General features: G+C 38.3%; 12 protein-coding genes and 6 long non-coding RNA genes across 21 annotated transcripts; 9 read left to right on the plus strand and 9 right to left on the minus strand.

Moving 5' to 3' along the window:
- Window positions 1-5,442: 5,442 nt before the first annotated feature.
- Window positions 5,443-9,896, minus strand: LOC140751199 (uncharacterized). The gene is made up of 3 exons (XR_012103283.1): window positions 9,647-9,896; window positions 8,603-8,691; window positions 5,443-7,680 (listed from the first exon to the last, which is right to left on the minus strand). It is a non-coding gene; the product is annotated as an uncharacterized LOC140751199 (long non-coding RNA).
- Window positions 9,897-10,497: 601 nt separating this feature from the next.
- Window positions 10,498-14,825, plus strand: LOC140751196 (uncharacterized). Its single transcript, XR_012103282.1, has 3 exons — window positions 10,498-10,867; window positions 11,520-11,688; window positions 11,977-14,825. It is a non-coding gene; the product is annotated as an uncharacterized LOC140751196 (long non-coding RNA).
- A 386-nt stretch (window positions 14,826-15,211) lies between these two features.
- On the plus strand, window positions 15,212-33,013 carry LOC140751311 (major facilitator superfamily domain-containing protein 6). The gene is made up of 10 exons (XM_073085221.1): window positions 15,212-15,475; window positions 21,784-21,929; window positions 22,602-23,214; window positions 23,897-24,084; window positions 25,668-25,804; window positions 26,322-26,437; window positions 27,349-27,467; window positions 30,074-30,200; window positions 30,859-30,996; window positions 32,124-33,013. The coding sequence occupies exons 1-10, from the start codon at window positions 15,412-15,414 to the stop codon at window positions 32,255-32,257; spliced, it is 1,782 nt and encodes a 593-aa protein (XP_072941322.1). The 5' UTR covers window positions 15,212-15,411; the 3' UTR covers window positions 32,258-33,013.
- A 4,628-nt stretch (window positions 33,014-37,641) lies between these two features.
- On the minus strand, window positions 37,642-72,615 carry LOC140751194 (endocuticle structural glycoprotein ABD-4). Its single transcript, XM_073085058.1, has 4 exons — window positions 72,250-72,615; window positions 39,481-39,589; window positions 38,214-38,320; window positions 37,642-37,795 (listed from the first exon to the last, which is right to left on the minus strand). Exons 1-4 carry the CDS (start codon window positions 72,274-72,276, stop codon window positions 37,658-37,660), a joined length of 381 nt encoding a protein of 126 aa, XP_072941159.1. The 5' UTR covers window positions 72,277-72,615; the 3' UTR covers window positions 37,642-37,657.
- LOC140751191 (uncharacterized) lies at window positions 45,527-48,533 on the minus strand. The gene has a single exon (XM_073085055.1). The coding sequence runs from the start codon at window positions 48,492-48,494 to the stop codon at window positions 45,597-45,599; it is 2,898 nt and encodes a 965-aa protein (XP_072941156.1). The 5' UTR covers window positions 48,495-48,533; the 3' UTR covers window positions 45,527-45,596.
- A 5,725-nt stretch (window positions 72,616-78,340) lies between the features above and the next one.
- On the minus strand, window positions 78,341-100,398 carry LOC140751192 (uncharacterized). The gene is made up of 9 exons (XM_073085056.1): window positions 100,260-100,398; window positions 92,769-92,943; window positions 92,281-92,447; window positions 88,893-89,029; window positions 86,044-86,131; window positions 84,389-84,539; window positions 81,719-81,776; window positions 80,708-80,889; window positions 78,341-79,649 (listed from the first exon to the last, which is right to left on the minus strand). The coding sequence occupies exons 2-9, from the start codon at window positions 92,872-92,874 to the stop codon at window positions 79,609-79,611; spliced, it is 930 nt and encodes a 309-aa protein (XP_072941157.1). The 5' UTR covers window positions 92,875-92,943; window positions 100,260-100,398; the 3' UTR covers window positions 78,341-79,608.
- A 1,033-nt stretch (window positions 100,399-101,431) lies between these two features.
- LOC140751292 (uncharacterized) lies at window positions 101,432-107,782 on the plus strand. Of its 2 annotated transcripts, XM_073085189.1 has the most exons (2): window positions 101,432-106,295; window positions 107,421-107,782. In XM_073085189.1, the coding sequence occupies exons 1-2, from the start codon at window positions 102,012-102,014 to the stop codon at window positions 107,688-107,690; spliced, it is 4,554 nt and encodes a 1,517-aa protein (XP_072941290.1). In that variant the 5' UTR covers window positions 101,432-102,011; the 3' UTR covers window positions 107,691-107,782. The 2 variants fall into 2 exon arrangements, with proteins under 2 accessions (XP_072941290.1, XP_072941289.1); XM_073085188.1 differs by having other exon boundaries at window positions 101,432-107,782.
- Window positions 107,783-109,066: 1,284 nt separating this feature from the next.
- Window positions 109,067-156,042, plus strand: fbl (pantothenate kinase 3 fbl). The gene is made up of 13 exons (XM_073085057.1): window positions 109,067-109,205; window positions 112,531-112,625; window positions 113,853-113,914; window positions 142,015-142,106; window positions 144,182-144,294; window positions 145,108-145,286; window positions 146,007-146,180; window positions 146,871-147,014; window positions 150,740-150,891; window positions 151,985-152,161; window positions 153,022-153,157; window positions 154,731-154,846; window positions 155,588-156,042. Exons 2-13 carry the CDS (start codon window positions 112,616-112,618, stop codon window positions 155,679-155,681), a joined length of 1,449 nt encoding a protein of 482 aa, XP_072941158.1. The 5' UTR covers window positions 109,067-109,205; window positions 112,531-112,615; the 3' UTR covers window positions 155,682-156,042.
- A 13,807-nt stretch (window positions 156,043-169,849) lies between these two features.
- Window positions 169,850-171,898, minus strand: LOC140751368 (uncharacterized). Its single transcript, XR_012103305.1, has 2 exons — window positions 171,297-171,898; window positions 169,850-170,289 (listed from the first exon to the last, which is right to left on the minus strand). It is a non-coding gene; the product is annotated as an uncharacterized LOC140751368 (long non-coding RNA).
- Window positions 171,899-172,194: 296 nt separating this feature from the next.
- On the plus strand, window positions 172,195-185,715 carry LOC140751206 (charged multivesicular body protein 7-like). The gene is made up of 11 exons (XM_073085067.1): window positions 172,195-172,547; window positions 173,038-173,257; window positions 174,417-174,591; window positions 175,412-175,578; window positions 177,242-177,378; window positions 179,341-179,428; window positions 179,636-179,789; window positions 181,170-181,343; window positions 182,186-182,314; window positions 183,430-183,568; window positions 184,845-185,715. The coding sequence occupies exons 1-11, from the start codon at window positions 172,279-172,281 to the stop codon at window positions 184,942-184,944; spliced, it is 1,752 nt and encodes a 583-aa protein (XP_072941168.1). The 5' UTR covers window positions 172,195-172,278; the 3' UTR covers window positions 184,945-185,715.
- An 11,908-nt stretch (window positions 185,716-197,623) lies between these two features.
- Window positions 197,624-208,817, minus strand: Fdx2 (Adrenodoxin-like protein 2, mitochondrial Ferredoxin 2). The gene is made up of 3 exons (XM_073085148.1): window positions 208,495-208,817; window positions 199,867-200,046; window positions 197,624-198,930 (listed from the first exon to the last, which is right to left on the minus strand). The coding sequence occupies exons 1-3, from the start codon at window positions 208,635-208,637 to the stop codon at window positions 198,774-198,776; spliced, it is 480 nt and encodes a 159-aa protein (XP_072941249.1). The 5' UTR covers window positions 208,638-208,817; the 3' UTR covers window positions 197,624-198,773.
- Window positions 202,259-207,953, plus strand: LOC140751262 (uncharacterized). Its single transcript, XR_012103290.1, has 2 exons — window positions 202,259-202,383; window positions 207,345-207,953. It is a non-coding gene; the product is annotated as an uncharacterized LOC140751262 (long non-coding RNA).
- Window positions 208,818-209,695: 878 nt separating the features above from the next.
- LOC140751325 (uncharacterized) lies at window positions 209,696-210,773 on the minus strand. Its single transcript, XR_012103294.1, has 2 exons — window positions 210,437-210,773; window positions 209,696-210,258 (listed from the first exon to the last, which is right to left on the minus strand). It is a non-coding gene; the product is annotated as an uncharacterized LOC140751325 (long non-coding RNA).
- A 257-nt stretch (window positions 210,774-211,030) lies between these two features.
- Window positions 211,031-217,312, plus strand: LOC140751308 (tetratricopeptide repeat protein 1). Its single transcript, XM_073085217.1, has 4 exons — window positions 211,031-211,364; window positions 213,155-213,370; window positions 214,343-214,499; window positions 216,429-217,312. The coding sequence occupies exons 1-4, from the start codon at window positions 211,193-211,195 to the stop codon at window positions 216,706-216,708; spliced, it is 825 nt and encodes a 274-aa protein (XP_072941318.1). The 5' UTR covers window positions 211,031-211,192; the 3' UTR covers window positions 216,709-217,312.
- Window positions 217,313-225,152: 7,840 nt separating this feature from the next.
- On the plus strand, window positions 225,153-227,869 carry LOC140751373 (uncharacterized). Of its 3 annotated transcripts, none has more exons than XR_012103306.1 (5): window positions 225,153-225,307; window positions 226,040-226,072; window positions 226,533-226,608; window positions 226,878-227,009; window positions 227,737-227,869. It is a non-coding gene; the product is annotated as an uncharacterized LOC140751373 (long non-coding RNA). The 3 variants fall into 3 exon arrangements; XR_012103307.1 differs by having other exon boundaries at window positions 226,533-226,544; XR_012103308.1 differs by having other exon boundaries at window positions 225,156-225,307; window positions 226,022-226,072.
- Window positions 227,870-228,931: 1,062 nt separating this feature from the next.
- LOC140751361 (uncharacterized) lies at window positions 228,932-230,142 on the minus strand. The gene has a single exon (XM_073085266.1). It carries the CDS (start codon window positions 229,839-229,841, stop codon window positions 229,020-229,022), a length of 822 nt encoding a protein of 273 aa, XP_072941367.1. The 5' UTR covers window positions 229,842-230,142; the 3' UTR covers window positions 228,932-229,019.
- Window positions 230,143-233,397: 3,255 nt separating this feature from the next.
- Window positions 233,398-235,402, minus strand: LOC140751321 (uncharacterized). The gene has a single exon (XM_073085232.1). The coding sequence runs from the start codon at window positions 235,144-235,146 to the stop codon at window positions 234,226-234,228; it is 921 nt and encodes a 306-aa protein (XP_072941333.1). The 5' UTR covers window positions 235,147-235,402; the 3' UTR covers window positions 233,398-234,225.
- A 372-nt stretch (window positions 235,403-235,774) lies between these two features.
- LOC140751197 (uncharacterized) lies at window positions 235,775-251,928 on the plus strand. The gene is made up of 15 exons (XM_073085059.1): window positions 235,775-236,480; window positions 237,351-237,466; window positions 238,490-238,608; window positions 239,086-239,202; window positions 239,827-239,946; window positions 240,266-240,381; window positions 241,279-241,440; window positions 245,197-245,331; window positions 245,958-246,095; window positions 246,907-247,019; window positions 247,865-247,985; window positions 248,611-248,704; window positions 249,437-249,519; window positions 250,003-250,071; window positions 251,184-251,928. The coding sequence occupies exons 1-15, from the start codon at window positions 236,058-236,060 to the stop codon at window positions 251,295-251,297; spliced, it is 2,040 nt and encodes a 679-aa protein (XP_072941160.1). The 5' UTR covers window positions 235,775-236,057; the 3' UTR covers window positions 251,298-251,928.
- The last annotated feature ends 2,766 nt before the right edge of the window (window positions 251,929-254,694 follow it).

The following is a 254,694-nucleotide window of genomic DNA, read 5'->3' on the forward strand; positions in this document are numbered from 1 at the left end:
AATAGACGGAAAAATTAAGCCTGCTATCGAAGGCGATTTCTTAAGTATTGAAGACAAAAATTAAGGAAATATAAATCAAACGAATACGTATCAAATAATCACCGTAATCACTTCGAAATAGATGTAATACAACAGTAGAAGCAGACAGGTTCAATTGCCTTCAAGACATGTTGAAGAAAAAAACGTAGTCTGCGAGAACATTGGGCGAGCACGATGCCCACGAATCAAACGTTCGGCTCTTATGGGTCCCCGAAACGATCAGGTGGACTTGACAAGTCTACGTGCTTGAAGTGAATATTGATCGTTTACAGCGTTGACTTGACAAGTACCGTCAAGTATCTACGGGCTTGACCATGCTTGACAAAAAAAAATATTGACGGTACTTGAACCACCTTGCGCTTGATGAGACTTGACGCGACTTGACAAGTTTTATGCATTTGCGGCCGAAACATCGAAGATGGCGGACGAACCGGACCAAGACGTTGCTTTGGCGGCAAGCGCCGACCTAATAACCGAGCGTAATTTTGTGTTATTATTAATATCTCTCTAATGTGCGGGCGATACGTACGCCGGCGGCGGCCGCCGCGGCGCGCAGCCATTCGCCCCGCTCCACATTCACATGGCCTACGGCGACGGGCAGAGACGGACGCTCGCGATCATTTTGTAACCGACCGCCATTAAACAGTTAAAATAACAGTCCACTCTTTTATTTCGAGCCCTAGGCCTATTAGGTCCTCTAACAGTGACCTAAACTACAGAAGCTAGACAACCCGATAACAAAGATCAAGATACTAAGAGGCCTGAAGACGATGGTCAAATAGAAAAGGTAGACAACCCGATAAGACAAAGCAAGATATTAAGAGAACCCCGAAAAGAGGAATCAAAGGTGCTCAGAAATGCTGTTGAAGAGACAAAAGGGAACGAATCAATTCGAGAAATTTTAAACACCGTGTCAAATGCTTCTGTAAAATCAGCCAAAGAGCTTCTTGAATAAGTCCTATTCTCGCTTTGGTAATAGTAGGTCATGATAAGTACTGTTGAAAATTCAAGACTATAAAGTATTGCTTTGGGGGAGCAAACCAGTTATTTGACATTGCATGGTCTCAGCGGGTTCCAGAACTAGAAGAGACAGACTAAAGCCTAAGAACTGAAGAAAAGAGGACTCTGGAAGAAGTCCCGAAGAATTATAAATTCAATACTAATACTAATAATACTAAAGGAAAATGTCTGTAGACATAATCTAAACTTGACATAGAATACTTTGACATTTAATAATAATACGAAATTCCATATTATTGACATTAACATTTAGAGGAACAGCAGCATATTTGGAATACTGCAGGTAAGTTGGAATACCTTGGTTAACTAATTATTATAAGTGCCATCTGTGTTTTCTTCTTGTAAACTTATCGCCGCACGTCATACGGAACTAAAGTGCCACCAACTTTTCTGTTCAGTAGACAAATCTGGAACTAAAACAAAGCCGACCGCCATTTTGAAATGTCATTCCGCTGTCAATTCTTTGAAGTGTGAGTGCTCTTTGTTTTTCGATTCGAATATAATTGTAATAAGTGATTAAAAATGCCTAAGCCTCTCAAAAGTGATGCATGGGTCATTATTTTAAAGGTTTTAGATTTCATGAGGGAAGAAAAACGCCTGCTAGCTCCGAAAATACCGTTTGAGAAAGTGACAGAACGCGTCGCAGCTGCGACAGGTTAGTGTTGCTATGAAGTGTTGATAGTTAATTAATAGAAAGTCCCGCGTAAATATTTCAGTTATTTTATTTTACTTAGTTAAAGTGACACCGAGTATTTTTGGTAGTAAATGTTTTTTTATACTTCATGTATTTATATTTTTGCTACAGGAGTAAGCGAACGATTTGTTTACAAGCTCATGAATGAAAAGAAAAAAGCTGAAGAAAGTAATGTCAAACTATCTACTCCCGGTAAGAATAGAGAAAGAAAAACAGGAAAATTGGACATTGATGATTTTGACATTGGCGTCATACGGAGAAAAATTCATGAATTTTATTCATTTAGGAAAGAAATTCCGACTATACCAAAATTATTAAACATACTTAGAGAAGAAATTGATTTCTCTGCAAAACGTGAAACACTTAGAAAACTGCTGCATAAAATAGGATTTCGTTTTAAAAAAACTAAAACAAATAGAAAAGTGCTATGTGAGCGTAATGACATAACTGCGTGGAGGGCTGCATACTTACAAAAAATTCGTGAGAATGAGTCCTCGAGAAAAAAAACCCGTCGTTTATTTAGATGAGACCTATATACACTCATCTCACTCAACTGACAAATGTTGGCAAGGCCCAGATGTTGAAGGTGATTTGGAGCCAGTATCAAAAGGGAATAGGTGGATTATAGTTCATGCAGGAGGCGAAGAAGGTTTTGTAGAGAATGCTCTTCTTGTGTTTAAATAAAACACTAAGAGCGGTGAAATGTTGGTAAATCTAGTGCTGAAATGCCCCAGTTAATTCAGAATGCATTCGATAAAATAACAAAAGAAGAGTGGAAAAACCATTGTCACCACGTAAAAAGAATTGAAGAAAAATACAGGAACAATGATGGATATTTAGAAGAACCATTCATTATTAAGTTGCATAGTGATAGCGAAAGCGATTCAAGTGACTCTGATGACGAATTATGTAAATCACTTGGCACAGGCACCTCAGGCGCATCGTCATTATTTCGCTCAGGGATGTCTGGTGTGGAGCCTCTCGAAGTTAGAGATCATGACCATAATTATTTTTATAAAATATAAATTTTATTTTTATAAAATATAAATAATTATAGTTAATAATTCTGGACTTTTTATTTTTCCTGTCCTAGAATATCATTTAAGAATTAAAATTTGACATTATTAACCTAATTCTTTTTTTTAGGATGTTTACGAAGGTTATTTATCTTTTTAAATATTTTTTACATATTTTATCTAGTAAAAATCATAGGTCTCAAAGTTGTTGAGCTCCCTCTTCAGTAGGCAAATATAATTATATGGTAACATTGGACGCTGCACTAGCGACCCTGTCAACTGAACAGATAAGTTGGTGGCACTATAATGAGCTCTAAAAACCGACCGCCATCTTTACATTTCGGCTGCCAGCCTCGTAGAAGCGAAACGTCAAATTTCAAACTTTTTTCGGTAAGAAAGCAATCATTGATAATCATTTACTATGATACATAAAATCTTTATTGCAATTATTTAAACTAATAAGTAACCTATTTAGTTAATGGTTTTACTTTTATTTTGTTAATATTTCTGAAATTAAAAATGTGATATGAAATTTTAGGTTAGGGTGTCATGTTGCTAATTTGGAATACCAAAAGTGAGTCTAATTTGGGATATTCCAAATTTTATGCACATTTTTGTAAGAAGATATCAATTCTTGTTTTTTTTTTTTAGAAATGTCTGCATCTCATAAATACAGCAAAAGAAAGAAGTGGGAGAAGGAGGATATGTCCGCTGCTATTATCGCTGTTCGAGAAAAGAGAATGGGATACTTGAAGGCAGCTAAACACTTTAACGTTCCCAGGTCTACCCTCTTTCGATTTGTTAATGATAATGACTCCTCGACTGAATCTGTAATGAATAAAGTTATTGGTCGAAGGCCAGTTTTGGGTACAGATATTGAAAACATGCTGGTTGAGTACATATTAACAATGGAGAATAAATTTTATGGGCTGACCAGAATGGATTTGCGTCGGTTTGCATATCAATTAGGTATAAAAAATAATATTCAAAACGCTTTTAAGGATGGATTTGCTGGAAGATACTGGCTGAAGGGATTTTTAAAACGACATAAGGAAATTTTGTCCATAAGACAGCCAACTGCAACTTCCCAAGCAAGGGCCAATGGATTCACTAAAGAAAGAGTGGACGAGTTCTACGACAATCTTGACAAAATCCAAGCTGATAAGCCTTTCCCTGCTGCGCGCATATTTAACGTTGATGAGAGTGGTCTCTCTATAGTTCAGAGTAAAATACCAAAGATCATTGCGCGCAAAGGGAAAAAACAAATTGGAGCAATGACATCAGCAGAAAGAGGGTCCTTAATAACTATTGTCGTCTGCATGAGTCCGGCAGGGATATTTGTCCCTCCTATGTTAATTTTCCCTCGAAAAAATATGACCGAGGCTTTGATGAGGGGAGCTCCAGTTGGGTCCATAGGAAGAGCTCATCCATCTGGATGGATTCAAACTAATTTATTTACCCAATGGTTTCAACATTTCGTTGAATATGTAAAGCCAACAGAAGCATCACCAGTGCTTTTGATTCTTGATGGCCATTATAGTCACACCAAGAATATAGAATTGATAGATCTAGCGCAACAGAATTATGTGACAATTTTATCTTTGCCACCTCATTGCACACACAAAATTCAACCCCTTGACCGTACACTTTCATGGGTCCTTTAAAATGTTACTACAGTGAAGAAGTCAGGGTGTTTCTCCGGGAACATAACAGACCTGTAACACCTTATGATGTTGTTGAGCTATTTGGGAGAGCCTACATTGAGTGCCAAACGGCCGAAATTGCAGCAAATGGTTTCAAAATTGGTGGTATCTATCCATTTGATAGAAACATATTCACAGAAGCCGATTACATAGCCGCTGCTATTGATGTTTCAGAGGATCCAAACCCTCAAATGAGTCCAAACCCGCTCGACTCACCCGTGGCCGCTGTTCGGCGATTGGAGAGTTTTGATGAAACTCAACCAGGGCCATCAGGAATCCAATCAATAGTTACTCCCTCTCAAATTTCTCCCGTACCAAAATTAAAAAAGAAAACAAGCAATAGAGGCCGTAAGCCAGCAAAATCTACAATAATTTCAAGTTCCCCTTATAAGAAAGACCTTAAGAATGCACAATTTAAAAAGTCGGGAAATGCGAAGACATCACAGAAAAAAACTGTTAAGGGAAAAGGCAAGAAGAATGTAACAAAAAGCACAAATGAGAGAAATATTACAGAAAGTGAATCATCAGATTCAAATCCTGATGTCTTTGGAAATTACACAGACTCATCCGACGATATAGCAATGAGAAATGAGTCTGCAGTCCCAACTGATGAGGATGCCGAGTGTTTTTTCTGTAATGGAAAATTTAGTGAGGATAAAAGGGGTGAAGAATGGGTAAAATGCTTAATTTGTGAAATGTGGGTTCACGGAGATTGTGGTGGTTATGAATCTGGTATTTATATATGTGATTACTGCAAGAATTAATGACTTATAAAAACAGTAATGTAAGTTCATATTTAACACTGATCTGTGATTATTTTGACTGATTATTACTTGATAATTATATTAGTTTAAGCTATTTTGTTATAAAAAATATTACCTAGACTGAAAACTATAAAACTGTTACAATAATAAGATATTTATTAGATAGTAAGAAAAAGTTTATACAAAGTCAAAGAAAAAAAGGTGATCATAATTTGGAATACTATATTCCAAATTATCTGCACCATAAGTCAAATGAAGCTTTTGGAGATTTTTAGGTTAATTAAAATTTTGATAATGTTCTTAGTTTTCGTTTTGTTTTATTCTTTTTATTATTAAAGTTTAATACTTTTATAACCGTTTAAAGTTTTTTTTATTCCGCTAAGCCATTTTCTTCTCTACTTATTCCCAAAAAACAAACCAGTATTCCAAATTTGCTGATGTTCCTCTATGTTAAAAAATGACAAAAGATAAATATTATCTTAACAGATATTTAAAAAGACAGGCAACTGTTTTGGTATCATATTTTTTTATATTACATCAAAGAACTTGGCTACCAACGTGGCTTCTATTGAACAATCGAATAATTTTGACATTTATTCAGCCATTTGGTCAATTTTGATATTACGAATAATTCAAACTAAATAATAAGACAACAGAGATAACCTCTTGCAAGAATAATACCAATAGTTACACATCAAAAATACCACCAATCAAACTGGTGAATCAGAATACAGAAGAGTGAAGAAGAGAAAGAGGTTAGGTAGGGATAGGGCATAGACTTTGGCCGGCCTATTTTTGTTGTTTCTAAACATTCTTGTTTCTATAAAACATCACCCCTCCTCCGCCTCTCCTTCCCCCGTACCGGTATAGCAGGGTATAGGCCCAACTCCTCGACGATACGAGGTAACACTACGAGCGGGTTTCCGGCGCCGGACGTACGAAAGTCTGTCCGTATATGTACGCCCGTACACGGTCGCGGTGCCACACCTCACAGCAACAAACCACCAGCGCGCCCCGCGAAAATATCAGTTAATATCAGGATGCTGAATGGCAGGTATCTTAAATGATTTTGTATTGAAACAGGAACAGGTACTGGAACAGGAATAGCGGAACGGGAGAAAAGCTTATTAATCGCCGCCTTGTTTCAATATTTGATAAGATTTTTGACTTCTGGGTCAAATCCTTATGATATCAAAATTTTGACTACCCCAACAGAAAACGTCGCATTTGGCATTGGAGGCCAAAATTTACACAACGCTTTTTCTTTCCTTAGTTTGGCCACAATATGTCAGAATTGTAAGCTTCAACATCAAATACACTTGCGCGCAAATTAGTTTATCTAATATGAATTTTAATTGGTGAAACTTCTATAGTAGATCCAAAACGACTTAACCAAATTAATTGCAAATTACACCAAATTTTTCTAACCATATTATGTTGCAGATGCAGATGTAAATTGCAGAAATATATAAAATCAGCCCAAATTTTTTTATTGAGCATTGAATGAACTCATAGAAAATTGAACTGTAAGAAAGTCCCCATGAAGTGGCAGTGGTTTTACACATTATAAAATGTCGAATCAGGCATAATTGTTATGTCAATCTGCATATTTAGAAATCAGGAAGAGGACAGGAGTGACTGACATAGCTCGAACCATCGCGCCCCGCAAATAGCAATGGGCGGGGCCAGGGCCGGATTTAAGGGAGGGCAAGCGGGGCGGCAGCCCCGGGGCCTCCACAAAAGAGACGTCGGATTTTTTTTAATGCCGACTAGTAAACACTAGTAAAAAAAATATCATTTCCTGTGATATTTTTTTTCGCTGTTTTACCTTAATCTACAGTACAAACATGATTATATTATTCTTGAAAATTAACAGTAATATCATTGTTCTATCTTTGTTCACCTCAGTCAGACAATCAGTAAAATATCAAAATCTCAAATGGTCATGAGCACTTGCAATTCACTACTGGTCTTGAGGGAGTATGCCACTGGCTCACTGGCTGAGTGGGATGGTACTTGGCCGCAGCCTCGGAGATTGGATATTCGATTCCGTGCCTGGACAATTTTTTTTTAAATTTCATATGTATAAATAAACTAATTGATAATTTTCGTTTGTTAACACTAAAATTAAATCAAATAATTCTTGTTTCCAATTATATTTATGTTTGTTGAATACTAGAAGAATCTACCTGCGTTTCACAATAAAATATTTATTTTCAATAAACTATAAACTAATAAACTCAACTGAAAAAATTGTTCATTTTATTCGGAAAATAATTTGGGCTCCAGGGGGCCTCCACTCCTTTGTTGCCCCAAGGCTAAATCCGGCCCTGGGCGGGGCATATCTGCAGAAGAAATGATGGCAGATGGACCCCAAAGTCACCAAGAAGCCACGACAAGGCAAGAGAAACGTTGGAAGGCAACCGGCAAGATGGACCGCCGACCTGGTCAAAGTAAAAAACATTTTTTTTTTTAAAGGTGTGTTATGGAGTTTCTTTGTCTGCTTCTTCTCCATAACGAAACATCTTGTGAAGTGGTGGTAGAGGTATTGTTCAAAAAGTTTGTATAAAAAAAACTATTTGATTTGATTTGAACAGACAGCGGAGGCTTAGTATAGTCTGCGTAAAACTGCTAGTCCCCTCTGAATATAGAAATGAACCTGGTAGAAACAACTTCAGAGCGGACTAGCAGTTTGGCGTGGACTATAATAGGGTTTATTTTCAACCTTTAGGTACGGAACCCTAAAAACGAAAAGTGCAATAAGAAAACAAAACATGTTCAGATGAAGAAATACAAAGAGCTGAGAGAAAGATAAGACTGAATTGTTTCACTCTGATGAAAATGTATAGTCCGCGCCAATTTGCTAGTCCGCTCTGAAGTAGTCATACAATTTGCTATGGCGATGCGATTTATTTCTATGTTCATAGCGGACTAGCAGTATTACGGACTATACCTTTAATTGTACATAAATCTTTGGAGATAACAGCAAAACCAAAGGCAATCATGTGATTGTCTATACTATTATAAAGAGGAAAACTTTGTTTGTTTGTTTGATTGTAATGAATAGGCTCAAGAACTACTGGACAGATTTTAAAATTCTTTCACCATTCGAAAGCTACATTATCCACGAGTAACATAGGCTATATTTTATATGAAATATATTTGATAAATAGATTTTGAGGCAGTACAAAGTTTGCCAGGTCAGCTAGTCAGGTATAAAGAGGAATATGTTCAGAGGAGAACAGAATACTGATGGTGATCTATGAGATTTTTGCAATGATTGTTGTTGAGACACAACATCAAAATGACTTTTAAAATGTTGCTGTGACAACGAACAACAAACAATCTTGTGAATGTACAACATACATGTAAAAGGAAACTCAACGCTGAAAACTTCCGATGTTTGTCCGGCCAGGGACTGAACCTGGAACTTTCCGTTGTCACCTGTCCACCATCTGTAACAAGAAAAATATATTTTATTAGATTTGTCTTTTTACTTTTGTTCATTACCAAAAATATTAATATTGAAGATATTATGTCTAAAATCTAAATGTGTGTTTTAGACTTTATAATTCTCTGTGTAGGCACTACCGTCACACCTATTTGGCACGTAATAGTATTGTAGCACTGCTGTTCTGATATGAAAGGTAAGGGAGAACATATCTGATGCATTATAACTTACATCCATAATTATTATTCAATCTATCTAATGTACTGCCTCCCGACCATTGACATTTAAGTTTCTTCATTGTCAAATTCCGATCTTTAAGTGCTATTAGCGTACCCGTGGTCCCGACAAAGGTACAGAGAAACACCGTGGGGTTTTAGCCGGTAGGAGTCTGGCATATCCTCTCAGCTGACCCGGGGCCGAGAGGAATCTATGAAGAGTTTTCCCACGGAAAAAAAGGTAGAAACTGGATAGATTTATCATTAATAATGATTAGCCATTAGAGGTAGCAGCGTATGTGACAACCTCAGGTAGGACTCATCTTATCTGAGGTTGATTAAAGATGTCCACGTGCGACAATAGCTGCCTATTGGTAGACTGCATGCTCATCTGCTTTAAAATTAACAACATCTTAACTATAAAATTAATATGAAGGTGGTAGATCTCTTTGTGGTTGGACTCCGGCGGCACCACCGCCACACCTATTTCTACCTAACAGCACCTACCTAACAGCAGTGTTAGGCGCTGCTGTGTTCCGGTTGGAAGGGTGTGGTAAAGGAGACAGACTTTTCCGAGGCGTTCCAGCTTAGTCCTCAGGTGTAGCGGCGCATCTGTGGCCGACCTGAGGTAGGAATATCTAATCCTATCTGGGGTTGATTACAGATGTCTATACGGCAGTAGCTTACCATCAGGTGGACTGCATGCTCGTCTGCTACTTATTTATTATAAAAAAAATCCGTTACCTTCAATGGAGTCGGAAAGCACCGATATTCAACATCATCGATACGGCAGGCAGAAAGTGTTCCTTTTGCAAATTTTGCAATGGCGCGTAACTAATTTCCATTGTATTAGACTGATAAATGCTGACGTAATCATTAAATTATTGCAAGAGAAGTTACTAGTAGTAAGTTCGAGTTACTAACGGAAGTCTTAAAGATCGAAAGCAAATATCGACGCCTACCCTTTTTGAAAGAAAAATTGCAATATTGATTTTTTGCACTAATGGAATCGACAACAGAAAGAAGTATCAAACTCTTTAGTCTATGATTGATGCGATGGCGCCCGGCATGGCATTTGAGCCATGGACTATTCCGGAACAGTATATGATTTTAGACTAAAATTATCGCGGAAATGAGACATTTTATTACGTAACGGGTACTCACGATATGCGTTTTTAAATTTCTTTATTGCCGATATTTCGACCAGTTGCATGGATCGTGGCACAGAACACCTATACTCCTAACGGAGGATCGTGGTCACGGCGAAACTGCGGTGGCGGGGAGAAACCAACCAATAATCTAACAACATTATGATGGCCTGTGGCTCCCCTGCTACACGCAAAAGTTTATCAGACAATAAAAATACACCGAACCACAGACAAAGTAAACTCTAACATATTGTGTTATCTGTACTAAACTGTCAAGTTTTGTTTTGAGATTTATTATTGTGACTTTGACTTTGTTATTGTGTCGTGTCATATGCCAGGGGGGGTCAACTAGGTAAGTGCAATGGTTATACCTACGGGGGCTCAATTTTGTTGCCATTTTAAATATAGTTTATATTCTTAATATTTTTGTGTATAGTAACATCTCAGGAGATTAAAAAAAAACAAAATAAACAATATGGCGTCTTATGTCCTCCGGCGTAATACCCTGTGTGACATAATTCCTTGCATTTTTAATTCGCTACAACGTTGAGTCGAGCTTGTGTTCCTCCGTTTATGTGTTTTAAAAGTGCAGTCATAATCCAGTGAACCGATTTCGTGTGTTGAGTTTGTAACTCCGCTCGTAATCAGTGGTTATTATTTTCGAGACAGGACTCTATTAGTTAAGTAGTTATTTTATTTGCAATGGCAGATAAGGACACCAAAAGGAAATGTTTTAAGTGTGGGTGTTCGCCAGCTTTAGATAATGTTAAATTGTTCCGATTTCTGAAGCCTGGTGTAACTTTGAGGAACTTAGCCGGTAAGTGCCTAACATGATCGCTAGAAGCCATTTTATCAAACCTTTAATTCTATGATTCTTCGTGCTAATTTTGTATATAAGTAAATCATTTTCCTAAATAACTCCTACGCTAAAAACAAATTACTGTAAAACCGTGTAATACAAAAATATTCCACTATCAAAAACCGTGTGCGCAATGTTCACATAAATATTATATCTTTACATAATAATATACACATTAGACAACTTCATCACTTTAGCCGATTTTTAATTCGTTTATTGTGAATATTAGCAATCGTCAAATTTGCTAGTAAGACGCTAATACGACTCTCATTTACATCCTATGCTATAAATAGAGTTATGTGAACCTTGGAGCACCAAATAAAATAGTCCTGGTTTATTGGCATTATACATATAAATATATGTTTGAAAGGCACCATTATTCATACAGATTATTGGAGAGCCTATTTTAGTCTTTCCGAACATGCATGTAACTTAATCCTTTTATATCTCGAGGGTTGATTTTGCATCTGTCACTTGTGATGAGCTAAGGAAACTTGCTTACATACTTTAATATTTATATACTTTAACCCTAAAATCATTGTCCTCTTAATTTGCTTTTCTGAACAGTTGTATACAAATAATAATTTGGTAACTTATGTTTCATTCACAGCTGTGAACATTGGGCAAAGTTTATTTTCCTGGAAAGGGCACCTACGCTTACATTGCTACATAAACTTCATTCTGAGCACAGAACGCTATGTCAGAAGCATTTTCAAGATGCAGATTTTGTAGAAGAGTCTAAACAGCAATCGAATAGAGATGCTATTTCAATGTATCATGTAAGTTGTTGCTCTAATTTGATATAAATATATAAAACCAATCACCTCCATATTCATGTCTTTTGTCGTAAATGGTATTGTTAGTATCTTTATGTAGTTTTATACCTTACCTTTTTATATTTTATACTGGAAACTAGTCAGGTTGGATGATCTCAAAAATTCAGGTAATTTTTAAAAATAAATTAAACTTAAAGCTGACAAAAAGGTTCTTTGGAAGCTCTTCACTTGTAATTGTGTATATACTTAAGCTATACCAAGGAATACATATTTTTTATTTTTTGTTTTCAGGCTAGTCCTACAACTGACTGTGAACCAACTATTGCCGCAGCTGAAGTGGTTAATCCTGTACAAAGAGTTGCCTTCAGAGATCTCACTAACTATCCCTCAACATCTGCTACAATAACCCACACAACTGTTTCTGTTAAATTAATATTTTAAAGATCAAATAAAAGAAATGGATCTACTAGATTATGCTTGTGAAAAGTGCACTCGCACCAGACGAAGGGTTCTTGCCTTGTTTTTATTGTTCTTTATCTAAAATAGTTATACCAATTAATCTTGTCTCTTGCCCTTATAGTAAGGGAGTTATCAGGGCGACAACCCTTAACGATTTTTTTCAGTACTTATTTAAGATATCTTTATGAAATTTAAACTGTTTATATTTGTAAATTATGTAACAGTATATGTATGTCTATCCATAAGCTCCATATTTTTTTTTTCAGATTATATGTGATATGGAAAATCGTAAGATACAATAAGCATATTTTTGGGGGTGATTTTTCACACTAATCCATGAAGTGACACCTACCAAAAATATTTATTTTTTTATACATTAGTATGCTATTTTTACAAATCAGAATTATAAAATGGTTTAATTGGTGGAACACACTTTAAATAATTAAAACCAATCATGGATATTAAGTGCATATGAATTATTTTTTGTTTCATAACTCATCGGATACGTATGTTGGCTATGTGATTTGACGGCATTCGACTGCACTAATTTGGAACATGTGATTTAGACTCTGTACTTAGTTATGTTATAGTATAATGTGATGTCTATATCCTCGAGGAATGGCTGTAATTTATTAATGAGGGCAAACGCCCTTTGTCGTGCTGACGGCGTTTGCCCTTCGATTTGCGATGGAGCTGGATGTACTCCATCCGTCAACTTTTTGATGAATTACATATCATTAAGAGTACAGTACATGCTCATTGAAGCTCATAATAAGAAAACAAGGTATCGAATTTAAATCACGTGTTCCGAATTCGTGGAGTCGAATACCGTCTAAGTTATGAAACGTTGTTATGCATATGTTTGTGATTACAGATTTAGAAAATTAAAGGTTGTCTTGTACCTTATTTATTATTTTTTGTAAAAAAAATTATTCCCATACACACACATAATTGGTGTCAATTTATTTAAGGTATGTTGCACTAATTTGACCATTTGGTAATTCTGACATGAAATAAATAGCTAATAATAACTTATATATTTTTTGTAGGTGTCAGTTTGGGGTGAACGTAGGAAATTGCGCCTAAAAATATACTTCTCGTTTCTTACGATTTCCATTATTGTAAATATTCTCAAAACAAATGATATTGAGTTTATGGATTACTCCAGTCAGTGAGGATTTTTGCCATACAAAAGGTGGTTTAGTGACAATTTTTACATATGTTGTTAAGGTTTGTACTTTGATGAAAAATCCAAATTTGTGACCTGAGCAGTGCCCGCTCGGACCGCCGCCTTGGATGAAAGGTGTTAAATTCTGTATTCTTCAATATAATACTTCAACAGTTGATCCTACGACAAAGAGGTTCAAAACAAACTAAGTGAAAAAACAAATACACATTTATTGTTTCAACAATTTTTTGGACGTCTCACATGTATTGAGTTATAGCAGCATAAAGATTAAAATTTGTTTACAAATTACAATTTTTGTTGGAATAAATAACATTATATACCACTTTCTTACATCAAAATAGGATTATATGGCGAAATGTATTCTAAATTACCACCACCTAGTGAGTAATTTGGAATATTCTGCCATGTAATCTTATTTTGGTGTAAAAGAGCGTTAAAAATAATATAGTGATATTTGTTCCAATAAATTGTAATCTGTGATCAAATTTTCATGTTTACACTGCTATCATTCACATACACGTGAGCAAAAATAATGTCCAAACAATAAGAAATGTAAAATTTTCTCTTCAAGTATTAATTGAATGATTTAGTCGTAGCATCAACTATTGGGGTATAATACAGATGTGGCGGTCGGAACGGTCACTCCTCAAGTTCACGAATTTGAATTTTACATCAGAATACATACCTAAACAACATATTATATAATTTTGTTTATAATATACCTAATAGTAAGTGGCTACTGTCGCTCATGGATGTCAGTTATCAACCCTGTATAAGATTAGATTCCTAGCAGAGGTTGGCCACAGATGCACTGCTGCCCAGGACTAAGTTGGAAGGCCTTGGAAAAGTATGCATACCTTACCACACTCTTCAAACCAGAACACAACAGCGCTCCTTCACCACACTCTTCAAATCAGAATACAACAGAGCTCAACACTGCTGTTACTAGACAAAAAAAGGTGTGGCGCTAGGTGTCGTAATCGAACCACAAGCAGTTCTATCACCTTAAAAGAGTTGTTACTCCACCGTCTTTTGTATGGCAAAAGTTTTTTCCCCTACTAACTGGACTAGATAGCTAGATATTATTTAAATTTTAAAAATGTTATCTTAAATATGTACAGAGAGAAATAAATCGATAAGGCTTGTCATTCTCATTAATCCCTTACTAGATAGATCCCTTATAGGATAGAGACAAGTTTCATTAGTATATCTATTTGATGAAGAATAATAAAAACAAGGTAAACCCTTCATCAAACGAGAGTGCATATTTCATACGCTTAACATACTACAGCCTTTATATTTGTATGATAAGATCATGTCAAATGCAATTAAAATGATTTGCATTATTCAAAGGTTTTAGCAATAAATCCCAATTTAAGTTTTGAGTTATAAATTTTACACCCGTAAGTCTACATTTACTGTAAAGACAGGCAAACACGTGAACTGTATTTCTTAAAACAGTACTTTAATTTCAATATAATTTTGGAGCATATTTTAAAAATGTTTTATTTTACTTTCTTCCCATATTTTAAACGTAATGTAGGCACTTTTATCTGTAAAATATAAGCATTGTAAAACAGTTTTGTTATGCTTATATTTTACGAGTAAAAGTGCCTACATGACGTAATAATTCAAAAAGTAATTTGAAATGTATTTTCAAATTTCCCGCTCATAATTATTCAAATTTCCCGCTCATATTTATTCAAATTTCCCACTTATAATTATTCAAATTTCCCGCCTAAATTTTACGCTCGGTTTACTGGGGGCCAAATCTAGATGGCGTTGCTAACTATGTAATCGCGTTTTTTGTATGAAGTCGTCGTTCTTCTCCGTTAGGAGTATAGGTGTTTAGGTGTTCTGTGCATAGGACACTAGTCACTAACATTATCATTAGGTATTTATTACGCCTCGAGGATAATTTTATGCGATGTGAGATTACGATAGAAAGCAGTAACGCCAGTTCGTTTTGCAACGGTGAATGACCCGGTACACGTACTACGTAATAACAATGAGTTTTATTTACGTGTAAAGTTATTTAAATATAGAATATTTACAAAGTTGCAGCTATTTTTTTTAATATGAAGTGGAAAATCGACAAAGGCTTATTGCCTATAAAGGCGCATTTTTTCTTCTTTTTTGCTGGTAAGTGCTTTATTTTTTTATTTTTTCTAATAAATAGGGGCACCAAGTTCGTGGTATTTTGAAAAAAATTAAATGCTCAAGATGTTCTGAGAATAAAATTCCTATTTTTATCTTTTTTTATTTTAAATCTATTATTTTTGCGTATTAGAAATTATTATCACTTGCTAAACGGTGAAAATAACATCGCAAGCAAACCTGCGTACCTGAGAGATTTATAAAAAAAAAAGAATCTCAAAGGTATGTGAAGTCTACCAATACACACTTGTCCAGCGCGGTGGACTATGGCCTAATCCTTCTCATTCTGAGAGGAGACCCGTACCCAGCAGTGGGACAGTAATGGGTTGATGATGACTTATTATTTTTATTTTTTGAGATTATCGTTGTTATCAAACTATTACTGTCCCACTGCTGGGCACCGTGCCCATGGTTTACGCTATAGTCAACTTTAAGAACTTCTTTCAACATTTCAGATTTTTTTCACAATTAAAACAAATAATAGTTAATTTGTAATATGCACATAACTTAAAAATCAGATAGTGCCTAGGATTCGGAGATGGGCCCCCCTGATTGAGAAGCAGAGTTTTATCCTCTAAACTACCATTACTTTAATTGATAAATGCTATTAATAAATGACAACATTTTGAAGGTGGTAGAACCCTTTGTAATTGGACTCCGGCGGCACCACCGCCACACCTATTACTACCTAACAGCAGTGTTAAGCGCTGCTGTGTTCTGGTTTGAAGGGTGTGGTATGGGAGGGGTACTGGCGCATCTGTGGCCGACCTCAGGTGGGAATATCTAATCCTATCTGGGGTTGACTACAGATGTCCATGGGCTGCAGTAGCCACTTACCATCAGGTGGACTGCATGCTCGTCTGCTACTCCTATGTTATATATTACAACTGTAGCCTACCACAGATGGATTACCTGTAATGAACACCCATGTAAGTCAATTGGTATAGCCACCATTCCACCAAAAGCAGAACTGCTTTACGTCAGAAATTAGTGTGACGGTGGTGCTGTGGATTTGAACTATACAGTGTTCTACCACCTTCCAACATTCTTTACTTGTATAATATATATTCCATTATATATTCCATTTGATATTCTGGGCTATATATATTGTTAAGATAAGTATGCAAACTGATTTTATTATGCTCATTAATTGATACTGATAACAATTAATTGTTCTAATTTTATGACACCGGCATGACGGAGTAATCACCACATTAATTTGATATGCAGCAGGTCCTAGGTTCGATCCACAGTCAGCTAGATACCTAAAAGATGAATTAGATTTGTTTTCTGGGTCTGGGTGTTTATGTAATCGCCTGTGTGTGTCGTACATCGTTTATGTACGTAAATCAGTTATGGGTGGTCATAAAATACATGCCTTACTATTTTATCTGATCGCTTAATTATATTTTAAGTACATACTGACTTTACATGACTTGGACATACCCGCTCGTAGGGCTACCTCGCATACTTTTATGTGTTTTCTTATATGTTCCAACCATAGATTAGTAAAGATTACTCACTCCTAACAAGAAAATGTACCCAGTTTTGAGAATTGAAATAGTTGCGTAAAAATGTTTTGCCACGTCTCCGTGTTAAAATGTCCCTAAAATATTTTAAATACTTATTTATTTATTATGTAAATTACGCAGTATTAGTTATTTATTCGTAAATTTTCTCTAAAAATGTTTTTATTTGTCAAGAATTCAAAAAAAGAACTTACTAATAAGCCGTTTGTGGCTTCATTCAATTTCAAGCCGGCGAGGTATCTTTACTAATCTATGGTTCCAACCTAACCAATCCTAAACAAATTCATACCGACTTGGTATTGGTTAGGTTAGGTTGGAAAATAAAAAAAAAATAGAAAACTAAGGGAGGGGGTAGTCCGATTCACGATAATTCGTACCTAGACTATATGAGTCGTGGTTACTGTAATACAACAGCTAAGATGACGTTGATACAACATAATTTATCTATACTAATATTATAAAGAGGGAAACTTTGTTTGTTTGTTTGATTGTAATGAATGAATAGGCTCAAAAACTACTGGACCGATTTTAAAAATTCTTTCACCATTCGAAAGCTAGATTATCCACGAGTAACATAGGCTATATTTTATATGAAATATATTTGATAAATAGATTTTGAGGCGGTACAAAGTTTGCCGAGTCAGCTAGTTATTAATAATTTCAGTTGATATTAAGATTTACCATACTTCGGACTTTGAAAAAAGCAGTGATAGCCTAGTGGTTAAGAAACGCGGCCTCTCGATCGAGGGGTCCGAGGTTCAAATCCCAGGCACGCACCTCTGATTTTCAAATTTATGTGCGTATTAGAAATTAATTATCACTTGCTTAAACGGTGAAGGAAAACATCGCGAGGAAACCTGCATACCTGAGAGATTTATATAAAAAAAAAATCTTAAAGGTATGTGAAGTCTACCAATACGCACTTGGCCAGCACGGTGGACTATGGCCTAATCCTTCTCATTCTGAGAGGAGACCCGTGCGCAGCAGTGGGACAGTAAGTGGTTGATGATGATACTTCGGACTTTTACAATAACATATTTATTACTTTGACTAACTTTAACATGCTATTATATGTAGCAGCCGGATAAAGTGATTAATTGATTATTATACATAAAACCCAGTCATTATGTATAATAGCTATTTGATCACTTTGTCTGTGACAGATAGATTGATTATTGCAACAGGCATAAGTGAATGTGTATGAGAAAACATATCGCCACACTACGCACATCGTTTAACACGATAATTGGGAGGATGTATGAATTTAGGCAGGCGCCCTGACACGGTTGAGGTCAATGTGTAATGGATTGGGCCTTGGAGGGCAGATTCACACAGGGAGTTCACTTCGGTTCGAATCGGGTCTGATTTTTAGGAACCCAAAGAGTAAAAACGGAACCCTATTATAGTCTAAAACTAGTCCGCTCTGAATATAGAAATGAATCGCGTCACCATAGCAAATTGTGTGACTACACCGGCTCGCAACATCTTCAGAGCGGACTAGCAGTTTGGCGCGGACTATACTAAGCCTCCGCTGTCTGTCTCTGTGTCACAGGGCTTTATTTCTGGAACCGTAATAGATAGCTACTTGAAATTTTCACAGAATATGTATAAAAATAAAAATGGCATGAAAATAAATGGGGGTCGCAATACAAGACACCGTTTTCGACGTTTTTCGCTTTATTTATTAAACCGTAATAAGTATAGATCAAATTTTCACAATGCATTTTCTTTTATGGCTGCTATAATTACCATTTTGGTTGTATAGAACACCCTCCATATGCGGTAGAACTAACCAAAAGTGATAGAACCCTTTGTGGTTTGACTCCGGCGGCACCACCGCCACACCTATTTCTGCTAAATAACAGCAGTGTTAAGCGCTGCTGTTTTCTGGTTTTGAAGGATATGGTAAGGGAGACGTACTTTACCGAGGCGTTCAGTTCTCAAGGGTAGCGGCGCATCGACCTCAGGTAGAAATCTAATCCTATCTGGGTTGTTTACAGTTGTCCATAAGCGGCAGTAGCCACTTACCATCAGGTGGACGGTATCTCGTCACCGAAACACAGCAGCGCTTAACACTGCTGTTATAACAGAAATAGGTGGATTTGCCCGAGTGGGCAAACCACAGTGGGTTCTATCGCCTTCAAACATATGTATGAATTGTCATTGGATTCGTCTAAATTGTGAGTGACATAAGCTATAGTTCAAAACCTCCAGTTGTACAGTAGTAGAATTTATTATATGATTATTTTCTTGTTGTATAATATAAATATATATATAATACGGATATTACGACAGCCAATCTCCTTATTGTGCTGTTTCGTTTAACAGCATAAGATTATGCGCTCTTGAGTGATATAAAACAATATTGACCAACGCTATCGTTTGATAAGTAATCCTTGATAATCATTAACGATGTTACGTAATCAACTGTTTGGTATCTGATAGAGATATGTTTTGAACTATCTTCTGCCCGTGGTATCGTGTGGCCTTTTTAACACGCTTTTATTAGCTTCAGACGTATGTATGTTGGTATGTTGGTATGTTAGTATGTAACGGAATCTTTGAACATGATTTAAACCCCCTTCAAAACGTCGGATTAACTCGAAATTTGGCATACTTATTAAGGACCGATGACAATTCAATATTTTAAACATTAATAGTTTTGTACCATTGTCCTTATCAACATCCTCTGGATTAAAGATTTTCGAGGCGAGATTTTTCAAACACCTTCAGCAAAGTTCATCGCAACTTTAGATTGCAAATAATAATTATTGCTATTTAGTTTCAATAGGCGTAACTTTTATATCGTGATTTTTAGTTTAGAAAATAATAATGTTATTTCCCTATAACTCAAATGTTCTGAAACATATCTATAATGCGCTCTTTTAGAATGATTTTTAGGATTCCGTACTCAAAGGTTAAAACGAAACCCTTTGCGGTCTGTTCGTCTGTCGTTGGGCTTTATCTCTTAAATCGTAATAGATAGACACTTGATTTTTTTACAAACGATGAATAATGGTGGTCGCTATAACGAGAAATACTAAAAATTAATAAATAATTATAGTTCAAAAAACTAAAAAACACGCTTTTATGATAAAATGATGGGGTGCTCCATTTATCAGGTTCGAAAAGCACCCCACACTTTTTCCACAATTACACTATTTACTGTTTCTTAATTGATTCTTAGATTGAAAATTATTTTCTACTTTTTAGTTGATTTTATCATAAAAGCGTGTTTTTTAGTTTTTTGAACTATAATTTTTATAATATAAGGAGTAGCAGACGAGCTGATGGTAAGTGGCTACTGTCGTATGGACTTCTGTAATCAACCCCAGGTAGAATTGGATTTGTAGGTGAGGTCGGCCACAGATGCGCCGCTACCCCTGAGGAGTAAGCTGGAACGCCTGGGAAAAGTATGTCTCCCTTACTACCTCAGGTAGGAATATCTAAACCTATCCGGGGTTGATTACAGATGTATGTACGGCAGTAGCCACTTACTATCAGATGGACTGCATGGTCATCTACTACTCCTATATTATAAAGAAGTCTAAGTATAGTCAGCGTAAAACTGCTAGTCCGCTCTGAATATAGAAATGAATCGCGTCGCCATAGCAAATTGTACGACTACACCTGTTCACAACGTCAGAGCGGACTATACCTTACGTTATAAGAACAAACATTACATTTACTACAAATACATCTACACATAAACAAAAGCGGTATAATAAACTCATTCGCCAGTAAAATGTATCATGTTTGAGCTGTACTTATGTGTAATCTTAGAACAATACGACTTAATTATGTGTAGATAAACGTAATGGCATGTAGTCACTACAGATGGTCTTATATATTTATTTTAAGATTGGGGAGGAGTGTATCATAAAATATTAGTTTCTATTTTGTGAGTACATTTTATTATGAAATTCAAGTAGAAAAATATAGTCCACCCGATGATAAGGACTGTCATGAACATCTGTAATCGATCCCAGATAAGACTAAATTCCTGTCAACCTTCGATAGGTCCCAGGTGTGTTGCTACCCGTGAGGATTTAGTTGGAATGACTCGGATAAGTATGTCTCTTACCACACCCTTAAAAGTGGAACACAGCAGCGCTTAAGACTGCTGTTATAACAGTAATAGGTGTGGCGGTGGTGCCGCCGGAGTAGAACCACATAGGGTTCTACCCGCTAATATGCATTCGTCATCAACTCATTACTGTCCCATTGCTGGGCACAGGTTTCCTCTCTATTTGAAGGGATTAGGCCATAGCCCACCGCGCTTGCCAAGTGCGAATTGGTAGACTTCACATACCCTTGAGATTTTTTCAGAATTCAGGCGTGCAGGTCTCCTCACGATGTTTTCCTTCACCGTTTAAGCAAGTGATTATTAATTTCTAATACGCACATAACTTGAATAATCAGAGGTGCGTGCCTGGGAATCACAGATCCACTGAATGAGAGGGCGAGTTCCATCCACTTTATTATTGCTTAGCTGCTACTTGTCCGAGGAATTCCAGCTTAGTCCTCAGGGGTAACAGCGCATCTGTGAGCGACGTTATTTAGGAATGTAAACTTATCTGGGGTTGATTAATGTCATTGGGCGACAGTAGCCACTTATCATCAGGTGAACTGCACGCTCGTCTGCTACTCCTATATTAAAAAAGTACACGTCAATAGGTTATGTCGTTACGTGGACCGCTGTCATATGTCATAGATTAGTGATAAAACAAAACACTCTACTTTGAAATGTTTTGGTCTTCACAGCGCTGGGTCCACTGCTCCCCCAGCTGAATGTGTTCGGGCGGCAGCTGGGCGTCTCCGCGAGTGTCATGGGTCTCGTGACCGCGGTGTTGCCGCTGCTCTGGGCGGCAGCGAAGCCACTCTTCGGCTACGTGGTTGACTTCTGGCCGGTAAGTATCATGCGTACTTCATCATCAACCCATTACTGTCCCACTGCTGGGCTCGGGTCTCCTCTCATAATGAGAAGGATTAGGCTACAGTCGACCGCGCTGGCCAAGTGCGTATTGGCAGACTTCACATACTTTTGAGATTTTTTTAAATAAATCAGGTATGCAGGTTTCAATTAATTTCTAATACGCACATTACTTTAAAAAATCAGAGGAGGCCTGGGATTTGAACCTCGGACCCCTCGACCGAGAGGCCGAGTTTCTTAACCACTAGGCTATCAGGTTCGTACTTAAAGGATAACAATTAATAAGTGCGAGACGAACTCGCTCAATAAAGTAACCATACCACCACGGAAGGTGAAGGTTTTGAAGGTCGTAGAACCAGCGATTTGACTCATGCGTCACCACCGCCACATATATTTCTGCCTCATAACAGCAGTGTTAAGCGCTGCTGTGTTCTGGTTTGACGGGTGTGGTAAGAATTTTTTCTTGTTCCGTGGGTAAGCGCTTAACACTCCTGTTATAACAGAAATAGGTGCGGCGGTGGTGCCGCCGGAGTCGAACCACAGAGGGTTCTACCACCTGCAACATAGCAATTAATAAAACAGTCATTTTCTATTATTTGTGCTATGATTATCAAGCTTTATAACTACAATATTTAAAACATTTTTTCAGACACAAAGGAAGCTGGTATTCATGCTCCTAATAGCATTTATGACGGGGTCTTACTGTGGTTTGTGGTTTTTGCCGATGCCCGAGGAACCCGAGCCGCCATTAATCGAATCAATATACCATTTAAACGACACTATATACCTGAAAACATATGACAATAAAACCGACGCCATCTTGGGTAAATACACCTGTCATTGGAACTGCTCCACAGATAAGCAATTCGACGTGTATCTGTCAAATTCGACGTACGTCAACACGATTTACGTTGACATTGAAGTAACGAATACATCGTGCTCGCTCTTACGTATGAGTTTCGATGACGTGCGAGAGGGAGAGGTAACGTGTTCTCCGATTAAAGACTGCGACTTATTATGCTTTGAAGAGGCGTTAGGAGTGAATACGACCGATCTGTTAGACAATAAGAGTAAGAGAGAGCTCGGATCGAATGTTAGTGCGATTAAATTGAAGGTCGATGTCGATACAGATGAGTCGAAAAGTGATTCGAGTTTGTACAGGACGGCCAGTTTCTGGGTGTTTGTGGTGCTCATGTGTCTGGGTACTGTCGCGTTCAACGTTGCCAATTGTATCGGCGATGCTGTGTGCTTCGATGTTTTGGGTGAGTTTGAACTAATTTATTTTAAATAATATAATATTTTCAAGTTTTATAGATTAGGTATTTTTGTAAGCTTCATGGCAACCGACAATGCAGTTCACCTTATGGTAAGTGGCTTCTGCCATCCATGGACGTATATAATCAACCACAGTAAAGATACGAGTCCTACCTGAAGTCAGCCACAGATGCGCCGCTATCTCCTATCACATACCTAGCCACAGATGCGCCGCTGCCCCTGAGGACTAAGCTCGAATGCCTCGGAAAAGTTGTGTCCCTTGTCACACCCTTCAAACCTGAACACAGCAGCGCTACACTGCTTACAAGACAGAATTAGGTGTGGCGGTCGTGCTGCCGGAGTCGGACCACAAACGTTTCTACTACCTCCAAACAACAGTATTTTGGCAAGAGGAGATCTCCCGCCGGGCTAGGTGATCATGCCCAGGGAGCGGCCGTGCTCCAACAGTCTCAGTTCGGAGCTTGTATATATGCAAGATGTTTAGAAAACTTCGATAGCGTGATTCAGCAGCGCCATCTCTTGACGAGTAGCGGGAAGTCGCTACAGTTTAAACAGGTCGTTGTATTTGTCTTAATTGGTCTATATTTTCAAGTAGTCTTTTATATATAGTTTTCGTCTACATATAACAATTCTTCTTCTCTTACAAATACTTGTGTATTTGTTACAAAGGTGCGGAGCGTAGCAGCGACTACGGTTGGCAACGCGCGTGGGGTACCGCGGGGTACGGCACCACTGCCTTACTCGGCGGGTGGCTGATAGACCGCGTGTCCGCCGGCGCGGTGAAGGACTTCACGCCGGCGTTCGTGCTCGCACTCGCCGCCACCGCGGTGGACCTGTACAGCTGCAGGAGGCTCACGGTACGTACATATGTAGGTTAGGATTAGTCGAAAACGCACAAAAATTCGAATATTGACTGAATTTAGTCGATTTGAGACTAAAATTAGTCGATATTTGACTTAAATTAGCCAGGTGACTGTGTGAAATGGACTAACATTAGTCTGAAAAAAAAGACTTAAGTTTGTCTGTATTTGACTGGGGGGAAAAAATAAATTAGTCTTTATTAGACTAGGGAAAGGGACTAAAATTAGTCTTTATTAGTCTAAAATAACATTCGACTAATTTTAGTTAATATTAGACTAAATTTATACAAGACTAAAAACAGATGTCATTTTGTCAGCTACTACACAATTAAGGTAAGTCCCTAGTTTTAACAGTCAACTTGTGCTCATGTCAGAATCACATATCATAATAATGCCTGAAATAAGGTGGCATAATAAGTACAAACTACAATTAGATAGTATAAAGTATCAAGCTAGTATAAGACGGTACAACACGGGGTACCGCGGGGTACGGCGCCACTGCGTTACTCGGCGGGTGGCTGATAGACCGCGTGTCCGCCGGCGCGGTGAAGGACTTCACGCCGGCGTTCGTGCTCGCACTCGCCGCCACCGCGGTGGATCTGTACAGCTGTAGGAGACTCACGGTAGGTAATATTAGCCGAAACTCGTAGTATGTAAAAATAGACACTAAAATTAATCTGTATTAGACTAAAATTAGACTAAGCTCACGGTGTAATAAAGGACTAAATTAGTCTGTATTAGACAGAAATTAGACAATATTCTGCTAAAATTAGTTGTTAATGTCACGGTGTGAAAAATCGACTATGATTTGTCTGTATTAAACTATAATGAGCATGATGACAGTATTGAAAAACCGAAGAATAAATTATTTACTTAAAAACAATATGTTGAAAGCATTCTCGAAAATGGCCCAGTTTTAATAAAAACTTTAGGATTAGGATTATTTTAGGATGGGATTAGGATTCATTATATTTTCAATAAAGTAAAATTATAAAATACTGCAGTCGGTCATCTTGTCTAAAACGCTAATCGGGGCGAAATGACGTCATTTTTTTGGCGTGTCACCGTATTGCTTAAACTTTACTATGGGATATCGAAGCGTGACGTCACTCGCGGACGCCATGACACCTGTGAGCGTTATCGCGCTTAATTAAAAATTTGTTTCAAAAATGCTAATATTTCCGTTAATACTGAATCTATTGACGAAATAATACGATTTTTGGAATCAGTAGACATGTACCTACATTATAGAAGGGGAGTTCAAAATTTGTCATCATGCCCATTAGACAATATTGCAGAAAAACGTCAATTCTAGACTAATTTAGTTCATATCAAACTAATTTAAACTAGACTAAATTATGCGTAATTTTGTCAGATATTATACAATTAAGAAAAGATACAGGTTATATCATAGCCAACTTATGCAGCTGTTTGAATCTCACGGTAAGTATACAAATAATATCTATGTTTAAAATTAGACCCGAATATATAGTATAAATAATGATGTTAGAATAAGACTTCCTATGACGATATTATGTTTGTTTATTTAATTTTATTATTATTTATTTATTTCTTTCCAGCTCCCCTCACTATCGAGTCCGGACGACTCGGGCAAAGCGCTCCGGGAGGTCCTCAGAATGCCTCGTGTGCTAGTCTTCATCACCTTCGCAGTGGTAGCTGGCACCTTCGATAGTTTTATCATATACTATATGTTTTGGTAAGTTCGTTTAGAATTACTTTTTGTTAGAAAAAAATGTCTTTGTAATGTTTTATAAAACAAGGAATTTCTAATTTTCTTCATCCGCGCCAAACTGCCAGCTGCTGAAATTGTTGCGAGTAGGTGTAGTCATACAATTTGCTTTGGCGACGCGATTCATTTCTATATTCAGAGCGGACTAGCAATTTAGCGCGGACTATACAAGATGTTGAGAAAACTTCGATAGCGCGATTCAGAGAACTTGTGGCGCCATCTCTTGACGAGTAGCGTCAAGTCGCTACAATATCTTATATATAAAATTCTCGTGTCACAATGTGAGTTACCGTACTCCTCCAAAACGGCTTTACCGATTTTCACCATATTTTATATGCATATTCAGTAGGTTGAGAATCAGCTACTATCTATTTTTCATACCCCTAAGTGTAAGGGCGAACAATACCCTTAACATTTTTTTATTTATATGGCAACCCAACGTTTGCCGGGTCAGCTAGTGATATATATATTTTTTGGTTTTCAGGTTCCTAGAAGAATTAGCAGAGAAGACGGGTTCTATGGGGGAAATTAAGCTGATTGAGGGCGTCGTTGTCGCCGGACAGAGCTTCTGTGGGGAGCTGCTGTTCTTCTTCTTGTCTGGTACGTTATACGTCCCAGGTTCTAATCCAAACTTAGTGTGAAGTTACAAAAATATTACATACGAGCTTTTGCCCGCGGCTTCGCCCGCGTTTAATAGAAAGTAATATGACATACTAACACATAATATGCAATACAATACATAAAACTGAAAATTCGTACCTTCATTGGAATTGGACAGTGGCGCCATCTGACGAAAATCGGTCGCACCAACTCTGAAACCTTCGTGCGCTCATGGACAACAACTTTGCTAAAGATCATCACTTCATCAATTGCATAGTTTACTATTAAATCCTTACTAATATTGATTAAAATAATCGATGTTTTGGGTCCAAAAGATCGATTGTCCGATTAATCGATCTTAGATCGCCATCCCTAGTTCCCGTGGGATTTCCGGGATAAAAACTATCCAATGTCCTTTCTCGGGTCTCAGACTATCTTTGTACAAAATTTAATTAAAATCGGTTCAGTGGTTTAGGCGTGAAGAAGAGACAAACAGACAGACAGACAGAGTTACTTTCGGATTTATAATATTAGTAAGGATTATTTTCACAACGTTCATGTAGTAAAGAACATGCCTTTTGTTTGTTTGTTTTGTTGTTTTTCGTAAATAAATTTGAAATTATAACGGAGCTACTATATGCCTATGTACTCGTACAAACGAATTATTTAAGTAATTTTATTTAAGTATTGACGACCCGCGTGGCGGAGCGGCCACCATACCGGTCTGACGCGCAAAGGGTCCCGGGTTCGATCCCCGGCCAGACGGATATCTAAATGATGAATTTAGATTTCTGTTTCTGGGTCTGGGTGTTTGTGTATTTGTCTAAGTGTGTGTTCATGGCACCCACGACACAGGGAATCCTAGTGTGGGGCTGTGAGTTTGGAAAGCGTTTATTTTATTACTTTTTCAGGTAGAATAATAAAGCGCTGGGGCTACGGAACCACGATAACCTTCTGCCTCGTCTGCTACGGCGTGAGATTGGCTCTCATCTCGCTGATACAGCATCCGTGGCATCTCGTGTTTATTGAGGTTAGTGTATTAATAAGGAGAGTCAATCTATAATTAAACAATGTTCAATGTTTTTGGTGAATCAAAAACATTTTTTTTAATTTTATATCATGTTTAGATAATATTGGATTAGATTATTTTTAGATCTTTAAAGATATTTTAATAAATGAAGTTTAAAAATGAAAGATACTGTTATAAGTAGGTATATATGTAACCACAATATGGTTAGGTTAGGTTAGGTTAGACATATTAAAATATATATTTTTTTTTATAATATAAGAGTAGCAGACGAGCATGCAGTCCACCTGATGGTAAGTGGCTACTGTCGCCCATGGACATCTGTAGTCAACCCCAGATAGGATTAGATATTCCTACCTGAGGTCAGCCACAGATGCGCCGCTACCCCTGAGGACTAAGCTGGAACGCCTCGGAAAAGTCTGTCTCCCTTACCACACCCTTCAAACCGGAACACAGCAGCGCCAACACTGCTATTATTAGGTAGAAATAGGTGTGGCGTAGTGTTTCTGATTTCCCGGCATATATTTCCCGACCACATAATCCCGGGAATTCCCGGGAACTCGAGAAATTTTCAAAACATTATGAATTCTATGTCTCCAACCTTTCTAACTCTTATTTCTGGGCATTGCCCACTTCTTGCAACTGGGGGAGGCCTCGACCATATTGTAATACGCTACTCTGCTATACGGATTCGTGGAAAGATGTACGAATTAGTGGCCGAACCATGTCAAATGTTTTATCTATTATCCATAAGCCCTCTAACGTGGTTTAACGACTGCTAACCAAATGCTACAATACCTGAGATGAGCGTGCCACTAGCGATCATCTATATACTCGTAGTAGTAGGCCGAGAAGTATAATCGTGCTGTTATCTAAATTTCACGGTGATAGGCTTTTCAGCGATACCAGATCAACTGTAGGTACATCGAGATTTTAAACTGTGTATAAAGAGCCGCCTTTATGTTAGTCCGAGTACATAGTAATAGATTAACTGTAATCCATCCCAGATAGTATTAAATTCCTACCTGAGGCAACAGATGCACCGTTACCCCTGAGGACTAAGCTGGAACGCCTTATTATGTTATTTTCCCTTACCGCACCCTTCAAACCGCGGCGTTTAGGCGCTGCGCAAACGGGGACACTTTTGTGTCTTGTGTCAGACACAAGCTACCGCTGAATATTTGATTTCTATAGAATCAGTATGAAATCATTCAACTCCCTGCGCATACGTGTGTCCAGTTGCTTCCACTTAACACTATATTCATAACGATCAAAATGTGTTCGGTGTCGGTAACTGGAAACTAAAAGTCGTCAGTTGAAGACACAAGCAACATTAACAAATTTCCTTACAATTACGGTTTCTTACAGCTACGGTTTCTAGTGGTGTCCCGTGTCGGTGACAGGACATCGGCAACTGTGTCCGATTGCCGACACGGGACACAGTGAGCACGGTTGCTTGTGATGGTGTGCCGTGTCAGTAACAGAAAGTGTCCCCGTTTGCGCAGCGCCTTAATGCTTCCGTTATTAGGTACAAATACGAGTAGGTGTGGCGGTGGTGCCGCTGGAGTCGAACCACAATGGATTTAACCATCTTCAAAACCTACGTGACATCTACAATGCCTCACAACGGACGGGTCTTAAAATCAACAGGGACAAGGCAAACATCATGCGTACGACTCCATGTCACACCTGTAAAGGTTGTTGTTATGCGAATGGGGTTACTCGCAGAATCCACCTCAGCTAGTTTACGTGCGTAAAAAAATATGGAGTGCTTTGTTACCCCAAATTCCTCACTGTCTGAATTTAAAAGTATTCGAGCCAGTTACGACTTATGGCGCTATCCTTTACTGTAGGCTTTAGAAGCCTCAAAGCCGAAAACTCAAAGTCGGAGGGAATTATGGTTGGAATTAGGTGTAGCTTAGCCAGCTGAAGTGGCGTTGACCAGCCACATCACTCGGCAGGACCGAACGATACAATCAATGATAGTCACGCCTTCCAAAGACTTTAAAAATAATTAATAAACACAAAACAAATGCTATTAATATGATTATATTAGTGGTTAGAAAGTCTGCCTCTCACTTCGGTCACTAGGGTCACTCGACCAGAAACCCTAGTGTGGCGGTGGTGCCGCCGGAGTCGAACCACAAAGGGTTCTACCACCTTCAAAATATGATATATTTTGGATTAAATTGTATCGAGGAAAATGAATTTTGAGTTGTGCGGTAATACATGCAAAGCAATGATGTGTGTTATTGAGCTTCTTTTGTCGCTTCTCCATAACGAAATACCTACCGAAATGAAAATGGTAGAATCCTTTGTAGTTCGACTCCGGCGGCACCACCGCCACACCGATGTCTGTTATAACAGCAGTGTTAGCGCTGCTGTGTTCCTGTTTGAAGGGTGTGGTAAGGGAGACATACGTTTCCGATTCCAGCGTAGTCTTCAGGGGTAACGGCGTGGCCGACCTCAATTAGGAATCTAATCCTATCTGGGGTTGATTACAGATGTCCATGGCGGCAGTAGCCACTTACCATCAGGTGGACTGCGTGCTCGTCTGCTACTCTTATATTATAAAAAAAAATGTAGTAAGTTTGTATGTATGTCGACAGTCGGTGATGCAAGGGCCAACGTACGCGCTCTGCTACGCCAGTATAGTGGGCTACGCCGCCCAGGCCGCGCCGCCGGGATACTCCGCCACCGTGCAGGGCATCGTGGCCGGCATGGACGACGGTGTCGGTGAGTAGCACAGACAGACAGACACACACAAACACAAACAAATACTTAAATGCTCAGGGATTCATACAAACCGACAGACAGACAGACAGAAAGAAAGACAGACAGAGTAACAGGCAGACAGACACACGCATTAACATATACTAAATGCACAGAAACATGCATACAATCATGTAAACACACACACGTGCATGGACCACGGCATATGTAAGTTTGTGTAAGACAGATATACAGACACACAAACACGTAGACAGAGATTAAAATAGATACCTATTTATACATATGCAGAAACACGCGTACAAGCATGCAAACACACACATTCTAAGAGAGACACACACGACTATAGCCAACTGCTTAGTCTCTCTCCCTCTCTCCCTCTTAGCCTCTGTCCCTCCCACAATTCAGACGAATCCAATGACACTTCATATGTTAATCCGTCAAGCCGTTTGGGGTGCATTGACTTTAAACTTACCTGGGGTTGATTAGAGATGTCCATGGACGGCAGTAGCCACTTACCATCAGGTGGGCCGCATGCTTGTCTGCTACTTCATTATAATAAAAAAACGAAATTTCGGCAATTTTTTAAAATGATTATTGAAATCGAGCATTTCATCGTGTAAATGCCACGTATAACATTTCTCTCCATCACATTCCCCTCCAGGCTTCGCGCTGGGTTCCCTAGTGGGTGGGCAGCTGTACAGTGCGCTGGGGGGGCGAAGCTCCTTCAGACTGTTAGCGGGGGCTGCTGTGGTGGCCGCTCTCGCACATGCGCTGCTGTTCCGATGTGTTAATAGGACTGGTGAGTTGTATTTTTTGTTTTTGGAAAATAAGGTGCGAAAAATTCAAAATAAAAAAATTGTGTCTTAGAGGTTGAGATATGAAAAAAAATGTAAAAAAGTTTTGGTTTTGAAAGTAAAAAAATAATAAGTGAAAATTTAAAAAATATTTCCTTTGTATTAGTAAAAAATGGCAAAGATATAAGAAAATGGTTTGAAGATATAAAAATTAAAGATATACATTTGTTTTTTACAGTGGCGAGATTTTTAAAATATAGATAAATGATAATTTAAAAACTAAAATAATTCAAAAAATAAAGAACATTTGAAGAAAACCTTCATTTTAGAGATATGAAGATTAAAAAGCTGGAAATAAAAATATAAAAAAATAATGATTAATATTTTTGATGTGAAATATCTATAGCCGCACGTAAAACCGATTTCTGGCGTGGCGACGCATGCCGTGGCGCTATACGATGGTATATATATACAGTCTATATGCAGTAGTGTGTACGGTGTGGCGACGCGTCGCCATGCGGATCGTAATATTTTATTTTATCATTATGACATATTTAGTTCCTATCACAATATGTTCTTTTCTGCATATTACTTTTACAAAATAATGTCGATGTTTCACATCTGCCAGGCGTCCCGTGACGGCTCACATTGTTTTCATTTTTGGAATGTGCATAATATGTGAACACCATGTAGAATTTTATTTCATTGTGCTAGCAATGGGACAATATTTGATATTATTAATTATCTTAAGAAATTAAAAAACTTATACATTAAAACTACATATTTATATATTTATTAGAAGTATATTAAATTATGTATATCAAGTATGTCAATTATTTATTTATTTATAATTATATTTTAAATTTACACTTGTTTTTATGTATTATGTAGGTAGACTTTTAACTATTATTTATGTGCACCCTACCTATTCTTATAATCATCCACTCTTTAACTCCTCACCCTAAGGTTGCCTGGAAGGAATCGCTGTCTTAGCGATAAGGCCGCCTTTTGTATCGTTCAATATTTGTATGTTTTATTCTTGTATTTTATTGTTTTTGGGTACAATAAAGAATATTATTATTTATTATTATTATAAATTAGTCCGTGTAATATCAAAAACGCTAATTTTCAGAAGAGAAACCGCAAGCAGAAGTAACCCAAGAAGAAGGTGAGAAGATGCTGCCCTTCGAACAAACTAACGCCATCTACCGCGCGACTGAATTGCCAATAAAACTAAAGTTGCAGAGAACAGATAATATTTACTAAACATCTATGGACAACGCCATCTATTGGTACACTGTGTAGTTGTTATACTGAATAATTTATATTATATATTTTTGTACAATTCAACACCATCTATAGTGAGACAGTGTTGCCAATTGACAAAACTAAAGTTACTGAGAACAGATAATATTTACTCAAAATATATGGACAACGCCATCTATTGGGGGACATTGTAGTGACATAGAGTTTTTATCAGCAATGACCGCCACCGGTAGATCGGCTTACTAAGAGGCTAATTTGACAAAAAAACACGAATTATTTAAAAACAATATTATAATACTTATTTTTTTTTTAAACCAAATCTATCTATCGGGCGATACTGTTACCACTCGTAATGAAGACAATAATGGCTTTAAATAATACATATTTAGTAAGAAGCAGTGATAGCCTGGTGGTTAAGAATCTCGGCCTCTCGATCGAGGGGTCCGAGGTTCAAATCCCAGGCACGCACCTCTGATTTTTCAAGGTCATGTGCGTATTAGAAATTAATTATCACTTGCTAAACGGTGAAGGAAAACATCGTGAGGAAACCTGCATACCTGAGAGATTTATAAAAAAAACTCAAAGGTATGTGGAGTCTACCAATAGGCAATTGGCCAGCGCGGTGGACTATGGCCTAATCCTTCTCATTCTGAGAGGAGACCCGTGCCCAGCAGTGGGTCAGTAATGGGTTGATGATGATTTAGTAAACCTAACAATATACATATTTTTCCGAGGCGTTCCAGCTTAGTCCTCAGGGGTTGCACTATGGTTAAATATCTAATCATACCTGGGGTTGATTATGATGTCCATGGGCGGCAGTAGCCACTTATCATCAGTTGGACTGCATGCTCGTCTGCTACTCCTAATATTATTAAAAATATATACATATATAAATGATTTCGTTTCTCTCCGCTAGAGGCGCCACTGTGTGTTCTATGTTCGATCATAGTCGTATATGATCGTTGAACCCAAAGATTTTTCAAAAATATACATAGTTTTGAACAAGAAAATTTAAAATATACATATAATATTGTTTGTATGTCAGTCACTTAATTTTAGAATAAATATTACAATAATATAGAAAAAGAATTTAATAACAATATATTATAATAGTTATTAAAATATATATAAATATAAGAAAGCAGGGATCAATCGATAATGATGCGGTTCTTACAATGTGATAGTGGCAGCTTTGAAACATATTTTTCATTTTTTTTTATTATTTACATTTTTTTTTATAAACAGCCATGTTGCTTTTGCCTTTTTTATTGCGATACTTAGAAAAACAATGTAAAATGACTCCATTGAATAGGTAACAAGTACTTGCAAATACGAAAGAAGGCAACTACCCTATCCACACGTTTGTATTTGTAATGGTTTGTTGATGTTTGGCAAGTATGTGGATACTGCATAAGATGATGTTTGTTATATATTTTATTGACGAAAACGGACGATTTATTTTTGAGATTTTTTCATTATATGTTGATCTTTGTAAAAGTAATAGGGGCAGCTGATTATTTTGACATACGTAGTATAATGATTTGATACACAGTTCCAGGTGTACTTTGTCGGGAATCGAACTTGGAACTCTTTGTGTATAGTCCGCGCCAAACTGCTAGTCCGCTCTGTTGTTGCGAGCAGGTGTAGTCATACAATTTTGTATGGCGACGCGATTCATTTCTATATTCAGAGCGGACTAGCACTTTTACGCGGACTATACCATCTTAACCACTATGAGCCTTGTATTAATATTTCATAAAGTACATATAATACTAAAGATTTTTTTAAACTTATTTTTTCCCGAATTTGAACAAATATTTTTTTCTATAAGTAAAATTATTAGATGAAGTGCCATTATTTTATTATAATAAATAAATAATAAATACGTACCTTTTGTATTGATATTTTTTAATAAATATTTATATAGTCCGCGTCAAACTGCTAGTCCGCTCTGAAGTTGTTGCGAGCAGGTGTAGTTATACAATTTGCTATGGCGACGCGATTCATTTCTATATTCAGAGCGGACTAGCAGTTTTACACGGACTATAATAATATAACGATTTTTATGTAAATGGTGATCCAATTTGGATTGAATTATTTTACAAAAATAGTAATTGTTTCATATGTTTGTTGACAAGAAAGAAAGAAAATAAATTTATTTTAATACAATACACGAAAAAGTAATCTTAAAATAATTAATAAAGCAAAATAAAAATTAATTAAAATAAATATTATTATTAATTATTTCTGATTTTTTTAAATATTTTATTTTTGGAAAATTAATTAAAATAATTTTGAATATGTTTTTCTATTTTAACTATTATTTTTTTGTCCAATTTGGATCACCCTGTATTTTAATATAGGTGCTACTGATATAATAGAGTCCTTAGGTTGAAATGTCAATTTAATTTTCCGAGGCGTTCCAGCTTAGTCCTCAGGGGTAGCGGCGCATCTGTGGCCGATCTCAGGTAGGAATCTAATCCTATCTGGGGTTGATTACAGATGTCCATGGGCGGCAGTAGCCACTTACCATCAGGTGGACTACATGCTCATCTGCTACTCCTATATTATAAAAATAATATTTGTCGATAAATTGATTGATTGATTGATAATATTAATTTAGGAACATACTATAGTCTGATTCATAATTAGGTGTCCAAAATGTAAACAAACAAATGTCACTGTCAAAATTAACAAGAAACAGAAACTTTAACAAACTTTACAAAAAACGAAAACTTTACAATTATTCACAATTTAACAAACGCGCTATGAAAACAATAATACATTCAAGTTCAATTACAGTCACGAAAATGAATAAAATTAGTTACGAAACTTAAAAATGACGGCACAAGAAATGTTCTGGGTTCCGATTGTGTTACCATTATCACATTTTAATTTTCTACCATAAATCTTGTTTTTTATTATTATTACTGTATGGAACGAAATTGAGGTAATATAAATATTAGAAAATGTGAATTGATCTTAATTTTTTTAGATTATTATTTTATTATTGTTGTATTAATTTAATATTGTCAAAAATAAGAAACTACCATTTGAAACGTATTTTCTTGATAGGTCAACCTTTGTTTACATTTTGGACACCTAATTATGAATCAGACTATAGCTGATTTGGCAAATGTTGTGTTACCATATAAATAAAAAATGTTAAGTGTGAACAACCCTTATCACTTAGTGGTATGAAAAATAGATAGTAGCCGATTTTCGAACCTACTGAATATGCATATAAATTTGGTAAAATCGATAAAGCCGTTTCGGAGGAGTACGGTAACTAACATTGTGACACGAGAATTTTATATATAAGAACAAATAGTACACTCATTAAACTTGCCTGCTATAAAGAAAAATGTGTTGTGAAAATATTTTTATACTAAACATATTTACTGAACAACTTTAATTTATATAGCGAATATATTAGCAATATAGTTTTACATAATATTCTATTGTAATATGGTTTCTTTCCTGTCGTATAAGTGACACGAAAGAGGCCCGTAATGGAACGTAATTTAAGAAGGTACATATTAATTTTGTTAGAAATAATTATTTAGTTAAGATTTTTTTGTAATTTTTTTGATTTATGATCGTTATTGATAATTGATCTATCTCTGTTTTGACGACCAAAGAAATTACTTAAAAAAAATTGACAATCACTAGATTGTCAATTTTCGATCTGTCGTAGGTTTCATATATAGCAGTGGTAGTGTAGTGGTTATCGCGGCCTCAATAGGTTCGAGGTTCAAATCCCGGACACGCTTTGATTTTTCTAAGTGTAAGGTGAAGGAAAATATCGTGAACATACCTGCATAACTGAGAGATCTTAAAAAAGTTGTCAAAGGTATGTGAAGTCTACAATACGCACTTGTCCAGCGCGGTGGACTATGGCCTAATCCTTCTCATTCTGAGAGGAGACCCGTGCCCAGCAGTGAGACAGTATTGGGTTCACAACGAGGCATTGTGAAATTTCAATCTTTGTTAGGTAACATGGATAGATTGAATATTGATAACGGATTTTAGTCATTACCGAAAGCCATCTATATAGTGATGAACCTCTGCATATGTTATGTTACTTATATAACTTGTTTCAATAGAGATTATCTACCAAAATATATACGATTCTCACATACATAGAGAATGACCGACAGGTAAAAATGCCGCCATATCTTACTAAAGTCTATGAAAACTATGCAATTGGTCAATAGATGGCGCCACACGTTTCTGAATCACGCTATCGAAGTTTTCTTTTTTATAGTTGAACCTAACGATAAAGCAAACGGGAAGTAGTCATCGCGAATGTCCATACATTTGCAACACCAGAGGAGTCGCTAATGCATCGTAAGAGGCGACTAAAAGGGGGCTTCCGGGGTTGCGGGCGGTATGAGTGGGAGCTCGAATCGTCCAGACAGCGGACCCGGGAAGGACGGCGGTATGTGTGGTCGCATACCGTCGTAATCCTCCCCCAGGGCAGAGCCCGATATTGGCTTCGCGCTCGGAGGACTCCGGTTGTGTTCCATCAGGATCTCCAACAAGCGCTGAGGACGGCCACCGGGAGGTTGCGGTAAAAATCCCACATAACCCGGCGTCGCTCCCACGACATCGGGTACCTTTTGAAGGTTTCCCCCTCGTGAACAAAAAACGGCACTAGGTCAAATATTTATTATTGTTGTAATACTTTAATATCGCCAAAAATAAGAAAATACCATTTGAAACGTATTTTTTTAGGTCATCTCCTTTGTTTACATTTTGGACATCTAATTATGATTTCCTTTACCAAATATCTTTATTGAAACAATTTGTATAATTATTTTTAAGACTGACAAGAGGCCCGTTGGCTTTATTTAAATTTTATCATGTTATTCGATATTAGTAATAAAATGTATATTTTAAATTTTGTTTGACTTTTAATTTCTTTGCAATTTCACTTTTTTTTGTCAGGTTTCAAAGTATTCCAGAGGGACCACCGGTACACCTATTTCTGCCTAAGAACCAGTGGCGGATTTACCAGCAGGCTGAGTAGGCTGCAGCTTAGGGCGGCAGATTTTTGGGGCGGCAAATTTGGGAACCGATTTTTTTTTTGCTATATAGGAAGCTTGTTCATTCATGCCTTAAACTAAACAGGAGCGCAAACTACCTAGTCCGATAAACTGCCTTTAGTTGTAGAAGCAGGAGCGGCAAAAACTGTACAGCCTACACCTTAATTTTTTTTTAATCCGCCATTGCTAGTAGCTGCTAGAAGTCTACCAATACGCACTTGTCCAGCGCGGTGGACTATGGCCTAATCCTTCCTATTCTGAGAGGAGACCCGTGCCCAGCAGTGGGACAGAAATGGGTTGATGATGATAGGTCGTCAGAAATAAAACGAATTGTTTAATATACTCGTAGTATTTATTGACTGTTAGCTCTCAGCCTAGCCACATAGTCGAGTGCACGCTGTATTGCTTCTGGGATGGGGGGTGGGGTGGGAATGTGGTCTCCTGTTGGCTGGAATCCGTTCTCATCCGCTGTGTAGAGGACGTGAATTACCTGGAATAATATATAAACATTATCTATATATAAAATTGAAGGTGGTAGAAACCTTTGTGGTTCGACTCCGGCGGCACCACCGCCACAGCTATTTCTGTTATAACAGCAGTGTTAAGCGCTGCTGTGTTCTGGTTTGAGGTGTGGCAAAGGAGACATATTTATCTGAGGCATTTTAACTTCGTCTTCAGGTAGCGGCGCAACTGTGGTCGACCTAAGGTTGGAATCTGATCTTATAGGTTTATCATGTTTCTGGACAGCAGTAGTCACTTACCATCAAGTGGCCTGCATGCTCGTTTGCTAATTCTACATTATATATAAAATGATGTAATTAATATAAAAAAAACTCAGATTTTCAAAACACATTCTACGTATCTTTACTGGAATAATTGGCACTCGACTCGAATAATTAACCAATTACTTGGCCATCCGGCGCTGTGTACTGGTATTGCCCTTCCACCAGCAGACTGGCCTCACTGGTGGAGCTCGCGGGGAAGGAACCCTTCTGCTCGTGGTAAATCCCACCATCTGCGAATTATAATTTTAAGAGGTGTGTTCGGCGGTATAGTCCGCGTAAAACTGCTTATCCGCTCCGAATATACAAATGAGTCGCGTCGCCATAGCAAATTGTATGACTACACCTGCTCGCGACAACTTCAGAGCGGACTAGCAGTTTGGCGCTGACTATACTACATCTACAACTTTTCTGTGTTATAACAACAATGGAGCGCTGCAGAGATTAAATAATATGTTGAAAACTAATTGGTCTACTTAACACAATTCAATAGCTTCAAACAGAATTGTAGTCTTTCAATTCAATCTGAGGACGCCTACGCCTAAGGTCCATGAGCCTAATTTAAAATTCCTCTTTTAATTGTCATATCTATTACCATCATCATCTTCATCATCATCAACCCATTACTGTCCCACTACTGGGCACGTGTCTCCTCTCAGAATGAGAAGGATTACTATTACCAAACCTCGTAAAAACGCGGAAAAAGACTGGTTTCTTGTATGGCGACACCGATTGATTTTGAAGTGTTTTTATTTTTAGATTTAGTTGTTATAGTGACCACCCTTTTACATATTTTGCGAACATTTCACGTGTTCATCTATTTCGGTTCCAGAGATAGAGCCCTGTGACAGAGGGACAGACAGCGGAGTCTCAGTAACAAGGTTCCGTTTTTCCTTTTTTTTTACTACGCCTTACAAACCAGAACACAACAGCTTTACATTATAGATTACTGTTGTAGTATGGCAGAAATATATGTGGAAATTCAGTGTTAGTTGAATCACGAAGAGTTGAACACTTGAAAGCGTTTTGAAAAAGTATGTTTTTCTATCATCCTTTCAAAATAAATGTCCTACCTTGTCCTACTGCTGGGCACGGGTCCTCCATATAGGTCTGTGGGTCCTCCTCTCAGAATAAGAAGGATTAGGCCATAGTCCATCGCGCTGGAAAAGTGCGTATTGGTAGACTTCACATACCTTTGAGATTTTTTTTATGAATCTCTCAGGTATGCGGGTCTCCTCATGATGTTTTCCTTCACCGTTTAGCAAGTGATAATTAATTTTGAATACGCACATAACTTTGAAAAATCAGAGGTGCCTAGGATTTGACCCCTCGTCCGAGAGGCCGAGTTCCTAAACCGTTAGGCTATCACTGCTTTTTTTATAATATTCTTTACCTGTCTGTAAAGCCCATCTGTAAGAGCCGTCAGGATAGGGGCCGTCGAAGTCGTTTCTTATCACGGCAGCGTTTTGCTGGCAGCGAGACAGTGACTGGACTGATAGTAACTGCAAAATAAAATATACTCATTAAAAGCAATTACTGTCCCTCCACTGGGCACGGGTCTCCTCACTCCGCTTAGAGTGAGAGGGGTTAAGCCAAAGTCCATCACTGGCCAAGTGTGAATTTGTAGTGGAAAATCCCGATATAAGATAAAAAGTTACAGGTCCTGGTAAAGATTTCTATTACTCAAAATCACTTTTTTTATGCAGTACAAAAGTTATTCAAAAACAAAAACAATGTGAGCCGTCACGGGACGCCTGGCAGATGTGAAACATCGACATTATTTTGTAAAAGTAATATGCAGAAAAGAACATATTGTGATAGGAACTAAATATGTCATAATGATAAAATAAAATATTACGATCCGCATGGCGACGCGTCGCCACACCGTACACACTACTGCATATAGACTGTATATATATACCATCGTATAGCGTGGCATCGTATCGCCACGGCATGCGTCGCCACGCCAGAAATCGGTTTTACGTGCAGCTATAGATGTTTCACATCAATAGGATGATTAATTTTGCGCCACTCTGTATCTATATGTAGTGTGCTCATTTAAATTAATTTACTTTACTGAGTGAAGTAGAACATCCAAATTAGGTTCCTAATTTGGATGTTCTACTATTAAGTACTAAAGAACGAAAGACAATTCGTAGTAGGCAGAAATTATCGATCAATCTTTCTTTCTCTCAGTCCGCAAAACATTAGATAAATTGAATTAATAGCAGGCGATGAATTTAATAAGTTTTTGCAAGATATCTATAATTATTTACATGGAATTTCGATGATATTTGTCATGCATTAGTTCCAATAAGTAAGTAGTTTGTTTTTCACATTTTTGTCTCTCAACCATAGATTAGTAAAGATTACTCACTCCTAACAAGAAAATGTACCCAGTTTTGAGAATTGAAATAGTTGCGTAAAAAAGTTTTGCCTTGTCTCCGTGCTAAAATGTCCCTAAAATATTTGAAATAATTATTTATTTATTATGTAAATTACGCAGTATTAGTTATTTATTCGTACATTTTCTCTAAAAATGTTTTTATTTGTCAAGAATTCAAAAAAATAACTAAATAAGCCGTTTGTGGCTTCATTCAATTTCAAGGCGGCGAAGTATCTTTACCAATGACATTTTATACTAGACACGTTATACGCCCACTAACTTAAGAGAAAACTTGAGCGAAACTGCTTTGATAGCACACATGCACGTTTTTTAATTTACTTACCTTTAACTACATAGAAAAATGTTCTATAAGGGACAGAGCTATTAGAACAATGTGATAAAAAAAGACAACTAGTGTTTGACCTTGCGTTTAAGTGTACGCAAACGTAAATATTGACCATGGAATATAGTGACCAATGATTACTTCAGTCAAAACGGGACATCGATTTTTTTATGTCAAATACTTTTTACTTGAAAAAATATAGTTAAAAATAATAAAAAACACGCTTTTATGATAAAATTATCTAAAAAGTAGAAAATAATTTTCAATATAGGTATCATTTAAGGAACAGTAAATAGTATAATTGTGCAAAAAATGTGGGGCGCTTTATGAAAACTGATAAATGGAGCACCCCATGTTTTTTTTTCACAATTATACTATTTACTGTTACTTAATTGACAATGGCAACGGTTCATTTCGGAGACAACGGCACGAAGCATCGAAAAAAGGGACTGTCCCGTAAAAACGGGACGTATGGTGGCTTTCCCATTGATCCGCATGCTTGTCAAAGACAAAGAAATAATGGAACAGAAGGTAAAAAATGTCCAAAACTGTCGATAATAGTTTTAGTATGTCGTTTACGTAGAAATGTTATAGTACAGTTTAACTAAATAAATTATTATTATATAAAAATATAATTTGAAAGAATGTATCTATACAGATGTATCGACTGGTTTAAAATATACGATTTAAAAATTGTTTATATTTATTATCATAGATTAGTAAATATTACTCACTCCTAACAAGAAAATGTACCCAGTTTTGAGAATTGAAATAGTTGCGTAAAAAGTTTTCCCACGTCTCCGTGCTAAAATGTCTCTAAAATATTTGAAATAATTATTTATTTATTATGTAAATTACGCAGTATTAGTTATTTATTCGTAAATTTTCTCTAAAAATGTTTTTATTTGTCAAGAATTCAAAAAAGAACTTACTATTAAGCCGTTTGTGGCTTATTTCAATTTCAAGGCGGCGAAGTATCTTTACTAATCTATGTTTATTATTATCAGTTTTATTTTACACACGACCATTAATTGCAAAGTTGTGTAAATTTTATAAATGTACTAGCTGACCCAGCAAACATTGTGTTGCCATATAAATAAAAAAAATGTTAAGGGTGAACAACCCTTATCACTTAAGAGATATGAGAAATAGATAGTAGCCAATTCTCAGACTTACTGAATATGCGTATAAATTTTGGTGAAAATCAGTAAAGCCGTTTCGCAGGAGTAGGTACAGAGTAACTAACATTGTGACATGAGAATTTTATATATAAGATTCTAATTTTACTGTGTTTTTTTTAGGATTAATTTCTGGCTATACAAAGATTGTTTATTAAATTATGTTAAGTTAAGAAAGAAATACGACCTTAATGATTGAAATATTTATTCAATTAAAGAAATTTTAAAATACCGTATACTATCCTATATAAATTTTATGGTAATATTTTTTATTATTTACCACAGGTATCGAAGGAAATTTAAAGATTAGGATACAGAATTTCCCATATATCGATTTTATTTTATTAAAATAAACCATAAAATGTTATATTTTGACTAAAAACACACTAATATAAAAATTAAGCAGTGGGATCTTAAACTATAACATACGACATATGAACATCGTCAGATTCAATAAAATGTCACTTCTGTTCTGTTGATCTATGACCATGCATTTTGCGTCTTTATCACTTTCATTGACAAAAACATACTTTGTCTCTTTCTGGTTACTCACGTAATCATGGCGGATCGAACACGAAAAATAAACAAAATTTAATAATTTCTCTTCATTTACGTGTGATAGGTGATTCCATGAAGTTTGTTTCTATTTCGAACATAATTTTTGCATTTACGCATTGCACAAGAAGGCAATTTGAGGCTTTAAATTCAAAATAATGACGTTTAACGTGTTCAGTAACATTCGTGTGTATTACTACGCCGCGCGAGAGCGACTGGACTTGGCTGGAGTCGTTTTACACCACTTGCCGTATTTTGTATGTTTCAAGTTTTGCCCGCTTGTGGCGGATCTTTAGTTATAGATCAATGATCTTTACTAACATAATCTATGCTCTCAACAATGAACTTACAGGGAAATCACTCGCGGGAGCAAATACTTCAAATCCTTTTACACTTTGCATAAATATGAAGTGCATAGACTATTATAAAGCTTAGATAAATAGTAATATGTTGATATCATCGTTGAATAAACCTATTAATATTGGAATATATAATGGATTTCCTGGCGTAAGTATAATTGATGTTTGCGTATTTGCTCACCACTCATATGCGGTGTGTTGAATTATTATACAGGATATAGATCTGGTTATAGGCTTATTATTAGCTTCACCCAGCGAATGTGTAGGTATGCATACATCATAATATAACAATTTATTTATTTATTTATTTGGGAAACAAACAATTCATGCTATATAACATAGTTAAATGGTTCAGAGACACAAACAGAAGAATAAACAGTTTCCACTATTAAATTTCACAATATCTAAGTTAAAAAGCAAAATGAACATGAAGTACCACAATGAAGAGGGAGAGAAACACATACATTAAAAAAATTATAAAAAATAAAAAATATATATATCTATAAAATGATGTAAAAATCTATTTAAGTTCTCGTATTATTTGTCGTACACTCCTCCTGTAGATACTTATCGAATTACAGAAAGGATCGACGCTTTGAAGGTGCTTGTTGTAGTAATTACAAGACCAATGACAATGTTTTATTTTACCCCGTTACGCCGTTTGTCCACCGACCAACGATACCGATAATTAATGACGGCGCCGAAGTAGCGTTACATTTACTATAGCAGCTTGTACACCGCACGTCCGTCACCCGAGCACCGTCATCCCGGCCGCCGATATTTCGAGTAGATCGGCGTGACCGCTAGATCGGCACTGAGTTTTTGTCGGGCCGATGTGCCGGCAATATAAAACACGTTGGAACTTGTCCATACACTTTCGTCCGAACAAAGTAAACCGCCGATATCGGTCGCGGTGGACAAACTATCGCCGTCACAACACATTAAAATCGGCCCGAAATAAATCTCGTTCTCGGTATCGGCTCGGTGACGGTGCAGTGGACGAAAATCCTCAGAGTTGATTTATCCACAACCATTAAATAATTATAGTTTAAAAACTAAAAACCACGCTAAAATCGCACATGGAAAATCGTTAATCCTAATTCCTGATGAGGAGAATGGGATAAAATTATTGAAATCGTGTATTTTCATCGGTCCTTGATAATTGTTCAAAATTTTAAATTAATCAGACCATTCAAAGAGGGTAAAATCGAGTTCAAAGATTCCGTTACATACATAGATACATAGATACAATCCAAGCTAATAAAAGCGTAGTTAGTTGTTTATTATTTATAACCAGAGAGTCAAACATAGATATTTATAAACAAAGAGATTTTCAAACAAATTTTCACCCCTACCTACCTAACCTTTGGTTTGAAGGGTTTGGTAAGAGAGACATATTTTTCCGAGGCGTTCCAGCTTAGTCCTCAGGGGTAGCGGCGCATCTCTGGCCGACCTCAGGTAGGAATATCTAATCATATCTGGGGTTGATTACAGACGTCCATGACCACCACTGACCATTTACCATCAGGCTGACTACATACTTGTTTTCCACTTCAATCTATTAAAAAAATACGCCTTTTCTAACTATATTTGATAAAAAAACGAACTCTCAAATTGTTTTTCACAATATGTGATACTTGAATCGTACTAATAATTCGTAAAAACACTTTTTGTCCGACATCGTAACCAACTGACATACAAACATGTATTTTGAAGCACTCTCTTGAATTTATAGAAGTCTTATTTGCATATTTTTATCGTTTATTCCTTAAATAACTTCGATTGTTAACAGATACTGCTTATTTCTATAATATAGGAGTAGCAAACGAGCATGCAGTCCACCTGATGGTAAGTGGCTACTGCCACGGACATGTGTAATCAACCCCAGGTAGGATTAGATATTCAACAATATTGCAACCCCTGAGGACTAAGCTGGAACGCCTCGGAAAAGTATGTCTCCTTTACCACACCCTTCAAAACAGAACACAGCAGCGCTTAACACTGCTGTTATAACAGAAATAGGTGTGGCGGTGGTGCCGCCGGAGTCGAACCACATAGGGCTTACTCTATTTGTTAGTTAAGGTCTTATCTTTAACTAGGTAAGGTATGAGCTCCGGGACTAGAACAGGGCTACGGTATCCCCTGCCTGTCGTACGAGGCGACTAATAGGGGGCTTCCGGGGTTGCGGGCGGCAAGAGTGGGAGCTCGAACCATCCAGCTAGCGACCCCGGGAAGGACGGCGGTATGTGTGGTCGCATACCGTCGTAAACACCACATGGTGTGGGAGGAGCGAAAACTGCTCCCCCAGGGTAGAGCCCGATCGGGGCATCGCGCTTGGAGGGCTCCGGTTGTGTTCCGTCGGAGATCCCGGAGTTCTCCAACAAGCGTTGAGGACGGCCACCGGGGGGGTTTTAGTGCGGTAAAAATCCCACATAACCCGGCGTCGCTCCCACGTCGTCGGGTACCTTTTGAAGGTTTCCCCCTCGAGAAAAAAAAAAAAAAAAAAAAAAAAAAAAAAAAAAAAAAAAAGGTAAGGTATGAGCTTATTTATTTCTGAATCAACGCCAAAAAAAATAAAACCATCGTAATGTATAGATTTATTGGGATTTAACAACAATATAAATTTTAACAATAAACAATTTAACACTATTTAAAATAAAATAAAACTAATACAATTAACACTAAAATTTATAAATAAAATAAATGAGTCAAATCGCTGCCCCGTGGAAGTGTACCCAAGATACTAGCAGCATTACCTCGCTGAATTGACAAACTAATTTGTTGGCCGAGGTAAGCTCCAGCTCTTGGGTCACCGGAGGCCTCAATCAGGCGCGAAGACAATTCTTTATAGAAATGCTTCGCTTCTGGTCCCCACGGTCCCATCGTCTCGACTGCGAAAGGCACAAACATGTAACTCTGTGAGATGTTAGCATATTTGCGCCGCTTCACAGCCTCAGCAGATTCAGCCGCCGCTCCAGCACGCATCGAGGTCGCCTGTATATGAGATGGAGCCATGGTATCAACACATGTGGCATCCCATACCAAGGACCTCCCCTGTTTCCAGGGCACGAGTGTCAATCCATCAGGCCGCTTGCCATCATCACGCACTATACCTTTCGGCTCTAGAGTGGCCGGTACGTTGATGGTGACAAGGGCCCGACGGATGACATCGTTGATGCTTGCGTGGCGCGACATACGGCCGGCACTGCGTTGACACGACAGACCGTGATGACCAGACTGACCGACGCCTTCTCCACAGACACAACGATGTGGCTCATTTATTTTTAAGCCAAGACGCAGACACACACATAGGGACAAAGTGGAATTATCCAAAAGAGTCCCTATGTTGCTCGATGGAAGAGCCTGTAGCCAGAAACCTGACTCTCGCTCCGATACTGCTAAAAGACGAGCCCGCTCTGTAATACCATCTGTCGAATTCAAAAGTGATTCATGGGTTAATTTACAGAGGGGCTCGTCCCATAATTTTTGGATGTGTAATAATTTGGGATAATTTTGATTTGGGCAGGCCAATACCCAAGCAGATTTGGCTTCACTCATGTACGCAACGTCGTAGGTAATTAGTGATTTTGATAAAATTTTCGAAACTAGGTCTTGTGTACTATGAGTTGAAGACAAAAATGCCGGGAGAGAAACACTAGAAATTTTGCGTACTCCCAAACCTCCGTATCTAATAGGTAAAGAGGCTTGGGTCCAAGCGCGGTCCGAAATTTGACAATTAGATACTGATGATAATGAGTTAAGGATGATGGTATCAATGTCATTTAAAATGTTCGAAAACTTGAAAAAGGGACTACATCTAAGAAAATATATAAATTTAGGGGCAAATAGACAATTACGAATAAGGAATAATGCCATATGAGAATTAATTTTAAATAATCTGTCTGAAACGTTGTGAAAATTTTGAATTTGATTTTGGGCGAATGAAGGAATTGAATCTGCAAAAACAGGTGCACCTAGTAAGTGAAGAGAGTCCTTATCGAGAATTTTAATATTTGGGGCCAAAAAGTTAAACTTATTTATTATCTGTTCCTTTTCTTCTTGAGATATTTCAGAATTTATGTATAATTCACATTTTGAAAAATTTATGTCCAGTCCAATTCCTTTAAATTTATGTATTAAATATTCCAAATCACCTAGAACAGAACTCACTTCACCACCTAGAGTGCCATCATCCAAATACCAGACATTTAATTTAGAATTTAATTGTGATATGATTGGATGAATAGCCAAACTGAAAATGGCCGGCCCAAGGGGGTCACCCTGCTGGCAACCAACTGAAGACGAAATGGAATGATTACGATACATTAATTTTGATGGTGAACTATAACATTGCCAAACATATTTATAAATAAATGGAACATTGTTTTTAATTTCTCTTAGCAGGGTACCCCTATCAACCGAATTGAATGCATTTTTGACATCAAGCTTCAATAGCACTTCACCTCCTTTGTTTAATAAAAACGTTCGTGTTGCGTGGACTGCAGCCTCACAACCACCTTTGCTTCCAAAGCCTAGTTGTATTGGAGAGCATTTTTCAGTAATAGTACTTCCTATATGCTTACAACAGACTTTGGAAGCAAGCCGACGAAACGTACAGCCCACAGCAATAGGCCTTATACCGCCATCTTTTTTTTTTAAGGCACAAATATTTGCGCCATATAATATGGCGGTAATGTCGTTATTTACTTTGCCTTGTAACATGAAATTTATTAATTGTGTAATGTCTTCAAGCAAGACTCTGCCAGCCTCGCCTGTTGCACCACACGTGAGGTCTTTTAAGTGCTGCGGAGTAAAACCATCCAGACCGCCAGCAGAGCCATGCTTGAAGGACATTAATGCAGATAGTACTTCCTTCATATTCACTTGCAGGAAGTTGTCGTCAGGAAGGGGAGGATCTGGGAGATGAAGTGCTAATGGAGCAGTTGGATGTTTGTCTTTTAGAGCCGAAATCGTATCTGAGGAGTCAGGAGCGATGGTGTCGTTGGAAAAAAGTAAATTTGAGGCACCTTTGATGTCACCGTCATTAATTTTGTTTTCAATTTTCTTGTAAATGTTTCTGAAAGAAAAATTTTGTTTTGAAAAAATGTCTAAAGAAGTAGGGTTTGTGCAATTTGATTTAATAATTTTCGTTAGAGATTTATTTCCATTTTTTTTTGCATGTAATTTAAAATATACAAATGTCAAAAGATGCTCCCAGCTTTCGACAGAGTTTTGCGAAATTGCATTACGTATAGCTTTAGAAAGACTTGTGGCAACAGTAATACGAGCACCTCTTGGAATTCGTTTTACTATTGCCACATTATTTTTAAAAAAACTTAAGGTTTCGGAAAATGATTTATTAACAGAAATAGGGCATGAATTGGGAAGAGATGGTTGGAATTGAGAAGTTGAACAATCATTTCGATAAGATACATCTTTATGTATTCTACCGATATGAATGTTCAATCCCTTTGTACCTTTGAAAAATCTTGGCTGGGAACATAAATTGCACTGAACTAAATTTGGATAGACAACATCGCTATGCTGGCTACAGTTGCCTGCGCTTGAGACAGGAACGACGGGCATTAACAGACTAATAAAACTTAAAACTATAGAACATACAAATTATAATCGAAAAATAAAACTAAAAATAAACACTTAAATAATATATATATATATATATATAATCGTAATTAATTAAACAATTAAATTTAAATTCATATCAATTTATTTGCCTATTTCAATTAATTAAAACGTGATGTGTACCGATTGAGTTTATATACCATTTGTAAATATTATAGGACCAATCCATTATTGTAGATTTCAGATCATATCACGAATCTATCAGGAAATGTAAAAAGATTTTAACCAAAGTTTGCGTAAAAAGTGCCTAAATATTTAAGAATTGAACAAAGACGAACCTACCTAATTATTAGTTTAAATACAATCTTATATATAAAATTCTCGTGTCACAATGTTAGTTACCGTACTCCTTCGAAACGGCTTTACCGATTTTCATCAAATTTTATATGCATATTCAGTAGGTGTGAGAATCGGCTACTATCTATTTTTCATAACCCTAAGTGATGAGGGTTGTTCACCCTTAACATTTTTTTTTATTTATATGGCAACACAACGTTTGCCGGGTCAGCTAGTATGATTATATAATTTCCGGCATATCGCGAAAAAAAATGTAATATAAAAGGGAGTTCCCATACAATAAACCACTTTTCCTGTAGGGGGGTTCCCATATACTTTTATACTCAACTTTATTGTATTTAGTAGTTGTTGTTATAGCAGCCACCGTTATATAAACTCTGCCAAAAATTCAAGTATATCTATTACGGTTTAACAGATAAATACCTGTGACAGACGGAAAGACATCGGAGGCTTGTTAACAGTGTTCCGATATTACACTTTGGAGACGAAACCCTAAAAAGTTGCATTTGTTGTCGACCTCAGGTAGGACTAAACTTATCTGGGGTTGTGTACAGATGTCATATGCATTAAGTGGTTACATGCCCGTTTATGACTCCATTGAAATTAGTTGAGCGGTTTCCGAAATATAATAGAAATAATGTGCGATTTACAAGTAACTTATATAAATTTCTTAAATGTCTACAAGGTAAAGCAGTAAATAAATTAATAATATACCGCCCTTGGGACCAATCATTGCCACATAGCAGCCTTGCAGCCTACAGATGCTAAAACGTTATTAACCAACTTCACACAATTTGGACAATTAAATTTTAGACTCAGGTCAACAAAATGAGTCATTCTCTTGAATAGAATATTGAGGCGTACCAAATTCTGATGATTTGCATGTAAGTATCTAAAATACACTCACACACATACTTAAAGCAAATTGGCAAGTGTGTGTTCAACTAGCAATTTTCACTCAACACCATATTTTTTTCTTATAAATGAATATTATCATATATTTCAAAATAATTGACCAAGTGCAAGTCGAACACATGGAGGGTTCAGTACCACCAACATTTTCATATTTTTTCATTTTTAGTATTTGTTATTATAGCAGCCACTGAATTAAATAAATTGTGAAAATGTGAACTGTCTACCTATTACGGTTCAATAGATAAACGAAAAGTACCGAAAGTAGCAGTTTATTGTAATATAGCCTCACCAATTTACATTCAAGTTTTTTTTTTTTTAACCGACTTCGAAAAAGGAGGAGGTTACTCAATTCGACCGTATATATTTTATTATAACTTATTATACCGTACATATGTTTTTTACGTTTGTTCGGCAATAACTTCGTCGTTTATGAACCGATTTTGATTATTATTTTTTTGTTGGAATGAAGATATTTCGAAGGTTATAAAGAAATCAGGGTCTGAAGATGGCAGTCCAGACAAATCGAGGGGAACGTTCAAAAAACGTAGCGTCGACTAGTGCGTTTTTAAGGTTTTTCATTAAGTTTTTTTATTTATATACTACATTAATATAAACGTTAGTATGTCATCACTAAAAAGGGTAAAAAATAACAAAAAATACAACCGAATTCTATGTCACTACAAAGTAAAAAATAATTGAAATAAATGTTGGTTTAGTACATACTTAGTTCTGAAGTCGGCGATCATATTACCTACATACGCTATTTACGTCGTTATCATCATCACAAGTCGGTTGTATTTTTTGTTATTTTTTAACGTATCTATCTGTTACGGTTCAAGATATAGAGATATAGAGAAAGAGCCCTGTGACAGACAGAGGGACTGACATCGAAGTCTTACTAATACGGTTTTATTTTTTAACCGACTTCAAAAAGGAGGTGGTTCTCAATTCGGCCGGTATATATATTTTTTTATGTATGTACACAAATTACTTCGCCGTTAGTGGACCGATTTTAATTATTCTTTTTTTATTGTGTGGAGAAGAGCTGGAAGTTGGTCCCACATAAATATGGTTAGGATCCATCTATGAGTTCTGGAGAAAATGAGGGAATCTCCTCAACCCATATAAGACAATATAAAACTAAGCGAGCAGGACGCGGGAGCGCCCTGCGAGCGGGTGGTTCCGGTGGTTCAGGTTCAGACCTGTATTCATGATCACGTTTATACAATTTTATATAATATTAATATAAACGTTAGTATGTCATCACTAAAAAAGGTGAAAAAAAATTTTAACAAAAAAATACAACCGACTTCTATGTCACAATTATTTTTTAATCTTTGGGTACGGAACCCTGAATACTACTTAAGTAGGTATTATGACTACACCTCCTCGCAACAACATCAGAGCGGACTATACATTTTTACTTTTCTTCATATTGTAAATCATGTGTTTTGTAATTAGACTACTCTGGTTCTAACAGCCTCAATTTAGAAGTAACATACGCGTATGCTTCTGTTGTCATCGTTAATACGAAGCTTGAATATTAACGATATCGCATTTTTATATTAGTACTTTAAAATAATAAGTCACTCATTTGATTACTACAGTTCAAACATAGATGCAGTGGGGATGTCAAGTGGGGATGATATCATGGCGACGCTCGAGTTAACAGAGAGCGACATTCTGGTCGGAGACTTCAGCAAGAACAGTTTAATAACGGGAATAGTTATAATACCTCTAATCACTTATGTGTACCTACTTACGTGTAATTGTAATATCGTTACTCTGTACCGTATATGTGACAATATTTATACAAGCCTTCTTGAAGGTAGTTCAAGAAGGCTTCGATCACACTTCTATATTACAAAATACAAGTAAAACGGAAAAACGAAAACGAAGAATTGCGTAAAATATTTAAATTTACTATCCACATGTCATAAACAATACACACCTACTGTATGTTAATTGGGTATGTTACAACTTATCTGATTATGTAAATACCGTCATTAATTGGGAAATATAAAGATTCGGTTAATCTGATAATTGTTTAAAATAGTTTACGTAACATAGTAACTTCAAGTATAATAATATTTTATATTGATGATAAAATCGACCACACAAAAAAGTTGTATGAGAACGTGACATTTGTATGTATGTATTTTAATTGTTGAATGAGAAGGACTAGGCCATAGTCCACCGCGGTGGCCAAGTGCGTGTTGGTAGACTTCACACATCTTTGAGTTTTTATAAATCTCTCAGATATGCAGGTTTCCTCGCGATGTTTTCCTTCACCGTTTAAGCAAGTGATAATTAATTTCTAATACGCACATAACTTTGAAAAATCGGTGCGTGCCTGGGATTTGAACCTCGGACCCCTCGATCAAGACGCCGAGTTTCTTAACCATTAGGTTATCACTTATTTTAGCTATAATATTAATAATTTAAATTTAGTGAACATAAAACTATTGATACAAATGTAAAAAATTGTGAAACATGAAAACCTTTAGCTATTTTCTAGTTTTATGCCTGTTCACACATCATCCGGTCAATCCATTGCTATTTAAGTGTTAATTACATATTTTAGGCTTGCAATTAAGTATCTCTTCGCATACCAGTGATAAATGGGCGAAAATGAACGCCATTGTTCTACGCCGCGAGGTATGGTTGCATAATGATTGCAAGATTACAATTTGAGATTATTCAATCACTTGTAATGTAATGTTTGGTGAATTAAGTGTCAGACTGGCTGCGTTTTTGGAGTTTATTAAGTGCCGCGTTTATTAAGGCGCTTTTGGAGTTTTTAGCTTGAAGGTGGTAGAACCTTTTGTGGTTCGTCTCCGGCGCCACCGCCACACCTGTTTCTGTTATAACAGCAGTGTTAAGCGTTGCTGTGTTCCGTTTTGAAGGGTGTGGTAAGGGAGACAGACTTTTCCGAGGCATTCCAGCTTAGTCCTCAGGGGTAGCGGCGCATCTGTGGCCGACCTCTGGTAGGAATATGTAATCCTATCGGGGGTTGATTACAGATGTCCCATGGGCGGCAATAGCCACTTACCACCAGATGTACTGCATGCTCGTCTGCTACTCCTATATTATAAAAAAAAAACTGTAGATGGTAATTTTTAGAGCGTTTGAGCGTGCAGCATAAACCTTGACGCATTTTAACATATGAGGTGTTCTGTAAATCGCTTAAACGTGGGAGTGACATAGGCTATAGTTGTAAGTCGGGTTTTGTTTTTTATAAAGTATATATTTATTATTATTTCTGTTTATTAGAGTTCCATACCCAAAGGGTAAAAACGGAACCCTATTACTAAGACTTCGCTGTCTGTCCGTCTGTCACAGGGCTATATCCCCGGAACCGTAATAGATAGACACTTGAATTTACAGAGAATGCACAACGGTGGCCGCTATAACAACAAATGCTAAAAGTAAAATATAGTTGAATATAAAGGGGGTCTCCATACAACAAACCGGTATTTATCGACATTTTTTGATTTAACTGTTAAGTTGAAATTTTTACAATCCATTTACATCCGTTCCGTTTCATTGTAATAGCAGTTATATTAAACTGCTATTATAATAAAATAAAATAAGTACAATAAAACATATTTTAATATGTTTATTTTATAAAAATAACTAAAATATAATAAATATTTGGTGGTACGGAAGCCTCCTTGTGCGAGTTCGACTCGTACTTGGCGAATTATATAAAAAATATGCTTCTATATGTTTGTGTCCATTCCATTATATAAAAAATATGCTTCTATATGTTTGTGTCCATTCCATTTCATTACAAATGAATAAACTGAGCTTTAACGGTGAAGGAAAACATCAGGAAACCGCTCTCTGTATGAAACGGCATAACACAAATGAATTGACTAAATGCCATAATTGATTATCGCGCATCAAATCTTGGGAATAGAAACGTTCAAATATACTCGTAATTATTACGTCTGTCAATATTTGTGAATGCGAACATTTGATTATGAATAACTTGGTTTTTAGACCAGTTTGTTAATTTTGTGGCAATTATACAGTTTGGCTACTTTTCCGAAAATCAATGCAATATTTTTTTTTGCATGGGTGGCTTCAATTAGTCACCTTTGATGATATTCCGTCGGAGGAGGCTAACATTGCATAATTACTTTTTTTTTCACCCTTTTTAGTGATGACATACTAAAGTCTATATTAATATAATATAAAATTGTATAAACGTGATCATGAATAAAGGTAAGGTCTGGATTGAACCCACCCGCTCGCTGCTCGCTTGGTTTTATATTGTAATTGTATGTGCAAACATAACCTAACCAATTCAATGGTGACTAATTGAAGCCACCTATGCTAAAAAATATATATATTGCATTGATTTTCGGAAAAGTACCCAAACTGCATAATTACCAATTTTGTAGATATCCGCTTTAAATAATACGTAATTAACCCATTACTGTCCCACTGCTGGGCACGGGTTTCCTTTCAAAGAGAGATGATTAGGCCACAGTCCACCACGCTGGACAAGTGTGGATTAGTTGACTTCAATAACATCAATCATCAATAACAAAATTATTAATTAATTAAGAAAATGTTAAAGTGTAGCGTATCTTGCTGAACAAACTTCTTTTTTAGATAAATGTAAAGCAAGATACAGGAGCTAATGCTTTATTAAATATATGTAAAAATGATGTCATTAAAAAAAGAGAATAATTATTATTAAAAAGAAAGACAAACCCACTGAGTTTCTTACCGGATCTTCTCAGTAGAGGTCGCGTTCCGATCCGGTAGTAGTTTAAGAAAATTGTACCTGACAATTTGTAAGTGCCGCCGTTGGCCTATACAAAATAAATATATTTCATTTCGTTTCGTTTCGTTTCGTTTCGTTTCATTTCATTTCATTTCACATACCTTTAAGAACTTTTTGAAGTGAAATTCTTTGGCGGCGTTGGGCACTTTTTGCGATTGGTAAAAAATTTAATTCGCGTTCGGACACGTGACCTGATCGAAAATTCGTAAGACGGCAAAGCAAATTGCAAAAGTCAAGATGTCATCCGGTGTTAGCATAAAAAAATATGTCAATGAATGAATAAGTTTAATTTTTTATTTATTATATTTTAATTTTTCAAATCAAATCAAATCATTTTTTTTATTCAAAATAGGTTCTTTACAGAGCACTTTTTGAATGTCAATACAACTATCACCACTTCACAAGGTGTTTCGTTATGGAGAAGAAGCGGCGAAAGAAACTCTATAACACACATCTTTTTAAAAATGTTTTTTACAATGTTAAACTTAACCTAATGGTACATGTGGAGCTGGAACCATTGGATACTTCAGACCACACCGTTTTGTCATTCAAATAATCACTTAGTTTATAGTACGCATTTTTACATAGCGTTTGTTTAACGACATGTTTGAACTTTTTTTCTGTGAGATACAAAATGTGGTCGGGTATTTTATTGTAGTACCCATGAAAGATCTAGCCACCTTACATAATCTATGTTTAGGAATTGCTAATTTATTTCTATTTCTAGAATTAATGTTATGGTGGTTACTATTTTTTTCAAACATATCAGTGTGTTTTCTTATATACATCATATTTTTATAGATGTATTGACTATGTACCACGAACTACGTACTATGAACATTTTTGACCCACTGATTTATTTTTATTTATATTATGGGTTTCTTTACAATGTTTCCTTCACAATTAAAGCAAATAGTTATTTTTAAAAATATAGGTACATAACTTCGAAAAATCGTTTGTGCCTGGAGGTTAACCTTGAACCTCCAAAGTTCGAATTTAAATTTAGAATAAGCACATGTTTGCCCGGGATCGAACTCCGGACCTCTATGGGACTGTATAACCACTGAGTTACTACTATCGAGCAGAGAACAGTTCTGTAATAAATAAATTGCTGTGGCTTCCGTTTTTTATAGCAACAAATGACAAATATTTATTTAACATACATTACTAACATTATCATAGAAACAAGAAAATACAGACAGCGCTTAAATATTTATTACTATAAGCGTCGCATTCTCAAAATATTTCTCTTCACGTATTTTTTTTGTAACTCTTAAAACAATTTTTGGTGAGATAATACCTTAAGACAGAAGGTCCCTTAAGTAGGGACTGCATACATTTACCGACTTGGTATTACATAGATCTTACAACTTTTTACGGTAGAAGAACTGAATGGCGAGAATTGGATCTTTTTACAAGCATCGTTTTTGATGGCGTCGCATTCTCAAAACAATTCTCCTCACATATATATTTTTTCATATCTATATACATAAAAATGAATGTTTTTCTGTATGTCCTTTATAGAATCGTTAACTATGAATATGATCATGTAATGATCTTTAGCAAAGGTGTTGTGTTAGCCCACGAAGGTTTCTGAGTTGGTACGACCAATTTTCGACAGATGGCGCCACTGTCGTTCCAATGAAGGTACAAATTTTCCGTTATATGTATGTCGTGTATTTTTTAAAAGCGGGCGAAGCCGCGGTCGCTACTAGTTATGAAGATAAAAGTAAATATTTGTATGTTTTTATTTATACTAAGTACATCCAATAATATGACGGACCATCTGATGGTAAATGGTTATCAGTGGAGCATCAGATATATTGAAAAAAAACATTAGGAACTTTTTTAAATCTAAATATACAGGGTGAATTTTTCAAACGGGCCTTCAGGGCCAAATCCGAAACTATAAGGATTAGCGAAAAATGCTGAAAGGAGTTACGAGGCCGATTTTGATAAAAACTAAAACTGCATCATTAGTTTTTTAAAATATTTTTTTCCTTAGCCGGGAATCGAACGAGTTCATTTTGAAAAAAAAATACACCTCTATATTATTTCACTACCTGATAGTGTCGCTTATAAGGATCAAATTCTGGGAAGTAATGTTATGTGACAAATTAAAGGAAAAGCCCAAACCACTGGGCGTATCGGGCCGAAATTTGGCATGCAGGTAGATGTTATGACATAGGCATCCGCTAAGAAATGATTTTGATCAATTCTACACCAAGGGGATAAAATAGGGGATGAAAATATTACTTCGTAACGCGAGCGAAGCCGCGGGCAAAAGCTCGTATAATATAAAAGTGACAACAAGCATGCAGTCCACCTGATGGTAAGTGTCTACTGTCGCCCATAGACATCTATAATCAACCCCAGATAAGATTAGACTCCTACCTGAGGTCGGCTACGGATGCGCCGCTACCCCTGAGGACTGAGTCGAAATATCAGCAATAAAGAAATTTAAAAACGCATATCGTGAGTACCCGTTACATAATAAAATATCTCAATTCCGTGATAATTTTAGTCTAAAATCATATATCAAAGCACAGAGAGTTCCACCCAGGGCCGGATATAGAGGTCTAGAGGCCTTGGGGCAACAAAGGAGTGGAGGCCCACTGGCCCCAAATTATTTCCGAATAAAATGAACAATTTTTTCAGTTGAGTTTTTCAATAAATATTTTATTGTGAAACGCAGGTAAAATTCTTCTAGTATTCATGTTTGTACAAAGTACTGTAGATAAAGGTAAAACAGCGAAAAAAATATCAAAGGAAAAGATATATATTTTTATACTATTGTTTACTAGTCGGAATTAAAAAAAAACCGATGTCTCTATTTTGTTTTTTGTTACGTTTGCCCTCCCTTAAACCCGGCCCTGGTTCTACCATCTTCAAATACATTTTCATATTATTTAAGTTGTTTCATATTCTGTACGCTCGAGTCGAACCACAAAATAGTACATTACAATACGAGGACGAAAAATTTTTTTCTGACAAGTGTGAGTTTGCAGGCCGAGCCGCAGGCGAGGACTGCAATCACACGAGTCAGAAAAACATTTTTCGTCCGCGTGTTGTATAAAATTTTATATTACGGGGTCGGAAATGGGGGTTTTGCGCACGCGAAGCGTGCGTAAAACGTGAATTTACGCACGCCGTGATATAAATTTCTTTTTTTTCCACTTTCAAATTAATTTTCGTACTCCATTCTATCTACTTAGTTTCACATTCTAAGACCAATCCCGATGGCATCGATCCCTTGAAATGTCGACATGTCATTACGTATAACGTTTAGTTACAATATCTTGACACACCTTATAGTTACACATTCTCGCTGAAGCATATTCACATTGCAAAACCATTCTTAAACTGGGTATGCTTAATTTTTGGAGTGAAAACTTTTTTAGAGGCGTTGTACAGTTTTTGTGATGGGTAAAAAATGTTAAACTCGCGTCAAACACGTGACGTGATTCGTACGACGATTTTTAATGTCATAAAAATTGTTATTTTGATAGAGCAATTAATGAATATTGTATTTTACCACATAAATGATAGTACTGATAATTAAAGCAATTCGTGCAAAATTATTCACTAACCATCTATATCTATACTTATAATAAATCTGTAGAGAGGTCAATTCTGTACATGAAATATATTTCCAAAATAACTATCAGGGGGTGATTAGGGATCGATACTGATGCCAAAAATGCAATCAGTATATTTTTTGTCGGTCTGTCTGTCTGTCTGCCCGGATAATCGTTATAGAAACAAAAACTACTCGACGGATTTTAACGAAACTTGGCACAATTATTTTTCATACTCCTGAGCTGGTTATAGTATACTTTTCATCACGCTACAATCAATAGGAGCAGAGTAGTGATGGGAAATGTTGGGAAAACGGGAGATGTTACTCCATTTTTACCCGACTGCCAAGGAAGGGTTATGTTTTTCGCGCGTATCTTGTATGTTTGTCTTTCTTTATTTGATCCGATCTAAAAAACGGCTGGATGAATTTCAACAGTTAAGGTGTCATTATATTTGTCTCAATGACCCGAGTGTCCTTAGATAGGTGTTAGTAAAAAAAAATCAAAATGGCGGATTTTTGGCGCGAAATAGTAACACATTTAAAAAAAAAAGTTAACCGAACCTATCGAGTAGGGTATCAAATGAAAGGAAGTTAAACGGAGATTATAAAAAAATATTTGTATATGTATAAAACAGCAAGGTGACTGACTGACTAACTAAATGACTTTTTCATTTTTCAAAAATCAACGTACACCCTAAACCAAGGACCTTACAATTCTGAAATTTTGCACATAGGTTCTTTATATAGCGTGAATAAGTACTAAGAAAGGCCTTTTGGAAATTCTACCCTCAAGAGGGTAAAATATTGAAATCCTTTAATTTTGAAGCAACTACTATAAAATTTTGTATTCGGTTTTCTGAATAGGAACAAGGACGCGCTTAGTTATCCCCCTCCGAAAAATCAACACCGTAGAGGGTAAAATAAGGGTTAAAAGTTCATTTGAACAATCGTCAATTTTGAAGCAAACACTATGAAATTTTGTATCAGGCTTGTTGGATAAAAATGATGAAATTCTACCTCTAATGAGGTAAAATAATGACCGAAACTTTGATATACTGAATTTATATATTTCATAGACCGTAAATGGTGGATTTTTTCGCGAAATAGCAACATGTTTTAAAAAAAGTTAACCAAACCTATCGAGTAGGGTGTCAAAATAAAGGAAATTAAGAGGAAATTACTCGTATATATAAATATATATGTATATATAAATTATATGTATATTATATTTTATATAAAAAAATCTCGTGTTAGTTACCGTACACCTCCGAAACGGCTTCACCGATTTTCACCAAATATTATATACATATTCAGTGGGTCTGAGAATAGGCCACTATCTATTTTTTTTACCCCTAAATGATAAGGGTTGGTCACCCTTAACTTTTTTATTTATATGGCAACACAACGTTTGCCGGGTCAGCTAGTACATATATACTCGTATATACAGATCGATGACTGTCTGACTAAATGAGTGAGTTGCTGTGCCAGAGATCAACGCAAAGGGAAACCGCTGAACTTAAGCGTGCTGGAATTTTACACATAGGTTCTTTATATAGCGTAAATGAACACTACGAGGATAAAATAGGATAATATTACATATTTGAACATCTCTTGTTTTTGAAGTAGACACCTACTATGAAACTTTGTATTTGGCTCTCTGGATAAAAATAATGAAATGCCTATTTTACTGCTTTTGGAAATTCTACTTCAGCCTTTTTGTTGCAGTCGGGTTTTTGATTTTTTTAAATTAATTACTTGTTTAAGCTTTCATCGCGTGTGAAACCTTAATGGTTAAAGCTACACAGAAATGATGTATGACGGAAATGGTCTCCTTAAAATTATATAACTCCCGATAGCTTAGTTCAGTTCGAAGCTTTCTGATTATATTTGTCTACTCCTACGTTTAAGTCACTCTCAGTCATCCCTAATTAAAAAAGTTGTGATAAAAGATAAGGGTTGTTCACCCTTAATTTTTTTTATTTATATGGCAACACAACGTTTGCCGGGTCAGCTAGTTAACTATAAATAAGTATACAGGTTGAACTTATCTCAGGTATTTTTTCAATTTTATTGATTTATTAGTTGCGAATATTTATTGTATGTTTGCACTTTTAATTGGTGTCCAATTAAACCTTACCACAGAGCTTATGCCGTAACAGATGCCGCTTTCGTCGATTAAATATGTATAAATAATGAGAATCTGATGTTTTTGGGGTTTTTAGGTCTGCAATTTTAAAAATGGTTTTTTATATATTTTTTTAATACTGTCATTTTTAAAGTTTAACATGTCTTGAAAATTATTACACAAATTCTGATTGATTATTATTTATACAGTCACAGGTTATTTCAGAATCAATATTTTGGAAACTTGCAAAAGCTTTATTGGACGTTATTATACTCTTTCTATACACATAGACTCTTATACACATAAATGCCGCGTACCCTATATGGCTGTGTGTAAATGAAGGTGGTAAAACCCTTTGTGGTTCGACTCCGGCGGCACCACATCCACACCTATTTCTACCTAATAACAGGAGTGTTAGGCGCTGCTGTGTTCCGTTTTGAAGGGTGTGGTAAGGGAGACAGACTTTTCCGAGGCGTTCCAGCTTAGTCCTCAGGGGTAGCGGCGCATCTGTGGCCGACCTCAGGTAGGAATATCTAATCCCATCTGGGGTTGATTACAGATGTTCATGGACGGCAGTAGCCACTTACCATCAGGTGGACTGTATGCTCGTCTGCTACTCCTATATTATAAAAAAAAGGTGTGATGTGGTGGTAGAAATGTATTTATTTGTCTGTAATTACACACAGCCATATAGGGTATAACCACAGTTATATCCTTATACTGTGGTATAACTTAATGGCCCATACTGTATCTAAAAGACAGCGAGTGTGTAGAGCACCCACGTTAAATAATTAGAGGTCAGTAAATGTCAATCATCTTATGTCTTAGAATAGATTTACGCTAAACATGTTTACTTATTGACTTAACTTTGTAACTTAGTGCTTTATTGACTATTTCGGTTACGTAAAAGGGTTTTAGAGGTGTCGTAGGTTAAGATGCAATTTTAGAAGTGAGTAATGCCCTCAATTTATTAAAAAAATTGTGTACCGAAAGAGTCGAACAAAATTCCTCCAAAGTTCGGTTTGCACGGACGTTTTTGCCACGGACGTGTAAGATGTGGAATGAGCTTCCTCCCGAGGTATTCCCGGAGCGCTATAACATGGGGCTCTTCAAAAAAGGTGCAAAAAGAGCTCCTTCAAAGTCGGCGATGCATTGGCGACTTCTCTGGTGTTGCAAATGTCCATAGGCGACGTTAACTACTTTCTATCAGGTAGCACGTTTGCTCTATCGTCAGGTTCAAATATATAAAAAAATTCTAGCAGAAACTGACAATTTTCGATCCCTGATGTGTACGAGTAACACATTAGATAGATTGGTTATTAATAACACGCGTTAGTAATAAAGTAAGATATTGTGTAGCGTAGTGGTTGACAATCAATGTTTTCATCCGGCCTGCAAATTAAATTCAGTTATGTGTATTTGAAATTAATTATCACTTATTATTATAGGTGGTAGAACCCTTTATGGTTCGACTCCGGCGGCACCACCGCCACTCCTATTTCTGTTATAACAGCAGTGTTAGGCGCTGCTGTGTTCCGGTTTGAAGGGTGTGGTAAGGGAGACAGACTTTTCCGAGGCGTTCCAGCTCCTCAGGGGTAGCGAGCGGCGCATCTGTGGCCGACCTCAGGTAGGAATATTTAATCCTATCTGGGGTTGATTACAGATGTCCATGGGCGGTAGTAGCCACTTACCACCAGGTGGATTGCATGCTCGTTTTCTACTCCTATATTATAAAAAAAAAACTTGCTTGTGCTTAATCGCAAAAGGAAAACATAAGGCAACCATTCCGTTCGAGTTTTTTTTTAAGTAAAAATAATAAAAAGTGGTTAAAGACTACCAATTTGCATTTGGTCATTTGACCCGTGCCCAGGAAAAGGGCAGTATTGGGATGACGATTCTAGTAGTAAAGGGTCGTAATACTTATATAGGAAAAACTATTCCAAGAAAAGATATAAGAATATGGAGTTAGTTCATGATCATCATCATCGACCCATTACTGTCTCACTGCTGGGCACGGGTGTCCTCTCAGAATGAGAAGGATTTGGCCATAGCCCACCGCGCTGGCGCTGGAATTGGTAAACTTCACATACTTTTGAAAACGTTTTTCTAGGATTTCTCAGAAGTTTGTAATGCAAAAAATTAATATAATCACACCACAATACCACTTACCATCAGGTGGACTGCATGCTCGTCTGCTACTCCTATATCTTATACTCGTATGTATATAAAATTCTCGTGTCACAATGTTAGTTACCGTACTCCTCCGAGACGGCTTTACCGATTTTCACCAAATTTTATATGCATTTTCAGTAGATCTGAGAATCGGCTACTAACTATTTTCACCTCTAAGTGATAAGGGTTGTTCACCCTTACTATTTTTTTATTTATATGGCAAAACATTCTATATTTTTATATATGAATACCTACTTATAAAACACTACTTCGTGCTGTTATAAGTTCTTTAGTTAAAAAATATTAATCCGTAATTGGCTGAAGAAATACTATACAAGAAATGTATTTGTATGATTTTAAAAGCTGCAGATTTTGCAATAATTAAACAAATAAATAAATAAACACAACGTTTGCTGGGTCAGCTAGTGACGTATAAATGTGTATGTGCGTACGTGTGAATGTGTGTGTAGAAAGCGTCAATTAAAACCGTCTAGGCTAATGATGTGCCGAGTCGGCCATTTTTGGTATTCGAGTACTTTAGTACTCATATAAAAAAGAATCGAATCAGTACTCGAGTACTTTGCACAATATAGTCCAATAGCACGGAAGAGCAAAAAAAAAAAAACGCCACTCACTACACAAAATTAATCAAGTTTTTACTTGTACGAGTAGTAGTTGTAGTGTACGAGTATCGTCAGTATTCGAGTATTACTGGTACTCGAGTATCACTATTGGTACTCGAGTATGCGAGTTTATGTAAGTACTCGAGTACTGACTCGAGTCGACCTGACTCGGCACATCTCTAGTCTAGGCCACATATCAAAGTATGAAAATGGTGGTTACATAAACACTTGAACGATGGAGGCCAGTGCAAAAACCAAGTGATCTGTCATTTATTAGTAAGTATACGGTAAGTGTGTTACGTAATAATTTTGAGTTTTTAGCAAACACTTTCAAATTATAATGGATGGATTTTACATAAAATTGTTAAACTTTCAAATTGAAGAAAATGTTTGTGAAGGAGATTTGCTAAAAAATCATAGTATAGTCCGCGTAAGACTAGTCCGTTCTGAATATAGAAATGAATCGCGTCGCCATAGCAAATTATATGACTACACGTGTTCACAACAACTTCAGAGCGGACTAACAGTTTGGCGCGGAATATACTTAATACATTTTTTATCCTACTGTACTTAAGTATTTCTCGTGAGTGTTATTTTTTTTTATAATATAGGAGTAACAGACGAGCATGCAGTCCACGTGGTGGTAAGTGGCTACTGCCGCCCATGGTCATCTGTAATCAACCCCAGGTAGGATTAGATATTCCTACCTGGTCGGCCACAGATGCACCGCTACCCCTGAGGACTAAGCTGGAACGCCTCGGAAAAGTCTGTCTCCCTTACCACACCCTTCAAAACAGAGTACAGCAGCGCCTAACACTGCTGCTATTAGGTAGAAATAGGTGTGACGGTGGTGCCGCCGGAGTCGAACCACAAAGGGTTCTATCACCTTCAAATGTATGTATGTCTAATTATTTGAGTCACCCTGCAGCTCAAATGGCTTGACGGATTTTAAGTAATTATGAAGTGAAGAGAGCACTGATAGCGTAGTGGTTAAGAAACGGCCTCTCGATCGAGCGGTCCGAGGTTCAAATCCCAGGCACGCACCTCTAATTTTTCAAAGTTATGTGCATATTAGAAATTAATGATCACTTGCTAAACGGTGAAGGAAAACATCGTGAAAAATCTCAAAGGTATGTGAAGTCTACCAATACGCACTTGGCCAGCGCGGTGGACTATGGGCTAATCCTTCTCATTCTGAGAGGAGACCCGTGCCCAGCAGTGGGACAGTAATGAGCTGATGATGATGAAGTGTCGTTGGAATCATTTCAATTGTGGGAGTGTCTCAGAGTATATTGACGACGACCCGCGCGGCGGAGCGGTCACCATACCGGTCTGACGCGCAGAGACGGTCAGACAGATTTCTAAATGATGAATTTAGGTTTCTGGGTCTGGGTGTTTGTGTATTTGTCTCTGTGTGTCGATGGCACCCACGACACAGGGAATTCTAGTGTGGGGCTGTGAGTGTAGAAAGCGTTTGTTTATAATTACTTGCCTTTTTTATTTTTTTTAAACAGTGGGATTATTTTCTTATATATAAAATTCTCGTGTCACAATGTTAGTTACTCCTCCGAAACGGCTTTACCGATTTTCACCAAATTTTATATGCATATTCAGTAGGTCTGAGAATCGGCTTGTATCTATTTTTCATACCCCTAAGTGATAAGGGTTGTTCACCCTTAACATTTTTTTATTTATATGGCAACACAAAGTTTGCCGGGTCAGCTAGTGTTTTTATAAAAAATGCTAGTTCACAAGTAATACATAATAATCTTAGCACTTCGATTGACATACGCAAACATAAATGTGTGTTTAACTAAATCTCAACTTAGTAAGTTATTCATTTAAATAAAGTCCAAAGTTACATACAATTAATAGAATTTTAAATAAAATATAACTTTAATCGGTGTCTAAGCGCGCATACGAATTACTTTTTAACATAATTAGATTTAATTTAAAAGCTTATTAATATTTTTATTGTTAGTTAAGTGATTTTGTTTATCTGAAACATCTCTAGTGGTATTTATTTATGGATTATTGTTTATTCATGTTTCTTAATTGACTTTCAGAAATTAATTATCACTTTATGCGTCCATTCACACGTCATCATCATCATCATCATCATCAACCCATTACTGTCCCACTACTGGGCACGGGTCTCCTCTCAGAATGAGAAGGATTAGGTCATAGTCCACCGCGCTGGACAAGTGCGTATTGGTAGACTTCACATACCTTTGAGATTATTTTTTTTATATAAATCTCTCAGGTATGCAGGTTTCCTCGCGATGTTTTCCTTCACCGTTTAAGCAAGTGATAATTAATTCACACGTACCACTATAAAACAAAATATCAGTAAGAGTGGTTACTGGCTTTGTTGGTGCGCTGTCTTCGTCCCGCTAATATCTATAATTTGCTGTTGCGACTTGCGACGCGACTCATTACCACGCTTTTATTAGCTTGGGTTGTATGTATGTATGTATGTATCTATGTAACGGAATCTTTGAACTCGATTTTTACGCACTTTGAACGGTCTGATTAATTTAAAATTTTGAACAATTATCACGAACCGATGACAATACACGATTTTAATAATTTTATCACATTCTCCTGATCAGGATCGTCAGGAATCAGGATTACCGATTTTCCTTGTGCGATTTTAGCGTGGTTTTTAGTTTTAAACTATGTATTTATTTCTATATAGCGGTCTAGAAGTTTGGCGCGGACTCTACTAATCATGTCCGCACCTATTTAGAAGATTTCTTTAATAATACGAATAATGTTGTAAGTATGCAAATTGAGTTATATTGAAATAAAAACAAAAGTGATTTACATTAATCAGTTTCATAACTTTTATATTTTTATTATTATATTTTATTTAACCTTTACGGCTTCTTAACATAATTTTATTATTTGGTGTTTTACAATACATACTTATCATAGTCAAGCTAATTTATGCTTATTTAATTCAGTTTATAAAGTAGTAATATTATACAGAATAAATAATGAATTAGTTAAGTTGTAAGACAAATAGACAAAGTTAAAACAAATAAAAATCAATATGTAAATTTGATTGAGATAGGTATGTATTTTTTATGTAAACTAGTGGTGCCCGCGGCTTCGCCCGAATTTTAAAGAAATAATATGACATAAATCGGAAAATTTGTACCTGCATTGGAATGACAGTGGTGCCATATGTCGAAAATTGGTCTTACCAACTCCCAAACCCTCGCGGGCTCTTGGACAACAACTTTGCTAAAGATCGTCACTTGATCAAATGCATAGTTTTCGATTCTATAACTAAGTACTTACGAGTAAATAATTAATTAAAAAAACCTTTTCCCACGGACTAAATTGTGAATCTAAACCATTCTCAAGTCCCCTTGAACAAACACAACAAATTTCATCAAAATCAGTCCAGTCGTTTAGGAGGAGTTCAGTGACATACACACGCACATAAGAAATATATATATAAAGATAAATATTATATGTATTTGTTGGAGCTATATAGGTCGACATTTATTTGAGATTTTCGCCTGTGTTTGTTCGTAAATCAGTGCTGTTCAAAGTGTTAATCAGGTCAGCTTGGGGTATTGCAAATAAGGGGCGCTTAACACTGCTGTTATAACAGAAATAGGTGTGGCAGTGGTGCCGCCGGAGTCGAACCACAAAGGGTTCTACCACCTTTATAATAAGTATATATAGAAGTAGCAGCCAAGCATGCAGTCCACCTAATGGTATGTGGCTACTGCCCATGGACATCTGTTATCAACCTCAAAGAGGATTAGTTTCCTCCAAGAGGTCGGCTACAGATGCGCAGCTACCCCTGACGCTGTTTGTCCACTGCACCGGCACCGAGCCGATACCGATAATTAATCACGGCGCCGAAGTAGCGTACATACATTTACTATGGGATGACGGTGCTCGGGTGACGGACGTTCGGTGGACAAGCTGCTATACTGCCGTCATAACAAAAAAAGACGTTTCTACGAAAATCTAATATTGGAGAAATTAAATGTTTTGCAATCCAAAAAGTAAATCAGTTGCTGTCCCTAACATTATAAAATATTTCATGTTATTTTGGTGTAAAAATGTGAGAATTGTTTTCAGCTTACTAACTTTGAAAATGGTTAAGATGAAATTAATATGATTAAATAAATAAATGCAATTTTCCTTTTCTCTGTAGAAAAAAAAATATTGAAAAATTAATCATACGAAATAGAAAAGACGCTTCTGGCTAGATACGCTTTTTCAACTTAGCAATTTTGAAAACGTTTTTTCTACCTAGTAATAATACGATAATTACCAAAAGAAAAAGCCTTTTCTACCATCATACCACCTTTTCAATTTAGTAATACCTGATTAAATGATGCGACAAAATCCGTCTAGTTTACAAATATGACTACTTTGCCTAAAATAAACTCATTAGATCATAATGTATTTAATTTGTTAAGATAAAATAAAACAGCAATGTACTCGTATGTAAGAAATAACATTTATTTATGAAAAAAGTTCTTAACAAAAATCCCAGTTTCTCTGGTAAAAACAAAAACATAATAATCCTCTAAGAAATATACATACTCATTCTTAAATAAGGAACGTTCCTTTCCTTTCCAAAAATCAGGAAGGAACTTTTACAAATGAATAGGAGCTTATCTAGTTCTATCAAAATAATTCGCTCATTGTAACATTTCTTTTAGAAATAATCAATCAAAATTTGTTCTTAAAACCATTAAAACTATAACTAAAACATGAATGAGATCAGAAAAAATAAATTAAAAAGATAATAATAATCAATAACTAACAATTAAGTAACACAATCATTACAATGAAATATTTTTAAGTTAACAACAACAAAGTACAGTTAGTAATAATGTAACGTTAAATATTATGAAGTAAAATAAAATATCTGTCTACTACAAATTCGAAAAAAACACTTAAATCTAAGAATTTGGTAGTCTAAATCACATTTAGTTTTAAATCAGTCTTCTTCATGACTTCGGGAGAGATCAACACTATCATTGTTAATGGGTAGATTATACCAAAATGGTTTTCTGTTGTCTGGCATCAAAGGAGTCAGTTTTTGTATGATCATCGTCTTACGTTCATATGTAATACCTCTGTATTTTGATTTCACTTTTGGTGGTGGTATCCCACTTTTAATATTTTTTAATCTTAAGAAATCTAGAGAATATTCGGATTCACTAGTGAAATCAGTCTTATATTGAATGATGTGGGTGCCTCTGTGAAATGTTACTTCACACATATCACTTAAGTAAGCTCGAGGTGTAGTGTTTTGTAGTTTGTACGACGAAGAACAGTCTTCGAATTGACAAAAATCATCCAAGTTCATTACTTTGACGTTAATGTTTGTCCTAGTGCTCGCAACTGTTTGATGAAAATCTTCGAAATCATAGAGATGTTTCTTCTTTTTCATAGCCAATTCCACCTGGTGGTGAAATTCGTCAGCGGACATAAAAGTATGGCCCACCTCTAAATATTTTAGTTTTATAGAATCAAAATTGACCTCTACTGAATTCACAAGATGAGTCAAATTGAATATAACGTCCAATTTTTGTTTTGTGACGCACAGTTATCTAACCAGATAACTATGTGTTTTAAATCTCTATTGGCATGTAAAAAAGCTTTGAAACAGCTCGCTATATCACTCATTTTACGACCTGATACCGCTTCGTGCCATATAGCAGCAAAGGTTTGACAAACTGGGTTTCTCTTTTTGTCACCTATAGGGACAAAACTCTCATTAAAAATTATAATTCTTGGAAAAAATGAATTGATATGTTCTATAATTTTGGTTTCATCTATCTTATTGATATTAGGATTAGATCCACGTCCATCTAATGGTTCTCCATTGTATACGCCGCTTAAAGCATTTCTTACAGCTTTATCATTTCTCCGATTGAAACCCAACGTTTCTAAAAAAAAAATTTTGCAAACCTTTAATTTTGTCCCTTTATCTTTAGACAAAAAGTACGTGACGGTGGTGTTTCTATCTATTTTTCGATTTTCTTTAACAGTCTTCCTCTTAGGTTCTTCTTTAGATGTATTATTTCTTATAAAATATTGTTGATCCTTCCAAGATAGTTTTCTAAAAAACTTATTGAGATCTTTTCTTTCATCTTCTGTGAAACTTTCATGGCATTTCTTTTTACATAATTTTATATCACATCCTGGTTTTAATTTATATTTAGATTCCATGTCATTAAGCTTTTTAAGTTCCCGCCTCTCTGCTACTGATTGATCATACTTCTTACGTTTCCTAGGGTTTCCTTTTTTAGTTAAATCTTGTGGTGTGTTTTCGTCATTACAACATTCAGGCGATTCAGGCACAGTTATATTACGAGACTGTGAATTTGGGATAATATTTGATGAAAAATCTGAATCATTGGAATTAGCAGCGGAAATTAAATTTGGTGGTACATAATCTTTATCGAAAACTGAATCATCTGAATCGAAATCTAGTTCTCCGTCTAAGTTACACTGTAGGTTGTCATAAATTGGTATACTTTTGTTTGTTTCCGGTAAATGTTGAAATAGATTATCATTATTAATGTCATGTGACTCTTGGTTGGAACTCGTTGATGGCTCCAACAATGCCAGTATTTTTGAGGACCGACTGCAACTCATTCTAAAAAATAAAAAAATAAACTTTTTTTAATGAAAGCGACCTTGTTTGTTTATTTCTTTATATGTTGTTACAAAATAATTGCAAGATAAAACTAACTCGTAATAAAATTAATTGTAGTAGGCATTACTTTTCGGAACCTACAAGATTAAAAATATTTAGTTTTTGGCTCCGATTAGTTTTAGTGTCAAAATGCAGTGTGCACTAAAATGAATCAGAGCTAAAAACTAAATAAATATTTTAGGTTAAAGCAAATAAGGTGAAAAAGTTGTTTAAATACAGCTTTACGAAAACTTACCTTAGGATGCGAATAATAATTACACGTGTTGAATAGTCGCGACGTGCGCGAACGCAACGTGATGTCCTCTTCGATGTTTAGGCGCAACTGCCGATCGGACTCACAACTGCGACCCCCACTCCCCTCCGCACAAACATTGATACTAAGTAGAAAAAACACATCTGCCACTTGCGCCCTGCCTAATTTTCTTAATACTAAAATGAAAAAACGTATCTGTGCAGAACTGACTTTTTTACTTAGTATCGTGTAGAAACGTTTTTACATTTTAGGATCAAGTTAATATTTTGGAAGAAAGTAAGACGCTTCAACGTAAATGCGTTTTTTCAACGTAGTAAAAACCAGAAGCGGTTTTTTATTTTAGTAATACTTTCGATAATACTCAAATGCGTCCTATTTCATAATCATTAACAGGGTTCCAGTTTGGAATAGAAAAAATTCAAAAATACCAGCAGATGCGTCTTTTTTTACTGATTCCGAATATGTACATAACTCAATTTTGGCAAAAGTGTTAGATACGTCTTTTTTTCTTATGACGGCAGTATAGTAAATGTATGTACGCTACTTCGGCGCCGTCATTAATTATCGGTATCGGCTCGGTATCGGTGGTTGGTGGACAAACAGCGTGAGGGCTAAGCTAGAAGACCTCCATAATCGCGTCCACCCGCGTGGCGGAGCGGTCACCATACCGCTCTGAAGCGCAAAGGGTCCCGGGTTCGATCCCCGGCCAGACAGATATCTAAATGACGAATTAAGATTTCTGGTTCTGGGTGTTTGTGTATTGTCTATGTGTGTGTCCATGGCACCCACGACACAGGGAATCCTAATGTGTGGTTTATTTATTTATCGCACTCTTTAAACCAGAACATAGCAGCGCTTAACAGTAACACTGCTGTTATTAGACTAAAATACCCAATAGTGGTGCCGCAGAAGTCGAACAAAGGTTCTACCACCTTCAACAAGGCTCTACCATCTTCCTAGACCTACTTATAACGTTACTAGCTGACCCGGCAAACGTTGTGTTGCCATATAAATAAAAAAATGTTAAGGGTGAACAACCCTTATCACTTAGGGGTATGAAAAATAGATAGTAGCCGATTCTCAGACTTAGGTACTGGAATATGCATATAAAATTTGGTGAAAATCGGTAGCCGTTTCGAAGGAGTATGGTAACTAACATTGTGACACGAGAATTTTATATATAACATTTTGTACCTATACATAAAATTATGATAATGATTAGGGTTCCGTACCCGGAGGGTAAAAAGGAACCCTATTCCTAAGACTTCGCTGTCTGTCCGTCTGTCACAGGGCTCTATCTCTGGAACCGTAACAGATAGGTACTTAAAATTTACAGAAGATCCATAACGGTGGCCGCTATAACAACAAATACAAAAAAATAAAATAAAGTTGAATATTAAAGGGGGTCTCCATACAACAAACCGGTATTTTTCGCCATTTTTCGATCTCACTGTTAAGTTGAAATTTTTACAAACCGTTTACATCCGCTCCGTTTCATTACAATAGCAGTTATAACAACTGCTATTATAATAAATTCAATAAAACATATTTTAATATGGTTATTTTATAAAAATATAATGAAAATTTGGTAGTAGGTACGAAGCCTCCATGTGCGAGTTCGACTCGTACTTGGCGGATTATTATATTCAGCATGGGTTCGTTTTTTTTTATAATATAGAAGTAGCAGACGAGCATGCAGTCCACCTGATGGTAAGTGGCTACTGCCGCCCATGGACATCTGTTATCAACCCTAGATAGGATTAGATATTCCTACCTGAGGTCGGCCACAGATGCGCCGCTACCCCTGAGGACTGAGCTGGAACGCCTCGGAAAAGTCTGTCTCTCTTACCACACCCTTCAAGACGGAACACAGTAGCGCCTGCTGTTATTAGGTAGAAATAGGTGTGGCGGTGATGCCGCCGGAGTCGAACCACAAAGAGTTCTACCACCTTCAACCGACACAACGTTCACGACACGACTTTCGTTATAACCGACACATCACACGCGAATGGGTCGAAGGGATCAATAAAGATATATGGAAAAATATTACGTTGACTGCGACTAAGGATTTTTTGAGGCTTTTATTATATTGGCAAGGTTTGTATAATAAAATCATAGCAATCGTTCAAAATAACACCTATAGATACGACGTATTACTTTATCGCATTAAAAGTACTACTAATAAAACATAAATATAGTAAACCTTGAAAAAATAAGCTGGTAGGTACTTACAATAAATAATCCCGTAGCAAATTGCATCTTGACAATGTTGTTCCTTATTTCTTTGATTATTTAAAATGTTATATAATTTTTCCGCGTAAAAAGAATAAGTAAAAAAAACAATTATAACAATAAAAAAACTTATAAATGTAAAAACAATGCGTAAACTAATTTTAAAAAACAAAACAATTTTTAATCTGCGCTTTTACTTTCCCGCTAAAAATATTTAACTAACTTTTAAATTCAGAATTAAAAAGCCTTGATAAATTTAAAAAAAGAACTCGCGCGCGATTTTTTTTTTTTTTTTTAACTGTGTGTGATTCAATTCGTCGCGTAATTTATGTCGCTATTTTAAATTACGAATGAGACGAGTGCGTCTGTACTGTACGCGGTAACTTCGAATGAATGGCTATGAGCCTATGATGACCTATCACCTAATGTTCACTATGCGCTAAGTTTGTTTTGTAATAGCATTAAAGGTTCCGGCTTGAATGGAGAGAGGATGTTTTGTTAACTTATTCTGTCAATACGTAAGACAAATAACTTTTAGTAATAAAATATGGCAAGGTGAGGATTTATTTCACTACGTAGTATTATTAGCACCGGGTTTTACTCTATTGGAAAAATATCTGTTTAGCTGCCATAATACATTAGTAAAGATTACTCACTCCTAACAAGAAAATGTACCCAGTTTTGAGAATTGAAATAGTTGCGTAAAAAAGTTTTGCTGTCTCCGTGCTAAAATGACCCTAAAATATTTTAAATAATTATTTATTTATTATGTAAATTACGCAGTTTTAGTTATTTGTTCGTAAATTTTCTCTAAAAATGTTTTTATTTGTCAAGAATTCAAAAACAGAACTTACTAATAAGCTGTTTATGGCTTCATTCAATTTCAAGGCTTTACTAATCTATGCTAGCTGCATAATTGAAAGGTGGTAGAAAAAACAAAAATTATCGGATGGGGAGGTATAGTCCGCGCCAAACTGCTAGTCCGCTCTGAGCGCTAGCAAATTGTATGACTACACCTGCTCGCAACAACTTCAGAGCGGACTAGCAGTTTGGCGCAGATTATCCCACCGCTACACATATTTTAGCGCGAAGTTCTTGAGTTATGTTGGAAGAGTGGCATCCACATTTGATTTACATGACCAATTTAGTAATTAGAAGCAACGCCTCTGTGATCGGTTTTCGGCAGTACCGGATCTATATGAAGTTGCAGGTTTCCATGAAATGTAATGACCATAGGATAATAATATCAGAAGGCATTCTCTCATTGAAGGTGGTAGAACCCTTTGTGGGTCGACTCCGGCGGCACCACCGCCACACCTATTTCTGTTATAACAGCAGTGTTAAGCGCTGCTGTGTTCTGGTTTGAAGGGTGTGGTGAGGGAGACATACTTTTCAGAGGCATGCCACCTTGGTTTAACTAAGTTCGAAGGAGGTAGGTATATACGTATTTAAAAAAATAAAACAATACCAAGAGTTTTTATCCTGTATTTACTAAGCCGCATACAATATGGCAACACAGAAGAAAAGGCACATTACAGCCAGATATTATCCAGCTTATTCTTAATTACAATTTAATGAAAATTATATTTTAGACATAATAATAATAGTTGAGATAGACACATTTAAAATATATGGCTTTTTGATATATATAAATCTTAGACCAGATAGATAGTTTAGACATTTATAACAAAACATTGAAGTTTATTCGTCTAGTGGCAAATCGCCAAAAATGTAACTGAAAATTTTATATTTTTTTATTTATGAACGATTTAAAACGATATTAAAAGTACTATATGTATATAATTTGATAAAAAATTCGTATTATCCTTATTATATTAATTAATTCCCCAAACAGGTTTTATTGCTAATTGAACTAAAAACTAGAACATAATTTTTAATGACATGAGTTTAATGCTGCAGTAGTAGAAGACTGAACAACCAATCATATTGAATCACCTCAAAATAAAACTTAAGTTACTTAGTTTGCCAATAGAATTATTGAAACATTTAAAATATCAAGCATTTACATCTAATAACTAAATAACTTAAATCTATCTAAATATATCTATAGATATCTAAACACATCTGTATTTCTCTAACTCATGTGAGCCCCTGAAAAGTTATGAAAAATCCTGGAATAATCAAGAAAGTTCCAAAATGTGTGCAATTGATGTAATCAATCTAGATTGTTCTAGAAAGTTCGAAAAGTTTCTGGAATGATCTAGAAAATTCTACAATGTGTGCAACTGATAAAATCGATCCGATATGGTCTAGAAAGTTCTAAAAATTTCTGGAATGATCTAGAAAATTCTACAATGTGTGCAACTGATAAAATCGATCCGATACGGTCTAGAAAGTTATAAAAAATTCTGGAATGATCTAGAAACTTTCAAAATACAACTGAAGAAATCGATCCGAAATATTCTAAAACTTTCCAGAAACTTCTGACATGATATGAAAACTTTTAAAACGTCTACAACTGTTGAAACTGATCCAAAATGTTCTAGAACGTTTAAAAAAATTCCGAAGTGGTCTGGAAGGTTCCAAAATCCAGAATGATCTAGAAACTTCCAAAATTCCTACAACTGTTGACGTTGATCCGAACTTTCTAGTGTGTATGTTCTAGAACTTTCTAGAAAATCAATCTGGAATGTTTGATCGTTTGGAATGTTTTTGTGGAATGTAAGTTCTGAATTTTAAATGAAAAATTTTTATTACTGAGCTTTATGAACTTCATTTTAGTGTTTAAGTTCTTGAACATTTTTTATGTTTTTAAACTAAATAAAAACACTATTTTGATAATATTTTTTTCCCTTTTTTACTTTGTTTTGTCTCATTAATTAGTTACCGACAAAAATTATAATATATATTTTTTAATTATTATTGTATGCCTTTATAAAAAAATATGTGTGGCACTCGGAGACTACCGCGGTAAAGCTATTGCATAGCATTTTTTATCAACTTATGCAATTACAATTATATATTTATTTTATTTATGCAGTATGCAAAAAGTCATTAACCCGTCAACTGGCGTGTGCGCCCCGGGGCGCACAGATCGCTACTAAAAAGTATCACCGCTGTGCCGGTCGGAGTGGGGGGTGTTAGGTTTTTTTCGTTACGGAATTTCTGGATTCGGTCTCCACGCTCGGCCCGCGATAGAAGCTATGCAATAGCTTAAAAATATTTACATGTAAGTGTATTGAAGTCATGGGTTAATATAGTACCGTTTGGCTGTGATTCGTATATGACATGAGCGCTTAAATCATGCTCATGTTGAGATTTCATACTTTTTAGGATGATCTAGTTTGACGTAAATTTCTAGAACATTCTAGAACGATTCTAGAGTGATTGACAAACAAAAAAACATTTCAGGTGTTATAATGTTTCTTTCATTTGTTACCTCCATCACTGTAACACGCTTTTATTTATAAAAAAATGTGTCTGATATAAACACACAAATATTTAATACATCGGGCTTAAATTATTTTAAACTTGTGGATGCTCCACAGTACATATTCATTATAATATTTATTTAATAATATTTTATGTATATTATTTCGTTTTTAGTATTTATTATGTATATATTAAATATATTACAATACACCACACATATAAAATATGTATATAATATATAACATGTAAATATATTAATAATACACAAGCAAATTCTATGGCCAGGTACCTACGCCGCGCCGCGCGTACGCAGCCCGCGGCCGCTCGGTCATCGCCAGTCGAGAAACCTCTCTCAGACGCGCCACTGAGTCGCTCGCCCGCGCTAATTACCGCCCTTACGCTTGCGTATTTAAATTGTTTTATTGTGCTTTGCTTTCTGGACTTTCTTGTGCTACTACTTGTTACCTTCCTCTTTCTCCTTCTTTCTAAATGCTAATAGACTCATTGTGTGTACTGTATGTGTAAGACTCTTCCTAGTGCGAATAAATTGTGCTTATTCAGCTCAGACTTTGTAGCCTATAATTTATACGCCTTCTACACGACCCCACAACTATAAACTTTTTTTTTTTTTACACATAAAAACACACAATTAGTCAATATTTATAATTATAACATTAACCCTTAATTAGGCGCATGGTGTCACGACGACTTCAAATTGAAAATAATGTCTTGAGGTATAGTCCGCAAGGTCTAAGCTGAGCTTGCATTTGTGTGAGTGCACATGGATAGTGTAGGTGTGAAGTCAGATTAAAGCGCGATGCGTCTTTTAATTGATTTAAGCCGGTTTATACTGCTTTTTGGCAATCGTGCATCTTCCTCACTTCTTGTACCGGTAGCAGAATTGTTTAATTTTTAATATTTTGTTTTTGTGTTCGATTGTGATTTATTAGTAAAATGGCATCCAATATAAATAAACGTAAATGTGGCGAATAATTAAAAATATCAAAAATATTTTTTTTGTTGAAATGTAATAATATGAAAAATATTATTTTTGATGAAATGTAATTTAAAATATTAAAAATATTTTTTTTGTTGAAATGTAATGTAGAATATCAAATTTTTTTTTTTTATTTATTTTAAAATATTTTTTTTTTGTTGAAATGTAATTATATATATCAAAAATATTATTTTTAATCTAAGTTTAAAGCTAAAGTTAACTTTAATAAATAACTCTAATATCTTGATAATACATACTGCGTTTTACTTAATTGTAATGTTCTTTTTTCATCTACTTTTTTGGGGTCACTTGAGACCCCATTCGACTAATTGGGTGATTTTTTTATGTGCCTAATTAAGGGTAGAAAGATTACAACGAAAATAGTTTCAGTAAAAAACGATTACAAATCATATAATACTAACTTATTAGCTGACCCGGCAAACGTTGTGTTGCCATACAAATAAAAAAAATGTTAAGGTTGAACTACCCTTATCACGGGGTATGAATAATAGATAGTAGCCTCAGATTCTCAGACCTACTGAATATGCATATAAAATTTGATGAAAATCGGTAAAGCCGTTTCGGAGGGGTACAGTAACTAAAATTGTGACCCGAGAATTTTATATATAAGATTACAAAAATAATAAAAATTGAGGCGTATGAGAAGATAAGCACCTCACTCTTCTTAGCGTTATTCCTAAGTACATGTGCCGACCTAAGTCACAGACCGACAGCATTTCCCTAATACCGATGATTGCGGGACTCAGCAGCACCATGTTGTCAGCATCACTAAATATTAACAATAATAAAACAAAAATACCGATTATTTGAAATAAAAAGTCACGAGTGCAATTATCTTAAGTTCTTAATTAGGAACAACTAAAAAAAAAGAAATAATCGAACCGAAATTCGAACCCGGGTTTCCTGCGTTTTAATGCGCCCGATTTCCCGACCGAGCTATTCTAACTTCGTAAATGGTGGCGAAATTTAGCTTCGTATTCTAATGATATTGTAGGAGGTTTTTATTCAATGAAAACACGGTTAAAATGACATTTTCTGAAAATAAAACCTAGCTATAGTCAAATTCATAATTAGGTATCCAAAATGTAAACAAAGGTGTTGACCTATCAAGAAAATATGTGTCAAATGGTAGTTTCTTATATTTGACAATATTAAATTAATACAACGATAATAAAATAATAATCGAAATCAATGAAAATCAATTCACATTTTCCAATATTTATATTATGTCATTTTCATTTCTTACAGTAATAATAATAAAAAAACAAGATTTATGGTAGAAAATTAAATTGTGATAATGGTAACACAATCGGGGGATCGGGGACAAAACAGTTTTGTACCGCCATTTTTATGTTTCGTAATTGATATTATTCATTTTCGTGATCGTGGTCCAACTCGAATGTTTTCTAGATTTCATAGCGCGTTTTTTAAATTGTGTGCAGTTATTAAGTTTTTGTTTTTTTTGTTGAGTTTGTGAAAGTTTTCGTTTCTGGTTAATTTGTTAAGGTTTGCAATACCTGTAATCGTATTTTGACAATGACATTCCTGTGTTTACATTTTGGACACCTAATTATGAATCAGACTATAGACCGATTTATCGCCCCCGAAACCCCATGAATACAAAATATCAAGAAAATCGTTGGAGCCGTTTCCGAGATCGTTGAGAGTGAGTTGAGAGTGTTTTTTTCTAAGAATTTTTGATTTTTTGATTCTATCAGAGAGTGGAATAATTACAGAGGGTGTATTTTTTTCAAAATGAACTCGTTCAATTTTTGGTTAGGGAAAGAGATATATTAAAAAAGTCAGATTCAGTTTTAGTTTTTATCAAAATCGGCCTCGTAACTCCTTTCAGCATTTTTCGCTAATCCTTTCGGAGATTCGGATTTGGCCCTGAAGGCCCGATTGAAAAATTCACCCGGTATATATACATACAAGAATTGCTCGTTTAACGGTATTAGATAGATGTGCCACCAACAGAGCATCCGACATCAGTGGTGCTGAGCTCCTTAATCAGTATTGGTAGACTTCACATACCTTTAAGTTTTTTTATAAATCTCTCAGATATGCAGGTTTCCTCACGATGTTTTCCTTCACCGTTTTAAGCAAGTGATAATTTATTTCTAATACGCACATAGTTTAGAAAAATTAGAGGTACGTGCCTGGGATTTGAACCTCGGACCCTCGATCGAGAGGCCGAGTTTCTTAACCACTAGACTATCACTGCTGGAAAGTGCAGGTGAAGTTAACTCCCCCTGCCTCTCACCACACTCCAACCTAACCTAACCTAACTGAGGTGGTCTGATTCTTATACCAAAATTTGAAAATTTCGACAAACTCTGGTAGATCTATACTTTATGTCTGCATTTAAAAGTATTTTATTTCTTAAACAAAATTATAATGATAACTTTTCTCCTTATATTCTAAATTAAAAATTTTGGCATTTACATTTGCTACGAATCATACATTTTTTCATTAAAACTATTTCATATAAAACATTAAAAAAGTAAGTTTTGACATATTCCACTTCAAGTATAAAAAGTTGATTTGATTTTATGAAAATTACAAATGTGTATTATAATTATTCGCCTGTGATTCGGTGGTACCATGCTTTTTCGTGTTTGAAAAATATCAAAAATGTAGTTTTTAGATCATTTACGAATGAAATGATATTTCTCTGCACTTTTTCCTCGATTTCGTGTTTGCACCACTTAACTGCTCATGTCGGCATTATTACGCATAAATTACACCATGACAGCCATTAAGCGGCTGACAGAAGTGTCAGCCGCTTAAGTCATTTAATGGCTTCCTTCAATTACAAGGCGGTGAGACATCTATACTTATCTATGGCTTTTTCGCTAACTGATACACATTTCATACATCGTTTGGTTCTGACGATCTTTTTTTGTTTCTTTTTTTCTTTTTTTTTGTTCTTTTTTTCTGAAGCCGTGTCAACCGGAAACTCCCGACCGTGTTCCCACGATTCCTCCAACTGAAACAAACATTAAAATAATCACAGAAATATACACATTAATTTCAATAAACAGTTTCATTTTATTGATTAATTATGATTGGCATAGATTAGTAAAAATGGCTTACTCCTAACAAAAAAATGTACCCAGTTTTGAGAATTGAAATAGTTGCGTAAAAAAGTTTTGCCACGTCTCCGTGCTAAAATGTCCCTAAAATATTTGAAATAATTATTATAAATTATTTATTTATTATGTAAATTACGCAGTATTAGTTATTTATTCGTAAATTTTCTCTAAAAATGTTTTTATTTGTCAAGAATTCCAAAAAAAGAACTTACTAATAAGCCGTTTGTGGCTTCATTCAATTTCAAGGCGGCGAAGTATCTTTACTAATCTACGATGATTGGTTAGAATGTTTTCGTGAAATCTCAGGTATGTCGTAAGCAGTGATAGCCTAGTGGTTAGGAAACTCGGCCTCTCGATCCCGGGGTCCGAGGTTTAAATCCCAGGCACGCACCTCTGATTTTTCAAAATTATGTGCGTATTAGAAAATTTATAATTAATTATCACTTGCTTAAACGGTGAAGGAAAACATCGTAAGGAAACCTGCATACCTGAGATTTATAAAAAAATATCTCAAAGGTTTTTTTTATGATATAAGAGTAGCAGACGAGCATGCAGTCCACCTGATGGTAAGTGGCTACTGCCGCCCATGGACATCTGTAATCAACCCCAGATAGGATTAGATATTCCTACCTGAGGTCGGCCACAGATGCGCCGCTACCCCTGAGGACTAAGCTAGAACGCCTCGGAAAAGTCTGTCTCCCTTACCACACCCTTCAAACCAGAACACAGCAGCGCTTAACACTGCTGTTATAACAAAAATAGGTGTGGCGGTGGTGCCGCCGGAGTCGAACCACAAAGGGTTCTACCACCTTCAAAGGTATGTGAAGTCTACCAATACGCACGTGGCCAGCGTGGACTTTGGCCTAATCCTTCTCATTCTGAGAGGAGACCCGTGCCCAGCAGTGGGACAGTAATGGGTTGATGATGATGATGAAGATGTTAGGTAACTCACGGATTTCCTTATCTAGCTTCCTCATTGTAGATTGCTGATTTGTCTCACGTCGTAAACGTTTAACGGTCGGCATCGACAAGCTTGTAATGGGCCTACTGCTACTGCCATGTGACCGTTTGCGGTTTATACCACTAGGTCCAGGCACCGGCTCTCCTTTAATGAGCATCTTATTTTCACCCATTCTGCAAATAATTACGAGTTACGTACATAAATATGAAAGTTTACGTGTCTCTTACCACAAACCCTAAGCCGAGCCGATACCGAGATCGAGATTATTTCGGGCCGATTTTAATATGTCGTGACTACGATAATTTGTCCACCGCGACTGATATCGGCGGTTTATTTTGTTCCAGCTGTCACGCGTGTGACGGCAGTGTATGGACAAGTTCCAATGTGTTTTATATTGCCGGCACATCGGCCCGTCACAATCTCGGTGCCGTACTAGCGGTCACGCCGATCTACTCGGAATATCGGCGGCCGGGATGACGGTGCTCGGGTGACGGTAAAAAAAGAGTTAAAACTAAAATTGACATTTTCAAACGGAATAAACCGTTAAACAGGTCTTTAAGACATAATTTTTCATATTAATTTGGCAGTTAAGTTCCCGCCATTCATTAATTTAAACATTTCACATATTTACATCCGTTTCGGTAAACCTCGGTGGATGTTTTTTTATAATATAGGAGTAGCAGACGGGCATGCAGTCCACCTGATGGTAAGTGGCTACTGCCGCCCATGGACATCTGTAATCAACCCCAGATAGGATTAGATATTCCTACCTGAGGTCGGCGCCGCTATCCCTGAGGACTAAGCTGGAACGCCTCGGAAAAGTATCTCTCCCTTACCACACCCTTCAAACCAGAACACAGCAGCGCTAACACTGCTGTTATGAGGCAGAAATAGGTGTGGCGGTGGTGACGAACCACAAAAGGTTCTACCTTAAAAACGGTTACGGGTAGATCCGAACTAGGAAGGCTAAAAACAAGTTTGGAAATCGTGTGACAGTGGTACCTGCTGTAAGCGGTGCTGGTCTCGCCGCCCTTCGAGAAGCCCATGGGTAACGGCCAACCTAATATAAAAATAAGAATATGACAAAACCATACATTACAATATACGAGGGGGTTACTACCATCTCTTAAAACAATATTATTTTAATCATACTTTTACTTTTTTGCAGGAAATCTGATTTTTCAAGCAAAATATGACAATGTCAGTTGGTTTTATACAATGGATAAGCGAAAAATTAATAAGGGTTTATGTTTGTTTGTTTGTTTGATAAGCGATAAATTAATAAGGGTTTAAGTTTGTTTGTTTGTTTGATAAGCGATAAATTAATAAGGGTTTAAGACGGAATATTTTACTATTTTAAGGAGGAAATAAAACTTTCCTGAACTATGATGGTTTTTAAAAGATGGTGGTCGGCCCCCAGGGGGTTACTACCATCTCTTAAAACAATATTATTCTAATGATACAATGATATTCCGTACCATGACCTCGTTAAAGTAAGATTGTTTTTATAATATTACAATAAGCAGTTTTGTATTATGTCGGTCGAAATTATTTATTCTTTTTTTTTTGTAAAAAAATAACTTTTTAAGCAAAATATGTCAATTTCTATTGGTTTTATACAATGAATAAGCGAAAAATGGATAAGGGTTTAAGTTTGTTCAACTGCGAATGACAGAACACATTCAAGACCGTGGTGCGAAAGAGATGACACTAGTTTCGATGGGTCGTTTCCTCTTGGATAAGGAAAAGTCAAATTATTCATTATTTTACATCACTCGGCAGGAATAAAACAAAACTGTTTTAAGGAGGTCGTGGTACGAAACAAAACAATGTTGATGCAATCCTTACTAATATTATAAATCCGAAAGTAACTCTGTCTGTCTGTCTGTCTGGTTGTCTCTTCTTCGCGCCTAAACCACTGAACCGATTTTAATGAAATTTTGTACAAAGATAGTCTGAGACCCGAGAAAGAACATAGGATAGTTTTTATCCCCGAAATCCCACGGGAAATCCACGGGATGGCGATCTAAAATCGATTAATCGGAGAATCGATCTTTTGGACCCAAAACATCGAATATTTTAATCGGTATTAGTAAGGATTGAATCGTAAGCTATACATTTGATCAAGTGATGATCTTTAGCAAAGTTGAAGGTACGAATTTTCAGTTTTATTTATGTTAGTATGTTATATTATTTTCTTTTAAACGCGGGCGAAGCCTCGGCGAAAACTAGTATTCAAATAAAACTTTCCTGAACTATGATGGTTTTTAAAAGATGGTGGTAGGCCCCCAGACATATGTATTTTAGACAAGCATAATAAAACAGGTTATTTGATATTGCAATTCCAAATTCGCACAATTTGCAAAGCACTACTATTACTAGAATTAACACATACTAAGCACTATAGCCTAGTGGTTAAGAAACTGGGAGTCTCGATCGAGGGGTCCGAGGTTCATATCTCAGGCACGCACCTCTGATTTTTCAAATTTATGTGCATATTAGAAATTAATTATCACTTGCTAAACGGTGAAAACATCGTAAGGAAACCTGCATACCTGAGATTTATAAAAAAAATCTCAAAGGTATGTGAAGTCTACCAATACGCACTTGTCCAGCGCGGTGGACTATGGCCTAATGCTTCTCATTCTGAGAGGAGACCCGTGCCCAGCAGTGGGACAGTAATGGGTTGATGATGATGGTTTCGGCCCGTGAACGTTAAAAACCACCGGGTTTATAAACCAGAGCTTTTTGAAGATAATAAACAAATAGTAATAATAATTTATTTCAGAATTAGATTCCATATTATAAAATTAAAATTAATCAGAAATGTCAACAAATAAAATGAAATAAAATAAAATATAGTGTTAGTAACAATTTTACTTACAACTATGTTAGTAAAGTACACTATAGATCCTATAAGAAGGTACACGCTTCAAGATAAGAGAGAGTAGCGAGAGACGGGCACAAAGAAATATATACAGGGTGAATTTTTCAAACGGGCCTTCAGGGCCAAATCTGAAACTATAAGGATTAACGAAAAATGCTGAAAGGAGTTACGAGGCCGATTTTGATAAAAACTATAAATGCATCATTACTTTTTTAAAATAACTTTTTCCCTAACCGGGAATCGAACGAGTTCATTTTGAAAAAAAATACACCCTCTATATTATTTCACTATCTGATAGTGTTGCTTATAAGGATCAAATTCTGGGAAGTAATGTTATGTGACAAATTAAAGGAAAAGGAAAATTAAGAAGAAAATACTTATTTTTTCATACATTGACATACTAATCCTTAAGGATTATACATAAGTTACTTAACTTACTTAAATACTTAAGTTTTAAAAATTCACCCTGTATATATTTCTTTGTGCCCGTCTCTCGCTACTCTCTCTTATCTTGAAGCGTGTACCTTCTTATAGGATCTATAGTGTACTTTACTAACATAGTTGTAAGTAAAATTGTTACTAACACTATATTTTATTTTATTTCATTTTATTTGTTGACATTTGTGATTAATTTTAATTTTAATTTTACAATATGGAATCTAATTCTGAAAATATACTGTGTTTCCACTGTACGGATCGCGCCAGTGGGCTACGCTCGTTCATTTTTGAGAATCATTTCCGCTCGCGTCTGCTTCTATATTATAAAAAAAACTCCCCCAGCTCACCTCTCTCCCTCTCCTCCTTGCCGGGAGCGCCGCCCCCGGGGGCTCCGGGGCCCATCGTCAGCTCCCTCAACTCCTCCTCCAGCTCGTCTATATCGGTGTTGTCTATCGCACCACCCAGCGCTTTCTGTACCTCGTTGTATTTATCCAATACCTGAAAAACATTAAATAGGGTATTTGACTTAATTTTGATGTTTCTTCACACCATCATCATCATCCTCAACCCATTATCGTCTCACTGCTGTTTACGGATCTCCTCTCAGAATGCGAAGGATTAGGCCATAGTCCACCGCGCTGGACAGGTGCGTATTGGGAGAGTTCACATAACTTTGAGATTTTTTTTTTATAAATCTCTCAGGTATGCAGGTTTCCTCACGATGTTTTCCTTCACCGTTTAGCAGGTGATAATTAATTTCTAATACGCACATAACTTTAAAAAATCAGAGGTGCCTAGGATTTGAACCTGTGACCCTTCGTTCGAAAGGCCGAGTTTCTAAACCATTAGACTACCACTGCTTTTTTACGTAACTACCTATGGCAAATAGCATAAAAGTATTTTCATAATTTCGAATTATTTACTAACAACATAACCTTAAACAAAATTTTCACTTAAACAGAAAAGGTATAAAGATTTCTAAATCTTTATATATATATATATATATATATATATATTTTATGTGCGTGTGTATGTCAATGAACTCCTCCTAAACGACTGGACTGATTTTGATGAAATTTGTTGTGTGTGTTCAAGGGGACTTGAGAATGGTTTAGATTCACAGTTTAGTCCGTGGGAAAAGGTTTTTTAAATAATTTTTAATTCGTAAGTAGTTGTTGAGTTTGGAATGTTTCACATTGGATTCGACAGACTTCGCTACCATCGCAGTTTCAAATATTCTATCTATTTTTCAAACCCGTAAGTGATAAGGGTACTTCACCCTAATCATTTTTTTTATTTATATGGCAACACAACGTTTGCCGGGTCAGCTAGTGAAATTATATATGTCAGAGCAAATACGGCAGTTCTCCTATTATAAAATGAAATGATTAAACACCTGAGGTAAAACTACCTGCATCTTAAAATAGGAAAACAAGTGCACGTGCGCCGGTCTCTATGAAAAGGGCCGCACCGGCGACATCGGGGCATTACTGCTCGAGCTGTGGAACAGTGCGGACCTCCTTAGGACGTCGCTACGCTGCCCCATAGATAAGTAAAGATTACTCACTCCTAACAAGAAAATGTACCCAGTTTTGAGAATTGAAATTGCGTAAAAAAGGTTTGCCACGTCTCGTGCTAAAATGCCCCTAAAATATTTGAAATAATTATTTATTTATTATGTAAATTACGCAGTATTGGTTATTTATTGGTAAATTTTCTCTAAAAATTATTTAAGTCAAGATATCAAAAAAAGAACTTACTAATAAGCCGTTTGTGGCTTCATTCAATTTCAAGGCGGCGAAGTATCTTTACTAATCTATGCGCTGCCCGAAGAATATACGAAGCTCAACAATTCTCGTGTGGTTTTCTTTCGAAGGTTTCATTACGAGTCGTCACCAACATAACAATTGTGACGTCACCGGTGCTGACGTCACGCCTTTTTGAAATACCACGGTCGGTGTTGCTTCGTTATATATTATAGTACTTCCAAACACATGCATACCTCCTTCAGATCGTCCATAGTGTCGTGTACAGCGTCCTCCTCCATACCGCCCTCTTTCATCGTCTTCTTAAGAGCTAGAGCACTCGTTCTGAAAAGTATTCATAATAGTACATTACAATACGAGGACGAAAAATTTTTTTCTGACAAGTGTGAGTTTGCAGGCCGAGCCGCAGGCGAGGACTGCAATCACACGAGTCAGAAAAACATTTTTCGTCCGCGTGTTGTATAAAATTTTATATTACGGGGTCGGAAATGGGGGTTTTGCGCACGCGAAGCGTGCGTTAAACGTCAATTTACGCACGCCGTGATATAAATATATTTATTTATTTAATTATTACAAAATCCACAGCACTTAAAATCATAGAGATACACATAGATAAGTATAGATATCTCACCGCCTTGTAATTGAAGGAAGCCATTTAATGGCTGTCATGGTGTAATTTACGCGGAATAATGCCGACATGCGCAGTTAGGTGGTGCAAAAACACAAAATCGTTCTTCGATGTTGTGTTAAAGTGCGGAGAAATATCGTTTCATTCGTAAATGATCTAAAAACTACATTTTTAAAATATTTTTTCAAACACGAAAATAGATGACAGTGACAATTTCAATTTTCAAAACTGGTTACATTTTTTAGGAGTGAATAATTTTTACTAATGTATGGTTTTTGCGTTGAAAACGTATTTTAATCATAAGGTTACTATAATTGTAAGTATAGGGAATGTACCCATCCTACGCGACCCTTTCAGGGTGGGAGGGGTCTCAAAATACCACGCTTGGTTGAAGGTGGTAGAACCATTTGTGGTTCGACTCCGGCGGCACCACCGCCACACCTATTTCTGTTATAATAGCAGTTAAGCGCTGCTGTGTTCTGGTTTGAAGGGTGTGGTAAGGGAATCAGACTTTTCCGAGGCGCTCCAGCTTAGTCCTCAGAGGTGGCGCATCTGTGGTCGACCTCAGGTAGGAATATCTAATCCTATCTGGGGTTGATTACAGATGTCCATGAGCGGCAGTAGCCACTTACCATCAGGTGGACTGCATGCTCGTCTGCTACTCCTGTATTATAAAAAAAACGCTTGGTCACGGGGGGAGCGCGGGGGGTCAAAATTAAACAAATGTAAAAATCTTCCTAATAACATGGTAGACTCCACACGTTGCTACGGAGTATATGCGCAACAACTTCAGAGCGGACTTGAAGTTTGGCGCGAACTATTGGGTTGTTTGGAAAGTCATTTCGTTTATTTTTGTGAAAATGAAAGACAATTTTCGTATAATGAATAAATATTTTATAAAATTATGTATTGGCCATATTGGCCCAACACCTTAAGCCATCTTTCTGGTAGGAGCGTGATTCCACGTTCATTTGTTTGGTCGATTCTTGCAAAAAACTGTTGCAGGTGATTTTTGACCGCTTGATTTCAGGTAAAGGTTTTACTGTCCAAAAAATATTGCAGTGATCGGAAAAAATAATAATCTGAAGGCGCCAGATCTGGAGAATATGGTAGGTGTGGTAGAGTAACTTATTCGCTTCAAAAATGGATCATTTTCGTGACGTTTCGGGAGCAGATCATAGACGTCGACGCGATGACGAAAATTTTTCATCGTGAGAAATCGGGGGACTCATATATCGAACTTCAAGCTTAAATCCAGGCTTTTCAAATGGTCATAAACGGTTTATTTACATAAATTTAAACTCTGGCCGATCTCACGTATTGTTATTGGCCGGTTTGCATTAACTAATGCTTTTATCAGCCTTAATCGGCGTACCAGAACGTGGTGCATCTTCGACTTCAAAATTGCTGGATCTAAATTTTGTAAACCAGCTCTGCCACTGGCGTACTGACAACACATCTTCTCCATAGCCATTAGTTATTTTTTTTCTGACTTGAACCGTATTTTTACTTTTTCTATAGTAAAAAAGTAAAATATGACTAAAGTGATGCTTATTGCTCTCCATATTTAAAAGGGCACCCACCAAAAACTATTGCATAAAATCAATTGAACTTATTCACACACAAGCCTTGCTATATCATCTGTAAAAACATATAATGACAATGCGACTTAAGTGTGAAGTTAGCTGTGAAAAAATACAATTAAATCCTCTATCGGGAAAAAACGAAATTTCCGATCAACCCAATATATCTATAGTCCGATTTATGATTAGGTGTCAAAAATGCAAACAACGGTGTTGACCTACCAAGAAAATACGTTTCAAATGGTAGTTTCTTATTTTTAACGATATTAAAGTAATACAACGATAATAAAACAATAATCTAAACAAATTAAGATCAATTCACATTTTTCAATATTTATATTACCTCAATTTCGTTCCATACAGTAATAATAATAAAAATAAGGTTGATGGTAGAAAATAAAATGTGATAATGGTAACACAATCGGGATCCAAAACATTTTTATGGCGCCATTTTTAAGTTTCGTTTAAGTTTTTTGTTGAGTCTGTTAAAGTTTTTGTTTCTTGTTATTTTCTTTACAATACCTGTAATCGTATTTTGACATGACATTTCTTTGTTTACATTTTGGTCACATAATTATGTATCAGACTATATTTACAACTAGCTGTGCCCCGCGGTTTCACCCGCGATAAAAAAAACAGGGACACAGCTAGTTCAAAAATATAAGTAGTCTAAGTTACTCCTTATTACACCAGCTACCTGCCAATAAAAGTCCCGTCAAAATCGGCCCAGTCATTTCAGAGATTAGCCGGAACAAACAGACAGACAGACAAAATGTATATTCATATGCATGTAGTAAAAAGCGGTTATTTCAATATTAAAAACAGACACTCCAATTTTATTCGTATGTATAGATTGTACTGTGTGTAAGCTCACCTGTAAGTGTCAACCACTGCGGCATTACTTTCAGCCTCCCTAGTGCTGAGCAACAGCTGCCGCACATTGTCCAGGGCGGCTTCACAACGCACCAGCTTCTGCTGGGCGATGTGTTTCCTTCGGAGGTGGTTCTTGACCTGAAAACATTAGTTATTTTTAGGTAAAAACTTCTTTAGCGGCGTTGTTCACTTTTTGTAATGGGTAAAAAATATTCCATAGGTGGCAGTAGCCACTTAACATCAAGTGGACTGCAACCTCATCTGCTACTTCAATATTATAAAAAACTAGCTGATCCGGAAAACGTTGTGTTGCCATATGAAATAAATTACAATGTAACATATTTAACATATACAATTTTAGTAATTTCATAATTTTTCATACTGCTCGACAGTATGAAAAATTATGAAATTACTAAAATGGCTATTAAAAAATAGGGGTTAATGATTTTTAATGGCACATTATAGAAAAATAACAACAAAAAAATTTGTTCAAAAATTAAAAAATCAAATGCTAAGAGTGAACAACCAATTATCACTTAGGGATATGAAAAATAGGTAGTAGCCGATTCTCAGACCTACTGAATATGTATATAAAATTTGGTGAAAATCGGTAAAGCCGTTTCGGAGGAGTACGGTAACTAACATTGTGACACGAGAATTTTATATATAAGATAAATCAACGGCGCTTCTGTCTAGAAAATATGCACTCCTGGGGTGTTGGCAGAAGTGAAAACTTTCGAAACCTAACCTAAATAATAAAATTTAATACATAAAAAATGAAACTGACGCCCATTGATATATTTTTTCTATACTGACACCGGATGACATCTTGACCCTTGCAGTTTGCTTTGCCGTCTTACGAATTTTCAATCAGGCCACGTGTCCTGACGCGAGTTTAACATTTTTACGGCGGACACGGAGGCGAGCTCTGCAATACAGTATATCACTGTAACACTCACGGCCAGTTTGTTCCCCACTGCGACCGCCGCCCTCGCCTCCGTGTCCGCGGCGGCGAGCTCTGCAATACAGTATATCACTGTAACACTCACGGCCAGTTTGTTCCCCACTGCGACCGCCGCCCTCGCCTCCGTGTCCGCGGCGGCGAGCTCTGCAATACAGTATATCACTGTAACACTCACGGCCAGTTTGTTCCCCACTGCGACCGCCGCCCTCGCCTCCGTGTCCGCGGCGGCGAGCTCTGCAATACAGTATATCACTGTAACACTCACGGCCAGTTTGTTCCCCACTGCGACTGCCGCCCTCGCCTCCGTGTCCGCGGCGGCGAGCTCTGCAATACAGTATATCACTGTAACACTCACGGCCAGTTTGTTCCCCACTGCGACCGCCGCCCTCGCCTCCGTGTCCGCGGCGGCGAGCTCTGCAATACAGTATATCACTGTAACACTCACGGCCAGTTTGTTCCCCACTGCGACCGCCGCCCTCGCCTCCGTGTCCGCGGCGGCGAACTCTGCAATACAGTATATCACTGTAACACTCACGGCCAGTTTGTTCCCCACTGCGACCGCCGCCCTCGCCTCCGTGTCCGCGGCGGCGAGCTCTGCAATACAGTATATCACTGTAACACTCACGGCCAGTTTGTTCCCCACTGCGACCGCCGCCCTCGCCTCCGTGTCCGCGGCGGCGAGCTCTGCAATACAGTATATCACTGTAACACTCACGGCCAGTTTGTTCCCCACTGCGACCGCCGCCCTCGCCTCCGTGTCCGCGGCGGCGAGCTCTGCAATACAGTATATCACTGTAACACTCACGGCCAGTTTGTTCCCCACTGCGACCGCCGCCCTCGCCTCCGTGTCCGCGGCGGCGAGCTCTGCAATACAGTATATCACTGTAACACTCACGGCCAGTTTGTTCCCCACTGCGACCGCCGCCCTCGCCTCCGTGTCCGCGGCGGCGAGCTCTGCAATACAGTATATCACTGTAACACTCACGGCCAGTTTGTTCCCCACTGCGACCGCCGCCCTCGCCTCCGTGTCCGCGGCGGCGAGCTCTGCAATACAGTATATCACTGTAACACTCACGGCCAGTTTGTTCCCCACTGCGACCGCCGCCCTCGCCTCCGTGTCCGCGGCGGCGAGCTCTGCAATACAGTATATCACTGTAACACTCACGGCCAGTTTGTTCCCCACTGCGACCGCCGCCCTCGCCTCCGTGTCCGCGGCGGCGAGCTCTGCAATACAGTATATCACTGTAACACTCACGGCCAGTTTGTTCCCCACTGCGACCGCCGCCCTCGCCTCCGTGTCCGCGGCGGCGAGCTCTGCAATACAGTATATCACTGTAACACTCACGGCCAGTTTGTTCCCCACTGCGACCGCCGCCCTCGCCTCCGTGTCCGCGGAGGCGAGCTCTGCAATACAGTATATCACTGTAACACTCACGGCCAGTTTGTTCCCCACTGCGACCGCCGCCCTCGCCTCCGTGTCCGCGGCGGCGAGCTCTGCAATACAGTATATCACTGTAACACTCACGGCCAGTTTGTTCCCCACTGCGACCGCCGCCCTCGCCTCCGTGTCCGCGGCGGCGAGCTCTGCAATACAGTATATCACTGTAACACTCACGGCCAGTTTGTTCCCCACTGCGACCGCCGCCCTCGCCTCCGTGTCCGCGGCGGCGAGCTCTGCAATACAGTATATCACTGTAACACTCACGGCCAGTTTGTTCCCCACTGCGACCGCCGCCCTCGCCTCCGTGTCCGCGGCGGCGAGCTCTGCAATACAGTATATCACTGTAACACTCACGGCCAGTTTGTTCCCCACTGCGACCGCCGCCCTCGCCTCCGTGTCCGCGGCGGCGAGCTCTGCAATACAGTATATCACTGTAACACTCACGGCCAGTTTGTTCCCCACTGCGACCGCCGCCCTCGCCTCCGTGTCCGCGGCGGCGAGCTCTGCAATACAGTATATCACTGTAACACTCACGGCCAGTTTGTTCCCCACTGCGACCGCCGCCCTCGCCTCCGTGTCCGCGGCGGCGAGCTCTGCAATACAGTATATCACTGTAACACTCACGGCCAGTTTGTTCCCCACTGCGACCGCCGCCCTCGCCTCCGTGTCCGCGGCGGCGAGCTCTGCAATACAGTATATCACTGTAACACTCACGGCCAGTTTGTTCCCCACTGCGACCGCCGCCCTCGCCTCCGTGTCCGCGGCGGCGAGCTCTGCAATACAGTATATCACTGTAACACTCACGGCCAGTTTGTTCCCCACTGCGACCGCCGCCCTCGCCTCCGTGTCCGCGGCGGCGAGCTCTGCAATACAGTATATCACTGTAACACTCACGGCCAGTTTGTTCCCCACTGCGACCGCCGCCCTCGCCTCCGTGTCCGCGGCGGCGAGCTCTGCAATACAGTATATCACTGTAACACTCACGGCCAGTTTGTTCCCCACTGCGACCGCCGCCCTCGCCTCCGTGTCCGCGGCTCGGAGCTCGCGCGTCAGCCGCGCCGCGTCGCGCGTCAGCCGCGTCTCTGACGTCATCAGCTGCGCCGCGGCCGCCTGCGCCGCCGTTATCGGCATGGCGAGCCTGTTGGCCTCCGCTGCAACGGAATTATGTATCTAATACCTTTAAATGATCAATTCTTATATGTATGTATACAGGGTGAATTTTTCAAATAGGCCTTCAGGGCCAAATCCGAAACTATAAGGGTTAGCTAAAAATGCTGAAAGGAGTTACGACGCCGATTTTGATAAAAACTAAAACGGCATCATTAGTTTTTTTAAATAACTTTTTCCCTAGCCGGTAATCGAAAGAGTTCATTTTGAAAAAAAAAATACACCCTCTATATTATTCCACTATCGGATAGTATTGCTTATAAAAATCCACCGTATAAAATAATAACAAAGAAATAAACACTTACCAATTTTAACGACATTTCCCTTCTTCACAGCGCTACCCTGGGAGACCAGGTACCCTAACAGGATCTCGAAGGTCTCCCTGCCCTTCACCCAGTCGGTGATCCTCATGAGCTCTTCGATGGTACCTATCCGTTCTGCATCTACTGGATACTTGTCTAGGAAGTCTGTTGCTTGCTCCTGTGGGATAAAAGATACAGTGGGTGTCCATATTATTAGGGACAGTTCTGAAATTTATGTTATTCCTAGCTTAAAGCGATTTTATCAGAGAATTAACATATTTTTCAGTGGTTTGTTTATTTGACACTATTGTTGATATTATTATATTTTATTAATGATAACACCGAAACTTGACGTGATTTTCAACATAGATGAGGTTTAATCACAATTGGCTACTTGACACGGGAAAGTGTTTTAATGAATTCATATACGTATTATATATGCTTTTCATTGATCATTTTTTCGAAAAAAAGGTTATTTATTAATAAAAAACTAACACTCTTTACGTTGAACGGAACGTCGCGCTACAACAGGGGGTCAAGTGTCATTTTGTGGCGGAACGTCAATCTATACTAATATTATAAAGAGGAAAACTTTGTTTGTTTGATTGCAATGAATAGGCTCAAAATTTACTGGACCGATTTTAAAAATTCTTTCACCATTCGAAAACTACATTATCCACGAGTAACATAGGCTATATTTTATATGAAATATATTTGATAAATTGATTTTGAGGCGATACCAAGTTCGCCGGCTCAGCTAGTACGCTATAAACAAACAACGCTCTGACGGCAAACAAACAAACACTGACGGCTACACACAATACGTAATCTTCAGATGAAAATTAGGAGTTATTAAGCTTTAATAACTAAAATTGAATAAAATGACAAATTATAAGACGTGTGCAGTGACGATGTGTACAAGTACCACTAAATATCCTAACAAATTTGCTTGTACACGTTCCTAAATCGAAATCTCATAAACATTAAAAGAACTTGCAGACAGAGGATTTAACACAAGAGTATTAATGAGACAAAGGAATAAGGAATGATTCTTCTACGCTAAATCATCAAAACCGGATGTAATCATAACAAAACAGCAAGTTGAAGTATTCATATCTTTATATATATATTTCTTATGTGCGTGTGTATGTCACTGAACTCCTCCTAAACGACTGGACTGATTTTGATGATTTTTGTTGTGTATGTTCAAGGGGACTTGAGAATGATTTAGATTCACAATTTAGTCCATGGGAAAAGGATTTTTTAATTAATTTTTAATTCGTAAGTAGTTATAGAATCGGAAACTATGCATTTGATCAAGTGATGATCTTTAGCAAAGTTGTTGTCCAAGAGCCCACGAGGCTTTGGGAGATGGTAAGACCAATTTTCGACAGATGGCACCACTGTCATTCCAATGCAGGTACAAATTTTCCGTTTTATGTATGTCATATTATTTCTTTAAAATGCGGGCGAAGTCGCGGGCACCACTAGTATTTAATATCTTATATAGACGTTTACGATAAGAACAGAGTTAATAGAAGAAATGAATTATAAGACGTCTAGGAGAATTCTCTATTTCAAGGCCTCATTCTGTAAATAATAAGAAACAAACTATTTCGATGATTTTGTTATTATTGTTTGTGCACTGATTAACTTACAGGACTGTGTAATTAAAAATACATGATTTGCTAATATTATTCTTTATTTGGTTTATATGGTTCTATTATTAAGTACACACAGTAGAACTTTTTTTTTTATATATTTATCATCATATGTTACAATTATAATAATTACTACAGATCACCTCAAAGCTAAATTCTAAAGCTGTTATTTTCTTGTATATCGCAGCTCTTGATAGGCTGAAATTTTGTGCTGCTTGCGTGTGTGCTTTTCTTCATTCCTAAAATTATTTTCTGTAACAACTGAAGAACATAAGTAGAGTTTAAAAAAGCTTGATAATCACTTAAAGACAAACTTTCAGTCTGTTAAGAAATGTTTTAACTGTCCGAAATGATTAAAAGTAAATATAAAGAATATTTTACTTACGTTGTTTATTTCTTATTTCCATAGGTTATTTTATATATTGATCTTCTTTAAGCAGATTCACAGACTCGCAAAGCCATATCTCCCCTATTACACCTTAACTACCACCTCACCATTATTTACCTACATATCCAATAATAAGAGCCTAAAAAAGCTACTGGGCACAGATATTTTCCTATCCCCGAGGACTAATTGGGGATACTGCAGTACATTCATACACTAAGTAGGGCTCCCTTACCTTGTTTTCGAGGGGGAAACCTTCAAAAGGTACCCGACGACGTGGGAGCGACGCCGGGTTATGTGGGATTTTTACCGCACTAAAACCCCACCGGTGGCCGTCCTCAGCGCTTGGTGGAGAACTCCGGGATCTCCAATGGAACACAACCGGAGACCTCCGAGCGCGATGCCCCGGTCGGGCTCTGCCCTGGGGGGAGCACTTTGCGCTCCTCCCGCACACCTGGTGTTTACGACGGCATGCGACCACACATGCCGCCGTGCTTCCCGGGGTTGCTCTCCGGACGGTTCGAGCTCCCACTCTTGCCGCCGGCAACCCCGGAAGCCCCCTTTTAGTCGTACTACGACAGACAGGGGATACCGTAGCCCTATTCTAGTCCCGGAACTACAGGGACCAGGGCTCCCTTACCTAGAAATCCAATAATAAAAAAAAAATCTAAAACATACCTTAACAGCACTCTCAAGCACGAATCGTTGCGTAGAGTCAATATTAGCCATTGGCAGCCCGTATTTATCAAGATACGGTTTCGTTGGCAGCAAGTAAGACACCGCAGTGCGGGCTACCATTACGGGCTTGCTGGCTAACCGAGCGCCCCACTGCAACCAGCCCTCGGAACCACTATGCAAGATCTCCTGGTACTTTCGCACGGGGGAGAGGTTTCGGTTGCTGAAAGGTACAAAGAAACAGACCATGTTGAGAATCGATTCTATAAACACATCTTACATCATCTTTGGGCCTCACCCAGCTGGTCAACCAGGCAACACGCATTCCTGACGTTGCCAACTACACAGCCAACTGCTTGGACCTTCTGATGACATCTGATCCAGACCGTAACTCTATCACGGTATCACCGTTTGGTACGTCTGAACACTGTCTGGCGAAAACTGTATCCTTATTTCATCCGCCCGATATTTCTCATACAGGAACTAGGCGGATTTGGGGATACAAGTCAGCAGATTGGCGAGAGGTTTGTTTCTCCTCCGAAGATCCGTCAAGCTGCGCGTAAACAGTCACACAGGTGCTCCGCCTGGCAATGGTACTTTATTCCATTCGCGGACATTGCAACTATAAACAAAGCTCGCCCTTGGTTTAATTCTCAATGCGCCGCTGCCGAACGTGCAACACATTTGGCTTACTTGGCCTAAACTGATGCGCAAATTCGAAAAGCTCCAGATCTCTCGGAAAAGAAAAGAACCTTCAATAAAACCGCCAAGTCCAAAAAAGACCCAACTTAAGGCTCGACTCAATCACATTGGTCGTATGGGAAACAAGTTAGCTTTTTGTCATGCAGGAAGTAGGGCTTTCTGGTCCCTGGCCAAGTCGATTGAGACGAACTTCGCTAAGCCTTCGTTGCCTACAATGCTGAGACCTGATGGCACACTGGCCCACTCTGCATCAGACAAAGCATTACTTGTATTACAGGTGTATCATATAATGTATTTGAACGTGCTTAGAAGCACCACCAACAGATATAAAAACGCTTTAGACGCTTTCTACACTCACAGCCCACACTAGGATTCCCTGTGTCATGGGTGCCATGGACGCACACAGAGACAAATACACAAACACCCAGACCCAGAACAGAAATTCATCATTCAGATATCTGTCTGGCCAGGGACTGTCCGGTATGGTGACCATTCCGCCACGCGGGTGGTCAAATAAATCAAAATCTCTTTGTCACCGTGTTTGCTGATTACTCGCGTCTAGATGACTTTGAGAATATATCACCACCATTCTTCCCCCCTCTGGATCGCTCATGCCTGAGATTCAGATACAACATCATCATCATCATCAGCAACCCATTACTGTCCCACTGCTGGGCACGGGTCTCCACTCATAATGAAAACGATTAGGCCATAGTCCACCACGCTGGCCAAGTACGTATTGGTAGACTTCACATACCTTTAAGATTTTTTTTATAAATCTCTCAGGTATGCAGGTTTCCTCACGATGTTTTCCTTCACCGTTTTAGCAAGTGATAATTAATTTCTAATACGCACATAACTTCGAAAAATCAGAGGTGCATGCCTGGGTTTGCCTGGGTGCCCCGCGGTTTCACCCATGTTAAAAACAAATCTAACAATATCATAAACAAAAAAAATCGTCCAAGACTAAATGATCTCTGAAATTTGCTGTCCTGAAATTGTGTGTGTGAAATGTCCTAATTCAATTTCAAGGTCTTCCTGTAAATACATGGTATTTTTGCCCCCTAAATGTTTTGTTATCCCATGTTTTATAATGACTTTTATGGAAATGTAATCGAATGGGATAAAAAGTATCCTATGTCCGTCTCCTGGTTATAAGTTACCTTTCCATTAATTTTCTGCCAAATCGGTTCAGCTGTTCTTTAGTTATAAATAGTGTAACTAACACTTATTTCTTTAATATATATAGATTTTGGACGTGTCATTGAGTCCTCAGCGAAAGAAGCAGCGAAAAAACTTGGCATTCTGAATAAGGTGAGGCAGTACTTCACGCCTGAGCAATTGCTCACCCTCTATCAGGCGCAAGTGCGATCGTGCGTGGAGTACTGTTGCCACCTCTGGGATGGTTCTGCCAAGTATCAACTGGATATTTTGGGCGCGTTTTAGTAACTGAGTCCTGCTGTAAACCGCCAAAGAATGGAACTCCTTCCCCCTTCCCACTTCCCCTCTTCCTTGTTTCCCTATACATATGATCTGGGATTGTTCAAGTCAAGGGTGAATAGGCTACTTCTAGGCAAGTGTTTTCTCCACGGCTGCTATTACTTACCATCAGGTAAGGTTGCAGTCAAACGTAAGCCTATTGTAAGTTAAAAAAAGATGTAAGCAAATCTTTGTGAGCAAAGAATTATAAATTTAAAATTAAGGCATCAAATTGCAAAGGATTACAATTATAAGGCTAGGATATAAGCTAATTCGTAATAGTCTGCTATCAATAGACAGTGGCAGAACCATAGATATAGGATGTCAAAGATACACAATGTCAGATTAAACGCGTTACCAAAACTGATATGTGTATGTGTGCGTAATAGTGTTATTACCTTCATATTTTATATCGATTAACATCCAGTATTAAGTTGGCAAAGTAGCTTTTGTGTTCAAATTATTACAAAAAATTATGAAATACTATATTTTTATAGATGATTATTTATTAATATTATAAAACATAAAACAAGTATTACGAAATATAAAAAAATAAATTAAACGATACACAACTCATAGAAATGTCTTCTTCGAAATGTTTGCTACATATTACTGCCGATTTATTTGGAGTCCAGTCTGGCCGATTTATTATTTTTATCTATTTGTCACGAACCTCGCTTGATCGACTCAGTATCCTTGAAAAGATATAGGTGATACAAATATTATTCGAGTTATAATAAGAGGGTATTTGACATACAAACTCAGAATATGTAAATTTCGTTACTATCCGTCAACCAAGTTTATGTTCTGTTTATACAGGAAACAAACACTATCGCCTTTATACCATTTTTGGGATGCATGAAATGATATTTATTTTTACCATATATTATCGACACATTATCGATACAATATGACGTCACCATATTGTCAAGCCCTAGCGTGGATTAATAATTTAGTTCTCTTATATATTTTGGTAACTTTACATCTAGCTTTGAAATATATGTATTTATAGCAAGATAAATTAATATGAAATTGTATAAACTATGTATAAAACCAACTAATATGAAATTTGACGAAATATTGCTTAAAACCCTGGGATAGAAAAATCGTATTTACCTGTGAAACGTATACTTTTGTGGATTATTTTTCCTTGTAACAATACACTTAACAATACAGCAAGACACCATTGTAACAAAAAATCAGAAATACATTAATAGTAGTTTGAATTTCACTAAAACATTAATACGTCTCGTAGCCGGGGGAGCTTAAGGCCGCTTATTCGAAGAGAAATTGACACACTGTCACTTTTGGTGGCATCTCTTTCTCTCTAGTAGATTGTCTATATGAGTTGACATATGTCTGTCTCATGCTTTGTTGGTCTTTAGCGTAGCGAAAAAATTCTAAGTCTATGGGCAGAACTCAGATTTGACCACACCTATACACACAACACCCCTTATATTTTGAAGTTGGTAGAACCCTTTGTGGTTCGACTCCAGCAACACTACTGCCACACCTATTTCTACCTAATAACAGCAGTGTTAGGCGCTGCTGTGTTCCGGTTTGAAGGGTGTGGTAAGGGTGACAGACTTTTCCGAGGCATTCCAGCTTAGTCCTCAGAGGTACCGGCGCATCTTTGTTGCCGACCTCAAGTGGGAATATCTAAGCCTATCTGGGGTTGATTACAGATGTCCATGGGCGGCAGTACCAACTTACCATCAGGTGGACTGCATGCTCGTCTGCTACTCCTATATTATAAAACAACAACAGTGCTTCACTGTTGCTGCTGTGTTCTGATTTATAGGGTGAGGCAAAAGTATTTATAAAAAAACTTTCAAAAACTTTTATAAAAACTTTCCTAGTTAGTCCAATGCATTCAAGGCAGAACTTTTTTTACAATATAGGAGTAGCAGACAAGCAAGCAGTCTACCTGATGGTAAGTGGCTACTGCCGCCCATGGACATCTGTAATCACCCAGATAGGATTAGATATTCCTACCTGAGGTTCACCACAGATGCCCCGCTACCCCCGAGAACTAAGCTGGAATGCCGGAAAAGTATGTCTCCCTTACCACACTTCAAACCAGAACACAGCAGCGCTTAACACTGCTGTTATAACAGAAATAGGTGTGGCGGTGGTGCCGCTGGAGTCGAACCACAAAGGGTTCTACCTTCAAATCTCTAATCTCATCAGGGGTTGATTACCGGTGTCCATGGGTGACAGAAGCCATTTACCATCAGTTGGATTGCATGCTCGTTAGCTACTCCAGTATTAAAGAAGAAAATATCAGGCATGCTCACACCCTATCCCAATCTAAATATATAAGACTCAAAGGTGACTGACTAACATAGTGATCTGTCAACGCACAGCCCAAACCACTGGACGGATCGGGCCGAAATTTAGCATGCAGGTAGATGTTATGACGTAGGCATCCGCTAAGAAAGGATTTTGATCAATCCTACCCCCAAGGGCATAAAATAGGGGATGAAAATATTACTTCGTAACGCGAGCGAAGCCGCGGGGAAAAGCTCGTCACATATAAAATATACTTATGCTATAAAATCATAGATTATAAAATAAAAAATAAATAAATACCGAAACATCTCCTCAATAACAATATCTATGCACGCCGCCGTGCTCCCTCTTCTCTGGAAGACACACTTTATGTCCGAAGCGGAGACTATAGGGTCCATCTTGTGCCTACACCACTGGTGGACCATGTCCGACCAAAACTTCATCTTCATCTCCCATGACTCCGGATTCTCAGACTTCAGACGAAACGGCGCGAAAAGCGCGTTCATTTTGACATCGTCTGACCAGCATGTCGGGAGTTTATCCTCTGGGAACGTATCTGATAACATCATTGTGGTTTTTGAAGGAAAAAATGTTTAAAAAGTAGTAACTTGGTAAAAAAAATCAAATAGATTGGTATGGAGTATGGACGGATCACGGATTTGAGATTTTAATTTGAAGCTTCCGGGGCAACTCGTTACGTGGCGCTAGTATCTGCACAAAAAGTCATTTTGTATGGAAGTGTAATAAATGCTTGCTTATCATTGTTACCAGATGCAGATAGACTCAAAAGATGTTAGTCTTTTTATTATTTAGGAATGACTCGAAGAATTCATAAAAAATTAAAACAATAAATTTTTAATTTCTTCTTAATAAAAATAATTATAACATTATTATAAGTACGTAATGAAATGTGCAGTCGTAATTTATTATAATATTTTGAATTTTGTTTGCTTTCTGAACGAAGATTAATCTTAGTTGACAGCCGAACTTCATGATCTGTCGTGCTTGGTAATAGCGATGGGCGATTGTTCTAAAAAAAACAATCGAATAAATCGACAATCGACGGAATCCACAATCGATTGTCGATTTATTCGTAGTAACAAAAAAACAATCGAATAACAATCGACGTTCGAATAACAATCGACGTTCGAATAACAATCGACGTACGAATAACAATCGACCTACGAATAACAATCGACGTACGAATAACAATCGACGTTCGAATAAAAATCGACGTACGAATAACAATCGACGTACGAATAACAATCGACGTTCGAATAAAAATCGACCTTGAAATAACAATCGACGTACGAATAAAAATCGACCTTGGAATAACAATCGACGACCGAATACAAATTATACCGCGCGGCCACATGCGTGTGCTCAGGACAATGTGCAGGTGCGTCGTGTTGCAAAGTTATCGTCACTTGCCACTGGTTGGAAAATGTAAAGTATTGTATTATTACATTATTACTGTTAGCGACGTCTTCAACCCGTTAGAATTAGTTATGTATAATAAGAGTTTTAATTGAAAATAAAAGATAATCTATATTAGGTATTAGGGATATTTATAAGAATGTAATTTGATAGAATAGGTTGTTTTATTAGTTAGAATAGTTTTAGAAATAATTAAGATATAAATAGTAACGAAAAGAGTTACACGTGTCAGTTACACGTGCCAGTTACACGTGTCACCATTATAACCTTGTAACCTTGTGAACCCCGAATTATCCTTGGACACGTCGCGACAGGTCCGAAAGACAGAAAGAGACGCGTGAAGCGAGATGGGTATATGCTCGCACGCCATTGGCCTACAGAGGCATATTACTAGTGAGACCTGTCGCGCGTTCCGTACCTTAATTCGGGGTATAAATATAGGTCCGATTTGCGGACTATGTAGATGTACAGTCGAATTCTGAGCTTCTATGGAAATATACGCATTTGAAAGATAAGAACATTGGAAGGTTTTCTTCGGTCGACCGGCACCTCTCCCGATACGTCACATTGTTTGGTCCTTCTACGTCGGATAGGGAAGAGAAGAAAAAACCGAAGATGCCTACCGTTCGTTCAAGGTCACCGTCACGCTCCAAGCAGGAAGAACGAAGCTCAGAAGAATCAAGAACGGACTGGTCGATTTTCACACCTACGGACACCGTGACTGCGTCAACGTCCACATCTCGTCACACGATCGCCACCACCTCAACCGCCGCATCCGCCTCGACGCATGGAAGAAGAACGCGCGCCGCGACGGCCGCGACCGCAGCCGCCGCCGACGCTACCGCGACCGAGGCACCGAGCGCGACGACTACGACTACGACCGCGACCGCGACCACAACGACGAGTAGAACTACGCGCACCGCACCGACCGCGACTGCGCCCGCACGCAGCGTGTCCACGAATCCCGCGACTACGATGCCCGCACCCGCGAGCATCCCGCACCACGAACCACACACGCATCTGAAGAACATTGGAAGGCCTAGCGTCCCTCCGTTCGCGTCTTCAGACACCGTGGTCCCTCGGACGACCAGATCCTCAAGGTCACGCAAGGCAGAACTCAGAGCACAAGTGGAACTTCAGAAAAAGCAGCTAGCGGCCGCGGAGACCGCCGCAGCCCTCGCACGCACCGAACTGGAACTTGCACAATGCGACTCCGAAGATGAAGTAGACAACGAATTCGAAGCTGAACGTCACTCGCACATCGAACAATGGGTCCAACACACCGCGTCTTACGTGGAAGCCCCGAATGAAAAGGAAGTACCTTCACACAAGAGCGAACTTAAAGAACTCGCCGACGCCATTATCGTCGCCGCGCGCACAACGCAACCAACGCCTGCGGCTCATAAGGTATGGGACTTACCCGACTTCAACGGATCTAACGAAGAATGGCTGCCTTTCAAGAGGTCATATATGGACAGCGCGGAGCAGTTTAACGACGTACAGAACATGGCTCGCCTAAGAAGAACAATAAAGGGAGCCGCCAGAGAAGCAATACGAAGCCTGCTTTTCGCATCGTCGGAACCTCAAGAAATCCTCGCCGCGTTAGAACGTCGTTTCGGGAGACCAGAGCAACTAGTTCTCGCAGAAGTTGAAAGGATGAAGGACTTACCCCGTATTAGCGACGCACCCAGGGACATCTGCGCATTCGCGAGTCAAGTCAGCAACGCCGTTACAACGATAGAAGCTTTGAAGAAAGTCCAGTATTTATATTCACCGGAGATCACAAGAGTCGTCATTGAGAAGCTGTCACCCATACTTCGGTATCGATGGTTCGACTTCAACGCCAGCATGGGCCACGATGAACCAGAACTGGTGAAACTTAAGAAGTTCCTCAATTCTGAAGCTGATTTGTGTGGATCGTTTGCACCGCCCGAACTGATTAAGAAGAGGTTCGGGCAAAGAAGATTCCCTGTCCACACAACGCAAGATGACGAAGAAGAAACGCACATTGTAGCAACGTCATCGGAACCATATAAGAAGAACTGCTTCCATTGCAATGGAGAACACTGGCTCACCGAATGCAAGAATTTTATGGAAGCAACAACCGATGAGAAATGGGAAATAGCGAAACAGAAGCGTTTATGTTTCAAGTGTCTGCGACTGAGACACGTACGAACGAATTGTAAAGCACAGCCGTGCAGAAAATGTAAGAGACCGCACCACACGTTGTTGCACTCGGAGCTGACTCGCACAACAGCACCGTCTACGCAACAACAGAAGCTCGCACCGTCCCCCTGTAATCAAGCAAAGGAAATAGAAGATGTTCGTCCCGTCTACGCCGCAGCGGATGGGGCAAGAATTTATTTGAAGATGATGCCTGTCGATATCTACGGACCCAAAGGATCAGCCCGCGTACTAGCACTACTAGACGAGGGCTCAACGGTTTCCCTGCTGGACGCCTCCATCGCCTCACGTATTGGGGCCACGGGGGAAGAAAAAGAATTAATATTGGAAACCGTCGGTGGGAAAATAATCACCAAAGAAAAGTCACAGAAAATGGATCTGAAGATAAGAGGCATACACAGGAGGGACAAACGAGCCTTGAGAGGCGTGCGCACCGTTGAAGAACTGAAGTTGTCACCTCAATATGTAGATGGGAAATCTATTGAACGATGCGACCATCTGAAGAATTTAAAGAATGAATTAGTATATGAAAAAGGAAGGCCCGCACTGCTCATCGGTCAGGACAACTGGGACCTCATAGTCTCAAGGAAGATCGTGAAAGGGAAACGAAGCGAACCTGTGGCTTCTCTCACAAGCCTGGGTTGGGTACTTCACGGGGGCCACACCGGGATAGCTTCAGTTCACTTCATCAACCATTGTCGAATAAATAATAAAGAAGAATCACTTGAAGAATTAATTAAGAAGCACTTCGAATTAGACTCAATTGGAATAAGAGAACGACGTCCTAGCAACGATGCAGATGAACGAGCGTTGAAGATACTTAAAGAATCTACAAGGCAGTTACCAGATGGAAGATACGAGTCCGGGCTTCTGTGGAAATCTGAAGACGAGAGGTTGCCCAATAACTACACTCAAGCTCGCAACAGGCTGCTGGGTATTGAAAAAAAACTGGATAGAGATGCAACCCTCAAAGAAGAATATAGCAAGCAACTAGGCAACCTGTTGACAAGCGGGTACGCCGAAGAAGCGCCGGAGAACATCACAATGGGCCGGACTTTCTATCTTCCTCATTTCGCCGTGAAACATCCATTGAAAGGGAAGATTCGAATAGTATTCGACGCCGCCGCTAAGCATGAAGGGAAGAGCCTGAACGACGCGCTGCTACCAGGTCCAGACCTACTCCAATCTCTCTTTGGGGTATTAATACGATTCCGAGAGGGGCCCGTAGCAGTCGTCGCTGACGTGAAAGAAATGTTCCTGCAAATCCAGATAAGAGAGGAAGACCGCGACAGCCTACGCTTTCTTTGGCGAGGTGAAGACCGAGGATCGAAGCCCAAAGAATATAGAATGAAGTCTGTAATCTTCGGCGCCGCGTCTTCTCCAGCAACGGCTATCTACGTGAAGAACATCAACGCGGAGCAACATGCAAAGGAACATCCGAGGGCAGCCCGAGCAATCATCCGCAACCATTATATGGATGATTACCTACAGAGCTTTTCTACAACGGAAGAGGCGGCATCCGTTGCTGACGAAGTAAATCAAGTGCACAAGAAGGCTGGATTCATATTGAAGCAATGGGCCAGCAATAAAGAAGAAGCCTTAGCCAAGATAGACGCGAACGAGAATATTAAAGAAAAAAGACTTGGCCAAGAAGAAGAGAAAACATTAGGTATGAGGTGGCTCGTACAAGAAGACGCATTAGCCTTCAACGTCGGTCTCAGAAACACACCATTGGAGGTCAAGAATGGCAACAAGAAGCCCACGAAGAGAGAAGTCACCAGCGCAGTAATGTCTACCTTCGACCCGCTTGGACTCGCTACCCCAGTCCTGATAATGGGGAAAAGAATCATACAAGACCTCTGGAGAACCGGAGTCCAGTGGGACGAAGAAGTCAATGAGGAACAGCATCGCGCCTGGGAAGAATACGCTGGGAACGTCAAGTCCTTGAGCTGCTTGAAGATACCTCGATGTCTAGCACCAACAACGAGATCGGGCGAAGTACACACCTTCGTCGACGCCAGTGAAACCGCATACGCCGCCGCCGTGTATTGGAGGTCAACAGCTGACAACGGGGAGGTCAACATCAGGCTGATGGCTGGGAAGGCGCGAGTGGCCCCAGTGAAAGCCACATCGATTCCCCGCCTCGAACTACAAGCTGCTCTGTTGGGTGCAAGACTGGCTGCGTCCGTATGCGAAGAAACCGATCTCACTGTTACCAGTAGAGTATTCTGGTCGGACTCCACGACCGTTCTACAATGGCTGAAGGCGGACCCACGACGATTCAAGGTGTTCGTTGCACATAGACTCGCCGCCATAGAAGAACTCTCTAAGCCGAACGAATGGAGGTGGGTATCCACCAAGGACAACCCAGCTGATGATGCGACTAGGAACACCCCACGAGACTTCAACGAAGAGGCAAGATGGTTCAGAAGTCCCGCGTTCCTTTACGGTCCGAAATCTGACTGGCCCGTAAAGATACTGAAACAAGAAGATGACTCTGAAATAAAGAAAAAGAGTGCCTGCACCATCGCCGCCGTTAATGAAAAAGAGAAGTTGCTCGACCCTCGCAAGTTCAGTAATTGGTGGCGCCTTCTGAGGACGACGGCCAGGGTTTATATGTTTATAGACATGTGTCGAAGGAAATGCAACAAAGAAAACTCCGAAAAGAAGGCTAATGAAACTCACCTGTGTATCGACCGCAAGTATTTAAAGAAGGCAGAAGCGACATTAATAAGAAACAGTCAAGATGAAGCATTCGAACGCGAAATAAATAGCATGAAACGAAATAAACCAATCGAACGTTCCAGCCGGTTGGGAAATGTGGACGTCACTCTGAACGATGACGGAATTCTTCGACTCCGGAGCCGGACATCGAAGATCGAAACGAATGGAAAAGGACTGCCGATCCTTGATGGGAGGGAGCACACAACCCAGCTCATTATAGAGCACTATCATCGGCATTTGTTGCACAGCAGTCACGCCACTGTCATCAACGAGCTGCGACAGAAATATTGGATCTTATCGCTCCGGGAGGCCGTGAGGAAGGTCACCTACAAGTGCCAGTGGTGCAAAATGCGAAGGACCAGGCCGCAGATGCCACCACCAGGTGACCTACCACGAGAACGGTTAGCACACAACCAGCCTCCCTTCACCTGCGCAGCAGTTGACTACTTCGGGCCGATGCACGTGACCATTGGCCGGCGACGTGAAAAACGCTGGGGTGCTCTCTTCACCTGCCTGACAACCAGAGCAATACATTTAGAATTAGCTGCGTCCCTCAGCACGAGTTCAATGATCATGGCCCTACGACGGATGGCAGCTCGACGGGGAAGCCCACGTGTCATATTCAGTGATAACGGAACGAACTTCGTTGGGGCTAATAACGAGCTGAAGAACGAAATTAAGAACATAAAAAACGAAGAGCTCATCAAGGCCGCTGAACAGGAGGGGATATTATGGAAGTTCATCCCTCCGGGAGCTCCTCACATGGGGGGAGCATGGGAACGAATGGTGCGATCGGTGAAGGTCGCACTGGTCGCCGTCCTCGGGGAGAAGAGCCCGCCTGAAGAAGTCTTATACACGCTACTGACCGAAGTTGAGCATACGGTCAATTCTCGCCCTCTCACCCACTTGAGCGCCGATCCTCGAGACGAAGAAGCCTTAACCCCCAACCATTTTTTGATTGGTAGATCGTGCGGAGCTGCAGTCCTCGGGGAGTTCGACGACTCCTGTCTCGTGGGGAGAGCCGACTGGAAAACCGTGCAACACATGGCGGACCACTTCTGGCGAAGGTGGATGAGGGAGTACCTCCCTACCCTCATGCCACGGCGAACCGACAAGGGCAAGAACACGGACTTCCGCGAGGGTGACATAGTCATCATAGCCGACGCCACGCTCCCGCGCAACACATGGCCGCGGGGGCAAATCGAGAAGACATTCCCTGGACCTGACGGGAGAATCCGCATCGTCGACGTGCGAACAAGGGGCGGAACGCTGCGCCGACCGGTGTCCCGACTCATCGTGGTGAACCAGACGCCGCCACCTGAGGATGGAGTGTCCGGACCGCCGAACACTGGGGGGAGATTGTTAGCGACGTCTTCAACCCGTTAGAATTAGTTATGTATAATAAGAGTTTTAATTGAAAATAAAAGATAATCTATATTAGGTATTAGGGATATTTATAAGAATGTAATTTGATAGAATAGGTTGTTTTATTAGTTAGAATAGTTTTAGAAATAATTAAGATATAAATAGTAACGAAAAGAGTTACACGTGTCAGTTACACGTGCCAGTTACACGTGTCACCATTATAACCTTGTAACCTTGTGAACCCCGAATTATCCTTGGACACGTCGCGACAGGTCCGAAAGACAGAAAGAGACGCGTGAAGCGAGATGGGTATATGCTCGCACGCCATTGGCCTACAGAGGCATATTACTAGTGAGACCTGTCGCGCGTTCCGTACCTTAATTCGGGGTATAAATATAGGTCCGATTTGCGGACTATGTAGATGTACAGTCGAATTCTGAGCTTCTATGGAAATATACGCATTTGAAAGATAAGAACATTGGAAGGTTTTCTTCGGTCGACCGGCACCTCTCCCGATACGTCACAATTACATTTTAGTCAATTGTACTATATATTGTTGAGAAATAATTATACCATAAATCATTTTGTATCAAATACTATGGAGTATCATCGATAATCCAGATGTCGTAGTCATCCCCTAAGTTCGTTTCATGACAACGTTTTCAAAAAGGTCATCTGAAAAATATAATATACGTCTCCATGGCGCATATTATAGATAAAAGTTATCACAAAAAATTATGTACTCATAGTTACATTAAAATTACTCGGTGAAATACTATATATTTGAAGAAAAATAATGTTAACAACGCGAGTAGGGTGTGAGAGTGTGTGGCCACGAGGCGCAGTGAGCAGTGCGAGAAGCAAGGTGTGGACGCACCATTAAATAACAGAATGCAACAAAGCAGCGGAAGGGTGCACGACGCACGTGCGCTTCCCCCACCTAATATATAAGACTGACTCAGATTTCTTAAACACAGAAATTAGGGGCTCCTCGCTGCTAGTAGCTTTGTGTATACTAAATAGTTGACCAACAACCAAATAGCTTCGATAATTCCATTTTTACGTAACAATCGCGTATCGCTTGACTGCGCTGTCACTAGTTTTGCGTGTACTAAACAAATCGACCAACAATCGAACAATCGACGAACAATCGAACAATCGACCAACAATCGAACTATCGAACAATCGACGAACAATCGAACTATCGAACAATCGACGAACAATCGAACAATCGAACAATCGACGAACAATCGAACAATCGACCAACAATCGAACAATTTCGATTGTTCGATAGTTATTCGAATACAATCGAAGAATTTCGATAGTTATTCGAATACAATCGAACACAATAACAATCGAATAATTCGATTGTTTTTAGTAACAATCGCGCATCGCTACTTGGTAATGGCTTCGGGCAATTCTGACTAAAGTGATTTTGGGTATCACGTTTTCACGTAAATTTCCTAATTTTCACTGTGATTTTTCTTAAAATAAACTTCCCTACACGTCGCTTATGTTCCTGCCGAGCTATTGTTGGTAAGTTTTGATATTTAAACGCTGTTATTATGTTATAATGGCATGTATTTTTTGTGTAATATTTTAGTAGGCCGCGGCAAGTTGGTTGTGCCACTTTCGTCTCGTAATTACTCAGTTATAGCAACTTAGCCGAACCAGTTTTGTTTGTGTATGTAGATAACTAAATAAAGTGTTCGTTGCGGTGCGAATTCGTCATTATTGATGAGGCCTCTTCAAGATTAACTCACTTCAAAGTTACGATGGCGATCTTGTATCGTCGATTATTATTGCGAAAGATATCTAATTATATGAAGATAAATAATATCGTTATATCAACACTCGGCTAAACGTCTTGTTTACGATCTTACTAAGTGCTGTTAAGTCATTCAAATATGAAATTGTGTATTTTATACTACATTTTTCCAAAATGAATACATTTTGCTAACATATTGATAGTAAACTTAGTCTAAAGTATTTTTTCAATAGTGATTTTAATGTTAGTGGATCATTGGGGGACTGGGGTTTGAATCCCAGGTACACATTTTAATTATTCAGTCATAAGAATATTATGAACTACCAAAGTATTATTAAAATAATGCAATAATGCAAAATAATATAAAATAATGCAATAGTAATAGCAATAGTAAACTATTATGTTATTATTTTTTTGTAAATAGTTCCTGAAAAGCACTGATAGCGTAGCGGTTACGAAACGCGGCCTCTCGATCGAAGGGGTCTGAGGTTCAAATCCCAGGCACGCATGATGAATTTAGCTTTCTGTTTCTGGGTTTGGGTGTTTATGTATTTGTCTGTATCTGTCCATGGCACCCACGATACAGGGAATCCTAGTGTGGGGCTGTGAGTGTAGAAAGCGTTTTAGTTTTTTAGTATTTAGTATAATTATTATTTTTGTTAGAACTGATACATATTTAAGAAGCATTTTTGATACATTTTTACCTTAAAATCAATCAGTAGATCATTGCTCAAAAAAATATTGTAATGACCAATGACTAATTTTGATAAGTTCTACCACCAAAGGGCTAATTGATAATGATAATGATTATAATTAAGTACTATTATTTGCAATTTATCACAAAGTCTTATCATGCAATTATGGTGTCTTCGTATATGATAATCATCAGGATTACGGTAATTTCCTGAATGATTAAAATCAATAATCAATATCAATAATTATATTGTACTTGAAAAAATAAAACAACTTCATTATTAATAACCAATCTATCTATCTATTATATTATTTAAAAAAAAAGTTCAAACATGTCGTTAAACGAACGCTATGTATAAATGCGTACTATAAACTTAATAACTTAATTACTTGACTGATATAACGGTGTGGTCTGAAGTAGTTCCAGCATCACTTGTACCATTACGTTAAGTTTAACATTGTACAAAACATTTTTTTAAAAGATGTATGTTATGGAGTTTATTTCGCCGCTTCTTCACCATAACGAAACACCTTATGAAGTGGTGGTAGTTGTATTGACATTCTAAAAGCGCTCTGTAAAGAACCTATTTTGCATAAAAAAATTGGTTTAATATAATGGGCATGATGAAAAATTTTGAACTCCCCTTCTATAATGTAGGTACATGTCTACTGATTTCAAAAATCGTATTATTTCGGCAATAAATTCAGTATTAACGGAAATATTAGCATTTTTAAAACAAATTTTGAATTAAGCGCGAAAACGCTCACGGGTGTCATGGCGTCCGCGAGTGTCGTCACGCTTCGATATTCCATAGAAAAGTTCAAGCAATACGGTGACACGCCAAAAAAATGACGTCATTTCATGTCAAAATATAATGAATCCTAAAGTTTTGATTAAAACTGGGCTATTTTTGAGAATGCTTTCAACATATTGTTTTTAATTAAATCATTTATTAATCGATTTTTCAATACTGTCATCATGCCCATTATACATTTCAGAGATTACTTTGCCTATGTACTTTTCCGGCCAGGGGGGTGTAAATGCACCGCCTTGCACCCCCCTACGCTGCGCCCACGAATTTGATCCTACGTAAATCAAGAAAATGTGATGTATCGATGTTTTTTGAGTTGCGTCAGTCTTTTCTGATATAACGAGCTTTTAATTTAAGTAATATTTTGATTCCCTATTTTATCTCCTTGGGGGTAGAATTGATCAAAATCCTTTCTTAGCTGCCTACGTCATAACACTACCTGCCTGCCAAATTTCAGCTCGATCCGTCCAGTGGTTTGGGCTGTGCGTTGATAGATCACTATGTCAGTCAGTCACCTTTGAGTTATATATTATCCTGTTATGTCACTCTGGTAACCAATAAGCGCCTTATTCTCTAACCACAACAACAGATTACGCATGTCGCATATCTCATACAACATCCGTTTTAAAAATAACTAACTTACAATATTCTGAATGACAATAGGGTTGAATAGATAACTTACAGTTACAGATAGGCTTTTGCCGGCCTCGCTAGTCAGTTTTATCTATCCCTCGGGAACGGTACTTTTTTCGGGATACATAGTACCCTCATAGATTAGTAAAGATTACTCACTCCTAACAAGACTAACTAACTAAAGACTAACTAAAGTAACCAGTTTTGACATTTTTTTTTATAATATAGAAGTAGCAGACGAGCATGCAGTCCACCTGATGGTAAGTGGCTACTGCCGACCATGGACATTTGTAATCAACCCCAGATAGGATTAGATATTCCTACCTGAGGTCGGCCACAGATGCGCCGCTACCCCTGAGGACTAAGCTGGAACGCCTCGAAAAGTCTGTCTCCCTTACCACACCCTTCAAATCGGAACACAGCAGCGCTTAACACTGCTGTTATTAGGTAGAAATAGGTGTGGCGGTGGTGCCGCCGGAGTCGAACCACAAAGGAAAATTGAAATGTCACTGTCATCTATTGTCGTGTTTGAAAAATTTAAACGACATTTCTCTACACTTTTTCTTCTATTTCGTGTTGTTTATGTATTACTTTACTGCACATGTCGGCATTGTTCCGCGTAAATTACACCATGACAGTCGGGGACGTAATGGGAAAACAGACATTTTTTTTATAATATATGAGTAGCAGACGAGCATGCAGTCCACCTGATGGTAAGTGGCTACTGCCGCCTATGGACATCTGTATTCAACCCCAGATAGGATTAGTTTCCTACCTGAGGTCGACCACAGCGCCGCTACCCCTGAGGACTAAGCTGGAACGCCTCGGAAAAGTCTGTCATAACATTTTATCATTTGTGGGTTCCTTCAATTACAAGGCGGCGAGATATCTACTAATCTATGTCTTTAAGAATGAGTGGTTACCTGCCCATATTATTTTATTTGCCTTTCCTCAGAAGCATGGCAACCCGGTGACGTCACAGTCCACCAACGCCATCTACAACGACCGCCAACCGCACCGACACACTGTTACCACCCGGAATGGTGTTAGGTGAGTACCATAGACAATAATTGTCATAGATTAATAGTGAAGTAACGCCATAGACAATTTTGTTTTATCTTTTGTTTTATATCTTTATTTGCTAGAATAATAATAATAATATAATACTTTATTGCCTCAATATACAATACAATAAGAATTACAATTAAGATTTACAAAAAAAGAAACAAACATAAGATTGTAGAGGCAAAAGGAGGTGGCTCAGCGTTTGCTAACACAGAGTCAGGGTTCCGTGCAGCGCTGTTTTTCAGCCACATCCTTGTCCCTCAGATGTTAAGCGGGAATAAGTGGCCGTCGCCTTTTTTAATACAGTTTCCACACAATTTGCATTACAATTTATTAACAAATGTTCTTAAAATTATACAGTTCTCTTATCCTGCCTCGTCAGCATGCAAATTATTATAGGTATTATGTACACTATAATTTATTTTTAAATAAAATAATAATTACCACAAACAATACGATATACTAAATTTCTTTAAAGTGTCAATTTACCAATATAAATTAAATTCTTATAATATGTCAAACAAATAAAAAGGTAATTTTTAGTCTAATTAATTTTCATTTTTATTTCATTTCAATGTTTTGTTATAGACAAAAATGAGGACAAGTAGGTTAGGTTAGGTGAGGTTAAGATTCGTAATAATGTTAGCATTTAAGCTACTTTTCTTCTGTATAACTGTATTATTCACAAGATTGAAAAGAAGAATATCTTTTTTTAATATTTTAAGACTTAGACAGCATATTAAAGAGGGAAAATTCGAAAAAAAAAGTAAATTAAAATTAAGTAGATTATAAAAAGAAAAATATTTTTTTTTCTATTTTTAATCATGAAGTATCTTTGTTTTGATGTTTGCGATTAAAAAGCATTATTAAAAAATTGGCAAAAAAATCGAATATGCCATTTTGTAACTATTAATGTCGTTACAGCATAGAAACTTCGCTGTTTTCCAAAATGATCCTAATCCTCAGGATATTAGTAAGATTTAAATCTATATTATCCTTATCCTTTTAACCCTATGGCATTAAAAAAAAAGAGAATAATAATTATTAAAAAAAAAGACAAACCCACTGAGTTTCTTACCGGATCTTCTCAGTAGAGGTCGCGTTCCGATCCGGTAGTAGTTTAAGAAAATATTGTACCTGACAATTTGTAAGTGCCGTCGTTGGCCTATACAAAATAAATATATTTCATTTCATTTCTATTTTCTTTTCTAGGTGCCCCTCCTTCAATATTCCTGAAGAACCTCAATCTACCCACTCCACTCCTTCTCCAACTTGTAAGAACCACATTATAATTATTTCCTTTTATAGGTAAAACATTTGAACGGATATATATAACTAGCTGACCCGTTTTTAAATGTTAAGGGTGACCAACCCTTATCAGTTAGGGATATGAAAAATAGATAGTAGCTAATCCTCAGAAATTTGGTGAAAATCGGTAAAGCCGTTTCGGAGGAGTACGGTAACTAACGTTGTGACACGAGAATTTTATATATAAGACTAGTATACAAGAAGTTAAGAAATCTTTGATAGCGTGGAAGGATAGTGACATCATCTGATGAGCAGCGAAATACGTCACAAACTTAGGACTTCGCCGTGAAAAGTAAATTAAATAATTCGCCAAGTAAGAGTTGAACTCGCACATGGAGGCTTCCGTACCACCAAATGTTCATTGTTTTTATTCATTTTATTATAAAAAATAGATGGCGTTGGGGTGATGATGAATAATACGTAAACAACGTATAATAAAATTAAAATAACTTTATTATTATTAAAATATGTTTTATGGTTCTTATTTGTATTTATTATAATACCAGTTATAGTAGTAAACGGATTGTAAAAATTTCAACCGTCTTCCTAGTACGGTTTAATAGTTAGATCGAAAAATGCCGAAAAATGCTGGTTTATTGTATGGAGACCCCCTGTTGTATTCAACTTTATTTTATTTTTAGTATTTGTTGTTATAGCGGCCACCGTTATGCCTCCTCTGTATAAATTTCATGTGTATCTATTACGGTTCCGGAGATATAGCCCTGTGACAGACGGACATTCAGCGAAATCTTTTTTTTTTATATAATATAGGAGTAGCTGACGAGCATGCAGTCCACCTGATGGTAAGCTACTGCCGCCAATCTGTGATAACCACCAGATAGGATTCGATTTCTACCTGAGATCGGCCACAGATGCGCCGCTACCACTGAGGACTAAGCAGGAACGCCTCGGAACACTGCCTTCCTTACCTATTAAATATCGTAGAAACTTAGTTAAGCGAAATAATTTATTTTATCTATTCTCCACATGACCCAGATAAGCTGACATTGAAATGTTACTATAATGACCCTCCATCTTAAGATCTATGACGTAGTTTGGTAGATAAGATTAGTAGAGAGATTCTAATTAATAAATAAGAATAAATAAATTGTTAGGAAATTCGTCAGGAAATTATTTAAAAACAACTTTAATAGACCAATCAATTTTGAAGGTGGTAGGACCCTTTGTGGTTCGACTCCGGCGGCACCACCGCCACACCTATTTCTGCCTAATAACAGCAGTGTTAGGCGCTGCTGTGTTCCGGTTTGAAGGGTGTGGTAAGGGAGACAGACTTTTCCGAGGCGTTCCAGCTTAGTCCTCAGGGGTAGCGGCGCATCTGTGAACGACCGCGTAAGTCTTATCTTCTCCAGGATTGATTACAGATGTCCATGAGCGACTGTGGTGTGGAGCAGAGCCGTATATAGTATATAATTTAGTGTTAGAGTAATATTAAGCAGTTATAATAAAGGTGTACTGCTCGTGATAGCCTAGTAGTTAACAAACTCGACCTCTCGATCTAGGGGTCCGAGGTTCAAATCCCAGGCTATGATTTTCAAAAATTATGTGCGTTTTAAAAAAATAATTATCACTTGCTTAAAGCGTGAAGGAAAACATCGTGAGGAAACCTGCATACCTGAGAGATTTATAAAAAAATCTCAAAGATATGTGAAGTCTACCAATACGCACTTGGCCTTTCGGTGGACCGATTTCGATGGCCGAATCCGTCTCATTCTGAGAGGAGACCCGTGCCCAGCAGTGGGACGGTAATGGGTTGATGATGACGATGATATAGTGAAGTTATCAACACAGCAAGACGCCTGTCAATACAACAGAGCATCCTTACACTACACGACAGTAGCCACTTACAATCAGGTGGATTGCGTTCTCGTTTGCTAAAAACATAGATTAGTAAAGATTACTCACTCCTAACTAGAAAATGTGCCCAGTTTTGAGAATTGAAATACTTGCGTAAAAAAGTTTTGCCACGTCTCCGTGCTAAAATATACCTAAAATATTTGAAATAATTATTTATTTATTATGTAAATTCATGTAAATTACGCAGTATTAGTTATTTATTCGTAAATTTTCTCTAAAAATGTTTTATTTGTCAAGAATCCAAAAATAGAACTTACGATAATAAGCTTTTTGTGGCTTCATTCAATTTCAAGGCGGCGAAGTATCTTTACTAATCCATGGCTAAAAACTACAATGTTTTTTTTGCAAATAATTTAACCATCTATAAATAAATGTATGTATGTACGTATATCCTACCGGAAGTACGTAAGAACTTATAGTATTGTTTGCTCCTTAAACTATCAATTGTTATGTTAATAAAGTAAACGTTTTACGCAATTGGTCTTCCCTCGTGCTAAGGTCGCGGTTCAGTTTTCCTTACCTGTTTACTTAGAAGGAATGTATTAGACTTGGGAATTAAGGAAAATTTGTTGTGTAAACAAGCTTGCGTGTGACGTCACGTCATAGGATTCACGTAGCTTGTCCCTGTAGTTCCAGGACCAGAATAGAGCTACGGTATCCCCTGCCTGTCGTAAGAGGCGACTAAAAAGGGCTTTCGGGGTTGCGGGCGGCAAGAGTGGGAGCTCGAACCGCCCGGCTAGCGAACCCGGAAAGGACGGCAGTATGTGTGGTTGCATTCCGTTGTAAATACCAGACGGCGTGGTGATACAAACTCACCTGGGCGGAGCCAGACGGGGCTGTGCGCTGAGAGGACTCCGGTTGCGTTCCTTTGAAGATCCCGGAGTCCTCTACGCAGCGCCGAGGACGGCCACCGGGGGGTTTAAGTGCGGTAAAAGTCCCACATAACCCCGTGTCGCTCCCACGGCACCGGGTACCTTTTGAAGGTTTCACCCTCGAGAAAAAAAAAGATAGACGTAGCTGACGAGCATGCCCACCTGATGGTAAGTGGCTACTGCCGCCCATGGACATCTGTAATCAACCCTGATAGAATTAGATATTCCTTTCTGAGGTCGGCCACAGATGCGCAGCTATCTGTGGACTAAACTGGAGTGTCTCGGAGAATAAAAAGTATGTCTCTAACCCTTCTAACCAGAACACAAACACTTAACACTGTTATTATTAGGCAGAAATAAGTGTGGCTTTGGTGGAGTCGAACCATAGAGGGTTCTTCCACCTGCTAACAACGTAAACTAGGTTGTTTTTTCCGTAAAAGAAACCAAAATATGTAAAAGTATCCCACGTGCGTAACAAGTTTTCAGTTCAAATTTTACGAAAGAAAAAAGATATTGTTTTTTTTACCACGCTTTTATTAGATTGCCCTGTATGTATGTATGTATGTAACGGAATCTTTGAACTCATTTTTTACCCACTTTGAACGGTCCAATTAATTTAAAATTTTGAACACTTATCAAGAACCGATGGCAATACACGATTTTAATAATATTGTCCCATTCAGCCGGATCGTCAGGATTAACGGTTTTCCTTGTGCAATGTTAGCGTGGTTTTTAGTTTTTTTATTATAACTGTTATTTCAAAACACAGCAACAACACTTGGCTGTTTCGCCCTTTACACTTGAAAATACATGAATTACAGTGATAACCTAGTAGTTGTAACTCGGCCTTTCGATCGCGGGGTTCGAGGTTCAGATCCCAGGCACGTACCTTTGATTTTTGAGAATTGTGTGCGTATTAGAAATTAATTATCACTTGCATAACCGGCGAAGGAAACCTGCATACCTGAGAGATCATTAGAAAAAGTTCTCAAAGATATGTGACCAATACGCACTTGGCCAGCGCGGTGGACTATGGCCTAATCCACATTCTGAGAGGACACCCGTGCCCAGCAGTGGAACAATAATGGGTTGACGTTGATATGGAAATACCGTATACAAGGTTAACAAACTAAATATTTATTTTAACAATCATTGCTAGAAATACAAATACAATTTATTGGAAGATAAATAAACAGTGTGACGTCACATCACGCGAGATGGACACACCCCCAGTAAATTTAATTATTATGTATCTGTTAAGTGACATTCATAATATTTCTGTAATTTTCTTATAGATTCAGTAAATATGCACTTAATCACAAATAGTTACTTAAGTCTATGACAATATCTATTATTAATCCTAAATATATCAGTATGTCTGTATGTAATTTCAAAATTAGATTTTTGAAATTTAAAATTTGATATCATCAACAACCCATTACTGTCTCACCGCTGAGCACGGGTCTCAGAATGAGAAGGATTAGGCCATACCTTAGACTTCACATACCTCTCAGGTATGCAGGTTTCCTCACGATGTTTTCCTTCACCGTTTCGCAAGTGATAATTAATTTCTAATACGTACATAACTTTGAAAAATCAGAGGTGCGTGCCTTGGGATTTGAACCTCAGACCCCTCGATCGAGAGGCCTTGCTTCTTAACCACTAGGCTATCACTGCTATATTGATTTGATAGTGTACTATATTTTATGAAGTAGCGAAATGTTACATAACACTATTGTAATTTTTGGAATTATTTATAATCATTAGTAGTATATCGATGCTTATAATATATTTTGGAAAAACCATATACTTCGCTCGTCGAGGTTTATAAGAATTCGATAGCGTGATTCGGTATACTGGCTGCGTCATCGGTTATTGACTATTGAAAATGTTTATTTATTTATTTATTAAAAGTTGCACCAACAAAGTAATCACTAACAAATCCATTGTACACTTTATATGTATATGAGCAATAAGTGTCACTTCACTTATAGGTGCAAACGGCATGCAATAGAAAACAAGTAAGAGCTAATGGAAAATTAAATTACAAGATTACAAATTAATTAAAATGTTCAGCAACATAGAAAATAGAGTGACTGTTCCGAGGAACGCTGGAGGTCCACACCAGCTGGACCCGTGGCGGTCCTCCACTGTTCGGTTTGCACGAACGTTCTCGCCACGAACGTGCAAGATGTGGAATGAACTTCCTCCTAAGGTATTACCGGAGCGCTGTGAGGGGAGATGACGATTCGTGCGGCGCCACGATTTGAAGGCGGATTCTTATAGATCTCGACAAAAGAAAACGAAATGAAAGAATAAAATTTTTCGATATCTCGCTTAGTTTCCGAGATATCGAGGCTTAAAAATCGAAAAAATTGAAAATTTTTTTTTCACTTTTTTAACATATTTTCATAGATTTTTTGATAACTTTAGGTTAGGTTAGGTTAGATTTTTCGATTTTTAAGTCTCGATATCTCGGAAACTAAGCGAGATATCGAAAAATTTTATTCTTTCATTTCGTTCTTTCGTCGAGATCTATAAGAATCCGCCTTCAAATCGTGGCGCCGTACGAATCGTAATCGTGCCCGCTGTGACATGGAGCTTCCAAAAAAAGTACAAAAAGAGATCTCCTTTCACGGCAATGCATTGGCGACTCCTCTGGTGTTGCAAATGTCCATAGGCGACGTTGATTACGTTCCATCAGGTGCCACGTTTGCTTTATCGTTAGGCTTAAATATAAAAAATAAATTAATTAGACATTTGATTTGCTATCCATACCATAATATTTGTCCAATGTCCGGTCGTGTCGTCTTCATATAACAATATTGTTATGTTATTATTGTTATAATTGAATAACATTTGTTATTCAATAACATGTTATGGCTATTACAGATGTTTACACACCATGTTATCGTGTATTTTGTGTTATATTATTAGAGTATTACAATGGGATTGAAGGTGGTAGAACCCTTTGTGGTTCGACTCCAGCGGCACCACCGCCACACCTATTTCTACCTAATAACAGCAGTGTTAGGCGCTGCTGTGTTCCGGTTTGAAGGGTGTGGTAAGGGTATCTGTGGCCGACCTCAGGTAGGAATATCTAATCCTATCTGGGGTTGTGAGTGATGAATGAGTTGATAAATCATAGAAAAATCATCCAACCTATAAGAATTTCTGCTAAATAACAGCAGTGTTAAGCGCTACCTTGTTGTGCAAGGGCGTGGTAAGGGAGACGTGCTTTTCCGAGGCGTTCCAGCTTAGTCCTCAGGGGTAGCGGCGCGTCTGTGGCGGAACTCAGATAAGAATCTAATTTTTACTGACGTTGATTAGATGTCCAGTTTCCATCAGGTTGACTGCGTACTCGTCTGGTACTCCTATGTTTTAAAAAAGTCTTGTGAAAGCTATATCTGTCTCGCTTACACGTAATTAGAGTGAAAGAAACAGAATGTGACCGAGCCAGTGGAATGTATAGTTGAATAATCGATACAACACTTATCACCTAATTTCTAAATCAAACAAAACGATTTGCACTATGTTTTCTAATAGTACTCTACTTACCCTGTTGCCTAGTAATGAATGTCCAGGTGCGGTCCTAGGGTGTCCCTGTAATTCCGGGACTAGAATAGGGTTACGGTATCCCCTGCCTGTCGTAAGAGGCGACTAAAAGGGGCTTCCGGGGTTGCGGGTGGCGAGAGTGGGAGCTCGAATCGCTTACCGTCGTGAACACCAGATGGTGTGGGAGGAGCGAAACATGCTCCTCCAGGGCAGAGCCCGATCGGGGCGTCGCGCTTGGAGGACTCCGGTTGCGTTCCGCCGGAGATCCCGAAGTTCTCCAACAAGCGTTGAAGACGGCCACCGGAAGGATTTAGTACGGTAAAAATTCCACATAACCCAGCGTCGCTCCCACGTCGTCGGGTACCTTTTGAAGGCCCTCGTTAAGAAAAAAAAAGAAAAAAAAGGTGCGTTTTAAGGGAGGGGGTCACAGGGGTCATGGAACTTCCCGTCCCCCCCTCACCCGTCGGTTCAAACTCACACTTGGTCAGATTTTACTGTGAGAAAACGAAAGTGTTCTAATTTAACCAAATTTCCCCCGTTATTACCACTTCAGGCGATGTTTATAAGTAGTCGAATTTTTGTTTTTTTTTGTCATTATTATAGCTAGTCACTTTTACTGTTTAATTTTACCACTTTTCAAGTATGTTTTTGACCATTTTTTGTATAATTTTAACCCCAAAAACGGTATTACCAACATCCGAAATACGTCGAGGACGAAGCAAGATATAATATACTAGCTGACCCGGCAAACTTTGTACCGCCTCAAAATCTATTTATCAAATATATTCATATAAAATATAGCCTATGTTACTCGTGGGTAATGTAGCTTTCGAATGGTGAAATAATTTTTAAAATCGGTCCATTAGTTTTTGAGACTATTCATTACAATTAAACAAACAAACAAAGTTTTCCTCTTTATAATATTAGTATAGATTGATAAATATATAAATATGTATTTATTTTTTCTAGAAAACTGTCATCATCATCATCATTATCAACACATTACTGTCCCACTGCTGGGCACGGGTCTCCTCTCAGAATGAGAAGGATTAGGCCATAGTCCACCGCGCTTGCCAAGTGTGTATTGGTAGACTTCACATACCTTTGAGATTTTTCTTATAAATCGCTCAGGTATGCAGGTTTCTTCACGATGTTTTCCTTCACCGTTTAAGCAAGTGATAATTAATTTCTAATACGCACATAAATATGAAAATCAGAGGTGCGTGCCTGGGATTTGAACCTCGGATCCCTCGATCGAGAGGCCGCGTTTCTTCACCACTAGGCTATCACTGCTGTAGACCGTAATATAGTATAGAAAACTGTAAACCGTTGCAATCCTTAACCTTGCGTAATTCACGTAAAAATGTTAAATGTAGTCGACCTCGCTGACTTCTACCAATACATTAACAGTTATATACTTACGTTCCTAATTAATATACACTACGATCATTGATATAAACTAAAGATGGGTTACTAGCGCGCAAAATTTGAAACACAAAATACACCAATTGGTGTACGTCGTCTCCAGTCGCTCTCGCGCGGCGTAGTAATTGACATACGTCACTGTGCGTTAAACGTTATTATTTTGGTCTTCTAAGCCTCAATGACTTCTTGTGCAATGCGTGAATGTACAAATTAAGCTCAAAAAATAAACAAGCTTCATGGAATCACATATCATAAATAGATGAGGAGAAATTATAAAATTTCGATGATTTTTCGTGTTTGGTCCGCCATGATTACGTAACTGATAAGAAAGAGAACGTATTCCTTCCACAAGTAAAGTGGCAGAGACGCAAAATTTACGTCGATATTTACGTACGCATAAAACTTGAAACTCAATGTCAAACACTATTTTTTTCTTTTTTTATCCCATTGTTCCAAAAGCTCTGTCCCTTATAAAATATTTGTCTATGTCAGGGGTTCCCAATCTTTTGTAACCCGCGGCGCAGTTACAAGTTCAATATTTTTTCACGGCGCCCTATGCCCTGTCCTAGCTAACTATTTGAAGAAGACAGTCGAAAAAAATAGGTAACTACAATAATAGTAGTTACCTTAGGTTGACCGAAACGAAATTTAAAACACCATCATATGAAATTGTACAATACGTTATTATAAAATAATTTGAACGGAAAACAAGAAGACAGACTTGAGGATAACAAAAATAAAATACGATATTTATTCAGTCAAATTAATGTGAAGAGTGAGCTAAGTGATCTCCGCGCAGTTTTTCAAAGCGGGGAATATCACTTGACACTGCTATTCTCATTTCTTGCTCCACATTGATCCTTAGCGATATTTGTTCTTTATCACTGCTACACCTGAAAACCCAGCTTCACATAGATATGATGTTGCCAACGGAATGAAATTTTTTAATGCTTTGGATGTTAAATTTGGATATTCATTTTGAATCGATGACCAAAACGCCAATATTTGTGGTGTCCAATGATTAGAGGATCGACTCACGGCGCCCCTCTTTACTTTCTACGGCGCACCAGGGCGCCGCGGCGCACACTTTGGGAACCCCTGGTCTATGTAGTAATATGTGTGTGCATGTGTGTCTTAATGCGCTCGCGGTTCTTTCACTTTTTTGTGTTGTTTAGTGGGCAGGTATCAGGCAGGTAATCCGCGCCAAACTTCAAGTCCGCTCTGAAGTTGTTGCGCGCAGGTGTAGTCAGAGAGCCAATGCGGTCTAACACAATTACAAGCGTATACTCCGTAGCACACTAACTGCGCTATGTACCCGCGGGCGAGAGCAGCCAACGGGCGGTTGCCAGGAGGGTCCCGCACTGTCTTTGTCCTGAGGGTCTGCCTACCACCATCTTTTAAAAATCATCATAGTTCAGGAAAGTTTTATTTCCTCCTCAAAACAGTAAAATATTCCGTCATACACAGTTGAACAAACTTAAACCCTTATTAATTTTTCGCTTATCCATTGTATAAAACCAACTGAAATTGTCATATTTTGCTTAAAAAGTTAAATTTCCTGCAAAAAAGTAAAAGTATGATTAAAGTAACATTGTTTTAAGAGATGATAGTAACCCCCCTGTTGATATCTACAATTTGCTATTGCGATTTGCGACCACAGATTAGTAAACATTACTCACTCCTAACAGGAAAATGTAACCAGTTTTGACAATTGAAATTGTCACTGTCATCTATTTTCGTGTTTGAAAAATATTTAAAAAAATGTAGTTTTTAGATCATTTACGAATTAAACTATATTTCTCCGCACTTTTTTTCGATTTCGTGTTTTTGCACCACTTAAATGCCCACGTTCCGCGTAAATTACACCATGACAGCCTTTAAATGGCTGACACATTTGCCACCCGTTTAAGCCAGGGCTTCCTTCAATTACAAGGCGGTGATATATCTATACTTATCTATGATTGCGACGCGACTCGTTTCTATATTCAGAGCGGACTAACAGTTTTACGCGGACTATAACATATCTATAGTTTTAAATATCATTGACTGCGGTCAAAGGATCTATCGTACGCTATCATGCGCGTGCGCATTGTCAAAATCCGAGCGGCTCATTCGCGTGTCGACCGCGCACCGGTGCGGACGTCTCCGATGACCGTGATCGACTTACGCTTCATAATAGATATATCGTGTGTTGTTTTCTATTACAACATATTTTTGTACCAAATTTTCGATCATATCCTACTGCGGTTGTTGGAGAAGTTGTGTAAACTGACAGACTTGGAATCCGAGGATGAATAGTGTTATGTAGTTGTTTATGTATTTATTTATTCAACCTGTGATATTAGTTAGTGTTTGGTGATTGTAAATAAATGGTGTGATGACGGAACAGAGTGGAGTTATAACGATTCACCAGGTAAGTTAAATATTTTATTTTTATACAGAGGTATTAAATGAGTATGCGCACACGTTTTTATTTATTTATTTACTCAAAACTTACATATAATATTACAGGCTAGTCTAATACGTTGGTGTAGTGAAAACAAAATTAGTAATTAAAATATTTGTAATTAAATTAAATATGAATTGGTAATAAAATAAAATTGCAAAAATTACATATAAAATTAAAATTTCTCAAAAATTTATTAAACATGAAATATAATTAAATTAAACAATACTCCACTTTATAGTAACCGCTGCTTTGGGCATCAATAATCAACCTTAGATAGGATAAGAGTTCTCCCTAATGTCGGCCACAGATTCATTGCTATCCTTAAAAACTAATGCCCGTTATTATTGATCAATCTATCCAAATTTAAGATCAAAGATCGAAATTTGATAATGTGTTCTATGAAGAAATTATATAATGTAGATAGGTAGGTAAAACATTCGATAGATTATAAATAATGAGCGTTAATTATAAGTCAACTCTGCCTTGGACATACAATAGATAGAAATGCGAGATTGTGTAAAATAATCAAGGCAAACAATCGATAACATCTAGTTTTACGGAAACATACGGAAGCAGAAATTGTGTTTATAAAGTGAAAAATGACTTTTTAGGGTTCCGTACCCAAAGGGTAAAAACGGAACCCTATTACTAAGCCTCCGCTGTCTGTCCGTCTGTCACAGGGCTCTATCGTGAACCGTAATAGAGAGACACTTGTAATTTAAACCGTGAAGGTGGTAGAACCCTTTGTGGTTCGACTCCTATGGCACCACCGCCACACCTATTTCTACCTAATAACAGCAGTGTTAGGCGCTGCTGTGTTCCGGTTTGAAGGGCGTGGTAAGGGAGACAGACTTTTCCGAGGCGTTCCAGCTTAGTCCTCAGGGGTAGCGGCGCATCTGTGGCCGACCTCAGGTAGGAATATCTAATCCTATCTAGGGTTGATTACAGATGAAATTAACCGAGTATGTACTCGTATAACGGCAGCCTCAATAACAACAAATATTAAAAATAAATAATCTTGAAATAAATCGAGGTCACCATACAGGAAACGGCTACTTTTCGGCGTTTTTCGCTTACCGTAATAGATAGACAGTTTAAAATTTCAGAAGGCATTGTCTTCTATAGCTGCTATGATAACAAATACTAAAAGTAAAGAATTGGCCACGTGCAATTCGAACTCGCATATTAAGGGTTCCGTACCACCAACATTTATATATTATTTTTTTTTTATTTTTAGTATTCTTCTTTTTTATAATATAGGAGGAGCAGACGAGCATGCAGTCCACCTGATGGTAAGTGGCTACTGCCGCCCATGGATATCTGTAAGCAACCCCAGATAGGATTAGATATTCCTACCTGAGGTCGGCCACAAATGCGCCGCTACCCCTGAGGACTAAGCTGGAACGCCTCGGAAAAGTCTGTCTCCCTTACCACACCCTTCAAACCGGAACACAGCAGCGCCTAACACTGCTGTTACTAGGTAGAAATAGGTGTGGCGGTGGTGCCACCGGAGTCGAACCACAAAGGGTTCTACCACCTTCATTATTATAGCATCCACAGAAGTAAATACATTGTGAAAATTTTAACTGTCTACATATTACGGTTCAATAGATAAAGCGAAAAACGTCGAGGAATAGGGGTTTCTTGTATGGCGACCCCTATTTATTTTCAACTTTTTTATTTTTAGTATTTGTTGTTATAGCGGCCACCGATATACATCCTCTGTCAAAATTTCAAGTGTCTAATACGGTTCCAGAGATCGAGCCCTGTGACAGACGGACAGACGGCCGGACGGACGGACAGCATAGACCTAGTAATAGGGTTCCGTTTTTACCCTTTGGATACGGAAACCTAAAAATAAATTAATATTTGGTGGTACGGAACCTTCAGTGTGCGTACGACTCGGACTTGGCCAATTATTAATTTAACCATCGAGTGATACAAGGCACGTTTACGAACACGAGGCATTCGACTTAGCCCTCATGCGTGACAAATGTCACTGATGACCCCAGTACCCTTAGTATGAGTTGTTACGTTTTTACAAAAATGACTGTTTTGGTATTTGTTTAAGTATTTGCCCATACATTTCCAATCAGCGCCCCTAGCGGACTTTATCTGAACTGATTGGAAATATATGGGAAATATGTAAACAAAAACAAAGAGTCGTTTTTAACCGACTTCAAAAAGGAGGTGGTTATCAATTCAGCCGGTATTTTTTTTTATGTATGTACACGAATTACTCCGCCGTTAGTGGACCGATTTTAATTTTTTTTTTGTGAAGAGACGAGCTGGAAGTTGATCCCTCTTAAATATGGTTAGGTTCCTTCGATGGGTTCTGGAGAAAATGAGGGGAACTCCTCCACCCATGTAAGTATAACAGCTATAACTTCGCCGTTTATGAACCTATTTTAATGCCTTTAATTTCGTGTGTGGACAATTGCTACAAGTTTATCCCATTTAAATCTGATGAGGATCAGAGTGGGTTCTGGAGACAAAATATATAGTAGACTTCAGAAATATGTACTAAACCAACATTTATTTCAATTATTTTTTACTTTGTAGTGACATAGAAGTCGGTTGTATTTTTTTGTCAAAACGTTAAAACCATAGATATATTATCCTACTGAAGATGGTTAAAACTCATACTAAAAGGTATAGTTATATAATCGTAGCGATTTTTTTTTAACTGACAGCTGTCAATTAGTATAATTGATTTTCTTTTTATTACTACAGTCGTTAGAACTAAGGGCTTCTGCACACAAGCGTTTACAGCGTAGGTTTGTTAAACGTATGCGCAGCAATGTTGTGACGCAACGTGTATGACCTCGTATAATATATAGCCAATTTTTTTAGTTCATCATCAACCCATTACTCTCCCACTGCTGCGCACGGGTCTCCTCTCAGAATGAGAAGGATTAGGCCATAGTCCACCGCGCTGGCCAAGTGCGTATTGGTAGACTTCACATACCTTTAAGATTTTTTTTTTATAAATCTCTCAGGTATGCAGGTTTCCTCACGATGTTTTCCTTCACCGTTTAAGCAAGTGATAATTAATTTCTAATACACACATAAATTTGAAAATCAGAGGTGCGTGCCTGGGATTTGAACCTCGGACCCCTCGATCGAGAGGCCGCGTTTCTTAACCACTAGGCTATCACTGCTATCAATTTTTTTAGTTGACAGGTATGAATTACTTATATTAATTTTCATTAACTTCAGGCTTTCAAGCTTAAGGCTTTTACGCATTAGCGTTTTTTCAATGTATGCGTTTGTTAAACGACCCGCGTGGCGGAGCGGTCACTATACCGGTCTGACGTGCATAGGGTCCCGGATTCGATCCTCGGCCAGACGGATATCTAAGTGATGAATTTAGATTTCTGTTTCTGGGTCTGGGTGTTTGTGTATTTGCCTCTGTGTGTCCATGGCACCCACGACACAGGGAATCCTAGTGTGGGGCTGTGAGTGTAGAAAGCGTATACGCAGCGATGTTGTGACGCAGTGCGTTAGTAACGTTGTCCCCTTATCCCCATTAAAAGGAAAACATTATAAAACGAATCGGATTTGTAAGTTATTGTATAGTCCGCGACAAACTGCTAGTCCGCTCTGAAGTTGTTGCGACCAGGTAAAAAAATACAATTTGATATGGCGACGCGATTCGTTTCTATATTCAGAGCAGACTAGCAGTTTTACGCGGACGATATACATGTGCGTCAACGTCGTACGTACGCAGCGTTTACGCATGTTATAGGCGGACGTCGGAAAAACGCTCGTTTGTAGGAGTCCTTATTCATCAGAGCAGCATATGATTAATTTCACTTTGACAGGTGTCAATGAGAAATAATAAACTATAGTCTTATTCATAATTAGGTGTCCAAAATGTAAACAAAGGTGTTGACCTATCAAGAAAATACGTTAGAAATAGTAGTTTTTATTTTTGTCGATATTAAAGTAATACAACAATAATAAAATAATAATCTAAATAAATTAAGATCAATTCAAATTTTCTAATATTTATATTACCTCGATTTCGTTCCATACAGTAATAATAATAAAAAACAAGGTTTATGGTAGAAAATTAAAATGTGATAATGGTAACACAATCGGAACCCAAGACATTTCTTGTGCAGTCATTTTTAAGTTTCGTAGCTGATGTTATTCATTTTCGTGATTGTAATCAAACTCGAATGTACTATCGTTTTCATAGCGCGTTTGTTTAATTGTGAATAATTGTAAAGTTTTAGGTTTTTGGTGAGTTTGTTAAAGTTTTGGTTTCTTGTTAATTTTGACAGTGACATTTGTTTGTTTACATTTTGGACACCTAATTGCACGACTCATGATGCGAAGCATCAGAGAGTGCTTTACGATCGAAAAATTTTTTTCGCTTCATTTTGGCGGCTATTTTTATTATTATAGCCTTGATAGTTCACGGAATCAAGATATTTTGCATACTATTGTCGAGATAATTTAATGGAGATTAATTCCATACTTTTTAAAAATTGATTTACTGCAATAGAATTGGAAAAAAAACACCAAAATAGGTCAAAAAATTTTCCTGTCCGTCATGTGTGAAACCTGAAAACACTGTAACTTGTGAAAAAATCCATCATTTGAGTTAAAAAAAAATTTTAAAAATTCTAATAGACGATTGTAGGTCACTGAATGCGAATGATTAATTAATTCAGTGTCGTTTAATTGCAATTAATAAAAAACGAAAACTACAAGCCTGTATATCTATAGATATTATGTACATTTATTCCACCAGGGGCGCTTGTGCAGTACCTTCTTCCCTTGTTTTTTCTGTTCCATGCTTCTTCCTACTACAGCTGTTTTTTCGGCAATTAATTTTGAACGACTTAAGTTTTTTTTTTTTTATATATATTTCATAATTAAATGAGCATTATGAGTCGTGCACTTTTGGATTTTCCAAACTTTTATGAATCATATAGTCAACTCCCCTTCACATTTTTCTGTGTATAGATCCTACAATGTTAAGGTTAGGAGCGTAGGATATTTTCCATATATAACAAGCCATATGTCTTCCACCTTTTGCGTTTAAAAGACACTAGGATAGAAGTAAGTTTAAAGGTGGTAGAACCCTTTGTGGTTCGACTCCGGCGGCACCACCGCCACACCTATTTCTGTTATAACAGCAGTGTTAAGCGCTGCTGTGTTCTGGTTTGAAGGGTGTGGTAAGGATGACATACTTATCCAAGGCGTTCCAGCTTAGTCCAATGGGGTAGCGACGCATCTATGGCCGACCTCAGGTAGGACTAATCTTATCTGGGGTTGATTACAGATGTTCATACGGCAGTAGCCACTTACCATCAGGTGTGGAATTAGTTACACAATGCGAACACAAAAAAATTGAATATATTAATATAATAATACTGTATTATTATTTTGCAAAAACTATAATGATACTACTTATGTTAATTATAATTAGTATATATGACGTTAGTCGTAAGCTTATTATTGTTTCATTACCATTATTATATATAATTAGTGGAGTTTTAAATAGTTTAGATTAAGTTATTAACGTTTTACAAGTTATTTCATTTTGCTCTTAGTATGGATTGTTTGGAAACTTATCAGCAACCCATTACTGTCCCACTGCTGGGCACGGGTCTCCTCTCAGAATGAGAAGAATTAGGTCATAGTCCACCGCGCAGGCCAAGTGCGTAGTGGTAGACTTCACATACCTTTGAGATTGTTTTTTCTTTTTTTATAAATCTCTCAAGTATGCAGGTTTCCTCACGATGTTTTCCTTCACCGTTTAGCAAGTGATAATTTATTTCTAATACGCACATAACTTTGAAAATTCAGAGATTTGAACCTCGGACCCCTCGATCGAGAGGCCGAGTTTCTTAACCACTAGGCTATCACGGTTGGTTTGGAAACTATTTTTCACTAATTTTAGTTGTGATTGTGTACAAAGGCATTCGTATAATCTTATATATGTCGGAGAAGGACAGCTCTCATCGACATCCTTGATAGAATCTATGGGTTTTTGTGGGCGTTGTAATAGGGTAAATGCAGGCACAAATACAGTAATCACAGTATTTATTGTTCTTAACATTTATAACTTCGGATTTACATAATAACTATACTATACTACTACTATTACTTTACAAACAAAGGATTTGAGCAGCAGGTTCAAGGTAGTGACTATACGCTCCAAAGCACAACGAAATAATGATCCACCTCAATCACTCACATCAGTTCTTATCAATGTTTCCCCACCGTGCCGCCACATACCTCGACTCCACAAGAGACGTCTTAAAGTCTCTGCTCTGATTCTAATACGAAAGCTATACAATGACTGTTACTTATAATTTAAATCAATTAACCCTTTGATTGATCAAGTACCAATAACATTACTAAAATACTAAAGTAACAGTATAACTAAAGCTATATTAAATAACTCTGACTCTTCCTCCGACATATATAAAATTCTCGTGTCACAATGTTAGTTACCGTACTCCTCCGAAACGGCTTTAACGATTTTCACCAAATTTTATACGCATATTCAGTAGGTCTGAGAATCGGCTACTATCTATTTTTCATACCTAAGTGATAAGGGTTGTTTACCCTTAACATTTTTAGGGTTCCGTACCCAAAGGGTAAAAACGGAAACCTATTACTAAGACTTCGCTGTCTGTCCGTCTGTCCGTCTGTCACAGGGCTCTACCGCTTAAACCGTAATAGCTAGACACATGAAATTTTGACAGAGGAGACATAACGATCGCAGCTATAACATCAAATACTAAAAATAAAATAAAGTTGAATATTAAAGGGGGTCTCCATACAACAAACCGGATTTTTTGGCATTTTTCGATCTAACTGTTAAACTGTACTAGGAAGACGGTTGAAATTTTTATAATACGTTTACTACTATAACTGGTACTATAATGAATACAAATAAGAACCATAAAACATATTTTAATATACTTATTTTAATTTTATTATACTTTGATTACGTATAATCGTCGTCCCATTGTCACCGCAACGCCATCTGTTTGTGTGTTATATAACTAAGTATTGTTGAATATTTACGTATCATTCATCATCACCCCAACGCCATCTATTGTTGTTTCATATGACTAAGTATTGTTGAAAATCATAAAATGAATTAAAATAATGAACATTTGGTAGTACGGAAGCCTCCATGTGCGAGTTCGACTCGTACTTGGTGAATTATTTTTATTTATATAACAACACAACGTTTGCTGGGTCAGCTAGTTTTTATATATTATACCCGTCTGAAGAGGGTTATGTTTTTTAAGTATTTCTTTATAATATGTAGCAGACGAGCATACAGTCCACCTGATGGTAAGTGGCTACTGCCGCCCATGGACATTTGTAATCAACCCCAGATAGGATTAGTCTTACCTGAGGTCGGCCACAGATACGCTGCTACCCCTGAGGACTAAGGTGGTACGCCTCGGAAATGTATGTCTCCCTTACCACATCCTTCAAATAGGGACACAGCAGCGCTTAACACTGCTGTTATACCACCTTCAAACCTTTATGTCTCATTCCTTGTCACACTGCAGCCGAAAGGGCTTGGCGGATTATGACATATGAGGTGTCGTTGGATTCGTCTAAATTGTGAGAGACACATAATCGTAGTTCGAAGCAATCGGGTTTTTATAAAAACGGGTATCAAATGAAAGTATTTCCTCAGAAGAATACGATAAAGGAAATAATATGAATAATAATATTTTATAGTTAAGGTCTTTAATGTAAAGTTTAAATTTATTGTAAGGTTAATGGAAGGTTCTAATTATGTAAGACAATCGCAAGACCACGAAAACCGCGCATTAGAGTGTCGCTTTCTCTTTTACAAACAGACGTGACAGGAATCTAATATAAATCTTTATATATATATATATATATATATATTTCTTATGTGCGTATGTATGTCACTGAACTCCTCCTAAACGACTGGACTGATTTTGATTAAATTTGTTGTGTGTGTTCAAGGGGGCTTGAGAATGGTTTAGAATTTTAGATTCACAATTTAGTCCGTGGGAAAAGGTTTTTATGATTAATTTTTAATTCGTAAGTAGTTACAAAATCGGAATATAAATCATATTTTTTTAAATTAAATATGCTGAGAAGACGATCCAATATTTATATTTCATTTTATTTGACATTTATTTCATTTTTATTTCATGTTTAATGTTTATGCAATTTAATTTTCATGTATTGTTATTTTTTGTTTTATATTTATTTAAAATAATAAATATAATTTATTAATAAATACGATTATTAATAATACAATAATGCATTAAATTAGCCTTTTATGATTGTGGTAAGTAGTCAATAAATAAATACATTACATATCTATTTATATTTTGGATATTATAGTCCCCACCAAACAGCTAGTCCGCTCTGAAGTTGTTGCGAGCAGGTGTAGTCATACAATTTGCTATGGCGACGCGATTCATTTCAATATTCAGAGCGGACTAGCAGTTTTACGCGGACTATAGCAATTTTGCGAGGTTATCTAGCTTGGATTAGGGAAGCGATGTTACGTACGGTATTCGCATCAAACAATTTCTGCTGATAAAACATTATCGCGACCTAATATAGCTGATAGGGCGGATTAGGTTGGACTCTTATGTCATTATTACTATGAAAACTCGAATGTATGTTCTTATAACTCAAGTGTATTTTTACTGATTAGAAGATTAGAACACTCTGGTTCGACTCCGGCGATACCAACGCCACACCTATTTCTGTTATAACAGCAGTGTTAAGCGCTGCTGTGTTCTGGTTTGAAAGGTGGTAAGGGAGACATACTTTTCCGAGGTGTTCCAGCTTAGTCCTCAGGGGTAGCGGCCCATCTGTGGCCGACCTCAGGTAGGAATATCTAATCCTATCTGGGGTTGATTACAGATGTCCATGGGCGGCAGTAGCCACTTACCATCAGGTGGACTGCATGCTCGTCTGCTACTCTTATATTATAAAAAAAAAAAATCCTATCAAGGGTTGACTACAGATATCCATGGGCGGCAGTAGCCACTTACCATCAGGTGGACTGCAATCAATTTAATAAATCTAGATACTGTTTAAATGTTCCGTGTGTTATCAACTGAATAATGTCCAATCGTATTATCTTAGATAACAGTAACTCCTAGATTAAGATTGAAAAGCGTATTAATTACGCGGATATTACATCTGGATAGTTTTTTCGAAATATATCCATCTGGGAAGAAAGTTGTATTCGTTTTTGTTATAAAAATGGGTTATATACGCGAAAACCTTTGTAATGAATGTAAAATTGTGCCGATTGGGTCGTCAATCCATTACTGTCCCACTGGGCACGGGTCTCCTCTCAGAATGAGAAGGATTAGGCCATAGTCCACCGCGCTAGACAAGTGCGTATTGGTAGACTTCACATACCTTTGTGAACTTTTTTAAGAGCTCTAAGGTGTGTAGGTTTCACGATGTTTTTCTCGACCGTACAAGCAAGTGATATTTATTTCTGCACACATTATTTCGAAAAAATAGAACCGACTCCAAATAAGGTACCTTCTTTTTTGCTTACGAGGGGAAAACCGTCAAAAGGTTCCCTTTACCGTAGGAGCGACACGGGGTTATGTGGGTTTTTTACCACTTTAAACCCCCCAGGTGGCCGTCCTCGGCGCTGCGTAGAGGACTCCGGGATCTCCAAGGGACGCGACCGATGTCCTCTAAGCGCGTTGCCCCGTCGGGCTCCGCCCAGGTTAGCTTGAGCTCACCAAACCATGTAGTGTGTTCAACGGCATACGGCCACACATGCCGCCGTCTTTCCCGGGGTCGCTGGCCAGACGGTTCGAGCTCCCACTCTTACCGCCCACTCTCTACTCTCTACCCCGAAAACACCCTTTTAGTCGCCTATAAATAATGTTATCTAAAATACCCCTATTTACATCTCGCTCACACATAAAAAAAACAGAGCGAGAGGAGACTACAAAATCCGTCATTTAATATTACAATAATTATTGAAGCAAGTTACATCGAAAATCCATTAATTACCAACCATTTGAAATGGACTACGATTATTATCATTGTATTCATTCATGGAGGTCAGGAGTCACTGGTTCATTTGAATATACGTTAACTTTGTAAGGTTTTACTTACTCGTATATATTACTAGCTGACCCGGCAAACGTTGTGTTGCCATATAAAAAAAATGTTAAGGGTGAACAACCCTTATCACTTAGGGGTATGAAAAATAGATAGTAGCCGATTCTCAGACCTACTGAATATGCATTTAAAATTTGGTGAAAATCGGTAAAGCCGTTTCGGAGGAGTACGGTAACTAACATTGTGACACGAGAATTTTATATACATATGAGAATATGTATTTTGGGATAGCCCTAGTAAAATAAAATAGAGACAAATTTAAGGAATATATTTTCCACCTTATTTTACCTGACTGGCAAGATAGAGTTATGTTTTTATATATAGTAGTAGCAGACGAGCATGCAGTCATCTGATAGTAAGTGCCCACTGCCGCCCATGGACATCTGTAATCAACCCCAGATAGGATTAGATATTCCTACCTGAGGTTGGCCACAGATGCGCCGCTACCCCTGGGGACTAAGCTGGAACGCCTCGAAAAATTGTCTCTCAATCACACCCTTCGAACCAGAACATAGCAGCGATTAGCGTGTTGTTACTAGGCAGAAATAGGTGTGGCGGTGGTGCCGCTGGAGTCGAACCACAAAGGGTTCTGCCTTCAAATGCTTGTTTGTTACTTTTGCCTTCCGACGGCCCCGACGCACGGAGTAGCCGAAGACGAAGCCACCGACGGTAATCCATCCGGCTACCGAGCGCCCAACGTGCTACATTTTGTAGTTTATTTAATACATCTAATACTAATACTATCATTAAACTACCAGTCATAGATAAGTATAGATATCTCACCGCCTTGTAATTGAAGGAAGCCACAAATGGCTGCCAAACGAAAATGGCTGACTGTTTTCCCATTACGTCTCCTACTGTGTAATTTACGCGGCACAATGCTGATAAGTGCAGTTAAGTGGTGCAAAAACAACACGAAATCGAAGAGAGTGCGGAGAAATAAGGTTTCATTCGTGAATGCTCTAAAAACTACATTTTTTAAATATTTTTCAAACACGAAAATAGATGACAGTGACAATTTCAATTGTCAAAATTAGTTACATTTTCTTGTTAGGAGTGAGTAATCTTTACTAATCTATGCTACCAGTAGGTAACTTATTTTAATGTTTATTTATTTTGTCTTCATTATCATCATCAACCCATTACTGTCCCACTGCTGGGCACGGGTCTCCTCTCAGAATGAGAAGGATTAGGCAATAGTCCACCGCGCTGGACAAGTGCGTATTGGTAGACTTCACATACCTTTAATGCTATTCATTCATTTTATTATTCATTCTGCTATTCATTCAGTCTTCATTAGCTTTTTTATTAAATAAAGTAAATATTTTGCCCATAAGCGTCGTTCTATCTTAATTTATGAATTAACATACATCAAAAACATTATTTATTTACGCGAAAAGTAATAAAAAACTGGTTTTCGGACCTTGAATTCTTCGCAGCACAAGTTTGACCACATCTCCGAAATAATACACGCGAATGTAATTTAAAAATATACGGTTTTTATATAAATTAAGGATCAAAATTGCTTGTAGAGTTTCGAAAGGAGGTGCAAATAAAATATGTTGATAATGATAATGTGTGATATCTGGGTCATTGGTATAAGACCGTTGATGATTTTCGCGGGCGTTTTGATGATCGCCAATTTGTAAGATAAATTTGATTTACGAATAGTCCGCGCCAAACTGCTAGTCCGCTCTGAAGTTGCGAGCAGGTGTAGTCATACAATTTGCTATGGCGACGCGATTCATTTCTATGTTCAGAGCGGACTAGTTGTGCGCGATTATACAAATAATATTTAAAAGTATGTTTGCCTGATAAAAGCAGTCTTAAGTGCTGTGTTTTGGTTTGAAGGGTGTGGTAAGGGTGTCTTACTTTTCCGCGGCAGTCCAGTTTAGTCCTCAGGGGTTGCGGCGCATCTGTGGCCGATCTCAGGTATAAATCTAATCTTGGATTTATTACAGATGTCCATGGACACTTGCAACTTACCATCAGATGGATTTCATGCTCATTTACTTCGAGTACATTTGGTTATGCATAAGCATGCAATCCACCTGATAGTAAGTAGCAACTGCCGCAGATGGACATCTGTAATCAACCCCAGTTAAGATTAGTTTCCTACCTGATCGGCTACAGAAGCGCCGCTACCTGAGGACTACGCTGGAACGCCTCGGAAAAGTATGTCTCTCTTACCACACCCTTCAAACCAGAACACAACAGCGATCAACAGTGCTGTTATAGGCAGAAATAGGTGTGCTAATAAAATTATGGTAAAAAGGTGTGACGTTAGACTAATTCTGCGAGATTCGTCTAATATTTTCCTTGATTCATTCCCGAGCCGTTCCAGAGTTCTCGGGAAGTATACATCATGCGGATATTGCCATGACTAATACCCATTTTAGAGTCTATACTCATTTTTAGTTCTATGCGTCTTCTAGATTGTTCCTCTGTAAAGTAATTTTTTGACATGTTTTTTATATATTCACGTGGGATATTTGAATATACTCGATCCGCCCAGCCAGCGACTTCGGGAAGAACGAAGAGGTTTGAGCACTTCTTATACGAACTGTCGGAGGTGTAGGTTTCCTCACGATGTTTTCCTTCACCGTTACTGATAGCAAGTGATAATTAATTGCTTTAGCTGAAGGGTAATCTTATATATAAAATTCTCGTGTCACAATGTTAGTTACCGTAATCCAAAACGGCTTTACCGATTTTAACCAAAATTTATATTCATATTCAGTAGGTCTGAGAATCGGCTACTATCTATTTTTCATACCCCTAAGTGATAAGGGTTGTTCACCCTTAACATTTTTTTATTTATATAGCAACACAACGTTTGCCGGGTCAGCTAGTTTATACATTTAAAGTTACACATGTTTAACATATGCAAAACTATTACTTTTAAATTTCCTACACACGATTAATTTAATTATATTGAATTTGCAATTCGACCTTTATTTTCTGTAAAGTTAAACTATTTAAATTACACATTCTATTTTTCTCAAATACTTGTTTAAAGACTGTAAAGTTACCGATTTGGTGAGTTAAATAGATTATTTTCATTAGTGAATAAGTGTATGAAGATGCTAAAACCCGAGAGCTCTGTGGTTCGACCTCGGCGGCACCATCGCCACACCTGTACCCTTACCAGGAGTTTTTACGTTTCGAAAAATATTACTGTTTTGGTATTTGTTTACGTATTTGCCTATACAAATTCCATCAGCGCCCCTAGCGGATTGTGTCAGAACTAGGAAATCGTATGGGCCAATACGTAAACAAATACCAAAACAGTCAAATTTGTCGAAGCGTAAAATCTCCTGGTAAGGGTATTGTTTCTGTTATAACAGCAGTATAGCGCTGCTGTTCTGGTTTAAAGGGTGTGGTAAGGGAGACATACTTATCCGGGGCGATCCAGCTTAGTCTTTAGGGCTAGGCGCATTTGTGACCGACTTCAATAGCGGTCACATATTACTGTGTATTAACACACTGTATATAATCAAATCTCTGTCTATTATGGAAGATAGAGCCTTGTGACAGACAAACAACGGGAGCTTAATATAGACCGCGTAAAACTGCTAGTCCGCTCTGAATATAGACATGAATCGCGTCGCCATAGTAAATTGTGTGACTATACCTGCTCGCAACAACTTCAGAGCGGACTAGCAGTTTGGCGCGGACTATAATAGGGTACCGTTTTAACGCTTTGGGTATAGAACCTATAAGAATTACTAAGCTATAACGAGTTTCTTAACCATTAGGCTACCACTGCTTATATATAATACTAGCTGACCCGGCAAACTTTGTACCGCCTCAAAATCTATTTATCAAATATATTTCATATAAAATATAGCCTATGTTACTCGTGGATAATGTAGCTTTCGAATGGTGAAAGAATTTTTAAAATCAGTCCAGTAGTTTTTGAGCCTATTCATTACAATCAGAGTTTTCCTCTTTATAATATTAGTATAGATACAATATGTATATAAGAAGTAATAACCTAATAGTTAAGAAACTCGCCCTCTCGAACGAGGAATCCGAGGTTCGAATCCCAGGCACGCACCAATGATTTTTCAAAGTTATGTGTGTATTAGAAATTAATTGCTTAAAACGGTGAAGGAAAACATCGTGGGGAAACCTGCATACCTAAGATTTATATAAAAAAGATCTCAAAGGTATGTGAAGTCTACCAACACGCACTTGGCCAGCGTGGACTATGGCCTAATTCTTCTCATTCTGAGAGGAGACCCGTGCCCAGCAGTGGGACAGTAATGCGTTGATGACGAAGCTATAACGTCATTAAGTTATTCCACTAATCTATCACGCCCCTAGGTTATCGCGTTTCGTCTAATTAATGTAATCTCTTCTCACGTTATTGGGCCTGTGAGGGCTGATGTCAAAGGGTGACGTGTGTTAGGTCTTCTGGTCATCTGATAGTGCTAAAATTAGAACTGGTTCTAGTTTGTTCTATACTAGGAAGTTAGATTAATAACTAGACAAAATAAATTAAAATTACTACCATAGTTACTAATACTAATATGTATAGTTAAATAAATAATTAAAGTTCAAAAAACTAAAAAACACGCTTTTATGGTAAAATCAACTAAAAAGTAGAAAGTAATTTTCAATCTAAGAATCAATTAAGGAACAGTAAATAGTATAACTGTGGAAAAGGCGTGGGGTGCTCCATTTAGCAGGTTCGAAAAGCGCCCCACACTTTTCCACAATTATACTATTTACTGTTCCTTAATCGATTCTTTGATTGAAAATTATTTTCCACTGTTTAGTTGATTTTATCATAAAAGCGTGTTTTTTAGTTTTTTAACTTTAATTATTTATTAATTTTTAGTATTTGTTGTTAAAGCGACCACCATTATGCATCGTTTGTAAAAAAATCAAGTGTCTATCTATTACGATTTAAGAGATAAAGCCCAATGATACACGAACAGACCGTAGAGGGTTTCGTTTTAACCTTTGAGTACGGAATCCTAAAAATCATTCTACAAGAGCGCATTATAGATATGTTTCAGAACATTTGAGTTATAGGGAAATAACATTATTATTTTCTAAACTATAACACGCTATACCCGTTACGCCTATAGAAACTAAAAAGCAATAATTATTTGCAATCTAAACTTGCGATGAACTTTGCTGAAGGTGCTTGAAAAATCTCGCCTCGAAAATCGTTAATCCTGAGGATGTTGATAAGGACAATGGTACAAAATATTAAAATCGTGTATTGTCATTGGTTTTTGATAATTCTTTAAAATTTTGAATTAAACTGAACGTTCAAAGTGGATAGAAACCGGGCTCAAAGATTCCGTTACTGTTACGTACATACATACATACAAACGTAGAACCCAAGCTAATAAAAGCGTGTTAAAAAAGGCACAAACTTTTATCTTTTATACCACTATTATTTTGATATATAACAATAGCGATAGGGTTCCGTTTTTACCCTTTGAGGTACGGAACCCTAAAAATCTTAACTGGTAATTATTCGCTGCGTAAAACCAAGTGGGTATTCGATTAATTAACACATAAAAATTTAGAAACATGTTTCAGTGCGTACATATAACGTGCTTTATTACTGATAACAGTTTTTTAATACACGATAAGGTATAAATTTGCATACGTGTGATTTCTTCCGGAAAGGTCCAAGGTTCGAACTGACATTGAAGTATTTTACAATTGTTACATATATAGATACAACCCAAGCTACTAAAAGCGTGTTAAAAAGCACATTATTTTAAAGTTGCGTGCCTGGGACATAGATTAGTAAAGATACTGCCGCCTTGACATTGAATGAAGCCACAAACGGTTTATTTTAGTAAGTTCTTTTTTTGAATTCTTGACAAATAAAAAATTTTTTAGAGAAAATTTACGAATAATAACTAATACTGCGTAATTTACGTAATAAATAAATAATTATTTCAAATATTTTAGGGACATTTTAGCACGGAGACGTGGCAAAACTTTTTTACGCAACTATATCAATTCTCAAAACTGGGTACATTTTCGTGTTAGAAGTGAGTAATCTTTACTAATCTATGGTCTGGGACTTGAACTTTGTTTTCGAGGGGAAAACCTTCAAAAGGTACCCGACGACGTGGGAGCGACGCCGGGTTATGTGGGATTTTTATTGCACTAAAACCTCCTCGGTGGCCGTCCTCGACGCTTGGTGGAGAACTCCGGGATCTCCGATGGAACACAACCGGAGTCCTCCGAGCGCGGGGCATCGGACTCTTCCTTGGGGAAGCAGTTTACGCTCCTATACACCTAGTGTTTTCAACGGTATGCGGCCACACACACACTGTCGTCCTTCCCGGGGTTACTTGCTGGACGGTTCGAGTTCCCACTCTTGCCGTACGCAACCCCGGAAGCCCCCTTTTAGTCGCCTCATACGACAGGCAGGAGATACCGTAGCCCTATTCTAGTCCCGACACTACAGGGACGTCCCAACCTAGGACTCCGCGGTTGATAGGCCGAGTTTCGACCATTAGGCTATCACTGCTTATGATGATAAATAATAAATTAGTAAATTTTATTTCCCATAAAACAATAAACTTAATTTTTTACTACTAATTGAATAACTAATTTGTTTTTGTTATTAATTATCATATTTTATATTAAGTTTTTGTTTAGTTACAATAAAAATATATAAAAAAAGTTTAAGCTAAAACACGTCATCTGATCGACGTTCCGGGTTCGATTTCCGGCCAAGAACGTAATGTTATTATTTTTTATAATATAAAACTAACAGTACACTTGTTGGTAAGTGGCTACTGCCGCCCATGAACATCTGTAATCAACTGTAAGATTGTAAGATTTCATTCCTGTGGTCGGCGACAGATGCGCCGCTACCTCTAGGACTAGGTTGGAACGCCTCTGTCCCTGTAGTTCCGGGACTAGAATAGGGCTACGGTATCCCCTGCCTGTCGTAAGAGGCGACTAAAAGGGGGCTTCCGGGGTTGCGGGCGGCAAGAGAGGAAGCTCGAACCGCCCGGCTAGCGACCCCGGGAAGGACGGCTTAAACGCTACTATGTTTTGGTTTGAAGGGTGTGATAAGGGAGATATGCTTTTCCGAGGCGTTCCTGCTTAGTCCTCAGGAGTAGCGGCGCATCTGTGGCTGACCTCAAGTAGGAATATCTAATCCTATCTGGGGTTGATTACAGCTGTCCATGGGCGGTAATAACCACTTACCATCAGGTGAACTGTAGCTTGTCTGCTACTTCTATATTATAAACTAGTTTTTGCCCGCGGCTTCCCCCGCGTTTAAAAGAAAATAATATGACATACTAACATACGTAAAACTGAAAATTCGTACCTTCATTGGAATGACAGTGGCGCCATCTGGCGAAAATTGATCGTACCAACTCTGAAACCTTCCTAGGCTCATGGACAACAACTTTGCTAGAGGTCGTCACTTGATCAAATGCATAGTTTACGATTCAATCCCTACTAATATCGATTAAAATAATCGATTTTTTTGGTCCAGAAGATCGATTCTCCGATTAATCGATCTTAGATCGTCATCCCTAGTTCCCGTGGGATTTCCGGGATAAACTATCCTATGTCCTTGCTCGGGTCTCAGACTATCTTTGTACAAAATATCATTAAAATTGGTTCAGTGGTTTAGGCGTGAAGAAGAGACAACCAGACAGACCGACAGAGTTACTTTCAGATTTATAATATTAGTAACGATAAATAAAACACGCCTAACGGTAGTGAAACTAACCCGGCACGCTCATCGTTCCAGATGCGCCTGCACCGTTGTGAGGGGTGCCTCGCGGCGTGCGGGCCGCTGCGCCGCGCCGCGCCGCTGCCTTCCCCCACCAGGATTATAGAAAAGTAAGCTTAGAACGTCCTAAGAGAATGTGCTTTATTTTTTTTATAATATAGGAGTAGCAGACGAGCATGCCGTCCACCTGATGGTAAGTGGCTACTGCCGCCCGTGGACATTTGTAGTCAACCCCAGATAGGATTAGATATTCCTACCTGAGGTCCGCCACAGATGCGCCGCTACTCCTGAGGACTAAGCTGGAACGCGTCGGAAAAGTCTGTCTCCCTTAGCACACCCTTCAAAACGGAACACAGCAGCGCCTAACACTGCCGTTATTAGGTGGAAATAGGTGTGGCGGTGGTGCCGCCGGAGTCGAACCACAAAGTGTTCTACCACCTACGAGGGTACGTTTTTAAGTTCGCGGAATGAGGGACAAGGAGCGAAAATAAAATGTCAAAATTATTTTTCTTTTTCTACATATTCTCCTGCAAGACGAATGCATTTTTCAGATCTTTGTATTAACTTATTTAAACCCTCATAAAAAAATGTTTTGTCCTTGTCGGAAAAATACGAGGAAATTGCGTCCTTTACTTCTTCGTCTGTAGAAAATTTCTTTCCACGAAGCTCTTTTTTCATTTTTGTAAAGAGATAATAATCGCTGGGAGCCAGGTCTGGACTATAGGGTGGGTGATTTAAAATATCAAAGCCCACCTTATGCAGGGCAGCCAGTGTAATACGGCTCTTGTGTACGGGCGCATTGTCGTGCAACAGCAGGACACCTCTAGATAATTTTCCTCGTCTTTTTTCTTTGATGGCTTCTTTTAACCGCTCCAAGATTGTTGCGTAATATTCTCCGGTTATAGAGACACCTTTATCTTTGTAATCTATTAACAAAATTCCTTCTGCATCCCAAAAGACTGTCGCCATGAGTTTGCCGGCCGATTGTGACACCTTAAACTTTTTAGGAGGTGCTGTACCCTTTTTATGCCACTGCATGGAGTCTTGTTTAGACTCAGGTTCATAACGGTGAACCCAAGTTTCATCTCCAGTAACAATTCGATTCAGTACAATATCCTTATCTTCTCCACAGAGGTTCAAAAACGCACGGGAACATTCAACGCGCTGTTGTTTCTGAGGCGGCGTGAGCATTCTCGGCACCCACCGCGCGCTGACCTTAGTCATGCCAAGATGGTCATGCAGAATTTTAAAAATGGTTGTATCCGATACTCCAACCATTTCTGCAAGCTGTTTCTTCTTTAGCCGAGCATCTTCCAGTACTAATTTTTCGACTTCCGCTATCGTTTCCGGAATGGTCACCTCAACAGACCGTCCTGGTCGTGGGTCGTCTTCAAGTGAATCCCTGCCTTGCTTAAAAAGGTTGTTCCACTTGTAAACCATCGTTTTTCCAGGGCAAGAGTCCCCGTAAACCGATGACATCTCTTCCATTATGATTTGCACAGACTTTCCTTGCTTGGTAAGGAACTTTATAACGGCGCGATGCTCGATTTTCTCCATACTTCCAATTTTCTTCCGGATTGAGTTGTTTAATTGTCGATAGTTTTAAAACTAATGATGCAATTGTGATAAAACTTTATATTTATACTATTTATGAGTCACTTAACACGTACCGCCCTTAACGAGCCCGCTATCCCCCCTCCAACCCTGCCATTCCGCGGACTTAAAAACGCACCCTCGTATATTTATAACCTAACCTAACGATAAAGCAGGCGGGCTACCTGGTGGAAAGCAGTCACCGTTGCCTATGGACATTTGCAACACCAGAGGATTCGCCAATGCGTTGCCGGCTTTGGAGGAGCACTCTTTTTGTACCCCTCTTGAAGAGCCTAATATACTACTAGTAATTACTTATGAATAATTGATTAGTGCTCAAAAATGTCCGAATAGAAAGTGCTACAAAATAGAAAAGTGTATCAATGAAGCCTCTATCTATCGGTGTTTGGCCGGGCAACGGAGCAAACGTCCACAATCTATTTTTATGTCAAAATTAAAATGATAACGTCAATTACGGAAGTAAACTTCAAAAATATGTTTGTTATTTTTTTGCCAAAATGACCTGATTAATTTCTTATCGTTGTAATATCACCACCATTGATTTTATAATCGCGTCTCTTTCTCTCTTCAGGGCATTCCAGTGGAAGCGAGCGAGACGCTCGCCGTACAAGGTACCGCTGAAGAGCAAACTGAACGCCATGGCGGAATCAGCGCCACCCACACCACCAGATAACAATGCGCCCCGTAAGTAACTTTGAGGTATTTTTTTATAATATAGAAGTAGCAGACGAGCTTGCAGTCGAGTCGATAAGTGGCTACTGCCGCCCGTGGACATCTGTAATCAAGCCCAGATAGGATTAGATATTCCTACCTGATGTCGGCCACAGATGCACCGCTACCCCTGAAGACTAAGCTGGAATGATTTGGAAAAGTATGTTTACCTTACTACACCTTGCAAACCAGAACACAACACTGCTGAAGTTAGGCAGACATAGGTGTGGCGGTGGTGCCGCCGGAGTCGAACCACAAAGGGTTTTACCACCTTCAACCAGATGTGTTGCTATTTCTGTGAATTAAGTTGAAACACCTCGTTTAAGTATTCTCCCTTACCACACCCTTCAAAACAGAACACAGCAGCGCTTGACACTGCTGCTATTAGAGAGAAATAGAGTTGGCGATGTTGCCCTCCGAGGGTTCTTCAATTGTTCGTCATCAACCCATTACTGTCCCACTGCCGGACACGGGTCTCCTCTCAGAATGAGAAGGATTAGGTCATAGTCCACCGCGCTGGACAAGTGAGTATTGGTAGACTTCACACTTGAGTTTTTTTTTTTTAATATAAATCTCTCAGGTATGCAGGTTTCCCCACGATGTTTTCCTTCACAGTTTAGCAAGTGATAATTAAATTTTAATACGCTTACATAGCTTTGAAAAATCAGAGGTGCGCCTGAGATTTGAACTTCGGACCCCTCATTCGAGAGGCCGAGTTTCTTAATAAGGCTATCACTGCTTGCTTCAATTCTTAGTTCCATAACATAAAACTTATATCCTCCCCAGCGATGCCCTGGTTCGGCATGGACATAGGCGGTACCCTCACGAAGTTGGTCTACTTCGAACCCCGCGAGACCAACCGCCGCGAGCTGGACAAGGAGACGGAGGTGCTGAAGAACATCCGCAGATACCTCACCAGGAACTCCGCGTACGGGAAGACCGGCAGGCGGGATGTGCATTTACAGGTCAGTAGAATGGTCTATTACGTGTGTGAGTTGTTGGTCTACTCGTTTTAGGGAGAAGACTGAGATGTGCTGCTGTTTTCTGGTATGAAGACTAAAACTAAACGTATGGTCTACTAGATTAAGGATGTGGTATTTTTGTAGAGTGGACTAGTTCATCTCGTGATTTTAAAAGATGAGACTTTTTATGTTTATTAGCTGTGTTTAGATGTTTAGATTGACAGTAAAGAAAGAAAGATTACGACTTTATCAGATATTAAATATTCAGTATTTCATCATCGGTAGTTCGAAATTTCGATTGTTGGAATATTAATCGATTTTCAAATCAAATCAAATCAAATCATTTATTTTGCTAAATATAGGTAAATACAGTTGTTATATCCTCAAAATTATCATCTATATTCCACCTCTTAGAGGTATGCAAAATTTTAATTAATACTTAATTGTCTAGGGTCAAGTCTTATTCAAATTAAATTTTAAACATTTTGGTTTTTTTCAAATGGTTCGAGGCCATAAACTCTAGCCCTAAACTGCCAAATGATACGAGTAATAAATTGTTTTTTAGACACATTTTAACTGAAATAAAATGTGTAATACGATTTATAAATTGTACTAATTTTTCTTGTTTTTTTTTGGTAATTATTGTTATTATGATATTATATGAACTATTTGACTTTCTAATAATAATAGCGTGTTATTGTTATAATGTTATTTCTCATCCAGATGGACAACGCGACGATCCGCGGCCGGCGCGGCACGCTGCACTTCATCCGGTTCCCGACGAGCGAGGTGGGCGCGTTCCTGCAGCTGGCGCGCTCCAAGGGCATGGCGGCGCTCGTCAACACCATATACGCGACCGGCGGCGGCGCATTCAAATTCGAGGAGGACTTCATCAAGGTGAGTCAAATAATGTTGCCAAGAAACATGTGTCAACATATGATGTTGCTTGGCAACACAATCGTCAAACGAAGTGTCAGCAGTCTAGTGCTCATTTCAGGAGAAAATGTTTCTAAGCAACATTGGCAACATATGATGTTGCTTAGCAACACGCGTGGTGTAGTGTCAACCGAGTGTTTAAGGATAAATTTAGTTTCAGTAGCTCTGTGAATAATTTTGTAGAAAAGGTTTTCAAGCAACATTTGTCAATATATGATGTTGCTTGGCAACTAAGTCTTCAAACGAAGTGTCTGTAATTATTAGTTCAATTCGGGAAAAATGTTGCTAAGAAACATGTGTCAATATATGATGTTTCCCAGCAACATAAGCGTGATTTAATGTCGAACATGCGTCTAGAACTAAATTCTGAGAAATGTTGCCGAGAAACATGTGTCAACATATGATGTTGCTTAGCAATATGAGTGTGATTTGGTGTTACATGAACATATCTAGGTGTAAATTTAGAAAAACGTTGCCAAGCAACATGTGTCAATATATGATGTTGCCTAACATCATAAGCGTGATTTAGTGCCAAATGTGCATCTAGGTTTAAATTCCGGGAAAATGTTGCCAAGAAACATGCATCAACATATGACGTTGCTTCCCAACGTAACATACCTAGCATACCTAAATGTAACATTTCTTCCACAGGAGGTGAACATGAGGCTCTCAAAGCTGGACGAGTTGGACGCTCTGATAGCAGGTGTTCTCTTCGTGGACTCCATCAACCCTCAGGAGTGCTACTACTGGGCCCCGCCGCTAGAGCATCCCGTGCATCAGAAGTCTAGCGACACTGTGAGTAGTGTCACGAGTAAAAAAAAAAAAATTTTTTACCTATTACGTAATTTCATTAAATGGCTGCTATAATAATGAATAATAAAAAAAAATCGGTAGTACGGAACTCACCGTTTGCGATACATACCCCTTAAAACTATAGTCTGATTTATAATTAGTTGTCCAAGATGTAAACAAAGAAATGTCAAAATACGATTACAGGTATTTTAAACATTAACAAATTAATAGGAATCGAAAATTTTAACAAACCTTACAAATACAGAAACTTTAACGACTACACACAATTTAACAAACGCGATAAGAAAACGAGAAAACATTCGAGTTCGACCGCGATCGTGATCCTTACTAATATTATAAATCCGAAAGTAACGCTGTCTGTCTGTCTGGTTGTCTCTTCTTCACGCTTAAACCACTAAACCGATTCTAATGAAATTTTGTACGGAAATAGTCTGAGACCCGAGAAAGGACATAGGGTAGTTTTTATCCCAGAAATTCCACGGGAACTAGGTATGGCGATCTAAGATCGATTAATCGGAGAATCGATCTTTTGGACCAAAAAGTCGATTATTTTAATCGATATTAGTAAGGATAGAATCGTAAACTATGCATTTGATCAAGTGATGATCTTTAGCAAAGTTGTTGTTGTCCATGAGCCCACGAAGGTTTCAGAGTTGGTAAGACCAATTTTCGCCAGATGGCGCCACTGTCATTCCAATGATGGTACGAATTTTCAGTTTTATGTATGTTAGTATGTCATATTATTTTCTTTTAAACGCGGGCGAAGCCGCGGGCAAAAACTAGTTATGAATAATTCAGCTACGAAACTTAAAAATAGCGGCGCAAAAAATGTTTTGGATACCAATTGTGTTACCATTATCATATTTTAATTTTCTTACATAAACCTTGGTTTTTATTATTATTACTGTATGGAACGAAATTGAGTTAATATAAATATTGGAAAATGTAAATTGATCTGAACAGCACTGGTAGCCTAGTTGTTAAGAAACTCGGCTTCTCGATCGAGGGGTCCGAGGTTCAAATCCCAGGCACGCACCTCTGATTTCCAAAAATTATGTGCGTATTAGAAATTAATTATCACTTGCTTAAACGGTGAAGGAAAAAAACATCGTGAGGAAACCTGCATACCTGAGAGATTTATAAAAAAATAATCTCAAATAGTATGAGAAGTCTACCAATACGCACTTGTCCAGCGCGGTGGACTATGGCCTAATCCTTCTCATTCTGAGAGGAGACCCGTGCCCAGCAGTGGGACAGTAATGGATTGATGATGATGATGATCTGAATTTATCATAGACTTAGATTTTTTTTCGCTACGCTAAAGACCAACAAAGCATGAGAAAGACATATGTCAATCTATATAGACAATCTACTAGAGAGAAAGAGATGCCAAGAAAAATCATGGCATGTCAATTTCTTCGAAAGCGGCCTTAAGCTCCCCCGACTACGGTGCGTTTTAATATTGTACCAAAATAAATACTACTATTAATATATTGCTGAATTTCTGTTACAATGGTGTTTTGCTCTATTGTCAAGTGTACCGTTACAAGGAAAAATAACCCACGGAAGTATACGATTCACAGGTAAATACGATTTTTCTATCCCAGGGTTTTGAGCAATATTTGGTCGTATTTGATATTAATTGGTTTCATGCATAGTTACAATTTTATATTCATTTATCTTGTTATAAATACATATAATTCATAGTTAGATGTAAAATTATTAAAATAAATACGATAAGTAAAATATTTATTTTGAAGACCCGCGTGGCGGAGCGGCCACCATACCGGTCTGACGCGCAAAGGGTCCCGGGTTCGATCCCCGGCCAGACAGGTAACTAAATGATGAATTTAGATTTCTGTTTCTGGGTCTGGGTGTTTGTGTATTTGTCTATGTGTGTCCATGGCACCCACGACACAGCGAATCCTAGTGTGGCGCTGTGAGTGTAGAAAGCGTTTATTATTTATTTACGCTAGGGCCTGACAAAATGGTGACGTCATATTATATTATATCGATAATTTGACTATACTAATATTATAAAGAGGAAAACTTTGTTTGTTTGTTTGGTTGTAATGAATAGGCTCAAAAACTACTGGACCGATTTTAAAAATTGTTTCTCACCATTCGAAAGCTACATTATCCACGAGTAATATAGGCTATATTTGATATGAAATATATTTCATAAATAGATTTTGAGGTGGTACAAAGTTTGCCGGGTCAGCTATAATATAATATAATAATAAAGATCATTTCATGCATCACAAAAATAGAACAAACGTAAAACAAAAATAGTATAAAAGTAAACTTTGTTGACGTATTGGAACGGAATTTACATATTCTGAATTTTTACATTACAATAACTCGAATAATATTTGTATCACATACATTTTTTCAAGGATACCACGTCGATCAAGTGAGGTACGTGAAAAGTGGATAAGAATAATAAATCGGCCATAATGGACACGGACTTGGTAATATGTAACAAACATTTTGAGGAAAAGTGTTTTATACCAAGAAGTTGTCGTATTAATTTATATTTCATAATACTTGTTTCATAATATTAATAAATAATCATCTATAATATATATATATATAATATATATAAATATATATATATATATATATATATATATATATATATATATATTTATTTCTTATGTGCGTGTGTATGTCACTGAACTCCTCCTAAACGACTGGACTGATTTTGATGAAATTTGTTGTGTGTGTTCAAGGGGACTAGAGAATGGTTTAGATTCACAATTTAGTCCGTGGGACTAAATTGTTTTTTTTTTTATTATTTTTTAATTCGTAAGTAGTTGTTGATTTTGGAATGTTTCGCATTGGATTCGACAGACTTCGCTACCATCGCAGTTTCAAATATTCTATCTATTTTTCAAACCCGTAAGTGATAAGGGTTGTTCACCCTTAACATTTTTTTTTATTTATATGGCAACACAACTTTTGCCGGGTCAGCTAGTAAATATATAGTATTTTATTAATTTGTGTAATAATTTGGATTCGAAATCTACATTGCCACGCCAAGCTCATCAAATCAATACTGGATGTCAATCGACAAAAATTATGAAGGTAACAACACTATTACGCACACATGCACATATCAAATTTGGTATTGCGTTTAAACTGACATTGTGTATCTTTGACATCCTATATCTATGGAATTTATATAAATTTTTTTATAATATAGGAGTAGCAGACGAGCATACAGTCCACCTGATGGTAAGTGGCTACTGCCGCCCATGGACATCTGTAATCAACCCCAGATAGGATTAGATATTCCTACCTGAGGTCGGGCACAGATGCGCCGTTACTCCTGAGGACTAAGCTGGAACGCTTCGCATAACTATGTCTCCCTTACCACACCCTTCAAACCGGAACACAGCAACGCCTAACACTGCTGTTATTAGGTAGAAATAAGTGTGGCGGTGGTGCCGCCGGAGCCGAACCACAAAGGGTTCTTCACCTTCACCTTTAAATTGATTTATCGATTATTATTATATTATCATTGTATTACTTTAATATCGTTAAAAATAAGAAACTACCAAATGACACGTATTTTCTTGATAGGTTAACTAAACACCTTTGATTACGTTTTGGACGTCTAATAACTAATCGGACTATAATCGATCTATCGACTATAATCAATCTTCTTTGTCTATCTTTCTTAACTAAACCCTTCTTACCCACAGCCGCCGTACCTCGAAGCGGCCCTCAGCCAATACGTCCGTCGGCCGTACGACTTCTCCAGCCCGTACCCGTTCCTGCTGGTGAACATCGGCAGCGGCGTCTCCGTGCTGGTGGTCAACGCGCCCAACGACTACTACCGCGTCAGTGGCACCAGGTGAGGGGGAAGGGGAGTGGGGGGAGTGTGTTGTGGTGGGGGGAGGGGGGGGTCAGTGCGACTCCTTCGGCCCGTACCCGTTCCTGCTGGTGAACATCGGCAGCGGCGTCTCCGTGCTGGTGGTCAACGCGCCCAACGACTACTACCGCGTCAGTGGCACCAGGTGAGGGGGAAGGGGAGTGGGGGGAGTGTGTTGTGGTGGGGGGAGGGGGGGGTCAGTGCGACTCCTTCGGCCCGTACCCGTTCCTGCTGGTGAACATCGGCAGCGGCGTCTCCGTGCTGGTGGTCAACGCGCCCAACGACTACTACCGCGTCAGTGGCACCAGGTGAGGGGGAAGGGGAGTGGGGGGAGTGTGTTGTGGTGGGGGGAGGGGGGGTCAGTGCGACCCCTCCGTTCCTGCTGGTGAACATGGTGAGTGTAGTGTGGTGTGGTGGGGGAGGGGTTAGAGACAACACGTCTGGCGGCTGTTCGACTTCACTGAGGGTGAGGGGGGGGTAAATATCCCGTTGCTGGGCATGAGACTAATAACTGGGGAGGGGGGATGATATAGGGGGTAATTGTGGATATTGGCTTTTCTCTTTATATATTATTCTTATATAGAAGTAGCAAGTTTCAAAGTGGAACACTGCTTATGATAATAATGATCATTATTTGCGTCACCTTCCCACAATTAAGGTCATAATGATTTATAACATAATGCACCTTCAAAGTTTATGATAATGATGATTATTACGTGCTTATTGTAATAGTTTATGATAATTATAATGATATCTTAGGTCATTCCCCGATACTTAATAATGAAGGTAATAATGATTTTTACGTCGACCCCAAAATGTATGTCATTCTCAATGATTTTCTATGTCCTCCACCGAAATTTATACCAATACTGATTTGTGACGTCATTTCTTATGTTTTTCTATGTCCACCATAATGTATGTCAATATTTATTCATGGCGTCACTTTCAATGATTTTCTATGTCCACCTCCAAAATTAATATTAATAATGTTGCGTGACGTCATTCCCGTTGTTTTTTTTATGTCTTATGTCTTAAAATGTATGCCAATACTGATTCGTGACGTCATCCCTTCCAGCTTGGGCGGCGGCACCTTCCTCGGCCTCTGTTGCCTGCTGACCGGCTGCAGCAGCTTCGAGGAGGCGATCTCGCTAGCGGCCTCCGGGGACAACACCACCGTGGACAAGCTAGTCCGGGACATATACGGCGGGGACTACGCTCGCTTCGGCCTGCCCGGGGACCTGGTGGCTAGCAGGTGAGGAGGTCGGGGGGTCGAGTTAGACCTGGTGACCAGGAGGTGTGGGGGGTCGGGGGGTCGGGTTAGGCCTGGTGACCAGGAGGTGTGGGGTCGGGTTAGACCTGGTGACCAGGAGGTGTGGGGTGTCGGGGGATCGGGTTAGGCCTGGTGGCCAGCGGGTGAGGGGGGGTCGGGTTAGGGGTGCTCCGGGACAACACTACAGTGGACAAGCTAGTCCGGGACATTTACGGCGGGGACTACGCTCGCTTCGGCCTGCCCGGGGACCTGGTGGCTAGCAGGTGCGGGGATCGGGGGGTCGAGTTAGACCTGGTGACCAGGAGGTGTTGGGTGTCGGGGGGTCGGGTTAGAGGTGCTCCGGGGACAAAACCACCGTGGATAAGCTCATACGGGACATATACGGCGGGACCTGCCCGGGGACCTAGTGGCCAGCAGGTGAAGGGTGGAGGGGGGTCGTGGGGTCGAGTTAGACCTGGTGACGAAGTGTGTTTTTGATGTTTCTTTTTTAATTTTCGTGGTGGGGGGTTATAGGCTTAAGTGGTCATGGAGGAATGGGGGTACGATTTTGTCTAAAGTGCACCACTTTTGTTATTGTACTGCTTGTTAAGGTTCGTAGTGACATTTAATCTCTTTAAATTCTATGCGCATGTCAAACTCCGTGTTTTTAGGTCATAATCCATCACTCCGTCCAAACGCAAATGAGAAGACCCCACACAATTCCTCATGATTTTTTCTTTCACCGTTTAAGCAAGTGACAAATACATATGCAGAGTGAATATTACTATACTTTAAATAGATATGTAGAGTGAATATTGCTTAAAGTATAGCAACTATAGCAGCTACTGTTAATTCTATTTCAGTTTCGGTCACATGTGCTCGGCGGAGCGGAGGGCGAAGGTGTCGCGGGAGGACCTCGCGAGAGCCACCCTCGTCACGATCACGAATAACATCGGCTCCATAGCGCGGCTCTGCGCCTCCAATGAAGGGATTGAAAGGGTGAGGGCTTGAGCATTGTTATCATCATCATCATCATCATCATCATCAACCCATTACTGTCCCACTGCTGTTTACGGGTCTCCTCTCAGAATGAGAAGGATTAGGCCATAGTCCACCGCGCTGGACAAGAGCGTATTGGTGGACTTCACATCACTTTGAGATTTTTTTTTTATATAAATCTCTCAGGTATGCAGATTTCTTCACATTTTCCTTCACCGTTTAAGCAAGTGATAATTAATTTCTAATACGCACATAACTTCGAAAAATCAGAGGTGCGTGCCTGGGATTTGAACCTCGGACCCCTCGATCGAGAGGCCGAGTTTCATAACCGCTAGGCTATCACTGCTGACTAGCATCGTTATATTTTATTTATTTACTAGTAGCGCTCCCGGCTTTGCCCGCGTTTTTTTTAAAATAATAACTTTTAATACATATAACTGAAAATTGGTACCTTCTGGAATGACAGTCGAAAATTGGTTACTAACTCAGAAACCTTCATGGAATCATCCACAATTACTTTGCTAAAGATCATCACACGATCGAATGCATATTTTACCGTTCTATAAAGACATACAGACAAAAAAAACTTTTTTATATTGTAGTAAAAGACGCAGGCTCTTGGGCATTGAAGAGGCGTGTTGGTTGAACGAAGGCTTTATTATAACTAACTAAATAATAAGCTTAACCTAACTTATATAATACAAGGCTCAGCTCTACACCACAATATATCTAGGATAAAAAGTATTCTCTGTCCGTTCCCTGGTTCAAAGCTACGTCTCCACCAATTTTCAGCCAAAACGGTTCAGCCGTTATAAATTGAGTAACTAACATGACTATTTATATATAGATTTACTAGCTGACCCGGCGAACGTTGTTGCCATATAAATAAAAAAAATGTTAAGGCTGAACAACGCTTATCACTTAGGGGTATAAAAAATAGATAGTAGCCGATTCTCAGACCTACTGAATATGCATGTAAAATTTGGTGAATATTGGTAAAGCCGTTTCGAAGGAGTACGGTAACTAACATTGTAAACCGAGAATTTTATATACATGTAAGATCATATCTTTCAATATTTATACCAACTATTTATACAAACTTTATAGTTTAAAGTTGGTTAAACTCTTTGGTGTCTTTATTTACCTATCTGTAGATTTTTGTAAAAAAAATCATATTTTTATTAATCAATTATTGTTTTTTTTCTTTCTTTATGTACTTTTGGTCGGAGTTAGTATTATATGATTTTAGACTAAAATTATCGCGGAATTGAGACATTTTATTATGTAACGGGTACTCACGATATGCGTTTTTAAATTTCTTTATTGCCGATATTTCGACATAGTTACATGAATCGTGGTCACGGCGAAACTGCCGCGGCGGGAAGAAATCGTTGACAAGTACTAGTGGTAGATTAATCTATCTACCCTACGTCGAGTTCGTTTTTCTTTTCTAGGTTCCATATCACGACACACAACACTAACAGTATCCTTACGCACCGTACTTTGTACTATTTGTGTTAAAGAGTTAATATTACCTATAAAAGTCGGTATCGTCGGTCTGTTTGTCCATCAGGTGGTGTTCTGCGGCAACTTCCTCCGTGTGAATCCGTTGTCGATGAAGCTGTTGTCGTACGCGATGGCGTACTGGTCGAGGGGGGCGCTCAAGGCGCTCTTCCTAGAGCACGAGGGGTTAGTACACACACAAATATACACCACACATACAGAGAGTGAGATACAGACACACACAAACACAGTAAGATACACATACACACACACACACACACACAGCGAGAGAAATACGCGCGCGCATACAGAAAGAGGGAGAGAGACCGACAGAAAGACGCGTATACACACAGGGACGAAAAAACAGGTAGAGAGGGAGATAGGTATAGAGGTAGGAAGAGAAAGAAACACACACTTACGTCACAAAAACAAATGTACTTACCACACGCTCAGAGAGCGAGAGAGATGCACACACACGCCCACATAAATACGCAAGTAAATAGGGGTAGAGAAAGACGCATACACTGACACAAAAACACTCACGCACACATACATGCACACATTCACGCATTCAGACAGTGAGAGAGACACACACACACGCGACGGCGACACTTGTATATGTCACATATGCGTACATACTAAAGCAAGCATACGCACCCTATTCGCTAAAAGATTTTTTTCTAAACCGAATGACATTGTTCTGTTTCTTTTTCCAACAATTTCTTGTTCGAAGTACGTACAATAATGAATATTCGAAATTTATGAGCCTCCTAGCAATAATATTGTTATTTATATACTTTTCTTGATATTATATTTTGTTTTTTTTTTTTTTTTAATATATTTATGATTCAATTTGAAACATTTTTTTTTGATAGTATTAGTATTATTTATTAATTAATTTTGTAACATTTTTTCCACTTTTTCCAGATATTTCGGTGCAGTCGGTTGCCTACTGCATTTGGACAGCAAGAACCATCGCAAAGAGGCCCAGCGCACCGAAACCGCACAAGCGGACAGATAATATTGTGTTATATATATACATATATAGTCCATTTACACAACGACGTTTGGTTTTCGTGAGCTAAACATCTATAGTCTGATTCATAATTAGTTGTCCAAAATGTAAACAAAGAAATGTCACTGTCAAAATACGATTACAGGTATTGTAAACCTTGACAAATAAATAAAAAACAAAAACTTCAACAAACTCAACAAAACAACGAAAACTTTAACAACTACACACAATTTAACAGTTTATACCTAATGCGTTAGAGTAAGAAAAATAATTGCATTACATTAAAAAAATAGTAAATTTATAATTTTACTAGTGGTGCCCGCGGCTTCGCCCGCATTTTAAAGAAATAATATGACATACATAAAACGGAAAAGGAGATGTTTCAAAATGTATGGGCTCCCGGCCACCTTTTGTACACTATACTAAAAACTAAGAAAACATGCAAAGAACAATTCGTAGGGGTTTATTTTCTTCAAATCATGTTCGTTTAATTGTTAAAAAAACAATAATTTATACTTAAACTTGCAACACAACAGTGGAAAAACATCATGGAAGTAGTGATTACCGTAATAATGTCATCTGTCATTCTATTTTAACTTGACTATATACATTATATACGTTTTTATATATTTTTTACGCGAATGGGCGTAGATATATAAATATTGCATTGTATGTATTGAGAAACAATGCCTATATTTGATAAACATTAATTATATTTACTTTCATAAATCTTGACTAAAAACAAACATACCAAAATATGTACTTCTATACCAATTTATTTTAGTTAAAACATTTAAGTGTGTAAATAAAACAACTTTAAGTACACATTTGATAATATTTTACTTATTCTTCACTTAGATACATTATTTATTCATATTCAATATCTTCTCTTATCCATATTTTCATCCAATCATGTAGCAGGATCTGTAATATCCTGTGACGAGCTCAGCCCAAACATCAAACAATGGTCATAATGTGAGCGCAACTACCTACGAGTACGGTTCGTTGCCCAGCGATGCAGTTGCAATAATAACTGATTATTTTGTCATCCCAAGAATGTCCTTGCCTTGCTAATGCAATTATCTAAAAAAAGAGAAATGTAAAAAGATTAGCTTCTCTAGTTTAAAATTATTAACGATTATTTCACGATTAATACAACTAACTGATATATAATTTACCTGATGATGTTGAATCCTTGTCAACGCAATCCACAGCCATCGCACGAAAATCTCAAGAGTCCATAAAACATAAGCTGGGTAAACAAGTGAGGTAGAATCAGTCCAAAATCGTAAGCAGCACAGAGCAGAAAACATATTCAGGATTAAAATTGAATCTTCTCACCAGTACATATTGATTCAACGTTTACATTGGAGTCCACTATTATTATATAATATGTATATATCCACTTTACACATATCAAATTGACAACTTCTTCTTTTTTAATTTGACATGTCACTTACATCTATAAAACCAGATACTATTTAAAAGGTGGGTTTGTTATAATTATTATAAATAATTAATTAAATTCAGAAATAATAACGGGATACCCAAAACAAAAGCCAGGTTGTAAAGTACTAAGGTAACAATAACTTTACGACAAAAACAGCGAAATACAGAATTACCGACATCCAAAGAGTATAGTAACCTATGTGTGGGGTACACATAGGTTCCCTGAGCGACATCGACAGTTTTGAAAACTTGACATGACAGTATTCCGCCATATTTAATATTTCAATGAGGAATGCTTATTTTAAATATTTTTAAACAGGAATACTTAAGGTTATCAAAATATATGTGTATTTTTCTTCAATTATACAAATTAATCGTGTTTTTTAGATATAGTGTACATGAGATGGCCGAAAATGAAACATCTCCTTTGTACCTGCATTGGAATGACAGTGGTGCCATCTGTCGAAAGTTGGTCTTACCAACTCCCAAACCCTCGTGGGCTCTTGGACAACAACTTTGCTAAAGATCATCACATGATCAAATGCATAGTTTACGATTCTATAAAGGACGTACAGACAAACGTTCATTTTTTATATAGCTCAAAATGTTTCATACTAAACTCCTCTGTAAAATGGACTCTTGTTTAGTCCGCGTAAAACTGCTAGTCCGCTCTGAATGTAGAAATGAATCGCGTCGCCATAGCAAATTGTATGACTACTGCTCGCAACAACTTCAGAGCGGACTAGCAGTTTGGCGGGCTATACCTATATACTATGTATATCTATATATAACGATGTGAATCGTTCGTATGTGATACTTTGTACTACATGAACGTGTATGGGGTGGAATAAGGGCGGAATTTGTATGGGGATGGTTTGAAGGGGAGGATTTTGTATGGAAATATTTTGAAAAAAAATTTTTTTTTTTGGTTTTCTTTGTATCCATTGAATTGTGGTCTACTTGTGGACTGTATGGATCATCGTCGTACTAAAAGAGCTACAATGGAAAATGTACTACAATCGAGGCGCACTTGTGATAATAATCTTTTTTAAGTATTTTAGTTTGCTTATTGACAATGGACTTTGGTTCGGTCTAAGTCCGAGCTGAATGAATACAATACGGGAAATGTGCTACAATGACGTCATATTAGTAGAATATACTTTGGTAGATCTAATGCTGTTTTGGGATAGAATTATGCAGAAAAATACAACAAAAATTTAATATAATTTAATACCTTTTACAAAGAAGGTCTTAAATTATATTTATTTTCGGGCTATTTATACCTTTTACAAATAAGGTATTGGATTATATTTATTTTTTGGCTATATATGGCTACTTAATATACTAACATTATAGTCGTCACAATTAAATAGGCCCATTTTGGCACATGCCATCCAAATATCATAAAATTTTTGAACAATCTTTGAATTTTCTTTTCTCTTTTTTTATTAAATCTTAAGATGATTTAGAAAAATACTAAACACATATTCTGTTTACAAAATAATCTTAAGTAATCTATACAGTACGATATGGAGTTGTAATCGATTTGTGGTAAAAATCGATTTCTTTGATTATCGATTTGTGTGTCACATGCTTAGTGTCGTAGCGATGGCATGTGTCAAAATGAGCCTATTAAATTGTGACGACTATAAGTAGTCATTTTTATTTTTATTGTTTTGTATGATTTTAAATATGTGGTAATAAATATGGAAATAAAAATGCAGCATCAATTATTATTTCGAACACGATTCCAAATTTGAAAAAATTTATAAATAATATTCATATTTATAAATACAGCCTACATAGTTCTAATTTTGAATAATTATTTACAATTACAAAACATTAAGTTCTAATTTCGAATTTTGAATAATTATTTACAATTACAATGATAAATAATTAAAATTAATTTTCAATAAAATTCTCCTCGTCGAATAAATGGTGTGTAAATAAAAATAAAATAATTTATTGATATTTAACAAAATAATAATAATAGTTTTTATTGGAGTAGCTTTGGTATAAGATCGCACAAACTTTTGTTACTGTCATTATTATATTATATGATACAATAAATAAATAATGTATGTGTGTTGTTATGTCGTTAAATTATTTTGTGTGTGTGCTGTGTGTTTATGGAATAATAAATTAAATTTTTAATAGAAGAAGTGATAGCTTTGTGGTTGAAAATCGGCTTCAAGCGTGGTGTCCAATTCGAACTCTAGCACATATCTTTTTTTTAAGAGATAAAGCCCTGTGACAGGCGGACAGACAGCGGAGTCTCAGTAATAGGGTTCCGTTACCCTTTGTGTATGGAACCCTAAAAGCACATTTTTTATATGCCACTATGGTTTAAGAGCCGTTATATGTTATAGGTGGCAATACTGGCAATCTAAGGCTCAAATCGTGTAATATTCGAATGGCGTCCGATGCTTTCTTATACACATACATATGTATACACACACAGCCACACATAAATCATTTATCTACATATAATATTTTACTTCATATCGAGTAAATAAGAGCGTATGTGAAGCTTCTGGAATTATAAATGTATCACATGTTTCAATAGTAATTGTAATCGAAAATAACGGCATCACTACTTCCATCTCGCTCGTTTGCCATAGTGAGAGAGTGGGACGAAATATCGCAAGTTTGGATTACACTTTATTTAAAACTATCTTCATCTATAACTTGTTTGAAGAAGTTGTGAAATCTCGCCGCTAGAGGCGCCACTGTACATACAACTATATATTTATCGTTGTCAATATGACAGATGACAAGTATTGATGACCAAAACGGTAGACAAAATTTCGTTCTATGTCCGAATTTTCGAACTATGGCCAAAGTTCGGACGAAATTTTCGTACTTCGAAACTTCGGGGGAAATGTTTTTACTGATTCCGAAACTTCGGACGAAATTTCGCGCTATGTCCGAAATTTCGGCCGTATTTTAGTACGACAAATCAAATTTCGGGCGTCAGTGAAATCAGCGCCATCTGTACAAATCGCTAAGCATACGCTTGTTTGAAAGCAATAATGGAAATAAAATACCCCAATATATGCCTTAATGTTGATGTTGGGAAGCACTTTATGTCCAAAGAATATATTTCCCGCCAATATACTACTTTTTTCTTGAAGTTGACAAAGATAATATCGACATACAGCCAAAACTGTTGAAAAAATTAAAAAAATATATATAAATAAAATTGCTTGCGTGCTTTTCAGCATCATTGTATTGTATTATGTAACGTTTCAATGAAGAATTTATTTCAAAATGGCGTCATTTTTTCACTTCTTCAACGGGAAATTTAAAAGCTGCAATTTTCAAATACATTTTTCATTGGAACAAGTTATAACTAGTTAAATTTAAAAAGTTTTTCATATATTTAAATTTATAATAGGCGTAATTGTACAAAATGTTTACCCTTCCCATTTCTTATCTTTACTATCGATCTTTTAGAACTATTTATAATCTGTAATTATATTCCTAACTCTTCTTGCGTTCCACTTGACGACAGAAACGATCAACTGTTCTTGTGTTCCACTTGACGGTACAAACGATAGCAATAATTATTCCACTAGCTGACGAAAAGTTTTATATATTTGTAAGGTGGTAGAACCATCTGTGGTTCGACTCCGGCATCACCGTCACACCTATTTCTGTTATAACAGCAGTGTTAAGCGCTGCTGTGTTCTGGTTTGAAGGGTGTGGTGAGGGAAATACTTTCCGAGGCGTTCCAGCTTAGTCCTCAGGGGTAAAGCATCTGTGGCCGACTTCAGGTAGGAATTTAATCCTTTCTGGGGTTGATCACAGTGCATACAGCAGTAGCTTACCATCAGGTGGACTGCATGCTCGTCTGCTACTCCTATATAATAAAATAGTACACGGTAATAGGTTATGTCGTCAAGTGGAATGCTGTCATATGTCTTAGATTTTTTAGTGATTATCTATCCGCTCTTAACAGATGCAAAATCTTTTACATGACCTTCTTTATTTCTATCTTCTTATGTAAGATCGCTATTTATGTTCATATACTTTTAATAAGAGATAAATTTAAATTAGGTTGTCCAATTTAGGCCAATAAAAGCCGTTATTAATATTCAATCTATCCTTATTTTGCTTACCAAAGATCGATTTGACAATTTCATACTAGACATATTTGCAAAGGCATTTGCTTAGTCCTCAGGGGTAGCGCGTCTGTGGTCGACCTCAATTAAGAGTCTAATCCTATCTGGGGTTGATTACAGATGTCCATACGACAGTAACATACCAACAGGTGGAGTGCATGCTCATCTGCTACTCCTATATTATAAAAAGTCAACAGTAATTCTTTGGTAAATAAAACGTTAGATAGGTTATAAATGTAGTCTACCAATCCGCACTTAGACAACGCGGTTGACTATGGCCTAAACTTTGAATCGAGACCCGTGCATAGCAGTGGGATTGTGGGGTAATGACGAAGTTGTAATCATCAACTCATTACTGTCCCACTGCTGGGCACGGGTCTCCTCTCAGAATGAGAAGGATTAGGCCATAGTCCACCGCGCTGGACAAATGCGTATTGGTAGACTTCACGTACCTTTGAAAACATTTTTAAAATTTCTCAGGTATGCAGGTTTCTTCGCGATGTTTTTCACGGTTTAAACAAGTGATAATATCTTTCTAATACGCACATAACTGAAAAATCAGAGGCGTGCCTGGGATTTGAACCTCGGACCCCTCGATCAAGAGGCCGAGTTTCTTAACCACTAGGCTATCCGCTCCGACGAAGTTATATTGGACATTAAATAGCGATCTTAACTTCAATCTTCAATAAGTTAAAAAAGATTATAAATATAATAATGATAATGATTGTTGTTTGATACTATGAAATTGATCTACTGGCAATGGACGATGGGTTTGTGTAAAAACCTCGAAGTTGGAACATGTTTATTGTACAGTACTACAGTAGCGGCAGTAAGGTTGCCTTTTTCTCCTGGGTTTGTACCCAAATGCTGTCTACAGTCATAGATAAGTAAAGATACTTCGCCGCCTTGAAATCGAATGAAGCCACAAACGGCTTATTAGTAAGTTCTTTTTTTTAATTCTTGACAAATAAAAACATTTTTAGAGAAAATTTACGAATAAATAGCTAATACTGCGTAATTTACGTAATAAATAAATAATTATTTCAAATATTTTAGGGACATTTTAGCACGGAGACGTGGCACTACTTTTTCACGCAACTATTTCAATTCTCAAAACTGGGTACATTTTCTTGTTAGGAGTAAGTAATCTTTACTAATCTATGTCTACAGTCTGTGCTTTTCACCATAGATGGCCGAGGTCGGAGCTTACTTAAGATGTATAGATCAAAATTTAAATTTACTGCCAAGTAGACATTGTCAAACTTCGATGTATGGTATGCAAAAGAATCACAGATTGATTATCAGTAATGGGTGTTTGAGGATTTGGATCATATACCTTAGCTGCCTAGCAGATCTCTGGTGGAAAGGCAGCCTTATGCTCTTAGGAAGAAATTTGCAAAATATATAACGTGATATAATTATTTTAGGTAACTTTTTGATTTTTTTTTGCGAATTAAGTTTTAAACCCGACGTCCATTGTAACGAAGTTAATGTTGAAATATCTCTGAGTAATAATAAGTATACAGTATACTATGCTTAGTTATAAACTTAAAAGCTTGAAGCAGTTCTACCTTTCGGTGAAAGGGTGTGGATTTTTATAATATGGAGTAGCAGACGAGCATGCAGTCTACCTAATGGTATGGCTACCGCCGTATGGATATGTGTAATCAACTTCAGATAGGATTAGATTCCTAACTAATGTCGGCCACAGACGCGCTACCTCTGAGGACTAAGCTGGGACACGACGAAAAAGTATGTCTTCCTTACCACATCCTTACAACACAGCAGCGCTTAACACTGCTGTTATTATTCTGAAGGTGGTAGAACCCTTTGTGTAGTAGTCCTCAGGGGTAGCGGCGCATCTGTGACCGACCTCAGATAGGCATATCTAAGTCTATATGGGATTTATTACAGGAGTCCATACAGCAGTGACTTACCATCAGGTGGACTGCATGCTCGTCTGCTACTCGTATATTATAAAACAGGTACTTAGGTAGGCTAACTTACATATAAGGATCTTAGTCCTCAGGAGTGTCTGTGATGAGCTTCATGTAGAACCTGCTCTATATCGAGTTAGTCAGATGTCCGTATAACAGACTTACCATCAGGTGGACTGCATGCTCGTTTGTTTTTAAAGTCCTCTTAACCCTTTACACCCGAAGATTTTTTTTCGCAATTTCCGATTCAAAACGTTTATTACGGCTTTTTATATAGCTTAAGGGAACCACAAAAAATACGAAAAAAAATCCAGAGTTTATACTTAATCCAGAAATCGACCCGCACGATCGTGAGTCTCCGGTGGGAACTGTCACACTCACGATCGTGAAAATTGCAAAAAAAATTAGTTTTTTATCAAAAAATATTAGAAAATTAAAACAATTTGGAGATATTTAACATCACTGTCTTTATTTTCATTAGTCTTTATAAAAAATCTGTCTTGGCAATGAAACCTAAACTACGTAATTCTATGAAAATCAACATTCTTCTTTCTTGCGTTATTGCCTCCGTCTTCAATCCCGGTCTCCAAGGCGTAGGTATTCTTGGCTAGGGAATACATCCAATGCTAATGCAGATGGAGAAAACTTTAGCCATATCTATTGCAATTAAATTAACTTTTCGACCGGTTTTTCTTAGATAATATAAATTTGTGCATCTGGTTACATATCAAGAGCCTCATAATTAAAATATTAAGAAAAATATTTCTTTGGAAACTTTACTGGAGATGTTGGTAGGGATGTATAGACCTTTTCAAGACAGAAAACGTATTCTTTTCCAAGCTTTTTTTCGATGTGTTGGACGTGAAGATGCTCAGCGGCGAGAAATTTCTAGGGATGATTTTAAAGTAGATGGTTGAGGTTTAGGCTCAAGTTGCAGATCCAATTCTAGGTCAGTTTCTATTTGAGGGTCTGCATGTGCTTCTGGATCTGTTTCAGGGCACAATTCTTCAAATTGAAACTCTTCTAATCTATTTGGTTGAAGCTCTTCACTTTCATGAAGATCTTCAATGTCCGATACATTTCTCCTCACCCCGCACTGGCAAAATCTGATCGTCATTTAAATGTACCCCTAAAATTGTAACAAACAAAATTGATATTGACGAAACTTACACATAACTGGTAATAGCAGTAAAAGCATTTTCATCAAACGTTATTCTGCACCAACAACCGTAGGCACACGATCGTAACAGTTGAAATTTGCAACCTAATTGTATCTAAATTGCAAGTTAATCGAATAAACTACTAAATTCCACGTATTTAGTGTTCTTTTAGCTTTCAAATTAGCTATAATTAATGATAGATACTAAACATTTAATACCAATAATAATTATATACCTGTGACAGTGCGCGGGTCGAAAAAATCTGCCATCTTTGGACGAGTCCCTAGCACAACTGACCACCTGCACCCCGCTCACTTAGCCGGTAGCACGTGCGATACTCTCCTCACGATCGATCGGCATCGGTTGCGTTTCGAAAAATAAGAAGCTATCACGTGGGAATTTTTTTAAAGTGAAACTCACGCTCATATCATCTCGGGTGTAAAGGGTTAAAGTGATCATAACTTTACCATCTAACCTAACCTAACCTACCCTACTTGAGTACGCTGTATACTTTATTATTACTCTGAGGTTATGGCCCAATTTTTAACTACAGACACAGAGCGTTGCGTGTCAGACAAAATCGTGTTTCTATACAATATATTGACATGCACAGCCCGGAAGTTCTTTACATATAGTCCATTGAAATGTTATAAATTTTGGTACTGAAACAAATTGATCCTTTTAAAATATTACTACTTTGGCAAAGATCTCCCGCCGGGCTAGGTGATCATGCCCGGGGAGCGGCCGCGCTCCAACAGTCTCAGTTCGGAGCTTGTATATATGCAAGATGTTTAGAAAACTTCGATAGCGTGATTCAGCAGCGCCATCTCTTGACGAGTAGCGGGAAGTCGCTACACTACTAACTTTGTTATTTTTTGTTTTATGACAAAAAGTTAAAGAAGCCAAGTTGTGGATAATTCAATTTGAGATCATAATCATTCTCACGTCATTTCAGTGCGTAGAATAATTTGCCTGATAAAGTGTGAAAACGTTTGCGCCCCTTTTTCAAGATGGCGTCCTAGGGACAACGGTTGACAACCCCTCAAATGTGTGAAGGATAGCTTTACACTAACCCCTTTGAGAACCCCGACAATTAAATATTTATCAGTAAGGTTCAATATGGGTTGATTGTTGATATGGGAGGTTGCGTCCTCCGACAATTATTGTAACCCTAATGTAACATTTCAATTCACTAAAATTGTATAAAAAGATGTGAATTTGTTTCGCTCCGGTCCGTGCCTGACACGTGTGATGTCTGTAGGCAGAGTCCGCGCAAACTTCTAGTCCGCTCTGAAGTTGTTGCGCGCAGGTTTAGTTAGCATATACTCCGTAACGTAAGGGCACACTAACGCAGCTATGTAGCCGTGGGCGAGAGCGGACAGCGGAGGGTGCCGGGGGACTGTCGCAGTCCCGCTAATATCTAAAATTTGCTATTGCGACGCGACTCGTTTCTACATTCGGAGCGGACTAGCAGTTTGGCGCTGACTATACAAATGCACCATGATACCTACAAAATGTGATAATCTTAAAGCATAGATGCATACCGCATATTATTACGCATTTTTAATTTTAATTTATTGTATTAAATAGGATAGGATTTTAGGGCGTGTACACGTGAGGAGTTTTATACGCGCTAAGACTAGCGTTTTAAAAATTAACTAATTAGAAAAATCCCCCTAAAATAAGTCCTATTTGACAAAATGTTTCTTTTTGTCAAATAGGACTACTCACAAACTCTTTGCTAATTTATCAAAATTTAAATTTTATTTTCCACCATTGTTTTTGAGGACTAAGCCGGAATGCCTTATATAAGTAAATCTACCTCACCACACCCTTCTTACTGTACACAGAAGGGTACATGAGGCGTTCCAGCTTAGTTCTCAAGCTTACAACGCATCTGCGATCGACCTTATATAATATTATTAAGAATCGATTACAGATGTCCATAGGCTGACAACTAAGCAGGTGGTGGCATGTTCGTTTGTTTTACTATTATAAACAAACTTGCGGTTTCCGAGCGTTTTCAAGGCGTTTAAGACGCTCATGTGAACACGCCCTAAGGTATATCCGGTTTTGTAACGGCATTGAAATTGAAATCATGAATCGAGACAGTGACAGCCTAAAGTGTAAATGTGCTAATTACAAAATATCAAATTTTATAGCTTAAACTAGCTGGCCCAGCAAACGTTGTGGTGCCATATAAATAAAACAATATTAGGGGTGAACAACCCTTATCACTTAGGGGTATGAAAAATGGATAGTAGCCGATTTTCAGATCTACTGAAGATGCATATAAAATTTTGTAAAAATCGGTAAAGCCATTTCGGAGGAGTACGGTAACTAACATTGTGACACGAGAATTTTCGAGCGAGAGTTCCGATATGCCCATTAGTGTGAACGAGAGATCTGATAAAAATGTTGTATGACTCACTTCGCACGTCCGTAATGGCCCGACTATAGCACCTTTACAATTTAGGCGTTGACTGTATTTTTATTTATATGTGAGCCTTGTATTCGATATATTAATTTATTTCTATTTTTATCGGGTTTTGGTAGAAGGTTGAGGTGCCTAGAAGTATGTAAATTATGTGTTTTAATTATTTTATACTTATTTCATAAATAATGTGGACTTTCTTTTGTGAAAGGGTGTAAGCGTAAATTTAAGTTTTGGAAAAGCATTTTTTTTAATTTTACTAATATTTAAGACCTATTAGAAAGAAAATGTATTCCATAGGAATCAATCTATGTCGAGTATTCTAAATATATTAGAACAGCTGAAAAGTAATTTTTATTAAGGAAATCTTAAATGGTTATATTAATAAAATATTTTCTATTATTTTCTAAAACGTTTTTGCTACTGATGGAAATTGTTTTGTTTTTACACGCTTTTTATTAGCTTCACCTGTATGTTTGTATGTTTGTTTGTAACCGACTTCTTTGGGCGCGATTTTGACCCACTTTAAACGGCCAGATTTCGTTCAAACTTTGCAGATTTATTTATATTTAAGATTTGTTTAATAAGTGTATGTTGGTTAGTAAATAAATTTGTGAATAGTTTTCGGTTTTCTTAATATATTTTGTTTGGGTATATTTGTATGATGTAGATTTCAACCATAGATTAGTAAAGATTACTCACTCCACTCACAAGAAAATGAAACTAGTTTGGACAATTGATTGTCACTGTCATCTATTTTTGTGTTTGAAAAATATTTAAATAATAAAGTTTTTAGATAATTTACGAGTGAAACGATATTTCTCCGCGCTTTTTCTTAAATTTCGTGTTTTTGCACCACCTAACTGCGCATGTCGGCATTGTTCCGCGTAAATTACACCATGACAGCCATTAAATGGCTTACGTATTTGACAGCCGTTTAAACCATTTAATGGCTTCCTTCAATTACAAGGCGGTGAGACATCTATACTTATCTATGATTTCAACACAGATAAAATACTTTTTTAAAAACTAATTCCTATTTCAATTATTTAATTTTTGAAATATACTTTACACTTGCATCCTTTTTCGCCAATAATATGTAACTTTTACTGAACGGATCTTTCTATAATAATAGCTGCTGTAAGAAACGAATGTTTTAACACGAACATTTTAACTTGGCCGCTTTGAAAATAGCAAATGCTATTCGTTATTATATAGCGCGCTATATACAGATGCAACCAAAGGTCGAAATTTGCTATAATAATATGCAGTAATTGTCAATGTGGATCTTTGGTAAGCAAAACTTTAAATAGATTTTAGTAGTAGCGGGAGTATATCGATCTATTACAGTCGATAGTAATACAGTAATATCTCGGACTTACACAATTGGTGTGACTGAGTGATAACCGCGTAAGTCGAATTCGCGTAAGTCGGGGTATGCATGTACATACCATCGTATGGTATGATTTCGAATGTGTTGACTTCGCGCAACAAATACAAATGTTTACGTGAATAATTGTAGGGTTAGTAAGCTTATTTCTTATAATCGGGAATTGCGGGACACTCAAACCATAAGAGAACCGACGAGATTTGAAAATTGCGTAACTCCGAATTCGCGTAAGTCGGGGTGTTACTGTATCTTATAAAGTTATTTTAGTATGTTTTTCTTAACATGTCCTATTTTTCATATATTGACGATCTAGATAGAATTTTATCTTACGAATGCAACAGCTCAATTTTAGTTTTTACATAATAATATTTTATTATTATTTGATTTCTAAACAATAAATTGTTTAGCAATTTAATACAAAAAAGAATAGTTTAAATAAGACAAATAAAGAAAAACATACTATATGTATAAATATAAAATAAAATAGCATGTTTCAATCTACCGAGTAAATGTTACCGTTATAACATAGCACATAAAATAGCGCGCTATAAAATTTACAGTGTACAGCGTGCTAACGCTATATAGCCGTTTTACAAGCTGTTGTATGCTATAAAATTGCTTAACGTTATTGAGAATATAATATCAATGAAAAGTTAAAATTTTCGTGTAACAATGTTACATAGATGATTAGGAATGCATTTTGTTACAATCTTTGTTACACGTTACTTTTTTTCCTTTAGATGTAATCGTCAGGGTTAAGTTTTATATATGGACTATTTTTATGTAATTTCGGTTTTTTGAAAGTTGAGTACATTGAGTGTATAGACAGTTGGAACGGGCTGATTTTGAATATTTTATATGATTAGAAATAAATAATGTATTATATTTTTTGTTTTATTGAAGTATTTCCTTGTAACTCTAATACATTAGGTGATGCTACTTATGATCATAATCAATCCATTATTGCCCTGCTGCTGGCCTCCAGCCCAAACTACAGGTGGGAATATAGATATTAGTAAATATTACTCACTGCTAACAAGATAATGTAACCAGTTTTGACAATTGAAATAAGTGCGTAAAAAACAACGTTTTGCAACGTCTCCGTGCTAAAATGTCCCTAAAATATCTTAAATAGTTATTTATTTATTATCTAAATTACGCAGTATTAGTTAAAGTTCTCTAAAAATGTTTATTTGTCAAGAATTAAAAAAAATAACTGACAAATCAGCCTTTTTGTGGCTTCATTCAATTTTAAGGCGGCGAAGTATCTTTACTAATCTATGGGTGGGAATCCCTTTGTGGTTCGAGTCCGGCGGCACCACCGCTTCCTATTTCTACGTAATAACACTAGTGTTAAGGTTTGAAAGGTGTGATAAGAGAGACATACTCCTCGGAGGCGTTTCAGTTTAGTCCTTACGAGTAGCGGCACATCTGTGACCGACCTCAGGTAGGAATCTAAACCTGTCTGGAGTTGATTACAAATGTCCTTTGAAGGCAGTACCCAGTTATAGTCCGCTTTGAAGTTGGGTCAGGACCAAATTTTTGACGTAATTGCACAACGGAAATCACAACGGAATATGTCACACTGGAAAATAAATGTAGCACAATAGAATTATAAGGGTGTGTGCAAATAGTCAGAAGATTTTAAGAAAAGTGGAATATAAAAAAAAAAACATCATCTTTCAAGAAAAATTTAATAAATCGAAAACTAAAACACTGCTTGTTTTTTCTTACACTTACAACAATAATTTTAAACATTCAAAATTCTTATACAATTAAATAGTCATTGGTCCATTTACTGCTTTTATTAACAACTTTACTTACTTAATTGTATCCTATAAAATATAGCAACGACGATATACACGATATAAACGATAGCAACGACGTGTTCTTTTACATTTGATTGCCACTGGTTCATTTATGTTAAGTTTTTTACGTTTAGCATCTCTCCATTGTTTTCTCACATCTTGTTTTTCATTTTCGCTCATATCGCCTATTTTTCGTTTTTTAGCTTTCGTTCTTTCCAAGTTTTTCTTCTTAATTTCTTCAAATTTTTGGGGATTTTCCCTTTTTAGTTTCTCCCGGTACTTTCGACATCGCTCAGCGGATGATAAAGGCATCTGAAAAGAAAAAGGTACTCGGTCTTGACAAATAACATTAACTGCTAATTTGACTTGCTTAACTTCACACGAAGAATCGAGAAAAAACATAAACCTATCAGAATTATTTAAAAGAATTTTCACTGTTGCAATGAACATACTTTTAAGGCTAAAAACTCATCAAAAGGCAGCGGCCAGACGGCCAGCGGAGGCGTTAAATCATATTCCCAAGAAATTAAAGAGTCTAATACTTTAATGCATTATAAAACTGAGTTTTGAGCCTAAGCGAGCTTGCTGATGACGCGATGTGATGCAATTTGACCGACGCGACGCAAGGACAATTTTCATTTTTAGTAAGTAGAAATTGCAAATCGCACGAATCGCCTCATGAGCAAGCTCGCTAATAAAGAATAAATAAAAACTAAGAAAAGCTAAGACTAAGCAAAACCTTTTATAGAAAAACTTTTTTTCTTAAATTACGAGTCCCAAAAAGTAGGTACCCTATCTATTTTAAATTTATTAATAAACATGCTTGAGATGAAAAAAATACTGAGATTTACAAACATCGGAACAGGCAAGAAATATAACGTGACAACAAATGTGGCAAAAAATAACTATTAATAAAATACAAAATTATGAGAATTTTAATAAGACCCAGTAGCATCTCAAAACATACCAACTAATACAATAGGTACCCTCCTTTAGGCCTCTGGCGTAGTGATTTAAAATAATGTAGTAAGTTAATATATTTAAACATTTTCGAATAAAATACTAAATTCGTTAATGACATAAGAATTATTGTAAACATAACTTTAGAAATTTCCCTTGTGACACGTCGCACAATTTCGTGTCACAAATCGCACAATGGAATGAAAATTGTTCACGACATAACCTAATACTTGCAATAATTAACAAACTGAACCATTAATTGAACACTTCTGCTTCCTATTTAACAATAAAGATAACAGGAATGAATAAATATAATTCAATTTCTAGAAAATCATAAAAAATATTAAAGTTTTACTCACCTAAAGTCCGGAAATCTTAACGACACGCGCTGACGACACAAACAAAATGTCAACTGACATTTAAAAAATATGGCGGTTTATTCAAAATGTTGTTGCCAATACTTGAAGCCAATGTTGCCATACTTAAATAATCAACTAAATCCTAAATCTGGTTTTTGGTTTGGACATAATAGCGTCGCACAACAGGTGTGTTACAATGGAAAGAATTTTGGGACGTATGTAAAATTAATTGTAAAAACTATATTATCAATGGTTATTGTGCTATTGTTAATGAAAACGATTACTGGTGTTTATAAGGATTTAATAATATCAAGGTATGAATGCTAGCTTACGTCAAACAAAAACTTCGGCCAAAATATTCTTAGGTAGTCAAGCAAGGACATGCGTATTTTGTATGGCGCAAAAATATAAAGAGTTCGATATTATATTATTTTTAAAGAAATTAAGCTTCAAATTAAGTTATTTGATGAATGAGACTGTTAACAGTAACATAAGATATTATTATAAAATATGCCAAATTATTTTTAGGCGTGTAAAGTACGCGAGTTTTTGTCACTTATGAGTCGGACACTTCAGTTTTTCTGAATCCGTCAAAAATTTGGTCCTGACCCAGTTGTTGCGAGCAGGAGTAGTCATACAATTTGTTATGGCAACGCGATTCATTTCTATGTTCAGAGCGGACTTACAGTTTTACGCGGACACACATTTCTTAAATAATAGTTTGTTCTATCTGTGTATATATATTAATCTTCTGAATCTGTCTACAACTTCTTTATACCAAATAAACTATGCAAATAAAGGAAACACTAATAAATAAGTTAGGCTGAAAGGCAAAAAGCCAAAGCCGTAAAACACAAAAAAAAAAGAAATCTGTTTCCTGTCATTGTCATTCATTGAACTTCAAATAAAACGTCAAATCAAAGAAAAGAATATTCGACTCATTTTTTTAAACATTTTTACTGAATCTAATACAAAAACCACAATGGTGTTATCAGATACGTTCCCAGAGGACAAACTCCCGCCATGCTGGTCAGACGATGTCAGAATGAACGCGCTATTTGCGCCGTTTCGTCTGAAGTCTGCGAATCCGGAGTCATGGGAGATGAAGATGAAGTTTTGGTCGGACATGGTCCGCCAGTGGTGTAGGCACAAGATGGACCCTATAGTCTCCGCTTCGGACATCAAGTGTGTGTTCCAGAGACGAGGGCGTACGGCGGCGTGCATAGATATTGTTATTGAGGAGATGTTTCGGTATTTATTTATTTTTTATTGTATAGCATATGTTTTTTATGTGATTGAAGTAGGATGTGCGCATATTTGATATTTTTTTCTTTAATACTGAAGTAGCGAACGAGCATGTACTCTATCTGATGGTAGATAGCTTCTGTTACCCATTGACATCTGTAATCAATCCCTGATTAGAGTAGTCAGATCTTGGTTCAGCTACAGATGTGTCGCTATCGCTCAAGGTTAAGCTGGAACGCCTCTGAAAAGTATGTCTCCCTTACCACACCCTTCAAACCAGAACACGGCAGCGCTACACTGTGTTATAAGGCAGAAATAGACAGAGCCGTCTCCGGAAAAGGTTAAAAAAAGTTTTACCAGCTCTTATATTGATAGCGGACTATTACAAATTAGCTTTTTCTAATCTTATAGTTTTATCCCTTTTCAATATGATGCCTTAATTTTATATTTACGAGGCTAACTTTGCTCACAGCAACGATTTGCTTGCACCTTTCAGCAAAGGAGACCTCGCCCCCGTGCTAAAGTACCAGCAGATCCTACACAGTGGTCCCGAGGGCTGGGTGCGGTGGGGCGCTCGGTTAGCCTTCAAACCCGCAGTGGTAGCCCTCACAGCGGTCTCGTACTTCCTGCCAATGAGACAGTCTCTTGATAACGGCGGGCTGCCGAAGGCTAATATTGACTCTACACAACGATTTGTGGTTGAAAGTGCTGTTAAGGTATGTCTTAGGCTGCTTATTATTGGATATGTAGGTAAGGGAGCCCTACTAAGAGTATGCATGTGCTGCAGTATCCCTTATTAGTCCTCGGGGATGGCGAAATATCGTGCCCAGTAGCAAACGACCATGACGACCCGCGTGGCGGAGCGGTCACCATACCGGTTTGACGTGCAAAGGGTCCCGGGTCCGATCCCCGGCCAGACAGATATCTAATTGATGTTCTGTTCCTGGGTCTGGGTGTTTGTGTATTTGTCTCTGTGTGTGTCCATGGAACCCATGACACAGGGAATCCTAGTGTGGGGCTGTGAGTGTAGAAAGCGTTTATTTATTTATGTAGGCCACTTGATGACATGTGACTACTTCCGCCCATGGACATTTGTAATCAATCCCACATAAAATTAAAATCCTACCTGAAACCAGATGTATCTTGTTACCATAGACTTAGATTTTATTGCTACGCTAAAGCCCAAAAAGCATGAGAAAGACATATATACAATCTACTAGAGAGAAAGAGATGGCACAAAAAATCATGGCATGTCAATTTCTCTCTAAATAGATAGATAAATAGAATGTTCTTTACTGCACACTTCAATAGAACATAACAATAATATACAATTATATATTTAATCATATGCAATTGGTAGCCTTATCGCTAAGCAGCGATCTCTTCCAGACAACCTATGCATGGAAAAGTAAGGAAGATAGTGAGGAAAGTGGGAAGTGCGTGTGAAGTTGGAGAAGGAATATGAAACGTAACATCTTTACTAATATCATAAAGAGGAAAACTTTGTTTGATTGTAATGAATAGGCTCAAAAACTACTGGACCGATTTTAAAAATTCTTTCACCATTCGAAAGCTACATTATCCACAAGTAACATATGCTATATTTTATATGAAATATATTTGATAAATAGATTTTGAGGCGGTACAAAGTTTGCCGGGTCAGCTAGTAGTTAATATAGTACACAATAGTAAATCAAACATAGAGAAGAAAAAAATAAAATAGAAACAAGCACAAATGCATAAAGCAAAGAACATAAGATAATAAATATTGATAGAAGAAAGCGATCATAATATCTCATGCAAATGTCTTATATGTTTATGTTTTTCAAGAACATATTAGAACAAGAATTAATCTATCTATCTTTTATCCCACAGGAGCAAGCTACAGACTTCGTAGACAAATATCCAGTAGGAGCAGAACGGATAGGCACCATCGAAGAGCTCATGAGGATCACCGACTGGGTGAAGGGCAGGGAGACCTTCGAGATCCTGTTAGGGTACCTGGTCTCCCAGGGTATCGCTGTGAAGAAGGGAGATGTCGTTAAAATTGGTAAGTGTTTTAATTCTTTTTTATTATTTTACATGGTTGCAATTCTGTTGTGTTTTGGTTGAATGGTGTAGTTAGGGAGACATACTTTTCCGTGGCGTTTCGGCTTAGTCGTCAGGGGTCGCTTAACAATGCCGTATGCCTAGATAAAATACAATCGTTTCGTTTTCTGCACACGCTACTACGCGTTAACATCAAACAATAGATTAGTAAAGATTACTCACTCCTAACAAGAAAATGTAACCAGTTTTGACAATTGAAATAGTCAATGTCATCTACTTTCGTGTTTGAAAAATATGAAAAAACAAGTAGTTTTTAGATAATTTACGAACAATTACGAAATTTACGAATGAAAAGATATTTCTCCGCACTTTTTCTTCGATTTGGTGTTTTTGCACAACTAACTGCGCATGTCGGCATTGTTCCGCGTAAACTACTCCATGACAGCCATTAAATGGCTGACAGAATTGTCAATCAGAATGGCTTCCTTCAATTACAAGGCGGTGAGATATCTATATTTATCTATGCGTCAAACGCTAACGCTAAATCGGTAGACAATGTTACAACCAAACGCCAAACGTTCATTCCGCAGCGTCGAACTGCAAACTCTAGTTAATCTCATAGATTAGTAGTTTATCTAAGTTCGTTATCAAATCTCGTTTGAAGCGCGTATACGTACGTTACCAGCGCGTCGTCTACGCGTTTAAAATATGCCATTTGCTTGGGGGTCTAGTGTTAGCCTTTATGGAAAAGTATTTTGTCTAGGCCCCCTGTTATAACAGAAATAGGCGTGGCGGTGACCAAATACATAATTCCGTTGCAGCGGAGGCCAACAGGCTCGCCACGCCGGTGACGGCGGCGGAGGCGGCCGCGGCGCAGCTGATGACGTCAGAGACGCGGCTGACGCGCGACGCGGCGCGGCTGACGCGCGAGCTGCGAGCCGCGGACACGGAGGCGAGGGCGGCGGTCGCAGTGGGGAACAAACTGGCCGTGAGTGTTACAGTGATATACTGTATTGCAGAGCTCGCCGCCGCGGACACGGAGGCGAGGGCGGCAGTCGCAGTGGGGAACAAACTGGCCGTGAGTGTTACAGTGATATACTGTATTGCAGAGCTCGCCGCCGCGGACACGGAGGCGAGGGCGGCGGTCGCAGTGGGGAACAAACTGGCCGTGAGTGTTACAGTGATATACTGTATTGCAGAGCTCGCCGCCGCGGACACGGAGGCGAGGGCGGCGGTCGCAGTGGGGAACAAACTGGCCGTGAGTGTTACAGTGATATACTGTATTGCAGAGCTCGCCGCCGCGGACACGGAGGCGAGGGCGGCGGTCGCAGTGGGGAACAAACTGGCCGTGAGTGTTACAGTGATATACTGTATTGCAGAGCTCGCCGCCGCGGACACGGAGGCGAGGGCGGCGGTCGCAGTGGGGAACAAACTGGCCGTGAGTGTTACAGTGATATACTGTATTGCAGAGCTCGCCGCCGCGGACACGGAGGCGAGGGCGGCGGTCGCAGTGGGGAACAAACTGGCCGTGAGTGTTACAGTGATATACTGTATTGCAGAGCTCGCCGCCGCGGACACGGAGGCGAGGGCGGCGGTCGCAGTGGGGAACAAACTGGCCGTGAGTGTTACAGTGATATACTGTATTGCAGAGCTCGCCGCCGCGGACACGGAGGCGAGGGCGGCGGTCGCAGTGGGGAACAAACTGGCCGTGAGTGTTACAGTGATATACTGTATTGCAGAGTTCGCCGCCGCGGACACGGAGGCGAGAGCGGCGGTCGCAGTGGGGAACACAACCTTTCTTCATAAACCCCTATTTTTTCATACTACTCGATGTAACATTTTTAAATTATTTTACATGGCAACACAACGTTTGCCGGGTCAGCTAGTTTTTTTATAATATTGAAGTAGCAGATGAGGTTGCAGTCCACTTGATGTCAAGTGGCTACTGCCACCTATGGAATGTTTTTTACCCATCACAATGCCGCTAAAGAAGTTTTTTTTTTTTTTTATATTTAACCTAATGATAAGGCAGACGGGCTACCTGATGGAAAGCAGTCACCGTCGCCTATGGACATTTGCAACACCAGAGGAGTCGCCAATGCATCGCCGGCTTTGAAGGAGAGCTCTTTTTACACCCCTCTTGAAGAGCCCCATGTCATAGTCCTGAGGGAATACCTCAGGAGGAAGTTCATTCCACATTTTGCACAAGGAAGGGTGATGTAGGCACCAGATCGAACAGTTCCTCAGAACACACACCATTGTAAAGCCGGTAGAACACACAGAGGGAACCTATGTCCCTCCGCAGGCTTAAGGGTTCTAACCGATCAGAGATCACTGGGTCATTGACGATTCGCACCGCGCGTTTCTGTACGGAGTCAAGTGGGTTAAGCTGATATTGAGGCGCCCCTGCCCAGAGATGCGAGCAGTACTCCATGTGGGGCCTCACTTGTGCTTTATAAAGCAAAAGGAGTTGCCCCGCAGTGAAGTACTCCTTGGCTCTGTTCAGGACGCCCAGTTTCTTTGATGCCAACTTGGCTTTAACTTCCAAATGACTCCGATACTGCACGTCACACGAGATGTCAACTCCCAGGATCCCTACACTTTTCCCACGTTACAAGTTATCACTTTATAATAAATAATGTTGTTTTCAGGCCAAGAACCACCTCCGAAGAAAACACATCGCCCAGCAGAAGCTATCGCGCTGTGAAGCCGCCCTGGACAATGTACGCCAGTTGTTGCTCAGCACTAGGGAGGCTGAAAGTAATGCCGCAGTGGTTGACACTTACAGGTGAGCTTACATACAGTACAATCTATACATATACATATAAATACATATAAATAAAATTGGAGTGTCTGTTTTTAATATTGAAATAACCGCTTTTTACTACATGCATATGAATATACATACGGTACATACACCAAAATAACATTTTTTGCAATTTTTGTCTGTCTGTCTGTCTGTCTGTTTGTTCCGGCTTATCTCTGAAATGGCTGGGCCGATTTTGATGGGACTTTTATTGGCAGGAAGCTGATGTAATAAGGAGTAACTTAGGCTACTTATATTTTGGAACTAGCTGTGTCCCTGTTTTTTAACGCGGGTGAAACCGCGGGGCACAGCTAGTTGTAAGTATAGTCTGATTCATAATTAGGTGTCCAAAATGTGAACAAAGAAATGTCATTGTCAAAATATGATTACAGGTATTTTAAACCCTAACAAAATAACAAGAAACAAAAACTTTAACGAACTCAACAAAATACTTAAACGAAACTTAGAAATGGCGGCATAAAAAATGTTTTGGATCCCGATTGTGTTACCATTACCACATTTTAATTTTCTACCATAAACCTTGTTTTTATTATTATTACTGTATGGAACAAAATTGAGGTAATATCAATATTAGAAAATTGTGAATTGATCTTAATTTGTTTAGATTATTGTTTTATTATCGTTGTATTACTTTAATATCGTCATAAATAAGAAACTACCATTTGAAACGTATTTTCTTGATAGGTCAACACCGTTGTTTGCATTTTGGACACCTAATTATGAATCGGACTATAGATATAGTTCGCGCCAAACTTCAAGTCCGCTCTGAAGTTGTTGCGCATATACTCCGTAGCAACGTGTGGAGTCTACCATGTTATTAGGAAGATTTTTACATTTTTTGTTTAATTTTGAACCCCTCGCTCCCCCCGTGACCTAGCTATATTTTAAGACCCTGATAGGGTCGTGTAGCATATAATTACAATACATTTCTATTAAATGTAAGTAGGGTAATATGAGTATTTATATCTTTTATAACTTTATGTAAGACTAGCTGACCCGGCAAACGTTGTGTTGCCATATAAATAAAAAAATGTTAAGGGTGAACAACCCTTATCACTCAGGGGTATGATTTCTATGATTCTTTTGTATGGAATAGTTAATACTGTTAACTTTTTTAATTAGGGATGACTGAGAGTGTTATAAACGTAGGAGTAGACAAATATAATCAGAAAGCTTTGAACTGCTAAGCTATCGGGAGTTACACGTGTTATTGTGAGTCAACCATAAAAGATAGACATGTGCTGTCGTGGGATAAGTTTTATATAATTTTATGGAGAAGATTTCCGTCAAACATGATTTCTGTGTAGCTTTAACCATTTAGGTTGCACACGCGACGGAAGCTTAAAAAATGGAGTAACTTCTCCCGTTTTTCCAACATTTCCCTTCACTGCTCTGCTCCTACTGATTGTAGCGTGATTAGAAGTATACTATAACCAGCTCAGGAGTATGAAAAAATAATTGTACCAAGTTTCGTTAAAATCCGTCGAGTAGTTTTTGTTCCTATAGCGGTTATACATACAGACAGACAGACAGACAAAAATTTTACTGATTGCATTTTTGGCATCAGTATCGATCCCTAATCACCCCCTGATAGTTATTTTGGAAATATATTTCATGTACAGAATTGACTTCTCTACAGATTTATTATAAGTATAGATCTCTGTTGGCGTAAGGTAATTATAACTGTGTGTAAAACTTTTTATATTGTTATAGTAAATGTAAGTATGTATCTAAATGTAAATGAGGAGCACGAGAACTTAATGTGTACTGCCGACAAACTGGCCTACAGTTTGGCAGATTTTTAATGTTGTTTTATTTGTAAAAAGTATTTATATATAAGTATTTATATATATATATATATATATATATATATATATATATATATATATATATATATATATATAACCGTGAAAATCTTTCCAGAACGAGTGCTCAAGCGCTTAAGAAGACGATGAAAGAGGGCGGTATGGAGGAGGACGCTGTCCACGACACTATGGACGATCTGAAGGAGGTATGGGTTTGATTTGTTCCATTTGTTGACGTGAGCAGTGATAGCATAGTGGATTGGGAACTCGGCCACTTGATCGAGGGGTCCGAGGTTCAAATCACAGGCACGCACCTCTGATACAATACAATTTGCTATGGCGACGCGACTCATTTCTATATTCAGAGCGGACTAGCAGTTTGGCGCGGACTGTAATAATTTAATGTTTTTCAGGTAATGGATTCGTACAACGAGGTACAGAAAGTGCTGGGTGGTGCGATAGACGATACAGATATAGCTGATCTGGAGGAGGAGCTGAGGGAGCTGATGATGGGCCCCGGAGCCCCCGGTGGAGGCACTCCCGGCAAGGAGGAGAGGGAGAGAGGAGGTAAGACTTTTGATGTGAAACATCTATAGCCGCACGTAAAACCGATTTCTGGCGTGGCGACGCATGCCATGGCCACGCTATACTATGGTATATATATACAGTCTATATGCAGTAGTGTGTACGGTGTGGCGACGCGTCATGGCCATGCGCAATCGAATTCAATAAATAGTCATCGTTATCTGGAAAAAAATCGTAATATTTTATTTTATCATTATGACATATTTAGTTCCTATCACAATATGTTCTTTTCTGTATATTACTTTTACAAAATAATGTCGATGTTTCACATCTGCCAGGCGTCCCGTGACGGCTCACATTTTTTTTTTTATTTTATATTTGAGCATATATAAGTATAGATATCTCACCACCTTGTAATTGAAGGAAGCCATTTAATGTAACCAGTTTTGACAATTGAAATTGTCACTGTCATCTATTTTCGTGTTTGAAAAATATTTAAAAAATGTAGTTTTTAGAGCGTTTACGAATGAAACGATATTTTTCCGCACTCTTTCTTAGATTTCATGTTTTTGCACCACTTAACTGCACTTTTTTTTTATAAATTTCTCAGGTATGCAGGTTTCCTCACGATGTTTTCCTTCACCGTTTAAGCAAGTGATAATTAATTTGTACTTCGCACATAAAATCAGAGGTGCGTACCTGGGATTTGAACCACTGGCCCCTCGATCGAGAGGGCGAGTTTCTTAACCACTAGGCTACCACTGCCTTTATTGTTATGATTCTATATCCTTATAAAATATAAATATTATAAATTCGAAAGTAATTCTGTCTATTTGTCTGGTTGTCTCTTCTTCACGCCCAAACCACTGAACCGATTTTAAAGAAATTTTGTACAAAGATAGTCTGAGACCCGGGAAAGGACATAGGATAGTTTTTATCCCGAAAATCCCACGGGAACTAGGGATGGCGATCTAAGATCGATTAAACGGAGAATCGATCTTTTGGGACCCAGAACAACGATTATTATAATCGATATTAGTAAGGATTGAATCGTGAACTATGCATTTGATCAAGTGATGATCTTTAGCAAAGTTGAAGGTACGAATTTTCAGTTTTATGTATGTTAGTATGTTATATTATTTTCTTTTACCCGACCCGCGTGGCGGAGCGGCCACCATACCGGTCTGACGCGCAAAGGGTCCCGGGTTCGATTCCCGGCCAGACAGATATCTAAATGATGAATTTAGATTTCTGTTTCTGGGTCTGGGTGTTTGTGTATTTGTCTATGTGTGTGTCCATGGCACCCACGACACAGGGAATCCTAGTGTGGGGCTGTGAGTGTAGAAAGCGTTTTATATTTTAAACCCGGGCGAAGCCGCGGGCAAAAAATAGTGATTCTATATGATTGTATACAATCGACAGGTCTAAGCCTGCCGTCACCGCCGAAGGAGGCGCCGTCGCGTCGCGCGGCGCTCGGCGAGTTCGTGTTCGACGGCGAGAAGCAGATGCTGGCGGAGCTCGACCACCTGGACGAGCTGGACGAGCGCGGCAGTGGGGAGGGCAGGCGGGTGGTCAGGGGGGCTGTCGCTGTGGCGGGTGAGTGGGGGAGCAGATGGGGGGGGGGGTATCTTGTAGGGAGCGAGAGGGCCCGGAAGCTGGGATGATGGCTGTCGCTGTCGCCTATTAGTTGTGTGTGTGTGTGCGTAGGTGAGTATTTTTAGGGACTTGACTGCGCGTGTGTTTTGTAGGCGTGTCTGTGTGTGTCATAGTGTGTATGTGTGTGTGTGTGTGTGTGTGTGTGTGTGTGTTATGTAAAGAGGTACCGTCGTGTGCTGTATCGCGAATTCGTGTTCGACTGCGAGAAGTAGTTGTTGGCGGAGCTGAACCATCTGGACGAGCTGGACGAGCGCGGCGGCGGGGAGGGGAGGCTTCCGGGGGGGGGGCTGTCGCTGTGGCGGGTGAGTGGGGGGGGGGGAGCGTAGGCAGATTAGAGGGGGGGGTGTATCATGTAGGGAGCGAGCGAGTGTGGGGAGGGTAGTGCGGATGGGGTGAGGTGACCTGGGATGATGGCTGTTGCTGTCGCCTATGACATGTCTGTATATGTGTTTGTGTGTGTGCACGTGTATGTGTGTGTGTGTGTGGGTAGATGGCTGTCGCTGTCGGCGATAGGCTGTGTGTATGTATGTGTGTGTGTGTTGGTAAGGGGGTGACCCGGGATGTGGGGGAAGAGTGATGGGGGTGCGATGAGCTGGATAGGGAGCTGTTGCTGGCGCCGATGAGCTGTGTGTATATGTGTTTGTGTGTGCGTGTGTCGGTGTTTGTGTATTTGTCTATGTGTGTGTCCATGGCACCCACGACACAGGAAATCCTAGTGTGGGGCTGTGAGTGTAGAAAGTGGTTTTTTTTTTTTTTAAATAACCCGTGTCAATTTTTTGCAGCTAACCCACAAGAGGTGAAAACACAGCCGAAAGAGGGTGATTCAGAAGAGGCAAGGGGTGATATGGGGTGGGACGGCACCCCCGCGGCCGGCTACGGTGAACTACGCACTGACCAGAGGATACATCCGGGTATGTTCGGTCATAATCTATACTTCTATACTAATATTATAAAGAGGAAAACTTTGTTTGTTTGTTTGATTGTAATGAATAGGCTCAAAAACTACTGGACCGATTTTAAAAATTGTTTCACCATTCGAAAGCTACATTATCCACGAGTAACATAGGTTATATTTTATATGAAATATATTTGATAAATAGATTTTGAGGCGGTACAAAGTTTGCCGGGTCAGCTAGTATCATAATACCTTACTTGCTACTTACGTCTCCTCTCAGAGTGAGAAGCATTACGCCATAGTCCACCGTGCTAGCCAAGTATTGGTAGGCTTCACATACCTTTAATAACTTTTTTGATGTGAAACATCTATAGCCGCACATAAAACCGATTTCTGGCGTGGCGACGCATGCCGCTATACGATAGTATATATATACAGTCTATATGCAGTAGTGTGTACGGTGTGGCGACGAAATGGTAATATTTTATTTTATCATTATGACATATTTAGTTCCTATCACAATATGTTCTTTTCTGCATATTACTTTTACAAAATAATGTCGATGTTTCACATCTGCCAGACGTCCCGTGACGGCTCACATTTGTTTTTAAGATCTCAGGTTGTTTCGATGTTTTCCTTTGACGTTTAAGCAAGTGATAATTAATTTGTAATGCGCACGTAACTTTGAAAAATCATAGGTGCGCGCCTGGGATTTGAACCTCGGACCCCTCGATCGAGAGGCCGAGTTTTTTAACCACTAGGCTACCACTGCTGATATTTTTAACACGCTTTTATTAGCTTCGGTTGTATGTAGGTATGTATGTATGTACGTAACAGTAACGGAATCTTTGAACCCGATTTCTATCCACTTTGAACATTCAGTTTAATTCAAAATTTTGAAAAATTGTCAAAAACCGATGACAATACACGATTTTAATAATTTTGTACCATTGTCCTTATCAACATCCTCAGGATTAACGATTTTCGAGGCGAGATTTTTCAAGCGCCTTAGACAAAGTTCATCGCAAAGTTACGAGATTAGAAATAATTATTGCTTTTTAGTTTCAATAAGGCGTAACTGTTATAGCGTGATTTTTATTTACTATAATATTTTATATTTATACCAACCAGGTCAGCCGTTAAACGTGGACTTCTCGACGAGTCCCCAACACTACACAACGGACTTCCAAGTGCGAGATCATACGGCGGCGAGCGGCGTGTGGCTGTACAGCGCGACGGACGGACTCGCCACTAGCACCGCGTACACGAGGTAGGTACCACTGTCACACTGTTTCGGTACCCGGGTCGCATGGGTGGGTTGGGGTACCCGAGTCACACAATTATGTACGATATGGTACCCTCGTTGCATAATTGTCTTTAATGTGGTACCCTCGTCACACAATTGTCTAGATATGGTACCCTTCTCACACAATTGTCTTTTTTTTATAATATAGGAATAGCAGACGAGCATGCAGTCCACCTGATGGTAAATGGCTACTGCCGCCCATGGACATCTGTAATCAACCCCAGATGGGATTAGATATTCCTACCTGAGCTCGGCCACAGATGCGCCGCTACCCCTGAGGACTAAGCTGGAACGACTCGGAAAAGTCTGTCTCCCTTACCACACCCTTCAAACCGGAACACAGCAGCGCCTAACACTGCTGTTATTAGGTAGAAATAGGTGTGGCGGTGGTGCCGCCGGAGTCGAACCACAAAGGGTTCTACCACCTTCGAACTAAATGAGCGCGGGCTGATATGTGTGTGACGAGAGTACCATAATTCAGATACGTGTGTTGTGGACTTGTGAATATCATATGTTAGTCATAATTGTTAATATTAGAAATTAATTATCACTTGCTTAAACGGTGAAGGAAAAACATCGTGAGGAAACCTGCATACCTGATAGATAAAAATCTTAAAGGTATGTGAAGTCTACCAATACGCACTTGGCCAGCGCGGTGGACTATGGCCTAATCCCTCTCATTCTAAGAGGAGACCCGTGCCCAGCAGTGGGACAGTAATGGGTTGATGATGATGATGATGATGATGATGAGTCATAATTGTGTGACGAAGGTACTGAACCGTGATGATAACCCAATCAAACTCAATCCAGCAGCGTATGACGATTATACTACATCGCAACTGTGTGACGAGGGTGCCATAATAATGTGACAAGGGTCGTCATCATCATCATCAACCCTAAAACCTACCTTTAAACACTAAATGACACATCTCAATTTTATTTCTATAATTATTGTTTGTTAATATAATATAGAAATATTTATATAATATATATATTATTGACGACCCGTGTGGCGGAGCGGCCACCATACCGGTCTGACGCGCAAGGGGTCCCGGGTTTGATCCCCGGCCAGACAGAAATCTAAATGATGAATTTAGATTTCTGTTTCTGGGTCTGGGTGTTTGTGTATTTGTCTATGTGTGTGTCCATGGCACCCACGATACAGGGAATCCTAGTGTGGGGCTGTGAGTGTAAAAAGCGTTTTATTATTTATTTTTTTATATATTTTTTTCTGTTTCAGTTCGGAGAGCCCCGGGAAGACAGGCGGGAGCTTCCAGATGGCTCCCGGGGGTGAGAGGAAGCCCCAGGACAAATGGACAGACGCCCATGGCTCCGAGTGAAGTGGAAATCAAAACTTATTTTAATTATGTCTTTTAATAATATGGTAATAGGTATCAAAGTTGAAAATCAAAATATTTCAAAAATATTTGGACCACCGAAAAGTTTAACATAGTTCAGTAATGTGTTTTAATAATAAGAAATAGGATTTGTATCGAAATTAAAAAAGAAAATGTATTAAAATATTGAAAATTTCAAGAGGTTGCACTTAAAAATAGAGTCCGCGTCAAACTGCTAGTCCACTCTGAATATAGAAACGAGTCGCGTCGCAATAGCAAATTGTAGATATTGCCCGCGGAGACATAGCTGCGTTAGTGTGCCCTTACGTTGCTACGGAGTATATGCTTGTAGTTGTGTTCCACCGCATTGGCTCTCTGACTACACCTGCGCGGAACAACTTCAGAGCGGACTAGAAATTTGGTGCGGACTATGATCCGCTTAAATAATGTGTTTTCATATGAACAAACTACAATTCGTATCAAAATCAAAAGTCAAAATATTTTATTTGAAATATTATGAGTATAAAAATAATTAATATTAATTTGTTTAAAAATAAAAATAAGGAAAATAGGACATAAAGTATAGGAACATTAATTAATAATTATACATGACGAAATAACCATATGAATAAGAATAATACGGTTCGAATATACAGGATGATTTTTTAAAATAGGCCTTCAGGGCCAAATCCGAAACTATAAGGATTAGCGAAAAATGCTGAACGGAGCTACGAGGCCGATTTTGATAAAAAATAAAACTGCATCTTTAGTTTTTAAAAAAAAATATGAAAAAATACACCCTCTATATAATATGGAGGGTGTATTTTTTTTTTTTCAAAATGAACTCGTTCGATTTCCGGCTAGGGAAAAGATATTTTAAAAACTAATGATACAGTTTTAGTTTTTATCCAAATCGGCCTCGTAACTCCTTTCAGTATTTTTCGCTAATCCTTATAGTTTCGGATTTGGCCCTGAAGGCCTATTTGAAAAATTCACCCTGTATAATATAACATTGTCATCTGATCTACATTTGCATATCAGCTTAGTCGAATAACGGGAAATGAATTAAAAAATATGACTCGACTGTACATACAAGCAAGGTAATAAAAAGGTTACTTTAAGCTTTTCTATTATAACTTAAAACACTTAAACGCTTTTTACACTCACAGCCGCACACTAGGATTCCCTGTATCGTGGGTGCCATGGACACACAGAGACAAATACACAAAAACCCAGACCCAGGAACAGAAATCTAAATTCGTCATTTAGATATCTGTCTGGCCGGGGATCGAACCCGGGACCCTTTGCGCGTCAGACCGGTATGGCGGCCGCTCCGCCACGCGGGTCGTCATTAACATAGAAATGGGGTGAAAAGTTGTGCCCAATAGTGATAAATATATAATACAATAATAAATATATAACGCACACATACAACTCGAGGTTGTGATTGGCTATTGAAACAACATGCAAATATTATTCTGCTTTCTTGTTTTTTATGATATAGGAGTAGCACCTTCGATTTTTCAAAGTTATGTGCGTATTAGAAATTAATTATCACTTGCTAAACGGTGAAGGAAAACATCGTGAGGAAACCTGCATACCTGAGAGATTTATAAAAAAATCTCAAAGGTATGTGAAGTCTATCAAACGCACTTGGCCAGCGCGGTGGACTATGGCCTAATCCTTCTCATTCTGAGAGGAGACCCGTGCCCAGCAGTGGGACAGTAATGGGATGATGATGATGATGATGGTACGAGCATGCAGTCCACCTGATGGTAAGTGGCTACATCTGTAATCAACCCCAGATAGGATTAGTTTCCTACCTGAGGTCGGCCACAGATGCGCTTCCCTTGAACGTTACGCTGGAACGCCTCGCATAAGTCTGTCTCCCTTACCACACCCTTCAAACCAGAACACAGCAGCGCTTAACACTGCTGTTGTATCAGATATAGGTGTAATATTGTCATATAGCGAGCGGGGTCGCGGATAAAAATTAGTGAATAAAAATGAAGTAAGTTTAAATAATTAATAGCAATATATTATTATTAATTTGTTAGTAAATATTAGCTTTAATTTTTAGTATTTTTGTATCATCGTTTATATAAGTTTATGTTTAGTGTTGTGTAATCATTTTATACTAAAACTATTTGCGTTTAGTCTTTAAATGTTACTTTAAATATTAAAGCAATATTTGTGTGTATTTTTTCTAAAAAAAAACTAAATATAGGTATAGGTTTCCACCGATAGTGCTTTCTTTGCCTAAGTTTGAAGGCTTGTGAATTGCTTATGAAACTTTAATACCAATGGAATGAACTTCCTGCTGAGGTATTCCCTCAGGACTATGACATGGGGCTCTTCAAGAGGGGTGTAAAAAGAGCTCTCCTTCAAAGTCGGCGATGCATTGGCGACTCCTCTGGTGTTGCAAATGTCCATAGGCGACGGTGACTGCTCTCCATCAGGTAGCACGTCTGCCTTATCGTTAGGTTACATATAAATTAATAATAAGCCAAGTGCAAGTCGAACTCGCACACCGACGGTTCCGTACCACACAAAAAATTAATATAAAAATTAAAAAAATATATTTTTTTATTATTAGTATTTGTTATTATAGCAGCCATTGAAGTAAATACATTGTGAAAATTTGAACTGTCTGCCTATTACGGTTAAATAGATGAAGCGAAAAACATCGAAAAATAGCGGTTTCTTGTATGGCGACCCCTATTTATTTTCAACTTTTTTATTTCTAGTATTTGTTGTTATAGCGGCCACCCTTATACATACTCTGTAAAACAATCAAGTGTCTATCTATTATGGTTCAGGAGATAGAGCCCTGTGACAGACGGACAGATAGCGAAGTCTTTATAATAGGTTCCCTTTTTACCGAATGGGTACGGAACCCAAAAAAAAATGATTAAGAGGTGAAACGTCATGGTAAAATGATAAAACTCATTATTAGGCCAAAGTCATGATCGAAAAACATTTGGCTGAAGTCGAGGTCCAATGGGAACAAAACTAAATGATCAAATCAAATCATTTGTTTTTATTCAAAATAAATTCTTTACAGAACACTTTTTGAATGTCAATACAACTACCACCACTTCACAAGGTGTTTCGTTATGGAGAAGAAGCGGCGAAGAAACTCCATAACACACATCTTTAAAAAAAATGTTTATACAATGTCAACTTAACCTAATGGTACATGTGGAGCTGGAGCTACTTCAGACCACACCGTTTTGACAGTCAAATAATCACTCAGCCTACAGCCCTACAGTACGGTATTTTACATAGCATAATAATAAAAATTCTACATTGACAAGCCCACAGTAGGATTCTGTATCGTGGGTGCCATGGACACACACAGACAGATACACAAGAACCCAGACCCAGGATAGATATCTAAATTCATCATTCAGATATCTGTCTGGCCGGGGATCGAACCCGGGACCCTCTGCGCGTCAGACCGGTATGGTGACCGCTCCGCCACAGAGGTCAATATATTTAAACGTATTAATAATAACTAAATGTATGTAAAATATCTTATATAATATTATTAATTATAGCTAGCTGACCCGGCAAACGTTGTGTTGCCATGTAAATAAAAAAATGTTAAGCCTGAACAACCCTTATCACTTAGGGGTATGAAAAATAGATAGTAGCCGATTCTCAGACCTGAATATGCATGTAGGTGAAAATCAGTAAAGCCGTTTCGGAGGATTACGGTAACTAACATTGTGACACGATAATTTTATGTATAAGATTATAATTACGTACTAGTTAACAGAGAGAGCAAATTTTATGTAATTCTTGTAATAAGTTTTAACTTTAAGTAGTTTAAGTAAGTATAGTCAGCGTAAAACTGCTAGTCCGCACTGAATATAGAAATGAATCGCGTCGCCAAAGCAAATTGTGCGTAAAACTGTTAGTCCCCTCTGAATATAGAAATGAATCGCGTCGCCATAGCAAGTTGTATGACTACACCTGCTCGTGAACTTCAGAGCGGACTAGCAGTTTGGCGCGGACTATACTCCTAAATATGAAGTGTGTAGATCTATAAATCAACTACAAAACCTCAAAATATTTTATATCCTAACTAATATTATAAATGAGAATTTAAGTGTGTTTGTTACACTTTCAAGTCTTAACTACATAACCGATTGTCGTGAAATTTTGTACACACGTTGGGGGCCATCCATTAATCACGTGATGTTTTTTTTGGCATTTTTTGCCCCCCCCCCCTCCCCCTTGGTGATACGTGGTGAGGTTTAAGACTACCCCTCCCCCTTCCCCCCTATATCACATGTATTTTTTCGTACCTGCAAAGAATCTGCTAAGAATCTATATTTTATAAATAAAAAAATACTGGTATAAGTATCATCAAATTTTATTATAGAAAATTAAAGACTACTATAATAACGTTAATAAAAATAAAAACATGTAACGCCGCTTTTCGAGTTTTACATTATTTCGTGTTTTTTTATGGACCGCTCCCCCCCCCCCCCCCCGTTCGAGCCTCACATGATTATTGGACAGCCCCTTGTCAGGGGTTCAGAAAGGGATATAGGGTATCTTTTATTCCGAAAAGTACCTTTCCTAAGGATAGATAACCTGTGACGCGAAGCCGCGCGTAAAAACTAGTTCATAATCTGTTATTTTTTTCATTTTTATTATAATAATAATTACAAAACAAAAACATTACAATAATTAAAATTTAAAAAAAAATGAAAAATGATGTAATTATAATATAACAATATTTTAAATTTAATATAAAAAGCTACATCCATATTGCTGTTCCTGGGAATAATAATTGAGTTTATAATCTAATTTAATGATAATACATGGAAAAGTTTATTTTAGTTTTTTTCCTATAAAAATTCAATTCATATATTTTTTGTATAAAAATATTGCTGTTTAAAAATTCAGCTATCATATACGAGTATATTTTATTTGTAAAACTCGAAAAGTATGTAAACCTTGCAATTTTATGCTGCATCCACACTCTAGGTACTTGCAAACTTCAAATATCTACAAATGCACAAACGTGTGGACGCTTCGCAAGTTCTTGTGGCGAATAACCTTTGATGTGCTAAAAAAAATCAACGGATTGCACTCCGGGAGTGCCGGCAGAAGTGAAAACTTTCGAAACCTAACCTGAATAATAAAATATAATAAATAAAAAATGAAACTGACACCCATTGACATATTTTTCTATGCTGACACCGGATGACATCATGACCGTCTTACGAATTTTCGATCAGGTCACGTGTCCTAATGCGAGTTTTACATTATTTACCCATAAAAAAAAGGGAACAACGCCGCTAAAGAAGTTTTCACTTCAAGAACACTTCATTGGATCGGCTACAAGCACTTGCAAACTTACACGAACCAAGTCGAACGCTCTCTCCACACATTTAAATTTGTAATGGTTTGTTGATGTTCGGCAAGGATGTGGATGCACAATTATTAAACAAATTTCTATATAATAATTTTATTTTAAATTCTAACATTGCTTGTTTCATTCATAACATTTAGTTTTCGAAAATGTATAATAATTATGAAACTATAAGCAATTTGAAATTTTGTATGTAGATAGAATTTCTATGAATAAATGTGTGTATATAATACCTATAATCAATCTTGAATTAAGGGTAGATAGGATTGCTAAAAAAATTGGAAAAATAAAAAAAAAAAAACAGTGTATATAAGAATTATGGTTGTAAATAATATTCGTTGTAATTATAGATTTATAAATTGTTGCAATGTATATTGGGTTTTCAAAATGTCCGAACTAAATGTGCTACAAAATGTAAAAAGTACTACAATGTTGCGCCACTATAGTCCGCGCCAAACTACTAGTCCGCTCTGAAGTTGTTGCGAGCAGGTGTAGTCTTACAACTTGCTATGGCGACGCGATTCATTTCTATATTCAGAGCGGACTAGCAGTTTTACGCGGTATATACTCATTCAACCGTGCTACGGACTAAACGTTTATATTGTTGTTGCGTGTGATAAAATTTTGCTAAAATGGCACAAAATAAATGGTATAAAATATGAACATATTTCTTTAAATAGAGTTTATAGGAAAACTAATTTATTTTATTGATTATACCTTATCTCAGTGTTTTTCAATCTTTCTATGGTATGACCCCCTTAGTATCATATATATTTTTGACCTCCTAGGCTGTGCTGTTTCTTACTTGTATTTTATTATGTTACAGCCATCAAATTCATATAAAATGTTTATTAATTTTCATATTTACCTACCTATTAAATACATTAATAATGTTGGTTAAATAATTCGAAATCTATTTTGTGTTATACTTATTCTTATTGACCGAGACTTCAGTCAATAAGAGATATAAAACAATAAAGATTTTGTAGCAGTGATAGCCTAGTGGTTAAGATATTCGGTCTCTCGATCGAGAGGTCCGAAGTTTAAATCCCAGGCACGCACCTTTGATTTTTCAAAGTTATGTGCGTATTAGATATTAATTATCACTTGCTTTACACTTGAGACACCTGCGTATCTGAGAAATCTTGAAATAAAAGATTTCATAGGTATGTGAAGTCTACCAATACGCACTTGGCCAGCGCGGTGGACTATGGCCTAATCCTTCTCATTCTGAGAGGACACCCGCGTCCAGCAGCGGGACAGTAATGGGTTGATGATGATGTGGCTTCGGGACGCCCCACGTCCCACTTTGTGAATCCCAGGGGACCTGCACATTGAAGTTTGGATAACACTGATATATTCTCTTCATAATAACGGTTGTTATGCATATTTAGGCATGTTTTTTCGGACATTTTCTATAATTTAGTACAAGACCGGACGTCCATTGTTACTATAATATGATGTGTGTTATGTGTATGCAAAAAGTATTAAATATATAGGGTTATAGAGCGGACATTGTCAAGATTTTCATACAAAAATTTTCTTCCCGCTTCACATGAAAACATCTCGAATTGATTGAAAAATATTTATATCTCTACGCGCTATATCTCTTTAGTGTATCACAATAAAAGAAAAGGTTAGAGGAAGAGATATTTTTTCAATATTTGAACAATAATGTTACCTTCGCCGAATGTCAATTAATGTATAACTTATTTTGATCTATTCGGCCATTGGCACGGCTCTCTGTACTCCGCGGACTGTACCTTGTGTGTTTACCGCGAAGTAAAGTAGTCTGTCCTCGTGCGAGGCGTTTACATACTCTTCATTGTTCCGCCACACCTATTTCTACCTAATAACAGCAGTGTTAGGCGCTGCTGTGTTCCGGTTTGAAGGGTGTGGTAAGGGAGATAGACTTTTCCGAGGCGTTCCAGCTTAGTCCTCAGGGGTAGTGGCGCATCTGTGGCCGACCTCAGGTAGGAATATCTAATCCTATCTGGGGTTGATTACAGATGTCCATGGGCGGCAGTAGCCACTTACCATCAGGTGGACTGCATGCTCGTCTGCTACTCTTATATTATAAAAAAAAGTGAGTTATAGTCCGCGCCAAAATGCTAGTCCGCTCTGAAGTCGTTGCGAGCAGGTGTAGTCATACAATTTGCTGTGGCGACGCGATTCATTTCTATATTCAGAGCGGACTAGCAGTTTTACGCGGACTATACTCGGCCGATTGTTCGAGATATTAATTTGACATCATAGGTCGTGGACTCGTGAATGACTTTTCCTACATATGTTCGGTCTATTTCTTTATACATTTTAATATCTTTACGTGTATGTTAATCACGGATTATATGAAAACGTAACAAAATTAAAGGTGAAATATTGTATGTGTATGTACTATGCTTAGACCACAAACAAGTAGAACGCCTCGCAGAACATTGCATTGAAGGTTTGTAGCTTAAAACTTATGTGATTTAGCGCCATGGCATAGTAAAATAATTTCGTAAATGCTTCAAATGTGAACTTTTTATGTAATACCTAATAATACAGGCATAGAAGATATGCTAATTTTAGTATCAGTGTTTTAAAGCGTTCGAAAATAAACATAAAAAATCAATTCGATTTTTGAGCTTCACTGGGCGAATAAACTTCAATGTTTTTTATAGAGGTCTAAACTATCTTTCTGGTCTAAGGTTATATGTATCAAAGAACTAGATATTTTAAGTGTCTCTCACTCAACTATTGCTATACTGTTTGAAATATAATTAACATTAATTTGTAAATAAAAAATGCTGGATAATATCTAGCTGTAATGTGCCTTTTCTTGTGTGTTGCCATATTGTATGCGGGGGTGTAAATACAGGGTAAAAACTCTGGGTGTTGTTTTATTTATTAAAAATACGAATATACCTCCTTAGAATATAGTTGGACTAAGCTGGCAGGCATGTGTCTGAGGTCGGCCACACAAACGCCGCTACCTCTGAGGACTAAGCTGGAAGCCTCGGAAAAGTATGTCTTCCTTACCACACCCTTCAAACCAGAACGCAGCAGCGCTTAACACTAATGTTATAAGGCAGAAATTGAGAGGAGTCGAATTACAGAGGGTTATACCACCTTCAGTAAGATGAAAGGAGCAAACGTGCTTGCAAACCCCCTGACAATAAGTGGTCATTGCCGCCCATGGATACTTGCAAGCAACTTCATATAGATCGGGTACGACCTAATATCGAATGCTTTGTCACTTCTGAGGACTCAGTTAGTCGCCTTATACGTAAGCTGTCCTCACCCTTCCATCGAAACGCTTAACGTTAACTTAAACTTCCTTAAAAAAAAGTGTGTGTGTGTCAGCTACGACGCACGATTGGAGTTTACTCCTTACGAACGATAATTATGATATATATCGAATAGAAAAAAAGGGTAAATGAACGCATCTGCTAAAATGATAAGAGAAACAAACATATATCTGTAATTATTCGGATTATTTATATTACTTCAATAATGCGTATTACATAAAGTATGTTACAAAATAATATAAATAATAATAATAATAGTTGTGTTCAATTTATACAAATCCAATTTTAGGATGATTGATTTCTTTCACTTTGAATTATAAATTGTGGCAGAACTTCATAATACGCAGGCGCGCAACACACACGTACAAACATACGCACACATTCAACTCTCAGACTGGAGGTAGTGAATTATACAGTGAGACTACGAAGTATCGCGCAAAGAGGAGACCCCGAGAATGAGATACGCTGTGTAATGTATTCCATCTCATTCTTTTACACGTTCAATCCTACAGATATATATGTTTGTCTCTTTCTACGTTACGCCTCAACTTTTCGTGTTACACTTGATTTTACTCCTCATAAAATTTCCGTACCGGGCCTTATAACTCAAATCGTTTCTTAAGGAGTAAACTCCAAAAATCTCAAAGGTGTGTGAAGTCTAACACTTGGCACTTGGCCAGCGCAGTGGACTATGGCTTAATCCTTCTCATGCAGAGAAGAGATCCGTGCCTAGCACAGGGACAGTAATGGGTTGACAACGACGAGAATGTGCACTCACGTCAGTTTTAGCAGACTCCCTAAAAATTGATGAAGGGCAATACTGGAACGTGAGTCGTATACTACTAGACAATTTTATTCGTATTTCGAAGTAAAAATATTTACAATAAACGTAACTTAATCAGAAAACTCGAAAATAATTTTCGAAGTTCTAGCTGATTTATCTGTCTTTTTTCCCGCGTTAAGAAACGTCACTTTATCATTTCCCGCTCTTTCTTTCCGCAGCTGTCTCTCTCTAAGATCCGACGACATTCGGACAATTTCGTTCAATAAACTATTTAATTTTCTATCCTCACCGCTGTCTGGCGTTGTTAAAAACATCATTCCATTCTTGTCAAACAGCGATTCGAAGCCTTGATTCCTCGCTATACGGTTTTTTCCTGTTTTGTCTGCAATTGATTTTCCCATTTTCCCTCGTTTCCTGTACGGAGTATTTTCTAACTCCGACGCATCTATGGCTTTAGATCGTACTTTTAGAAGCGACATATTCGACATTTTTATCGGCCCACGATTACTCTTTTCTACGTTGGATCGAAATATACGTTTTAATTCGATCGAGTAAACTGAAACGTTAACAATAATAAGGAATCATAAATTTTAGCAGTAATAGCCTAGTAGTTTGGATGTCGGCTTCCGAATTTGAGCGTCCAAGGTTCAAATACCAGGCACATATCTCAGATTTTTCGAAGTTATGTGCTTAATAGAAATTAATTTATGGTGAAGATAAACATCGCGAGTTCAGTAACATGCTAGTGAATTAGGTAGGTAGAATATATCAGGTAAGTAAATAAAAAAAATACATTTTCATAATTAGGTATGAGGTATACCAACATGCACTTGGACATCTTGTTGGACTATTGTATAAAACTGCGTTCTAATAAGAAAGCCATGCAGCAGTGATACGAAATTGGTACTATAGGAAAGTGGTACTTAATTTTATAAAATGAAAAGGATTAGTCCTTAAAGTAACGACCGATTAATTAACTACATAAACTCGGAAGTGTTCTCAATTTTAAACACTTAAGCATTTTTAATTAAGTTCCTATATTAGTTAACAAGGTAATATTTAAGAAACTTACCTAAAATAAAACAAACACTAAAGATCAAAAAACCTAACACACCTTTCATCCTAAAAAAATTAACTCTTTCTACATATACGTATCCTAATCGGAAAATAATCGGAATTTAATTTAACTAACTTATAAAGTCACGTTTGCAAGGTTGAATAATTTTATTGATGTAATAGGTAATAACAAAAGTTACTTTTTAATTACACATATACGTTACGTAATATTAAATCATAGTCATGAAATTCACTTCATATGACCCACTACCACTACCTACTACACTTAGATATTCAGAAGGTGAAAATCAAAATATTTTGAAAGTCGTGTCTGCTTTTTCTGTTAATATGGGAGTAGAAACAAACTTGTAGTCCACCTGATGGTAAGTGGCAACTACCATCCACGGACATCTATAATCAACCCCACATGACAAGATACCTACTTGTGGTCGGCCTCAGATGCGCTAAACCAGAACACAGCAGCGCTTAACACTGATTTATACGACAGATCGACCCCTCGTACGTATAATATCTTAACCCACAAAAGTACCTTTTCGTTTTTATTGCATAAATTGCCTTATTTTAATGTGTTCTATCGACAGAAGTAAAGTTATAAAGCGTATAAAATAATTTTTAAAGTTATAAAGCGTAAAAAATAAAATTATTTTATACGCTTTATAACATTATACATTTGTATATACCGAATTTCAAAGAGATACCTGCAGAAATGCAGATTTTATTTACATTTTAGCATATTTGAAACACTCCTGAGAAGTTGTTATTTTGCGGAGAGGTCGACTACAGATGCAAATTTCCCTAAGGACTAAGTTGGAACACCTCATGGAAGTCTCTCCCTTACCACACCCTTCAAACCAAACTCGGAAATAATAATCAGAAATAGTTTCGTTTTATAGAATAAAACAAAAATGCTGCCATACAAATTTATTAAATAACTATTTCAATAATAACACATAATATACAAAAAATACTTATGTATCTAAATAATCTATTCTTAGAATTACTAAACAAAAATATAATAATTGTAGATATTTTTATACATTTTATAATCTGTTATATTTTAAGCGCGCATTTCAAATTTTAATAATAAAAATATTTTCTTTTTTGACCGAGCACCTATCAACGATAAAATTACTGGTAGTGTTAGCAATGCAATATTATTATTACTTTTTGTAATTTAATACAACTGCTTTTGTTTTTAATTTATGTATCAAAAAAGAGTAAAATGATAGGCTCTATTCAGAGAGAATTCTAAAAACAAACTATGATCTGTTCAGAGGGTATTTTGTAACTTTTACTAATAAAACCAACAGAAAAGTGCTACAAGATGGAAAAAATCTAGAATGGCGGACCAATTGTGATTGAACCTAGAAACAGTGTTTTTTCGTAGATATATTACAATTGCTTAATAATGTCGGTTATTAATAATCAGTCTATCCAATGTTTTGCCTACTAAAGATCGAAATGTGTCATTTTTTTCTAATATTCCTACTAAATTAATTATATTTCGATCTTTAGTAGGCAAATAATGGATAAACTTACATAATCCCTCAATAAATTATTTACTGACTGTGTCAGTAATATTTTTTACATACATTTTACAGATTTTACAAATTTGAACGACTTCAGAAGTTCAATTAAAAAACGCTATATACCTTATTATTATGTAACAATTCAGTCTGTTATGGAAGAACATAGCTGTTTTGTGATTATTTTATTCAGCGCCGGCCCTGGGGTAGAGTGATAGGAGAAGTCGTGGAAGCACCAAGTAAGGTCGTTTGTCCACCGCACCGTCACCGAGCCGAGAACGAGATTATTTAGGCCGATTTTAATATGTCGTGACGGCGATAGTTTGTCCACCGCGACCGATATCGTCGGTTTATTTTGTTCCAGCTGCCACGCGTCTGACGGCAGTGTATGGACAATTTCAAACGTGTTTTATAAAGTAAATGTATGTACGCTACTTTGGCGCCGTCATTATCGGTATCGGATCGGTGACGGTTGCGGTGGACAAACAGCGTAAGACTATAACTGAAATACAGTCAGGCGCAATCGCAGCATGAGATTTGAGGGGTCACAGGGTGTACCCCTCAAATCTTTCATCAATCTCCTCCTTTCCATTTCCTCAAAATATCATCAATTTTGGAATTGTTAACTTATTCACGCCTGGTTTTTTTTATAATATAGGTACAGCAGACGAGCATGTAGTACACCTGATGGTAAGTGGCTACTGCCGTATGGACATCTGTTATCAAACCCAGATAGAATTAAATATTCCTACCTGAGATCGGCCACAGATGCGCCGCTACCCCTGAGGACTAAGCTGGAACGCCTCGGATAAGTACGGATATATTCTCACTCCTGATCAAGGGTTAGGACCGGCACTGATATTATTTACCCTATCTATATACCCAATGATTATATACAAAATGTATATTATCTACCTATCTATATAAAATAAAATTAAAAAAACAATTTCATTATGTTTAAGAGGTAAATATTTAAGTAGTTATTATTCTAAAATCCTTCGCATATCTGGTATAATCTGGTTATTGTTTTATGAACAAAAAAAGTCTATGAAACTATAGGATGCAAATCGTTTTACAGCCGAAACTGAAACCGAAAAAGTGAAGGTCCTTTTTTCGTCGTAGGTTCGGCCAGAATCGACACATTTTTAAAAGTATAAAATTTTAACACTTCCCTGGAATTTACAGTAAAATTTAGACACGTTTAGAAAAGGGTTTAAAAAAAAAAAAAATGTTTGACTCGTCAAGTAGACAACAAATCTACTCGTCAAAATCCCGAACACAACCGAACGCACCCGAATGTTCACGAACAGTCAAGCCGAAAGGTCATATTTTGGGCCAAAACTAAAACTGACCGAAACCTTCTTTTTAAAACACAAACTTTGGCCGATCACAAGTAGATTGTGAAAGTATATTCACTGTAACTATTAGCGAAACGGCCGAACCGAAAAAGTTCGGCTTATTTTGGCCGAAACTAAAACTGTCCGAAACATTATTTTTAAAACCAAAACTTCGGCCGGACACTAGTAAGTAGATTATGAAAGTATCAGTATCACTGCTCCTATAAGAGGAACAGCTGAACCGATGCGTTCGGCTTATTTTGGCTTTCGGCCACTGACCAAAACTGACCGAACTGACCGAAACCTTGTTGAAACCAAAACTACGGCCGGTCATTAATATGTCGACTCTGAAATTTTTTCAATGCAAATATGATACAAATTAGCACTATTTCCTAACAGAATCTCAACCAGATATGCAGCACCACCACATCAGCTCCTCGCGTCGTTGATACCCTCGGGAACCACCACTTCGAGGCCGTCCATGTCTTTAGTCAACGTGATCTGACAACCCAGGCGTGAGGTGTCCGTGAGCCCGTACGCAAGGTCTAACATGTCGCGTTCTTCATCACTCGCTTCTTCTGGTAACCTGGGGAATTAGTCAAGTTATACTTTAAGTTTGGCATGAGAAAAAATATTGAAAAAACATTCCATCCACACCAACTGGACTCGTGGCGGTCCTCCACAGTTCGGTTTGCACGGACGTTCTTCCCATGGACGTGCAACGTGTGGAATAAACTTCCTCATGAGGTATTCCCGGAGCGCTATGACATGAGCGCTCTTCAAAAAAGGTGCAAAAAGAGTTCTCATACAAAGCCGGCGATGCATTGGCGCCTCCTCTCAGGGCCGGATTTAAGGGAGGGCAACCGGGGCGGCAGCCGCGGGGCCCCCACAATAGAGACGTCGGGGTTTTTTTTTAAATCTGACTAGTAAACACTAGTAAAAAATATATGTATATCTTTTCCTTTGATATTTTTTTTCGCTGTTTTACCTTTATCTACAGTACCTTGTACAAACATGAATACTAGGAGAATCTACCTGCGTTTGACGTCCAAATATAAAAAAAATATTGGTGAAACCATTTTCGTGTAGCGTAATGGTAGTAGTTAAGTTATGATTATTTCATTATTATAACTTATGATAATTTAATTTTTGAAAGTTATGTAATAATTCGTAGTGTAGTAGTAATTATATAAATTCAATTTAAATCTGTAATCAACCCGATAAGATAAAATAAGATAAGATAAAATTAGAATAGATAACATAGATGCATTGCTACCACTACCCTTCAAACCAGAATACAGCAGCACTTGACGCTGCTTTACTAGACACAAATAGGTGTGGCGGTAATACCTCAAGAATAAAACCATAATGAGTTCTATGGCCTTCAAAATCTACTTTTAAATAGCGTTTATGTCCCGAGAGCTAAGACCCGTATAATTATATCTACCACAAAGAGTTCTACCACCTTCAAAATTTAAATAAGGCTATTCCCGAGAACTAAGACTCATAAAACTACACTCACCGATCAAAATCCTCCTTCTTCAGCACCACATGGCAGGTAGAACAGGTGACTGTACCCTCGCAGGCTCCGTACCCATCGATATCCAGGTCATTATTGACCACCACATCCAGGAGTGTGTCTCCGACCTTCGCGTCAGCTTCCAACCTCCTACCATCGTAGAGGACGAAGCTCACCTTTATTCTGAAAGACATTTTAGAAATATATAATTAAATTGCTTTGTTAGTTCATGTTGACTCTAAAGGTAAAGTAAAATAGCAATTTCTAGGTTTCTAGTTTTATTCAAAGTGAGAGAATATAGGATACAAGTGACAGTTCAAGTGAAACAAAAATTAGACAATAAGAACGGTCTAAAAAGTATGTCTTTATTCCTACAAAACGCAAACTGAACGTGAACGTGAAATAAGTGAACGTGAGTTTCTTTGTTTGTTACATTTTCACACCTCAACTGCATAAAAAATTGTCACCAAATTTTGTACACAGAGGTTCAGAAATGGACATAGTTTACCTTTTATCTGGAAAAAAAAGTACTATTATCGAGGTATAGATAATACCTATGAATGCAAGCAAAGCCGCGAATAGACGCTTGTAAAAAAATAAAATAAATTCACATAATTGTTGATTTTCCAACATTTTCTATGACAGTTATGTTTTGCGTCTGGATGCAGCAGGCAGGATACAGAAAGGCCGAATTACTTATATATATGTTTTAATCAAAACCAAATATTACAAGTTTTGCATTAAATCTAACCTAAATTATAACTAACTATCCTAAGTGTCTTGCTGGGGCGGTGCGGAGTCAGCGTTCCCATGGCACAGTGTCGGTATATGATCAAGTGTCTTTCTAGTAATTTTGTTTAAGGCGAATGCCTAACTAAGTGCGTTAAGGCCAATATATAACATGACTGTTAAAATCATTTGAATTCAACAAATAGGTAATTTTACTTATTATATTTTTTAATATTTCAACTTTAAATCACCCTTTGCTCAAGATTATGCAATTTTTTTGTTACAATATTCAAGATTGAAGCAATGATTGTCTTTCAAGCATCGGTAAGTATGTGAAGGTCAAATCTTACAACTGTTTAAACAAGTTAAATCTAACTAGTTGAACTGAAATTTTGTATACATGTTTGTTTTCGATGACAAAACATGATTTTCTTAGTAACGTCATTCTAACTCCAACATGGTGATACATTTTTATGTACTGGGGGTGCATGATATGTGTGTTTTATAAAAGAGTTTTAGAAAACAGTTATTGTTTTATGAGCTTCATAAACAACTTAAATTTCACCCAGCTAAAAAGTTTTTAGCTTTTACATCTTATATATAAAATTCTCGTATCACAATGTCAGTTACCGTACTCCTCCGAAAGGGCTTTACCGATTTTCACCAAATTTTATATGCATATCCAGTAGGTCTGAGAATAGGCTACTATCTATTTTTCATACCCCTAAGTGATAAGTGTTGTTCACCCTTAACATTTTTTTATTAAATGGCAAACAACATTTGTTGGGTCAGCTAGTTAATTTAAAATTATGATAGCTTTGTATATAAATTCTTCAGTCATACTTTAAATACTGTTTACGCACAAGATAATCATTGCGGTGCAATTTTGGAAGGCGCTTTCACTATCAGGGACCCGTTCCGGGAGTGGGGTAGTGTGGGCGGTTAATCGTCTTCACACGCGCGGTCGAGCTGGACACATCAATCCTATTTTCGTATAATTTGGGGCTTGCCACGTTGTAATTTTGAAGTCAGAAATAAAGCTTCTGATTTCCAAGGATTTCTTTTATTTAACAAAAGAAAAGTGGCGACCGTGACAGGACACTCAAGCAAGCAATCTTCGGATCACCGCGATTTAGCAATTTTTGGGTCAACGTGGCAGTCCAGAGGGTCTTCAGGAGGAGGAACTGCTTGGCATCGTGTCTCTCCGCCGGTCAGCAACACGCACCGCAGCGCTAACCGATCAGCTAAGTGTCCCTATTTCCTTTTTTTCAACCTTTAGACCTAATTGCCTATCATCTAGATACTATAAAGTCTAGCTTTCTATCTGTGCCTGGTGACAACTTTAAATTCGTGAAATAATTCATTTCTGATTATTTAAGCCCATAATTTCAAGTATTTTCGTCCATTTACTGAAATTTATTCAGTAATTTCTCGACCGTAGCACGTGGGCACGTGGACACGCGGGCACGTGTTTCAAAAATTATTATATTTTGCACATCAGCTTTCATTATATTACATTATACTGCACTAGAAAGTGATAAATTAAATATATTTTCGTTTTTTTTTCCGTAAAATAACATAACAGTTAAAATAATTACATTGTTAGATAATACCTACTCTGCTTTCTGCATATTTCTTTGTCTCCATACATACATGATTTTATTAGGATTTGATCATATTTGTATTATAATTACAGGTGTGCATTGTTGGCTGACTTGTTTACGGCGCTCTCATTGTTCTACGCGGCAAGTACCTGCCGTTGCGGGTGTCGGTCGCTCGCCCGGCGAACCGGTTTGTTATCCGAGGATTGGCGTAAGACGCATAATATCTATCCGTTTTAATTGCGTGCAAATATTTTTTTTACTTATTATCTCAACTTTTCAACGTTTGAGTGTTTGTTTGCTAATTCCTTGGGACTGCTTTATATTTCAACATTATGCCTGAATCTAAATTAAAAGAGCTCATAAGCAAGCGTAGCTATATTAAGGGTCGATTAACTAAATTTAGAAATTATTTAACTACTTTGGAAAAATTATCAGGTCCAAGCGATATTGAAGTGTCAACTTTAGGGATTCAATTATCGAGAATAGAAGGTCTATCATGTAGTTTTGACGAGTTGCAAGGTGAAATTGAAATTTTAAATTGTGCTAATATAGACGATGAGCTAACCGAGCGTGATAATATCGAGCTCGACTTTGCCTTTTTAATAGCTACAGCTCAAAGCCTTCAGAGCAAACATAATGCTTCTAACACTTCTAAGATTACTGACGTTAACAGTTCTGCTTCTGCTTGCTGTCCCAGTCAACCAGGCATAGGTTTCAAACCTCCTACTCTTCAGATAGCTAAATTTGATGGCAGTTATTTTAGGTGGCTTGAGTTTCGCGATCTTTACTGTTCTCTCGTTCACGATAACCAATATATTCCAACGCCTGTCAAGTTTTGCTATCTCAACTCTTACTTGGAGGGTGAGGCAGCAAGGGTGATTAGTAACTTAGAGGTAACTGAATCCAATTATCATAAGGCTTGGGAGCTTCTGCGCGAACGTTACGATAATAAAAGATTATTAATCAAGAGCCATTTGAATTCTCTTTTGAAATTTGATATTAAGAATAGCGAGACCGATAAGGGACTAAGATCTATTATAGATAACATTAATAAAAACTTACGTGCTTTGTCTAGTTTGGGTGAACCTACTTCTCATTGGGACACTTTAATTATTCATATAGTAGCTTCAAAATTATCTAGTAAAACTAGTTTAAAATGGGAGGAGTACAGGAATACGCTCTCTGACTCCCCCACTCTTGCAGAATTTACGAAATTTCTAAAGAACCGTGCAGATATTCTCGAGACGTACAATCATAATCGAACTAGCGATTCAATTCCTAATGTCAAGGTCAATAAAGTCCGTAACAACAATCCACGAATTAATCAAAGTAATATGTTCGCTGCGCAGATCGTTAACATAGTTTGTGCGGTTTGTAAAGGTCAGCATAAGATCTACGAATGTTCTGATTTTAAGTCTAAGTCTATTCAGCAGCGCGAGGGCATAGTTGCTAAGCTAAAGCTATGTCACAACTGCTTACATTCTGGTCATACCGCTTACACATGTCGCTTCGGTGTTTGCCGTAATTGTAAACGGCGACATAATACGTTGCTTTGCAATAACAATAAAGCATCTGCCTCTCAGGCTGACGCTTCTAGTTCTTCTCACACTACTGTTTCTTCAGAAACACAGACGAATATGTCTGTGCATTTTTCTGCTAATAATATTAACAAATTTACTCTTTTGTCCACAGCCGTGGTTGAAGCGGTCAATCCACAAACTAATAAGCGCGCGATAGTGCGTATTCTACTAGACTCAGGTAGTCAGTCTAGTCTAATGTCTCAAAGTCTTAAAGACATGCTAGGTTTACAATCTCTATCTATGGAGCCTGTAAACATTGTAGGGATCGGGAATTCTATTTCTCACTGCGTAAATGACTTTTGTTCATTCCAATTAAAATCATTAAACAGTGACTATATTACAAACTTAACTTGCCCGGTGCTACCTAAACTTACAGATAATATTCCTAAATCATTTGTTAATGCAAAGTTCCTTAATATACCTGCAAATGTTCAGTTGGCCGATCCAACTTTTTATAAACCGTCACCGATTGACGTGTTAGTCGGCGCTGATCTATTTTTTAACATTGTAGGTAGTGAACGTCAATCTTTAGGTTCTAACAAACCTCAGCTTATCTATACAGAATTCGGATGGATTATATCCGGTTCCGTCTGTTTACCATATCATATTTCCAATAGGAAATCTAATTATATAAATTGTAATTTTAATGTTTTAACTGATCAAGATAATTTTCATAATCGTTTAAGTAAATTTTGGGAGCTAGAGGAAATTCCAAATTCTGCTAGGCTATTGAGCGAAGACGAGAAGGCCTGTGAGCAACATTTTAAAACTAACACTACTCGTGATTCTTTCGGTCGTTTTTGTGTGCGTTTACCTTTAAAGTATTCGCCCCATTCCTTAGGTAATTCTTATTTAATGGCAAAAAATAGATTTTTAAACTTAGAGAAACGATTCAAAACGCAACCGGAGCTTAAGGTTCAATACTCACAATTTATCGATGAGTATCGAAAGTTGGGTCACTGTTCTGTTTTGATTGATCATAGACCGCAACCCTCTTACTTTCTGTGTCATCACGCGGTATTCAAACAGAGCAGCGAGTCAACTAAGTTACGCGTTGTATTTGACGGCTCCGCCTGCACCTCCTCCGGTCTTTCAATCAACAGTTTACAATATATAGGCCCTACGGTCCAGGATTCTCTGTTCTCCATACTATTGAGATTTCGTCAACACCAATACGTGTTAACCGGCGACATCGAGAAGATGTTCCGACAAATTAATGTTCACGAGGATGATCGTAATCTCCAACTTATTTTATGGAGGGAGGATGAGTCGAGACCTCTTCAAGTTCTTAGGCTTAATACTGTCACTTACGGCCTTGCAAGCGCTAGTTATTTAAGCACTAAGTGTATCTGGCAACTAGGGGAGGAATGCCGGGACGATTTAATCAAACAGATAATTCAACGCGATTTTTATATGGACGACCTAATTACAGGCACTGATTCCATATCACAATTACATCACATATTAAATTCAGTCATTTCAGTTTTACGTTCAGGTTGCTTTCCACTTCGAAAATTTAAATCAAATGTTGCCTCCATTCTTAAAGATACTTTAAAGGATAATCAAGGAGCTTTAACTCTTAGCGAATCGACGAGTACCTTGGGTTTGCAATGGGAACCTTCGTCAGACATTTTACGCGTCATGATAAGCATTCCCTACGAGTGCGATGAACCGGTTACGAAAAGATTGATTTTGTCACATTCGTTTAAAATCTTCGATCCTCTTGGGTTACTAAGTCCATGTACAATTCGATCTAAAGTCTTGTTACAGGAATTATGGCGTCGTAGCATAGACTGGTCTGAACCCGTTCCATCTGACTTGCAACAACAATGGAACGAGATAAAGTTGGATTTTTTAGACTTAAACTCAATTCATGTACCTAGACTAGTCCTATGTGAGAAACCTACTATAATAGAACTTCATTCATTTTGTGATGCCTCTGGTTCAGCTTACGGTTGTTGTATCTATTTAAGATCCATTAGTGAGGATGGTCGAGTTATAGTAAATTTGCTCTGTTCTAAATCTAAGGTAAACCCTAGCAAGCCAGTTACAATCCCGCGATTGGAACTGTTAGGTGCGTTGCTCACTGCTAGGCTATGTAAAATAGTTCTAGGGTCTTTACGATGTAAAATATCGCGTTGCGTGCACTGGTGTGATTCCAGTGTCGTTTTAGGGTGGCTGCATACCAATCCAAATAAGTTAAAAACTTTTGTCGCTAACCGAGTAGTTGAAATCACAGAATCTACTTCCACAGCTGATTGGCGTCATGTACCAACCAGCGAAAACCCCGCAGACTTGATCTCGAGAGGTAAAAAGGCTAGTTTTCTTCGAAATTCAAGCCTGTGGTGGTCCGGTCCAAGCTTTTTACTTGAGACCGAAGACAATTGGCCAGTTCTGTACCATCATGGGGATGGGGACTGTGACTTGCTCGAAGTTAAGGCTAATGTAGTGCAAACATTCGAACTTCTAATTCATTTTGATAGGTTTTCTAATTTTATACGTTTGAAACGTTCGTTTGCGTACGTTTTGCGATTTCTTCACAATATTAAATCACCAAAATCTAAAATCATCGGGCCGCTAACTGCAGAAGAGTTAAATAATTCTTTCATATTCCTTTGCAAATTCTCTCAGCAGGAATCTTTTCCACTCGAGTATGAAGCATTAAATAAAAAACGCTCCATTTCAATTAAAAGTAATTTACAATCACTATGTCCATTTTTAGATGAAAATGGCCTAATTCGTGTCGGCGGTCGACTCGATCGTTCCGACTACGACTATAATAAAAAACACCCTATTGTTTTGCATGCTAAACATCGTTTATGTCATCTTATATTTAATTATGAACATTTGAGACATATGCACGCAGGTCCGCAGTTATTGTTATGTACTGTGCGCGATTTTGTGTGGCCATTGGGTGGTAGGACTTTAGCACGTTGCACGGTACGCAGCTGCGTGCGGTGTAAACGCCTACAGGCTAAAACGATTACTCCATTAATGGGACACCTCCCACCACAACGCACTATGCCTGCGTTTCCATTTCAAACAACGGGGCTTGATTTCGGTGGTCCGTTCACTATCATAAATAAAAGGGGTCGCGGCGCAAGAGCTTCCAAGTGTTATGTATGCCTTTTCGTATGTTTTCGGTACAAGTGTGTTCACTTGGAGGCAGTTACCGAGTTAACAAAGGATGCGTTTATCATGACCTTGCGTAGGTTTATTGCTCGTCGCGGTAAACCGTTAGAAATATTTTGTGATAACGGACGTAATTTCGTCGCGGCAGCTAAGGAACTAGCAAACTTTTTTAAGGAAAATTCAAATAATTTAATTAATTTTGCAACAAATGAGAATATAAAATTTCACTTTATTCCTACTTATGCCCCTCATTTTGGAGGACTCTGGGAGGCCGGAATCAAGTCAGCCAAGCACCATATAAAGCGTGTCATGGGCAATTCCTATTTCACTTATGAGGAGTTGTCTACTTTGTTTGCGCAGGTGGAGGCTATTCTAAATAGTCGCCCCTTGTGCCCCATGTCTTCCTCTCCTCATGATTTCCTTTCTCTCACTCCAGGGCACTTTCTGATCGGTCGGCCGCTCACTTCGCTGCCTGACCCTGAGCTTCACGAAGAGAAATCTACCCGCTTGCGGCGCTACACACGCATCGAGCAGACTCGCCAACACTTCTGGAGGCGTTGGCAGAACGAATATATCTGCGAGCTGCAGCAGCGTGTCAAGTGGCGCTCTAACAATTCCAACTCTCTGCACGTGGGGGATCTCGTTCTTCTTCGAGAAGATAACGCTCCGCCTCTTCAATGGCGTATGGGACGTGTGGCGCACCTTTATCCAGGAGTTGATGGTGTAGCCAGAGTGGCTGATGTTAACACGCAAAGGGGCCAAGTAAGACGGACACTCACGCGACTTTGTCCACTGATGGAGTGTTAATACTGTAATACCAGGAGGTATTACAGGGGGGGAGCCTGTTTACGCACAAGATAATCATTGCGGTGCAATTTTGGAAGGCGCTTTCACTACCAGGGACCCGTTCCGGGAGTGGGGTAGTGTGGGCGGTTAATCGTCTTCACACGAGCGGTCGAGGTGGACACATCAATCCTATTTTTGTATAATTTCGGGCTTGCCACGTTGTAATTTTGAAGTCAGAAATAAAGCTTCTGATTTCCAAGATTTCTTTTATTTAACAATATTAAATTACTACTATTATTGACAATCCATTTCTGTCCCACTGCTGGGCACAGGTTTATTCTCAGAGGGAGATAGGTTTCGGCCATAGTCCACTGCACTGGCCAAGTGCAATTTTGTAGACTACACTTAAACTTAAGATCTTTTTTAGAATTGTCAGGTAAAATGGTAGCAAAGAAACAAATTCACATTTCCATTTACAATATTAGTTTGGATTACATGAAGGTTGAGTTTTGTGGTTCGACTCCGGAGATACTACCGCCATACCAATTTCTGGCTTATAACAGCAATGTTATGCGCTGCTATAGCACAGTTTAAAGTAAGGGAGATATACATATTTATCTGAAGATGTCTAAGTCTAACCGCAGACAAGACTTAATCTTATCTGGGTTAGATTACAGATGCCATGAGCAAGAAGGACTACTTACCATCAGGTGGACTGCATGCTCGCCACTCATGAATGAAAAACTTACAAAAAGTAGGTTAGACAACTAAACTTTTATAATGCCGCGAAAACAACTTACTTATCCGTATTTAAAGCTAGTTGTGTCGTCGATAGCGGCACCATGCTCCTGTAATTGCCAAAAGTCGTCGCTGCACCGTTATATTTCAGTAAACTTAACTTTCGAGCGCCAGAGAATGTCCTAAGTATCTGTTTGTACACCATTTTTACCACTTAAGTCTCTGACCACCTAACGATTGTGTCACTAAACTTGTAAATCACTGATCAAATCTCCTAAATTATGGATTTATTTTATTTTATGCGCTTAGATTTGAAGATTATTCTTTGACCCTGAATTGATTACATTTTAAGGTTATGATCCGTTTTACGTAATATCTCTAATCAATGTCAACGTCAACTTGAATTAATAAAAATAAATAAATGTGATGCAAAATGCAAATATGCATTTTTTAAATTACATAATTTTATGTAATAATTCCTATAGAAAAATAAATAGAGTGTTAATATAATTAAGTGAATGTTAAGAAGTAGTATTTATCCAACTTTATAGTAGTTCTTACAACTTTAGTGTTTTACGTAAAATGGAGTATAACTACAACACAACGTTCGTCTTCATTCAGATACATAATTGGCTACTTGACACTTTTTGGGAAACTGTTTTAATGAATTCATATACGTATTATATATGCCTTTCATTGATCATTTTTTCGAAAAAAGTGCTATTTATTAATAAAAAACATATTTTTATTACGGTAAACGGAACGTTACGCCAAAACAGGCGGTCAAGTGTCATTTCGTAGCGTGACGTCAACACATTGAAAATATAGAAATAAACTTCGACGCTACACATACTTCAGGGGAAATCTTGAGAATTATTTAACTTTTATTAGTACAATTGCAAGAATGTCAAATTACAAGGCGTGTGCAGTGACGATGTGTACAAGTACGATCGCTAAATATCCTAACAAATTTGCTTATACAAGTTCCTAAACCCAAATCTTATAAACGTTAAAGAACTTGCAGATTCTTATACGTTTAATTCCTCTGTTTGCAAGCAATGACATTTTATACTATTTATGTAAGAGAAGTATTATTGAGAAAAAGGAATAAATTTAGTAACTCTCGAGTGATTCGTCAATTCCAAATCATTGGAACGGGACGTAATCAAAACAAAACAGCAAGTGGAAGTATTCATATATTTAATATATAGAATTATAAGACGTCTATGAGAATTCTATTTTATTCTAATTAAAAATACATGATTTGCTAATATTAGTATTTTATTGACCGATTTCTTTGTTTATTTGGTTTATATGGTTCTATTAGTGAGTACACACAGTAGAACTTTTGCATATATTTATCATATGTTACAGTTACAATAATTACTACAGATCACCTAAGCTAAATTTTTGTGCTGCTTGCGTGTCTGCTTTTCTTCATTACTAAAATTATTTTCCGTAACAAATGGATATATATTTTTATCACTGTCATTTTCAGAATCAAATTGCAATGCAATAATAGGAACTGTATGGTCACTTTTCTTCCTTCATCTTGTTAGGTAGGTTACGCAAGTAAAGAAGTACTATTTCCCGTGTCCTTTACTTTATGTATTTCAGACTGGTACCCACTTTCGAAACTTTTGGCTCCTCACTTCTTCTAGGCAGGACAGTCATCACATTTTCATTTTCATTGATGTACAGACAGTCATCACATTTTCATTTCATTGTGTTCAGAACAACTTTTACTTTTCATGAAACAAAAACTTGCCTTCCTCTTAAACTGCACATACTCTATAACGTCGTCACTATACGATTGTCGGGAAGATCTGTAAATATAAATATAACCAATTAATAACCTTAAAGCAGTTCACATAAGAATATAAGTACATTTAAAAAAATCTTAATAATCACTTGAAGACAACCTTTCTTCTGTCTGAAGTCAGTTAAGATATGTTTTAATTGTCCGATATGATTAAATGTAAATATAAAGAATGTTTTACTTACGTTGTTTATTTGATATTTCCATAGGTTATCTCACGGAAGTTTTTGTATCCATTTTGATTTATTGCACTGCTTCTTTAAGCAAGTTCACGCTATCAGCTTTAATATAGTATGGCTTCATTTCGGTTCACAACATAAATTCAACCAACTCTAACAGCAAACGATTTAATTATTATTTGTCTTGTTTGGTTTTGACTTTTGGATGTGGTGACGTCACATGACATTTGAGGCAGCACTGTCGCCGTTTTGGGATTTAAAATCCACAGATAAAAAATCGAAAATTTCTTTTTAAGAATTAAAATACTTAGAACGTATTAAAAAATAAACTAAATACTGCATAATTTATGTTTACTTATAAGTTATCATATCCAACATATTTCATATTTTATTGTTATAACTGTCAAGTACCCAATTTTAAGAAAATATATTAATTAAATATTAACATCAAATTAATGAAAATTATACATAAATTACACATAATATAAATGCAAATAAATAACTAGATGAAAACATGAACTCAGAAACGAAACGTAAATTAAGAGGTAGGCTGAATGACGTCATATTAAAAAATTAAAATGTTAAATTGTCAATGTCAAATAATCAAATTATGACATTTACTTACAAAAGGAGTTGAAACTGCAAGAAATTCAAAGAAAATCAATGAAAAGCATTGTTTTTAGTATTTTGTACCACCAGTCTACATTCGAAACGAAACATAATTACGGTCAAGTGCCAGAATCATACAGCATTCGATAAAATATGTCGGATCGCTTGAAAAATACGTCTAACGTATCCAATGAAGAAATAATCGATGATTTGACAAGAAATCTGGATTATTCACTCGGCGAGAACGAAGCTGACTTTGTTATTAATCCCAGTTCCAGTAATGATGATACGGAACGTGGGGATTGCGATAAGGAAGAGAAAACAGGTAAGACCTTGATTCTAACCGCGCCCTAAGTTTAATTAACTTTGATTTGAAAACATTGTTGTAGAATACTTGCCTTGAATATAGGCCTACGGTATCCCCTGCCTGTCGTAAGAGGAGACTAATAGGGGGCTTCCGGGGTTGCGGGCGGCAAGAGTGGGGAGCCTGACCCGCCCGGCCAACGGCCCCGGGAAGGACGACGGTATGTGTGGTCGCATACCGTCGTACTCACCAGATGGTGTGGCAAGCGTCAAGCTCACCTGGGTGGAGCCGGCCGCGGCAACGCACTAAGAGGACTCCGGTTGCGTGCCTTTGGAGATCCCAGAGCCCTCTACGCAGCGCAGAGGACGGCCACCGGGGGGTTTTTAGTGCGGTAAAAATCCCACATAACCCAGCGTCGGGTACCTTTTAAAGGTTTCCCCTCGATAACAAAAAAAAAAGTATATGTGTAAAAAGCAGTGATAGCCTAGAGGTTAAGAAACTCGGTCTCTCAATCGAGGGGTCCGAGGTTCAAATGCCAGGCACGCACCTCTGATTTTTCAAAGTATGTGCGTATTAGAAATTAATTATCACTTGCTAAACGGTGAAGGAAAACATTGTGAGGAAACCTGCATACCCGAGAGATTTATAAGAAAAATAAAAATCTTAAAAGGTATGTGAAGTCTACCACTATGCACTTGCCCAGCACGGTGGACTATGGCCTAATCCTTCTCATTCTGAGAGGAGACCCGTGCCCAGCAGTGGGACAGTAATGGGTTGATGATGATGATGATGATGTGTAAAAAGTGGGTAACATTATTCATCCATAAAGGTACTCTGCAATATTCCTACCTTTTCATGTTTTGTTATTAGGGTTCCGCACGTCATGACGAAAGACAGACACACATGTGATCTTGTAAGGGGTAGGGCCCTATCTGTTCATCCCTAAAGGTACCTTGCAATGTTCCTACCTTTTCATGTTTTGTTATTATGGTTCCACACGTCATGACGAAAGACAGATACACATGTGATCTTGTAAGGGCTAGGGTCCCTTACAATGTGGCTCTGCCTATCTTTCACAACACAGTAATGCTACACTGTTGTCAACGACCACTGTGACCGAGCAGTCAAAGAATCGCTCCGACGCTCACAGGATCCTGGGCTTGATCCCCGGCCAGACAGATTTCTAAAAGATGAATTTAGGTTTCAATTACTAGGAAGTGTTTGTGTATTCGTCTTTGTGTGTCCATGGCATTCGCTACAGAATCTTAGTATGGGGCTGAGAGTGTAGAATACTTATTTTTATAAAATACTAGTTTATGCCCGCGGCTTCGCCCACGTTTTAAAAGAAAATAATATGACATACTAACATACATAAAACTGAAAATTCGTACCATCATTGGAATACCAGTGGCGCCATCTGGCGAAAATTGGTCTTACCAACTCCGAAACCTTTGTGGGCTCATGGACAACAACTTCGCTAACGATCATCACTTGATCAAATGCATAGTTTACGATTCAATCCTTACTAATATTGATTTAAATAATCGATTTTTTTGGTCCAAACAATTGATTCTCCAATTAATCGATCTTAGATCGCCATCCCTAGTTCCCATGGGATTTCTGGGATAAAAACTATCCTATGTCCTTTCTCGGGTCTTAGACTATCTTTGTACAAATTTTCATTAAAATCGGTTTAGTGGTTTAGGCGTGAAGAAAAGACAACCAGACAGACAGACAGACAGACAGAGTTACTTTCGGATTTATAATATTAGTAAGGATAAGGAAGTAAGGATCTTCAAACCTTTTCACAGCCACACCAGTCCTGGAAGACCTGGAGAAGCAGGAAGACAAGGACCACGACAGCGACGCTGACTCGTTCGACGAGGAGTCGCTCAAGGACGCCGAAGTTGATCTGACTGACGATCAGAAAGCCGAGCGGCAGATACTGGCAGAGGAGCTGAAGAAGTTAGGCAATGAGGCTTTTAAAGTTGGAGAGTATGAGCGCAGCATTGAGAAGTATACTGAAGGTAGTTGAACCACTTGTTTTTAATATAGGAGTAGCAGACGAGCATGCAGTTCACCTGATGGTAATTGTCTACTGCCGCCCATGGACATCTGTAATCAACCCCAGATAGGATTAGATATTCCTACCTGAGGTCGGCCACAGCAGCGCCTAACAGCGGTGCTGTTATTAGGCAGAAATAGGTGTGGCGGTGGTGCCGCCGGAGTCAAACCACAAAGGGTTCTACCACCTTCAAAATGGTATGTGGCTACTGCCACGAGAAGGTGAAGGCTGCGTAAAGAGTTCTTTATGCACTCTTCAAAGCCGGCGATGCATTGGCGACTCCTCTGGTGTTGCAAATGTTCATAGGCGATGGTGACTGCTTTCCATCAGGTAGCCTGTCTGCCTTATCAATAGGTATACATATAAAAAAGGACATCTGTAATCTACCCAAGATAAAATTGGATTCATACCTAAGGTTGGCCACAGATGAGCCATACCGAAGTTGGGGACTAAATTGTTTTTTTACAAGCTATTATTTACCTTGCAATGTACGAGATGTATGTATGTTCATCAACAACCCATTACTGTCTCACTGCTGGGCACGGGTCTCCTCTCAGAATGAGAAGGATTAGGCCATAGTCCACTGCGCTGGACAAGTGCGTATTGGTAGACTTCACATACCTTCGAGATTTTTTTTTGTTATTAATTTCTCGGGTATGCAGGTTTCCTCACGATGTTTTCCTTCACCGTTTAGCAAGTGATCATTAATTTCTAATACGCACATAACTTTGAAAAATCGGAAGTGCGTGCCTGGAATTTGAACCTCGGACCCCTCGATCGAGAGGCCGAGTTTCTTAACCACTAGGCTATCACTTGCTATGTATGTTAGTTAGGGTCAAAACATTTGAGTTAAATTTTTATTTACAGAAATTGAATCATTCGCTTTTTTTTTACAGATCACATATTTTTCAATGTTGTGATTTTGTGTTTTCAGGGCTCAGAATCTGTCCGCTACAGTTCTCGCAGCAGCGGTCGATACTCTACTGTAACCGGAGCGCTGCTAAGATGAAGTTGGAGAAGTATCGCTCGGCTGTGAAGGACTGCACTAGAGCTATCGAGCTGGACAATACATACCTTAAGGCTTATTACAGGTAATAACTGCAGTGTTAAGCGCTGCTGTGTTCCGGTTTGAAGGATGTGGTAAGGGAGAAAGACTTCCGAGGCATTCCAGCTTAGTCCTCAGGGGTAGCGGCGCATCTGTGGCCGACCTAAGGTAGGAATATCTAATCCTATCTGGGGTTGATTACAGATGTCCATGGGCGGCAGTAGCCACTTACCATCAGGTGGACTGCATGCTCGTCTGCTACTCTTATATTATATAAAAAAAAAGGTAAGTTAATGATACGTTTTTAGGCTTCTGTACTAAAAGGGTAAAAACTGAGCCCTATTACTAAGGGGTCGTTCAAGTATTACGTAAGCAGATTTATTACAATTATTTACCCCCCATCCCCCTTGTCAGCAAAAGTAAGACAAGCTCTTACCCCCTCCCACATGCTTACGTAAACATTTTTCAATTAATGTATTGTTTGTTTTTACATTATAATTATATTGTTATAATTATAATTTTAAAAATGCCTAAACGTATGCATGATTTGCTTTGGGAATTTCCGAAAATGCGTTTTGCTTTCAAGTAAAGACAATGTGAGGGTTGTCATTCGTGTAAACAAGTAACAATGTCCCTGTAGTTCCGGGACCAGAATAGGGCTACGGTATCCCCTGCCTGTCGTAAGAGGCGACTAAAAGGGGGCTTCGGGGGTTGCGGATGGCAAGAGTGGGAGCTCGCACCGCCCGGCCAGCAACCCCGGGATGGACGGCGGTATGTGTGGTCGCATACCGTCGTGAACACCAGATGGTGTGGTGAGTTTCAAGCTCACCTGGGCGGAGCCCGACGGGGCAACGCGCCAAGTGGACTCCGGTTGCGTTCCGTTGGAGATCCCGGAGTCCTCTACGCAGCGCCGAGGACGGCCACCGGGGGGTTTTAGTGCGGTAAGAATCCCACATAACCCCGTGCCGCTCCCACGGCATAGGGTACCTTTTGAAGGTTTCCCCCTCGTCAACAAAAAAAAAACAAACAAGTAACAAACGTATTCATCTCCCCTAACCCCCATGTCATCCAAAATAAGCAAAGCAATGACCCCCCGCCCCCCTAACAGCGCTTACGTAATACTTGAACGACCCCTAAGCCTCTGCTGTCTTTGTCCCTGTAGTTCCGGGACCAGAATAGGGCTACGGTATCCCCTGCCTGTCGTAAGAGGCGACTAAAAGGGGGCTTCGGGGGTTGCGGATGGCAAGAGTGGGAGCTCGCCGTCCGGAGCAAGTCTGTCCGTCTGTCACAGAGCTCTGAACCGTAATAGATAGACACAAACTTTTTACAGAATATGTATAAAGGTTGAAAATTGAAAAACCACAATTTTTCAACGATTTTTGCTTTATCATTTATTTGAAGGTGAGAGAATCCTTTGGGGTTCGACTCCGGCGGCACCACCGCCACCCTATTTCTGTTATAACAGCAGTGTTAAGCGCTGCTGTGTTCTGGTTTGAAGGGTGTGGTAAGGGAGACATACTTTTCCGAGGTGTTCCAGCTTAGTCCTCAGGGGTAGCGGCGCATCTGTTGCCGACCTCAGGTAGGAATATCTAATCCTATCTGGGGTTGATTACAGATGTCAATGAGCGGCAGTAGCCACTTACCATCAGGTGGACTGCATGCTCGTCTGCTACTCTTACTGCTTGTATTATACTGCCCATTGACCATTTACCATTACTAATGACCATTTACTATGAAAAGCGGAACTCCAAAGTGAAATAGTCACTTAAAAAAATACATTTTAATACAGAACCTTCTCCTTTTAAAGTGGGTTAAAAATTTTAAACATATAAATGCAGCAAATATGACTTTCACATATTAAATTATTATTATTATTTATTATTAACTAGTTTTATAACCGCGCAGTTTGTTTATTTATTTTGTCTAATAATAAATGTCTAATAAAGTAATTTCTTTCTTTCTTTCAAATTTTTAGACGAGCCCAGTCATTAGAGGCGACAGAACAGTACGACGAAAGCTTAGCGGACTTCAAGAAGATTCTAGAGCTCGACCCATCACACAAGGAAGCCCAGAGCGCGTTGGTACGACTACCGCCCCTCATAGAGGCGAGGAATGAGAAACTGAAGACGGAGATGATCGGGAAATTGAAGGACTTGGGCAATATGATTCTGAAGCCGTTTGGGCTGTCGACGTCGAATTTTAAACTCGAGCAGGATCCAGAGTCGCAGGGATATAAGATTAATTTTAAACAGTAATACAGTTTTTAATGTAGGTCATATGAGGTAGAGCTCGCGTCAAACTTCTAGTCCGCTCTGAATATAGAAACGAAACCCGTTGCAACAAGAACTTTGCAACTTTGCAAGAATATTGGCCCAACTCAAAAAAGGTAATTTGTTTCAGTTTAAAATTAAACAATGTTTTGTTCCGAGATCTTTTTAATGAATGAAGTTAAAATAAGGAAGAATACAGGTATGATTAGCTATAGGCATATGTATGTAACTACAGTACAGTTAGACCTTAAAATAGGAATTATTTTGGATTAAATTGTACTTTTAACAGAAAAAATAATGTTGAGTTGTGTTGGTATTATTGTAAAGCAGCGATATTGTATAGTCTGATTCATAATTAGGTGTCCAAAATGTAAACAAAGGTGTTGACCTATCAAGAAAATTTCAAATGGTAGTTTCTTATTTTTGACAATATTGAATTAATACAACAATAATAAAATAATAATCTAAAAAAATTAAGATCAATTCACATTTTCTAATATTTATATTACCTCAATTTCGTTCCATACAGTAATAATAATAAAAAACAAGGATTATGGTAGAAAATTAAAATGTGATAATAGTATCGGAATCGGAACACAATCGGAACCCAAAACATTTCTTGTGCCGTCATTTTTAAGTTTCGTAGCTAATGTTATTATTCATTTTCGTGATTGTAATCGAACTTTAATGTATTATCGTTTTCATAGCGCGTTTGTTAAATTGTGAATAATTGTAAAGTTTTCGTTTTTTGTTGAGTTTGTTAAAGTTTCTGTTTCTTGTTAATTTTGACAGTGACATTTGTTTGTTTACATTTTGGACACCTTATTATGAATGAGACTATAGATATCAGCGGGATGAAGACATAAAAATAATAAATAAATAATAAGTAAATAAATAAATAAAAATAAAAAAATCGCGGGACCCCCTGGAACCCTCCATTGTCCTCTCTCGCCCGCGGGTACATAGCTGTGTTAGTGTGCCCTTACGTTGCTACGGAGTATATGCTTGTAGTTGTGTTCGACCGCATTGGCTCGCTGACTACACCTGCGCGCAACAACTTCAGAGCGGACTAGAAGTTTGGCGCGGACTATAACTGAGGTACTGGTGGGCCGACTTGAGCGATAAAAGATCATTAATAAATTAATAGTTACAGAAATTTGTTAGACAAAAAAAAATTAATAAAAGTCAGACACGAACAAAAGCAAAACTGGAAATGTATAATGTATTAAAACAGTTCGCATGTTAAATTCGCTGTCTCCTTTCAACTAGTAACTCCTATTGAGGTTAGAAAGAGATGAGAGATCCTGAAACTATCAATTCGATGTTTTCTATAATGATATGAAAACCAGATATGGGTTGCGTAATCTTTTTTGAATGAAACTGATCATGGAATGGATGGGTCATGTATGAGACAAAACTAATCTCTACAAATAAGTTGGCTCTGGTGTCATAGACTAACTTGTCTAGCTACCCTTAAGATCATGGCCATAGACAAGAAAACATGAATATTTTTTTTATCAAGTTTAGTCGCTCGAGGACAAGTGCCCGGAATATTCCGTTTATGTCAAATTTTGGAGTCTTTCGATTTTTCAAAATGAAAAAACAGCTGTTTTGATTTTAGATTAGATTTCACTTTTAAGCACTTTCGTACAGCGTTTTAGAGGAGCGGTTTTTGATATTACAAGTTTAAAATAAAATAACAAAAAACGATCCGTTAAAAACGCAGTGCGACAACACCGTTATCGTATCTTAACACTATTAGTTATTATTATTAATATGTTAAATAGGAGTAATTTCGTTTATATTAAATATGGTTTTGTTAAGTTATGTGATAATGTAAAATATATGATGTTTAGCCATGTCTGTTTCTTTTATTTCCATCTCCTGTATATTTTAAAAGTTTTTAAAGAACTTCGAACCCTACGTAGGAGGCGCCACCGCCACACCTATTTCTGTTATAACAGCAGTGTTAAGCGCTGCTGTGTTCCGGTTTGAAGTGTGGTAAGGGAGACGTACTTTTCCGAGGCGTTCCAGCTTAGTCCTCAGGGGTAGCGGCGCATCTGTGACTAACTCAGGTAGGAATATCTAATCCTATCTGGGGTTGATTATTGATGTCCATGGGCGGTAGTAGTCACTTACCATCAGGATATAATCTTATCTAGCGTTTATTACAGATTGGCTGCAGTAGCCACTTACCATGAGCTGGATGCTTGTCTCCTACCCTTATTTTATACCTCGTGCTACTTTTCGCTACGGCCTCCAACGAGCTTAGTCTGCCACTGCTTCAACATTAGAAGATGAAGAATGAAAACTTCTCTTATCTATGGCCACAGAAGAAAATTGGCGTTTAAAATTAGAACGTTAGGGAATTTGACACACATGTTTTGAGTATTTGAGTCAATCAACAAATATATTTTAAGAAAATTACGAAGTTTAATATGTGAAACAAATAACATCAACTATACATTTTTATAACTTTATTTTTTATGTAGACGTAAGTATTTCTTGTATATAGATTGCAAGTATACCATTTAACTTTGTGGTATGGGGCCGTTCAAGTATTACGTGAGCACTAGTGGGTCTTTGCTTTGCTTATTTTGGATGACATGGGGGGTAGGGGAGTCTAGATTAGAGATGCGGCGAATATTCGGTTGGTATTCGGCGTATTCGGCATCGTTTTTGCTATTTGTATTCGGCCGAATTATTCGGTTTTGGTGCCGAATATATTCGGTTCGAGTATTTCTATTTTCTTGTGTACACGACGTGGTACAGGACTAAAACACAAAACTTCTTATGTAAGATTTATGTTATATTACAAGTCAAACTCAAATCCTATGAAGAATATGTTGAATAAAGCTAATAAAATAAAGCGATTAAACTTCAAATCACTATTTATTTTGATACCAAGTCAACACATTTATTACTTAATCTATAGTTAGTATAATGAACATTTAAATTATATTATATAATTATTATTTTAAACCTTAAATCAGTATATATTTCTAAAACTCAAATCAACATTTTAAAGTGTTAATGAACACACATAATTGACAAACTGACAATAAAGAAATGGTTAACCGAATAATTAGGCCGAATATTCGGTTCGGTAAAGGTTAAACCGAATATTATTCGGTATTCGGTTATTCAATGAAACCACTATTCGGCGCATCTCTAGTCTAGATTATGATTTCGTCATCGGTAGTTATTTACTTGTTTACACGAATGGCAACCCTCACATTGTCTTTGCTTGAAAACGAAACACACATTCGGGGATTCCCGCAAATAATGCATTAGGCATTTTTAAATTTTAATTATAATATTTAAAACAACAATTCATTAATTGAAAAATGTCTACGCATGGGGGAGGGGGTAAGAGCTTTGCTTACTTTTGCTGACAAGGAAGATGTGGGGGGGTAAATAATTGCAATAAATCTGCTTACGTAATACTTGAACAGCCCCTATGAACTTCGACCACTTATGTCTAGGCATGGTCTAGGATTAAAATCTATTAAGAATACGGTTTGTGTAATATAATTAACTTTTATGACCCTTGTATGAACTTTTTTTTATAAGATTGGTCTAGCAAACGAGTCCATAATATGATGGTATGGGGTCGATATCTGTACAACCAACTCTTTATAAAAAAGGGGTTTTACTTTTTCTTCCCATGACTACTATAATAAATACTTAAATATCGATCGATTGACTTAAATATGATAAATGACTTACTGTCCGAATAATACAAATTGACTATAGCTCACTATTAACCATTCGTCGAGAATATTATTATACAATGAATTAAATTTTTATAATGAATTTTCTCATAAAGATTTTTAAAGATTTCCCATAAAATTTCCTTTCAGACAAAATATGGCAAAATGTCGCCGGAAACGGAAGTAAGTTCCGTTTTATTTGAACCATCCAACCTTGCATTTGAAAACCCAGTCTAAATATTTACTCGTTAATAACCCACTAGTACGATAGATTCATGATTACCTTATTTTTACCACGCTTTTATTACCTTGACCTGTATGTATGTATGTAACGGAATCTTTGAACTCGAATTTTTACCCACTTTGAACGGTCCGAATTTAACATTTATCAAGAACCGATGAAAATACACGATTTTAATAATTTTATCCCATTCTCCTCATCAAGATCATCAGGAATCAGAATTAACGATTTTCCTTGTGCGATTTTAGCGTGGTTTATCATTATTAAACTATACTTATGTATAAGAAAAGTGGCAAAAGAGCATGCAATCCTGATTGTATGAAGTTTTGTCGTCCATGGACCTCAGTAACAACTCCATACAGAGCAGAGGCTGTATCTGAAGGAGATCACCTAAGATATACAGACTCATGCGGACTAAAATAGTCTATGCATCTGTCATAGATTAGTAGCATCTGTAAATCATTTTGCACAATCTTTTCACCGTAACGCTTCTAAACCAGAAGTTGTAGTTGGCAGGAATAGTCAAATTTCGATGTTTGGTAATCAAACGTTTATTAGATTGATATTATTATAATAACAAATGTAAGTCAATTGTAATTGTTGTTACACAAATTTTGAGTACTTACTGTCAAATTTGCTTTATTTTTCAGGATGTGCAAAACGTAAGTATTCAATTGGAAACCAATCTGGAACAAAAATCTGGAATAAAGGTCAAATTTACTTATTATGTACTCTTAGAAATGAAATATTAGAATAAAAAAAAGATTAACTTTATCACAAATAATCACAAAACTTGACAAAATGCTTATTAAAAATTTGCACATATTTAATTCTAAACGTTAATAAAAATAATTACTTCAAATATTAACAATTTAACGAAAACAATAAATCGGTATAAAATCGGGCAGAGTTTCCGTGTTCAGTTCAACGTCTGACGAACAAAAAACTCGGCGCTTGCTCTTCCTCGGGTTATAAAGCCGTAAAGGTGGGGTGATGTGACGTCACGTTCGGAATACCCTCTTCAGTTTTCCAAGAGTACTTACTCAATTATTTTATAACATATTGTCATTACATTTCTCTTATTTACTTGCTTATTAAATTCATTTTGTAAAGGGGAGGGGGATAATATATCTCTTGACTTATTCGTTTGTTTATCTTACTAGTAGGTACTCACTGAAAGTTACTAATCTATGATGAAAGTATAGTCCGTGTCTAGCAAACATCTAGCATCATCTAGTCTGCTCTAAAGTTGTTGCGCGCAGATGTACTCAGCGAGCCAATGCGGTCGAACACACCACCACCACTACAAGCATATACCCCGAAGTAACAGTAAGGACACACTAACGCAGCTAATGTACCTGTGGGCGAGAGCGGGCAGCGGACGGGTTTGTCCCGCTAATATCTACAATTTGCTGTTGCGACGCGACTCGTTTCTACATTCAGAGCGGACGAGAAGTTTGGCGCGGACTCTTTTTTTATAATATTGGAGTAGCAGACGAGCATGCAGTCCACCTGATGGCATGTGGCTACTGCCGCCCATGGACATCTGTAATCAACCCCAGATAGGATTAGATATTCCTATCTGAGGTCGGCCACAGATGCGCCGCTACCCCTTAGGACTAAGCTGGAACGCCTCGGAAAAGTCTGTCTCCCTTACTACACCCTTCAAACTGGAACACAGCAGCGCCTAACGTTGCTGTTATAAGTTAAGTTACTCTATTCGCATATTTTAACGCTTCATTTATGAAAGTACAAGAGCTTAATGCATTATCCAGACGTTGCCGCGCGAAGACGGGTCGGTTCAAGCGATGCAGGGCCGGCGACCGGCGGTACAGCGTGCGGCAGTCGCGCTGTCGGCAGCGACGTTGTTCGAAGCGGCGGCGATCTTGCTCTAGGCGACCCAAGTATGACTATGCGGCAGTTTGACAGAACGATTGCATTAATATGCGTCGTGTTCCCATTATTGTACAGTTGTCAAGGATTTCATTATTTCAACCACTTTTAAAGCAGTATCTGTATTATAGTCCGGGCCAAGCTGCTAGTCAGCTCTGAATTGTTGCGAGTAGGTGTAGTCACACAATTTGCTATGGCGACACGATTCATCTCTATATTCAGAGCGGGCTAGCAGTTTTACGCGGCCTATAAAAATGTCTCGAGCTTTAAAATTGCAGTATTACCTTCAACTCTGTTTTTCTCTCCTAAATTTTGTGCTCTTGCTTTCGTCCATTTTTAAACTGTGTAGTTTCTTCCCCTTTTGTTTATTATTTTTTCAAATTACATGTTAAATTACAAAAAAAAAAAAACATAAAATTACACTTCATTTTATATATTAGTCTTAAACTATTATTTACTAGTTTTTGCCCGCGGCTTCGCCCGCGTTTAAAAGAAAACAATATGACATACCAACATACATAAAATTGAAAATTCGTAAAATAATCGATTTCTTTGGTCCAAAAGATCGATTCTCCGATTAATCGATCTTAGATCGCCATCCCTAGTTCCCGTGGGATTTCCGGGATAAAAACTATCCTATGTCCTTTATCGGGTCTCAGACTATCTTTGAACAAAATTTTATTAAAATCGGTTCAGTGGTTTGGGCGTGAAGAAGAGACAACCAGACAGACAGACAGACAGACAGACAGAGTTACTTTCGGATTTATAGTATGTATTAGTAAGGATAAGGATTTGCACCCTCCCTATTCTTTTAATTCATCCCCTCTTTAATTCCTCACCCTAAGGTTGCCTGGAAGAAATCGCTGTTTTACTGACAAGGCTGCCTTTTTTATCGTTCAAAATTGTATGCTTTTATTTTGTTTTACTGTTGGGTACAATAAAGAGTATTATTATTTATTTTGCGTAACTATTTATATTCTATTAATCTTCATCGACAGATACAACTGGCGTTGTCGGTCTCGCTCGGGCCGCTTCAAGATCTGCCGGTATTGCGACCGGCGATACAAGCTGCGTCGGCGATCTCCGTCTTAAATTATATCCGGTGTCGTGGTAAAGTAAAATGATGTGTTCATTACTTAAATGTATCATTTATTGCTTTTGTGCTTATTGATTCAGCCTAATCTAAAATCCAACTCTTTCGTTAGGGTTTCGTACCCAAGTAAAAACGTAACCCTGTTACTAAGAATCCGTTGTCTGTCCATCTGTCACAGGGCTCTATCTCCTGAACCCTAATAGATAAGACACTTGAAATTTTACAGAGTATGTATAAAGGTAGCCGTTATAACAACAAATACTAAAAATATATAAAAAATTGAAAGTAAATGGGGGTCGCCATACAAGAAACCGCTATTTCTCGACGTTTTTCGTTTTATCAATTGAACCGTAATCAATGACATTTTATAGATCAATGACCGTAATAGGTAGACAGTTCATATTTTTACAATGTATTTACTTTAGTGGCTGCTATAATAACAAACACTAAAAATAAAAAAAAATATTAATTAAGTCGTGACATCCCCTAACGAATGCATGAAATTCTGAGCTTATATTAAGGAAAATAAGGGAATATGCTTCGCCTCACACACATGTATATTATTAATCACAGCTCAACTTGCAATAAAGCTAGAGGTAGTAAGATTAATTGAGGCTGCTAGAACCTGAGTGGCTTAACTGCATTTTAAAGACATGACCTATCTGTATTTTCGTAATTTAAAAATATTGCACACTTTTACTTTTCTCCATATTGTTAATCATTTTTTTTGTAGTTAGGCTACTCTGGTTCTAACAGCCTCAATCATTCCCGCAAAGAGAGTCTTCTTTATAATGATTCAGAATTATTTCATTTTTTTCAGGTCCAATTGTTTCGTCCCGTGTTGTACATTGTTTTCGTGGAATGTTTTGGTCCTTTTACGAATAAATGCATTTTATAAATATTTTATAACTGTTATTTTATTCATTTTCATACCTAAAGCCATTTTTAAACCCTTCCACACTTGATCTTGGGATAGTTCTCCGGGGTAGCGGCGCATTTCTAATTGATCTGAGGTATCCAATCTTATCTGCGATTGGTAGCAGATGGTCATGGGCGGCAGTAGCTGATCTTTAGGTGCACTACTTGCTCGTCTACTACTAAAATACAAATAACTCCTCCTAATAATCTCGCACTGGGATTTTAATGTTATTATTGCCATGGACAGACTTCTGGATGCCATGGACAGACCCAGATTTCTAAATAAATAATTCAGTAGTATCAAATCAGTTAAATGCAGCGCTTCCGTCCCAGGCTGTATGGAGCGGAGTTTATAGGCGTTTCTACCCCTGAAGACTAAATTCCCTCATGTGTCCCTCCCTTAACAAACCCCACACTGAAATGGAGTATGGTGATGGCGCCTTCGAAGTCCAACTACGCAGGATTCTTTATCTCCTTTATCCTTTTGCTATAGCCAAACCAACACCAAAAATTGCTATAAAGAGTCATGGAAACACGAAACTCTTTTCTCTTCTCTATGACTAAAAGAAAATTCACCGTCACGTTTGAAATAAGAACGTTAAATAGAAAACTTGACACATTTTATTTGTAAGTCATCAGATCCAGAGTACTTTTAAGAAAATTATGAAGTTTTTTAAGTGAAATTGAAACCCTCAAATACAGTTTTATACGTATCCTTACTTAAACGTGAGTATTATACTTAACAGTGATATATCGTAATGATATGGATATGTTCTACTATGGCCTGGAACGACAATCTAGGCACGAACGTCTAAAGCCGGCTACAGACTCACGAGAAGTCTCGCCGAGAAATTGCGCGAGAACCGAGAAGGCACCTACACTCATGCGACCTTTACATACACAGCAACATACAATGTGGTGGTCGCACTGACACCGAAGGAGAATGTAATACCTTTTCTCGCCCGAGAAACTCTTTGAAGCGGGCAAAAATACCGACACCGATCGGAGAACAGGCAAGCGCAAGAACGAAAAGGCGAGAAAGCTATCATATTCACGCTTCTCGGGTGTTCTCGGCGTGAGTCTGTAGCAGGCGTAAGGTGTTAGAAGTAATTACGTCAAGAGGACTGCTTGTTTGAGTTGTTTAAAAATGGTCTCAATGAGCGCAATGAGATTCAATCCGTAAAGTGCTGGACTATGAGTGAAACCCCTTTCACTCTGAGAGGGGACACGTGCCTGGCAGTAGGACAGAATTGGTTTAACGATGACGTGCCTGATTTGAACCCTAGACCTCTTGAATGAGTGACTGTAATTCTTTCTACTAGGGTATCATTGCCATTAAATTTGATGTCACTAATTTTTTTAACTTAAATGGATATCAGCCACTCGTATTCTTCCGTTCAACTCATTTTATTTAAGTAACAACTTAATACCTTTTTGAAGTTTTAACGTATTTTTCAGACAAAATATGGCAAGATGTCGCCGGAAACGGAAGTATGTGCTATTTTATTGTCTTATACTTATCCAAAAGCCTATTAATTTATCAATTTTCTCGTGAATCCATTAAATAACATGGATCTATTAACAAAATATCCATCCATTTGTCAATACTATCCATTTGACTATCTATCAAATTAATCTGCCCTTCTTTATATAATTCATCAACTTTATCTATATATGTGTATTGATTGGTATAGTCCGCGCCAAACTGCTAGTCCGCTCTGAATATAGAAATGAATCGCGTCGCCATAGCAAATTGTATGACATTACACCTGCTCGCAACGACTTCAGAGCGGACTAGCAGTTTGGTGCGGATTATAACAAGATCAATTTAAATAATGTATAAGTCAGTTACCATGTTACATGTTCATTACAAAATAAACCAAAATAATAATATAAAATATCTATATAATAAAAAATATCTTGCTTATTTAAAATTGTTGTTATTTTTCAGAATGTGCAAGACGTAAGTATTGAATTGGAGCTCAAGTATAAATGTGACTGTAAGGTTTGATAAGAAAATAAGTCAGGTAAGTCAGATTTAATCCAATCATCACCTGTCATGGCGATGACAACATAATATAAAACCAACTGAATTTGTCATATTTTGCCTAAAAAGTTAAATTTCCTGCAAAAAGAGAATGAATAATTTCGACCGATATAATACAAAACTGCTTATTGTAATATTATAAAAACAATCTTACTTTGATGAGATCGTGGTACGAAATATCAATGTATGATTAAAATAATATTGTTTTAAGAGATGGTAGTACTAGTAACACCCTTGGACTTATTACAGTCGCTGCCGCACGAAACAGGGCCGGTTCAAGCGATGCAGGACTGGTGACCGGCGGTACAGCGTGCGGCAGTCGCGCTGCCGGCAGCGACGCTGCTCGAGGCGACGGCGGCGATGTTGCTCTAGGCGACCTAAGTATGCAAATTAGTTTGAAGCAATTTGTGTTTCTTCTCGTAAAATAACTTTAATACAAGGACTGTTATCATTTGACTGCTGTGCATCGAAAAGAGTGCGAATATGCCTTTCTCCATCAATATTAGTTGTACTACGTAGCGAATAATTTCGATATCTGAAATTAATGTTTGGCAAAGGGAAATCTCCTGCCGGGCTAGGTGATTATGCCCGGGGAGCGGCCGTGCTCAGACAGTCTCAGTTCGGAGCTTATATATATGCAAGATGTTTGGAAAACTTCGATAGCGTGATTCAGAATACTCGTGGCGCCTTCTCTTGTCGAGTAGCGGGAGGTCGCCACAAATGTTTATAAACGGTCAATTTATAAACAATTGTTAAAAAAATAAATTTATAAATAACAAGAGTACTGTGAAGTGTAAAATAATTGTCATTATTCTCATTGATATACCACTAGTAACAACTTAGATAGGTTACTAATCTGCGCTTTTTGGTGGCACTTGTCGAGAAATGCACACCACGAAACTGTTCGTGGTGCAAGTAACATGTCTAAAACTAAATGAATGCTTAAAAAAGAGGTAAACTTAGTTCGCACAATTAACCTTTATTTCATGTGCCAATTTTCGAACGTGTATGACCTATCTACGTTATTATGTCAATGATTATTCTCATTAATGATTGTTACTTAATTATTTAATTATTGTGTCTTGATAAATATACTTTGATGTGGCAGATACAACTGGCGCTGTCGGTCTCGCTCGGGTCGCTTCAAGGTCTGTCGGTATTGCGACCGGCGATACAAATTGCGCGGGCGATCTGCATCTTAAATTGTATTGGGTGTCTTGGTAAGAAATTTCCTGTCATGTAGATCTATATTAGAATCTATCAATTGAATATAAAATCTCTCTAATCTAAAAAGAGTAAGTGACTGAATTTGATTCACGCACTTCGAAGCTAGACGTAGAGTTGGGGCCATTCACAGTTTCATAAAAAAAAAATATTACTTTTTATTAGAATTCCGTATGTGGTTCGACTCCGGCGGCACCACCGCCAAACCTATTTCTGCCTAAACAGCTGCGTTAAGCGCTGCTGTGTTCTAGTTTGAAGGGTGTGCAAGGGCGATATACTTTTCTGAGGCGTTCCAGCTTAGTCCTCAGGGGTAGCAGCGTATCTGTGGCCGACCAGTGGTAGGAATATGTAATCATATCTGGAGTTGATTACAAATGTCCATGAGCGGCAGTAGCCACTTACCACCAGACTAAATGCTCGTCTGCTGCCCCTATATTATGAATTAATAAAAAAATATACCTACTTATATTTTATTAATTTTGAATTATTTTGTTACTTTCAGGTTCAGTTGTTTCGTCTCGTCTTGTACAAAGTGTTCGTGGATTTTTTTGGTCTTTTTACAAGTAAATATATTTTGCAAATATTTCATATATTTTATTTAATCTGACTTCCAAACTACTTCATGTATTGATAACGGAGGTTTTGACTAAAACGTTATTTAATTTTTTTTTGTAATTAAAAGGCTGTGCGATTTTTGGGTAGATCCCTGAAGATATCCAGAATGGAGAATCTGTTTATAGTTTTGCCTTATAAAAGCAGTGTTAAGCGCTGCTGTGTTTTGGTGTGACAGGTGTGGTGAGGGATAAACTTTTCCGAGGCATTCCAGCTTAGTCCTCAGGCGTAGCTGCGCAAATGTGACCGACTTACTTTGTCGACACATAAACATGCAGTAAGTAGGTATACCTAGTCCGTGTAAAACTGCTAGTCCGTTCTGAATATAGAAATGAATCGCGTCGCCATAGCAAATTGTATGACTACACCTGCTTGCAACAACTTCAAAGCGGATTAGCAGTTTGGCGGGGTCTATACTTATGTTATAATATTTTTTATAGGTAATGAATGATTTAAAAAGCTTGTAGCACATGAAAAAGTTATATTTTAGTATAGGTTACAAACAGATTACATTTGTTTTTACATTTTCAAATGATATGGTATGCAAAAAATCGCTTAAAAATCCTTGTCCCACATGAAACCACTGAGTAAAAACTTTCGTTTGAACAGCGACGCGAAGACGTTCTTTCCATTATGCGGCCCGCTCGCTCCGAGGCAAACTATTAACGGCATTAGATGATCAGCATCTCTCAACGGCTGACAATCCAATGCTTGAGGCGCCTTTTCCCATTCCAACATCCTCTCTTTATCCTCCTTACCAGTACAAACTTCGTTTAAAAACTTATCGAACATTTCATTCACAATTACACCATCATTTTCAACCCGAGTTTGCCTAAACATTTTCATGTTGTGAAAAGACATGCCTGAACCGAGTATAGCTATACCATCTTCCCTGAACTTATACAAAACTTTCCCTATGTCAAAATGTTCACGCGCATTTTGATTCCTCAAAATGGACACTTGAATTATTGGTATTTTCGCGGCGGGGTCTATTAACATCATTGGGATGAACACTCCGTGGTCCCAGCCTCTGTTATGGTCTAATACGGATTTAATTCCAGCCTCTTGAAATGCAGAATGTATCTTGCGCGCCAAAACTGGATCGCCCGGCGCGTTATGTTTATACGTGTAAGTTTCCGGCGGGAAATTAGAATAATCGTACAACATATCGTGGTGTTCCGATGCCGATATGACAACACAATCCTCTTCTCTGTGCGCCGTGACTACGATTATAGCTTTTAATTGGTCTAGTTTTATCAATTGGCACACATTTCTCAATGCGTTTGCCATCTCTCGGTCACTTTCCACTCCAAGGACGGGATTCGGACCGCCGCCATGATTGACAAATAATGAAGGCGCGAAATAACTTTCACTCATGATCACAGATTAAAAGTTTTTATTAAAAAGTAACACGACTGCAATGCACGAACGATCGTTTGGAACTAAGTATATTTTTATTGTAAACGTGATTCATAATCAGTCATTATGTCTGCTCTTGTAAAGCAAAGGTCACACTGCCTTTGAATATTGACAACGATACCTACATAACTGCGCTACTGTAGGATTATATATTGCATTGACACATTGTTTATACTATAATCGCGTACTATTTTTGAAGTCACCATCTGAAATTATCAATTGTAGTCGTAAAAGACTGATTCTCCGTCCTTAAAAGTTTATTAGCATTCTACCGTTCTCTGACTAATTACTTATCAAAGCTACCATTATTAATTATAATCAATATTATAGTAGAAGATCCGAAGCTAAATCGAACTGGACCGAGCTGATAATAGAATGAAACTCATTTTATAACGAAATTAGTACATTGGGTAATACATTAAAAATGGGTTTGCTAAAAAAATCCTGGACAGGATAATTTTAATTATTTTTTGAAAAATTAATTTTCATTTTGCAGACAACCCTATATCAACGTGTTCACAATAAAACAGCGCTTCTACTGATATAAAATTTAATCTATTATCATCATGAGTGAAAGTAGTTGCCAGCGAAATACCTGTTTATACCTGACAACCCAGTAGTTCGTCCACGTAAATAATAGGCAACCCAAAGCCTGCACATTCTGTATGTTTTTAACATTCACTCAGAATAGAATTTTCTTATTATGTTGATGTTGCAAAATTTAATTTTCAATTAAATTTTAATTTTCAAAAAATAATTAAAATTATCCTGTCCAGGATTTTTTTTAGCAAACCCATTTTTAATGTATTACCCAATGTACTAATTTCATTATAAAATGAGTTTCATTCTATTATCAGCTCGGTCCAGTTCGATTTAGCTTCGGATCTTAGACCATTAACTATTTTTGGTCTAGCAAAGTTTAATTTGACAATTATTGCATAGTAAAATTGTCAAATTTCATAATCTGGTAAGTAAATATTACACGTAAGTAAATTTGCTTATCTATACACGCAGGTATTTATGATCAATCTAATATTTTGTCTACATAATTCGATATTTGGTGGGAAAAACTTAAATAGACTGTAATAAGGTATTGTATTTATAACGTGCGATAATATTGTGTACTCGTCCTAAGAATTGAAGTCGTTATCAAATACCTATATATTTACCATTGTCATGTACACAAATGTGTGCCTACAGGGTACGAACTAAGGTCATTTAATGACGCAATGCAAATTTTTATGCACCTGCTATGCATCAATAAAATATAGTCCGCGTAAAACTGCCAGTCCGCTCTGAATATAGAAATGAATGGCGTCGCCATAGCAAATTGTATGACTATACCTGCTCGCAACAACTTCAGAGCGGACTAGCAGTTTGGCGCGGACTATATCAAATTACAAAGCAAGCTTTATCATCAATAACAAAAATATAGTAAACGCTTTCGACGCTCACACCCTCACAATAGGATTCCGTGTATCGTCGCTGCTATGAACTCACACAAAGATGAAAACATACATAATATGAACTCACACATAGGTATTTCAATTCATCATTCAGATATCTGTCTGGCCGGGGATCGAACCCGGACTCCCTTGGCGCGTCAGACCGGTATGGTGAGCGCTCCGCCACGCGGGTCGTCAAATAATATCATTTCAAAAAATTCTAAAATTAATAAAGAGGCAAAAATATTTCAATAAGTAAGCTTTGTGGTAAATAAAGATTGTTTTCCAATTTTGTACCTTATCATAAACTAATCTGTAGACATTGAGAACAATTCATGTTGAGTGTGAAACGAGACACAATATGCTTTTGTAAGACTGACAACGCACTGAGTAAGTGGTTTCAAGCGCCCATATCTTTAACCAACTTTATGTAGAGCCCCTGTACTACCTTCCGATCTCAGATACATTAACTCTCCTAAGGACTGAATTGGTTGCTCCATGTTTTTTTTATAATATATGAGAGTAACAGACGAGTATGCAGTCCACCTGATGGTAAGTGGCTACTGCCGCCCATGGATATCTGTAATCAACCCTAGATAGGATTACCTGAGATCGGCCTATCCCTGAGGACTAAGCTGGACCGCCTGGGAAGAGTCTCCCTTACCCTTCAAACCAGAACAGAGCAGCGCTTAACTCTGCTGTTATTAGGCAGAAATATGTAAGTGTTCAAAATTATGAATTTACTGGAATACTCTCCAATCGCAAAAACTGCTTCTGCTTGAAAGAAATACATGTGGCGATTAAAACCCCTGCGTCACGCGTACCAAATGATAACACACTTTTACGTATCACTTTACCACGGGAATGTGGTATAAATAGGCAGTATAGTAGTATAGATACGTGAAATCATTTTGCAAATAAAACACTATTACAGTTTAACAGGAAAATTGTCTACTTTACCTACAACCGAATTTAAAATGAGCACAGACAGGTAAAAATCGCGCATCTACATTTTATCCTTGTAACAGAAACATGAAAATCTATTGTAAGTAGGCATTGATTAAATTTAAATTATTACGACCTGCTTTATCACACGCTAACTTTCCGTTTGAAAATGTTTGAAATATAGGACGCCTCTATCCTCGATAGATTCCTCTATCCACCCCACTAGGATTTCCTATGGGTGTCATTTACACACAGACAAATGAAACACCCAGAAATCTAAATTCGTCGTTTAGATATGTCTAGCCAGGGATCGAACCCGGGACCCTTTGCGCGTCAACCCGGTACAGTGACCGATCCGCCAAGCGAGTCGTCACAAGTACTTTCTTTTACGCCCTATAAATAATAATAAATCTATCAAATGTTTATCTACCAAAGATCGAAGTTTGACAATATCTGCCTTAAAAATGTTCAATTTTGATCTTTGCTAGACATTCGATAGATTATTTAAACTGGCGTTAGACCCGAAAGGCAAGGACTCCATACTAGAAATAGACAATTTTTTTCTTACGCAAAATTTGGTTTAAATTCAATAACGACTGTTAACGCTTAATCCTTACTAATATTATAAATCCGAAAGTAACTCTGTCTGTCTGTCTGTCTGGTTGTCTCTTCTTCACGCCTAAACCACTGAACCGATTTTAATGAAATTTTGCACAAAGATAGTCTGAGACCCGAGAAAGGACATAGGATAGTTTTTATCCCGGAAATCCCATGGGAACTAGGGAGGCCGATCTAAGATCGATTAATCGCAGAATCGATCTTTTGGACCAAAAAAAAATCGATTATTTTCATATCATAATCGATTATATGTCATATTATTTTCTTTTAAACGCGGGCGAAGCCGCGGGCAAAAACTTGTTAAACCATAAGAACAAAATTTGAAAATTTCTGCCTACTAGAATTTTTCAATATCGATTTTCGTTAGGCAAAATTATTATATTAAACATTAGACAGATTTTTATTAAAAATAAAGTAAATATAATGTATATTTTCTTCATTTTAAAGACCTTTTACATAATTATCTGTTTCAAGGATCTTAAACTTATAAAATAAAACAAAAAGTATTAGTGTAACAACATATTCTTTTTTGTCTATTTTAGACATAATGTACTTAAATTTTGTAACTCTGTATATATTGTAGTTACGTAAAACTATTATAGAATATATTATTAGATATTCAGAACATTAATATTAATATCATTTAAATAGCAAATATTAAGCAAATATACATACAAATTTAAACCGTTGCACTATTTTTTTTAAGGCACCAAACATCACATTTTATAGAATACAAGTGGCGAATAAATCTACAGTCAATCTATTGTTAAATAATAACAACTGTAATCAACCCTAAGTTATAGTCCGCACCAAACTGCTAGTCCGCTCTGAAGTTGTTGCGAGCAGGTGTAGTCATACAATTTGCTATGGCGACGCAATTCATTTCTATATTCAGAGCGGACTAGCAGTTTTATGCAGACTATACTAGGACTTAAGCTTTGATGAGTAAAATAGAAAGATACTTCACTGCCTTGAAATTCGATGCAGCCAAAAAATGCTGATTTGTCATTTATTTTTTGAATTCTTGACGAAAAAAAACACACATTTTTAAGGAAAATGTAAGTATAAGTACCTAATACTACGTAATTTACGTAATAAATAAATATTTCAAACATTTTAGGGACATTTTATCAAGGAGACAGCACAATTTTATTTTTGCAACAATTTCAATTCTCAAAAAGGTTTACACTTTCTTGTTAGGAGTGATCTATCTATAAATTTTTCTCATCTAAGGGAGTTGTTGGAATGCTTTGTATCTAACCAAACCAGCTGGCAGTCAAAATCCATATTAATATTTTAGACATAAGGATTGCTATTCATTCATATAAGGATTGCTATTCATTTTTCCAAATAAACCCACTTAATCTAAAGGTTCCACTCATATCCCAGTTGAAAATACGTTCCCCTGGTCCCTTGCCACCAGCTCCAGCTATAACGATTAAGGGCATGAAGTGTTCCGCTGCCCTTGGAGGATGTGCCTCGTCAGCGCCAGGCTGGGCTCTCCATGCCACCAGTTCTGCCCGTCTCTTATCATCGTCACTTGTACAGGCTTGATTGAGAAACTCGTCAAAGTCAGCGTTAACAACCGTTCTACTGTTTCTTCCATACATGAATTCTCTCATGTTGTGGTAGGACATACCAGAGCCGATAATAGCCACTCCTTCCTTCCGGAACGTGTGTAAGACTTTACCGAGCTGGTAGTGGGTCTCTGGGTCCTGGTGGGAGAGGACGGATACCTGTACGATCGGTATGTCTGCGGCTGGGTTGATCAACATCATTGGAACGAAGACGCCGTGGTCCCAGCCCCGCTTTGGGTCTAATTTCGAGTCTACACCAACTTTCTTCAGCTCACTCTGAATTCGCTTCGCTAACTCCGGATTTCCGGGCGCGTCGTACTTGTACCTGTAGGACTCTGGCGGGAAACCGTAGTAATCGAAGTATAGATCGTGTTTCTCTCCGGACGAAATAGTAACTTTGTTTTCTTCCCAATGCGCGGTAACTAAAATAATAGCTTTCACATTTTTGAAATCTACGTGCTTTTTCACCTCGTCGCGTAAGAATTTCGTCAAGCCAGCGTGATCCTTGTCTCCGAGGAGCGGCATCGGGCCACCGCCATGGTTTACGAAAAGAGCGGGAGCGACCACAGCCATTCTAACACTACTGCTGAAGTATTTTATTATGTTCATAGACACAAATGACATAAACACTATGAACGCGACTTGGATAAGGACCGTTAGTGTGTTTAGAATCAGCATGAATGTGTTTTACTGTGCACGAAAACGATTAATCATCGCGGTTGCATGACCTTCTCTGTTTGATATGATTGGTTGATTTTATTTGTCTGATTGCACGTAGGTACTAGAATTTTCTCACACTTCATACAAATATAAGTTGTTACATAAACATACAATCAACGTTTAAGTTTTAATACTGTAAATAAAGAAATATTTAATAAATAAAGTTAAATCACTATCAGCTGATAATGACAAAAATAGTAACATGACAAATGACAATGACTAATGACATCAAATGATGCAATTTTAGCACAGATTAATAATCGTAGATTTTAGTAAACGTTAAAATTCATTAATTAAAAAATAAATCTTACTTTTATAACAACTTGAACACCATTTAAATAAGGGAATACATGATATATCTTCATTCTTAATTTCCTATTAATCTAGACCAAGGCTAGACCACATCTGTATAAACTTTTTTATATATCAAGTTTTTACTATAATTAACATCATATTTTAACAAAAAAACAATATAAAATGTACATTTTACAATCAGAGTATTAATAAAATTGATATGCCACGCACAAATAACATTTAAAATGAATGACTGGCTGACTGTTTCTAACTTGGCAACCTTTACTACTTGATTAAAAAAATAAATGGAACAGAAATGGCGTCTTTGTGAGTTGTCCTTTTCGCTCGCACCTCAGCTCATACAGATTTTATTACCATCAAAACATCGTATTCAATGTTTACGTGCGGCGGTTTGATCTCAGGGTATTTAGCGTTTATTTTGTAAATAAGTTAACCTTAGTTTAGTTTAGTCACAATGTTTTGTTCGCGCCTCGGCTGTAACTCCAAGTGTTTCGTATTGTGTAGAAAAATATCCTGAGATCTCGTCACGTTCGGTGTTTGTGGAAAAGTGCAAAATGGACAAGAAAAGCAAGAAGAAAACTGTGATCAAACGTAAGAGTGATGATTCTGGTGAGAGTGATAAGAAAAAGATGGTGATACGTGGTAAAAGTGAGGATAAAGAGAAGGTGGAGGTGGTGAACCAGGTTTTCGAGGTCCCCGTGGAGCAAAGCCAACAGATAGTCCACACTGGGCAGTTAGTTGAGGGAAACTTCGAGCAACCTGTCTTCGTAAATATGAAAGGGGAACCCGTACAACTAGGGCCGAATACCGTCATCTTATATGAACAGAGCGGGAACCCCTCGAACTTCGCGTTCGGAGGGATGTGGTCCATGGACTCCGCTGGCCGGATCGTCATGGCGGAGACTATATACGACGTGAAGGGTGAGCCAGAGGAAGAGAATGGTACTTTTGTCCAAAATACCACGGAAGTAAGCAATGTAAGTTTATGTTACGTTCAGTATTGATATCGTCGACTAGAGTAAGTAGGATTCTGGGTTCTATCCCTGGCCAGACATTTAAATAACTTTACAGTCCACCTCAGGAGTAGCAAGACTTGTTGACTAGAGCTAGGTTTCTTATCTTATTTGGGGTTGTTTATATATGTTACCGGGCAGCAGTTACCATCAGGTGCACTGCATGCTCGCCTGCTACTAGCATATAATAAAAAAATCATGAAAATGACTTCAGTTCTGTTAATCCCACCCATATCATTTCTTAAAAATGAACTGCCAGAAAAATGTTATAATAGTAGCTTTATACCAGAACTACCAGAACTATATTATAATAGTATTTTATAATAATAGAAGCTTTCAGTTACTATTTAGGCTTGATTTGTAATTACCAGTAGTGTCATGTTCCTGATGTAGTTTGGAGTTTTTGAACAATACTTTATGTGTAACCTCTTGTCAATTATTTTTTATAATCTGATAAACTTTTCTGTGCCTGTAGCCGTGACAGTGGCCATAATGTTGCTAGGTTGTCAAAACTACGTAACAAATGGAAAATTTCAATGATTATATCTATCAATATTTAACATATTTGATAATAATGTGAAAAATTATTCATTTTATTGTCAAAAATAATGAGGTCTAGTTTTGAAGATCATAACTTTATAAATTACTATATAAATTTAATATTTTCTACTTTAGAATATTGCATAAATCACTCACAAAGGCGGGAATGAATTACTATATCCTAAAATTGCCAAATGCACTGAAAAGTTTGTCACACTATAGTTTCGATCTACATGTGCCACAAAAAACATTGTTTAAATTACCAAAATTAAAAGATTTGTACAATAATTCCAGCAACCAGTGGAGGAATCCAGCAATACGTACCAGCAGTTTGAACTGAGCAACAGCACTCCGGTTGAAGGCCAGGATTACGAGGTGGCTATCATTGACGCCGCTGACGCTGTGGAAAGGTAACTGTTTTAAAACAAATAATTAGGGAGCATGCTGTCCAACAGTGATAGCCTAGTGGTTAAGAAACTCGGCCTCTCGATCGAGGGGTCCGAGGTTCAAATCCCAGGCACGCACCTCTGATTTTTCAAAGTTATGTGCGTATTAGAAATTAATTATCACTTGCTAAACGGTGAAGGAAAACATCGTGAGGAAACCTGCATACCTGAGAGATTTATAAAAAAAAAAAAAAAATCTCAAAGGTATGTGAAGTCTACCAATACGCACTTGGCCAGCGCGGTGGACTATGGCCTAATCCTTCTCATTCTGAGAGGAGACCCGTGCCCAGCAGTGGGACAGTAATGGGTTGTTGATGATGATGATGATGATGCTGTCCACCTGATTATAAGCTGATACTTCTAATAGACATCTGTGTTCAACCACAGATGCCACTGATTTGTTACTACCCCTGAAGGCTACTAAACATTGTCTTAACACAGACTTTGGTAGGCAAAAAATTTGACAGATTTATCTATTGATAATGGTTGCATGAGTTTAAATGAAATATTAAATGAGAATAACATCTGATTTGTGACTTTTGTTTTTAAACGAACTGACTTTTTATTTCACATGTAGCATAAGAAATGAAGAAGACGGCGGGAAACCGCTGGTTTCAAAGGGCATGGGACCGGTTGGAGTGGCGCCAATTAGAGGAGGCCTATGTCCAGCAGTGGACCTCAAAAGGCTGATGGATGGATGGATGGATGGATGGATGGATGGATGGATGTAGCATAAGGGGCCGTTCCGAATGGCTTCTTTCACTCACCTTTTGAGAAATCACAAATATTACAAGTCAAATTTTTAATTGATGATTAAATCTTTATTTAATTCGTTTTATGAAGGACTTAAGGCGTTTAACACTTTGTATTGATTAATTTATGAGATACATATATAATATTTTTTTGCAGTGAAAGACGAGCGGCTATCTTAATATGCGCCTTGATTTAATTTTTCATACGACAGCTAAACCCTCTTTACATTTCCAGATCGTCAGAACCGCAGATAATCACGACGGAAACACAGCTGTTGGGCACAGGGCCGGGCGCGGTGCGTTGGCTCAACCAGAAGTACGACTTTGTTGTTAGGAAACTGCAGCTTAACTACGGTAAGTTTGTCTTTAAGTATGGTAAGGTTGTAGGTGACTTAGACTTTGGTTAGTAAGTCATTTTGTAGTATCTATAAGGATTATTTAACTTACTCTTAGAGAAAGTTAGGTTAGTTTAGGTTAGGTACTTTCAATGTTTTTTTGAGGCAAAAAGTACCTGATTTTGATTTAATTTTTGTATAACTCGTTTTTTTCTTTAAAAAAAGGTTTTTTTATTAACTAGTTCTTTTTGATCTTTCCAATGATATTATTAATTGCATTGATCAATTTAAAGAACATATTCTTATAAAATGTGTAACTAAAACTAAAATATGTAATTTATTTCGTTCATATTTTATACATTACCCATTGAAAATTTTGGGGAGACTAAAAAGTAATAGATTCAAAATGTACACTGTATCTTTGAGGATACTTTGAGACTTTATGCTAGAAACTTTAAGAATCTCCATTTTAAACGTACAATCTCTTTAATTTCAGACGCTGGCGTCAAGTTGTTGCACTCCCAATCTGGTTGCATACAATGCGTCTACTTAACCACACCGAGTATGCAGTTAGCGTTCAATGCGGTGCCACAGTTTCTATGTATTGAAACTGGTAAGTGTATAAACAGTTAATTATCACTTGATTAAAACGGTGAAGGAAAATGTTATGAGGAAACCTGCATATCTGAGAAATCTTAAAAAAAGTTTTCAAAGGTATGTAAAGTCTACCAATACGCACTTGGTTAGCGCGGCGGACTATAGTCTAATCCTTCTCATTCTGAGATAAGACCCGTGCCCAGCAGTGGGACAATAATGGGTTGATGATAATAAAACTGTGAAAGAAAACCTCATGAGGAAACCTGCATATCAGAGAAATCTTAAAAAAGTTTTCAAAGGTATGTGATGTCTACCGATTCGTATTTGGGCAGCGCGGTGGACTATGGTCTAATCCTAATTTTCATTATGAGAGGAGACACGGGCGCAGCAGTGGGACAGTAATGGGTTGATGATGATGATGATGTGCATAGTATCCGTCATCAACCCTTTATTGTACCACTGCTGGACATGCGTATCATGTGGTTTCATGTTCGATAATCACCCAGGCAATACCTGATAGAATTTTGCCGCCCTTTGCACAATAAATTTGCCGCGTATTAAAATTGTTGTTTTGTGATTTCTAACTAGAATTTTCTACTACGTGTTTTGACTAATTTGTAAATAAATTCACTCATTACAGGTATAGAATTCAACAGTACAATACCAACGGTCGGCGGGGGCGTTAGTCCCACGATAAAACACAACGTCACACTCTTCCTTGCTGAAGATGGTAATGGGAAATCTGTCATTGTTAGCGCTGGTAAGTTTGCAATCTTTATAATATATATTTTTTTAAATATAGGAGTACCAGATGAGCACGCAGTCCATCTGATGGTAAGTAGCAAGTGCCGCCCATGGACTTCTGTAATCAAACCCTGATAAGATTAGAGTCTTATCTGAGGTCACCTACAGGTGCATTGCTAACCCTTACTACCTTACCAAACCCTTCAAAGCAGAACACAGCAGTTCTGACAACTACGGGTCAGTTCAAATAGTGTTTGAACTGTACAGGTTCTATTTTTTAACTACACGTATTAAATTTTTAATTTCATACATTATGATTACATATGTGTTTTCAGGAATATCAACTCTGATCGCTGACGACTTACCCTGGTTATTGGAGACGTTCAAATCGTGTAATCCGGCGTGGAGGCAGGTCAGATGCGTCGTGTGTGACCCCACGAAGAAACAACACGTATGTATAGTGCTGTGTTTTATTATGAATATGAATATTACATTTTTTTTCGATATTAAATTACATTTATGATTCACTATTTGTAATTTATAATTTACATTAATGATTTATAAATCACGATTCATTTTTTTGATTAATTACTGTTTTATTATACATGTCGGAGTGGTCACCTGTGACGTCATAAAATGGGTACTTCAGAACACAAGCTACACCTAAAGCACTTGGTGGAGCTTCGACAGAGTCTCGGTGCGGCGGTCGTAAGGGACGAACGCATAGAGAGCGGATTGGGACCCGACGAGTGAAGTTGACTTGCGCGCACCGAGGAACTGTCTCCGTTTTGATAGTGTCCATTTAGTTGTAGTTGTATTAATTACAATATTCTCAGTAAAGTTATTTAGGGACTATGTAAAGTATTACCAGTGATTGAGTTAAGAGACATAAGCTAGTGATAAGAATATCTGTGACTGTATACGTAATACCTGTATCATAATTATCCTGACAAATATGAAGTAACAAAGATGTCGGTTCGGGAACACATACAAAAATTAACGAATTCGGCCATCCTGTTCCGACATACACAATATTAATGTTTTATTATACACACTTTATGATGATTTAGTATTTATTATTAATGATTTATGATTCATGATTTATTCGTAACGTTTAATGATGTATAATTTATGTTTGACGATTTTATTTTTTGCGAGTAATGATTTATGAATTATGATTTATAATGTAAGATTGTTGACTTAATAATCACGATTTATAATTTATGATTGATAATTTATAATTCACTATAAACTGAAAACAAATTGGAATTTACGACTGATGATTTTTCAATTACGATTTATGATATGTGCTTTATGATTTAAAAATCATGATTTTTATTTCGTTTAGGAGGTGCGCAGCGCGTTTCCATCTGCCCACGTGTCAGCGTCGGTATGGCAGGCGGCGAGAGCGTGTGCGAGATTGTGCGAACCAGCTGACGACACGGCAGCGCGCTGCAAGACGTATGCGCTGGCGCTGCTGCGCGCCGACCACACGCCGCAGCAGCTGCAGGTACTGTGTGTGCACCGTGCACTGTGTGTGCACCGTGCACTGTGTGTGCACCGTGCACTGTGTGTGCACCGTGCTGCGCGCCGACCACACGCCGCAGCAGCTGCAGGTACTGTGTGCGCCGTGTGTGCACCGTGCACTGTGTGTGCACCGTGCTGCGCGCCGACCACACGCCGCAGCAGCTGCAGGTACTGTGTGCGCCGTGTGTGCACCGTGCACTGTGTGTGCACCGTGCACTGTGTGTGCACCGTGCTGCGCGCCGACCACACGCCGCAGCAGCTGCAGGTACTGTGTGCGCCGTGTGTGCACCGTGCACTGTGTGTGCACCGTGCTGCGCGCCGACCACACGCCGCAGCAGCTGCAGGTACTGTGTGCGCCGTGTGTGCACCGTGCACTGTGTGTGCACCGTGCACTGTGTGTGCACCGTGCTGCGCGCCGACCACACGCCGCAGCAGCTGCAGGTACTGTGTGCGCCGTGTGTGCACCGTGCACTGTGTGTGCACCGTGCTGCGCGCCGACCACACGCCGCAGCAGCTGCAGGTACTGTGTGTGCACCGTGCACTGTGTGTGCACCGTGCACTGTGTGTGCACCGTGCACTGTGTGTGCACCGTGCTGCGCGCCGACCACACGCCGCAGCAGCTGCAGGTACTGTGTGCGCCGTGTGTGCACCGTGCACTGTGTGTGCACCGTGCTGCGCGCCGACCACACGCCGCAGCAGCTGCAGGTACTGTGTGCGCCGTGTGTGCACCGTGCACTGTGTGTGCACCGTGCACTGTGTGTGCACCGTGCTGCGCGCCGACCACACGCCGCAGCAGCTGCAGGTACTGTGTGCGCCGTGTGTGCACCGTGCACTGTGTGTGCACCGTGCTGCGCGCCGACCACACGCCGCAGCAGCTGCAGGTACTGTGTGCGCCGTGTGTGCACCGTGCACTGTGTGTGCACCGTGCACTGTGTGTGCACTGTGCTGCGCGCCGACCACACGCCGCAGCAGCTGCAGGTACTGTGTGCGCCGTGTGTGCACCGTGCACTGTGTGTGCACCGTGCACTGTGTGTGCACTGTGCTGCGCGCCGACCACACGCCGCAGCAGCTGCAGGTACTGTGTGTGCACCGTGCACTGTGTGTGCACCGTGCACTGTGTGTGCACCGTGCACTGTGTGTGCACCGTGCTGCGCGCCGACCACACGCCGCAGCAGCTGCAGGTACTGTGTGCGCCGTGTGTGCACCGTGCACTGTGTGTGCACCGTGCTGCGCGCCGACCACACGCCGCAGCAGCTGCAGGTACTGTGTGCGCCGTGTGTGCACCGTGCACTGTGTGTGCACCGTGCACTGTGTGTGCACTGTGCTGCGCGCCGACCACACGCCGCAGCAGCTGCAGGTACTGTGTGCGCCGTGTGTGCACCGTGCACTGTGTGTGCACCGTGCACTGTGTGTGCACTGTGCTGCGCGCCGACCACACGCCGCAGCAGCTGCAGGTACTGTGTGTGCACCGTGCACTGTGTGTGCACCGTGCACTGTGTGTGCACCGTGCACTGTGTGTGCACCGTGCACTGTGTGTGCACTGTGCTGCGCGCCGACCACACGCCGCAGCAGCTGCAGGTACTGTGTGTGCACCGTGCACTGTGTGTGCACCGTGCACTGTGTGTGCACCGTGCACTGTGTGTGCACCGTGCTGCGCGCCGACCACACGCCGCAGCAGCTGCAGGTACTGTGTGCGCCGTGTGTGCACCGTGCACTGTGTGTGCACCGTGCACTGTGTGTGCACTGTGCTGCGCGCCGACCACACGCCGCAGCAGCTGCAGGTACTGTGTGCGCCGTGTGTGCACCGTGCACTGTGTGTGCACCGTGCACTGTGTGTGCACCGTGCACTGTGTGTGCACCGTGCACTGTGTGTGCACTGTGCTGCGCGCCGACCACACGCCGCAGCAGCTGCAGGTACTGTGTGTGCACCGTGCACTGTGTGTGCACCGTGCACTGTGTGTGCACCGTGCACTGTGTGTGCACCGTGCTGCGCGCCGACCACACGCCGCAGCAGCTGCAGGTACTGTGTGCGCCGTGTGTGCACCGTGCACTGTGTGTGCACCGTGCTGCGCGCCGACCACACGCCGCAGCAGCTGCAGGTACTGTGTGTGCACCGTGCACTGTGTGTGCACCGTGCTGCGCGCCGACCACACGCCGCAGCAGCTGCAGGTACTGTGTGCGCCGTGTGTGCACCGTGCACTGTGTGTGCACCGTGCACTGTGTGTGCACTGTGCTGCGCGCCGACCACACGCCGCAGCAGCTGCAGGTACTGTGTGTGCACCGTGCACTGTGTGTGCACCGTGCACTGTGTGTGCACCGTGCACTGTGTGTGCACCGTGCACTGTGTGTGCACTGTGCTGCGCGCCGACCACACGCCGCAGCAGCTGCAGGTACTGTGTGTGCACCGTGCACTGTGTGTGCACCGTGCACTGTGTGTGCACCGTGCACTGTGTGTGCACCGTGCTGCGCGCCGACCACACGCCGCAGCAGCTGCAGGTACTGTGTGCGCCGTGTGTGCACCGTGCACTGTGTGTGCACCGTGCACTGTGTGTGCACTGTGCTGCGCGCCGACCACACGCCGCAGCAGCTGCAGGTACTGTGTGCGCCGTGTGTGCACCGTGCACTGTGTGTGCACCGTGCACTGTGTGTGCACCGTGCACTGTGTGTGCACCGTGCACTGTGTGTGCACTGTGCTGCGCGCCGACCACACGCTGCAGCAGCTGCAGGTACTGTGTGCGCCGTGTGTGCACCGTGCACTGTGTGTGCACCGTGCACTGTGTGTGCACCGTGCACTGTGTGTGCACCGTGCACTGTGTGTGCACCGTGCACTGTGTGTGCACCGTGCACTGTGTGTGCACCGTGCACTGTGTGTGCACCGTGCACTGTGTGTGCACCGTGCTGCGCGCCGACCACACGCCGCAGCAGCTGCAGGTACTGTGTGCGCCGTGTGTGCACCGTGCACTGTGTGTGCACCGTGCTGCGCGCCGACCACACGCCGCAGCAGCTGCAGGTACTGTGTGCGCCGTGTGTGCACCGTGCACTGTGTGTGCACCGTGCACTGTGTGTGCACCGTGCACTGTGTGTGCACCGTGCACTGTGTGTGCACTGTGCTGCGCGCCGACCACACGCTGCAGCAGCTGCAGGTACTGTGTGCGCCGTGTGTGCACCGTGCACTGTGTGTGCACCGTGCACTGTGTGTGCACCGTGCACTGTGTGTGCACCGTGCACTGTGTGTGCACCGTGCACTGTGTGTGCACCGTGCACTGTGTGTGCACCGTGCACTGTGTGTGCACCGTGCACTGTGTGTGCACCGTGCACTGTGTGTGCACTGTGCACAGCGCCGACCACACGCTGCAGCAGCTGCAGGTACTGTGTGCGCCGTGTGTGCACCGTGCACTGTGTGTGCACCGTGCACTGTGTGTGCACCGTGCACTGTGTGTGCACTGTGCTGCAAGATGTACGACACGACACGACACGGTACGACAGTACAACATCTCGTCATACGTAGATTTTGCTAATACGAAAGCCTGATTTTAACCCTTTAGTAACAGACCGCAATGAGTGAAGAAGTATCATTAGATTTTAGTTGACGGCAATCATAATCCTAAGTTAATCACAGATAAGTCAATTACAGATTTCCATGGGCATTTGTAGCCACTTACCATCAAGTCGACTGCATGTTCGTCTACTACTCCTATTTTATAAAAACAATTTATAAATATTACATTTTTGTTTGCAGGTGCTGAGACGCGGTATAATAGGCACAGGCGCGGGCACCCTCAGGCTGTGGGAGATGCTGACGAGGCCGGGCGGTGCGATCACCAAGCTGGACTCTTGGCTGGAGTCCGATAACTACACTAATATCTTGCATAAGGTATGTTGTACGACACTTTAAATGTTATAGTCCGAGCCAAACTTCCAGTCCGCTCTGAGATTGTTGCGCGCAGGTTTTGTTAGCATATACTGTTTTTTTTTTTATAATGTAGGAGTAGCAGACGAGCATACAGTCCACCTGATGGTAAGTGGCTACTGCCGCCCATGGACATCTGTAATCAACCCCAGATAGGATTAGATATTCCCACCTGAGATCGGCCACAGATGCGCCGCTACCCCTGAGGACTAAGCTGGAACGCCTCGGAAAAGTCTGTTTCCATTACCACACCCTTCAAACCGGAACACAGCAGCGCCTAACACTGCTGTTATCAGGTAGAAATAGGTGTGGCGGTGGTGCCGCCGGAGTCGAACCACAAAGGGTTCTACCACCTTCAAAATACTCCGTAACGTAAGGGCATGTGCGATGTGCCGGGGGGGGGGGGAGCACATCTTGCTGTCTTCGTCCCCTTCGCTAATATCTGCAATTTGCTATTGTAACGCGACTCGTTTCTATATTCGGAGCGGACTAGCAGTTTGGCGCGGTCTATAGTATTAAATAACGTGTAGTATTAAATAACATGTACCTACATAATAAAAAGAGATAATTATTTTATTTATTCTTCACAGGGTCTAGAACGCCTCGTGACGAAGTTCCAGACGTTGATCCGCAACCCGATGCAGCCGGACGAGTTCGTGTCGCTGTTCTTCAACGTGGCGAACCAGCTGGAGGACGAGCGCCGGAACTTCGCGATCAACAGGCTGAGGGTGAGGGGGCGCTGGGGTTGTGTCCCAATGCTAACACGGGTCTTTTCCAACAACTCGTTACCAACGAAGGTGGTAGAACCCTTTGCGGTGTTAAGCGCTGCTGTGTTCTGGTTTGAAAGGTGTGATAAGGGAGACATGCTTTTCCGAGGCGTTCCAGCTTAGTCCTCAGGGGTAGCGGTGCATCTGTGGCCGATCTCAGGTAGGAATATCTAATCCTATCTGGGGTTGATTACATATGTCCGTGTGCGGCACTAACCACTTACCATTAGGTGGACTGTATATTTATCTGCTACTTCTATAAAAAGAAATAGAAATGTATAGTGATTATATCCATATTTATGTATGTATGTATGTTTGTATGTATAAAATATGTATATTACATAATGTATCCTTTATGTATTATATTGTTTATTTATTTAACACCTGCCGCAAATTTTCTCCATTCACCAAGGGTTGACTGGTAGAGAATGCCACTAGGCATTAAGTCTGCCCTGTTGTAATATAACTTTGTGTATCTTTTACAATAAATATTTATTTATTTATTTTATTGATCTAATTAGAACGGCCGAGGCCACTTACACTAACTAGACAGATCTAACATACAGACATGATCAGCTTCCAGTCATCAGCAAGCACATCACAGTTCGGATAATGATCCATGAGCGCATAATAAATAATATATAAATAAATAAATAAACCTTGTATAATATAATAACATAAAATAACAAGGACACTTCAAACACAGGGTCGCTATCGATTAATTATCTTTACAACAGGTTTCGCCTATTAATATGTATTGTTTTGATTGCAGGATACGGAGGCGCTAAAGCAGTCTCCCACGGATACGATCACACAGTACGCGTGTAACCTGATGAGCCATCAGACTAAGTTGGCGCAGCGGTGCCTCGACGATCGCGCCGGCAGGTCGGTATACAATAGTTAAAGTAATAATAATATATGATCTTAGAAAAAAATATAATCTACGAGCTATTTCCCGCGGCTTTGCCCGCGTTTAAAAGAAAATAATATAACATACTAACAAACATAAAACTGAAAATTCGTACCTTCAACTTTGCTAAAGATCATCACTTGATCAAATGCATAGTTTACGATTCAATCCTTACTAATATCGATTAAAATAAGCGATGTTTAGGGTCCTAAAGATTAATCGATCTTAGATCGCCATCTCTAGTTCCCGTGGGATTTTCGGGATAAAAACTATCCTATGTCCTTTCTCGGGTCTCAGGCTATCTTTGTACAAAATGTCATTAAAATTGGTTCAGTGGTTTAGGCGTGAAGAACAGATAACCAGACAGACGGACAGAGTTACTTTCGGATTTATAATATTAGTAAGGATAACAGAGGGGTGCATACGTTCAGACGTACATACACAAACACACACACGCGAGAAAAACCCGATTCGTATCGGCTCCACACTCTCGTTTCTTGTACTTTTTTCGCGTTATCGCGAGATTCTCGCGAGAACGTGGAGCGGGCTTTACAGTTTCGGATTTGGTCATTCATTCATATTTGAAAATTTCTCTCCGTACCCAGACTATATAACCACACAGTTAAAATAGAACACCAATAACTATTAATAACTAAATAACTGGATAATAACTTCAATAACTATATGCTTATTACCCAGACAACATAGTAGGTACCGCGTCGCAGCGTAAACAGAACACCAATAGCTAAATAACTATAACTGGTTAATAACTTAATAACTATAACCTATAACTAATAACCACAAATAACTCGTGTTACAGACGGCACAGCAGCGCGGCGATATGCAAGTACGGCACATCGACGCAGGAGTGCTCGTGTCTGTTCAGCAAGGTGTTCCGCTTGCCGTGCAGACACATACTGATGCTGACCACCGAGCTCAAGGTGAGGGGGGGGGGGGTAACAGTGGGGTAAATAGGTGTTCAAATAGTAGGGGAGGGGTAAAGTGTGCTAAAGGGGGATGAAAATTGTGGGCGGGGATGGGTAAAGTGGGCTAAAGAGGGTCTCAGAAACGGGGGAAGGGGTAAAGTGGGCTGAAGGAAGGGACAAAAATAGGGGGGGGAGGGAAGTAGTTAAAGAAGGGTGACAAAAGGTGGTGAGGACTAAGCTGGAACGCCTCGAATAAATATGTCTCCCTTTAAACCAGAACACAGCAGCGCTTAAGAAAGAAGAAGAAAGAAAGAAATAACTTTATTACGTAATGCATTGTACACACGCATGACAACAAAAAATTATCTTAATTAATTACAAAATAGTGGGATAAGGGTAAATCGAAAACTTAAGATACATAATATAGCAACACAAACGAATAAAAAAAGAAAAGAAAAAATACAACACTGCTTAACACTGCTGTTATAACAGAAATAGGTGTACCGGTGGTGCCGCCGGAGTCGAACCACAGGGTTCTACCTCCTCTAATGTCCTCTAATGGCCTTATAGCTATTTTAATGGTCATCCTGTAAGCATTTGGAGTGTAATGTTTAATGTTTACGTCTGTTTATCTTTACAGGTGAAAACTCACATACCGTTCGAGCCTCGTTGGACGGTGCAACACTGTCTATTCGGCTGCGAGACCACCGCGACACCAACCAACAACACCACAGGTGAGTTGATATAAAATAAACACTTTTCTGCCTTATTTGAGGTATGGTAAGGGTGGTGGTATATTAAACACTAGCTGACCCGGCAAACTTTGTACCGCCTCAAAATCAATTTATCAAATATATTTCATGTAAAATATAGCCTATGTTACTCGTGGATAATGTAGCTTTCGAATGGTGAAAGAATTTTTATAATCGGACCAGTAGTTTTTGAGCCTATTCATTACAACCAAACAAACAAACAAAGTTTTCCTCTTTATAATATTAGTGTAGACGAGGCGTTCCAATATACGTCCGTAATTAGTAGAGTCCGCGCCAAACATCTAGTCCGCTTCGAATATAGAAACGAGTCGGGTTGCAACAGCAAATTGTACATTTAGCGGGACGAAAGCAGCGTGGTTAACTCCCCACCCCCCACCCTTACGTTGCTACGGAGTTATGTGCTTTACGTATTATACGCAGTAACTTCAGAGCGGACTTGAAGTTTGGCCCGCTTACTAAAAAATGGTAAAATTTCGATCTTTAGTAGGCAAAAGTCGAGAAGATAGCTGTTTTTATAACTGGCTTTACATCGATTGCCGAAATCGGGTAAGAATCTAATGCTATCTGGGGTTGAATACAGATGTCCATACGGCAGTAGCCACTTACCATCAGGTGGACTGCGTGCGCATTTTATACTTCTAGACTTGAAAGAATGTTTACCGCAGCCATCTTAAATATATTATATTTTTACAGCCACCGGTACGTTCATGGAGCAAGTTGTTGTTGAAGATGGTCAACAGAGGCAGGCATTGCAGCAAACACAGCAAATACACCAGGTATACTATGATTACTATTTTGATTTGATTTCATGGTCGAAATAGTGGAGGCCTACTGGTCCAAAGTCTACTTCTAGTCTCTGACAGTTCCGAAGTTCGAATCCCAGGCACGCTCTCTCTGATTTTTCAAATTTATGTGCCTATTAGAAATTAATTATCACTTGGTTTAACAATTCTGAAATTTTACACATAGGTTTTTTATATATGCGTAAGTGAACACTAAGAGAGGAATTTGGGAAAATTAACCCTTAAGAGGGTAAAATAGGGGTTGCAAATTTGTTTGAAAATTCGAGGTAAATACTACGTAAATTTGTATTTGGCTTTCTGGATAGAAAAACGTATCTTTTTCGCCCTTTTCGGAAAATCAACCCCTAATGGGGGTTGGTGATAGTTTGGCTCATTGTTTCATTTTATGATTTGCGCGTGCGAAGTCGCAGGTTAATACTAGTATTATATATTCACTTATGTATTATATATTTGCAGGTGGGTGGAGTGCGGCAACAGCAATACGTTCTAGCGACTACGGGACAACCGGCCACGCCCGTGTCGCAGGTACGTTGGATTTAAAAAAAAAAAAAAACTGATTAACTTAATTAGCTACAGTCCGATTCATAATTAGGTGTCCAAAATGTAAACAAAGGTGTTGACCTATCAAGAAAATATGAGTCAAATGGCAGTTTCTTATTTTTGACAATATTAAATTAATACATCGATAATAAAATAATAATCTAAATAAATTAAAATCAATTCACATTTTCCAATATTTATATTAACTCAATTTAATTTCATACAGTAATAATAATAAAAAAACAAGATTTATGAGAGAAAATTAAATTGTGATAATGGTCACACAATCGGCATCCAACACATTTTTTGTGCCGCCATTTTTAAGTTTCGTAGTTGATATTATTCATTTGTGTGATCGTGATCGAACTCGATTTTTTTCTAGTTTTCATAGCGCGTTTTTTTTAATTGTGTGCAGTTATTAAGTTTTTGTTTTATGTTGAATTTTGTGAAATTTTTCGTTTCTTGTTAATTTGTTAAGGTTTGCAATACCTGTAATCGAATTTTGACAATGACATTTCTTTGTTTACATTTTGGACACCTAATTATGAATCAGACCGTAGGTATAGTCCGCGATATAGGTATATTACACAGAAAATATATAGTTATTTATTTTTGATAAAAGGTGAAGGATATATACTCCTGTTTGTGTCATATTTATTGGCTACTAGGAATTGTCATATTTCGATCTTTGGTAGGCACGAAATGGATGGATTGATTATTAATAAAGGTGGTACAGGCAGTCCTCGTACTTACGGCATGTTAGGTTTTCGAAATACGCGACGTAGATCGCAACGACGCAAGTCGAGGACTGCCTGTATTTCAATTAGTAATTGAATTTTAATAGAAATTGTTTTTTATTTGGATAACAAATTAAATTATTTTGAAAACTAAATCTCAAATGATATTTAAAAATATAAGACGGTCGTCACATTCATACCCTTTCAACGAAATGCAAATCCCCTTTACGTTAGAAATGAGTGTTACGGTGGTATATCAAGTGGAACTATACTAGATTTGTCATCTTTAAATGAGTCCCTGCTATCTTGTGCCGATATCAATATTTTCATAAGCTCATCTCTATGTATGTTTGTTTGCAGGTGATATTCGGCGTGGGCGGCGTTGGCGGGGTCACGGGTTCGGCTCCCGTCATCACATCAGTGTTACCACCTGGAGGAGCTGTCCTCACACCACACCACGCGCTGCACCACTGAGCCTCTGGGTCTGGGTGCTGACACACACACACACACACGTGACTCTGGACCCTTAGGGGCTGATAACAGGAGGCTAGTCTACCTAGCATAGAGCTGGTTCAACAGTAACACAAGGCCGGTATACGATGTTATATTGACTAAGGAATGTCTCAGAGGGATAAGGGCTAATCCACCCCTCTACATATTTAAAAAACATATTAAATAAACTTGGGTTCTGCCGTTTGAGATATTATACACACCAAGGGCATCGCCAAGGGATGAAAAAGGGCCACTGTTCCTTTCCCCGTTATCTGCAGTTTAAAAGACGTCTTATTTGATGGTGTCGTTTCACCCTTTAGGGCTGACACAGAAGGCTACAGTAGACCAGCCCTTAGGGTCGTCTTATAGTAAAATAAAAGCCCTGTAAGATACATCAAGGACGTTGCCCAGGGTATGACAAAAAGGGCAATCCTTCTCCCTTATATACAAATAAAAAGCAGTTTAAATGATATTGATTGCTGCCCTATGACCCTCAAGGGCTAACTAATACAATGGGCTGATTTGAGTCTTATTGTCAACACAGGACTCTTATGAGTTGTTTCACAGACCAAGCGGGTCGAGCAGTTGTTCCCTTCTCCCTTATATACAAAATTACAAATAAAGGTCAGGTTAAATGATATTGATTGCTGCCCTATGACCCTCAAGGGCTAACTAATACAATGGGCTGATAAGAGTCTTACTGGTAACATATCCCCCTATGAGATGTTACATACCAAGCGGGTCGCTAAGGGAGCAAAAGGGTATGTCCTCCCTCATCTCTACAGAGAAACTACAAGTAGATTTTCGTACTTTGACCCTCTAAGGCTGACAACTACACAGGAGACTATAGTCTAGCCCTAAGGGACTGTCATTGTTTTACGATTAACTAGGGTCTCTGAGATGTTGAGACCTAGGGCGTTACTAAGGGATGGAGGGCGAAAGGGCAGCTTTTTTTTATAATATAAGAGTAGCAGACGAGCATACAGTCCACCTGATGGTAAGTGGCTACTGCCGCCCATGGACATCTGTAATCAACCCCAGATAGGATTAGATATTCTTACCTGAGGTCGGCCACAGATGCGCCGGTACCCCTGAGGACTGAGCTGGAACGCCTCGGAAAAGTATGTCTCCCTTACCACACCCTTCAAAACAGAACACAGCAGCGCTAATTTAAGGGAGAGCCTCCACAAAAGAGGGGCCCCCGCAATAGAGACGTCGCATTTTTTTTAATTCCGACTAGTAAACACTAGTAAAAAAATATATCTTTACCTTTGATTTTTTTTTTCGCTGTTTTACCTTTACCTACAGTACTTTGTACAAACATGACTACTAGAAGAATCTTACCCGCGTTTCACAATAAAATATTTATTGAGAAACTGAACTGAAAAAATTGTTCATTTTATTCGGAAAATAATTTGGGGCCAGGGGGCCTCCACTCCTTTGTTGCCCCAAGGCCTCTAGACCTCTAAATCCGGCCCTGGCTGTCCCCCCTTTTACAGATTAAAAAAAAACGTCATTTGAACTTGATTTATACTGTTTGGCATTACCAAACGTGGTACATGCCTCCATAAAGATACCAAAACAAAAAAAAAAACAATTTGATGTATACAATTTGACGTTACCAGGGTGAGGGGGTAACTACCCTCCCCTATTGCAAAATCCACTTTATTTTAAATATACACCACCATCCATTTTTTTAATAATACACACCTGATGGTTAAGTGGCTACTGTCGCCCATGGACATAAAACAATCCCAGATTAGATTAGATATTCCTACCTGAGGTCGGCCACAGATGCGCCGTTACCTGAGGACTAAGCTGGAACGCCTCGGAAAAGTACGTCTCCCCTACCACACTTCAAATCAGAACACAGCAGCGCCTAACACTGCGCTTATTAGGTGTGACGGTGGTGCCGCCGGAGTCGAACCAGAGGATTCTACTTCTAACACACTATATATGAATCGATGCAATAATAAAGGGACCGTAAAGTTGCCGGTTGTGGTCGATATAATCCGTGTCAATAATGATTAGAAACAAAAATGGCTTCCACTTTTCAAATTATGTGAAGTGAGGAAACAACTTTTTTCTTTACTTTATTTCTTCAATTCAAACTTCAATTCAAAAAGTCTGTAAAAAATGAGTGATGAGGAACAAAGAAGGGAACACCGTGCGAGCGAGATAGCACTACTTCGATCGCCATTTTCGATTCTACTCTCTATTGGCACGGATTATTGAATTTTTTTTTTGGTTTCAAACTTAAATTACAATTACATAGACGTAAAACTAGATATAGTTGTAAGTTTTGTAAATAATTAGCTTTTTATGTGTAACGTATGTTATTTAAATGTGTGTTACATAAATTTTTAATTACTTTTATTTCATGTATACTAATCATATTTAACTTTATGAAAAAAATCGACTGCATAATAATATTATACTTAAAAAACTAAAAACCACGCTAATATCGCACAAGGGAAATGGTTAATCCTGATTCCTGACGATTCTGATGTGGAGAATGGGATAAAATTATTAAAATCGTGTATTGTCATCGGTTCTTGATGATTGTTCAAAATTTTGAATTAATCGGACCGTTCAAAGTGGGTAAAAATCTAGTTCAAAGATTCCGTTACATAGATACATACAGGTCAAGCTAATAAAAGCGTGGTAAAAAGGTAATAATATAATATTTTTTCTTTTTATAATATGGGAGTAGCAGACGAGCATGCAGTCCACCTGATGGTAAGCTACTGCCGTATGGACATCTGTAATCAACCCCAGATAGGATTAGATATTCCTACCTAAGGTCGGCCACAGATGCGCCGCTACCCCTGAGGACTAAGCTGGAACGCCTCGGAAAAGTATGTCTCCCTTACCACACCCTTAAACAAGAACCAAAATACACACAAGACCCTTGAGGAAATGTTAATTTGATTGAAGAAAACTGAATATTTTCTTTATTGTATATTATTTTGTACCGTAACAATCAAATAACATAATATTGTAGAAATAATTTATGTAACACATTATCTTAGTGAAATTTATAGATTCTTTGGCAAACAATAAAGATAGACTTAGATATTCTCGGAATATTTAATTGAAACAATAAAACTGGAAAGAAAAATCAACGTTGCACTTGGGGAGTGCCGGCAGAAGTGACAACTCTCCTAAACGCAATTGTATATTTGCATCATAGATTCGTAAAGATACTTCGCCGCCTTGAAATTGAATGAAGCCACAAACGCCTTATTCGTAAGTTCTTTTTTTGAATCCTTGACAAATAAAAACATTTTTAGAGAAAATTTACGAATTAATAACTAATTTACGTAATAAATAAATAATTATTTCAAATATTTCAGGGACATTTTAGCACGGAGACGTG

This window comes from Epargyreus clarus, unplaced genomic scaffold (assembly GCF_041222505.1).
Source record: "Epargyreus clarus isolate Ecla_fem2 unplaced genomic scaffold, WU_Ecla_fem_2.2 ptg000022l, whole genome shotgun sequence".
Taxonomy (NCBI): Eukaryota; Metazoa; Arthropoda; class Insecta; order Lepidoptera; family Hesperiidae; genus Epargyreus; species Epargyreus clarus.

Coding starts and splice junctions, on each gene's coding strand:
- LOC140751311 (XM_073085221.1), top strand. CDS start 15,412: ATGAAGTGGAAAATCGACAAAGGCTTATTGCCTATAAAGGCGCATTTT. Junction 15,476..21,783: donor TTTTTTCTTCTTTTTTGCTG/GTAAGTGCTTTA, acceptor TGGTCTTCACAG/CGCTGGGTCCACTGCTCCCC. Junction 30,997..32,123: donor CCGATGTGTTAATAGGACTG/GTGAGTTGTATT, acceptor GCTAATTTTCAG/AAGAGAAACCGCAAGCAGAA.
- LOC140751192 (XM_073085056.1), bottom strand. CDS start 92,874: ATGAGGATCACCGACTGGGTGAAGGGCAGGGAGACCTTCGAGATCCTG. Junction 89,030..92,280: donor CAGTGGGGAACAAACTGGCC/GTGAGTGTTACA, acceptor TAATGTTTTCAG/GTCAAGAACCACCTCCGAAG. Junction 81,777..84,388: donor CAAGGAGGAGAGGGAGAGAG/GTGAGCTGGGGG, acceptor TTTTTATATTAG/GTTGGCCGTTACCCATGGGC.
- LOC140751206 (XM_073085067.1), top strand. CDS start 172,279: ATGGTGTTATCAGATACGTTCCCAGAGGACAAACTCCCGCCATGCTGG. Junction 173,258..174,416: donor TGGTTGAAAGTGCTGTTAAG/GTATGTCTTAGG, acceptor TTTATCCCACAG/GAGCAAGCTACAGACTTCGT. Junction 177,379..179,340: donor GCAGTGGTTGACACTTACAG/GTGAGCTTACAT, acceptor AAATCTTTCCAG/AACGAGTGCTCAAGCGCTTA.
- Fdx2 (XM_073085148.1), bottom strand. CDS start 208,637: ATGGTGTACAAACAGATACTTAGGACATTCTCTGGCGCTCGAAAGTTA. Junction 200,047..208,494: donor CTAGCTTTAAATACGGATAA/GTAAGTTGTTTT, acceptor AATGTCTTTCAG/AATAAAGGTGAGCTTCGTCC. Junction 198,931..199,866: donor AAGAAGGAGGATTTTGATCG/GTGAGTGTAGTT, acceptor CTAATTCCCCAG/GTTACCAGAAGAAGCGAGTG.
- LOC140751191 (XM_073085055.1), bottom strand. CDS start 48,494: ATGCCCGTCGTTCCTGTCTCAAGCGCAGGCAACTGTAGCCAGCATAGC.
- LOC140751361 (XM_073085266.1), bottom strand. CDS start 229,841: ATGAGTGAAAGTTATTTCGCGCCTTCATTATTTGTCAATCATGGCGGC.
- LOC140751292 (XM_073085188.1), top strand. CDS start 102,012: ATGCCTACCGTTCGTTCAAGGTCACCGTCACGCTCCAAGCAGGAAGAA.
- LOC140751308 (XM_073085217.1), top strand. CDS start 211,193: ATGTCGGATCGCTTGAAAAATACGTCTAACGTATCCAATGAAGAAATA. Junction 213,371..214,342: donor CATTGAGAAGTATACTGAAG/GTAGTTGAACCA, acceptor TTGTGTTTTCAG/GGCTCAGAATCTGTCCGCTA. Junction 214,500..216,428: donor TACCTTAAGGCTTATTACAG/GTAATAACTGCA, acceptor TCAAATTTTTAG/ACGAGCCCAGTCATTAGAGG.
- LOC140751194 (XM_073085058.1), bottom strand. CDS start 72,276: ATGCAATTTGCTACGGGATTATTTATT. Junction 39,590..72,249: donor TTGCTACGGGATTATTTATT/GTAAGTACCTAC, acceptor TTTATTTTGCAG/TTACTATCAGTCCAGTCACT. Junction 37,796..38,213: donor ACACAGCGCCGGATGGCCAA/GTAATTGGTTAA, acceptor ATATTATTCCAG/GTAATTCACGTCCTCTACAC.
- fbl (XM_073085057.1), top strand. Junction 144,295..145,107: donor ACCAGATAACAATGCGCCCC/GTAAGTAACTTT, acceptor TATCCTCCCCAG/CGATGCCCTGGTTCGGCATG. Junction 145,287..146,006: donor GGCGGGATGTGCATTTACAG/GTCAGTAGAATG, acceptor TTTCTCATCCAG/ATGGACAACGCGACGATCCG.
- LOC140751321 (XM_073085232.1), bottom strand. CDS start 235,146: ATGCTGATTCTAAACACACTAACGGTCCTTATCCAAGTCGCGTTCATA.
- LOC140751197 (XM_073085059.1), top strand. CDS start 236,058: ATGGACAAGAAAAGCAAGAAGAAAACTGTGATCAAACGTAAGAGTGAT. Junction 241,441..245,196: donor ACACGCCGCAGCAGCTGCAG/GTACTGTGTGTG, acceptor TTTTGTTTGCAG/GTGCTGAGACGCGGTATAAT. Junction 247,020..247,864: donor CTCGACGATCGCGCCGGCAG/GTCGGTATACAA, acceptor CTCGTGTTACAG/ACGGCACAGCAGCGCGGCGA.